The sequence below is a fragment of the Cyprinodon tularosa genome, unplaced genomic scaffold (assembly GCF_016077235.1).
Source record: "Cyprinodon tularosa strain WSP-4 unplaced genomic scaffold, ASM1607723v1 ctg101, whole genome shotgun sequence".
In the NCBI taxonomy this organism is placed as follows: Eukaryota; Metazoa; Chordata; class Actinopteri; order Cyprinodontiformes; family Cyprinodontidae; genus Cyprinodon; species Cyprinodon tularosa.
This window is the reverse complement of record NW_024037794.1, coordinates 1,045,477-1,305,845: the sequence shown is the minus strand read 5'-3', so window position 1 is coordinate 1,305,845 and position 260,369 is coordinate 1,045,477. Positions and strand designations below refer to the sequence as shown.

At 37.4% G+C, this 260,369-nt stretch overlaps 2 protein-coding genes across 6 annotated transcripts; both read right to left on the bottom strand.

Annotated features, from left to right (window-relative positions):
* Positions 1 to 22,639: 22,639 nt before the first annotated feature.
* LOC119778450 (ephrin type-B receptor 4a-like) lies at positions 22,640 to 88,861 on the bottom strand. Its single transcript, XM_038277665.1, has 17 exons — positions 87,966 to 88,861; positions 51,065 to 51,135; positions 48,085 to 48,372; positions 42,560 to 42,950; positions 38,305 to 38,457; positions 34,147 to 34,482; positions 33,932 to 34,056; positions 30,952 to 31,117; positions 30,565 to 30,664; positions 28,474 to 28,538; positions 28,201 to 28,314; positions 27,571 to 27,818; positions 27,258 to 27,473; positions 27,016 to 27,165; positions 26,589 to 26,782; positions 23,971 to 24,129; positions 22,640 to 23,468 (listed from the first exon to the last, which is right to left on the bottom strand). Exons 1-17 carry the CDS (start codon positions 88,048 to 88,050, stop codon positions 23,360 to 23,362), a joined length of 2,970 nt encoding a protein of 989 aa, XP_038133593.1. The 5' UTR covers positions 88,051 to 88,861; the 3' UTR covers positions 22,640 to 23,359.
* A 24,034-nt stretch (positions 88,862 to 112,895) lies between these two features.
* Positions 112,896 to 227,724, bottom strand: LOC119778422 (disks large homolog 4). Of its 5 annotated transcripts, none has more exons than XM_038277657.1 (22): positions 227,138 to 227,724; positions 169,661 to 169,822; positions 159,742 to 159,798; positions 138,672 to 138,725; positions 138,005 to 138,055; positions 137,384 to 137,508; positions 134,772 to 134,941; positions 134,482 to 134,618; positions 131,045 to 131,189; positions 129,047 to 129,182; positions 128,777 to 128,933; positions 128,562 to 128,664; positions 126,710 to 126,824; positions 126,005 to 126,181; positions 125,856 to 125,898; positions 125,739 to 125,769; positions 125,068 to 125,115; positions 124,841 to 124,942; positions 124,507 to 124,679; positions 121,731 to 121,843; positions 121,549 to 121,640; positions 112,896 to 117,756 (listed from the first exon to the last, which is right to left on the bottom strand). In XM_038277657.1, the coding sequence occupies exons 1-22, from the start codon at positions 227,165 to 227,167 to the stop codon at positions 117,650 to 117,652; spliced, it is 2,328 nt and encodes a 775-aa protein (XP_038133585.1). In that variant the 5' UTR covers positions 227,168 to 227,724; the 3' UTR covers positions 112,896 to 117,649. The 5 variants fall into 5 exon arrangements, with proteins under 5 accessions (XP_038133585.1, XP_038133583.1, XP_038133571.1 ...); XM_038277655.1 differs by lacking the exon at positions 227,138 to 227,724 and adding an exon at positions 202,898 to 202,957; XM_038277643.1 differs by lacking the exon at positions 227,138 to 227,724 and adding an exon at positions 181,939 to 182,307.
* Positions 227,725 to 260,369: the final 32,645 nt, after the last annotated feature.

Here is a 260,369-nt window from a genome sequence, read left to right as displayed (position 1 = left end):
TGGGATTAAGCTTCTATAATCACTCTTTCAATTGACCACAGTCCCAGAGGCAGCTGTCGTAGGTCAGCCCTGATCTTCCTCACTGTAAATTACTGTGCACCATGTTTTCAGGCTCAGGGGGGGAGAATCCATATAGGTCTCTGTCAGTGCTAAGTGGTGGATTACTTTGATGAGAAAAAGAAAAAGACGAAATATATAAACATTTGGTTTTCTGTGAGGATTCCTGTTGTCCGCGTTGTATAACTCTAAGATATCTGGGCTAAAGCTGTGAAGTTTTGCTTTTAGTCATTTGTTGTATAACAGCACAAAGATAGACTGAGGTAAGTCCAGCATTATAGTAACTCCTAGGTGGAGAACAAAATGCTGTACATACTGTACAGTGAAGAGTGGGAGGTTGTTCTTTACTGTTTGATAGAGGAGTGTTTCCAGTGCAAATGCAAACACTGCTCACTTGTTTATTTTTTTTTATCTATCACCAACCATCTCTTCTAGTTATTAAAGCAACAAACAGATTAACTATCAGATCTCCCTTCCCCCCTCAGAAACCCGGTTATATTATCTTTTTGTTTGCTTATGCAGTCGGCTTCATTTAGTGATTTCAGCAGCCCTGTCTGTGCAGTTGCTCTCACCAGTGACGGAGCTAAACGTTTTTTTGCTGGGGGGCACCAGAGGGGGGGGGGGGGGGGGGCAAGGCTATCTCAGGTTGTCCACAGACTATGAGAAAGAAACATCTGCGATCGTAAAGTTTCTAAACTTAAGATATATTTAGGTGCATGTCAGGTATAAATGGGATAAATATTTGTTTATGTAATTATCAATTTATAAACTAAATAACAAAAATAAATATCTAAAGCACAGCATGTGGATGTCTTTATGAATGGTTGAGTTAATATCTTAAAAATTAGAGTTGCTAAATAAAGTTCTGTAAAGGTAGAGGGTATTTACCATTTTACCATATGGATTTAAAATGTTTTATTGCTTCATTCTCCCCACAGTGCTCACTGTTATGACAATATTATGCTTTTATATTTCTTAAACTACACAATTAAGCCCTTTGTGTCTGAACTTAAGTCTTGTTTTTAATTTTTCCTCCTTTCTGCCCCTTCAAGTTATTTTTCTCTCCTGTTATATTTTTCTTCCCCCATCTCACCTATCCTGCCATGCTTTCATCTGTTTTTGATTTATGATTCTCCTTCGCTCTTATTGACTAATTTACACTGTTCTTCCTCTAGATGATTGATGCAGCCATTATAATCACATAACACCAGGGGTAGAAAATAAGATTTAGTTACATTTATGATTATAAATATGTAAATATGCTAGATAATATTTTAACAACAAATGTAATTACTGTTAGTTTTATTTCCTGCCTGAGATTATGATTCTTATTGGCAGAAGGTGAAAAACGACGAATAAGGCCTTTATGTTAGAGTCTGTTTATTAAAACTATCTGATATAAGGTTTGGTGGGTAACATCAAATCAGAGGAAGAGGAAAACCCCTGAGAAGCTTCATAGATGTGGGGCGGATGAAGAGGGTTTGATATGAGGGAGAAGGAGGCTGAGATGAAAGGATCAGCTGAGCAGAACCTAAAGAAACCAGCATGATTCCTAGAAAAAAGGAATTATGTCAAATGTAAAGCACGTTTAAAAAACAGGCGTTGCGAATTCACGCTACGTAAACTAATTGATTTAATTGATTAATTTCGTATTTATTTTATTTCATATTATATTCCTTATTATATGAATTCCCAGTTTAAAGCCCAAATGAACTCATTTACTGTATGAAATGGACCAGAAAGACTTTCATCTGCTTATAAAAAAATTATTAGGTAATAATTAGGCTTAAGTAATTTCATCTCTGGTTTGAGTAAGATTTTGAAGTGCTTACATTATTTCCATTTGAGTAAAATGTTTAAGATACTGTAAATTTACTGGTTGGATTATTTTTTCACTCTTTCCATTTGTCCTTCTCACCAAACACTCAGGAGTGATCTGGTGCTGTGACAGGTCAGTCGTTTAGAGGACCTGGGGGTCCAATCAGATATTACAACATAATATTAAAGTAATGTTATGACAACAATAATATTACAACAATTAATTGCATAATATACTCAAGAGCAACTGTGAGATTTCTGTTCTTATCTTACCCTCTGCTTTGAAACCAATCTTCCTTCCTTCCTTCCTTCCTTCCTTCCTTCCTTCCTTCCTTCCTTCCTTCCTTCCTTCCTTCCTTCCTTCCTTCCTTCCTTCCTTCCTTCCTTCCTTCCTTCCTTCCTTCCATTTGCAGGTTTTAGATATAGAATATGGACCTGGGTCCCAGTTCAATAAGTAATGTTAAGAAAATAAAGAGAATTAGATGAAGCTAAATTAAGTGCAGCTCGAGTTCAGCAGCCTAACATCTGCACAGCAGAAACTGTTTCTGAGCCTGGTAATCTTGCTCTGAATAATCCTTATCCATTTGCTTAATTGAAGATGCTGGAAATGTCTGTGTGCAGGATGGGTTAAGTCCTTGATAATGCAGAGCATTATCCCTGCACCTTGATGTCTAGAGGTTTGAGGTTGAGGGAAAGTTGATCCTTACAGTCTTCTGTGCAGCTTTAACCAGGGCCAGCATTGAAGATGCTGTGCTACACAATGATGCAGCTCCACCATACAGAGATAAGAGTTCCTCAGGACGGAGCTCCCAAGTCCAGCTTTATGAAGCTTCTTGAGGAAGTACAGACACTGATGGGCTTTTCTGACCAGACAGGAAGTGTCGGCACTGCAGGTTAGGTCGTTGGATGAATGCACACCCAGGTTCTTGTATCTGAAGAACATCTTCACAGACATCCAGAAAGGGCCGACAGATGCAGGAGTTTTTGCAGTATGGACCACTGATGAGATGGCCTCTGTGGTCGATCGATTTCTCCTGTAGACATACTGATCTGGGTCTAAAGTAATGCCAATGGAGTCCTTGATGTTGGTCATTGCTATCCTCTCAAAGAACTTCATGACTACTGCTGTTAGGGCTTTAGGTCAATAGTAATTCAGGCCTGTCACTTTGGAGCACCTGGGGATAGAAGTGCAACAGTGGCAGACTTTAAACACATTGAAATAGATGCCAGTGACAACGAGGCATTAAGGATGTCGGCCAACATCGCAGACAGCTGGTGGGCACTGTCCCTTAGAACCCACCCTTGAATGTTTTCAGGGTCTGCAGCCTTAAGGCAGGCATACAATTTACGATATATTCAATCGTTGCATGCAGCTACAGCTTAAAGCTTAAACTATATGAAGAAACCGCAGGATTTAAAAGTTCACAGCTCACGATGCATGTTCTCACAGTGTGCTGCCCAACGCTCTGATGCGATCGTACAACGGCCGACTGATCGGGAGGTGGTAGTAAGAGGATAACCCCTCGTTACCCTCTGTGTACTACATGACGAGCGATGAGGCTGAAACTCAGCCCGCTCGAAAAATTCTCGCACGACCGGAGAAACAGCCTGAAAAGAGCAAAAAATCGTACAGTGTATGACCGGTTTTCATAAGGGTTGATTCTCTGGAAGGTCTGTGTCACCAGGTCGTGAAATTAGTCTGATCAATTGGGGGTGTTGGGGTCCTTTAAAGCGGGGATAGAACCTGTTGATTGTATCTGGCAGTGAGGAAGTCCCTTGGGCATTTTGCATCTCTGATGTTGCAGCATTTGATCCCCTTCAACATGCCCAGCAGGATACTGGCGGTGAAATGACCCTGAATTTTCTGGCTGTGTGTGGTTTTGGCCCTCGGACTGCCTGCACTCAGTCTTTTCTCCGACTCTCAGGGTGCCGATGCCTGTCATGAACACAGTGTCCCTAGCTTTGAAGCTCTCACCTCAGCATTCAGTCGGGTTTCTGGTTTGGATAACAGGTAACTGTTCTGGTGGATGGTGGCGATAACATCAGCACACTTGGAGATAAATGCCAATATGTCTGCTTAAAACAGTCCCGGAGCACAGCGGCTCCATTCCTGGCTCACAAAGGGACTGTTTTCTTAGTTGGCCTAAGTCTTATCTGAAGAAACCTGCGAGAAATATGTACATAAAGCCTTTGTTGGGATATTGACTTTCTGACAGATATTGGATAATAGATCAGAAACTTAAGAACTTGATCATCATTCAGCCTGGAAACATAATGCAGATTGATTTAATTAGGTTGAATGTTTTATTTACTGAAAGAGTCCTTTCATCTTAGCTTGCTGCACACCTGCTGTGTATTACGGGACTCATCATTACAGCAGACTTTGGTGTTGCTGTTCGTTAAAAAAAAAGTCTGCTGTGAGCTGGTATATTTGTTCATTAGATCTTTAAAAGACTCAGAAATAAGCAGGTAGAAAACGAGCTCTGAGCAGCCGTGTCTTCAGGCACCGCTGTCATAAAGACACACACAGCTCTGCTAAAAAGGAGGGACCTGATCCAATCGAAGTTAAATGACTGCATCTCTGAGTCCAACTTAAGACTTCATCATCCAAAGATGAAAGGATACATGTCCACAAGAAAATCAGGGGCTGCTTCTTTGAGCCAGGGCTAATTTAAAGTTTATTTAGGAAAAAAGCAACAACTAAGCGATAGTTTGACAAATCAAACATGTAACTTCATATATCATGTGCAATGAAGGTCAGAAAGGCCATCTGGCTTATTGCAGCACCTGTGACAGAGGCTCTATTAGTGCAAATAACCAGAGCACCTCTGCACATCTGTGAAGGCTGCATTGACTCAAACACGGCATCTTTGTTTAGATTTAATTGGAAAGATGTCATCATCTATCATCCCCCTTTACAGAGCTTAAAAGAGCTATATATAGCTTAGAGCAATGCAGTTCATTTACTTGATATTTCCCCTGTTTTGTTTCATTATAATCACTGAAAATTACATAAATCAACACAATGTAGAGCATCATTTTGTAGCAAACTTAAAAGAATGTAACCATATACCGAGCCTGACAGGACAAGAAGGATATTAATCTGAGCAAACAGAAAAAATGGCCAATGATCATTCCGGGGGTGCTGCAGAAATCCCCAGCAGTCGAGCCCCCCATAAATCTGGTTATGAAATAAAAGAAGAAATACTTTGTTGAAAGAAAGCCATATGAAGTCATGTTAGCGATTTTACAACGAGCCATGCAGGGGACACAGCAAGCCTGCAAAATAAGCTAAATATTATGGGAGGTGAAAATATACCAGTGCAGTTTGCCCTGAAACCACTATCTTTGTGGGGACAATAAAGTTTGTCTAAGTCTAATGCTGTGGGGATGCTTCCTGTAGTGGTAAAGTTAAAAAGTTAACAAGCCAAGTTAGCAATTACATTTAGGCATATAAACTAAAAAATGTAAGTACCAGTATCAGCATTAATGCCTCTATGGTTATGTTGAACCAAAAAAGTGTCTGGTCCCGGATTCCAATAACACTATTGGCTGGAAATTTTTATTTTTAAAGTAATTCACTGAGTGACCTATAAAGGGCTGGGGTGGAGCTAGATGGGGGGCCAGGTGTGGCCATGGCCACCCTTAGCAAATCATTGGCCACCCCTACCATTTCTTTCTCTTAAGTAGAATATTCAAAACAATAAAATTTTATATATATTAACAATTACTTGACAACAAAAACACATTGTGGTTAATTATGCACATCAATATACCAACATTAGAGATCATTAGCACAGAATTAATGCTCTTTCAGAACTAGATTTTGTCTTATATGCCATAAAGTCACTTCCCTCAGTCACTTCCCTCTGGCAGGAGGCTGCGGTCCATCAGGACCAGAACCTCCCGTCACAAAAACCGTTTTTTCCCATCTGCTACCGGCCTTATCAACAAGGCCAAGAGCCGCCCGTGACACTGGACAATGTTTCTCTCACCCATTCAGGACTTCTGCGTTACATTAACGCAGTCTACTGTGTGTATATAGCTTATGTGTATATATATATATTCTATCTTATTTAGTTTTTTGTCTGCACCAACAAAACCAAGTCAAATTCCTTGTAAGTGCAAACCTACTTGGCAATAAACTTGATTCTGATTCTGAAAGAGAAAATTATGCGACTCTGCAAAACGTATTAAATAATCAATTTATGTAGATATTAGTACTTGTAAATATTAATTTAATGCAGAATGATATTTGAAAGAATGAAAGACTGAAAGAATTTTATCCAATATACCTTTTATCTAGAGGTATATAATCTACCCATTATCTTGTTAGCGAAGGTTGTAGGAAACTATAGTATACCAATGTATACTATAGTATAGGTTAATGCCTGGCGTCCCTTATAAAAATGTTCTGGCTACGCCTCTGATGAAGGGTTAATGCCAACATTTCTAAACTTTTTTTTAGCACATCTTTTTATTTTGCATTGGGCTATAACCTCATATCGCCACCGGGAGGCGCCAAAGAGTGAAAAAATAAAGTTACCATACGGCGTAAAATCATAGCAATAAACACGCATTTGTGTTATGAATTGGTATAAAAAAACACATATAAGAATATACACGCTGGTGAAAGTGCCGGATCAGAACCTGGGAACACCTTAGTGTAGTAAATGCTGTCTGATTGGACGGATCTGCAATGTGTTTGAGCTGTTTACAGATGAGTGTCCCCCTGTCTGTCCGCCCAGACTGTGGCGCAGACTGCATGTTGGAGAGCTCAGTCTGTGCAGGAGAAAACCACCACAACGGACTGATTTAGTAGGCGTGAGCCAGGCTTTCTGCTGCAGTGACATTTTCAGATCATTATTAGAGCTTATTTTGAAATTTGAGATTTTTTCTCGCAGCTATAGCCAGACACCAGTATGAAAAGATGCGTTTTATATGTTACGCTTCCATCAACTTTAATACCTGAAGGCTCCCACAACAAAAACAGTTTTTTGAAACGCGATGCACTTTTTGACCACTAGAGGGAGCTCTTATCCCAATGAAAGTGGACTTTTTTTTTTGCTTCTTTTGGTGTTTTTCTGTAAATTCTTCTTTTCTAGGCGTTAAATACATGAAGATTACTGTGCCTGCTGGCCAGAGCGTTTTTGTTCAGGTATACAGTCACATATTCTGCTGCATACCTAACATTACATGTATTTAAATCTATATTCTGATCACAGAGCTGCTGCATTCACTGACACACACTATATGGTGTTTTTTCCTTTTTAAAGCTTGTTGTATTGTGTCCAGATGCAGTTAAATCATAACCATATGCTCCTTCCTCAGATTTCCAAGTGGGCAACAATCGCTTAAACATGACACACTCACACACCCATGCATACACACACTCAGAAACATGCCTTCGTGGCCTGCAGAGTTCCAGAATGAGATGGCTTTAAAACACGCTTGTTGGAAGGGTCAGCTCTAAACGTGAGCGGTCATGTTTTTACAGTATAAACAACAGCTCTGATGGACTGTCGCTCCAAAACTGGCTGAAATGCTGGGTGTAGGGCCATATGAGTGGGGTGGAGGGGATGAAGAAGGTGGTGGGGGTGCTCTTTAATCTTTTGTCCTGCTGTGTGGGGAGATGCATTTATCCAACTTTTCATTTAAGTGCAAAATATGTCCTCAGCACAGCGGGGCCCACATGTGGAGAGTGTTTATTTGGATTTTAGGGCTGTAAACCTTTATGAAAACAACCCATTGGAGCTATCAGTTGCCAAACTGTAATTATGATGTAGGGAAAAGCAGAGGCATCCAGTTAAGGTAAACACAAACTACCACAATACAAATATGAAGCACTGTAATCAGGAAAAACACAGCTAAGAGGCAGAAAAAATGAAGGATTTTGTTACATTACAACAAAAAACAAGCCTTTGATGTTGTTTATCAGCTTCTCAAGATTTCTGAAAGTTCAACAAACTTGAGATCAGACCCCGGTGGTCAGCTTGTAAGAGGCTGCTTCCCTAATGATGAGGTGGATTTTGGTGGACAGACATTTTTTCTTCCCTCTCTCCAGAGTATGGTGAAGATTTATTCTTGCTGTGTGGAGGAGTTGAGTTAAAAGGTGAGGCCTCTTCTAGGAGGTTGAGCACAACGAGAGAGGAATAAACCCATCCATCTCGGCCCGCCTCGACAAGTTCACACAGGCGATCAATCATACTGATCAGAAACATCTTCGACATGAGACGCTTGTCACTTCTGATCATGGCCTTTGTGTGAACCCTCCTCCCCTTTGCACACAAATCCTTCTTTCCGCATGATGCCTCACCGCCTCCCTCTTTGAAAGCAATCTGATAGTTTCTCCCTACTTTTAATTCCCTGCCAGCGTAGCGGCCTTTGATGCATGTGGATAAAGTTTCAGAATATGGGGTAATTCACATGGAAAGGATATAAAGAGGGAAGATTACTCTTCTTTCATTTCTCCACACGAGTCTGGGAGCACAGCTTAGGAGGGGGGAAAACAAAAGAGTGCCACAGGCAAGACGGATGGCTGCTGAAAGCCAAGCCAGAACAAGAACCTGTCGGCACCTTTAGACGGCCTATTTGCACGTTCTGAAGGTGTTAATGTCCACATTCAGATTCTCAGATTCTTAGTGTGACACATCCATCTAACATCTGATCCATTCAAATAAGTCTGCTGATGGAAATTTATAACACCTTGTAAAAGTATTCACACCACAAAACTTTTTTAAAAACCTTCTAAAATGTTGAAACCAAAGAACAAGACGTTATTTTAGTTTTAAATTACAGACCGACACAAAATTGAACATAAATCTCTAAAGCCCTATAAGCCTGATCCCCCCCTCCCAAAAAATAGAAACAGTCCAGGGCAGCTCATGGCCTTCAGAAGAGTTCAGTTTTGTGACCTTTATTTGTATTTAATCTCAAATAAATCCTCCAGAGTCGCTTCCATAGGTGACTGTGAAGGAACTGCAGCAGTCCACACATGAACTTAAAACATCTGCAGAAATGAACACTATCAGTCATCTACTTCTCAAATGTGGTCTGTATGGAAGACCAAAAGAAGAAAGAGAAAAAGTTCTGTTTTTGGTTTTCCAAAAGCTATGTAAGAGACACAGTAAACATATGGAAAATGAAGAAATAAAGCTGAAAATCATGCACAGAGGAAAACTAACACCGAACATATATGCGGTTACAGCCTAGGGATTATTATCCTTTTGGCCTAAAAAGTTTTTTATAAATTATATAAAGGTTACAAAAGAAAAATGAAGGACAATAGATAAAGAAAAGAATGCAATGAGGCAGCCTCATCTTCCATCAAAACAACAACTCTTTATATCTAAGCAGATATTAATGTCCCTCCGTTAGGGACATTTCATCCCAGCGCTGCGTGTCCTGAACCCGTAACATCATCAGTGACCCTCACACCCCCACCACAGACTGTTCCCCCTGCTGCCCTCTGGGAAGCAGCTTCCCAGCATCCGCTGCAGGTCCAGCAGGTTCTGCAACAGCTTTTTCCCCGCTGTGACTCTGCATCACACTTGCAACATTTTTTTTTTTTTTTTTTTGCAATGTGGCTGACATTTTATAATCCTTTTAAATAGTACACAACTCAGTGTTCTACCAATTCATTTAGCACCGCACTGAACCTTTCCATATTAATGCCCTCTTGCACCATTATTTGGGGGTGTGATGGCCTAATGGTTAGAGCAGTGTGCTTGTGCTCTGAGACGGTTGCAAGTACCCAGTTCGATCCCAACAGCCACCACCCTGGGTCCCTAAGCAAGACCCCTAACCCGACACTGCTCCCCAGGCGCCACACAACATGGCTTCTTTTCTCCTACACTGTTCACATTTTGATCACTGCTGCACTTTATAAATGGTAATGTTCATTTCACTGTTGTAAGCTGTATGCAACGAAATTTCATTTTGTATACACTCTGTGTATACAACGCTCTGTGTATACAAGATGACAATAAAGTCTGTCTAATTCTAAGTCTCAGAGGCGTAATTATTTGTGATCAAAGCATATTAATGCCTCAAAATGGCCCAGTCAAAGTCCTCACCTAAATTGGGTCAAGAATCGGTGGAAAACCTGAAAATCTGACAGAGATGACCCCCAGCTTTATCTCCAATTCCAGCTCGATCTATAAAATTTCAGGCACATTTGAAATTAACTTCTGATAAATGTGTTTTTTCTTTCACTTGAAGGTTATGTTGTATTTTATAATTAATACCTTGAGAGCTTTAATTATTACGCAACAAAATGGGGAAATATAAATGTTGTACATTGTTTTTATATATATACCTTTTTTTTTTATTTAATTCTTGTGGATCTTATTTTATTCCTATTTTTATTAGGCTTCTGTCAGGACCAGATAATCTTATTTCTTAAACCTCATGTTTCTAATGTGATGCAATGACCATAAAGCTTCTTAAATCTTGATATACGTAGTTTGAAATAAAACTTCAAGGCAAGACAGAGATTAAATGCAGTATGTTACCATTGGCGTTTAGACTTGTTTAGAAATAAATGATTCTCCTTCAGTATTAATTAGTAGAAAAGCAGATAACAGATGGCACAGAAATCACAGTTGGGTTGATATGCATAATAAAATAACTGGAGATAAATACAGAAAACATTCATGTCCTCATATGGAGACTGTAATGAACGTTTTCCTGACTGCATTTACCCTGAGCTAGTTTGCCTCCCAGTTTTTAGGGACTCGGGAAAACATGAGGGAATCATTCCCTGTTTTGTGTTACATGGAAACCTACCTCCCTAAAAACACGAGGGTTCACTTCTAGAAGAACTTGCAGTTAAATAATGAGGCAAAGGTTACAGGTCTGGATTGCAAGCAGGGAGGTTCATCATGAATGTATCCTTCTTATTATTGGAGGCTCCATATAGATGTGCAAATTACCCACACCACTAATGCAACCATAAATCAGCCTCAAATCGAGGTCAGCTCCACAGAGGATGGAGGCCTTTCTGGATCATTTTGTAGTTTTTAGCTTTAACTTACATTTCTGGAGTCCATACAAAGGCCCCTTCTATACAAAATCATATCTGATTTCAATGCAAAGCAGCCCTGTAGCCTACGTCTAAGGCACATATTAAATTTCATGGTTTTCTTGTTCATAGAAAAACTAGGAAAGGTGTCTTATATTTGTGTAGATTTAAGCATTACAGCTAAAAAATCGCTATTTTCTGCAGGTTTTTTTCTGGTTCAGTCTTAGATGAACAATAATATTTGGCATTATAATATAATAAACTGTCATCAAATCCAAATTTCCTGCTTTAAAAGAATTTAGGTGATATCTTGCAGCTGCTGCTCATTAAATGCTCATGACGAGCAGATCATCAGCAATATGACCCCTCTATAGAGGGAAACATGTCATTTTGTTTGTCCCTCTGTGGGATGCAGGTGTGTGTTCAATTCAATGCAGAAGGAAAGGTGTTGGCATTGATCCTGCAGGAGCTGTTACTACTGAAAATATTGTTTGACTATTTCCAAGGTAGCTGAAGTTAAACAAACAACAAGAACTCCTGAAACCTTGCAGACTTCAGTTAGCATGATAACCGTCCAAGATAATGATGATATAATTAAAAAAAGACTCAATTTCTGCTTAGAAATCAGAGCAGAAACATCTGTGTAAACCGAAGAAAAAGGTTCTGGCACAAAGACCTTTGGATGGAGGAGGCCCAGTTGGAAATGTTAAAGGAAGGTTATAATTCATAGCAACAACGTTTGCAGCAGTAAGGAGTCGGTTCAGTACCGGAACTTTGCCAACAGATACCCCCATCGGGTACCCCTGGATCCCAAACCACGTCAATTCATACCAAAACCACTACTCATCTGTCTTTTGCTCTTCTGTATTTCCATTTAACTATGGGGTTAAAAAATGTTTGATAAAAATATTTTTTACATAAAGGTTTTTATTTTTGTGGTTCTGCTCCTTATAGTTTCAATATATGATAGATCTTAACCATTTATTATGGTTGAGATATTTATGTTGAGTGTTGGCCTAGTGGGTTAGAGCAGTGCGGTTGGGATCTGAGAAGGTTGCAAGTACCTGGTTCAATTCCCATGCCTCTACTCTGGGTTTCTGAGTAAAAACACTTAACCCCCGATTGCTTAAACGAATTAAATCTCTCCAATGAGAGATCAATGAAGTTCATTTATTATTATTTAACCTAATAGATTGTTACAGCACCCATATACGTAAGTGGGACATTTCCTCAAGACGGATGGTAGTGGCTGACAAGTTTCTTTCTTAAAGCTTATTTTTTGCAGGTGACTCATTCTTTTACATTGCTAAACAGTCAGAAAATGTAAAAAAAAGCAAAATAGCAAAAAAAAAAATAAAAACCACATAACCTTATTTAAGATGCAACCAAACTCTGAATAAAACCCTCTTTTTTCAGGCTGGAATAAAATTTTCCCTGTTTTAGGCCAGTTAGGATTAATAAAAATAATAAAAAACAAGGATAATTTGTAATGTTCTTAGAAGTTCAGAAGTTAACAGACATCTTCATAAGTTGGCTCAAACACTCTGGCTTTTCTTCTACAAGCTTTCATTGAATTCATTCTATGGTATTTTGGTTTATTCCTCCTGAAAGAACTGCCTTGGTCCCACACACTTTTTAGGTTATACCTACAGAGGTAATCCATATTTTGAACGGCTTATCAAAAACAGACTTTTGTTCTTAAACTGGTAGAATATGGACGGTTTTCTCATTGGCAGACCCATCTGTGACTAAGCTTTAGTTTTCTGTCTGATGTCGTCTTAAATATTGAGATATTTCAGACAATATAAGATAATGCTTTTCCTTATGGTGCAAATGGAAGAATCCACGGCCCCTATCATCATGCTGCCATCAATACCCTTCACAGAAATAGATGTAAAAAGCGTCAGAATCAAAATCTCTCTGCCTAATAAACTGTATGATTGCTTTAAGTTCCTGAGATGTTTATATTTGTATATATTCTTTGGGACAGATGTTTAAGGTGTTGCCTTTTTTATATTTAATTGTTTTTTATATATTTGGGACCTGAAAGATGTTTAAAAACATAGATTTATATAAGTTTTTCAGTGAAATTAATGCTTTAAATGTGCATTGCTTAAGATGTGCCTTGAATGTATGATTTTTGAAAACCATTTATTTTGATGAAAAAAAATGTAACTATCCCCTTTAATCAGATGCTTAGAAAGCCATGACATCATCAGATATGCTTCCCCTGTAATTTAAAGATGTAGATAAACTTCTGACACTTTTCTCATTCAACCCACAGTCGTCGTTCTAACTAGAAAGCACACTGGATGTTACGTTTTAAGCTTGTTATTCAGCCTATTTTGCAGCCAGATTGAGGGAAACCCCTCTGTGTATTGAAATATTTTAAAGTCCGGTTTGAGGCCAAATGTGTGGACACTGAAATCACTGAAACATAACAGGGTCGAAGTGTTGCCACGGCCCCAGTCTAAGCCCAGACCTCCAGCTAGTTTGTGGCAGGAAGGGAAAAACAAACAGAACACAAGTACAAATGAAAAAGAAGAGTGGTCTAAAATTCCCCCAATCATGTGGTCATGTCATTGCATCATGTGGGGAACTCGGTCTTTTCACACAGCCCCTCTGCATCCTTCTACAGCCCTTCCAAAATGAAAATAAGCCGTTGATCTTCTGCTGAATTTATGTTTACTGGATAGGGAGATTTCAAGTACATCGAGATCAGTGATAAAAAATGTTCTTCATAGTTTTGATTCTTTTTTACATAATTTCAACCTTTTTACTGCCGTTTATCTAGGAACTTTTTAATCAACCGAGCCTCAATGGACTGATGGAGAAGCTGACAGACTGGAATATGTGAATAAAGCAGGGTTAGCATTTGGACAGCAGGGCTTTGTTGACGCTGATTAAGAGAGCTGGGTCTGTGATGAAAAATACCAAACTATTTCCACATTAAAGTGAGCTGCAGCCTGAAAGCAAGATTAAATTCCCAACACTTTATTTGACCAGGTGGGTCAGCTGTGAAACAATTCATATTTACAACTTTGGCCTGGCACAACCTCCTGCAAAGTCAACAGACTTGCAGCAGGAGCAGCAAGGAGTGCGACTTTCTCAGTGATGGGATTTAATATGAAACAGAGCGGGTGCGCTCTGCCGAGCAGTGTGCCTTCCATCTTTTAGCACAATCACGCTGCGTACACAAGTGAAAAATAATCTTAGGGAGGCTGTTTGGTGGATTTGCTCGGAAATACCGAGCCTTTCTGATAAAACTGTCTGTGAGTCATCTATGGTGGAGAAAAAAAAAATCTGGAGGAGTCAGAGCGGTGCAGGAATCTAAAAACTAAATTTTCATCTTCAAGCTTACTGCTGCTGGGAGAATCAAAGCAATGCTGGAAATCATAGAAAAAGAAAGAGACTGGTGGAAGAGGAAATTAATCAGAGGTTGGAAGTGGCAGCGAGCATTTCATCAGCCATGCTTTTTTGGCCAGAGGGGGAACAAGGTTTGCTTGAAACTAATTTTGATGACGAGCAGTTTGACTACAGAGGAAAGAGAGAGATCCCTAATGTTTAAGGCGGCAGCATTTACAAACCATTTCTGTGAATAAATGGGGAGCAGTGATCTCTAAAGGATGAGGATATAGAATTAGTGGTATAGAAGTAAAATTTTCTCCAATAACTCATTCAGACAATTGCAAAAGTATTAACCCCTTAAGCCCAGCGGGCCCGATACAGGGCCCAAATAACTCCTACTCATGTTTATCTATTTATAGAAATGGCCAAAACACAGTCACATGGTGTTTCATCCACACACCTTTCAAATGGGGCTTTAAAATTTCTAAAACATGTTTAAACATGATTTTTTTTACAAATAGTTTTTATTTTATGGCTGTTTAAACGAATAAAATGAGATTTAAAATTCCCCCTGACATGTGTGACTCTGTGGGAGTAATGCAACAGCACGTATTCATTTTTACGTGCCCCACCCCACCCCCCAATGGCCAATGGCCGGCATCACTGGAAACTAGAGGCTCAGACCGTTCCAAGGAGGGGTCAGAGGCTATTGTGTGACCATTTCAGGTGATGTAATCGGCATGAATTACATAAGCTCTCTCTGTTATTCTTATTTTCTATTCAGTGTGGTGATATTATTGGTAAATTTCAATTAAACAACGTCTCAATCTTAGGAGCAAAGGCCTTGCCTTATGCAGAAGGTCTCCAATAATGTAAATCAGCATATTTGTTTGACCAGATTCCCTATTATGAGTGGAAAAATGCATTTTTGGCATTGTGTCAAAATCACATTTCCACCTAGCACACTGCCCACTAAAACATTTGTGGAACAAACATGCTTCAACTTATTCATTGCAAATTTGCTTGCGTTATAGTCAGGATGTGGATCTATAAAGTCTGAGGGTTCATCATGACTTTCAAATGGGGTTTTATGGTGTTTTGTAGTGTGTATTTTGGAAAAAAAAAATGTGGCTAGACTAAATATTTTTATTCATTTCATTGTTTGGTGACATTTAAAATAATGGTTCCACCTGAAAAATATTCCTCAATGCCTTTCTGTCAAACAAATACAAACATTTGTATTTCCAATTTATAGTTTGGGAGCTGTACTTGCTTTAATTCACATATGTAAATCCAGGCGGAATTTGCTCCTAATTCCCTCGGGGATCATGTTTCATATTTAATCCACAAATAAATAAATAAATGTATATTTTTCTTTTACATTCTTTTAAATTCAATTAAATTCAATTGATTTATGTAGCACCAATTCACAAAGTATGTCACTTTTCAGAGACAATTCAACCAGATCATACAGTCAGATTGGTCCAAAGTTTTTTATCTAAGGGAAATCAGTTGATAGCATCAACTCATTGACTCAACAGCAATCCCTAATACCAAGCATGTTTGTAGCGACAGTGGAGAGGAAAAACTTCCTTTTAACAGGAGGAAACCTCCAGCAGAACCAGGCTCAGTGTGAGCGGCCATCTGTTGAGGCCCACTGGGGTTCAAGGAGACAGAAGCAAAGATACAAAAAGAAGATTTTATGGATCAGATCAACACAAATTTCTACATAGCTGTAGTGGAAGGAGGATAATCTTTTTCTTTTTGTGATGAAATGTGCTTGGCAGTGGCTGTATCATGCTAGGGATGCTTTTCTCCAGCAGGAACAAAGTGATTGAAAAGAACATAGAGCTTCTTAAAAACATAGCATCCCTTTACCTTTCAAAGTCACTCAACCAATATAACCTGTTGGATGTTTGATCTCCGTATAAATCTAAATGTTCTAAAAATCACAGAGCTTTGTTAAATGATACAGCTTAATAACCATATAAAAGCCAAGGGATACGTCCAATAAGCCAGAGAAAATAGAGAAATTTAAAGGAGAGAGGGGTTATAAAACAACAACCAAACCTCTGATTGTCTCTTGTAAATCTGTCTTCCCCAACAGAGCAAGATGGAACTGCAAAACTTAGAAGACGGGCCCTTAAATGGTTTGCTGAGCAAAGTTGGAGAAGCAGCCAAGAAGCTTATGATTACTCTGGAGGAGCTGCAACAGCTGTCTGTTCAGGTGGTAGAATAATTTAACAGGACTAGGAAAAGCTTTATGAAGGTGAGTTTGCTAGATTATTCCAAGACAGTTAACAGAACATCCGTTCTCAGCCGCAGCCATATAGGAGATACAGCAAACATGAAATAGAGAGCAGGTCAGCTGAGAATAATGTTTAACTTTTAGGCTTGATCAAAGCTAACTGAGCAGGAAAATAACACAAACATAGGCTTAAAAAAGGAAAATGGCGGTGGGAGTATTATTCTGAAGGGCTGTTTTTCTTCAGCAGTTACAAAGAAGCTAGTTAGAGATGATGGAGTTATGGATGGAGATGATTACAGGGCTATAACTGCAAGCTTCCAATATGGACCCTCAAAATACAGCCAGACATGAAGCAATGTTTTTTTTTTTTTTTTCAAACATAAGTAGTCTTTAGTCAAAGCACTCAAATAAATTCAAATGGAAAAACATGGAAATAGATGCTTCCCGATGCTCCAGTCAAATCTGAATGAGTTTAAGTTTTGCTGCAAATAAAGACAGAAAAAGAAAAAAGTTATAAAGCTGGAAGAACCAGGAGCCTAAAGATCTTCAGCTATAACTAAAGTGAATGGAGCTTCAACAAAGAGTTGAATCACAAAGCTTAAAGCACACTCTAGCCAAAGCCATCAGGAAAACAGCAGAAAAACTCATGGAAGTTTGTTGCTGCTCTTACATGACAAAATGTGAAAAGTTGCAGAGGTATAAATGCTTTAGCAGTGCTCTGCATTGGATGCAGAATCCTTCAATTTTCTCTGTTTACTGCAGTGAATCCTTTTCAACTCATCACCCCCCCCACCCTCCTGTCCCATCCTCTTGCTTTCAAACCCACATGTACCTGTCCCTCTGGTTAACCCCCACCTATCAGAGCCATCTCTCTCTTTCACACAACCTCTGCACACTTGGATGCACACAGGAATGTGAGAATGTGAGGGGAATGACACAATCCAGGAAAAGGCTTAAAAAAAAAGGGGGGGGGGGGGGGTTAGTGGCTGGCTTGGTCTACTCTTTGCCTAAAAGCAGTCCTATTGAATGGCCATTCAGATCTGCACACAAAGCTGACGCTAGGTTTGTACCATTCGGAGGGGTCAGAGTTCATCCTAAGCACTGACAGAAGTAGAAACCACAGATGAATACTAGTCTGTCTTTACAAAAAAAAAAAAAAAAAAAATAGAGAATCATGCTCACCAAAGCACTTTACTGTTAAAAAAAAAAGTGCTTCCAGTAACAGTTACTCATCATTATTTCTCTCCTCTTAAGCAGGTCAAATGTTGACGGGGGCACATAAGTGCAAAGGAACAACAAGAATGAGTCAGAAAAAACAAAAAAATTATCAAGGCTTAATAATCAATGAATCCCAACATTTTTAGCAGGCCTTGCAGCTAAGCCAGGGTATGGTAGCTTTAAAGATAGAAGAGGGGGTAAGAAGGGAAACAAGTATGTGTGAGAAACAGTTTAAGCTTATTCTGCGCTATAAGCTGCTCTCAGCCCAAGGCACAAGAGAAGAAAAGAACATCTCTCCATGATTAAAAGGGCTGAGGACCAGGAAGGGAAACAGAGGAGAGGACAAGCTTCGGGGCCTCAGGGGTAAAGGTTCGTTGCACAAACAGACGAAACGCTGCAAGAAAGTTAAGCCGAGACACGCAGAGGGAGGGAGAGCCAACTAAAGACCACGCCGTCTCTAGTTTCTCATTATTAAAAAACGGGGACGACAGGTTAGACAAAAGACAGGACTGTTACAAGAGCCAGAAATAAAACAGAAAAAGAACAATTTTATTCCATTGATCTCAGCCTGATTTAACTGCAGAAAAATTCAGAAGAGGGAACCATTTATTTCTCTTACATCCAGCGGCTGCAGAGACAAAAAAAAAAAAAGAAGCTCGCCAGAGAGCAGAGCCGCCCAGACATACCCAGAAAGATGCAGCTCTTTGCTGTGTGCTGATTTTCCCCTGAATTCAGGCCAGAGGTATCATGGGTCACTGGAACAAGAAGCGGCCTGTTATCAGACCGGAGACAGGTAAAATCACGGGTTTTTAGTTCAGGTCCACAGGGATCCACCATCATGTTCACACAATGTCATCTGTGCACATCTATGCGGTTTTAACACTTGGCTAGCTGTGGGAGCGACTTCAAAGGCATATGATGTGGAAAGGACTAATGAAATGAATAATCGGTATTTATAAAGGGCAAAGAAGCCAGAAAACATCAAATAAATCCTACTAACACTGCATGCAGTGACAAAAAATGCAAAAAATGCAAAAGATATAATTGTCCAATGCACAGAAATATATTGTTTTGTGGCACTAATGGTTTTTATTTCAGTAGACAGACAGGAAATGTGTAGAGGAAAAAAGGGAGACAAAGGAGCAAAAGTCTCAGGACCTTTGCTTTTTTTCCCCCTACCTGCTGCTTTAAAGTAGGACTCTTTTGCAGATGACCTTAAAAGATTTTTATATTTTGTTTATAAAATGATTCTAAGAAAAACTAAACAATCAACCTGATCTCAGACAGAAATAATATCAGATAGTGTGGGGATGAGCAGAGAGTAGGAAGCACAATGTATTGCACCATCTCTCTACCAAGGTTATCAATTCTGCAGAGAACATATTCAACTGCAATAGGTGTTCACTAATTATGCAAGAGAAAGGCACACAGGTTCTGTATGCAAGGCAGAGAGTTGGTGAGAATTATTTACTGCAGGAGAACATGTTTCTGGAAGTCATTAAGCAACTACAACCAAGCAGGCAAAAGAAGCAGATGAAGTCAGATGCAACTTTTCCAATAACATGTCGTTTAGATGGAAATAATGAAGTTCATTTTCCCCCCATTAGCTGATTAGACAAATCTCTAGCTGGGCTCCATGTTTGCATTGAACACAAAGCAGGAAGACATTAACTCTGATGAGCTACATTTTTTCTAATCCCAAGTCATATTGTCATTGTGATTTGAACAAACACAGCGTTGCATGTTCTCCGATATTGTGCAGGTCTACAAGAGAGATCCAATTGTTAAAGCTTGTAACCTCTTGGTTTGTAATGCTGGGAATTTAAAGCAACTTAAAGCCAGCAATCAAAAACAAGTGCTGGTCTTTTCAGCTCTGGTGTGTTTCTCAGTTTAGGCTTTTTTCAACGCTGATATTTCCAGGTAAAAAAAGAAAACTGATTCATGCTCTGTTTTCATACCTTGTCTTGGACACTTTAGCTATTTCGTATTCCATTTCTGACCTTCAAAAAAAGCTTTTCATACTCCTCTGACCATGTAGAAGTTATTTTCTGCTGCAGTTATGCCTTTTTTTCAATACCCTGATAAATGGTGACAGAAATGTTAATTCATTCACATATAATTTGACTTGCACACAGGAGAATAAGTACAATAAAGAAAATAATTTGAATGGAGTCTTAAAAAAATGTGCAAAATGCCCCTTTTTTGGTACCAGGGTAATCTATTGAACCCAAGGCATAAATGCAGACATAAATGGGAATGGAGTGCATGTTCTATGCTAACATAAAATTGAGATGTACGAGTATAGGCATTTTAATTAGCAATTACCTGCATAATTTATGAAAATAATGAACTGCAATGAAAACCAAACACATATGCCATAGTTAAGGTATTTTGTGTACATGAGGTTGTTAAGAAGGCAATGCATAAGTCTAGAAAAAAAAGGGAGATGAAATGGCTGCAGGGCATTCCTTTGTTTTACCTGGGTGTTTGCTTTTACCCTCATAAGTGATCAAAACATTTAACTACCACTATGTCTTTAGATGTACCCTGGTCAAGATCAAGGGCAGAAGATATTTTGCTGAATGACAAAAAAATAAAAAATAAATCAATCAATAAAATGGGACCAAGAGGCAATATGGTGGTACAAAATGGAAGTACAGCCAATAGAAGGGCGAAGTTAACCTGTTAAAACAAACCAGTTCTGATGGGTCCTTTTAAAGTTAAAGACAATTTTATACTAAAGAGTTGGTAATTTTGAAAAATGCCACTAAACTGACTCAGTATATAAACCTTATTTATAATGTATTACTGGTACTAGCATTTTGTTCTATTCAAAATACTACCTCAAAACGGAGACTTGAGCATCTATAATTAACCAAAAACCAAAACAAGGTATTCTCAGGCCTGTCTTTGTTGCATATCCAACTCTTTTCCCAAAGAATAGGTAAAGTCTTCACAAAGGGTAAATTATTCACAACCTAAAAGTCAAAAGGGTCAACAAAACCCTTCAAGAGCTGCAGCTGAAGGATGCAGGGAGGGGTTGGGGGATTAAAACAGAGCTGTTAGCGTCCTTTCTGCTAACATTGCTCAAATTCCTCTTGAACAACAAAGCTATCAGGCTAGCTGGTCACAGCAGCTTACTTCAGTAGTTATTGAAAAAATAAAATAAACTGTTGATGTTTGTATTCCTATCATCTGATTAAGAAATTAAAATGTCACTGAAATTTCATAGTAATGAAGGTATAGCAGCCATTTATACAGAGTTCCAATAATAATCTTATTTTACAGATTTTTTTTTACGTGTCCTGTCTGGCAGTGTAGCACTATGTTTTTATTTTTATTTTATTTTTTATAAAGAAACAGAAATGAAAAGGGAGAAGAGGAAAAATGAAATGGAGAGGAAAAAAGAATACCAGATAGCATGGCTGTTTTTCATAATAGTCAAGGTTTTGATTACTATAAACCTTGAACAAAAACTGCAAGGAAGGGAAGAATGGACATCGAGGCACAACAAAGAAATTGAGGAATGATAAAGAAAGGGAAAATTTGAATTGGAAATTAAATGACAAAAGCTACAAAAAGGACAAGGAAGCCTAGGTAGAAAAAGGGGAAGGAAAACTAGTTATGAAGGAAGAGCAACAGGAAGTAAGGTAGGAAGGAAGCAAATCAGGGTAGAAGGAAGGAAGGAAGCAAGTCAGTCATGGTAGAAGGATGGAACGAAGCAAGTAAGTCGGGGTAGAAGGAAGAAAGGAAGCAAGTCAGTCATGGTAGAAGGATGGAACGAAGCAAATAAATCGGGGTAGAAGGAAGGAAGGAAGCAAGTCAAGGTAGAAGGAAGGAAGGAAGCAAGTAAGTCATGGTAGAAGGAAGAAAGAAAGCAAGTCAGGGTAGAATTAAGGAAGGAAGGAAGGAAGGAAGGAAGGAAGGAAGGAAGGAAGGAAGGAAGGAAGGAATGGTAGAAGGAATAAGGAAGCAAGTCATGGTAGAAGGAAGGAAGGAAAGAAGTCATGGTAGAAGGAAGGAAGGAAGCAAGTCAGTGTAGAAGGACAGAAGGAAGTAAGTCATGGTAGAAGGAAGGAAGGAAGGAAGGAAGCAAGTAAGTCATGGTAGAAGGAAGGAAGGAAGCAAGTCAGGGTAGAAGGAAGCAAGTCATTGTAGAAGGAAGAAGGAAGCAAGTCATGGTAGAAGGAAGGAAGAAAAGAAGTCTTGGTAGAAGGAAGGAAGGAAGTAAGTCAGTGTAGAAGGAAGAAAGAAAGGAAGTAAAAAAAGAAGCAAGTCAGGGTAGACGGACGGACGGACGGAAGGAGTCCGTCTCCACCTCAAAGTCCATTCGGAAGAATAAGAATGAAGTTTTCCATGTTTCTAATGAATACAGTTTGCTGTGTTGTGTGTTTGTGAGCAACAAAACAATTTCACTTGCATTGAATAAAAACACACAAAAAGAAAAAGAGTAAAAAAACAACAAAGCCTTTTAGCTGTTTATACAGAAACCTAATGATGTTACTGTTGGTTAGCTACTAGCTGTGCCTGTGATTTTTTTCCTACGATTAACTTTCAAGATAGAACAAAAACAAGACGGACTAAATCCCACAGAAAAGATATCTGCTTTATAAAACAGTCATTTAAGACCACATATAGACATATAAATGGCACTGGAAGATGATGGAGAATACAGAATAAGAGTATTTAAATGTACATTATCACTTATATCGATTGAAAACATGTTTCAAGGCCAGGTAACATGAAATACTGTTTCTACAGTCTTCTCTGAGTCAACTTGGTCCTTGTTCTGGTTGATTAGAACAAAAATGAGCTGCCAGCAGGAAACATCCAACAGAAACACAGCCCAGAAGAAACACATCAAATCACACAAGATTACAAATCACTCTGAAATGACAAAAGTGCTGAAATGTCTCTTTTGTGCCTCATTTTTCCGCTTGTGTTTTTTTTTTTTTAGCTGGCCAAGGGGAGCCAGACTGAGGAAGATGAGGAGTCTGATTACGGGCATCAACAGCGCTCCTCATAGTCTGTATTACACATCACACCTGAGTAAAGATGAGGTCACTTTGAAAGATAATGGAAGCCAACTAGTCCTGTTGTTAGAATGTGCAGAACTGACATGGAAGGTGATCCAGAAGGATTAGCAAAAGACAGCCAGCATCAAAACAGCTCTAATTATATAACAACCTGAAAACAAACAAAAGGTTTTACATTAGCATTTTTATTTTGTCTCCTTTGGTTAAAAGTCAAAGTGACATTGTTTTTTTGACGACACATAAGAACGCTTTGAGAATTTAACTTGAGAAACTGTGTAAACACTGGTTTATCGCTCATCATGGTTTGGCAGATGTACTGAGCTCTACACTCGCTAGATGTAAAAATAGTGATAGCAAACATTTGAAAATCTGACAGAGAAAGTCTAGATGACTGGTTTATCCAGGTAACTGGTTCAAGTCTCATCAGTCATCCTTATCCTCTGTTTTTTTTCTTCTTTTTTGTGTTCTTTTCCCTGGTTGTGAATACAATCTCCCTCCTTTCCTCAGAGTTTGTGTTCAAAGTGGGTCAAAGGAAAGGATCCAGAGCGCTCTAGGACACAGCGGCACACCTGTGTGCTGTGTTCACGTCCAGGATGAAGGGGGGTAAAGCAGCTAGAATGTCACAGTTGCTGTGCTCTTGTTTTGCAAGGTCATTGTCTGAATGCTAGAAAGGATTTTCCTCTGGTGTCCAGCTAGAGTCACGCCCATGTGCAGCAGATCCCTGAAAACAACAAAAACATAATTCTGTGAAAGGTGCTATATCTATGGCAGAAACAATAAACAAGATTAATCAATTATTGAAATAATCGTCAACTAAATCAGTAACAGATCAATCGTTAAATGTACTATAGAGACAGTAAAACATGCATTTATCTGACAGAGCAACCCACTTAGAGCAGTAATTAGACCAAGACTGTAAAAAAGAAAATCTGTCATTATGCTCTATCCAGAACTCCTCAAATGAAAAAGGTTTTGGTTTCACCTAGTTTCATTTTGTTAAAAGTCTTCTTTAAAGAATCTTTGGCTATCCGATTATTAATAATTTGATCTACCAAAATATTATTATCAAATTGCAAAATAATTGTTATTTGCAGTGTTATTATACCGTTATTATCTAAAGTTATTCAATACAACCATCATAAAGTATTGAAATTAAAAGCAACAAGACTAAGCATCTAAATTAAGAGACAAAATTAGATGAGATGGAAATAGAAGAAACTAACTGAGCAGTGATTTGAGCCAGCTGATCTACGGAGTTGAAGCCAGCCTGCAGGAAGCTGTCCTCATAGCGCTCCATCTTGATAGCCCTGAGCCAATCCCCGACTGAAGAGCACGGTGAGAGGGCCAAAGGTGCACGCTGGTCCAGCAGGGGGTAGGCCGGCCTGCAGGGGAGGGGGCGGAGAAAGCCGACAAACATAAGAATGACACACATTCACTGTCACCAAAACAGCAGTGACGGGCTTTCATGCGTCCTGCAGCAACGTTCTGCTGACGAGGAGAGGCATAATCTGAGGCGCAGTGACTGACGGCTACTAACAATGGGATTCATCAGGGGTGGGGTGTCTTCAGCGGTATGTAACCGGCTGACAGGCAGAATGCGAAGGAAGGGAAATGGGCACAGCAAGTGGCTGACAGTTCACAGCAGGACTCAGAGATGGCATCTCAGAGTGGGCAGTGGGAGGGTAATGTCTGTCCTGCTACTGTCAGGCCGTCCAAATGACCCCAGAAAGAGACATTGCAGCCTTTTCAATCAGTACACACACACACTGCTGACTTTATCAGTGCATTACCACGACAGTCTGAATCAGGAGATCAGTCTGTTGGCACTAAGACAAAGGTGATAGCTTGTATCTATTGCTATTTTTTGTCTACTTTGTATCTGAGGTGGTTCATTTCATAAAATTCTTTATAAATCTCTTCAGCTATAGTTTTTAGATTTCATTTTCAATTTAAAATTCTTTATTTTCAGACCAATCCTTGATTTAGGAACTATGTTATCAAGACCTAAAACAAGATCAGCATTTTTCGTTTTAATCATTTTAGCTGCAGGTTTCTCTAAATTTGTCTTGTTGGGCCGTCTTTGTGACATCACAGATTTTAGATCAATCAAACACAGCAGTAGATTCACAGTGACAGTCTGCAAGTAACAAATTGCCTGACAATTCAATTTAAAATAGATTCTTTGCCAAGCCATTTTTCTTCAGAAAGCAGCACCGTTCCATCCTTTGAATTCAGGAGCATTTTTATGCCTCATGATTCAAAGGTCAGAGTTAAGCGGCTTGGAAAACATAAACATGCTACTTGAGGGTTGAAAATGAGCAAACGGCAGCTAAATGTCAAAAGAAAAATGTGAAAAAGAATCCAAAAACTTGAAAAAAAAGACAAAGAATGTCCTAAAAATAAGAACACATAATGTTGAAAAAAATGTTCTAGAAGCTGAATATAAAGAAACCAGCACCTTTTAGAAATGTAACTTTAGCAGCATCTTTAATGATAAAACCCATGAAAGAGCAAGACAGTCATCTAAAAAAAAGTTCATCTGTGAACTTTATTTTCAAGATGTTAAATAATCTCTTTTTCATGACTTATTTGTTTAGTTCTTTCAAGGATTAAGTCCTTTTTAATGTAAAAGCCGGGCTTTTACTTTAAAGATGTGCTAGCTTTAATTTAAAGGGAATTTTCCATGATTGGTGTTGTTCTATTAGTCATAAGGAATGTACTTATGAAGTAGTCAGTAATAAAAGGCTTTTATTTTCAACCGTATCTGGAGAAGAACCCATGAGCTTTATTATGATGCTTTATCAGGCCTAATGCAATGTTATCAATTAAATATGAAAAAGTCTATTTTAAAGATCTTTAAAGAAAGAAATGTACTTGTTACATCACCTCAAATGGTCAAAGGATGCGAAAGGTGCATGGGATATATACAGTATATGCATATATATTTTTTAAAATATGATTTTTATACAGGATTATTACACAGGGCGTTTACATAGGTATATATATATATATATATATATATATATAGTTATTGCTCTGGGTGTAAAATGTAGAGAAACGGGTTATTGCCAAGGGTATCAAATAGTAATTGTACATTATACATGTTATTGCCGTTGTAGCATCGCATTTTAGAGTCTGGTTGCAGCAGGGATGAATGCTTTATGTTAAAAGGCCAACATAATCCCCCTGTCATCACCATTTTGATTTGATTAGTAATGGGGAATCTAATTTCAGAATAATCTGGAAAATTTTTAGAATTATATTTTGAAACTTTAATTTCACCACCTTTTTATGCACATTTTTCATTAGCAATGCCATTAAAGGACACTGCACACTTTTTATTTACATTCTGAAAGCTTTTATTTTGAAGGTTTTTTTTTTTTTTTAGTCTGGTATTTTATTTGAAAGACCAAACTATTCCTACTAAAGCAGGTACCAAAATAAGCAGGACTCAAACTGGATATTGTTTTTGTTTTTTCAACAGAACCCTAACCACTAAATTTCCACAACTTTATCCATTTTCAGCACTGGATGAAAAAAGGTAATGTGTGTAACTGTTGAATCATGAAGGATGCTTTCACTCTCTGTCTCACAAAGATCAATTTTGGTTTCATGCAAAGAGGAGAGGTTTCTGCTTGACCAAAACCGAGGCCAAAATAGTAAAGGAAGCATTCAGCATAGTTTTGTCCCGGCCATTTGGATAAGCCACAGAGAAAAACAATGAGTCGGCTTTAAATCTACAAAAGAAAGGCTGGGATCATCGGTCAGGGGAAGAAGCCATAATGATCTACACTTGTTTAGACTGAAATGTTTATCTGGAGCTTCATGTTTTCACTCTTACCCTCCTGCTTCTTGAGCAACTATTTTCAGCGAGGCGGGGTTGCGGATGAGTTTGTCCAGAGCGCTGACGAGGTCGGCAAAGCGAGGACGCGCCGAGCGATCCTTCTGCCAGCAGTCCAGCATCAGCTGGTGCAGGTGGGAGGGGCAGTCGGGTGGCGGGGGCAGCCGGTAGTCTTGCTCGATGGCATTGATTACCTGACAATGGTAGACAAACGGCTGCTGTTCAAACAAAGTGTTTCGACTAAAGGATGTTTGGATCGATTTGGAGTTGCAGAGTGTTTAGTAAGGAGGCAAACAGGCTGTAAATAATAAGCAACCTGATGATTAGAGTTCTGTTTTTAAAACTATGGTTAGAGTGTTAATAATTCAAACCAATGCAGAGACTGATTATTTAAAATGGCTTAAGGTGGATTTCTGCTTAAACTCACATCCTGGTTGCTCATGTCCCAGTAGGGTCTCTCTCCAAAAGACATCACCTCCCACATAACAATGCCGTAGCTCCAGACGTCTGAGGCAGAGGTAAACTTTCTGAAGGCTATTGCCTCTGGTGCTGTCCAGCGGATTGGGATCTTGCCTCCCTGCATATAAAAGGTCAAACTATTAGCATCGCATACATACTAAGACTTCCCTGCCAACACAACTGTGAGTAATGAGTAAATTAGAGCCTCACCAGAGAGCTTGTGTAAGTCGGGTCGGAGGAGTTCTCCTGCAGGAAGCGTGACAAGCCAAAGTCGGACACCTTGCACACCAGGTTGCTGTTGATCAGGATGTTGCGTGCAGCCAAGTCTCTGTGGACGTAGCTCATCTCTGCCAGATACTTCATGCCCGAGGCGATGCCGCGCAGCATCCCCACCAGCTGAATGGGAGTGAACTGGCTGTCGTTCAGCTGCGGGGGAAGAGGGAGACAGTTTAGATGCGACGGCGTGCGTCTCGGTTTGGGAGGTGGTGCGACAGCTTCCTTCAGTGCGAGCTGTCAAACTGACCCGTAGGAAGGAGTCTAATGCGCCGTTCTCCATGAACTCTGTGAGAATCATGACCGGACAGCTGGCTGTTATGATGCCCTCCAGGTGGATGATATTGGGGTGCTGGAACTGCCCCATGATGGAGGCTTCAGACAGGAAGTCCCTTCTCTGCTTCTCGGTATAGCCACCTTTCAGGGTCTTGATAGCCACGTAGTTTTCTTTTTTCCCTGGGATTTTCAGGCGTCCTCGGCACACCTCGCCAAACTCGCCTGCAGCACACAAGGACACATAAATACGCATTAGAGCTGCTGTGTTCAACATTATGGCAATGAGCCCTTTATCTAACCAGTGTAAAGTTTGCTTGCAGCAAGTGGTGCCCTTTTGTTTAAATGAGAGTCAATAATGTTGGCCACATATTTATCATTTAATTGCTTTATTGGTGCAACTATATTGAATTTGGTCTGATAAAAAAGGAGCCCAGACAAAGACTATGAATTAATATAAAAAAGCTAATTAAATACAGATTAATAACATTTTTTTAAGAGAACAATCAGGCAAAAAACCCCCACACACACAAATGAAGCAATTTCACATAAAGGTAACCAGGTAACCATTCAGCAATAGTGGGAAAAGCATGTGAATGGAGCGTACCGGCGCCGATAACCTCCTCTATCTTGACAAAGGAAACATCGATTTCCTTGGCAAACTCTCGCACCGCCTCATTAGGGTCCTCATAGGTGAAAGGGTCGATGTAAACCTTGACCCCTGCCACAGACGAACAAACAGAGTCGTGGGAAAGGAAAGCAAAGAGATGTTTAGAGAACTGTGAGCAGCAAAGTACCCGCTGTATCATTAGGAATGGTTTCTCTGACGGTGACAGGTTATAAATCAAGAGGTTTAGCGTGCATGCCCTTGATGGGTTACCTTGGCCAATGAGGTATTGGCTGTTTTTGTCGCTCAGCTCAGGATCTTTTACTCGGCTGTGTCGGCTGTAGCAGGAAACAGAAAGGCATAAATGCATCAAGATTATGGCCCAGGTAAAGTTTTCCTAAGGATTATTATTCATTAGCAATTATTTCAAATACACTACTAGCCTAATAATATAATTATTGGAATATTGGACAATTAGAAAGAAGGATGAATTGAAAAAATAAATTTTTAAAACCATCATAGGAAGAATTCAGGTCACGCAAAAAGATCAAAGATAGAACAAAGGGTAATTAGGAAAAATTACCTTAAAAAAGTATTCATATCCTGTGAACTTTTACTCATTTTATCAGGTTTTCTTACAGCCAAATCTCATTGTATTTTATTTGTATTTTGTGTATAAACACAAAAACAAAGTAGAGCATAAGCTGAGAACTTTTTTTTAATGAATATATATCTGAAAAGTGCGGTGCGCATGTGTCTTCTCAAGCCCTGATCTTATTCTGTGCTGCAGTAACCCCCTAGTCACTGCAGGTCTCAATATGTCAAATTCTACATATATGCAGACTGACATTTTTGCTGATTCCTCAAGATAATTTAGACTAGATGAGTTTTTCCGGAAAAAGCAATTTTTCATTTCTGGCCACATTTCCTCATATCTTCCCATCTCTGTAGATGAAATGCATCCCAATAGTATGATGTTTCAGCGTGAAGGGCAGTTTTCGTCTTCCTCCAAAGTGTTCTGGAAGGTCGGCCAAACAATTCATATGATCTCATCCTTCTTCTTCATCTTCACAGTCCAATACATGGTTGTTGGAAGACATTTTATGGTTTTCTTTAAGCAGAGGCTACATTCTCTCTTACATAAGGAAGAAAAGAGGCGACTTGTAGCTGTAATGTAGGAAGGTCCTCCTACCTGAGCAGAGGATCTCTGCTCACACTTTCCATTTTCTATTGAAGTTTTTCCAATGAAAATTTTTCCCTTCGTGACCTTAAAAGTAAGGGTTATTTTCTCATAACAAAACAATAAAATTAAGGTAAATACAGGTGGTGCAGTTGGGCGATTTTGAAAAGTAAAGGTTTAATTAGTGCAACATCTTTGAATCTGTAAAATACTTGTTTCTAGCAATAATAGAATATTAAAACAGATCATACTGTTCTACTAAATGTTCAGAATGTGCGAACACTTCAACAAAGAGTGATAAACACTTTTCCAGGTAAAGTGCGCTCTTTCTGAAATACATAATTTCTAATCCGTGTATTCCAGTTCGAAAACCCCTCTGTCTGCTCTCAACAATCCTCGGAAATGTTAAAGGCACAATAAAACATGACTTGTTGTGATGGCCGGCATCCGAGCAGACCCCTACGGTCCTGCTCTTTGACACAAGTGGCTCCATTAGGATTCCTTCGGCGCAGACTCATCCCTACAAGACTGTTACAGGCCTGTGGCTCCTGGATCACTGCCTTCCACTGATCCCCTCCCTCTCTCCCCCTCTTCATAAGCCTAAAATAGCAGTAAAGCACCACCCTCGGTTTGTGGCAGATCTGGGCCTCAGTAGTCGGTTCGTGTGTGTGTGAATGTGCCACAAGGTCACAGCTATTGTTCTCCTGTCCTGTGGAAACAGGGCTGGGACGCCTGCATCCTGTCTTTCCCTGCCCTCTACCTCTGTCGTCATCTCTCTTAACCAGATCTATGCACTTTCTCTCCTGCTCTTGCCCGTTAGGGCATCCAGCACTATTTACTCAAACAATGAAGCCTCAGGAAAATGTTCTAATGAGGAGGATAGCTTTTAGCTGCGTAAGCGAAAGAAATTACAAACGCTGCTTTGTGTCTGAACTGTTTCACAGACGTAGAAAGAAAAAAAAAGAAGAGAGGACAGCACAGAGCAAATCTAGCGTTGATAAGATACAATAGGTATAAACAAAAGAACAAAGTGGTGCAAAACTGTTAAATCAGGGTCATGGTTGTTTTAAGTTTTCGATTTCCCTTCTTTTCTTCCACATTTCCTGTTGTTTTGGCAGCTTCCCCCCCCCCCCATGCAAATCAGTCTTCTTCTCAGCTTCTTTTCCTTTTTCCCTTGTTCTCACCGTAGGCAGAAGACGGCTAAGACGACAAAAGTGACAAGCAGCAGCATCCCGACTGCGATAAGAATGCCAGGAACCAAGAACTGGGAGGCAGAGTCATATCCTGAAAGTAAAAAAAAAAAGGAAAAAAGACATTAACTGAGAAAGTTAAAGTTTTAAAAGTGCAAAAGCTGGCAGGTTTATACTGGTAAAGCTAAAAGGACATTACAAGAATCTGTATTAATAACAGGCTGCATACAAGGACACCTTCTTGCAGGCGATGAATGCATTACAAACACTGAGCAGGGATTGTGAATGCTGATAGGACTAATGAAAAAAAAAATCTAGTGGAAAAGAAAAAAAAACCATAAAAGCTGGGACGTTTTGCAAGAGAAAGCAAGAACATTTTACCATCAGGCAGGGTGCTGAAGACGACTGCAGGACTGAAGCTGCCATAACCGGCCTGGGTGCGCGCCCGAACCTGCACTTCATACTGAGTGGCCCTGCGGAGGTCTGTCAGCACAGCCTGGTTTGTGTCAGTCTGTTTGTTCGAGCACCGGTTTTCACTGCGCTTCTCCTGCCAAAGAAAACTGAAGTCAGCTGGATGAAGACGGAGTTTAAACATGGAGGAAAACGTTAAAAGAACTGCCAGCTTTAGCCAAGAAGACTGCTTAGAAACAAAGTAATCTGTTGAGGTTTTCATATGATCAATGAAACGGACTTGAAGTTAATCTGGATTATCCTTTTATCCAATGACAGCACATTAAAACAGGCTTAGCTTGGAGATGTTAATTGTGTTGAGGTTTTACATTTAGAACAATGATCCGGCTGATCACACCATCTCTTTATCTCAGCTGCTGTCCTGTCCAGGTATTAAAGGCTTTGCAAATGAATGGTTTTGGTCCTGTTGGTCAAACAGGACCTTCTTCTTTCATTTGGGGCAGTATTCATTATCACCTGATGGAGCTGAGGGTTTGGTTTCTCTAAGGGTTTGAGGATTGCAGGAGACCATTGAGGAAGGATTAGCAGAGGAGAGCCTCAGGGATTTATTTTAGGCCCAGTAATGTTAGTATTGTATTTGCTATCACAGCAATCTATAATAAGAGAACTACTGCTTTGCTGATGGTTTATTTGTCCCTTCAGTTCGGCTTCGTTTAAGGAAAAATCTGGTCATATTCAGAATTAAAACTTCTGAAAGTACGTTAAATATGAAATTATTACATACTGTTCAATAAATGATGTGCTTTAATTAGGAGTAATTTTCATTTGAATGCGCTTTACTGGAGACATCCATGTTTGTCAAAGAACACTACAGCCACAAACCGGTTTGTGAAGTCACGGTGCGGTATCGGCTGTTAAGCAAGTCCAAGTGCTGTATCTTGTGTTTGTCACTACGCGCTATTATCCAAGTCATCTTGAAAACATTCTTCTTTGAAATGTTTGCTACATATTACGTGTTTTCTCTCTCTGGCGATGGCAAATCCTCTCTCTTTAAGTTGGCAATCCAACGACAAACCCGTCCGTGGAGGATCATGGATCGGAAAGGTGAAATAAAACATTTTTTTTCTTTCACTTTTACCCGATGTATTACAACATCAAACTGTCATTGACGTGGGGATTTTCAGTTTAACTATAGCTCCCGTGAATTTCAATGGGAAAGTCCTCTGGAAATCTTAAATAATTGTTGTTGATTGCAGATGTGTCTCGTAGTTCTCATTGATTTGGCGGTAAAGCTGGGAGAATGGCGCTAAGCTTACTGCACCGTGACGTCCATGCCGGGAGATGTCAGGAGAGAGGTGTTACTATATTTGGGCAAAAATGGCCAGTTCCGGACTGTGATCGCGACGAAAATGATTGTTTTTATTTTTCATACTGATTAATGCTAAATTCATTGAATCAAAGTAAACGTATTAGTTTTAGGTATAGATAATGATCCATTGATTATTCCTTGCTGACCGGACTTTTCCTTTCATTTAAATAACATCAAAACATTAAATGAGACACTGATTTTAACTAAGTCAGGTTTTCCTTATTCTTCACTTTCTTTTCAACCATCAGGCCTAATTTACCGTACATCTTTGCATTATAACAAGAATTTAGTCGTAATAAATATCTTTTTGGCATTTATACTTTCACTCCAGGCCAAGTTATCATTCAGCTAATTTGATCTAAAACTTTCAGCAATAATTATCCCTTCTGTTTTCATATAGAAAATGCCTAAAGTGACAGCTTTCAGACTCCATCTTGGTGCTGTGCACAACCAGCTGGAGACCATGATCAAGATTAACCCCCTAAGTTACCAAAGATATTGTTGGAGAGCATATTATTAATGAACTACACTTTAAACATTAGGTTATACCAAATAATGCTATCATATAAGCTTTTGTTGTTGCACTGTGGCACACATGTATTAAGATGAACAGAAATTCAACATTCCTGCATATCTATGACTTTCCATTGGCCCTCTGGCATCTTTTGCTGTATAAAAGCCAGGAAGCTGCTTTCATTCTTGATTAAGATCCTCAAAGTAAGTTCTCAAAATGCAGCCATCTTTAAAAGCTAAACAAAATAACCACATCCTCCAACTAATGGAATCCCTTTTTATCCTATTTATTTTCAGTTTTTTTTTTCCTCTTATGTGCATTTATTGTAAAAAATAAATAAATAAATAAATAAAGGAAAAAGCTGCAGAATGTCAGGCATATATCTCCTTCTTCCTTTATCCTATTCGTTCCTTTGAAAAGGTAATAATTTAGTGCTACTAATGTGATAATCGACTGATCCGTCACATCTTGTGCTTGCTTCAATTAAAAATATAAACACACTTCCCTGCTTAAGCTGCATTCTAGTAGCATTGATTTTTTTAATTGATTGTGAAACTCTAGTATCTTCAAGGTATCTTAAGAATCTTTTAATCACTTCCTTTCACCACACCCCAATCAGACCTTTAAGAGCCTAAAACGGCTCCTTTAAAAAGGTACCCAGTCTGGTCTAAACACTGCCGTTGAGCAGCGTATTTTCAGTCACCGTCCAAAAGCTCTGGATCTGAAGTGAAATCATTGCAGAAAAAAAAAAAAAAAATTATAAGAAAAGGTCTTTAAACGCGTCCATTCACATCAGCCGTTTGCTCTGGCTGGGTATGATACACCATCTCTTAACTGACTTTATAATTCCATTTTTGGGCACTGTTTTCTAATATGCACTATAAAAGAATAAATAAATGAAATTCTTTTGTTTTTATTGTTTTAAAGGCTTTTGGCAAACATTATAATGAACTAACAAATTAAAAACCACATGAGGTTTAATTGAAAAGCAGAGGAACAATCTAAGTGTGAACAAATTAGATAAATAAATAAATCTGGATGATCATTCGCTGGTTGGGAGGGGTTACCTTCTCACAGTACCGCAGCTGATACATCAGCACGTTGTAGTGCGGCTGATCTGGCACCGACCACTGCAGAGTCAGGCTGCTCTCTGTGGAATCACTCTTCCGGATCGCAGACACCAGAGATGGAACTGTACAGACAGCATCAGGATAATAGATATGGTGTCAGATCCTGATTATATAAACCCTTTTATTAACTTTAATGCTTTTTTTCCTCCTACCTTCATGGCTGCTGGTGAAGTTGATGCTTTCGCCAGCCGGCTCCTTGGTGCTAAGCGTTGAAACGCCGTTGAGCGCCTGAACGGTGAAGGTGTACGTGGTGTGAGGCAACAAGCCCCACACTTCCACCCTGCGAACCTGCAGGCCTTCCCGCGCCGGACGGTAGCTGACGCTGTCTCCGCAGGGGAGACAAGTTTCCCTGGGTGACCTGCATACAGAGCACTTAATGGAGTAGCTGAGGTCTTCTCTGTGACCTCTGTCTAAAGGCTCGTTCCACTCCAGTGTGAGCGTGGTGTCGTTGATCCAGGGGATGACACTACGAGGAGCAGAGGGAGGTCCTGCAGGGACAAAAACATACACATAAATTAGCTAATTGGATTTATTTGCAGATTTAAAGTTGTACTTTAATCACTGTTTTGAAAGGGGGACTTATATTTATACCTCACAGGCAGAGAGAAAGATGTCCCATGTATACCTCATAGGCTGAAATATTTTCTATTTTAAATCGAAATATTCAGTTCACTTTAACACTTTTTTTGCACAGACTTCAATGTTATTCGGATTTTATATAATTGAGTAACACAAATTGTGCATAACTATAAATGAAAAAAAAAATATTTTAAACAGTTCTAATGTTAAAAATCTGAAAAGTGTGGCCTGCATTTATAATTAGCCTCCAGAGTCAATATTTTTTCAACCGTTTTTCGTTTTCATTACAGCTGCAAATCTTTGAGGATCTGTCTCTACAAGCTTTGTATATCTACATACTGACACTGTTCACCCTCGGTTTTTGCAGGGTCTGCTTGGATGGAGTGTGTCTGTCAACAACACATTACTAAATTTCCATCTTTAGCTTTAATTATATCTCTGTATGTTTAGGATCGGGCTTCTGCTGGAAGGGGAACATCCAGCCCAGTCTCAACTCTGTTGAAGCCTCTAATGGATTTACAATCAGAAAACCAGCACCATCCATCACCTCATGAACTTTAGTAAACTAACTTACCGCAGCTAAAATACAAAAAAAAAGGAAGTCACCCAACCTTCTCCACAGCATGATGCGTGTTGTTTAGCCACATACAGTTTCAGTATGTAGGCCAGAGAGTTAAGGTTTGATCTCACCTGACCAGAGCGCCTGCTTTCACATGGCCGCTGTGTCTCCTACGGGGCCTGCAGCAAACTGGAAACAGGACTTCTCACGGCTTTGCTTCAAAGTTTTTTTTTTTCTTGCTACTCTTTGTTTGCCGCTGGCTGAGCCTCTTGGCCACTTCTCTTATTAATGCTGACCTATGGCCAGGCGGGTTAGCTGGATGACCACATCTTGGTAGTTTTTTTTTTTCCCATTTCAACCACAGGAGTTTCTGGTATGTCTTTAGATAACATTTTGTAACCTTCCCCATAATTTGAACCCTTGACCCATCTGCATTCACTAATCTTGCAAAAAACCTCTTAGACATTTACAGAGGTCGGCTGACACAGATTTGTAGCACTGAATTTTATTTACAGTAAAGGAGACTGAATGCAAAGGAATGCAAAACCTTTTAGCTTTTTATATATGAAATAATCTTAAAATTAAAATAAATGCAGAACACTTCTGATGGTTATAAAAAATCAAAAGGAAATTATTACTTCTAAATTTTATATTAGATCTTTTATTTGGCTCAAAATAAATACTTTGAGAGCAAAAGTAGTTCCTTTTTTACTAAAGGGTCAAATTAATATGAAACTTTTTAGTGTCACTCAGTTTCAATAAAACAACAGGAACGCAATCATGCTCTCTGCTCACGTCTTTTTTTTCACAATGCATACTTGTTTACATTTTTCCATTAAAAACTGCAGTGGTCTTGCAGCAGCTTTGCATCACAGCAGGAGCGTGTTTTTGCAGAACTCAACTGGTGCAATTAGGTTCATCTAAAGCACGACGATAATGATGGCTGCCTGAACATTCTGAGTAGATAGCTATTGCCTGAAGCCAAGCATAACGAAACAGAGAGAGACCACTCAGGCTCTGTGAATCAGTATCACTTACTGCCGTGGAGACAGAGAGTTTTTGTCACTGAATCTGCGGGTGATTTCAGCGCTGATGGTGCTCTTAATAAACCATGGCGGACGACATCACACCCAATAAGGGATTGTAAGAACTTGGGAGTTTAACATTTGTGACACTTTTCTTATTATTTGGCAATCACTTTTTTCTCACCTAAATTTCACATTAGACAAAGTTAAACAGAATCAATAAAAAAGGCATTTTTTTTTTTTTTTTTAAATGTTGAATAAATTATCGAGGGAATGAAGCAATGCAAATTTAGACTGGCCCAAAGAGAGAAAAGTAGCTTATCATCGCCAACCATCTTTTATTCAGTTTTACCATCAACAGCCAGGTCTGATTATTGCCATAACTGTAGGATAAAGGAAGGGTTAAAAATAGAACCTGTCTGATGACATGAAGTAGGCTATAGGATCTCAAAAACCAACACGTTAGGTCCTCGTCTAATAAAAAACTGCGATGGACAAGAAACACAATCATTTGATATCTATCAGCTTGGTTAAAAGATTGTTCTCTAAAGGAACAACCTACATTTCCTTAACAGCCCATCGTTTATTTGTCCAGGAGCAACCTGGTATACTTTTCAAACCACTGAATAACCTATCAATGTGGAGGGTATGTAAACCAAAGATGGCGTCTAAGGCAGCATCCATAGCAAAAAAAACACCCGTCGACCAAGAACACATCACATTTGCTAAAAGAAAAAACGCAAAAAAGCGTCCTAATTAGTGCTGTCAAATTTTAAAATTTTTTAATTGCGATTAATCGCATAATATCAACGGTTAACTCGAGATTAATCGCAAATTATACGCATATTTTATCTTTTTATTTCGAAAGTGTAAAAGCCTATTTTGGCATTTTAAAAATGCATTTGTGAAATAAATGACATGTAAAAAACATGCTTATACAAAAAAATGTTTAAATTATTTTAAAGCACCTTTAAGAAATTAGAATGAAAATATCCTTGTTTAAATTCTGGCCAATAATTATTCAAAAACTTACGTTTTTTTTAAAAACATAGGACAAAAATAAACATGTACTGTTAAAATAAAGTGGACATTGCGTTATGAAACCAGTGAGATGCTCGTTTTTTCTGGACAACATAGACAGAGGACTCTGGTTTTGTCAAGAGAGCCTTCTGGTATAACTTTAAAAAGAAACTTATCATTCAGGATACCTTGTCAGCTGGCCATTTTTGCCCATTCAAAGCACAGATCTGATATGCTGCGGTCTCTCCCGCACACTTAGCATTCCTGGAACTACGAAAAGCGCCGAGGGTAAAACGAAAAGTACAGAGAGCGCCCGGGAACAAAAAGAGCATAAACGAACGGTGCATGTGTTTTGATGCGTGATTAATGTGCGTTAAAAAAAAATGTTGGCGTTTCTAGTCTAAAACAGTTAACGTGTTATTAACGCTTTATAACTGACAGCCATAGACCTAATACTTTGTTGCAGTGCTTTGTTTTCAGAGGGAAGTAATATATATTAATAAAAAAAGTAATATAAGGAAATGCAGTATTGAGATATGCGTCGGCAATCAAGTGTTAAATTTGAATATATTATAAACAGCTAAATTAAATGATAAATAGTTAAGATAAAGCCTTTGCAATTAAAGTTATCGCTGCTGTTATTAAAATTATTATGAACTTATTTGGTTGGATTTTACATCACAGCTGCAGAAAAAAGAACAAGTCAAAAACCTGATGCTCCTTATTTCCTTCTCATCCTCTTCATGGGCATCTCTACCTTCAGACATGACCCCTAATTACTGAGAGCCTCTCATTCAAAAATAAGAATGTAAAATTCCTGAATCCACATGGAGGTGTTACTTCAGACCATCAGCACTGAAAAAGCCCCCCCCCCAACCCCCCAGCAACCTGTCACAAAGGACATGCATCTGAAAGCCGGCAGAGCCACAAAGGACACAAAGGAAGTAAAGGCTAACTGGCTAAAGAACACCAGAGAGAAGCAGGGAAATAACACCAGAGGTGTCAAAAACACAAAACAATGTGAAGACAAGCCGGAGAAGTTAAACATTGAGACCAAGGGAGTAGATAATGCGGTTGCTTAGCACCAACACAGAGTGTGGATTAATGACTGATTAATGTAGACTTACTGGAGCAGGAGCTTTCTGCTGGGTCGGAAACTGCACGGAGGTACCCAGAACGACACGCACACACCTCCGTCCCCTTGCTGGGGGCCTGGCTGTATTCTGGACAGTCTCTGCAGCGTCCCTCTGTGCCCGACTTGAACTGACCAACAGGACAGGCTGAAGATGACAGAGTGGGAGATTAAATGAGAAGAGATTATCATTTTTTTCTTCCTTTTCCAACTTCAGACACGACTTTCATCATCAAAGTACATTATGCAAAATTGTCACACTCTCTCTGTCCTCCACAGACCTCGGTCAAACTCAATTTGCAAACACATCCGTTATTTTTTTTTTTGTCCACCACTGTACTCACGGTGGCAGATGGTTTCAGATTGATAGACAATCGTGTAATGAGAGTCATAAATTGAGACAATCACCATAATGAGGCTGATGCTAATAGTCAATTTAGTGCAAATAACCTGTCTGTCACTGACATCTGCCTATCATTGGGTTCACCTGGGCTGGATCTATATAATGAGACCACATACTTCACAGTCCTAGTGAGAAAACAAACTGCTTTGTTTACAGATTCAGGAAACTGTTGAGTCGGTTTTAAATTCAAACCCCAATTCTGTGGAAGTGAAAATATTCAAATAGACTGAGTCTGATCTGATTCTTTTCTGTCAACTCAAAGAAACCACACCTGAAATGAAAGGGGGTGAAGAATCTTCCTTTCACAGCCCTAACAAGCCTTCGCTCCAAGGTTCCTGCACATTTTTATTCAACAATTTCCCTGTCCTCCAGTGTGGATTTCTCCGTCCGTTTATGGCCCATTTGTAACATTCAAATACGACACTTCCAGATTCAACAATTTCAGCGGTGAGGCTGTTAATAGGGAAGTTGCCAAATTCATACAGCAAACATGGATGGATGGATGAAAGGATGGCTGGAGTCACAGATAAACTAATATTTGGAAACATTTATTGATTCAATTACAGGGAAAAAAGAATCAAGCAAAAGAGAGATGGCTGGATGTAAGTGGATGGTTGAATGGAGAGACGGATGGGCTGTTGTATGGATAGATTAATGAAAAGGTAAAGGAACAGACTCATAGGTGTATGAATAGTATCAAAGACGGACCATGAATAAGTAAACATGAATTTATTTCAGACAAATTCAGATAGACAATTTGACAAACAACAATAAATGAATCAACCAAATACACACAAAAAAGACTATTTAACACCAACCAAACCAAACCCCAATTTCCAAACTCACTAAATTCGCCTGAACATGAATAGAAACAAAACCCTCCAAACAAAACCTGTTGGTATACACAGCCAGAGAAATGACATTGATTAATGTAAATGGTGTGAAAAGGGGTGTGAAGAAATAAAACTTAAATGAACTTAAAGTAGAGTATTCTTCCTGTTAAACTTGTTTTTTTCCCCCAGTATTCTCACAGACACACATATATACATATATATATATATACACATATATAATATGTTTATACATTTGGTTGATTGATTGGTTAACAACGAGCGAAGTTGCTGAGCAATGACGCATCAGAGCAACAACCTGTCACTCACTGAAACATCAAAATTGTTGATATGGAAGGGTGACCAGATGTCCACTTTTTCCCGGACATGTCCTACTTTTCATGCTTAAAAAAAATGTCCAGGGGGAACCCAAAATCGTCTGCGATTTTGGTCGACTACAGAGCAGCAGAACTGAGCTGTGAGCTCCGGGGCCTGGACACCAGCGGCCCCGTGCTTCCCCCCGCCTAGGATCATGACAAAATCTACGTGCTTTGTTTTTGATTTGCCCGTTTTATGGTGGACGTTTAGAATTGTGAGATTTACAGAGAAAGGAGGTGTTGATGGGGTTTGAAGTTCTCTGTAGGTCCATTTCACCCACTGAACTATCGTTATTCATCTATGGCAATGTAAACTCGGGTTTGCGTTCTATGACATCTTTAAGGACTTCCCAGATGGATAGACAAAAAGATGGAAAAGCCAACAGACCAAAGGACCAGGTGGATAGGCACACAGAGGGATAGATGTGCATCTTTAGTATGCAACAACCAGAGTCCCAAACCTTGTGTCGCACTTTTAGGAATCTATAAACAATTAAACAATAGACATTAAATATCACTATTATTTCCCTTTTTTAACAGTCAAGGAAAATTATGCTAATCGTCACCAGTTGGTGCCAGAGTTTGAACCCCCGCCCCAGACAGCGAAACACTCTACAGACCAGCATTCGCCTTGGCCAACATGTGAACGTGCAGAGAGCTGTCACAGTGACGCCACTTACAGTCTGAGTGTTTACGCTCTGCGCTCAGAGCGGCAGCTCAAGCTCCAAAGATTTAAAACAATAAACTCTGACACCAATTATAACGTTGTTTCCTGTGAAAAGTGACGGGACTCTTGGGGTCAACGGCCTCTGAATGACATTTTGCCTCAGGAATTTTTCCCACATATGAGAACAATTTTTTAATTTGTGAGAACGTCGCTATGCAGAGATTTTCTAAATAACATATGGAATTAAAAATTTTCAAACAATAAGGTGAATAACAAGCTGTTGTGTAGAAGTAATGAATGCTTTAAGACAAAATAATGAAGTCATGACAGCAGTTTAAACCCATTACCCTAGCAGAAATCATAAAACAGCTAAATAATAACATTTATCCAAAATAAATGCCTTATAAGATTAGATATATGCATCAGATTAGTCAAAATTGAATACATTTTCAAACATCTGAGGAATTTTTTTTTTATAAAAAAATGTTGCTCCTGTTAACTATACTATTTGAAAGTAGATTCATTTTTCCTTAATGCATAAACATTGCATTACATACAATACTTGAGGAAACTGTGATTTAAAAAAAATCTGTTAAAGATATTAAACATCTAAAATGTTTTTAATGTCAAAATGTGACACGTCTGAGTAGTAGTTCTAACTGAATGTGATGTTAAAAAAAGTAAGCTTTTAAAGAGCGCTGCATGTTTGAGTGATCTGAAAGATTTACCAATCATTTTCTGGGGAGAAAATGTTAGTCAAGTTGGAAATATTTCATGCTTCTTTCATGTCATGAAAGGGGTATACATTTTTCATATTTTCAAGGATAAAATGGCAAAGATTGCAGAATTAATTCGAGGACATACAATTTTGTAGTGAAAGCAGTCACAGCAGGTGGGTTTAAATGGCTGTGATGATTTCTATTCTATTTTTTTTTTGCACTGTGAGAAGGTGGCATGGCCACACCAGCGTGTATAGTGTGATGAAGTGATATAAAATCCCTGTTAAGGTTTACTTCCCAGACAACGATGAAAACTTGCACTATAGCTCCCTGATGACACTAAATCATGTCGACAAGATTCATAAGTTCTAGATGTTAGATTTGAGCCTGAATCCATATGAACTGTCTCAGGAACAGCAAAAATGGTTCTAATTTTAAACCTAGGTGTCATTTTCATTTTGCAAAAATGACCAGCGAATGAAGTAAATTAAACATCCAATCTCTACATGCAGGCAATTTCCTTTTATGGCCGACTGAGTGTTTTTCCTCACAGCTTTCCTCTGTGACAGAATGCTGGAAACGGCACTTCACCAGAAACATAATGCTAGAAGTTATTCCTTTTTTTGTTGTCAAATGAAATCATTATACCTCCCAGAGAGATCAAACTGGATCCTGCTTTCCACAAGCATAGAGCTAAAACCACACTTTTGAGGAGAAAATGTGCTGCTCTTTCTTATGCTTCTTTGTTGGTAGCGCTGAGCATTTGTCCGTGGCGGCGGGATGTGCTAAGCATGCACGTTGGGAGTGTTTGTGCATGAGGCATGTTAATTGGACTCATTAGACGGAGGCTCCTGCACGGCTCCTCAGAGAATCGTTCTGCTCTTTCCTTCTTTTCTTGTGTGCTTAGCTTTGATGTTCTCAAACTGATACAATCTTCACCCAGAGCACCACCTTCCTGCCCCCCCCCCCAGTGCTCCTTCTGTCGGAGCTGAACTGCGAGCCGCTGCAGCAGTAGCCCTTTGACCCTGCTCTTCCTCTGTAGAGATGAGTAAAGCTCCAGTCATCCTCGCTGTTTCACAGCTGCCCCCCCCGCCTCATTAACTTTCTCAGTCTCTTATTTCCTCTCAAACACTTTAACCCCAAGTATGGCCCCCCCATCCTCAAACCTCATTGTTTCTTGTTTAGTCAGCCAGACTGTGCGGCTTTAGAGCATAAATGCATTGTTATAAAAATTATATTTATGTTGGATCTTACCTGCACAGCGGGTCTGCATCTCCACTGATTCAAATCCAGGTAGACAAGCGCAGGAAGTGGTCGGCTGCCCCACCCACTGGCCATCTTCGCCACAAAAGAGCTTAGGGGGTCGAGGGCGGGGACCCTGCAGGGCAGCGTGCTCCACACACGAACCCTGCGCCTCCTGCACTAAATAACGGGGGACTGTCTCGGGGAAAGAGGAGAGCATGCTGACGAGGGGAGGACACTTTTTAAAGAACACCCTGACGGACAGCAAAGCCATGCAGGCTCCCTGAGACTGAAAGGCCAAGTAGAAGCCTCTCTTGGTAAGCGGACCGAGCCTCAGGGTCTTCACGTTGAATTTCCTCTCCCCACCCTTCCTCAGGAGAAAGTCTGCAGCCACTGTGTCCACCTAGGACAGGAAAAAGAAGAAAGGCGTTACGTAAGAGAACAAAGTTAAAAACACAAACGGCTGGCAACTTTGCACGTGTCAATCTGTTTAGTTGATTAAACAGACATAATAAATCATATAAAGCACCCAAGATTTTCCCAAACACACCGCAGAAATTGATTGATGCACAGCCCCCCTGGCAACCGCTCAGTTACACAAGTGACGACACACTCTGGGGCTACAGCTGCAGACTTAGAAGCAATTAATCATAATTAATATGTCGTTACCTCTGTATTTCAGACAAGGTTACAATATTAGGTGCTGACACTAGATGTGCAAATATCATAGCTTGACAAGTCAATGCTGTGAAACGCTGCCCTTTTAAAGCTATGAGAAACCAGCCTTGTGGCTGTTATGTAGAAATAATGTAGAAAGGTTCAAGTAGAATCAATTTGTTCATATCTACAGCATTTGCAAAAAAGCTGTAGATATTAAGAAAATCTGGAAGATTAGCAACCGATTCAGCATAAAAACAAGGAGAGACTTAAAACAGCGCCTCTTCCCTTGGGGGGAAAAACCTAGCTTGGACAAGGACTAAAAGTGACAAAACCTCTCAAGTAATGAGTTACACAAATACAGCTATTCTATTTTCTACTTTTCTGTAAACTTGTTTGAGCCCTGCAAAAAAAAAATATATATATATATAAGTAAGCCAAATGGATACCAAAACAAAAGAAATTTGTCTAAGATTAATTAAAATAATTTGTCGACACATTCTTCTGAAAACAAATGGCAATTATTTGTAATAAGGAAGCTGCAGCTCAGCAGAATAAAGGCTATAAAAACACTAAGAAATGTATAAATCAGAAGCTGTCCACAGTTGCAAACAGTTTTGTTCACAATGATTTAAAACAGTAAAAACAAGACATTGTTTTTTTTTGTCTTTTTGACTCTGTTAAGATAATAGCTGATACTATGCAAGAGGACACTGAGTTTCTGCTGGCAACAAAAAAAAACATATTTTGTGCGCTGGCTTTGTGTTTCCTGTATTAAATTTTAAAGGTCCCATATTGTTCTACATTTGACAATAACAAAAATATATCAACACTGAGGCGCCCAGAAAATGTGTTAACTGTTTCTGTAGGAAAATTCCTCTAAGATTAGGTGGACAGCCTGAACGAAAGATCTCCTTATTCTGCCCTTTTCTGGACAAACTGCTTTGGCTTTGGACACCTCCGTCCTCCTAAAGGCCACGTCAACAACCATGACAACCGGTGAGAGTTCGTGAAGATAGAGGTAGGATCACAGAACACATTAGATGAGGGTCGTAGCTCTACCGATAAAGACAGCTTATTTCCCCTTATGACATCACAAAGGGATTTATTTCAAACAGAGCATTTTTAACACAAATTTGCTGAATTCGAATCCGGCAACCGTGTCCTTCGAAGACCAGATTTGTCGACCGATTATGCAGAGTGCGATGCCGAGGCCTGTTCGGATTGGAAGATTTGTTATGTGACCGGCAAATACAGACTTCTTTTTGCCCGTTTTGAAGGACCAGTCTGGTGTATCCTACATAGCCTTGGATATCTCGTGATTCGTTGTCCAATCAAGCCAGCAGCTCTATGCTCACAGTAAAAAAGGTCAATTACACCAGACAGTGGTGTTGTTTAATATTATACAAGTATGTGAACAGTTCAGTCGGAAATTAATGAAAGTAGTTTTTGAATGGTTATTGTGTCAGATACACTATATTGCCAAAAGTATTTGCTCACCTGCCTTGACTCACATATGAGCTTAAGTGACATCCCGTTCCTAATCCATAGGGTTCAATATGACGTCGGTCCACCCTTTGCAGCTAGAACAGCTTCAACTCTTCTGGGAAGGCTGTCCACAAGGTTTAGGAGTGTGTTTATGGGAATTTTTGACCATTCTTCCAGAAGCGCATTTGTGAGGTCGCACACTGATGTTGGACGAGAAGGCCTGGCTCTCAGTCTCCGCTCTAATTCATCCCAAAGGTGTTCTATCGGGTTGAGGTCAGGACTCTGTGCAGGCCAGTCAAGTTCATCCACACCAGACTCTGTCATCCATGTCTTTATGGACCTTGCTTTGTGCACTGGTGCACAGTCATGTTGGAAGAGGAAGGGGCCAGCTCCAAACTGTTCCCACAAAGTTGGGAGCATGGAATTGTCCAAAATGTCTTGGTATGCTGAAGCATTCAGAGTTCCTTTCACTGGAACTAAGGGGCCAAGCCCAGCTCCTGAAAAACAACCTCACACCATAATCCCCCCTCCACCAAACTTTACACTTGGCACAATGCAGTCAGACAAGTACCGTTCTCCTGGCAACCGCCAAACCCAGACCCGTCCATCAGATTGCCAGATGGAGAAGCGCGATTCGTCACTCCAGAGAACGCGTCTCCACTGCTCTAGAGTCCAGTGGCGGCGTGCTTTACACCACCGCATCCGACGCTTTGCATTGCACTTGGTGATGTATGGCTTGGATGCAGCTGCTCGACCATGGAAACCCATTCCATGAAGCTCTCTGCGCACTGTTCTTGAGCTAATCTGAAGGCCACATGAAGTTTGGAGGTCTGTAGTGATTGACTCTGCAGAAAGTTGGCGACCTCTTCGCACTATGCGCGTCAGCATCCGCTGACCCCGCTCCGTCAGTTTACGTGGCCTACCACTTCGTGGCTGAGTTGCTGTCGTTCCCAAACACTTCCATTTTCTTATAATACAGCTGACAGTTGACTGTGGAATATTTAGGAGCGAGGAAATTTCACGACTGGATTTGTTGCACAGGTGGCATCCTATCACAGTTCCACGCTGGAATTCACTGAGCTCCTGAGAGCGACCCATTCTTTCACAAATGTTTGTAAAAACAGTCTGCATGCCTAGGTGCTTGAATTTATACACCTGTGGCCATGGAAGTGATTGGAACACCTGATTCCAATAATTTGGATGGGTGAGCAAATACTTTTGGCAATATAGTGTATGTGGTGGGTAATGTCTGGTTTTTTGATCCCAGTGTAAATGGGTTTGGCTGACATTTAACTGCAGATGCAATATCTCTGCCATGTGTGGACTATAAATCTGATATTCGTGATGATGGCACTGCTGCTGAAACTCCTCAAAAATGTTATTAGCACCCAGAATAGTGAGAAGTTTGGTATGCATCCTTTGCCTGCTCTGCGTGTCAACTGTCATGGTTGCTAGGTGACAGAGTGTGTAGACGGGGAAGGTCGGAGAAGGTTGAACCCATTTGAATCCACATCCAAACTCTTCCGGGCCCCTTATTTACATGGACCTCGAAGGACCCAGCCCCGGTAGACTGGGTCCTTGGAGGACGCCTACGCCGAAATCGAACGCACCTATTAGTTAAGAGGTGGAGAAAGGCAATGATAGAGGAAAGCGATATTTTCAATTAGTGATTATCATTCATGTTCTTTAGGGCACATATGACTTAGAAAATGTTTATCAAGTCAATATTTCATAATATGGAAGAATGTTTTAGAGTCACACAGACTGCAGGTTTCTGGTTTATCTCTAAAAAAGGCAGACGGGTTGATTCTGATTTTGACCACTACTGATTTGTTTTCTAACTGACACTGTCAGAAAAAGGAGAAGTGAAACCTTTGGAAGTAAACTGGTCAATGGAATATCCTGTCAGCCAGTAAGAGTCACTGTGATCGTTCAGGAGAGAAAAGTATTTGTATCTCAAAGCTGTACTAAGCAGCGTGAGCAACATGTTAATTCTCTCTGTTCATGTCAAGGCCAAGAATATTCATCCAAAAGCACAGTTAATTAATGCGTGACCAATTCCTTCTTTGATTGAGGAAAAAAAATTCAAATGGTATTTAATGATAAAGATAAAGGAAATAAGGGATTCTGTCCTTATATAAGTAACCAATTTCTGGCAAAAAGGTACATCTTGAATAGAAGAGTATTTAAGGAGACAAGACAAGTAGGACTTGTCACAGGAGACACATTAACAAAGGAAACATAAACAAGCAAAGCCAGGGGAGAACCAGGAACCTCTGTGAACCAGGAGGCTATGTCTATTACTGAGTTCTGAGTTTCTACTTCAATCAGGGGCTTCTGCTTCTCAAAGGCCAGAGACCAAGACCAGAGATATCTACCCAACTTAAATATGAGCTAACACTGAAACATCCAGTCAAGAAGAAAAAACCTCAGGTCATGCAGTCAAATAGGAAGTACAACTGGTGAGCTGAGCTATCATCGCACCACACTTGACATGACAGCATTCCCATTCAGTAGAGGAAGTTTTAATCCATCACCCAGGAAACTCAAGAGGATCAGCCTGAACTGGTTCCTTCTGCGGTATGACTCCGTCTGCTCTACAAAAGCCTCTTCTAGAGATCCAAATGGGATTTTTAGTTAACTTTTATCTTCTGATTACCAAGTGTTCTTCATATTTACTCACATTTCTATTCATATTGATTTGGTTTTTCATAAAATAGATTCAGAGCATGGTTCATGAAATTATAAGGAGGTCTTTAAATTAGCCCTGCAGACAACATCCTAGGGGCTTTTTAGCCACCTAAACTTAAACTGGTCCAAATAACAAGAGCTATTGTATGAGAATAGGAGCTATCATTAACTGGGCGCGGTAGAGAGGAAACAGATGGCCGTAGGCTACTAGGTTGTCTGACTTGTTGAAAAAAGGTGTGAACCCCAGGAGGGAGGTAATCCACAGGCCAGGTAAGTCCTAATTGCCCAATCAAAAAGATTTCCTAAGAACTCTAATCAGGGTAACACTCGTTAGGTTCAGATATCTTAAAAACCTGCTTGGTTTGAGCTTTAACTCAGCGTGAGGAGAGAGTGGGGGAGGGGTTTTGTTAAAGTTTGACCATAGCATAATGAGATCCAAACAGTGAGAAGGCTAATAAATAGCTTATGTATGCAGCTTTCATAGCATCTTTAGGTTTGGCACGGCAGCCATATTGGTAAGGAAAGGTTTTGTTGCAAGTCTTGCTGAGAACTTTTGACTCCTAATAGTATCAACGCATCCATTTATTTAAAAATCTAAAATATATTAATAAATCAAGCAGGAAATGTATTATTTTGCAATGGAAGTTTTTTTTAAACATATCCTTATTTAAATCTAAAGATGGAAGGTCAGGAGGTCATACCTTGGTGTATGGGTTTTCCATCCAGGGCGGGTATGTGGCTGTGGCCTCGTTGGAGTCTGCCTCATAGTAGTAGAGGTTAAAAGTCTCTTTACAGCTGCGGTGATGCGTGCTCCGGGATGAACACTCCATCATGGTGAAACGCAGCTCCACGTAAACCTGAGAGGCGCTTCGCCTTTGGATGAAGCCGCTGCGCAGCCACTGGCTGGAAGAGCTTTCTAACTGGCAGATCTGAAAGGTCCTCACACTGTTGCTCTCCTCATCCAAACCGCTCACTTCCTCCCACTGTGACTGGAGAGAACAAAAGGTTGTCAAGCACCAAAAAAAATCCATCTGACCCAGAAAACCTGTGAGCAGGTTTAAAAATCGCCGACGTGTTTACATAACTCCTGTTAAAAAAGTACATTAATCCCAGTAAGGCACATCCACATCTTTTCTGGCTCCTCTGCGTTCCACCTGCCGGAGACCTGAGGGAAAAATCTGGCCTGCTGTGGATGTTGATGCAGCCTAAAATTGAAATTGGGTTGTTAAATCATTCTTCCCACTGAGCTGCATCGCAGCTTGTGGGAATCCAAGTCTCGCTTGTCAAGCAAGGCACACTGCCTCACGTTGCATCCAAGACAGAGATTTCCCCCTGCAAACACATTTATAGACTAAAACACAATAACGAGTGCATAACAGGCATAACCTCTCCTTAGAAGTCTTCATTTGTTCAGGAGCCAGCCTCAATGGAGAAAAGCTTTAATGTTTGACTTCTGAAACAACAGCAAACATGTTCGGCATCACTGCGTTCCCAGGAGCGTGAATCAAGAAAGAAATTAACATACTTGAGGCGAAATTTAGTAGATTTGCTTGAACGCGAGGCTCAGAAATTTGGTTATGTAAATATGTAAATCTTTAAAAATCCATTTGCACATGATTTGTGGAGGGTGGCAGAGTGTTGGTCTGAATGAAAGGGAAGCACTCAGAAACGGGTCTAAACCACTTAAAGGAAGAAATACCCTGAAAAGATCCAAAAATGGTAATAAATACTGAAGAGGGAGTTACACAGTCATGTGGAAAAAAAATCAGGGCAACTATGTAAGCCTGCAGGTTTAGGACAAATAGATGCAATTTGGAATTACTTTAAATAGGAACATTATCAAAGAATTGAAACAAAATGGTAATAAAAAAATGCAGTTAAAACCTGCTATTTCTGAAAAGCAAAAAAACCTGACATTCTTAAAATGGCCAAAAAGTTACATAAGAATATGACACGCTCATAAGGAGAACTCTGTTGTGTGAAACTCAAAGGGTGAGCTTGTTTATATACAATAAGATATATAGAGCTGTCTGAGGCATTCAGGAAGAAAACTGAAGCAACATCTTTGTCCTGTAAGAGATTAAAAAAGGTAACTTGTTTGGAAAATAGTCTACAGGTGGACGACATGCAAAGCAACCTCTGGTGTATCTACAACTGTAAAGCATGGTGGAGGAAGCGTCATGGTTTTTAGATTCTTTGCTGCTGGAGGACCTTGCCAGCCAAGCATCATAAAATCAGATGACCTGCACTCTGCAACTTCACAACCACCAAAACCATAAACTGTAGGGGCTGGATGGTGGAACAGTTTGCAGCACTGTTGCCTTTCAGCAAGAAGGTTCTAGATTTGATTCCCTGTCCAGGGTCTATCTGCATAGAGTTAACAAATTCTTCCCCATGCATGTGTGGGTTCTCTCTGGGTACTCCGGCTCTGTCCAAAAACATGACTGTTAGGTTAATTGGATTCTTTAAATTGTCCATAGGTGGGACTGTGTGTGCATGGTTGTATGTCTCATAGACTGCCGGAGATGGGTACCCCGGACGGAATAAGCGGGAGAAGATTTGTTTATATGTCTACTGTGAGCAGACATGAAACTGGCTCCATACATAAAGTACTCCTTGAAAAAATATCACAGCTGAAAATGATGAGTGGAGGCTGGTATAGAGCTACAGGAGCAGCCTCCCTGACATTATCTTAAACACTAGCTACATGAGGTAGGGTGTATACTTTTGTTTATATATTTACATTTGCAAATAGGAAAAAAAGTCCTTAAACCTATTAAATATAGGATTATATATCAGTAAAAACGTGACATTTATTAGTTTCCTGCAGAAACATAGTTGACTTGTATTTTAAATGACTGACAGCTGCAATCACACAAAACTAAACCAAAAATCTAAGGTTATGATGTGATTAAAACCCATTTTTATGTCAAGCTAATACTACGTTTTTAAATAAAATTAGTGCACAACATTTAATAAAGACAATTGTGTTTTTCTATCTGCCTTAAAGAAGAGTATCATCTTCCTTTAATACTAAAAATAAAGAGCCAGATGCAAACACCGTGTGACATGGCGCCGCTCCTGCTTGTCATCACCACCTAAATAACAGGTTTGTACTCTTTAATGGTGACATTATGTTAAAAACAAACACCTTAATGTTTGTGACAGCATGAGGCTTTTTGATAAGCTCCTTCAAATGATGCTAACACTGTGAAATGTTTGGAGGCTAGTGGAATGCGTTAGATTGCATTTTAATCAACAGAAACGCCGTGCCCTTCTCTCCATCTCCCCATCCTCCAGCAAAGATCTGACTGTTTTCCTTCAGAGGCAGCAGCAAGTCAAGCAGCTCTGGTCACAGATGCTGCCGGCAAAAGAACCGCTGTAACCACTCTCCAACTGATCAAATTACAAATATGTCTTTTTCTGGCGAGGGGGATCCGAAACTGTGGGCAGCCAGTCACTGCGACTCCAAGGTTGATGGGATATATCAAAGCATCTGCTTTTCATATACTTAAACGGCACAGTCAGGCTGACGTTTCCTCCGTTCTGTCAGCGGCTGTAAAAGGAATTTGTTTATGACCAGAGTAACAAAGAAACCGCTGGAGGCCAAAGACCCGAACCCACTGCTGGGATGGTGTTGAAATATACACATCACATCACGGCCATGATGGCGATACATACCTCAGATCTGTCTTGGGAGAAGATGGTCCATTTGAGATCAGACGTCTCGCTCTTAGTGTTCATCAGGACTTCTGTGAAAAGGAGAATAAAAAAGAAATCCCACAAAATCATAAGCAACGGGAAATATACAAACGACATGTATAAAACTGATTTACATGCAGGGAAACAAATCAAAATGACAGAGGGAACATATTTCAAGACCCAAGTTCTCTGCCAAGTATGAGCTGCGGCTTATACCAGGATTAGGGCGGAAGATGGAGTTTCACCAGTCAATTACATCAACACTGAACATTCCCACTAGCCTCTAAATTGTCTTTCCTCTCATGTTTGTTTTTATTCCCCTACGTCCCCCTCTGTTCCCAGCGGTCTGCCGTGCCTGTGGTCGCACTGAACCTGCAGTGAGGAGCCTGTGTTTGTCCACTGAGAGCAGTAGATGCAAACATACACACATAGACGAGCGCACATACAAAGATTTAAGCCCTTCCGGTCACAATCTGTGATTACAATGGGATTGATTTTTTTGGTTTGCTTTTGAGAGGCATGCAGCCAGCTCCCCAACAGTCTGTGCTGCTCTGCAAAGATTCAGTATCCCAATAAAACCCAAGACCTGAACCGCCTGTAACGCGAGCCACGCTCTTGCTTCTCTTCATCTGTTTTCCTCCCGGCCGTCTCGGCACACCCGGACTTGTATTTACACTGATGGGGGGGGTTTCCGTCACACACCGGCTTTTAGGACCTTACCTGTTCTCCGAGGGAGCCTATTTCATAGGCCGAGGCAGTTTGCTTTTAACCAATAAACAAGATTTAATGCGGTCCTGATCAAGGAGAGCACCTCCATGAAAATTGATTCTGGGGGAGCAGTGGGTTTATCATTGAGGTTATTTGGGTGCTTTGTTAAATTAGGTTACGTGTATACAGCCCAACAGTGAAGTCAGCATCTCTAACCCTAAAAAACAACAACGCTCTGCACAAACACACACATATAAAACACTAAATCTGCCTCTGTATTTAAAAACAAAATCAGTTTCTCTGACATATTAACAGTTCTGGCTTCTACCGCCACATAAAATGAGCCAAACGCCTCCCGGTTCTTTAATGCAAAACTTTCAGATTTACTCAACTATGTAAAGAAATAGCTCTGGGCTCTTGCTTACAGTGCTACGCATTTATTGTAAAATTGTCAAATTAAACAATATTAAAAAAGGGAATCATTAGTTGCTGCCTACAGTATAGAAAATGACTTGCGAGTGAAATATTTTTCATGCCACGTTCACAGACGGATGGCTGCGACTTTTAGTGTGATAAACTCGGCTGCCAAATCATTAATGCCTGCATACTATATATACTGAGGACGCATCAAGCTCAGGCAGAACTTTAGTTTATTTTGCACAACTATTCTTCCTTAAACCACTAGCAGGACAAAATAAAAATAAAAAAAACCCACGCGTGTATTTTGTGGTGTTAGTGAAGAGCGAAGAAGGCCCAGTCCTTTAAACCTAAATCCTGATTAAAACACATTAGAAAGCAGGGTAAATTTAGATACAGTGACTTTTCATTGAGATAAATTTGTCAGTTAAAGTGGCAGTTAGCCTATAGCAGATTCTGTAACAGCTGATAACGGAGCAGTATTGAAACATTTGCATGGATGACTGGAGAATCTTCCCCTCTGGGTTGGGCTCAACAAGGGCACATATGGATTCTGTATGTGGGAAAGCACATCCAGCTCTCTTTTCCCTCCCCCTTTGTTGCAGACAATGACAATGTGTTATTATAACTGAATCGATGTATCAAATAAAGCTGTCTTACACAGCAGCAACACAACAATTTACCTGGGAAAGGAATAAGTGTTTTAAGCAGGCAATAGGAAATATCAGCTATAAATATTTGACAATATAACTGTTTTTCCGTTGATGTTTTATTAGGCCCTTGACAATAATCGACAACTGTGATAAAGATGTGTGAAAAGCCCTGAAATGCATTCGGCTTTTTATCGCAGCTGCAAAATCTCACCCTGAAAAACGAAGATCAAAACTTTAATCTGACGATATATTTTTTCGAGAAGGTGAAATACAAAACATAAACCAGTTTTTAAGAAAACAACGGGTGTTATAATTGGTGGCACCCCTAAGAAGTGCTCTAAAATTAATGTAACTGAACAAATTTCTGAGCTCCTCCTTTGTAAGCATGTTAAGTACAATCTCAGATAATAATCTATGACTTGTTGTTAGAGCGACACAATATCAGTGTCTGCAATCTCAATGAACCACTTTCATAGATATTAAACATTTAAGTTCGACACAAAAATGCAAACCAGAGGAAATCTGCGAGGGGCAATATGTCTGCAAACAGTCAGACAAACAGGCTCAGAGAAACAAACACTACTTCATTATAAAACTTAACAGATAAAATAATTACTACAAAACTCTATCCAGAATCCCACCTGCTCTCGTACACCATAAAAGCTGAGTTTAATCTGAAAAATGAATTTAAACAAGGCGTTAACTCAAGCTAGCTCAGAATATACATAACTGTTTCTTTTCTTCACTGACCATCAAATCAGGGTTCTTGCTATCATATTTCAGCACAGATGCTGGTTAAGCTGAAACTTTTAGAATTACAATGGAAATATGACAATACCCTTACTTTTAATGAGCACCATGGCCATGGAAACTGTGTTTTTAAACATTTTTACCTCCTTCTTGCATATATGAATAAATAAAAATGCTGTAAAGCATGCGCCGTTAAGAACATCTTTGACTGACAGCGGCAGATGAACACATTGTTGCTAACTTCATATATTTTTTATGGTCTTTTTAGACCTGTCCAGCGACTTTTTTTTTAAGATAAAAGTGACTACAGACAAATCGTGCGACTATTTCCGGTGTTCTTGGAGACTTTGGTGACACTGTAAAAGCACTGATCGCTCTGACTTCACAGACTCTGGCAAACATTCAGTGAGTGAGACCCTCTCTCGTCCATAAAGCCTGGTTTATGCTCAGAAACCACCGTCTGCGTGTGTGTCACAGTTAACGCAGATAACTCTGCAGACACTCTTGTGCACCTCCCCCAAATTATAGGTGCAGATAGAAGATAGCAGCAGATATCTCTGCAGGGAGAAGAAAAAGTCCTCTGATTGGTAAATTCGACATCCGCTCTACCCTATGCATATATCCTGTTTGGTACCTAATGGCAGAAACTCTGGCTGTAGTGCCGTTGTAGGTACCAGATTGACTCGGGGGCCTGCGCCTTTTGATGACGTCACAATACATAATTGTTTTACCGTTTGCACAATTGCGCAAAACATTTTGATTGGTCTGGACAGCTTACTAAAGTAATTATAGTGGGGTGTAGGTTTTATTCGAAAGCGGGATTGCGGTTTGTAAGCCGACAATTTTACGAAGAAATTCTCCATGGTCCCTGCGCCTTCCGATGACGTCACCGAATTCGCCATGGGCCTTGCGCCTCCCGATGACGTCACATTATGGCAACGCCACTCAAACAAACTACATTGAGCCCGAGGTCTGCATTTGTAACGAGAATAAATTCAGGAGAATGAAGCTAAAGGGATACAAAAAATAAACTTGTAATATTACAAAAACAAAAATACTACGAATACAAAATATATTCAGAGATTAAAGTCCCTCTGATACTGTTTAAGTGACTGAGAAACTGCAGATTTGCCACATTTAAGATGGCGGACGCTCTGACGCATCTCAGCATAGGCGCAGGCCCCCGAGTCAATCTGGCAGCCCGAGTCAATCTGGTACCTACACCGTCCACAGTGCCTGGCACACCTTGGACACTATCCCAGACACCCTAGAGGACGCTGGTTTGTAGCTCTGCGCGACGGTCTGTTGGTTTGCACCCAAAGCCAAAACATGCAGTGCCATGGCCAGTCTTTCTGAAACACTCACGGTTGTCAAACCAACACACGGACACCCACAATCCTAGCTAGTTCATGATTGTCCCTCTTGCGTTGTGGTTTGCCATAACATAGCGCAGACCACGCTTCAAAATTGGGCTTTAAATCAAAAATATCTGTCATACCTGCGACAAGCTAACTAAAACACAAGCTGCTGGAATATATGCAGCCCTTAACACTGGCAGGGAGTCGGAGGAAGCAGCTGCAATCAGGAGAGCAGCTATACTTCTTCCCCCTTTGAAAAGAAATCAGACACGTGCAAAGCTTCCATTAATCCTCCCTGAATTAAAAAGTGCAACATAAATAACATTTAGCGTATTTTTTTCTTTAAACCTGTTACACGTAAATAGATCCACCTTGCATTTAATTCATACACAACTTCATCAACTGTGTGCCTTTGCTAACTGTCTTTAGGATAAATTTCATAACACAAGATTAATTTATGTAGTTTTAGTTCAGACTAAAATATTAATAAATATTAGGAATTCTGTTTATATAAAGTTCATCGCGAGGTTTAAACATATTTAAAGTTTTTTAATCACCTCCTGTCTTACCAATGTTGATTTACTTAGAATATGTAATTTACATCATGATACCAATTAATAATATCACCCTCCCCACGATGCAAATAAATTTGCCCAATACAAACAGCAATAAAAAAAAATAATAAAAACTCATGCTTTTAGATAAAAAAAGGTTTTGCACTTGGAAGAGGTGGTTTTTTAGCTTTATCAAAGTTGATGTATTTCCTAAAACTGCTATGGAAGTCCATTTTTCACATCCCATGCATTGTGATCAACTACAATCAGATGTTAGTACTGGCAAAAATGTATATATAAATAAATAGAAGGAGGATGATGAAGTGGCTAGTTTTTTAATAATTTATCACACATCACATATCTAATTCAATGGAAACACTGCAATTGGAAAATTTAGTTTTTTTTTTAGACATTAACAGAATATCAACATATTTTTGCACACATGTATAATGAAAATGCTGCTAGTTAAAATGAACATAAGTAACAATTCTTAACTGAGTTTTTTTTTTACAAACATCCATTAAATTCATTGTCTTTATCACTGACTAAGTGCAGTTTTTCATGGTAAAGATAAATAATCACCAATCCCTCAGTGTTGTCTTTTCCTAATATCTTGCAATTAAATAAATGGTTTTGCTGGGGCGTAAACATGACAAATTCCTTTTACTTGTGACACTTTAAAATAAGAACGTCTAGAAAGCAAGATAAATAGATGCTAGTTATTATGAGACAAGAAATGGAAAGAATAAAATAACTGCTTCTCTACATTTGCAAAACGAGGCTGGACTAAAACCCAGGTGCATCCTGCCACCGCACACAGTTACAAGGCAGCTCTTCTTGCTATAACAAACTGGCATTTTTGAGATACAAATACTCCATACCAACAATCTGATTTAGCTCTGTACACATCTTTCCCAGGCGTGTCAATAATAGTTTAGGGCGCTTTAGCAGTATTCAAATCTGACAGCATAGCACAATTGTATTTGTTCGGATGTCATGCATTTTTAGCAGTTATAGGATGCAAAAATAGAAGCAATCCATCTCTATCCCTTCCACACAGCTGCCTTACCCAAATCCACCTCTGCATTTCATCTGAGTGACATTTTTTACATCCTCAGCATCTAACTGGGGTTGTCTCATGCTCCCTGCAAATGAAAGCGATGACATAGAGCTCCTAATCATAGTAACAGGGCTGCATATGCAGCAGGTCTGGCGTAGCATCACACCACGGGGTAAAAAGGTACATGCGATTGGATTCTAATCACTGTCTGACTTCCACCTTCTGCATCACCTTTTCCTCTCATCTTTCTCTCTGTGTGGGTTTCTAAGGTAGTAACAGTGACGTTCGTGCCTCCGAGCCTCTTTTGCTTCAGAAAACACAGAAGCCCAACTGCTTTACAACAGCTTTACGAGAGAAAGAAAGGCAGGTCTGCAAAAAGCAGAGAAAATGAAGTAAAGAGGATAATTGGGTGACAGATTTCAGGTTGGTGCTTTCCTTGTGTACACTCTACTTTAAGATGGCTACAGGATAATTAAAACAAACAACATAAAAACACTTCACCTCGCCACCCCAAACCTTATTGAGAGGACACTCCTCATCACTGCCTTTGGGAGGCACACCTGCCTCTGCGTTCATTAACGGGTGGAAAAGAAACATCCCACCCCGCAGGTACAGTAATCACCGTTTATCACTGCTCTATCATTAAGCTTTATGAGGCAGGATGCGTGAGCGAGAGTGTTTCAATGAGACAGCCAGGGCTCCTATTATGTGCTTGCATGGCCATGCCTTTCACTGAAGCAAACACAGTGTTAAGCCCTGGTAAGAGGAAGCCGGCTTTTCCCCCCTACATTCTTTCGGCGGCGGTGGAAAACTGCCCCTGGTGCAAGAAATTGCTAGAACAATAGAAACTCGTCATCTGGCCGCATTTAACACCCAAAACATGTGATTGTACAGCAATTACAGGACAACTGTCAACATTAGGAGACACTGGGGGAGTCTAAACTGATACAGGCGCTAGTAGGGAGACTATGTATGAGATTTGGAATTACAATAGTGGAAAAAACTATTAGATGTGGACACAAACCAATTCTTTTTCCATTGAAAAAAACTGAGAAGTTGGTGGGTTGAACATCTAAGGTGGAGGAGTTTAATTCTATCAAAATATCAAACAAAATCAATGAGAAATGGTCCCAGTTTCTGTTATAAGAGAAAAATACAAACGTGTTAAAAATTATTTGAACTTGGGCTGAGAGATAAAGCTTAGAAATAAAATATCAGATTTGTTCAAAACAAATCCCATGATCTCCAGATGTCAAATTTCATTTGGAGTTTTGTTTATATCATTCAGTCAGACAGGTTCAGCTAAAGTGCTTAAAACAAAAGGCAGCAACAGTATCAATGTATACAGTGTTTTTTAAAGTTTAAGTTTGGAAACAAACTACATTTTCCATTTCAACAGATTTAATACCATTATCAATAATAAGAAGGGATCTGCAATACCATCAGCATGTTATTGGTATGAGTAACCCAATATTAGCTTTAAAACTGAATAATGGACATTGTCCATTTCACCAATGTTACTCTGCAGGTACTGTTTTTGTAACAAACAAGTGAGGATCATGCCTGCAGCGGCAGCGATCAAATGCATCCAACTGATGCATGAGTTTGCCCAAGGACAGATCCTGGAGTAAAAACGTCAGTGATGTGTTTTTTTCAGAAACCAATAGCCAAACTGATATTTTCAATGACTGTACTTAAAAGAAGGGAGAAAACCAAAGAGAGTTTGTTGGTTGGTCTAGGAAAAGTTTATATAGAAATCGCAATTATACAACATAAGCATTTTGGTCACCAGTCAAAATTCTAGTATCACGCATCTATGATGAAATATCAGAGAAAGTTCTGGAGTGGGCCTGTTTCGAGGTGATACCCCTCAGGCTAATGTCTCTTGTTTACATCAGAAAACTCAGCATGTTTGGAAAGGCAGGGCATAGAAACCAGCGCAAGGCCTACGGAACCGCCACCCATTATTGTTAAGGTAATGTTTCATGAAAAGAACAGTTAGGAAATCATCAGGCCTTAAGAGCCACAGACGACAAATCATCTAACCAAGCTAATAGCCTAGCTAATTGACAGCTAACAACACCTGGTTAGACTGTCAGAGTCCAGAAATTATAATATTATTTGCAATAGGAGCAATAAATCTGCTTCATATTAGGGCAGGGTGAAAAATAACACCTTGATATTTTTGGGGGTGAATGTCGACATCCGATATTTATCTCGATATGTATTTCTTTTCAAAAAGTAAATATAAAAAGGCACCTCTGAATCAGAGCTTTGTCCCAAATGTTAACAGGTACGTTTGTAAACAAACTGTTGTTGGCAAACATGACAAATGGCTGAAAAATAATCTACAACCTTACATTTAAGTATAGGGTTGGGAATTGAAAAGATTTTCACGATTCCGATTCCCTTTTCGATTCTATGAAACGATTCGATTCTTTATCGATTCTTTTTTCGATTCCAATTTGGGGGAAAAAGGAGAACAAACAGTTTGATTATCAGAATCAACTTTGTTTACTTAACTATTGCACAATCTTACAAAATCAACAAGATCAAGATTTCCACAGGAAATGTGAAACTGGAGTAACATCTGTGTTTAAATGAAAAATGAATACAAGAACAAACTTAATAACAAACAATGTCTAATAACAAATGATGGGATTATAACCTATTTTAAATAACAAAAAGTACTAATTATAAAACAGTAGTAGGGAAAATTAACAGTTCTTTTGCAGAAAGATGAGCATATCTGCTTTTTCTGGAAGGATATGGGATCTTTCAGGGCTTAAGGTGTCTCCAGCCGTGGAGAACACCCTCTCAGATGGGGTGGAGGAAGCCTGCACACAGAGGTAGTTTTCAGCCAGTCCAGATAGCAAGGGCAGCGTATCTTGCTTGTTCCACCACCACAGTGTGGCGCTATCCCTGCAGGGGATGGAGGGCAAGCTTTTACAGAGCTGGATTTCCTGATCTACCCTCTGGGCTAAGGAAAGACGGGGCTTTGATTCACAAAGTGACCGCAGCTCGTTGTCTTCCTCCTCGAATAGTTCTTCCAACTTGCGTAAGTTGCGTAAGTTGCGTAAGTTGCGTAACGTACGTAAAAAACGTGACGTAAGTCGTGCTCCCCAGAGCCGGCGCGCTAGGCTCTGTTGCTGCGGGAATCGAAAAAAGAATCGTTCAGCGAGCTGCCAAACGATGCCATGGAATCGAAAAATACGGAACCGGTTCTTAACAGGAACCGGTTTTCGATTCCCATCCCTATTTAAGTATAAGAATAAAGCAAGAGATCCTCTAGATATATACCAAACAGTCTTATCTTTTATGTTTTTTGAAATAGTCTTGATATTAGTAACATCGCAATACCTTGTCTCACCCCACTACAACTTACTCAAGGTACTAAACTGTGAGCGCAGATGTTATTTTAGGAACCTTAAAATATAAAGCCGCTTTAAGCTGAAACTGACTTTATTTGACTTTTGTTTAAAAAGAAACTAAGATTTGTAAATTGCTGCAATGAATGGCAGTAATTCAGCCTACTGGGGCTGGTGACAGTAGAACAAAAAATGCGGATAATCATTGTTACTTTGAAAAACAACTAGGTGGGTCCGGATAGCTTCAAATTTACACTAGCTTTACTTTAATTAATTGAATCAGTATGAAAGCCACTTGTCATATTTACTCATTTTTGTTGATTTAAAACAGAAATATGTTAACAGGCAAATACTTTTTCACAAAGCCTTAGACACAGTACACAAAATTCTCCAGAAATGCAAAACCTGATCCATTTGACATGAATCCCTTCTTTTAATAACATCCACTGTTCTTAACTTGCATGTTAATTTCTTCTTGACATTCCCTCTACCTCCCCATTTTCCACTCTCTCTGTGTCTCTGGAGTGTGATAGGGAAATTATAGACCTATGAACATTTGGCCTGCTACAGCTACAATTAGACCTCATTTTAATTAAAGAAACACAGTGCCAATTACCCTCGTGCACCTATAGAGAAATGGAGACGGGGGGATAATGACAAGGAGGAATTCAAGAAGAAAAAAAGATGTCAAAGGATTTGGAAATAACAGGAGAAATGTTTAAAAGCCAGATAAGCGGCAGTAGGTTTTTACAATATTACTCTCCACATTCGGTGTGGTCGGCTAACAAAGAGCCAGGCTGCTACCACATATGTCTGTACACTCTGTACTTTCCTTTCATTTTACATTTACCCACAAAATGTGTGAGTGACAGAGGCTTTTGTGCCATTTCTGCTCACAAATGACCATAATCAATACAAGGGTCACACAGTGAAAGGCTGATGAAATACGAATCTGAGTATCATATCTGTTTCCATCACGTTTTTTTGTGTTCTCAAGACTACCGCCTGGGCAACATATACCAGAGAAAACTTATTAGTAAAGATTACTGTTTTGTTTTGATATTAACACTATTTGTATTTTGATACTTCTGCAGTTCTTAATAGAAAGGATAGGAAATCCACACATAGGGAGGCAGAGAAGGAATATAAAACAGCAACTGTTATCGGCATGCAAACTGGGTCTGCATGAATTCTCTGGTGGATTACCTGCTGGGTTCACACATGGGATTGACTAGAAACTACCTGAACTTTACACTTCAAAGCTAAACCCCCGATTTGCTACGAGCATTTGCATTCTGCAACAAGGGCCTTTCTATGAAATGTCTAGAAAATATTTAGAAAACTGCTTTACTGACTACAACCCACAGCTTAGTTTAGCCTTTAAAAATGAGGAAAACTTCAAAATGTCCACTAAGCATGTCCTTGTAGCACACTCTCATTGTAGGACAAGTTTTAAGAAAAACACCATGGTTTCAAGGTGTCATGGTGTTGATGGAAAACCTTTATAAAATATAAAAATAACACAAAAGTAAAAGATTATTCTTAATTCTGCAAGAATTATTACATAATTAATTAGTCGAGATGCAAAGGCATGGAATGGAGATATGAAATGAATGATTTTAACCTTGACTGGCCCAAAGCACCAGCAATTCGGATAATTTAACCTGAAAAAGAGTAAGGTTATCATAAAATAACAAGAAGGCTTATTTGCATTCTTAATGTATAAATTTTAACTATAACTGAGTTGACTACCGTACTTGAACTCTAAGAAAAAAAATTCTTCATTTAATCCTTTTGAATGTGTTTAATCTTTGTCTCCAATCAAACACGTTGAACTAAATAAAAATGAGTGTCATATATTTTACAACTTTGGGCTTGACTTGTAAATGTCCAAGTGAATTCACAAGTGTGACCATTTTTGTTTTCATTAATCACTCAAGACTTAAATTGATCCTGTTTACCTGAAAATACCAGATCATTTATCCAGAATCTACATTTTAAAACACGTTTTTTAAAAAGTGTGCATCATTAATGCATTTTACTCATCCTGTTATCAACCACACCATCTCTCAATCTTTCTACACCCTGTATAAATGTCCTTTAGAGCTGCAAACCACAAAATAAAAAAAAAATATGCTCACAAGGGTGCTCTCTTTTGTGTACATAAACTTTAATGAACTGAACACAAAGCAAAATGTAATATGCACAGCATGTAAAGAGACAATCACAGATGGGAAACCTTCCAACTCATGTGAAGTTACATAAAGAACGACAGATACTTTTTTTTGCTATGATAAGACAGCAGATTTGAGCTATCTTGAAATGTTCAGTTGAGCCTCTAAAAGCAAATAAATAAACCCTTCTTTCCTTTATGTTTCGCTGTTTTTTCTTTCAGCTACCTGAAACCTGATGTCCTCACATACGGCATATTGCATTGGGTAAATGCTGGAATTATTCAAATCGATTTGGCCCTTTGATTTGTCTAACCCTGACTCCTATGTTCATCTAGGATTCTTGCTAAAAAAACAAACAAAAAAAAAACAACGAATTCTGCAATCCCCTGAAATCCAACAAGTATGTCAATCCATCTTTGAGGACCTCAGGCAGTTTTGACAGCTCTATTTTTTTTTATGGTGAAAAGACATTTCTTCAATTATTTAGGATTTGGGGAAATGTTTTGAGGCAAAATTACACAACCAGCAGAGATCTCAAGATGCCAATTTTGACCACACAAGACAGCAGATCTACTTAGAAGGTGGAGGGGATACACTGGCATTCACAGCGAGGAGCCCGTTTTCAATGAAAGACATTGAAATATTGATCAAGAACGATGAAGACTTTGCCCGATTTCAGAAAGAATCTCTCCAGGTGCACATTGACAGTTTGCACTCAGTAGGTTACGTCCAAAGTCAAACACTTTGTTGCGCGACAAATAAATAAAGAATGGAGAGTGCAGCTGCTCTCTCTTTGTTGAGGAAGTCTCAGAGTTTGTAGGGGGTTGGGGGATTGCTGGTTTTAAAAAGACAGAGATAATGATTGACACCAACACCCAGTTTTGAGGAGTTAAGTGAAGAAGCTCTCTAAAGCTAGACCTCCCAACAAGCAATTCATTCTTGAAAAGGAATATTTCTACTTTCATCAGACACGCACAGTAAAACTAGCTTAGGAGGTAGCAGGATCTTATGATATTACCAATCAAATGATGCAAAATACTCCAAAATAATCTTCATCTTTACACATTCATTTCAAATAAAAAGCAAAAAGGGATTTTCCATAATGTGTTAGCTCTTGAGTGCATGAAAAGAAACACCAAGGAGCTGTGGAGCTGAACGTGCGAGTGCATTTTGTGTTTGTGTGTCTTTGACAGAGTTTTGTCTAGGGAGATTAGACCTCGGCTTCCCGTAGTTCCTGTCCCCTTCCTGTCTCCTGGTCTGGTGGGGGCTGGCCGCCAGCACACACATCTTTCTCATGCACAGTAGCACAAGCGGGACACAACCTCCCTCCCAGTCTGCTGCATGACAAAAACCCTACTGTTGGTACATGTGGATGGGCTAAGCTACTGTAAATGTAGGTCTTGGAAAAGTGAGATCAAAGCAGTGAGGGTGTGATGAGGAAGAGGTGTTAATGTTTGACACGTAGTGCTTTTCTGGTCTGTAGGGATACATTTAAAACAGGGATGTGGTTTGCATCTTTCCCAGGACAGGATGTGGCCTAGTTAGGGAGGATGCTTCACACTGGACAGGGCTAACAGATGCTTCCAAAGACAATGAAGACCAGCTCTCTGATCCCTGACCTCTAAATAGCCCCTTTTCAGATCACCCGTTTTTTATTACACCTTGCTATCAACTGAATGGTCTGCAAACAAATTTACCCACCAACATTATCATCCTGATCTAAGGAGCAATAAAAATAACCATAGCCACTTTGAACTGCAGGAGATACGGAACTGTGGAATGTTTCACTTAGTACCAAGCAAGGACAGCAGCAATATCTTCTCAGTTGGTGCTGCTCAATTCAGTCAATGATTCTCCAGTGTTAATCTAATCTGAGAATTATGTGGATCAACAAAATACTATGCATAGTCTAAACAAATCCCTTCAGCCATGCTACAAGTTTCAAGTTACTGCATTTACTCCCCAATCATTTTAACAACAAAGCTTGTAGAAGCATCTGATTGTTTTTAATCTCACAGCCTCAAGAACAAAATGATGTAATTGTCTTCACCCAGTCCCGTCTAGGGGTATCTTGCTGCTTGTTCTTGACACAGCGCACCCGGTCAGAACCTTTTTTCGCTCAGTGTTTCCAAGAACAGTTGTGTGTTTAGTAGGATTTGGATAAGATTATATACCACTCTTGTTTTTGGGGTTGGAATTCCTCACTCTTATTTCTATACGAAAATCTGTACATTTATCTGTAGAGTGATGGACAGTTTGAAGATTGGCAACAGAGGCGCTTAGAAAATATGAACATTTATATGATAGGTCATATAAGTAATATGAAGCATTTATATGATGCTATCCCCCACCTCCTTATCAATCTGAAATATACCACATCTAACATTATGTTGTTGCTGTGTTTTCTTTTGTTAGAGAGGATTTTGATTGAGGTTGTTAGAGAGAGAGAGAAATTATTTCTATCCAAAGCTGTGATGTAAGCTACAGCGATGGGACTTTGAGGTTGTTGCAGGGTATGCAACAACCTCATAGTAGATGTTTTAATAGCTTGTGATCTTTGAGGATTTCCTTGTATGATATGTAAGCAGGGATCCATGAAATTTGGTTCATGGTTGCAAGTCCGTTGTGGGACAAGAACAAGGAAGAGAGCTAATTTTCCGGGTTAAATTTACACAAATATACAGATTAATGGCTCATATCCACAGCTGGATCTTTTTACAGAGCTAATGCAGTTTTAGCCACATCATTTCCACAGCAGGATCCAGGGTTAAGTCACACTGGCAGGGTAGAAAGTCGCCCCAGAAAACAGCATTAAAAGGAAGTTGATGCATTTTCTGTGCAACCTAAAGTTTTATGATTAAGTTTACTGACCACGTCTTAAAAGCTGAACATTCCCAGCATTCATTTCAGTTAAGCGTCACCAACAATAGAAAGCTTTACTTCAAATTACGAGACAGGAGTAAATTATATTTTTCTTTGCAAGCTTAACATTTCACCCTAATCCCTTGATTCTAATATCCCAGTGTTTAGCAGTAATTACATTAAATTACATATACAGCGTTAGCTAACCTTGGTGGAAATAGAGAAAAGAAAAAATATAATATAAATATAAATGAATGGTTCAGCTCTGCTTTCAGCCATTTGTTAAACCTGTAATGTTATTTTTCACCATGTTTATGTTTTTAGTGTCAAATTAAAGGGACTGAGTATGATTACCAGATTAAATTTGAAAGAAACGGACCACCATTGCTGCTGTGGGTGCATCGTTCATCTTTAGGACACACAATCTATCCATCTATTGTACCTGCCTGTCTTTTAACAGCTTTAATTATCTATAATCTGCTTATGGCACTTGATTGTCTCATGTCTTAAGATTCTTTTTTACCGTTGTACCTTTTGATAGACTCTAAATAGATTATGGAGTATAATTGCTGTGACAGCATTACTCGTAATTTATAGTTAAAGTTGCAGTTTCTCCAAAAGGTCTCAGACTTCAAACAACATTACTTATCCTACTTCACCCTTTAATTCTTGCAGAGCTACTGAGATTGTTCATTGCAAACAGCTTAAATTTCTAGTTAATCTTTTCCTGAAAGGGACAAGTGAAGATTTACCGATAAATAAACAAAGGTAGTGGAACACAAAACAAATGAAGACTAACAAAGGCTGCAACCATACAAGATAAATTCAACGGGTCTTTTAATTAACTGTGATAAACTGGAAAGGAAAACTGCTGCATTATTCAAGTCACATTGGACCAAAGTGAATATCAGTTTCCTATTAAAGCGAAATAAAAAGTTTTCACCTTGCCATAAAATGAGAGATTAAGGTTAAGAGGCTATGAGACATCATCTTGATTCCCTGTCGGTTTATATAGCTGCTCACCGATAATGAGTTTTGACCTATGGTGTCAGCGGCTGAACCGCAGTTGTGTATCACGGAGAATTAAAGCTAAATGTTTCTATAATGCATTTTTACCAGCAAGGAAATAATTGAGGAAAAAGCTTCTTCTTTCTGGATAAATAAGGAATTTAACTGTCAGGCTTTAAGCCCACAATATCTGTCTCCTATGTCATGATTAGCTAAATGGGTTTGTTTTACAGTGAATTTGTGCTTCTTTGGAATATTGATTGGCTACTGAGGGAATGTACTTTCTGCTACTTCCAATTATGAAACCTCTCTATCAACTTAAGAACCAACTGAACTGAAATCAGGGGTTTCTTCAAAACATGGCTGCAGGCTAAAACCATTCCCTGGCGGCTCATTGTTACCGAATCCTATAACATGTCAAATCACTTCTGACCAAAAACACATAACCAGATCAGCAAAGAGGTGACGTGGGACATAGACGAAATCAAGGTAAATACCTGTGTGAGAGGAATTAACATTTAAGGGCAAATCAACAAATCGGTTTCCAGTGAAACTCAAATACTAACCTCAATGCACAATAGCAAAATAAGCCAGGTTTATAAAATGCTAACCACATTTTAATATAAAGACAATAATCGGATTGTAACTTGGAGCAGGAAGACCAAATGTTAGCCAATACTGTTACGAGTAAAGAGACACGGATAATATTAAAAGAAGCACAATGATGGATAAAAGCCAATTAAAATGATACTTTGGTTTTTATGTCATGCAGAGACATGTCTGTGGTTCATTAAAGCTGTAAAGGAGAGACAGAAACAGAAAATCTGGTTGTTCAAAAACTAATCTGTTTATTGCATTTACTTTTTAGTACCATGTCTGTTAAGAAAGATTTTACAGCAAATTTACATAAATATCTATTTTAATAGCGAAACCCGGTTTAACAGGGGCCCTCACACACAATGTGCTGTTTGATTTCAAACTTGCTGAGACGACATTTGTGGCAAATTGCACCAATAATCCACTCCAGGGGGCTCTCCACTGTCGCAACACCATGCTTAACTGGGACTATTGTAGGAGCCAGCTCTTAACTGGCTCCATAAAAACATGATAAAGGACTGGTCTGGTTTTCAACGGACAGAAAGCCAGCTCTGTTGCCTATCACTGCATCACTAAAGTCACTAAAGTGACTGCTTGATCTTTCATCTGTTGGATTCCTGTAGAGAATCAGAGTGAAGGGAAACAGTTTGACTTTGTTGACCATTTTATTTGTCTTAACTTATGCTATATTATTGTCAACTTTGTTTAGAGTAGGTGTTTACTAGACTTGTTAATTAGGAAAGCTCCTCCTAAACCTGCATTTCTGATAGTATCACAAACTTGTGTTACACAGAATATCTCACTCATTCTTAATTAACACTGCTTGGTGGTATTAAAGACCTCACAATGTTTATAGTTAGCATCAGAGGCTACACTTTTAGATTTAAAGCCTCCATTCAGCATTAATACACATAACTGCCAAGGAAAATAAGAATCCACACAGGAGAAAGATCGGACACAAGGCTTTTATTATGTCAGTGTGTGTTTTATTTTAATTGCCATAAAGCTTAGAGTTGTAACTGCTTTGGTCCCAAATAATATGGTACAAATGTGAAAATAACTCCGGAGCTTTAAAGATGATGGTCCCAACATATAAAATACCTGTTAGGCTCCTGAGAAAAGCATTTTTTTTTAATGTTTGTAGTGTAGAAAACAGAAAGGATGGGTCCTAAGGTAGCTCTAACACCAGTTTAGCGCTGGATAAGAGTGATACTGCATTTGAGAACACAGTTAACAATTAATTGTTATCGTAAACTTATATTAAGTCAGAGCACCAATGAGATTTTCCAATAGTAACACCCAGAGATGCACCAATTAAATATTAATATTGGTATCAGTCCTGATATTAAAGAAATCATAGAGTGCTAGTGAAAATGGGCCTGATCCATAGGGCCTATATTTATGACAAATTAAAGTTAAGTCTTTGATTTGGGCAGCAACTAACGACCCAATCGATAATTTTGTTGATTGTTTTTTAATTATTGGATTAATAATCAGGCAGAACTTACTCTCTTGAAGGAGATTTTATTTAGCATATAAACCAGATTAGGCCAAACTATGCCACTTGAGGAGTTCTGGGTAGAGTATAATGATAAAAAAAAAAAAAATAATGCAAAATGTTGAGATTTTGCATTGAGATATCTTTTACAAGTTAAGGCTGATTTTAATAATTGAATAACCACAATTAATCTGACTGATAATTTCAGCGCTACATTGATCAAATACATGCAGTCAGTTTGAACCTTTCAGTTGCATATTTGTTTTCATGTTTTCAGGATGTTTATGTTGCCATGATTTACTGTTTTTATGACGTCCTTTTCTGATCTGATATAATCTTAAGATGCCTTTTGGGTTACACCTGTGTACATTCATATATATTGTGTTTGCAGAGAAGCATGGACGACAGCCTCTTACAAAGTCAACAGTGCTCTGGTATTAGAAAAGTATTGGGATTGCTGGTATCCAATTTATTTCTGATCCAAAACCAACTATTGGAATTGAATTGGAACAATGTGGATCGTTGTATCTGCAGTTATGCCTCAGTAATTACTAGCTAGCAATATAAACCAATTAATGCACAAAGACAGCAACAAATGCCAATAGAAGTAAAGTAGTAGCTGCAGTTGATGAAATATAAACAATCAAAACATATTTTTTTAATGTTTTTTAGCCATATTGAAATTTGGGATTGGATTTGGCAGCATCTCTTTCTTTGACTAAACTGTGATTTTTTGTCTTCCTGTTTTTGAGTTCAGAACAACACATCAACAGACATTTTGGGGCGGTGTCATTAAAGAAAACTATTTAAAATATGGACCAAATCCCAGAATAATAAAAGACATATTTTCAGTGCAAACCTCTAAAGCTGCTTCAAATGGTCTTTCTAATTCACATAGTCTCATAACAAGGCCTCTAAGGGGAAGTGCAATTTTCTTGGTTTATAGTGTGGCCACAGGATACCTAAATAATGTATCACTAATATCTGAACCAATGCTGCCTGCTTCATATCAACATTGTTTGAACACATCTACTGCTTACAAAAGATAATAGAAATCTTAATATTTTACTCACAGTGCTTTTGATATTGTAAATCTGTATATGGTAACATGCACTGTGTTAAAAAAGGTTCTTATCTTCCCTGATTGTCATGAAATCAGGTTAAAATTCCCTGTATTAGGGAAGATAAAATATCTATTTCAGTGCAGTTCAGCAAAAGCCTGTTAATCAGCTGTCAATGAAAATCAGCAGCACTGGAGCAGGGAACCTCTAAAACCTGCAGGACAGCGGCCCTAATAATAGAATAAAAACAAAGGTTTAATTTTTCTTTCTTCGCATCGAAATGTTTACAGTTACTTAATTTTGGTGAAATTTCCTTTCTTTGTTAAAAAAAATTTAGCATTTCTTTCGACAGCTGGTCTATTCTTCCAGACAGAACTGCTACATCTGGGTCAGCTTTGGAGGTTATCTTTCTGGTACACAACTTTACCCACAATTAGATCCAGACTTTCTGATTACCACTACCAGAAATTAGAGATGGTTACCCAGTTAAGTACCTTTATTTTTAATACAGAATCAATTCAGAACAACCAAGTACCTTTCATGCAAGATCAAAAAGTACCATGTTTTGGTATTTAAATGCATCATAGTGTCAGAGAGGAATTGGAAATATGCTTGATTTTCCAAGATGGACATAAACGCAGCGTTGTGCAATAGAACATGATGAAGGCAGAAGCCGCTGCTACTGTAAACACAGATAGCATGGCTGATAGCGCTTGACAGGAAGGCTCCCCTTTGCAAAATGTTTCAGATACGTACTTAATGCTTTAGATGACGTTTGCATGGTAACGGAAAATAAACATTGAGCACCAACAGAGGCTCCCCGATACCTGGCATCGGTATTGTATCGGTTCAAATTTGAATGGTACTCATTCCTACAAGACAATGGTAAATGGTCTGTACTTTGGCTTAAATAATACTTGAGCCACTATGTATTAAATTCCCCTGGCATGCTTGGCATCACAAGTTTATTACAAAGACCGTTTTCTAAAAAAAACTTAAAAGGTGTTGTCAAAATTACTGAGAAGTTACTTTGGTTTCTCTACATTTTGTTCTCTCCTCATGTCATTCCTGTTGTCAAGTTCACCAGTCCCTCTGATAGCAAAACAGCCAAACAACATAATGCTGATAAAAAGTCATATCTATATTGTTACGACAAAAGTGAGTGGTCACACACCTGAAAGGGTGCAAAGGGTGATCCAGCTTTGGTCTTGCTATACAGGTAATAGCATCTTCCTCATTGATTTGCTTGTCTCCCCGTGTGGTTCAGCACCCGTTAAAGTTTGGATAAAGACATTTCACCTGTTATTTAGTGTCGCTTCTGGGGCTGATAGACACATTTTGTCAAAAAGAGGCTCATCTTAATGACCCCTAAGATGCCTCCTTCCTGAACAGTGGTAAGGCTCTTTATTCCCATGGTATTTATACTTCTGCACATTGGTTCATCAGAAAAACAAATCACAGTAGGGCTACTTTAGATATTGTGATGACATACACTTGATTGTCTTGTCTCTCTCTACAAAACACTTACTGTGTGCTTTTTTTAAAAGCAGATTAAAGGTAAAAGGTCAATACAAATCACATAGCAAAACAACAAATAATATCTAACACTGCTGATGTTTAAAAGCTTTGACTTTTCATAGTGTTTGTAGCTGTTAGTAAAACAAATGGTTACAAACTGCTTTAAAACTTTAACGAGAGAGTTTGACCTTATTGAGTATTCATTTAGAGGTAGAGTTGAAATCCGTGACTTTATCAAGCAAATAATTAAATTGAAGTTAAAGAAAATTAAAAATCATTAAGCTGCATCAGGTCTATCTGCACCCAATACAATGATACTGGAGCTTTTGATTGTATTATTAGGTGACATTTATAAACAAACACATTTAAAACACAAATTAGGTTTCTTATCAGAGGGGGAAATTACCAGAGGACACATTTTAATTTTAAAGATTAAATAATTGTAATGTGTTTAATAAACAGACTATTCAAAAAAGTACTAATAATAGAGGAACCTTATGTGTATTTTGATGCAGCGTATTTGGAATCACCATTATATATATATATTTTCAATGCCAAAAAGAATTCTACCTTCTTGAAATTGTATTTAACAGAAATAAAATTAAGTAATATTGACTTTTTTTTTTTTTTACATCCAAAAATGTTTTGTCTCAATTGATATTTCTTCTTTTATTAAACTAAAGAACATGTTATTTTTTCAAAAACCTTAAAGTCATTTAAAACCAGCATTTTCAAGTGGATTTCTGTAGCCCTCCTTTACCTAAATACAATTAAATATCTGTAAAGACATAGACTGAAATATTATAGTTTGTTCAATAAAAATCTCTAGCACTTAGAAATACTCTTCAAGTGATTTATGCATTGATTTACCATCTAGACAACATTGTTCAATTAGAGAAAATGAAACCGTTTACTATGCTGAAAAAAAAAATTAAACACATGACAAGGATGGAAATCTGTCATTACATCAGCCTTGTTTTTCTTTAGCGCCAAATCGTCTCAAAAGAAATGTGATATCTTAATATGGACATTTCCTTAATGTACTATGGCTCGGAGCTATCAAAGATCATCGCGGCACTCGATAAACTGGAAAGGCCCAAGTTAAGCCCTCCTCTTTATAGAGAGCTTGAAGGCAAAGAGCTGATGGAGGCAATAAGAGAAAGTGCAGGTTATGCACCTGTTTTCAAACACTTTCTCAGTCTTTGAAGGAGGATATTTATCCACTTGTCTTCTTCCATCAGGAAGGTTGAGGTTTGGGTTAGTCATATAACCGGCCTCCCTGCAGAGCAAACACTTTGGAGTCACACAGTGCTAAAATCTGGGATGATCTTCTTACTCAGCAGGAAACACTTCCAACCCTGTCTTCCCTGTGTCTTTCAATAATTAGACCAGATACCTGGCTGGTTAAACTACGGCTCAGCTAAAATTTACTGTGAGATAAACAGTTCATGATATAATACACTATAAAGTGTGTATTCATATTTAGTTAAAAACGTTGACGTGTTAGAAAAAATAAAAAATAAAATACACAGAAATCCTTTTTTATTACAATTTGTCATAAAGTCAAACAATTTAAAGCATTTTATTAAAACAATGATAACGTTCGGAATAAATAAGTTGAAGAAACGCAAACCCCTCAGCATGATGCGGCCACCACCCCATGAACAGTGGCGCAGATGTCATTACAATCTCGTACCAGAAGAATGAACTGCAGGTGAACGGTACAATTTGGTGAATCAATAATGAGCTGATTGAAAAGATTCAGTACACTAATGGCTCTTTCTTTGTGACTTATCTAATAAGGTAAGGCAGTTCAATTTGGATTGATTCATTTTCCGTTACAGCAGCGTAGTATCTCATTGGGGGCGGGATCTTTAAAAGCAAAGCTGCCCTATAGTCACTTTGTGTCAGAATCGGAGTTAAAGAAGAGAGACAAGAAAGGCTGTAGGCAGCTAGACGAAGCAAACGTACAGGAGAGGGAAGCAATGCTGTATCTAAAGGAAGGATTACAGCACATGTGATAGTAAGCTAACGCTACATAGTACTACCTCGCTATTATGGTGCTTATATACACAAGAAACCCAGTGCGAAATGATTTAATAGTTGAAGAAATTAGTTATTAAAATAAACTATGAATAGAGAAACTGCTCCCCTAACCAGGAATCTGATGTTTGTTTGTTTTTTTGTTTTATGTGACTTGGACTGTTAGAACATAAATAAGCAAGAACAAAAAATCGGAGTAGATCCACAGTTGCCAATGAAAACTTCAGACATCCTAATTGATCCTAGGTGAATCGGTCTGAGTTGGCGCCAGTGGAAAAAGGGAATGGTAGCAACTGCAGTTCCCATTACTACAACAAAAAAGACTAACGGCTTTCATGACTCATATCAGTCAAACTTTGAAGGTAAATTAGTTAAAGGGGGCAAAAACAAATGTTTATTTCTGAATAAAGACATGTTGAAAGTCCTACAATGGTTTGCTCTTTCTCATAAATTGTGCTAAATGTGTTTATTTATCAGACAAAATACCAATAAAAAGCACTGGAGGACCAGCTTATGCTGTGATACATCCTACAAACTCACCTTGATTGCCAAACACATCCCCATTATGTACTTACAATCTTCAAATTATTTTGGGGTAAAACACAAGTAAAAAACACACACCCGAAGCTTCCAGTGACTAATCTGTTGTGGGAGGTGGACAGCTTCGAAGTTAGTGCAGGCTCCAGCTAAATAAACCATCTAAGGATTGACACATCTAAATAAAGACATGAGAGGACCGACTCTGTGCAAGAGTTTCCCCTCCTTTATTCTGTGGCACTACACTGTTTTATATTCAACTGACAACAGACACGCTGAGAGCTAATTCTCCTCATCGGTCCACGCGTTACTTCTACAAGCCTGCAATTCCGTGCCTGTGTGGCGGTGACCGATATATCTAGAATATAGATAAACTCATTGTCGGATGTGAAGCCGGCTGCAAGAGAACAAAGAGCATAATTTCGCCTTCAGAGCCAGACATATTTTCCTTTCAGCGGGTGGTGGATTCTGCGGTTCACAAACTGTTTGAATGTCTGCATCACACTTGGTCCAATCTTCGATTCAATTGGAAATGGTTGACTTTAGATAGCAATCTCTTGGTGATCTAAAAGACTTGATGAAAGGCAAAGTAGAGAGGAAAATACACCAAGCTGCCAAAAAAAGGTGTTTAATGCTGCTTTAATTGAAGTGGCCCTCTCCATTTTGGAGCTCTTAGCGGTGCAAGCTGCAGGAAGGCAGCCGGTGCTCAGGAACGTCTCTGTCATGCCGTTTATAGCTGAGCCCGCCTGGTTCGGCACGGTGTATGAAAGTGGGCCCTGGGAGACATCCTGAAGGTGAGAGTAGACAGGAATACGCACAGATTCTCCTGACTGATGTAGGAACCAAATGAACTATATTTTAAACATAAACATGGGTATATCAAATACGAGATGTAGGTCACCTAATGACGCAGGGGGGGGGGGGGGGGGGGGGGGGGGGGGGGGTGTAGAAATATTCCCAGACTCAAAATCAAGGCTGCTGATGCCAAACACTTCCAGCTGAGATCTTTACATAAAAGCTCACCCACCAGCCTCGTCATTTGTGCAGATTTCATTTTTGGATGTGGCAACAAATGGAAATCAGGAGGCATAGCACAACAAAAGCTAACAGAAAAAAAATTACCTCACAAAGGGTGTTTTTTTTTCCCCCCACAACACAATGCGCAGCGTGTCTCGGATAACAGCACAGATGCGGGTGGAAGATAAATGAGAAAGATGGACCTGAGATAAATGCATTCCTCTGTTGTTGTCTCCTAATTAAAGGCCTTTTTAGCCCCTTTATTACATTGCACCTCATATATCTGGCCCACAGTGCAGCTTATTAAAGAATGCAAATCGTCAACATGCACGCTTTCCTCGTTATTTGGCACGCTGATGTGAACATGCATGCAACCTTCGCACCCTCTGCCTATTCGCACTTTTATTCACTTATGCCAGTCTCCCCGTTTCTCCTTGACTCACTTCAAAGAGGCCCCACCCCCCACCCTCATCCTACCCACCCCAATCCCTCTAAAAGTGCCATTCTCCTTGGTGCTTATGGCTGATAGGCTGTGGCCTCATTCCCTCACCGCTGCAGCCTGTCCCCATTGTGTCCCGCTCTCAGAGAGAAGCGTGTGGGTGGAAGACAGACTGGCTCTCCAAAGTGAGTGCCTGACATGAATGTATGGGCTTGGGGTGTATCCTCTCACCAAGTCGAGCTATCATCCACCTGCAACTCCCAGCTGCCACATGCATTCCCTCTCCAAGAGGGAGGGGGAGAGAGAGATAGGGAGAAACAGACTGAGAGTACTTGTGGCACTCGGATGCCTGTTTAACTCTTGAGGAAGCTAATCATCGGATTGAGGTGCTGAGGATGATGGGGCTACAGGCTTTCAGAAGCGGGAGAGAGAGGAGGGGGGGTGTGCTTTAAATGCAAATCCCTTTCTTATAAAAATCGGTTCCATTTAAAAGGATTTCTGGGAAACGATCCACATTTCCATGGCAGGGGAGACAGTCAGCAAGAGAAAACAGCATAGCACCAGTCAAACATCAAGGAGACCAAGGACGTGGAAAGAGTAGCAAATGAAAAGGGTACATGTCTGTGAAAGAAAGGATTGGGGCTAAAGTAAGGCCCTTTAGATAAAAGCTCTCTTTTCCACATCTTTCGGACTAAGTGAGGTTTAGTTTATACTCTACAACAGTCTAGCATTTCTGTTTTTGTGTGCCGAGAGGCGGAAGGGTAAACGGATAGCTGATTCCAAAGGGGGGAAAAAATATCAGTGAATCCTGATTCAGAAGATAAACTCACCTAAAAATGTCACGTTGATGCTTGCCCTGCATGATTTCCATCTGGAACACTCTACAGGTGCATCAGGTCTTTGTTCCGTCATGGCATGTTATTAAAGCTGGCATTAAACTGCGCACTTCTCTGCTCACACTAGATACTTTTGGAACCGTTTCTGCAGCTCCAAGAGAAACAACTAATACTTTCAAGGAATATCCTTTTTTTTTCTGGATATATTTTACTGCAGAGGAATGCAGGATAAAAACCATGCTCTGGCATGTAGGTTCAGTGAAACCCAAAACAATACTTGCAAAGAAGTATTTTGAGCATAAAGACACGTTGCAACAGGAGATAATTCGATCATAATTTTTATGTAACGCCTTGATTTGATCCAAATAGATCTTAAGCAATAAATTATTTCTGCTTAAAAGTTATTAAATGCAAAGAACCCTCAAACTGAAAGGTGCATTGCCATGTTTTATGCCAATCAGGTTTGTTAAAAGTAGCAACACTCAAAAGCAGTATCTGGATACAAAACTAATTTGGCATGATATCAATACTAATTAGGGTTGTCACGATACTAAACTTTTCAACTCGATACCGATACTAAGGAAAATATTCGATACTCGATACCATTTTCGATACCACAAGGATAAAATTTCAACAGAAATATTTTGATTAATAATTAAAATACAATAAATACAATAAACAATAAGAACAACATTTTGAAGTTGTTTGCTGTGCACAGCAAGCTTGATAAAAAACTTACAAAATTAAAATTAAGTTTTCCTTACTTGGCTATGCTTTGCACACATAACAATGACACTAGCCAAACCGGTTAAGAAACAAAAATAATTCTCAGCAGCTGCACCTGTTACAAAAAAAGTCTGAAACTGCAAAGTGCACAAAATTATTCAATCACAGTGTTCAGAAAGTGCATTTTCCTCTATACTGCACTTTAGATGAATGACTGTTTAGGTGCCACTGGTACTCGATACTTTTGAAAATGAGTATTGTATCCGGATACAACATTTCAGTATTGATACTTTTTTGAGTATCGATACTTTTGACAACCCTAATACTAATTACAAGTGTTGTTTGCATATTTTTGCTTTCATTAAATATATATATATATATATATATATATATATATATATATATATATATATATATATATATATATATATACACTATATTGCCAAAAGTATTTGCTCACCCATCCAAATTATTGGAATCAGGTGTTCCAATCACTTCCATGGCCACAGGTGTATAAATTCAAGCACCTAGGCATGCAGACTGTTTTTACAAACATTTGTGAAAGAATGGGTCGCTCTCAGGAGCTCAGTGAATTCCAGCGTGGAACTGTGATAGGATGCCACCTGTGCAACAAATCCAGTCGTGAAATTTCCTCGCTCCTAAATATTCCACAGTCAACTGTCAGCTGTATTATAAGAAAATGGAAGTGTTTGGGAACGACAGCAACTCAGCCACGAAGAGGTAGGCCACGTAAACTGACGGAGCGGGGTCAGCGGATGCTGACGCGCATAGTGCGAAGAGGTCGCCAACTTTCTGCAGAGTCAATCACTACAGACCTCCAAACTTCATGTGGCCTTCAGATTAGCTCAAGAACAGTGCGCAGAGAGCTTCATGGAATGGGTTTCCATGGTCGAGCAGCTGCATCCAAGCCATACATCACCAAGTGCAATGCAAAGCGTCGGATGCGGTGGTGTAAAGCACGCCGCCACTGGACTCTAGAGCAGTGGAGACGCGTTCTCTGGAGTGACGAATCGCGCTTCTCCATCTGGCAATCTGATGGACGGGTCTGGGTTTGGCGGTTGCCAGGAGAACGGTACTTGTCTGACTGCATTGTGCCAAGTGTAAAGTTTGGTGGAGGGGGGATTATGGTGTGAGGTTGTTTTTCAGGAGCTGGGCTTGGCCCCTTAGTTCCAGTGAAAGGAACTCTGAATGCTTCAGCATACCAAGACATTTTGGACAATTCCATGCTCCCAACTTTGTGGGAACAGTTTGGAGCTGGCCCCTTCCTCTTCCAACATGACTGTGCACCAGTGCACAAAGCAAGGTCCATAAAGACATGGATGACAGAGTCTGGTGTGGATGAACTTGACTGGCCTGCACAGAGTCCTGACCTCAACCCGATAGAACACCTTTGGGATGAATTAGAGCGGAGACTGAGAGCCAGGCCTTCTCGTCCAACATCAGTGTGCGACCTCACAAATGCGCTTCTGGAAGAATGGTCAAAAATTCCCATAAACACACTCCTAAACCTTGTGGACAGCCTTCCCAGAAGAGTTGAAGCTGTTCTAGCTGCAAAGGGTGGACCGACGTCATATTGAACCCTATGGATTAGGAACGGGATGTCACTTAAGCTCATATGTGAGTCAAGGCAGGTGAGCAAATACTTTTGGCAATATAGTGTATATATACATATGTTTATACATCAAAACAATAACTAAAAACAACCTTGAAATATTATTAAGTTATTATAACAATATTATATTTGGCTTAGTTACTTTACATTTATTTTTACACCTATTAAACTAATGGAATCTGTGATTCCTTTGAATTTCTTTTATCCCCATGATATCAAAAACGGTATTGAGTTTTTTCCTGAGTTTGAATTTTTATCATCTTGACAACCCAAATGCCAAAACAAAAGAGCAACCGTTTTCACTGTATTAAAAAGGTTTTTCACACCAAGCGTCTGTTCTGATACTGTTTGATATCATCGACGAAAAACAAATTTCAAGTATCAAGGCAAAAGATATTTTGGTTGAATAATAAAAAAAACATTTTCCTCCCATTAAAATATTTTAATGGGAGGAAACGCGTATTAAAGACATTAAAATGCCATTTCCCCAGTAAGTGCTTTGTTGATTTACCCTGAATGGAATCTGATCATGAGACCCCTCTGGATTCGAGCAGATGTGAAAGTAAACTATCCCCTCTCTCTGATTATTTTCAATCAATCAATCAACACTGACATTTCTAATTTGACTATAGCGACCAAGAATAACACTGCTATCACTAGTATAAGTATTAATAAGGATGTTTACTCACGCATCCATCAGCTTCCCAGCGACATCTGAATTCCTTTGCTACTTTAGCTCCTTCAGTGAACACCAATGTTAATACTGTATCCACTATGCTATTCTAGCATTATCCTTCTTGGAATTTCATTTTTTTTTTTTTTGCTTTTACACTTTAGATCTTGGACTTTCCTCCATTGTTTTTTCACAACTTTGCTTGGAGTTGCTAACTTGCTAAGCCACATAACTTCCTTGTTTACCTACGGTGCACATGCACATCGTACTTCAGGTCATGTCGTTTTGTTATGGTAAATACACACTGGAGGGCTTTATCTAATAACAACATGAATGAACACAAAGCTAACAAATAATATGCCAGAAGGATGCAGTCATTAAAAAAAATAAATAAATAAAATAGAAACCGAGTTAGCTACTGGCTTATAAATTCTTGATTCATGTATCGAGACTATGCCCATTAAAAAAAATCCATGATATATGAGAAGCAGTGACATTATTATACCAGATCTGCAAGAGGCAAATGTCTATCGTCACCATGTAACCTGCAGAATTATTCATTTCTATGGGGTTTTAATGTAACTATTGAACTAAAGCTACATGAACACCTGCAGGCTTGTATGTGCAATAGTTATATCAAAGAAAACAGAAATCAGTCCAGTCCAGAAATCAGTATATAACACTCAGGGCCTGATTTTGTAGGCCCTGAGTGGACTGCTAGTCTGTAAGAAAGACATAAAGAGCAGTATAAAAAAGCACAAATTCTCTCTGGAAAATAAATGATCTGGGTCAATAAAAGCTTCTCATTAACAATGTGTTTACATGCCGAAATGCTTTTCAGAAAATCAATCTATGAGCCGTATGTCTTGGTTTACCATTAGTCCACCAGTTTAGGGCTCTGTGAGCCCATTGTTCTCAAAATACTCTGCACATGTGCTTTTTCAGGAGCCAAACAAAAAGTGTTAATGCCGCCTCTTTTGTCCGTGAGGCTGCTGAGTCTAAGTAAGAGAAATGTGGAGCAGAGCACTACAGCTGTGTAAAGAGTAAATGTAACAGGGGTGACATTTCACCTCTGCAACCATCCATCAGCAGCATCTTAAAAAGTGCTGTGGATGTCTCTCATCACTGCTTCGTGACGGGCCTGAGCTAAACAAATTTGGCTGGCAGCTGAATCTCTCCTCTTGCGTAGAAAATAAAAAAGATGACTTGTAGATTGAAGGGTGTAACAGCTGCAGGGCATAATCCAAACTGTCAATGTGTGAAGAAAGGATTTACAATCAGAAATACAAACATTAAACCAAAAGCCTTACAGGTGGGTCTGAAGTGAAAAAAAACACACAACAAAAACCCAGAAAGCTTCAACATATTTATGCAAAATAATTCTAAACTGAATTGCTTACATTTAAAAGCAAATAAAAAATACTTTTTCTCAACATACAAACTGATTATTAAGTTCTAATGTTTAGATTTGTTTTGCTAATTTCAATACTATTGCTTCATTATACAAGTCTGGCATTGGTTGGTTACTGAATTCAAGGTAAACCCCAGTAGTCGCCATTTTAAAACGGTAGAAGTGTTCGTTCATAAAGTTACTGCGGTATAAACCCGGGCATACACTGTTCGATTTTTCCCCCTTTTGGACCGATTCTCCAGTCGTGCGAGAATTTTTCTATCGGGCCTAGTTTCAGCCTCAACGTGGATCGTGTAGAGTACAGCGGCTAACAAGAGACCAGCCTCCCACAACCACCTCTCTATCAGATATTGTAAGGTCGGGAGAAAATTGAACACATGAACATATCCAGTCGGCCGTTGTCATGTCGCATCAGAGTGTCAGGTCGCACAGTGTGAGAACTGTTAAATCCTGCAGTTTCGTCGTACTGTTCAAGCTGTAGCTGCGTGCAACCATTGAAAATATCGCAAAATGTGTATGCTCAGCCCAAGCCTGTTTTAAGGAATCTTAGCTACTGCAGCATTACGACGGGGAAGCATTAGGAGGGGAGCACCCTGAACTTTTACCCCCTTCTGTGGAGCTTTCAGGCAGGCCGCGGCACTCTGAAACTTAATGAAGTCAACTATATGAGAACACTTTAGCTAACACATGATGAAGACAGTGGACGAGATACAGTGAGATGCACAGAGATCTGTGAATTGCTAAGTCCGACTAGCCGGAAAATCTGCGAAATGAGTCAGCTGACTGCAAATAGGAGATGACGCGGTCTGCTCATGCGCTCTTATTATCAGAGAACCGAGCCGCAACTGAACAATACACAGGCCTACTGTTGAATTTGTACTAGATTTAGCGCGGCTCAGCTGTGTCTGGAACGGTCCTGTTCAGTTGCGTTCCATTTACACTCAACAGTTATCTTAGTTACCATGCTTGGACCGTTTTAAAATTGTAGTATCAATGGGACTTTTTCGCTAAACCAAAAATTAAATGGGTATTTCCGTTTTTGTAAATATTTATGTTTGTTTAATAATATTACCCCCATACCATGAAAGCTCGATATTTTTGTTTACGGTTATCATACCATCAAAATTTTATGCTGATCCACTACAGAGAAAATTCCTGCTAAGATTACATTTAGTTGTAGCTTTTAAAATGCATGTTGAGCAGATTAGTTTTTGTCGGCCATTCTGTTGGAAGCTTGCTTAACATGTTATGAAGTAACTACAAAAAAGGGCCCCTTTAAGCACTTTGCATTGTCTTTGTACTGAATTGTGTTATACAAATAAATTTGCCTTGCCTTTGCCTTGCCTTTAATGTTTGTCGCAACAGGAAAAGCCGTCTGGGTTAGCCAACTGCTTATAAGTACACAGCTACGAGGGGAAAAGAAGAGATCGAGTGGTGATCTACTTTCTCTGGATGCGCAACAAAGGATCTTTAAACCATAATTCTGATATGATGGAAATATTTAGCGTAACAGCTAATTAGTAAAGCCTGGGTATATCTTGATATTGGTAAAAATAGCTATGTTTAAATGAATTAGAAATTTTCATTTCTACCATAAATGTTCATAAAGTTAGACAGAAATTATTGTTTTACTTATCAGTGAAACTTCTCTGTTAGAAACAATAAAAAAAGCTAAACAGAGCGCCATTATTCCACGACGCTGTCCAAATTGTTTTCGTTTGTTTGCAGATGAAAGAGCTCTTTAATTACTTAATTATAGTTTAATGGCACCCCACAGGAGAGCTGCAGCAGGGAGGTGGTGAATTAAAAAAAATAATCATTTGCATTTGTTTTGGGTTTATTTCCTTGATTTTCCGGTTGTTTAGATTAAATCTATTCCAAATAAAGAAAGAAAAAAAAAAGAAAAAGAAATGCCAAGATGCATGGCTTTCTGCAAACCCGTTACACCTCAGACAGCTAAGCAAATGGCCAATTTGAAACAGGCTCCTGAAAACGACTTGGAGCAGCGTGAATTTGATAGCTCAGATTACTTTTGATGACAGTGCCGGTATTGTAAAAGCTCTGGGCTCTGAATAGGTGGGAGAGACTGCAGTGCTTGTGTCACTAGCTGCAGTTTAGATAAAAAAAAATGTATGTGCGAGGAATAAAAACACACAAAATGAGAACTTTATATGTGATTTTTGATTGGGTGATGGTAAGAGCCAACATTGATAAAGTCCAACATGTTTTAAAACTGTACCAAGACTACATCAGTGGCACTAATTATTAATGCCGGTTAAAAAGAATATGCCGTTTCAGTTTAATGTGCTGGTTATACCATTTTGCCCATAATACATCTTTTATATGCACAGCCAAGCAGAGAAAAGGCTATTTTTTCAAGTGCGTGCATGATAGTCAGTGTGGGGACCAGATACAATTTTCCACCCAAAGCGCCTTATTAATTTCCAGCCAAAGTAATTATCTGATCAAGAGGTCTGTGTTTTAATCTTCACAGCGACAGAAGCATGAGAGATCCACGCACTGAACAAGCAAGGAGTGTGTGTAAGGGACTCATTTATCCTTTAGTTGGAAAAGGAGGAGAGATTTGGCAGCTGAGAGCTTCATCTGCCCTCCCATCAGTTCATTACAGAATTCCCTAATAGGTTGGGAACAAGTGTGTGTGTGTGTGTTTGTGTGTGTGAGTGGGGGGGGGACGTGATCCTGCTAACTGAGAAGAAAACGAAAACCAGACATCTTGTTCACACTTGGCAAGACACAGATGTTCTAGAGTCAGTCGACCAGGTGAACCGACTCATTGGCTTCCATCCGAATTTTCCACCGAGATCTGCGCTTGTTAGGACCAGTCGGCTTATAAACAACGCAAGAAGCGGAAACAGACCCGAATTGGTTCTGACAATTTGATTTTATAACGGATCGGTATTCCTTAGAGACGCGGCAAAAAATTGGGTCGGAATCTGTAAACGATTTTCTCAAACCATGAGACACTAGTGAGTAGACAAAAAAAGGGAAATATATTTTCTACTGAGGCTGCTACAACAGGTACCTAAACATCAGCAGATAACATGAAAAAAGTTATTGTTGTTTTGAAGTAAAATTTAGAGCTGCAGGATTAAAAAAAATAAAAATTCATGTTTTTCTGCTCTCACCTCAACAATGAGGTGCTGTTGAAAACTTTGCTTCTGGCTGATGTCTGCAGTTTTGACCTTTAGACAACTTTGCAGCTATTACATAATCATTTTTTCCACCTCAACACTTTTTAGCACCTAAAACTTTTAAACAAACATCACCAAAATGGCTAAAAAGCATATGGCCAGAAGGATCGGTACATAATAATAAAACTCTGACTTAATGAAGTGAAGATAAGGCTAAACCTGCCATATGTTGCCCAGCCCTTGAATAGTAAAATGTGATTTAACTGTCAAAGACTACTGCTCTCTCTTTCACACGCAGCTGAATAAAAGTCTGATATATACAAGATCGATGTTTGATAACAAGATGTTCCTTTACAGTCTGACTGACTCAAACATACAGCTGCAAAGCTAAGTGTTTTAGCTTCATTATTAGATTACTTAATACCTACTAGGGCTGAAACAATTAATTCAATTATTTGGGATTAAATGGTTGAATTAGTCGTCATTTAACTCAGTAATCAAATAATCATTATGTTCAGTATAAGGACAGGAAAAGAGGCCACTGGCTTTAAAACCAGAAAATCTCCTAATCAGCATCTTTATGCCCTGTCATCACTAATCAGTTCATTAAAAAAATAGTTGGCAGATTAAACTTCATTAGCAAAATAGTTATCAGCTGAAACATTAGTACTTACTGTAAACATTTTAAATAGTTTAACTTAAAGCTGAGAAGGTCTGAGACTAGATATCCGAGAGCTTTATTGGTACTTGTATATTAAGCTTTATTGAAAGTTATTTAGGGAATAAAATTGTATAAAACGAACACGGAGGCGGAAATGGAGACGATAAAGAAAGAAAGGATAAGAGAGAGAGGAAAGAGTGCATGAAAAGAGACAAAATAATACAAAACAGCAAAAATAGACTACGCATAAGATAAACAGTAAATCCTACAGTTTGATTCCACACCTGTATGAGACGCCAGAATATAACAGCAAAAAGAAGATAACGTACAACCAAAGTAAACATGAAAAAAGCTTCCAAAGCAGTGGGTATCCTTAGATAACCATGTGTGTGGAAAGTAAAACCTAAGATGATTACACAATATTATTCAGGGTGGTATATATCTGTAGCTGCAGCTTGGTATTAGCGTGTATCCGTGAACACCTGGAACCAAACTCCCATGGTGTGTATGCATGGGCATGCTTGTGTATAAAGGATTTACAAAGCTTCTTTAGAAGGACAATATGCTGACAGGGCGATAGCTCAGTTTAGTTTTTACTTTAAATTTGCTGTTTATAAAGATGTAAGCCGAGAGATTTCTGAATTTCCATTTCAACAATGAACTTCTTGGGCTTCCGTAGTTTAAATTGACCCGTCCTTCCCAGATGTTTACTAAAACTGATAAACCGTTTCCTCCAACAGAAAACGTTTTGACTTAGGAACCGATGGCTTGTTTTAAAGCCTGGTTCTCAGCTTGTATATAGTTACATTTTAAACTAAGCTCAACTCTAAGAATGGATAAATAAAATAATACGAGCAAGTTATTTCTCTCATTTGTAATGTGCTTTCATAAAACGAAAAGGAAAAACAATGGATCGATCATAGCTTAAATGTGAAAAATCTCATTTTATTTTTAAGCTCCATAGCGATGGAGATTACCTCCATTTTATGATGATGCAGATTAAATTACAAACTCATCTTTTCATCTATGCTTTTTATTGCTTACAGGTAGGAGATATATCATTAAATTTATAACAATAGTTCATTTTATACATTTTGTTTCTCCTCTCATCATTTTTAGTTTAATGACCTTTACATTGAATGTGTTCATGACTTCTTTAAGAGGGATTATCTTTTGTGAGGTTGGGTTTTATATGTGAATGATTTTTATTGAACTCTTGGCTGTTTAACTAAACTATTAACATTTTATACAGTTAGTTTAGAAGCAGGATTGTGCAATCAATCGATTCATAGTTTACTGAGAGAAATCTAAATTGATTGAATCTGTGTGGGCATGTCAGAGATTTAAACAAAGATTCATCAGGAAGGTTAAGGTTAAGCATCTCTTTTGTCTCACAGCAATCACTCGTAGTTAGAGCGGTGGTTTCAGTTGAAAAAATGTTCAAGGGCAGCTTGAAAAGAAGAACATCTAACAACCCGTATCCCAGGTTTAAGAAAGCTGACCAACATTTAGCGTCTGGGAAAATCTCAATCTTCTCTCTCAGACTACAAAGTCAACAAGTCTTCCCCGCAAAAATTCAGCCGGGGTAATTTAACTCGCTCCTCTCCTGGGTGTGTACGCACACATCCTAAAAGACACACTTAATGAAACTGCTGGTAAAAAGCCTCATGTGGCGACTGTTTATACAGCACACGGCAGCAGAAAAACAAAATGCAAGTCTGTGGAAGAGGAAAGGTCCGAATCCTCCAACCAGACGCAGCTGACAGATTTGTGTTCCTGCCACACAAGATGTGAAGTCATGCATGTTCACTGTGTTCCTGTTTACAGTAACTTTTTCAGTGGAGGGATCATACTTTCATTGTTGAAGAGAGCGTTGTTTTTTCATGGGGGAAAAAAATGTATTTTTTCAGCAACCTAAATGGCTTCCTTATGCAGGGAAATCACCAGAGAAACGTATGCACGTAGGGATAAAGAGAAACATACAGGAAAGAAAAATCCCTATAGTGGATAGATTGCAGCATTCACATGAGAAGAACCATGAGTGTCTCCTACAGCAGTAGGTTTTCTTTAAGGAAAAAAACTGGAGCTCAAAATCCCTTAAATGAAACCCAGCAGTTTGTTATCCGATCTGCAGTAAACACAGACCTATTATTTCCAAAGGATCATTTCATATCAAAGGTTTCTGCAGACAGGTGATCCTGCTGCATTCCTGAACTCCAGACAGGTTTTCTTTCACTCCGCCGCACTCATAGTTTAATACACTATAAAACTGAATAAATCCAAACTAAAGACTAAAAGAAGAAATAATACATAAACATATTTGAGAAGGAATTACATCTTACAAATAAATGATATCCTTCTATGACCATGGCATGCTTCCAAGATTATCCCAAGCTGCTAACTATTAGGGCCATCCAATAGTCTTAAAGTTTAATGCTACTGATTTGGAAAGAAACATGATCCCAGCTTTTCTGTTCATCAGTGCAGCTCACTGGCATTCATCTATCTACGCTAATGTTAGGCAAATTACTCAGACACCAACGTTACGCTGACGATACCCGCCTGTATAACCAAACCATTTGAAAATCTTATTTTCCCCAGCATGACAAATAATTATAGAACACATGCTTCACAAAGCTGATCGGAGGCAATTTCTCTGTTAATGTCACGGAGGCTTTCAAGAAATGAACATAAATTACAATCCAAACCGCATATTTGTTACAGAGGGTTGGATGTTTTACTGCTTGCTGCAGCTCTCTGCACTGGCCCAATAAAAACCTCACCGAGCTCAGTATTTGCCCCTGAATGTTTTAGTATTGATTTTAGGGTATGATGGTTAATATTCCCACAGGAAGTGGAAAGGGATCCAGTTTAAGTGGACTCAGAAAGGCCCTTTGTGTTACAACTAAAAGCGGTAGAAAAAAAACCCCAAAGATTCCTGGCAACTGTGGCAAATAATATAAAACTAATAATCCACCTTGTGAAGTTTATAGCCAGGTCTTTATGGTACATTTGTGCCTTTTCCACTGAGATTTTGGTAAATTACTTATGTACCGTTCCCACTACATGCTCATAAAACCTATGGTGGATTAAGTTTTCTTCATTGGATATCTTTCTATGAAAACTATTAAAAATAGGTTTGAGATGGTACTATGAATCAAAATATACTTAGATAAAAAAAAATACTGATGCAAAACCTATACTGCACGGCAGTTTAAAAGTCTTTCTTTTGAGATTTAAGAAATATGCCAGTTTCCTAAGGCTACACCAACGTAGCATCTCCAGACATCCTGCATTACATTAAAGAACCTACTGTGTATATAGTATATAGCTATATACTATGTTGTATTTAGTATATTGTATATTTTACATTGTTTATATATATATATATATATATATATATATATATATATATATATATATATATATATATATATATTTTTTTTTTTGTCTGCACCAAGTCAAATTCCTTGTAAGTGTAAACCTACTTGGGAATAAATCTGATTAGGATTCTGAGCAGAATAGAACACAGAGTACTACTGAGCTGCCCCAACTCAACCTGTTTCTGTTTATTGTTTACTTTCATAGTTTAAAATTTTAAAAATATTCTGTCATTTGAATTCTATTCACTTGAAAAAAAGGTTTGTTATTTATTTGTATCCCAAATACACTTTTTTTTGCTCCAGTATTATTTATATAAATAAAAAAGAACAATTCAAATAGATTTATAATTAATAAAAAGCATATAATTAAAAAGAAATTAAGAAAAACAGCCCAGCCTTAACTGATTAAATCTGACATTCTGAAAAAAAGAGTGCGAAGAAGAGCAAACTTAACTAAAAGTGTGTTCACACAGAAAAATGGCAAAAGAGGCAATTTTGTAAGTTTAACATAGTTGTCCTTATGTTTAAAGGGATATAATTAACCTAAAAAATATTTAGCTTTTACAAAGTTAATTAAAGCTTAATTACACTTTTTTAGGTTTATAACAGCTCTTAAAATATGCTCATATCTACATATCGCCCCCTGCTGGCCAGGAGGGCCTTCAGAAGACTTACTTCGCTTATACCACTGTCAGGCACTGGCTCTGTTTACACACCGCAAAAAATAAATAAACAAAAACGTATCATTGCTCATCTGCAGATAAAAAATAAACCCAGACTCACCTTCTTCTGCATCAGCCTGAAAAGCAAGGTCCAACAGTAAGATGTATCCCAGCAGCAGCAGCTTGCTCCTCAATATCACCTCCATAGTGTTGATGCCAGGTGGTAAAAAATGGATGGACGTGAATTACAACCCCACTGGCAGATCGGCTGTTCACTCACTGATCGCAGACCAGCCTGCATTTAAAGCGGGTTCCTGATATGAAACAAAATCCTCAGACGGTCTTTAAATCACAGCAACTAAAAAAGCGGAACGGGGCCGTTTAAAGACTTTTTTTATGGAGGCAGTCACTTTTAAGCAGCTACACGCTGGAAAAGTTGACTAACTTCGTGTTGCGTTGAAGGTCTTGAAGCAAATCTGCTCTCACCTCAGTCCCTCTGTCAACACATGGAGAAAAACTTGACTGCTCGGCATTAATGAGCTCTTTGTGCTCCACACCGCTTCCCGACACAAATCTCTTCCTAAACCCGATGACCGAGCAGCCGGATTCGGCAAGCAGGGCACATCGATGCGCCGTCTGATAGTTGCAGAGATTAGTTCCAGCCGCTTTGCAGGTGGTTATCTTCCCAAGAAGAAGAAAAAAGTCCAGAAAAGTGATATTCTCGCTCTTCAATGTTCCTTTAAACTCCGGGATTTTAAACTCGGGAGGGAGAAAAAGAACCCACCAAAAGGAGAGAGGTGGGGGGTATCCAGCGACAGGTTTAGCCTGGCCTAATTTTATAGGAAAAATGACATAAAAGGCGAAATAAAACGTCTGGTTTGCTAAAATGACAGGTCTCCAGAGAGCCAACAGAACAGCAAGGTTAAAATAAAAGTTTCATGCTATAGTAGCTCGTAGGACTGAGAGTTATGAGCTGGTCACCGAGGATCACATCTCCGCATCAAATCCCGAATCGAATGGCATCAGTTAGCCCCTCCCACCCTGGTTTCCATAACAGCAGCCACAAGCTCGCGATAAGAGCCTACATTTCCGGCTGGCTTTTTCAAAATAAAACAGTCTGACGGAGACATACGTGGACTGGCAAAACGACTTTTTCTAAATTTTATCACGTTAGAAACACAAACTACAGCGGTTTTTGGTTGGGTAAATCTTTCTTACAAATATTTCTACTCTTCCACTCTGCAGTTTTAATGTGCATTTATGACACAAAATGCACCTTTAATAACAATATCTGGCTTCACATGTTTAAATTAATTGTGCACTGACCTATGCATACATGTTATAATATATTAATGTAATGCCTATTAACATTTAGTTTTAGTCCTTGAGGCAGACACCCTGTCTACTTTTAAGGATAGGCTTAAAACTTTCCTTTTTGGTAAAGCTTATAGTTAGAGTGGCTCAAGTTATCTCTATAGTTATGCTGCTATAGGCTTAGACTTCTGGAGGAAATAGGGACCCATATTTCATCATTTTGCTTCATTCTGTCTCTATTTTTCCACTCTGCAGAATCTGTAAGTTTAATCTCTAACGTTATGCTCTCTCTGCTTTTTCTTATAGTAGCTTCATCAGGTCTGTTCTTGTTTGGCTGTGACACCACCGTGGAGAGAAATATCAACTGTGCTGCTCCCATCAACACCTTTGTTTTTAGATGTTGGAGATCGGCCTGTTTGTCCAGTGTAGTCCTGTTTCTCTGACTGTGACTGGCTGGCTGTGCTCTCTTCATCCTCTGACATGGCAGCTCGCTCAGAGCTCATCTGCCCGATTGTGTGTTTGCTGGATGGGGCCACCTTTTACAGTTGCTTTTTGTATCTCTGCTTCTCTCTCCTTGAACCCCAGTCGGCCTTGCTGGATGGCCGCTCAGCCAGAGCCTGGTTCTGCTGGAGGTTTCTCCCTGTTGAAAGGGAGCTTTTCCTCTCCACTGTCGCTACAAGCATGCTTAGTGTGAGGGATTGCTGTCGAGTCAATAAGTCGATAGAAAACTTTGAATCAATTTGACTGTATGATCTGGTGAACTGTAAAGTGCCGTGAGATGACATGTGTTGTGAATTGGCGATATAGAAATAAAGTGAATCAAACTGAAAAGTAGAATATGCGTAATCTTTCTACCTTTAGCATAGATAGAAAAAAAATTACATATATACAATTACAATTGCCTCTTGACAAGTTCAAAATTGACAACTTGACAAGTTCAAAATTGCATTCTAGGTCATTTAGTCAAGTAGTCAATCAAGTAGAATGCAAAATAAAGCAGATGCATCTTCATCATTACATAAGGAAAGTAGAAATGCATAAGCTTAAGGAGAAAAAGAGACCCCCTGAAAACGACAAACTGTATTTTAGCAGTGAATGAACTATGCCTAATATTATGTTTTTTGTATAGCACTTTGATCAGCCTCTATGTTGTAGTACTTCAGAAATAAGTTAGTATCATATATAAAAATAAAAAACTAAACTAAATACGGTATGTATATTTAAGGATGGGAGCTCAATTTAAACACCAAAAAACTTGTTTGATGAATACAATGCATTACTGGTTGTAGATATACCTTAGGAAACTTTGTGTCATCTTCTTATTATTTAAAGAGAGACAAAGTTGTCATTTTGCTTACCTCACATGCTTCTTATCAACATGTACTGAATACATATTGAACTTTATAATACTTTTAGAGATTCAAAAACTAATACACTTCTACTTTTACTACAGTATGCTCAGTTCTCGTACTCAAGGGCGAGCTTTTATTTTGAAATTGATAACTGCAGTTTTTGGTGCAGCTCAGAGTGCTTCTTGGCATCTTGACTTAAAAAAAAACCCATCTCTCCTGCAAGCAGAGGCATGCAGTTTTAGTAAACTGCATTGATAAAACATTATTCAAACATATCTTTTATATGAGTAATATTACTTGAAGTGGCTTAAGTAGGTCAGTCACAGAGTAAGCCCCGTTGACTGATTTTTTTTTTAAAAAGGGCACTTGCACAATGAGTTAATGCAGCATAATATTTAAGTACCAGATCAATGCTTTATTAGACATAACTTGCAGCCTTATAATATTTAATTTATGATGGATTAAAACAAATCTACAATAATACATTATTACTTTTACATAATCCGTAGTGATTCAATCATGCTTTGATTTTTAGACGTTTCTGTTCATTTAGAGGCTCCTACATGTTCATAGGATGTCTAAGTAAAAAGCTGAATGTTATGTGGCAGCAGCCTTCTTGCCACAGTACGTTTTAATGACAGCCATGACATTACTGATTTATAGCATCAGAGTTGCAGCAAAGCCTATTTTCTTATTTAATTAATAGCTTTTTTCCTGCGGGAGCTGAATGAAATCCCTTTTTTGAAGAAAATCGGAATGAGATGGCAGAGTAAATAGGAGAAATGCTAATTTTAAGTCTAAATGACAAAAATGTAAATAAGACATTTGCAATTCAAGTTGGCTAACAAGGCCGAGCTGATGCTTAATTTTAGCAAAACAAGACCAGTAAGTCTCAGTCTTTCACAAAGAGGAACGAGTCTCTGTGTTTATTCTGTTGTGTCAATATAGAGTTTATAGATTTAAACATTAACTTTTATTTTATATTTATTCGTATATATGTGATTGACAGCTTTTATCTCCTCATCTTGAACATAGACAGAAAGAAAATGATGAAAAATCAAACTTTGATGAATTCTGACTGAGGATGAGTCACAAGAATGGGACTTCCTACAGTGTTCACTTGCCAGGCGATTTTTCTCAGATTTTTCCTTTTGCTACATCAGAAATATTGTACAGCTATTTAACCAGTTTAATGGTCACTGGTGGTGAATATTTTATTTTTCTGGGCAAAAGCTGTTATTCAATATTCTTTCTGTTCCTGTCATCAAAAAATATCATGAAAGACTATTAGAGTGAAAAGATATTAATAGCAGTGTGAGTGGGATTATTCTAAGGTCATTTCTGTCACTGAATACTATAAACTTGACATTATGTAGGCTATAGGTATATAAAGGTTAGTTATTAGCTTCTAGGTCTTCGATTCTGTTGAGTGAGATTTAATAGAAAATATTTTCCTAGTAAATAAAAATGAGAAGTGACCAACGTTTGACTTCCTGGTATTAAATCTAAAGCCTTTGCAGCTTCCCCCCCCTTTTTTTTTCTTTTTTTACAGAAAACGTCTCAAAGCTGTCTCAAATGTTTACACATTTCACCATTTTAGTACAAACTAGTGCTTACCACCTTTTTTATTTTACAAGAAGAGTTTATCTTCCATCTATTCAATTTTTCTTGAAAGCAAGTGTAACCAGAAGACTTTCTTACCAGCAGTGAGTTGAAGAATCATAGCATTATGGGATTCAGCCGTCCCACAACGGTTCCCCGACATTCATCTCAAGCTCCTGTTATGCAACCATTTGAACACAGCTGAATAAATAACTGAAATAAATTATAGCTGGGTTATTTCTTTAATCTGAATTAATGAACAGAAATTACTTTATTTAAACCAAACCATGGTAGGAAAATGTTCAATGGTTTAAAGAAGTGGTGCATGTGAATACTTCACAAACTCAATCAAAGGAAGTTTTAGCAAAAATAACATCAGAAAGAGGAGCACTGTCGCATTCGAGGATTACATAAACTTTGACAGACGACATCTAAATTCAAGATTTCCCATTCAAGTTTTTTCTTGTCAATTTTATCTATATATACAGTACACATACAGAAACTGAAATATGGTTTTCTCACTTTTCCCCCTGCGACATAGAACATTAAGCCCAACATTAAGATAGTAAAGACTATGAACAGAAAATATCAAGATAGAAATAAATAACAGGAAGTTCAGCAACCCTGAACTGCAATTTTACCAATGTTTTATCAAACTTAGACAACTTTTATTGTCCTTTTGTATACACAGTGTATACAAAACTAAATTTTGTCAGACATTAATTGAGCAGCAGCTTAGTGAAATGAACATTTCCATTCCATAAAGTGCAGCACTGATCGAATGTAAACAGTGTAGGAGAAAAAAACATGGTGTAAAAATGCATGATATGGAAGTTCAGAGCCTTTCAAGACAAATATATTTGGAGCAAATATGCAGTATTTCTGTGTGGTCTTATCAGTGTGATGCAGAGTCTGTGACTTGATTTAGAGTTTTTTCAACAGTTCAGCAATCTGATGGCGGTGGGGAAAAAGCTGTTGCAGAATCTGCTGGTCCTGCAGCAGATGCTGCAAAGCCTCTTCCCAGAGGGCAGCATCCCTGCTTCTTTCTGTATCTATGCTTCTGTCTCCTTGAACCTAAGTCGGCCTCAGCTGATGGCCGCTCACACTGAGCCTGATTCTGCTGGAGGTTTCTTCCTGTCAAAAGGGAGTTTTTCTCTCCACTGTCGCTGCAAGCATGCTTGGTGTGAGGGATTGCCTTCGAAGAAATGAGTCAATCCAATCAGATGGTTTTCCTTAGATAGAAAACTTTGAATCAATCTGACTGTATGATCTGGTTGAATTGCCTCTGTAAAATGCCTTCAGATGACATACACTATATTGCCAAAAGTATTTGCTCACCCATCCAAATTATTGGAATCAGGTGTTCCAATCACTTCCATGGCCACAGGTGTATAAATTCAAGCACCTAGGCATGCAGACTGTTTTTACAAACATTTGTGAAAGAATGGGTCGCTCTCAGGAGCTCAGTGAATTCCAGCGTGGAACTGTGATAGGATGCCACCTGTGCAACAAATCCAGTCGTGAAATTTCCTCGCTCCTAAATATTCCACAGTCAACTGTCAGCTGTATTATAAGAAAATGGAAGTGTTTGGGAACGACAGCAACTCAGCCACGAAGAGGTAGGCCACGTAAACTGACGGAGCGGGGTCAGCGGATGCTGACGCGCATAGTGCGAAGAGGTCGCCAACTTTCTGCAGAGTCAATCACTACAGACCTCCAAACTTCATGTGGCCTTCAGATTAGCTCAAGAACAGTGCGCAGAGAGCTTCATGGAATGGGTTTCCATGGTCGAGCAGCTGCATCCAAGCCATACATCACCAAGTGCAATGCAAAGCGTCGGATGCGGTGGTGTAAAGCACGCCGCCACTGGACTCTAGAGCAGTGGAGACGCGTTCTCTGGAGTGACGAATCGCGCTTCTCCATCTGGCAATCTGATGGACGGGTCTGGGTTTGGCGGTTGCCAGGAGAACGGTACTTGTCTGACTGCATTGTGCCAAGTGTAAAGTTTGGTGGAGGGGGGATTATGGTGTGAGGTTGTTTTTCAGGAGCTGGGCTTGGCCCCTTAGTTCCAGTGAAAGGAACTCTGAATGCTTCAGCATACCAAGACATTTTGGACAATTCCATGCTCCCAACTTTGTGGGAACAGTTTGGAGCTGGCCCCTTCCTCTTCCAACATGACTGTGCACCAGTGCACAAAGCAAGGTCCATAAAGACATGGATGACAGAGTCTGGTGTGGATGAACTTGACTGGCCTGCACAGAGTCCTGACCTCAACCCGATAGAACACCTTTGGGATGAATTAGAGCGGAGACTGAGAGCCAGGCCTTCTCGTCCAACATCAGTGTGCGACCTCACAAATGCGCTTCTGGAAGAATGGTCAAAAATTCCCATAAACACACTCCTAAACCTTGTGGACAGCCTTCCCAGAAGAGTTGAAGCTGTTCTAGCTGCAAAGGGTGGACCGACGTCATATTGAACCCTATGGATTAGGAACGGGATGTCACTTAAGCTCATATGTGAGTCAAGGCAGGTGAGCAAATACTTTTGGCAATATAGTGTATGTTGTGAATTTGCGCTATATAAATTAACTGAATCAAATTAAATTTATTGTTGAAGCAAAGTGCTTCTGATGTCTCCTTCTTCTTTATTTTATTTTATTTGTTTCAAGTCATGGAGTTTTAAATATGGTACTCATAACATTTCTGTCAGTTGTGGGTACATTTGCTCCTAGCCCATATATTCTAACAGAAACAGTTATTCTGGCCTTGATCCAATGAAAGAACTGGTTTTACCAGGGCTAGAGCCAAAGCTTGTAGGGAAATGGAAACATCTCCCTGCTAAAAAAAAAAAAAAAGAGCACTACAATAATCTTAGTGAGGGAAACATGGGGTGCGACGGTGGACTGAAAGATTTCATGGTCTATGTTGCATCTGTTTTTCCTATTCCAAGCAAATTGATGCCATGTGTATCAAACTGCCCCTATATTTGAAAATATATAGGTTGCTGAATAAAGTTAATTTATAGAACAGGTCCGATTGCCTTAATGTTAGACACTTCAGACAATCTTTGTTGAAATGCTTGAAGTATAAAGGATGAAATCTATTTTTCAGCCTTGTTGTGCTAATAGCTTCAGGACTCAGTTGACAAATTAACCAAAACACTGCTACCTTCAACCCATCAGTTTTCAGAGCAGACATCAGCAAAAGAGTTAACTAGTAAGTAAGCCAATTTGAAAGCCATTAAAAAACTTTCCCTAAGGAAGATAGCAAATTTATACCTTTATTCAGGGAGAACCCAATTTAAAAATGAAACTTTTTGGCTTTCATAAATAAATAGTTTTGTTTTAGTTTATTTTCCCCTATAGATATCTTTGGCCCAGGAAGTGCTACAAATTATGCTGTAATCAATGTCCCATCCCCTTCTAGCTGAGCCATAGCAGGTGCATTAGGGGTTGATTATGTTGCCCAATAAGTTCTCTCTACATGTAGCAGAACAATGACATATGCTGGTGGGTATAGATCTTTAACAACCATAATTCATAGTCAAATGAACATAATAGTGCATGGCAGGTAATGAACGGAGTATGCTATTTGGAAGCCAGTAACAAGCAGCTAAAACACACATCTCCAGTGGTCTCCTCTCTCCAGCACATATTTTACTGGATGATTTTTGGGCTTTAGTGTGTATTTTTGATAAAAACAAAAAGTTAATTTAAGATTCCAGAGATTAAATATTCCTGACACTCATCACTCTAATGTTTGGATTATTATTGAATCCCCCTTACAAATGAATCCTTACATTTGTTCCAGATGAAACTGCAAGGTATGGCTGGTTACACACATAGTTGGTGCCACTCATTTAATTAAAGAAAAACCCACAATGGTCATAGAAATAACTTGAATCTGGAAAAAAACAAAGAAAAAACATTAATACAGAAAAAATTCTACCAAAAAAAAAAAAAAAAAAAGAAAGTCAGACATTGCTTTTTAGCATGCATCAATAGAATGATATGAATAGATAAACTCTGGACAAAAATGACAACCTTTAACTTAGTATTTTCTTGTACAACCTTTAGGGGTAATCGCTGCAATCAAATGTTACTTGTGTCAATGAGACTTCTGCTCCTCTTAGCAGGTATTTTGGCCCACTCCTCACGAGAAAACTACTCTAAGTGTGAAGGCTGCCTTTTCCAGACGGCTTGTTTTGGCTCCTTCCAAAGATGCTCAATAAGGTTTAGGTCAGGGCTCATTGAAGGCCACTTCAGAGTAGTCCAAAGTGTCCCCCTAGCCATTCTTAGCTGTATTTTGGCTCATTATCCTGTTGAAGACCCATGACGTACGACTGAGACCAAGCTTTCTGACACTGGGCAACACATTTCTCTCTGCAATCCCTTTTTCAGATTTCATTGTATCCCACAGAGATTCAAAACACCCTGAGCCAGATGAAGTAAAAAGCTCCAGAGCATACCAGAACCTCCTCCATGTTTCAAAGTAGGGATTGTTTCTTAATATGCTTCACTGTTCATTCTGATGAAATAGAGCTGATTTGCCTAGCCAAAAGGTTCCAGTTTTGTCTCATCTATCAATAGGATATTCTCCCAGATGCGTTTTGGCTTGTCAGCTTGTAGTTTGGCAAATTCCTCTCTGATGTTTTTAAAATCTGCATCCAAAATTGATGTTCTCCTTGGTCGTCTCCCTGTAAGTGCTCTTTAACTCAACAATGATGGATGGTGCGATCTAACACTAATGCTTCCCGAGCCTGAAGTTCACCTTTAATCTCTTTAGAAGTTTTTCTGGGCTCATCTGTTACAGTTTGTATCATCTATATCTTTGATCTGTTCTCAGTTTTCCTCCCCCAGACACGTCCAGGGAGGTTGGCTACAGCCTTATGGATCCTAGGTTTCTTAATATATATCCATTTTTAGTCACAGGAACATCAAGTTTATTGCAGATAGTTTTAAAGCCTTTACCTTTAACATGCTTGTCTATAATTTTGTTTCTAATCCTCTCAGACGACTCCTTCCTTTGCTTCCTCTAGACCATGTTGAGTGTGGTACACACCATGTCATCAAACAGCACAGTAACAACCTGTAGCCCTGTAAAAAGACTCTCTAGCTGATAACAAGATTGTAGACACCTGAGATGCTAGTAAGTGGACATACCTCGATCTAACATGTTCGTTTGATCACATTATTTTCAGTATTTTTTTAGGAGGACCATCATTTTTGTTCAGTCCTGTATCATGAGTTTAGTTTTTCAAATCATTCCATTGAAGCATGGTTTAAAAGCAATGATTGTTTGCCTTACATTTATCTTGATAGATTTTATTTTTATTTATTACTACTTTTGTCAGATTCAAGTTATTTCTGGGACCATTGTGTGGCTATTCTTTCATTCAACAAGGGGTACCAACTATTTGGTCCATGTGTGCAGGCTCTCTTATTGCAGACGCAGCTTAAGAAGTGATACCTCAAGGTTAGACATTGTAGAGTCTTAGAGTTGTGTGAATCCCACTGCGCTAACCAAATTACATTTACATTTACAATTGTGATTTTTGATTAAATTAAACACACCTGAAGCAAAGAATGAGGTAACCCTCCTTTGAAGCCAACCTTCTTTGTCTACAGCAGAGGGCACCGTTTTGTTTCATCAGACATGAAACACAATTGCTTTTATTTCCTCCAAAAAAAGTATTAAAGCTTTGGAAGTGTGACTCCCTCTGCAACGTGACATTTCAACAAAGCTTTAAGAGTTAGAGGAAAGTAGAGAAACCCATTAGATTTAACCACAGGAGTGTTTGTTATCTGGTTGTAAGATTTTTAAGATGACAGTAGGGACGGAAAGTGACATCTCCATGGCAGAATCCCACGCCACACCCCCGCCGGGCGCCAATCTGAGAAGGAATCTTCATGCAGACATTCCGGTCGAGCGGATAAAGAGCGTGAAAACAGCCAAGTGACGCTTTCAGTTTTCTACATAGTGCACGACCGAGGAGCAGTTATCTTGTGAAACAGTTTGATGAAACCCTGATAGGGTGTAGCAAGAGGATGAGGAACAAATGTGATAAAACCATGGCAGGGTGAGGCAAAGTAAAAAGATGATGGTGGTTGGGATCAGTGTTTGATCCTTCTCTTCGGGCTTACAGCTGTCATGTTGTAATTAAGGTAACAAATGATGCTGACAGTGCTCTGTTTATTGTTCATATACTTGGTAGATTGAGTGAAATGTCTTGGAGGAATTAGTGGCTAACAAAATATATTATGAAGGTTTTTTTTAGCTGCTGGGTAGATTTATGGCTGCTGAACCATCTGGTTCAGGAGGGGTTCTCTGACTAAAGAATGAAATCTGTATGGACTACACAAGTAGAACTGTTTGACAACTTATGCAATAAGAAAGGTAATAAATCAGAAAATACACACCAAGTTGTTGAAAGGTTTTGAGCTGTCCTATCAGTTCAGAAGGCCCTGAAAACATTTAGCACTGAATTCAGAGATAAACTAAAGGGGGGAAAAAACCCCAGATTTCAGTCCACTGATAATGTAGCTTTGAGGTTTCTGAGTGCTTTCTGAGATGCCTGTTTTCCCCAACACTGAGAAATATAGAAGTTCAGAAAAGTTGAGGTTACTTTGAAATAATTCTCAGCTGAGATTCCTCTCTGCAGCGTTCGAATGACATGCATGCCAGCTTTTCTTTCATCTAAATCCACCTCTGTCACCGCAGGCCCGGACCACAGCAGCAAACCATGATGCTTTGCTGGAGTATCAGACGTCTATAGCCTCCCCGCAAAAAAAGCATTTCTTGCTCCCTGAACAATGAATGCTTGTCATGCTGCAACCACAGACCTCACTGTGTTTCAACAGGATTTAATGGGATGCTCCTAACAAAGGAGCAGAAAAATGAATAGAGAACTGAAAAGATTAGATGTTATTTTTCATCTTTAAAAAAAATCTGTTTGAAAACTGTGGCATGTGATTTTCATTCTTTCTCCTTTGTCGTTTGCCGCTACATAAAATTTAGAGCAAATACGTGTCTTCAAAAGACACAGAAAGATGAAATAAAATCCATGTTTGTTATATTTAGTCTCTGTGTAACTCCAGCTTTTCTATGATGCCTCAGATGTTAATTAGAGAGCATTGGTGATCAGCATCAAGAAGACTGAGGAACATAAACAGGTGACAGTGATAAATCTGAAAAGATTAAGATTTAAGTCATAAAACTATTTTCAAAGCTTTGCAGCACTGACTGATCACTGTCCCGCCATCTTCGAAAAAATTAAGTAGAGTGTCACTCAGCTAATAACATGTAACCCTTAAAAGCATTGGGGGCAGAACCCTACACCATTAAAACTCTTTTGGCATATATATATTGGCATATATTCTAGGAATCTGGCCACATTTATTAGTCCTCCAAAACCCTGACCACCCAGGGTGCAGACCAGGAAGCAGAGTTGTAGTTTAACACACATCTCTGCAGCTTCTCTACTGTTACCCACTCTTTACTCCATCCAGACAGTGTCTTGCCCACGACCAAAATCTAATAAATTAGCAAAGATTCCCAAAGGAGTAAATCATGATAATCTAATTAAAATCAAAATAACTCAAATTGGGGAAAAAGTTAAAACAATTAAATGTGGTCTGTTTAACATAAGATCGCTTTCCTCTAAAAGTCTACTAGTTAATGACTTGATTTGTGATAATCACATTGACTTGTTTTGCCTTACAGAAACCTGGCTGCAGCAAGAGGATTATGTGAGCATAAATGAGGCAACTCCTTCAAGCTATTTAAATTTTCACATCCCCAGAAGTTCTGGGCGAGGAGGAGGAGTAGCAACAATCTTCCAGTCTGACTTACTGATTACTCCCAAAACAGTTAATACCTACAACTCTTTTGAACATTTAACCCTTAATTTCCCTGATCCAAATTTCAAGGCAAGAAAACCTCTTCTTTTTGTAACTTTGTATCGTCCACCAGGTCCTTACTCTGAATTTTTAGATGAGTTTTCAGAGTTCCTTTCTGATTTGGTATTAAATACTGACAGGGTCATCATAGTGGGAGATTTTAACATCCATGCTGACATTGAAGGCGATAGCTTAAGAGCAGCCTTTAATGCTATCTTAGACACTATTGGCTTTGTTCAAAATGTGAATAGTCCCACGCATTCTCATCTTCATACTTTGGATCTTGTGCTGACATATGGCATAGAATGTGAAGAAATAACAGTATTTCCTCACAACCCTGTCCTCTCTGACCACTTTCTAATAACCTTCAGGATTACTTTAACAGAGTTCTCCTCCCCCAAAAGAAGGTTCAATTTTAGTAGATCTTTATCAGATAGTGCAGTTATAAATTTTAAAGAATCTGCTTCACTTTCTCTCTCCTCTGTGTCACTGAGCAGTGCTGCAGAGTGCAAAAGTTTAGCTTATTCCCCTTCACAGGTTGATGATTTTGTTGATGGGGTTGCTAGTTCTCTGCGTATTGCCTTAGACAACGCAGCTCCTTTGAAAATGAAAACCGTTAAAAATAGAAAGCTTGCTCCTTGGTTTAATGCAGAGCTGCGTACTTTGAAGCAAAATGCTAGGAAACTGGAGAGAAAATATCGCTCCACAGGCCTGCGAGAGTCCTTCCTAGTCTGGAAAAATGGTTTACTGCTGTATAAGAGGACCCTTTGTAAAGCAAGAGCAGCATACTTCTCCTCATTAATAGAGGAGAATAAGAATAATCCTAGATTTCTTTTTAATACAGTTGCCAAACTCACCCAGAGCCATAGCTCTGTTGAACCGTCCATTCCACCTGCTCTTAGCAGCAATGACTTTATGGGATTCTTTATAAATAAGATTGATCTTATTAAAAATAAGATCATAAGCACTCCTCTATCCGCGATTGTACCTGAGGTAGTCATGGAATCTGAACTGGGTTTAGACTGCTTTGATCCAGTTGAACTCTCTGAATTAGCAAAATTATTGTCTTCATCTAAGCCTTCAACTTGTATGTTAGATCCAGTTCCAACCAGGTTATTTAAGGAGGTATTCCCTTTGATCTCCTCCTCCATTTTAGATGTGATTAATCTATCTCTGTTACAGGGATATGTACCTAAAGCTTTTAAGGTTGCTGTAATTAAACCTCTGCTTAAGAAACCGTCTCTTGACCCAGATGACTTGGTCAATTATAGACCTATATCCAATCTTCCTTTCTTATCCAAAATTCTTGAGAAAGTAGTTGCCAAACAAGTTTGCGATCACTTCCACCATAATGAACTTTTTGAAGAGTTTCAGTCTGGCTTTAGAGCTCATCATAGCACTGAAACAGCTCTGGTGAAAGTCACTAATGATATTCTCATGGCCTCAGATAATGGACTTGTATCTGTGCTCGTCCTGTTGGATCTTAGTGCTGCATTTGATACAGTTGACCATAATATTCTTTTAGAAAGACTTGAATATTTTGTTGGAATTAAAGGAACAGCACTAGACTGGTTTAAATCTTATCTATCTGATCGAATTCAGTTTGTTCATGTTAATGATAGATCTTCAACACGCTCAAAGGTTACCTGTGGAGTACCACAGGGATCAGTGCTAGGACCAATTCTCTTTACTTTATACATGCTCCCAATTGGTAGAATTATTAGACAGCATGGGATTAATTTCCACTGTTATGCTGATGATACCCAGCTATATCTGTCTATAAATCCAGATGAAGCTAACCCATTACATAGATTACAGGCATGTCTTGAAGACATAAAAACCTGGATGACTCTTAACTTTCTGCTTCTGAATGCAGACAAAACAGAAGTTATAGTCTTTGGACCAGAGTCTCTGAAAAAGAAACTGATTAGCCAGTCACTTCATTTGGATGGGATTAAACTGATTTCAGATAATAAAGTAAAAAATCTTGGTGTTGTTTTTGATCAGGACCTGTCATTTAGGTCCCATATCAAGGAGGTTTCTAGAATTTCCTTCTTTCATCTGAGGAACATTGCAAAAATTAGAAATATCCTGTCCAGGGGTGATGCTGAGAAACTAGTCCATGCATTTGTTACTTCAAGGCTGGACTATTGTAATTCTTTACTATCAGGAAGTCCACAAACTGTAGTTAAAAGCCTTCAGCTGATCCAAAATGCTGCAGCCAGAGTTCTAATGAAAATTAAAAAGAGAGATCATATCTCGCCTATCCTGGCTTCTCTTCATTGGCTTCCTGTTAAATCAAGAATAGAATTTAAAATCCTCCTTCTCACATATAAAGCCTTAAATGGCCAAGCTCCATCTTATATCAGAGATCTGATTGTTCCTTATGTTCCTAACAGAGCACTTCGCTCTCAATCTGCAGGTTTACTAGTGGTTCCTAGAATTTCTAAAAGTAGAATGGGAGGCAGATCTTTTAGTTATCAGGCTCCTCTCCTGTGGAACCAACTACCAGTTTTAGTCCGTGAGGCAGACACCCTGTCTACTTTTAAGGCTAGGCTTAAAACTTTCCTTTTTGATAAAGCTTATAGTTAGAGTGGCTCAGGTTATCCTGAGCTATCTCTATAGTTATGCTGCTATAGGCTTAGACTTTTGGAGGACATAGGGACCCCCATTTCATCATTCTGCTTCATTCTCTCTCTGTTCTCCTATTCTGCAGAATCTGTTAGTTCAATCTCTAACCTTCTGCTCTCTCTGCTTTTCCTCAGAGTAGCTTTGCCTCGTCTGTTCCTGTTTGGCTGTGACGTCATCCTGGAAAGAAACATCAGCTGTGCTGCTTCTATCAACACCCTTGTTTATAGATGTTGGAGATCGGCCTGTTTTCCAGTGTGGTCCTGTTTCTCTGACCGTGACTGAGTGGATGTGCTTTCTTCGTCCTCTGGCATGGGAGCTGCCTTGGAGCTCGTCTGCCTGGCTGTGTGTTTCCTGGACGGGGCCGCCTTTTACAGCTGCTTTTTGTATCTCTGCTTCTGTCTCCTTGAACCCCAGTCGGCCTCGGCAGATGGCCGCTCACACTGAGCCTGGTTCTGCTGGAGGTTTCTTCCTGTTAAAAGGGAGTTTTTCCTCTCCACTGTCGCTACAAGCATGCTTAGTGTGGGGGATTGTATTTGAGTCAATGAGTCAATGCAATCAACTGGTTTTCCTTAGATAGAAAACTTTGTATCAATTTGATCTGGTTGAACTGTAAAGTGCCTTGAGATGACATGTGTTGTGAATTTGGCGCTATATAAATAAACTGAATTGAATTGAATTGAATATACAATCACACCTTTATGGAAGATTGGTAACATTTATTGTTGAAAAGATGCTTAATAAAATCAAGTTAAATTTTACAAGTCTTATAGGCCTGTGGGACACTGTTAGCATACTGTTAGCATCTCTGTTAACTAACAGAAAAAGCCCTTTGAGATTTTGGCCCAAATGATCGTCCTGAAGTCACCATCCTGATGCATGGTAGTGGCAGCTTCAGGCTGTGGGGATGGTTTCCTTTAGCAGAAACAGAGTTGCTAGTTATGGTTGATAAAAAAATGTATGTAGAAGGCAATCCCAGAAAGCTCTTATGAGATGCTGTATAACACTTTGAACTGTGGTGGGTGTTCAGGACTAACCTGACAACAGCCAGATGCATGTCTAGCTCCGCCTAGCTCCACTCACATACATCTGGGACACCGCTCATTGAAAGTGATTTCCCCAACCAAATTTATGCTCTGGCCAATCAGGACGCAGGGCGGGTGTTTCCTGGATGTGACGTAGTGGAGAAGCGACCGTGAGATTCCAACAACAATGGCGGCTCGCATCGAGGAAGCAAGCGTTAGCATTGATGCTGCTATTTCTTCTGTGTTGTCCAATCTATCTGATGTTGGCTGTTCCGTTTTGTTTTTTTCCTGTGTCGCTCTCACAGCGTCACGGGTTAGCTTCGGTGTGAGTGGTTGAAATAGCACGTCGATAAAGATGACAGACAAGTGGCTTATCCAATCATATGGAAGGGGGTTTTGATAAGGCCCAGCCTTCAGTAAAGGCAATTTCTATGGCGGGTTCCCAGATGTATGTGAGTGGAGCTAGGCGGAGCGAGACATGCATCTGGCTGTTGTCAGGTTAGTTCAGGACAACATCACTGAACATCCAACCAGAGCTACAATCAAATAACCTTGCTTGCAAGCTGAATCCTCGTGCTATTTGTATGTTTACAAACATGTGAGAATCCATCTTGTACTCCTATTTGGAATGAATGTTCAGCCATTAATGTTGCAAGTAAAGTACATATTTTCTAAATGGAAATTTGAAAGAAAAAAAAAATCGCTCCTGATGTTAAAATCTAAGAAGCATCTGAGTAAAAAAAAAAAAAAAAAAGGTTTTGAGATTAACTTTTTTTTTTTTTTTTTTATCAGTTTTTAGGTTGAATTTTACAAATTGCATTCTTCTTAAATTCTGTTAAGATAACATTCTCTTCTTGTCAAGCCCAATACAAGTGCTGTTCCAGAGGAAAGCCCACTCTCAGAACTGAAGAGAACGTAATTGTATCTGTATGACGCAGCCTGAAAAGAACGGATTTTGTAAAACTCAATCTGAAAAAGTGAAATTCAAGAAATAAAATATAAAAACTCTAAAAATTATTAAAGAAAAAAAATTAAACGAATAAAAAAAACATTTTTTTGATAAAAATTAATCTGAGAAAACAGCAATGTTTTCTCAGAAAGATGTTTTTTAAAGTTTAATTTTCTGGATCGCTTTTTTTTTCCTTCAAATTTCTATTCACAAAATTTTTTCTTTTCAAACAACAATAATGGAAAAAAAAATTATTTCCATATGGATTCAATATAAACTGTTCGAGTCCAACCCAAAATAGATAGGCTAGTTAATGCAAACTGCAACATTATTGTATAAGGTGGGAGATACAACGGTGATGAAAGCAAAAGCTGCTGAGCCCTCAGCTGAAGCAATATAAACACGGCAGGACATAGCTGCTGCCATAATCTGTTTTTTCAGGATTCTATCTTTAAAAGTGGAAAAGCCAAAGCATAAAAGTTTTTGTGGTTTCTCATGGCGTCTGCTGCTGTTTCATTTGTTACCATGACTGGCTTAAACCAAACTTTAGGGAGCGAGCACTAGGAATCGCATCACCCAATCACTCCAAAAGTTAAGATTAACTACCCTTCTTTCCCAAAACAGATTCAGTTCAGTTCATTTTTGTTTGAATGGCCTAATCAAAGTCCAGCCGGAAATCAGTTTGGGAGTCCGTGGCAAAGTATAGAAACTCATATTCACAGACACTTTACAACCAATATGACTTATACTTTCAAGAAAAAATGGGTGAAAGTGTCTAACTGGTAGAGTGATAATTACCTGTTTCTACATTCAGCCACTCACACACTCAAAGTATGGAAGTGGTAAGCTGCATTGTGGCCACAGGTGGCCTTGGGCACAGTGGCAGAAGCAGGGTTGTCATAGAGAGGAGTCACTGGGCCCTCTGACCGCCATCGGTAGACAATGCAAAAGAAGTGTCTCTCCTAAGGACACACAGACTGACATGGATGGAGCTAGCCTTCAAACATGCCACCATCCAGTTGCAGGAAAAATGTCTCCATCCTACACCACTGACACCAAAAAAAGATAAGTTTAACTGCAGGAGAAGATTGTCTAAAATATTGACAGATGGGCTTCAGTACAACCATAGAGTGTTTTCTTGTTTAAGAAATAAAAAGTAAAATAATATGTCAATGTATTTTTCCACTGTAATATGTTGCCCTATTACTCCAAAAACAAACAAAAGAAAAACAAAGAAAATGGCACATTTGGAAAGGCTTTAAGTGGTATGAATCAGTTTACAATGCACCTAAAGGCTAGAGAGCTGACATTATGAACAAATACTGCCCGGGATCGCTGGTTGTATAGAACCGACTGCTCCTCATAATAAAAACCATTTAGATCCCATCTAGACTTGCAGGATTGAGCTGTTTGACAATTAATCTCCCTCTGCAAACTTCTTTCTTCTTGGTGAAGTGAAATTTGTAGCTAATCACATGCATAATTAAATTATTCTATGAGTGTTTACTTCTAATTCCTCCTCAGTATGAAATGATTGGCTTTCCTGGCAATGAGGCGAGATGGCTGAGTGCTGGAGCATGTGTGCAGTTAAGCTTTTCAAGATTTTATAAATCACTAATCAATTAATAATTAAAGAAGAATTTTCATGTTCTAATTTTGAAGAAAGGATATAGCTTTGGACATTTTTCCAATAATCCATCTGTGAAGCATCTGTCTTCTGCAAGGGTCCAACTGTGCATTCCTCTGCCAGACTGTGGGTAGACCTGGTACATGGACTGAGACATAATGACTGATTGGGGGATAACAGAATCATGTGGGTGGGAGGAACCCAATAGCGAGAGAGAGCTCTACTAGTTTGAAGCTTTAGATCGCGTTTATGGGCCATGATGGATGTTTCCCAGTCTTCCTGTCTCACTCTTTATGTCACTGTCAGAAGGTATAATGCAGCAGGGAAAAAGCTGAGGGATGGATGAGTGAAACGGCTAAAAAAAAAAAAGGTAACGTCTTACACATGTTTACATTTACAATTACATTTTTAGAAACAAGAACTTTGACATGAGCACAAATCAATTCTCTACCTACAGCTCTAGTCAGAAGTTTACATACACTCATTGTCAGTATGGGTGCTGTTTGGATCCTGCTGTTTGGATCCTGTGGCCTTGCTGGCCCTTCCAGATTTCACTTGGATCTTGGGGTTCTGCTGGCTTCTCCGGACCCTGGCAGCCCAGCTAACAACTCCAGGCTCTGTGTGGATCCTGAGGCCCTGTCAGCTCATTCGGGTTTTGCAAACATCCTCTGCTAACATGGCTTTTCTTTTAATGTTGCTTTGCTCATTGTTTGTGCAAAATCTAAGATCAAGTGATTTACACTCGGTGAGTACATCTTACAACATTTATGGCTCTTTGGATGTAGCCTATGGATTCAACTGTTCAGCCTTTGTGCATTCCCCTCAAATGCCGAAAGAGTTGGCAAAGGACTTAAATTTAGCCTGGTTTCTACCCAGAGATATTCATCAGCTTCAAAATCTCTTGATTTTAAATGACTATTTTGCATTTGATGACAGACATTTCTGGGACTTTCATTTTAAAAACTCTACAGATCTGTTGTATACTGATGGTAAACAGAGATGGTTAATATTCTTATTGCTGCTTTTGTCTGGCAACGTTCAGCCAAATCCAGGTCCTGAGTTGCAGTGTATTTCATTGCCATCTGATGTGAAATCCATGTCTGGTTTGAGTGTAATTCACCTAAATGTTCGCAGTTTGTTACCCAAAATGGATCTGCTTAGAATTTGGGTGAATTTAACAGATGCAGATATTGTTGTGCTGTCTGAAACCTGGCTGACAAAATCAATTACTGATTCGGACATCGGATTAAATGGTTATAATGTGTTTCGTACTGACAGATTAAGGAAGGGTGGTGGGGTTGCTATTTATGCTAAATCTAAATTTAATATGAAGTTAGTCCATTCAGAATCAGTTGGTAAGCAGCTGGAATTTTTGGCAGTGAGGGTGGAGTTGGCCAAGGGCCTTTATGTTACTGTTGTCGGGTGTTATAGGCCTCCTTCTGCCCTCAGTACTGCATTGCAGACACTTATTCAACTCTTATCCAGATTGGACTACTCTGAAATTATTTTAGCAGGTGACCTAAACTGGGACTGGCTAAAACCTTGCTCAGATGAATTTAAGTCATTTTGTGATTCTGTCAATTTTACACAATTAATCAACTCTCCCACTCGTTTAAATCTTAAGTGCCATGAGAAATCCACATTAATTGATTTAATTTTGACTAATGTCCCGCACAAATTTTCTGCTGTTGGTGTTTTTTGCAATGACCTAAGTGACCACTGCGTTATCACTGCTGTAAGGAATACTAAGTTGCCTAAAGGTAAACCTCGTGTAATATGTAAGAGAAATCTTAAAAATTTTAATGAACAGGGCTTTTGCCATGATTTGTTTAATTGTGATTAGAGTAGAATGGAGCTGATTCCCGATGTGGAGTCAGCCTGGATCTTTTTCCGGGATAGTTTTCTGCAAGTAATAAATAAACACGCCCCACTAAAGAGATTTAGAGTTAAGGGGCGGGATAATCCCTGGTTTTCCTCTGAGCTTGGAGATATTCTTCATGACCGCAATTTAGCTTGGGCCAAAGCAAGAAAAACGGGCTCTTCGTCTGATTGGCTTGCTTTTAGACGGCTAAGAAACAAATGTTCTTCTTCTATTAAGAAAGCAAAATCTGATTTTTATCTGTCAGTCACTACTAATAACTTAAATGACCCCAGAAAATTCTGGAAGGCTATAAAATTACTTTCTTCTAACAAAGATAGTATCAATGTTCCTATTATGAAAGAGTCTGTAGTAGTTTATGACAAGCTAGAGATACTGAATCATTTTAATGAGCATTTTATTCAGTCAGGTTCTTTGTTTGACACTGTTTGTCCTTATGCTGTGACACCCTGTGGAGATGTGCCAGTCACTACGGGTGTTTTTAATCTCGTTCCATTTTCAGTGGCTGACGTTCAAAAAGCCCTAAAAGGACTGGTTCCTGAAAAACCGCCAGGACCTGATCTTATAGAACCCTATTTCTTAAAAATAGCTGCTGATTGTGTAGCACAGCCTCTAACGTACCTTTTTAACCTTACTTTAAAGAGCAACACTATTCCTAAAATCTGGAAATCTGCATTTGTTTGTCCATTACTGAAAGGGGGTGACCCGTCAAATTTAAATAATTATAGACCAATTTCTAATTTGTCTGTTTTGGCCAAAATGCTTGAATCCCTGGTGAGTGATCAGATGAAAGACTTCTTGCACGCCCAGGACATTTTATCCCCAGTTCAGTCAGGTTTTAGAAAAAAACATAGTACCATCACAGCTGCAATGAAGGTGATAAATGATATCTCTGTTGCTCGTGACAAGAAGCAGCACTGTGCATCACTTTTTATTGATTTGTCAAAAGCGTTTGACACGGTTGATCATGATGTTCTAAAGATTAGGCTTCTTAAATCAGGGTTTTCAAAGAAAACTGTCTCTTGGTTTTCAAACTATCTTAGTGACAGAACTCAGTGCATTAAGCATGATGGTGTTCAATCTGGTATTTTACCAATCTTTAAAGGGGTTCCACAAGGCTCTGTATTAGGCCCTCTTTTATTTACTATTTATATAAATGATCTTAATCGGCATGTGTCTGATGCAAATTTTCATTTTTATGCAGATGATACAGTTATTTACTGCTGTGCACCTTCTCTTAAACAAGCCATTGCACACTTACAGAATGCTTTTAATGTGGTCCAAAATACTTTGCTACAGTTGAAACTTGTGCTCAATGCAGAAAAAACTAATTGTATGCTTTTCACAGACCTTCGGAACAGGTCACTGAATGTTCCTTCAGTGGTTACTCTTGATGGTCGTGAAATACAGATAGTTTCAACTTATAAGTATCTTGGTATTGTCATTGATGACAACCTATCATTTAAGCCTCATGTTCACTGTCTAGTGAGAAAGTTGAGACTAAAATTGGGTTTTTACTTTCGAAATAAGCTGTGCTTTTCTTTTAATGTAAAAAAACGGTTGGTGGCATCCACTTTTTTAACTGTGCTGGACTATGGTGATATATTATATATGCATTCATCTGCTCAATGCCTGCAGATGATAGACGCAGCCTATCACGCATCATTGAGATTTATTACTAATTGTAAAGCTCGCACCCATCACTGTGAGCTGTATTCTCGTGTAGGGTGGTCTGCCTTGGCTACACGGAGGCTTTGTCATTGGTATATATTTATATATAAGGCTATTCTTGGTGCGCTTCCATCTTATTTATGTTCACTTCTTATGAAAAAAAGTACTGGTCATTACTCTCTCCGTTCTCAGGCTGTTGTCTTGTTTTCTGTCCCACGTGTCAGTACTGAGCTGGGTAAAAAGGCCTTTGCTTACTCTGCTCCCTTTACATGGAATTTGCTGCAAAATAACATGAAACTTAGTAAATTGGTTCCTTTGAATACTTTTAAGTTGAGAATTAGATGTTTTGAGTTAGACTCCCTCACATGTCAATGTTTTAATTGAAATTTTATTGTAAGTGCATATTTGGCTTTTATGTGTGTGTCTTTTATACATATGTAATGATGTGATGTAATTTTGATGCCTATCTTGGCCAGGTCTCCCTTGCAAAAGAGATTTTTAATCTCAATGGGTATTACCTGGTTAAATAAAGGATAAATAAAATAAAATAAATAAGTATGACTATAACACTAATTTGGAGTTTTAAAAAATCTTTCCCAAGTAGGTTGTAAGGTCCTAGCATTGTTCTTGTCACATGTCTTTTTTTCCCTTGTACTAACCTTTTTTATTTAGCATTGTTCAGATATTTTTAATAGCATTCAGGACAGAGACATTCCTGAAACAAGATTCATTGCTTGGGGGGGTGGGGCCAACAGTTGTTTCAATCTGATCTGCGGTGAAGATGATAATTTCAGAGGTAGTACTGTATTACCAACTGAAAAACGCTTACTGCTAATTCAGTCTCTCAGGTTAATTCTGTTTATTTATATAGGGCCAATTGAAAATAAATAATATCATGGCCCTATACAACAAAAAAGCCAGTCCAGTTCATACAGAAAGATTTGAAGTCAGTTGCATGCATTGCAAAAAAAAAAAAAAAATCAAAGTTGTCAAAGAATGCATTCATGTTCAGCTTATTGTTGATATTATTAAAAATAAGCACAGCGAACCCCACCATTTGCATTGAGTCACTGACTTTCAGCGTTTAAATTTCCTAATGCAAAGATGGGCAGTAGCTAGTTACACTTACTTGAATAAATTTCAGTTTTAAGAAAGTACTTTTAGGAGTAGTTTTACTGCTATTTACTCCTTGCAAGATTGTGTTGCTCTTTATTTAAGGTCAGGTCCTCTACCAGGCAGCAATATCTTGGCTTTCCTTAGAACTGCCAATACCGGACCAAAATCTCTGATGTTTCTCCAGGTGTCTGTTGGAGTCACTTCTCAACTATGTGGGTTACTGATGGTTCCTCCAGTTCCTTTTCTTCCAGCCTCTATTGTCTGAGACATTTAATGAGTGCTTCATCCCTTGGTGCTATTCTCCTCTTACATTCACAAAGCTTGGATGTTTCATCTTCAGGTGTGACTCTGATGCTCACTAGGCCTCTGCCTTTTGCTTTGTGCTTAGTGTATAGCCTGTGGATACTGGATTTGTGGTAGAATCCTAAATGTGAGTAGCTTTGTGTTTATTACTACGGTATATATATATATATATATATATATATATATATATATATATATATATATATATATATATATATATATATAAAAATTAGGTGTTATGATCAGCTATTCAGAACTTCAGCAGCATTTTAACCAAATGCTTTCTTACTGTGGCGAACTTATACATTTCTTTGATGGCTACATTTTATATATACTTGAAAATATACTAAGCAAGTGGTGCTCTTAATTTAGTTCAGTTTTAAACATTACACACATATCTGGCTCAAAGAGCAGATAGCTACATCATTTCCTCATACTGAGCAAGCATGCAGCAACAGTGGAGGGAAAAACCCCCCTTTAACAGGAAGAAGACATCTCCAGCAGAGTGAGAACCAGAAGCAGTGTATATGGCCTTTTGCAATGACTGACTTAAGGTCTGAACAGACGGTGCATGCACAGAAAAAAAAAAAAGAAAAACAACAAATATCCCGATGCATGAAATTCCATTACATTTCGGTTTAGAAGGTTGCAACCTTCTAGTAGTGGAGTGTTTCAACAGAACAATGATTAACACGTTAAAACTGAGTCTGAGGTCTGAAAGGGATAAAGCTGGATAACATTAAGCTTCCAGAGAGAATCTGACTTAACCCTCCTTGAAATTTTAAGGATTTTGCTTAAGAACATCTGTGCCAGCAAACCAACTAATATAAATGAACTCTGCCAACGAGAGTGGACGAGAGTTCGAATATGGCCTGTGGTCCTTTGTCGCACGCCCCCCCCACTCTCTTGTACCCCCTCTCCTTTCAGCCCATTGTATAATAAACGAGCCACTATGCCGTAAAAACCTCAAATACAAAAAACAAAAACAAATGGAAGTTTATACACATATTTAAGGCAGCATGGCAATTGATTAAAAGAAAATCTAATCTTCAAAAAAATGTCCCTTAAAGTTTTATAGTGTTTTTTTATATTAGAAAAAAATAATGGTCCAAATGCATCATTAAGACCCCTGAATTAACGTGTCCTTTGTGCCAATGGTGGATGTTTGCTAACCTCAGACTGGAGCTAACTGATTGAGGAACCAACATGTAACATTGAAAACCAGGTAAATATTACCTTCTAAAAGTCTTATACAACAGAAACAAATCGCATTTATAGGTGCATTATGAGTCAGTTTTAAAGTGTTGCTGGATTATCTCCTATTTCCTTCCAACTAAATGGTTGATTTTTGTCTCAGGATCATGCATGCACATCCAGACACCGGTGCCCTTCAGCGTAATGTGATCCGATAAAGGCATGGCCATGAATATGTGCTTCCAAAGAAGAAAATTGTTTTCCCTGATGAGAGGCCTCGTGCTTGGGTGGTAAGGAAGCCAAAAAACACATCATCCAGAAAAAAAACCCAGATAGAGCAAGACTGTACAGCTTCAGCTTAGAAGCTCTTGTGTAAGAGGCTAAACAAGGAGGATGAGCGCCCTCTTCTGGTTATCATGTTAATCTCCACCTGTGGGACAAAGTCATTTAGAACAAAATAGATGTACAAAAACAAGAATACACCTGAGCCCTTCTTCAGAAAGCATTTTTAAATCAATTTTATTATTTTATAGCTAATTTACAACAAGCGCTTCACTGAACTGGAACATTTTATTTTGCTTCATAGTTTCGTTATTGAATATATTCTTCTGCTTCAGTTGTAACTTTGTAATCAGTCTTTTCTGTAAAAATTCATATACTTTATAAGGAATATCACACTATGATACGGATGGCTGAGAGAGATATTAAGAAATACATTGAAACCCTCAAAGAAAGAAAATGAAAACATATTATTCAATCAATGAGTGTGTTGTCGCTTCTGTGAGTGTAGAAAATGTAAATGCATGTGGAGACATGGTGAGTTTGTTTGTGTGTTTATATGTGTGTGTGTGCATGTGTTTTCTTTTTCCCACCCATAGTGTGTAAATGCAGTTAAACTGGGCCTGTGGCTCCCATGGAGGATTCTCGTATTTGGTTCCATTAAGGATCGCATTAGTGATCGCCGAGAGCCACACGGAAAAACCAAACATTATTTGTATTTACAGCGTTTTGCATCCAAGACCCAAGAGCTTTCTTAACACAGGGGACCAAAAAAAAAAAAAAAGCTACAAAAATATACAGACTCAATATGGAGTTTTAGTGACAGTTCTTAATAAATAAAACAGATGCATCTCAATAAAGCAGAAAATCAGCAGAGCTTTTCTATTTCAGTAATTACATTTAAAAAAGTGAATCTCATTGGGTAAGTAGCTTCATAAGACTCTGATCTATTTGTAGAGTTTTTTTCTGTTAATTCTGATGATTATGGCTCACAGCTAAACCCAGGAAGCAATTTCTCCACATTTATAGCATTTATAGTTAAAATATAGTTTTAGGAGAGTGGGTGCAAGAAAAAAAAAAAAAAAAAAAGGAAGCAAGGGAAAAATACCAACCTACTTTCTGATGAATTTACATTGCATTGATGATACGCTGCATGAGGAGATGGTTGCATTGTCTGCTTAAATTTTTTATCTTTGCCTTGTAAATAGATTGTTGACAGGATAAAAATCTATCAACTGGCCTTTTGCAGACAACAATATCATAGATATTAAAACAGGAGTTGGTATTTTTGACAGAGGGGGTAAAAAAAACTAAATTAGCATCAAAAATTTGATATCGACTGGTGCTAAAACATTTGCAGCCTGTCTCCTGGTTTGGTCTGTGGGGCAGCGCTGTAAACATTCACTGTCCACATTTTTTATTCTTAAATGGGCTTTGAATCTCAAAGCAATTTAAAGTGTTTTTTAAAGCCTTTTCTAATAAACTTTTTTTCTTCCACTATCTTTTCCTATAGTTTTCATGGACACAGCCTTCTGTAAACATCAAGCTACTTTTGCAAATATGTTTTGTAGCTTACCCACCTTGTAGAGGGTGTCAATGATTGTCTGAAGAAGAATGTGCCAACAGTCTTCCGAATGATTGTGTAGGTTGTGATCTTTCTTTTATTATCAAAAAGGCTTTCATCTGTTCCAAGTAATTGAATCCTATGCAAGCCATAAGCATAAAATTAAGAGAAATAAAAGTCTGAAATATTTTAGTTTGTTTGTCATTAATCTAAATACGAGTTCTCCGTTCTGAACTGAATTACAGAAATAAAGTAACTTTTGATCATAAAATTTATTTTTTCAGATTTATTCACATGCACCTGTAAACCAAAAGCAAAAACTGTCATTCATCAAATCTCAGCAGTTCCACTTCGGGCTGAGAGAAGCAGGTAAAGAAAACAATAAATATGGTTATTTCCATCAATACTTCCGTATTCACTCTTCTAATTCAGAACATATAATACAAACACATGCTCATAAAAATCAGATTCCTTGTTCTGTCCTGCTGTCATTTCCCGTGTTGAATATCCATCTGTGCAATCTTTATAGATATACTTTTAATCCTACAAATAAAACCATCTTCATTGCATAACATCATAGCAGTATTGCACCGTATCCTCACATGTGTGTCTCACTCTCTCATTCACACACCTGCAGGCTCATACTTTATGTATTATACATCATAACAACCATAAGCTGGATTCCTCTTATAGCATCATTTATATTTTATACATAATGGACGTTCTCCTGCAGCAAACACACGCATTCAGTCACACAAAGACAGACAGCTGCATTGCACATGTTTTTCAATTAGTTCATCTTTTCCAAACATCATCGCATCATATTTAAGTCAGATCAAAGCTCTAGTGGGAGGTCTGCTTTACATCAGCCTTAAACGGTTCCTTTTTTCTGTCTGTGTAGCTTTTTGCTCTGTTCAGCAACAATAAAATGAGAATATGGGTAAAACCAACAATCACAATGCAATATTACACAAATAAATCATTGTAATATTGTTTGGAAATGTTGATTTTTCTCTTTACAGACTTATTCCTGTTAGAAATTGTCATAAAAAAGATATATATTTATATATATATTTATATATAGAGGCCTTTTTTTCTAGTCTTCAAACATGACATATTTAATTTGTTTGGACTCAAGTGGGAGAAAAAAGCAGAGAAAAGTGGAAGAGAGAGAATAAAAGAAGACCTGTTCCTCCCCACACACACAGAGGAGTCTCCACATGTCACAGCTGTGCAAAGATGCGTACAGATGCGCCACACATGCCATGGCTAGCACCGCGGCCACTGGAAAGTGTGTGTGCGTCTGCGCATTGAAAAGCGGTCTCCTGGACGAATGACTGGCCAGGTGAAGCCGACAGCTTCTGCTGTTTGTGCAGAGAGAGAGATAACATTCATCCTGGGTCCTGACAAGCAGGTCAGAACAGCTGCAGAGGGGTGTGCCAGGTTTACTGTACAGCTGAGCTTCCAACTCCTTGTGTGTGTGAGGGTCACTGGATTGGCTGCAAGGCTGTAGGTGTGTTTGTGTGCAGGTGCGTGTGTGCATAAGGACAGGCTAAACCGTGTCAGAGCATCTAGTGTTTTCACTCAGGGTCGGCCTCCCTTGGCTGTTTCTCTTTGTTCCTCTTCCTTTATCAGACATGCTTAAACCCTCCTTCACAGAAAAGAGGCAGAGAAGAATAAACAGTACCTTGTAAAAGCATTCCCTTCCCTTAAAGAATTTCCACATTTTGTCAGGCAGCCACACACTTCAAACTTTGAAGTATCCTGTTAACACTAACAGAAAGTGATGCGTAATAGTAAAAAGGAAACAAAAGGATGTAATTTTATTTTTGATTAATAAAAATACGTAATCAAACCCATAACATGTCTAATTATTAGCTTACAACAAACCACATAAGTGTTATCCCAAAAGTGGAATAACTTTTTTGCCAAATGCTATGTGTTTTATAAAAACACAAACAGATTCCAAATATATCGTAAGAATATTTTTCTTAAACAGCGACATCAAAGCTGCTCAGACCTGAGTGGGAGATAGATGGGGAAAAGGGAAATCCTGGGGACGATCCACTGGAGGATGAGTATTTTCCAGCTGTGATTAAACCTAATATCAGTGTCATGAAAGCAAACATTTAGATTAAAGACTAATTATTTATCTGAGTGGGTAAATGTAATAATAAATACCCTTTAAATCTCTTGAAAAGCTGTAAAATAGATTTTCACACACATATTTAAACGGGAACATGAATATTTTTCCTTCCAGTTCACAATTATGCACCACTTTCTGTTCGTCCCTAAATCGTAAGATCAATCTGTTAACATTGGGTTTTTAATCATGAGAAAATGTCAGAGAGTTGGAATATTTTTGCAAGGGAACTGTGAGTTTTTCCTATTTCAAATACTGATTTCTCCTCTGTTTTTCTCCGATAACGCCATCAATAAGGATGCATGCTTCGGCATAATGAGCGTTTATTCAAAATGAATTACAATGCCTTTAAAAATCTGCCTCACAATATTTAAAATGGGCAACAGAAGAAACATTTGTCTTGGTTACAGAGATGTTATTTCAAGTGTGTACCAAGAACCAAAAATAGATTAGCAAAAGTGCTGAAAAAAGACTCCTGGTCAAGGGGGGATTTCACCAGGATTTGAAGCTCTCTCCAAAGATGTTAGCGGGGTGCTTTTCAAAAAGAGATCCTGAAAGGCTCTTTTTATAGCATCTCCATCCCAGGGATCGCCATCTCATGGAGGTGCTCAGCGGGGGCAGAGATTTGAGATACGCAGAGAGGGTGAGGTCCATTCTCTGCTTTACTCCAATCTCTGCTCAAACACAACTATATTCTTTAACAGATCCCCACAACATGGACTGTAGTTCACATCTGAGATCAAAATGCAGCTAAAATCTGCCAAAAGTGGCTTTCTGAGTTGGGATGATGGCAGAAACCTTTATCTGCTCGTAAACTCTGTTTTTGTTGCATGTAAGTTAATTTGGCTGATTTATTTTGGTGAAGCCATGGTTTAAAACCAGCGTGCATTTTAATGCTAAATACCAACTGATCTTAAATAGTACGCCTTCATTAAAGTGAAATTACACTAAAATATGTTCCCCCAATCTCTTTCAGTTTAACTAAACATTAGTTTGTTCATCGCTTTCGAAAAAAAAAAAAAATCTCCTTTTTTGGTCTCCTTACACGTCTTGCAGTGTCAGTTCCCGTGCTCTCTTGCTCTTTGTAGGCATTTGTCTCTCTGTGTCGTTAAGCAGTGATTGCCTAAGCACGGACTTCGCTGGAGGATGGGCGGACAGACGGGCAGGCAGGCTCGGCTGGCTCGGCTGTGAGGGGTGAAGGGCGGTGGTGGTCTGTGGTTGTGAGGGTCGAGAGGCAAGGACAGGGGTCAGCGGTTGCAGCATCACAGCCTCTCCCGAGTGGGAATCCAGATGTAAGGCCCTGATTGCTCCTCGATCACTGTCTTTACTTTGTGATAAACCTCTTCAAAGCTCTCCCCTTCCACGACAGCTGTGGCAGAAAATCAAATTTGAATGAGCTTGAAAAGGGATATGAAGGCTGAAGAAATAACAAAAAGTTACATAAACAGGTTTAAAAAGAAAAAAAAAACGATGTGGGAGGCTGTAGAATGAAAAGCGTTTTACCCAAAATAAACATTTTCACAATGATTTGTTCTCCCACTCTCTGTGTTCAGTTATAAATTGTTGTAGGCACCGACTGTGAGAAGAAACCTGGCATCTAAGATCTACCTACTGGTGAGATTTAACCTAAATGTGTCCCTGGAATGTTATAATGCTCTGAGTCCCCCCAGAAGGCACCAGGAGGGCTCAGAGCATTTAACTCACCCAGTTACACACAAGCAGCTTGTCATTTTGGAGGTAGGCTATGTGCTAACATTTAAAGAAGAGAGAAGAAGATAAAAAGGAATTTGAAACAGATACATGTATGTTTTATCAGAACATACAGTGATGGGACACCCCACAGGATGATGATGATGATTCAAACCAATCCATCCATCCATCCATCCATCCATCCATCCATCCATCCATCCATCCATCCATCCATCCATCCATCCATCCATCCATCCATCCATCCATCCATCCATCCATCCATCCATCCATGTGACAAAGAGAAAAAAAACAACCAAGGACTTTAGACCAAAGGGTAGTTTAGAGAGCATAAATAGTATTTAAATCATATCTTTGGATAGGGAGACAAAGCTGGAGTAAATAGTTTGTACTAAGGCTGATACGATTATTCAGATATTTTTGTCAATATTATATTATTAAATAATATTATATGTCATTTAATCAATTACTGAAATAATCACCAACCAATCTGGTAATTGAATTGAATCCAAGAGCGATGGTACACAGAATTCAAAAAATGCCATTCGCTGAAAATATTACCAACCTAAAACAAATATTTTGAGTTAAATTTTGTCCCAGCAATGTTCCGAGACAAGAACACATTTGGTTAAATGAAATTTGATTTAATTTTTTTCTCTTTTTTTTGCTAGTGTTTTACTAAAAATATCTATTTTTTAGATTAAATTACTAATTAAAAAAATATTAATAGAATAACTGATTACTAAAATAATCCATAGGTGCAGCTTTAGTATTTACCTGTAGTTATAATGTTTAAACAACTCATCGGTCACCAAAGAACTTTAGACCACATTCGGTCATTGACCGATTTACACTCACATTAAAGGAATAGTACACCCAAAACATGATTAGCCTTCATTTTCTACTCACCCCCATGCTGAACAACACTCTGGAGTACTTTTTTGATATCTCAAATGCATCTGGAGATCTGGGAGGCTTCTTGCTGTCTGCTGACATTCAAATAATGGAGGTCTATGGTGCCCGAGGCAGAAAGGTCCATAAAAGTCCACAAAAAACGTGTCAATATTCCTCCATACTGGTCGTCCAATGTATTCCAAGTGTCCTGAGTGGGTAGCATCCAGAATTTACTCAAAACGAAGTCATTTAGAATGTTTTTAGAGCATAAACAGTAGTGTGTAGGATTTCCTAAAAGCGCGTTCACGAGTCTACGGAAACCGCGGCAGACCAAACCAGATGAAAGTGCGCATTCAGCTCGGCAAAGAACTCATGCTCTTCCTCAACACTGAAGTCCTCAGACATTTTTCTATCGTTGTTTCTTTCTTTGCACAGGTAAACAGCACATTTCTTCTTCTACGCTTGCATTATCTGCAGAGCAGACGCTGAATGCGCACTTTCATCTGGTTTGGTCTGGTTTAGAAAATGAAGGCTAAACATGTTTTGGGTGTACTATTCCTTTAACACATTAGTAATGGCAAATTATGCTGCAGCCACAGCTGTCCTGAGACAGAGCAACATAAGGAAGGCTGCCATACAGCAACGCCCTCTGACCACGAACAGCAGCCAGTGATGGTAAACTATCTTCCCTAAAGACACAATGGCAAAGACAGGCGAAGTGGGGGCTCAAATGGCAACCACCAGTTACAGGACTTCCTGATCATCGGTACCTGATGATTATCCACTTGAGCACAGAAAGAGCAAACAAACTAAAAAAATGTATCCTGAAAGCTAACAGTGCTAAAAACTGCTTCATGTTGCAGCCCTATGACCTTACCAATACAGTTAAGGTTCAGAAAGCTTTAAAGTAACCCTTAAAGCAATAATCAATGATAATGGCACAAACTGCAGATGTTACCCCAAGTCCAATATTTTGTAACAACTTGGTCCTTGAAGGGCATAAATAAAGGTTTGTTAGGAACCACATTGTGTAAATTAAATAAAAAAAACACAGTTTGTAAATAAAGATTCAATAAAGAAGAGGTTTTGTGAAAAGAAATTTATGAAAAATGAAAAAGACAATTTAAACTTCAATTTCTTATTAACAGGTATTGATGGAAGCTGCTGTTTTTGTCACGTCTTGGTTGTAGTTAAGAGGACCCAAAATGCAGAGGCAGAGAGGCTGCGGTGAATTCTTGTAGTTTTAATGAAAAACACTAAGGAGACATCAAGGGAAACGCGCACAAGGAGCCAGGGAGAGACGAGGTGACAGGACAACGTCGAAGACAGGACCAGCAACAACAAGGAACCAACAAGGAGTGAGAGCAGAGGGAGAGTATAAATAGCTGACAGACAAAGGGAGGGCTAACGAGCTAACAAGGAGCAGGTGTGAGAGGAGACGAGGGAGCCAAGGGAAGGGAACATACACACACACGAGAGCAACAGAAAAACATGAGAACTAACAAATCTAGAAATTACAACAAAAAAGAAAAAAAACTAGGGAACATAGAGCAAAGTAAAGCACAATATAACCAAAACCATGACAGTTTTCTCAGATTTTATTAATGCAATAATTGTTTCATACTTTATAGAATCAAATGTTATTTTTTTACCAAATGTATTATTTCTATTTTTTCATATTTTTTTGTTTCTGGTTTAATATATTTTTTAAAAATGCATTTTTTCAAATATCTGTTTTTCAGATTGCGTTTTAGGAATTGCATTTTTTAAAATTGCGTTTTACAGGTAGTATTCTCTTCACTTCGGGGGGCGGGCTTTGGGAAAGAAGCATTTCAATTGGTCTGTAAAGGTTAGCAAGAACATTTTTATTGGGTTTGAAGTGAATAGAACAAAAAAAAAAAACATTTTTGAATGGGAAATTTGAAAAACATGTAATTTTAAAATATTAAATCTATAGAAATAAAGATAAATGAAAACAGAAATTGAAAAAAAGATAATGATAAAAAAATCTGAGAAAATAATTTGTTACACAAAACCTTTTTTTTTCTTAAAAAGATTTCAGAAGTTTCATTTTTCATTTGTAGATTTCTTTTTTTCCAACTTTCAAAACATGTACTTTGCATTTAATATGATAAATATTCACAATGGATCAAAATTCACTTCCTAACCACAGCAGTGCATCTCATCAATGACCTAATTGTATTAGAAGCTGTTTCTTTACGCTAAATTGATAATTTATCACCAGATAAGTAACACATTTTCTATTTGCTGCAGTAATAAGTAGCTCCCATTAATCTTTCCCTTTTAGCCAAAGTGTTGGTTAATGTTTTTATTGATTCTACAAAAAGTCTAGTCCTGAGAAAGATACAGAAAGCTTCAGATTCTTCCTTGAAACATTGTTTTTATGGATAAACATAGATAGGATTTAATGCAGCCTAATTCTACCTCCTTCCTCAATAAGTAACTGCTGTATATTATTTTCCCCCAAAAATATAAACTTAGCTGCACCAATGCGGTTCTATCAGCATGGTGGTTTTACCCAGCATACGTTTGCTCTCACCTGAGAAGCACTCGAGGAAGTCCTGCTCTAGTTTCAGGGCTCGGTCCATTGCTTTCCTAGCCTGCTCCTCTGTCAATCGAGTGTTGATTTCTCTGGAAATGTCAATGGTAGAATTTTTATTGCAAAGCACCCTTTCCCAACGCAGTGATACATTTTTAAGAAACATCTTTGACAATACGTACAGAACATTCTCCAGTGACTTGGGCCGGACGAAGATCGCAATGGGATGAAGTTGAGCAGCTTGTAGTCTACGCACAGCGTTAGCAGAAACATCCAATATGCAGTGTTTCCCCTGCTGCTCGGGAAAATAAAATGAATCAAAGTTGGCTTAGGAGGAGAAAACAGACAGCTTTAGTTTAAAAAAAAATAATTTTCTAAATAGACTGCTTTATGGTTGAACAAAAAGATAATGGAGATTGGCTCTTGTTAGTACATAGTTTAAAGACACATGTTCAACATACTGCACACTGCAAAAGTATTCCTCTGACCTAAACCTTTCATATTCTATAATGTTCTGTGGTGATATTATATGCTCTTATCACATAATCTTCACTGACACAGTTAAAGTTCAGGGTGTTTACAGTGGAAAAACGATCTGGAAATAAGTAAAAATGTCTTAAATTAAGTGTATTTCCCCTTAATTTGAGTAGGTAAATTAGATAGTTTGCCAATGGAATGAGTATTTTTACTCTTAAAATAAGATAATTAGATAAAATGCACTTGAAATAAGACAATGTAATCGTGCTTTCTTATTTTAAATGTAAATCGTCTTGTTCCATTGGTAAAACCTCCCTTTTACTTTCTCGACTTAAGAACAAATGCACTTATTTTAAGAAAAAATTACTTATCTAGATTTTAATTTTTTCCAGTGTATATTTTATCTACCAGCTTTGCAGAGTGACTGGTTTAAGATTTCAACAACAGCTTTAGCTCAAATGGACAGAAGGGAGAGGATCACTAACTGTCAGAAATATCCCAAAATTGACTTAGGTTTAGACTGATTAAGACATTACAATACATGATTATAATTTTATGGTAAATACTGTTGTATATCTAGTGCAATAATCCTCAAATAGAAGAGGAACTTCAGCAGTGTCAAGTCTTTTGCAAACCCTAACAGGTTTCCTTTCAGAACTTCCCTGTATTTAGCCTCATCTATCTATCTTAGCACTGACAGACTTCATTTTTCCAGTTAAAGGAAGTAATCCCCACACCATGATGCTGCTACCATCATATTTTCACACTGGGAATGGTCTTCTACATTTTTTTGTTGTGATCGCAGCATAGATTTGAGAAAATCATTCTAATTTTCATAAAAATGGCACCATAACTAATTAATAAATATCAGATTGATTATGAATGTGGTCATCTTTAGTAGAAGTGATTCCTGCAACAGTGTCTTCACAGCTCTGAATCAGAGATCTACAGCTAATCTAGAATGCTGCTGCAAGAGTCCTCAACAAAACTAAGCAGGTGGAGCAAATGAGCCTAGTTCTAAAATTGTTACAGTGAAATTGTTTAAAATACTTGCGTTAGTTTCTAAATCACTAAATGGCTTTGCTCCAAAATACAGACATACTGTATCACTGTACCACCCAGACCAATCGAGTCTCCTGGCTCTAATCTAATTTGCATAACTAGAACCTCAACTAAACAAGCAGATGCAGCGTTATCTGGAATAAAACTCTCAGAAAATTGTAGAATTGTGAAACCCAGATTCCTTTAAATGGAGATTAAAAACTGATTTTTTTAGAGTGGTCTTTTGCTGTGCTATTTAAAGATTATTACATTTATAGTCTGTCTTTCAGTCCATTTTTTAAATCATCTTAGCTTTCCTTTACTCTTAAAAAAAGAGAATACAAATTAAACTTAAATAAATGCTTCCTTTGGTGAAAATTATCTGAATTAAGTTATTCAGCTTAATTTATTTAGTTTACAAGTTGACAAGTTAAACCATCATAAATAAATGAAGTTGGACACACCTAAATCAGTTACTTAACACTGTTCATTTGGGTTGGTGCTGTGTTCTCTTTTTTAAAAGTCCATACAATCTTATTTAAATTATTCACCTCTTATTATTCTCCTTTATTATTTTGAGTTGCCTCCACTACAATGCACTTTACTTTATCTTTGCTTTCTGAGCATTTCCAATTGTCTTGCCTTTGTAAACTACTCTATAAATAAATTTACTTTGTCTTGTCTTAAGAAGATGATTTAGAGATAAGTTAGCCATTATTTCTCCTAGCTAAGCTTTGAATCTTTGTAGAAATATTTGTAACTGAGCAATGCTATTTTATTAATTTCAGAAGAGGAGCTGAACAGGAATTGATGAGAAATTAAAATGTAGGTACAGTGTTTGATAACTAAATCTGCTTCCAGCTTCTTAACATCTTATTTTTTTAGTTTTTACAGAACTAGTGGTTCCCTTTTCTGACAGTAGGCTGACAGGAAAGGGGGTATGAGAGAGGGCTTCGAAGAGACCTGCAGCAAAGGACCACAGGTTGGATTTGAACCCAGTTCAGCCGCATCGAGGACTAAGACCTCTGTACATGGGTCACGTGCACTAACCACTGCTGATACTGTTTCTTCTCAAACCTCTGAGTTCTTCACAGAACTTAAGTTAAATTTGCTCACGGGGACTCTATTGATTGGGGGCTGATGCCTTTAAGCAATCATGCCATCAAGATTTGATCAAAAGTGCAAAACGCATTTATTTTTTGTTTGCATTTTTTGATCATTCACATAAAATCCAAAGGAAATTTAAAATGGAAAAAGGGGTGTGAATACTTTTGCAAGGCACTGCAAGTGTTTTGTTTAATTCAATATTTGCCTCAAATAAACGGATCACTAAAAAACATCAATATGGTGATATAATACATGTATAAACCGCTATTGAAGTCATTTGAGGATTTTTGCTGTTATTTTAGGTTTGGAGACAGGTAAACGACTGCTGCTTACTTGCTCAGCCACCTCGCGGACGCTCTGCACGCTGGTGCCATACAAGTGACTGTTATATTGGCCTGCTTCGATGAACCGGTGGCTCTGGATGTCCTTTTCCATCTGTTCCCTAGACGACACAAAATGGTAGTCTCGCCCGTCCACCTCATAATCCCTCTTGGGCCGCGTGGTGTCTGTCAAAAGGAGGGCAAAAAGAAAATATTGTAGATGAACATCTTGTTATGAATCTCTAAATCTGGTTAATCTTTCATATAAATATGTTGCCCTAAATTTTTCAAAAGTGACATCCAACAAAAGTCCAGAACAGATCGGACTCTTGGAGCGAATGACTCACGGGGGACACAGGATCCAAACTTATCAGGGAACTCAGATAACAGGTCATCATTTATCCTGTCCTTCACCGGACCCAGAATGATGATGGGCCTGGCGTAATGTACTTAGGAGGAGAGAGAGCGAAGAAAGAGAGCAACTTCGGTCACAACAGAGAAATAAAAACCAAAATGAAATGTCACATTAAAGACTTGGAAAGTGGGCCTAAAACGCGCCTTGGTGTCGTCTTACCTTCCACTTGAGTAACTGTCTCATAACTGTGTGGGGTTTTATCCCTCCCTGGTGAAAGAACATAGCAGCAATCAGCCAAACCTCTTTTCATTCGTTCAAAATCAGATTCAGCACGGTGCCTCTCTGGCTTTCTGAATTCATACTCACAATGATATATTCTTGAAGTTTACAAAGAATATTAAGGATAAAATACTTTCAATGTAACATGATTTCAGTTAATGTGCTCTGTCAGACAACTATGGTGACTGCTGTTTGTATTTAGAAGAAACATCTAGATCTGATATCTGTGTCAGAGAGAAATCAGACAATTGTTTTGTATGTTTGAAACTTATACCCATGTTTTCCCATAACGCAAAATGAATGATAAAAATCAGTAAGCTAAAGAGCAATTATTCATATATATAAACAAATATGTTCGGCTTATGTGAAAAAAAAAAAGAAATGTGAAATTTTCCAATGATTATTGTCTGCTTTACTTAATCTGACTTTGAGTCAAAAGGAAAAGAGGACAAAAGAAACAATATTTGCAAACTATTGCACAGTGATTTTGTGTTGTTCATGAAAGATACAACGCTTGCAAAGATCTTATTTCCTCTGATAGTAGGGTTAAAAAAAATTATGCCATTGGGTAGCACTGGATATTTGGCTGAACAGAACTGTATGTTAATTACCTTGGGTGCCCAAGCTGTCTCGACCATGGTCCTAAAATACAGAGGATGGCAAAGATTACAACAGGTTTTAAAACAATCCTGCCTTAAACTATATAGTCGGCGAATGTACAGACATACCCTCTCTTTAGTGTTAACACGAGACCACTCTTTTCTTTCCACCCTAAATGAGATTAGAAACTCTATTGAAGGCCTTTTGATGAACACAATACTGATCATACAATTCTGTTATTAGTTATTTCAAAAACAATGCAGGGTTATACTCTAACCTGTGCTTGCTGGGGATGAAGCCAACCTCCTCAGCTTCATTCTGCGGGCTGACCTTACGGGCCTGCCACCATTCTTCATCTCCGCAGTCCAACACATGCAGTACATCCCCAAACCTGAAGCCCAGGGCTTGACTGAGGAAGCCACAGTCTGCTGTCTTGTCATAGTCAAAAAGAGCCCTGGGTGTTGTAAGAATTCAGAGTAAGCATGAAAAAAATTATCCTTTTAAAACCTATTTAATTAAATTTACACAAAAATGTCAAGTTTTATGGAGGCCTTTAAGAAAAGTCACTGTCAACTCTTATGAATGAAATCATTATCATATGATTAGCATATAAAACCTGCTAAGCAGAACGATTAATTTCACTGATGACTAATCATTTCATTATTTTTATTTTTTAATAACTATTATAGAGGATTTCATTCATTTCCTTTAATGCAGAGATAAATTAAAAGGTTTTAAGAACCTCATTGGAGCAAATCACTCCCTTTGGCTGCACGATATGAACACTAGAGGCTATAAATTGCTGTAGATAACAAAAAGTGCTTCTTTCAGTAAAAAAAAAAAAGAGAATACATTACTTAAAGCTGGAAAACTAAAAAATGCATTCCTGATAATAAAGATTCATAATATAATCCTGTTTAATGCATAAAACAGAAAATTAAAATGATTTCCTCCTAATAGTTTTTGTTGTCTCCTTCTGTACCTGATGTAGAAGCCTCTCTTTGGGTTACTCCTTAGTGTTGTTGTCCCGGAGCCCATACTGCTGTTCATCAGCTGTTCCCTCAAGTCATGGATTTTAGCTTCAAAACGGCTGTACTCTGAAAGGAAACGATTGAATGACACATAACATTGTTACATAGATTTTAGGGCCAGTAAACCATGAATGAAAAAAAAAAAAAAAATGTTTTGATGTGGAATATGTTGAATCAGTGCAATGTTATTGGCAGAAACAGAGAAAAACAGAGGGTACTTTCCTTCTTCCTGCTATGTAGGAAACATGGGTCATTTTCTAAAACTAAGATATGATAATAAATCTTCTTGGTCTCTCATTTTTAAAACTTTGTTACATGTAGCCTGCTATGACTCAGTATCTTTAAACTCTTGGTATCTTTAAAGGCCAAGCTCCATCATATATTAGAGATAGGATTGTTCCTTATGTCCCAAACAGAGCACTTTGCTCTTAATCTGCCGGTTTACTAGTGGTTCCTAGATTTTCTAAAAGTAGAATTGGAGGCAGATCTTTTAGTTATCAGGCTTCTCTCCAGTGGGACCATCTACCAGTTTAAGTCAGTGAGGAATACAGTCTGTCTATTTTTAAACTAGGCTTAAAACTTTACTTTTTGATAAAGCTTATAGTTAGAGTGGTTCAGGTTATCCTGAGCTATCTCCATAGTTATGCTGCTATAGACTTAGACTGCTGGAGGACATAGGGACCCCTTTTCATCATTCTGCTTCATTCTATCTCAATTCTCCCACTCTGCAGAATATGTTTGTTCAATCTCTAACATTATGCTCTCTCTTCTTTTTCTGATCATAGTAGCTTAATCTGGTCTGTTTCTGTTTGGCTGTGACACCATCCTGGAGAGAAATATGCTGCTGCCATCAAAACCTTTGTTTATAGATGTTGGAGCTTGGCCTGTTATTCTGGACTTCCATCTTCCAGGTCCCTGAGTGAAGCTCTAGTATCAGCTCACGCAATCCAATGGATCTCCCCATAAAGCTCAGCATACCGTCTTGCTAACCAGCAGTCTACAGACTGACCAACTTCATCTATCTCCACTGCACCACCAGTTTCAGGCCTGGGGGGGAAACAGCCCTATTCTTTGCTCCTGTTCATGCATATCTATCAAAATTAAGCGCCATGTTTCCTGCCGAGGTCTGAGCGCAAAAGACAAAGTAATGGTATCAATAAATTTCTCCTAATTGTCTTTTCTATTCGTGTGAGATTTTCAGATTGAAATGAAGTAAATACTTTCTCTTTATTCCAATACTTCCTCACAAGGAGTTTTTTACCAAAGGAAAACTGAAGAAAGACTTTACATTTTTATACATTATTTTTAACCTCAGACATATAAAACAGATGCAGCTTTAGTGGAATTGAAGCTGCGACACAACTAGAAAGTAAAAAATGAAAAGAAAAAAAAAACTATAGAATGAACGTTGTAGAAGCGATGTAGAAATAACTGTGTTAAGATTTTTTTTCATCACTGTGGCATAATTCTGATCCCACTTATGATTTGATCAGCAGGTTTTGTGCCCTACTAAAGGTTTCTGTGTTGCTGCTATCACTTTAGGATATATAGTGTTTGCCACAGCAAACAAATGAGCAGACTCTGCCAGAGGTAGCAAACCGAAATCAAACTCATCTTTCCACTGGATGACACTAATCTAATGAAACCTCATAAAAATTTAATCATCGCCCAAACAGATTCTCGGATGACTAGATGTAGCCAATTCTATGCTAAAAGCTGCGAGTGTTACTGCCTGAGTAATCAGTTAGTCAATCTATGTAAATTATATGGAAAGTAGAGTGAAAATGTATGCAGCGGTTTTACCTTCAGGCCTGTACTGAGCAATGATGGTTACAGTCTGGCCTGCGTTCTTCAGAGCCGCTGCGGCCTGTTCATGGGTAGCCATGCGCAGATCCACACCGTTAACCTAGGAAATGTACACACATTAAGATTGTTTAAAGGCTCATCTGGTAAATATTTACCTGCTGTAATGAAATAAATATGAGTTTGAAATTTTTGATGACAGAAGACGTCATTACACTCAGGATCTGATCGCCCTTGTGAAGCTCCCCGCTGAGGTCGGCCGGCCCTCCTGCCAGGATGAAGGAGATAAAAATGCCCTCTCCATCCTCTCCCCCAACAATGTTAAAGCCCAGACCCGTAGAACCTCGGTGGATCAAGACTCTCCGTGGTTCTCTGGAACCAGAAATGAGCTACTCAGTTTTTGCAAACCCTGCTGGTAAAGTTTTAAATGATGAATACGACATTACAATTGTGATATGTGAGAAATGTGGAGAAAAAACCCCCACCTAGGTATGTCATCATCTCCCATCAGGCCATGCAGAACAGGGGAGAAGCGACTGGGTGAGGTGGGGGTGAGGGCTTGGGGGTAATCTGATCCAAGATAGTTCGGGTGGCTAAGCTCGGTATCCATATGGGAATATGCTGCAAAAACACAAAGGAAACCAAAGGAGGTGTCAAATAGCAGTCCTCTACATGAAATATTATACTTTTATGCTTTTCTGTTGTTTAATCTTATATATTTATCTCAACCTAATGTAATTTGAAAGTCAGTCTGAATCGTAAAGCTTTTTGTTGCTACAGTATAAGTAAAAAAAGAGCCAATTTCTCTGATGCATCACATTGCATTGAATGCATCTTCAAAATACTCAGAATTTCAATGAATAGTTGCATTACTAAAGTTTGCTCCAGTAACATATATAAGGGAATATCATGTAGCTACACTAAAAAAAACTTTAGCATTATGCTAACTCTACTGCAATAGCAGAACAGCCCTCAAGAACGACTCATAGTGTATGTATCTACATAAAGTGAAACGTTTTTTCTGCAAAAATGAAATCCAATACTAAAACTTTTAAGTGGTGAAGCTATGTGCTGCTAAAGAGCAATTTACCCTTTCAGATGTCTTATTGTCTTATTATATGTCTTTAGGAGATACAACAAATTTGAAAAATCGATCAGTCAAAGATAACCCGAGAGTCACATTAAACTACATTTTCTTAGTTTCACCCCCAGCCTGACAAACATCCAGACCTGGAGGGTCAAGAGATCATGGACCCTGTCTGATAACATGAGGTAGAATAAAAGATTTTGAGAGCCCAAACATTATACCCCAATCTAAAACTCAGGAAGATATGAAAAACAAAGTCATAAAAATATCTATTAGTCAGGAAAGGGTTGAAAGCCTTTTCTAAAACTTTGAGAGTCTAAGAAAGTGAAAGCCTTCATCCACAAATTAGTAAAGTATCTAATATTAGTCTACCTTTCTGGGGTTGTTTTGTCTTAAAAAAAAAAGTTAAACTTAAATAAAATACGCATATTTGTCCTTTATTTGAGAATGTAAATGGATGATCTGCTAATGCAAAGATCATTGTTGCCCTTTAAACAAGATTATTAACTTTAAATGGCAAATTATCTCACTTAGCTGCCTAAAATCGAGAAAAGATACATCTTTTTGAAGAATAAATGACTAAATTGTATTATCATTTTAGCCCTGTACCTGAGGAGGAAATCAATTACACATCTAAGAGGGAACAAAATAAGCCAAAACAACATCTGAAGCATGGACAGCCTCATTCGCCTCAACAACTAAACGTGGTGGTGAATGTTTTATGTTCTACAGCAGCTTTGAAGCTTCAATGATCCAAACACAACAGAAAGTGGATCAAAACATTTAAATGCAGACTTTGGAGGCTAAAATCAGTGTTTCAATGGATTGAAACACTGATTTTGCCAAATTCAAACTATTCTGTATAAAGAAAGAGCCCAAAATTCCTCCACGGTGCTGGAAAGGAGCCATTGTCAGTTATTAAAAAGCTTTTTCAGCCACCAAAAGTGGTGCAATTGTTATTTTTAGGGGGAAATCACCTGTTCACATGGTGCCAGGTTGATTAAGATGTTTTTTTTTTCTTGATTAAACTAAATTTTGTATATATTTTATATGGTTTGTCTGATTTAAATAATTGATTTGTGACAAAAAAGCAAAAACAGATGAAACCTGACTCCTCCTGACATTCTGTCTGAAATCATAAAGATCTTTATCAAAAATAAACCAGCCAAACTGTTTTCAACCAGTCCTGCAGAGTGAGGAGATTAGAAAAAGCACGTGACTGTAACCTAAATGTCCTGATTTGTCTGCATTTTAAGAGGAAAAACCTTGAGCCTGATCACTGCTCTAAATTAAATTAATGCAACATTTAGATCCAGTTTTTATCTCATAAATCCAGTCTTCCAGTATAGAAACAGTGGATACAATTCCCCCTAACAGCGCGTAAAGCAGTACTCACTGTTGGTAAGGTCTGGTGGGTTGTAGGAGTTCGTCAGAAAGAGGTTGTTTGGCTTCGCCACCCTAAGGTACACCACCTCGGCTGTGTTCTTCAAAGCTCCCACCGCATCCTCGTGCATCACGTCCTCCAGACACACATTGTTCACCTGGTAGAAGCAGTGAATGATTTTTCTATTGGTGTCTTAGCTTGGTATAAATCCAGCTTTTTGATCTTGAATGCTGATTGTTAAACACAGTTGAAGAGGGACAAGCACCACAGTCCTAAAGTATAATAACAATTTGTATTTAAAGATAACTTATCAACTTATTCCAAAGTAGTTAATTAAAGAAAACTCCTTAAAACAAAATCTGTGACTGGATTCACCTTACATACTCTTAAACACATTCATTTATGCCTCTCCCCAGTTTTAATTTAAATAAATTTTCAACCAATCAGTTTATCTCTAAGTGGAAAAAGACAATAATATTTAACTTTTATGTCTTAATTAGTAGGAAAAAAATATTGATGCTTACTTTTATGGAAAATGGAAATTGGAGGCTGTAACCTACTAAGATCTGAGCATAAAACATTCCTGGCCAAAGTAAGTGCCAGAGAATATGAGGTTTTAAAATTGACCCTTTTATAGCTATTTTAGCTGATGCCACAGGCAACCGTAGAAGGATAAGTGGTTATAGACAATGGATGGATGGATTTATAATTAATGCCATTTCAAACTGTTTTATGCTGTTTTAATTTTCACGCAGGCAGTTACTCCAACTAGATATTCTGTTCACATAATGGATTTAAGACAGGAAGACGGTCTACAACCTCTATTTTCCTTTGTAGGCACCATTTCTGGGGAAACAGGGCTGCTTCCTCCCTCTGCTTTTTCCATGGCAGAAACTAGAACCAACAAGGGAACCGGGGAGGACATCTCCAGAAAACTGCATTTACGGGGGTGGGGTTGGGGTTGGACCCTGAGCTAAAGGTGTAGTGAGAGAGCTCTAATCATTTACCCCTTAAAGCAGGGGTGGGCAATTCCAGCTCCTGGGGGCCACTATCCTGCAAATTTTAGATGTGTCCTTGATCCAAAACACCTGAATCAAGTAAATAGATGATTAAGAGGACCGAGGTAACTGACAGCATACTGAGGTGGTAATTCAGCCATTTGATTCAGGTGTGTTTGACCAAAGACACATCTAAAAGCTGCAGGTTACCGGCCCTCGGGAACACAAAACCCTTTCACAAAAGCTTACATTTACCAGCATTAGTGTAAATATTTAATTGAAGGAAGGGGTACTTCTGCCTTTTATGTTTTTCCCCAAAACTCGCATCAGAATTTTTTTTGTGATATTTTAACCACTTGAATATATTTTTAGCCTTTCTGTCCTGAGATACAGATTAAAGCAATTTACCTAAAATATAGATTGTTCATGTAATATGTGTTTTAACAGGTACTTAATCTGTAGCACTCATCCTGAGGGCTTTAATTATAAAATATCACTGTTTTATTAGACATGTATAGCAAAACATCTTTTAAATCCTAATTATTTAAAGAACATAAAGATTTTTATCCATGTAAATTATCTGATTTGACACCTCGTCCAGTGAATACACACAGAAAATGGCAAAGGTAGATAAACATTTCTGAGAAACAAAATCCACCCATGGTTGGGATTACCTAAATAAATAACATCTTTTATGACTAACAACTTAATAACACAAGCTGACAGTTTAAAGGTTATTAAAATAATCTGATGTGTTTGAGCCAGTCTTGGTCTCGGCCAAAATCTGGAAAGGCATTAGCTTCAGTCTCAGACAATAAGCATGCTACCAAACACTTATCTGCTGCAGACAGAATATTGTAACTTTATTTCAAACAACCCTGAACTATTCCTTTGAGGTGAATATACCTAATATACCATAACTTTAAAAACTTAAGAGTCAGACAGTGCAGTAAAACATTTTTTTTTTTAGAGAACTGCAATACATATGTCAAACAAAGAATCTTAAAAGTTGTTGATATTAAAGTGTGTGCATTTTTTTCATTTGTAAATGTTTTCCTAATTTTCCTATCCCATCCACCTGTTATAACATCCTCTCTGTGCAGCAGTAACTCAGTCACTATGATTTAATCTGAGTGAGGCTGTAACCTATCAAATTTGGTATCTGTACACTTTTTTAAGTTTCTTACAATCCAGACTCTATCTAAATAGTACATTGGCACGATTTCTTCAAAAATCTTCCTGTTGATCTTTTTTTTTTTAACAATCAACTATCTTCCAGGGTCAGAACTTCCATTTTGTATAATATTATTTCAGACCTTCAGCGTCCTGCTGCAGCCAACAGGATCTGAACCTTCCAATTACAGATAAACGCTTGGAAGCTGTTCTTGGCCAGCTGCATACTTCATTAATGTGTGCTCAACATGAACTTATTCAGTTTAAGTTAACTTGTGGAAAGCATAGAGGTTGATCTGGAACATGGCTTGTATTGGTCCTGTCTGACATTGGCTAATTATTGGAATTCTGTTTTTCAAACTATATCTGATGTCTTGCAAAATCAAATTAAACCAGATCCTCTCTCTGCTTTTGTTGGAGTGGCATCGGACTTAAATTTGCCAAACTCAAGGCTTAAAGTAATTAAAGTTTTACTTTTATTGGCCAGAGTAGCTGTGGAAGGATTCTGCGTTCCTTCCACATGTGCAATAGGTTAGAAATATCATGGCCTGTATAGACTTGGAAAAAATCTGATTTACAATAGTGGTTTAGAAAACTCTTTTTTTTTAAAGTTTTGGTGTCCTTTCATAAATTTCCTTGAAAGTTTGACCTCCACCGCTTTATGTATTTATTTTTTTTCCTATCCTCACAGCTTCTTTTTCTGTTTGTTGATTGTTGTGCTTTTTACATTTTTATTTCCAGTTTTTTTCTTTTTGCTTTAGATATATTTTACATATAAGGATCAAATTGGCCTAGTTTATTTTATTTGGAACCCTCCTATTTTTTGTTACTCATAGGTAAATAATAAAAAATAAACACAACAACAGAAAAAATTTAAACTTGGTTCTTTAAAGTACATTTTAAAGAAAAACTAGCCCAAATCAAGGACCCTGTTGTAGTGGCTGTGTGTGAGTTCCAGTGTTGCCCAGCAGATGGCAGTAATGCTACTTAAGAAACATTGTCTTTGCACTCCACATAAATATTTACAGCATTCAACCCTATACACATATTAAGATGGTAATGGAAGTATTGTCTGGCAGTAGAAATCACAGCTGTAATTATCTTGGCTTGGGATACATCACTGCTTTACCAGCACACAATATGTGACTGTGCAAATGTGTGAATATGCATCCAATTTGTTGAGGAGATGTGGGTCTCAGACAGTCTTTGATTTGCACTGTGTATGTGTGTGATTAGGGGGGCTTTGCTTTGGCACTTCATAATGTTTGAATGACTGACCGCTAAGATCTTGTCACCGATCTGCAGGCGGCCATCTTTATGAGCCGCCCCTCCTTCGATGATCTTGGTGACGTAGATGCTGTTATCTCCTGGTATGTGCTGGTTTCCCACCCCTCCAGCAATGCTGAAACCTAATCCTGAGAAAAGGAGAGATACGAGGGGAGCAGAGAATGTGGGTTAACACAGAGCAGATTTGTAAAATCCTGAGGGCAGAGCTTAGCTGGGAACACAGCATCAGAGAGCCCACACAAAAGGGCTGAAGGTTTACACGCTGTAGTCACGGTACATACCTTTAGGCCCTTTGATTAGTTTGATTTCAGTGACTTTTTCTGCTGCTGGTTTTCTGCGGAGAACGTAGAGGCGGACAATAGCACCTGCCTCCTTCAGGGCCTCCACAGCCTGGCTGTGTGTCACCTCCCTCACATCCACATCATTCACAAAAAGGATGCAGTCGTTCACACTAAAAATTTGAAGCAAATATAAACTATGAGTGGGAAACGTGAAAAGACAGAATGAGCTGTTATGGAAAAAACGATCAGAACTAACACTCCACCAGCAAAGATCTCCATCTTTAGTACATTTTTTATTGGATAATTAATGGTGACACAAACTGACAGACTTAAAAATAATTGTAAAGTTTGTTTTAGAACACATTTGATTATTGGAAATGTATAAATTAATCAAACTTCTTGATGGAAAAATGCTTCTTCAAAGACCATATAGACCATATCTTAAATAAACCTCTTAATAATAAGAATGAGAATTGATCTACAGCATTAAGAGCCAAACATCTGAATGACGGTTTGTGGAAGAATCTCTAAAGGTTATACTCAAATTTAGTCATTATCCATAGTTAAAAGTTCCCCAGAAGTATTAACAACTCCAAACTAAAATAATAACTGGAAAAATATTTATCATTATTCTGTTTTTAACAAAAGTTAATACCTGTGTACCAACCTGCAGGACAAAATACTCCTAAATAGGCCTACTCTAAAGTAAAGGGGAGGTCTTTAAACAATGTGGTATTTTACAGAAAAATCAAGCATGTTTTACCCCTTAACTAAAATCTTTTATCATTGGAGGTGAAACTTGATAAGCCAAAAAAAATAAAAATAAATAAATTTGATGATGAGTGAATTTGAAGAGTATTGCTAATCTCCAAGAAGTGTAGATGGAGGTGGGAGTTTTAACCATGGAAAAGCATTGTTATCTAAGAAATGTAACCAATCTGCCGTCATAGTCTGATTATACTTTTACCAGGAGCTGGAGCCTAGTAGAGCCTAGCTACTGCTTGGAAGCAGTAACACTAAATTAATCCAACAGTTCTCCAACCTGCTGGATATAATGTCTTTAAATATTTCCAGTTAATCCGGGGCCCAGGAGACCATTTTCACAACTATTGTGATTTGACGCCAGAGGTAAATGAAGGTCCCTAATCTGTCCTAAAACACATATATGTGAATATACATTACATTTCTAACTGTAAACTTTATCAATATTGCTTCAAATATTACAGTAAATATACCAATATATAATAAAATTAACTTTAAACAAATTAAATGTTCATTTAAATAGTTAAACATACACTTTAAATGATTAATTAAGTATAATTATAAAAATAAATGCTTTTTTTAGATTGATATTGTTACTTCCCTCTTTATTTGTGCATTAATATAGAGTAAAACAATTATATGTATTTTAAGGACTTTGCGGTCCGTAGCACTGTTAACTTTTGAAGTCATGGACTGAAAAGTTGGGGAACCCCTGCAGTAGAGTATGGTGGAAGATCAGTGATGCTGTGGGCATTTCTTCACTTTCAAAGGCCGTGGAAACCATGTGCAATACATCATAGACTGCTTGTTAAAAAAAAAAAATCATATTTTAAATAACAATCTCATGGAATCTACTAGATAAACTAATGGTTTATTATCAAGACTACCTCATGATAACAATCCAAAACACCATTTAAAGAATTTTTAAATATCTGAATATTCAAAAAAAAAAAAAAAAACTTAAAATGTTTCTGAAAGCCCCTCAGGTTTTCTATCAACATTAACTCAGACATTATAGGAGTTTTGACAACAGAAAAACATCATGAAAATGAGCCAATCCCTGCTGATGCTGTCTGGTTGTTTTATTGTTCTTCCCTAGATAGTTTGTTAACAGGACAGCTTTTTGTTCTGATTTTCCTTATACTCACACAACGACATTTGATGTACTGTATTTTGTGCTTTAAATGCAATAATCTCAGAGGAAAAGTTTCTTTTACACAAACCAAAAGCAACTTCTCTAATATTACCATAAAGGCATAGTCGTGCAGACTCTTTCTGCTTCAAACAGTCATTTCAGACAGACAGTTTTAGGTCAGTTGAAAATAGGAAGATGCCTCAAAGCTGCACAATCAGTGAAACTGTGTATAAGTACATTTATTCAATCTGAGGGGTGAGCTGTTTATTTACCAGTCTTGGTGAGAAAAACAAAGCTTTTATTGTCTTTTGCAGGAAAATAAAGCTTTTATTTAATAGGATCATAACGAACTCCTTCAGCATTCAATGCCTTGAACTTTAATTTTTAATTAGATGGGAAAGCTCTAATTTGCCACAACTCATTTGGTTAAAGCACAATTTTTGCAGAAAAAATTTGCTTTTACTGAGCTTGTGGTTTGAGAAGAAACAATTTAGACTTATTTCCTTTTCTAACAGGAAACTCTGATCATTAAAAATGCAAACGATTACCACATTCTAACAGAAAGAAACAAAGCAGTTTAAGGTCCCTCTTGAATGTTATGAGCAGAGTGTACATTTGAAACCCAAGTTTTTTCTGCATTCTAGTTCCAGAACATTTACTGTAATGCATAATGATTTGCTTTGTGGGTCCTGTAAGGTTAGAGAGAAAATCCTACCTGAGTCGTCCGTCCTGAGCGGCGGCACCTCCTGGTATGATTTTGGTGATGAAGATACTGGGGTCGTCCCCTACGTGAGGATTGTCTGTACCCCCTGCTATGCTGAAGCCCAGGCCGGAGTTGCCCTGAGGGGGAAATATAAAGTTTCTAACATCTGATTTTGTAAACTTGTGAGAAATTATTAGTGTTGCGCCGATGCCATTTTTTTGGCCCCGATACAGATACCCAATACCTGGCTGTCCGATACCGATACCATACTGATCCCATCTGTTTGAAATCTATGTGTATGTGTATATATGAAGAACTGCATACTACTTGGATATAAAATAATTTCCATCCCACCATGGCTTTGTCAAGCTGCTCCCTACCTTTGTGAAGCAGACTAATACAAAGTGAATCCAGTAGAACTTTTTATTGCCTATCTGGAATCGCTGACAATAATTAATTAAACTTTTGGCTCTCAAAATGGTATTGGTTCCCTATTAGTTGGTACTTGCCGATACAATACCACCATTTTAGTGCAGTATCAGGGCCCTGCACAATACTGGTATCGGTGCAACACTAGAAATTATAAAGCAAAAATATGAGGAAGAAGATATAATATGACATCCACAGACTCACTCTTTCCAAAGTAATTTCCTCATACTCAATTTCTCCCTCTGTCCCATTTACCTGTCATAGAAAGAATTTTTTTTATCAAGAGGAAAATCTGATTTTATACATTATATTTCTATAACACAGAAATCACTCATACAGGTCATTTGACTTGCATCATCATTGTTCAAATATAAATCAGTGTTTGTGACTGACTAAAGCAGCACTTTTCAGTTAGCCTGATCTCACCTCAGAATTAAAAAAGAAAAAAAACACAGCTTTTTTGCTGTAATAAAAAAAAAAACCCAAAGAAGAGAGAAAATTTCATAATAATTTTTTTTAGGTTAAAAAAAAACATTTTTTTTTGTATCCTTGATAAACCTTACAGAATCATGCACAATCTCTGTCAGGTAATATTTTATACTCTCTACTTCTGTCTATCCATAAATGCTAAAAGGTGGGTAAATCGACATTGAAAACAGAAAATTTGTGCAGGGATCTTAGATGATTATCAGTAAAACCAACGTTGCTCAACATGAAACTGTCCACACAGCAACTTTGTTCAATTAAGGAAAGAAGCTGTGCTGTACATGTAATACAGCCATTACAGATAAAGCAAATTGGAATTAATTTTAAGAAAGGCATGGCTGAAAAAAACTGAATAAAATGAGAGAGCTTTAAACTTTATCCTTACATATGGAGAGCCATCAAGTGTGTCAGTGTTCACCACCACTGGAGGAGTGTTTCCCTGGAGGCAGAATGGAGAAAAAAAAGCATTAATGACACAGAGTAATGGCAAAAGCTCCAGTATGAGGCCAAAAGCTGCAGTAACACGCTTCTCACTCTGCAAAAAAGACAAAAAGCACCACTCCACAACTACTTGTTGTTATCCCAACCATGAAAGACACAAAAATCAGCGCCGGCCACGAATCTTTGTTCAGGTTCAGTTTCTTGGTGTTTGCTTTGTGCTGCAGCACCTACTGGCCTAATTAGATTACATATACTGCTGTTGTAAATGGCAGTTTTATGAATACCAAGGACAAAGATGTCCACCCCCTCTCCAGCAGATCTTTTTAAAAACCACTGAGTTAAACTGTAATATGCAGCAGCAGTGACAGAACAATGGCAGTGTTCCAGCATGCTCCAAGGATGAAGAGGACATACAGAGTTGGAAAAAGACGGTGTCAAGACAGTTAGCCCAATTATCCTCAGAGAGAACAATGGCCGCCCTGATGGCAATCATTTGTTTCGAATTCTGGCCAGAGCCACAATGTAACAGTCAATATCATTAGTGCAAAATTAATGGACAAATCAGATATCAGGTTCAAACGAGGTATTCGTCAAAAACTAAGTGTTGCGACAAAAAGCAGTGAGCTAGTGAGAAGAGAGGTTTGGGGTATTGTTCTGTTTCAGGGTTGCAGTGCAGGTTTTTCATCAATATAAGAACTTTGCTTCTTTAGCAAAGATGTGACAAAAATGTGAGTGAGGATATCTAGCAGGAAGTTGTAGGAAAATGATACAGGATTTTCATAATTTGTGGAGTATTGTTTTCATTGGCCCTTTTTGCCCAGTTACAGTTTTCTTCTGGGAGATCTGTCACAGCTTTGCACATCAATAAAATTTGCCCATCCTTCTTAGCAAAATGTCAACAACTAAGCCAAATTGGATAGAGGATGTGTGTAGAGAATATTTTAAGGCCTTTGTAAAATATTTTCAAATTGATTTTCCTCTGGACATCAGCTGGGTTATTATAACAAAAATGTGCTTTGATGAGAACCATTTTTAAGTAAATTCCCTGCCTGAAGGTTGAAAACCCTTAATAACCTGATCTCAAGTCTCAATGCTTTAGCCGCCACTGGTGGGTTGTCTGCCCTGAAATAAGGTTCACCCATTGTCCCCATCTGCTTTGACAGGCTTCAAGCTTTTACAATAGTAGTTTCTGTTCCCGCAATGTTTCATTTTTGTGGTGTTTCATCTATGGCTTGTTGAAAAAATACAAATGAATATTCTTTCGGCTTTTTCTTTGGTCAAAAACAGCTTTCCTCTTCTTGCTGTCATTTATGTGTTTGCTCTGTTTCTTGATATTCATCCTGATCTTTGTTCACTAATGTTCTCTAATTCTCTGATGCCTAAATAACCAAATGTTAAAGGTACACTATGCAACCAGTGTTGATTTTCCAGTGAGGCTCCCTCCAGAGGGCGAAAGTAAAAGTGCACTGTCGTAAATATGCTCAGCTGTTCTCCTGGTTTCTCCGTCAAGCCAGGCGCGGTTGTTTTGAGCTTAGCAGCGAATGACTAACGCTGCGTTCACACTGGATGTAGCTGGCGCGACAGAAGCAGCGAGTTTACATGCAAAGGTCCCGCGGCGCGTTTTGAGCTGCAGGCGCAGCATGTCTGAGCGGCTGCAGCAGCGCGTCGGGTGAGAGACAGGGAGAGAGACACAGCGCTGATGATCACTGCTCTTAAACAGTTTATTGACGCCTAAATTAACTTAAAATGCAGAAATCTGCCGGCAGAATATGCAGTTTGGATTATTTAGATGAAAAACACCTACCAGCTGCTGCGGTGAACCGCTGCTGATGAAGGGATCCATACTGTCGGCGCATCCCTGGTATGTGGGGGTCTGAGAGGCTCCGACAGAAAAAATATTGAAGGCAGGATAATAATCTGAATGAACTGACTGCACTGATTACGTTTTCAGGTGTATTTTCTCACTTAAACACATATTAAAACTACTTTATTCCCACTGATCACAGCAAATATAGCTGCAAGGCAGAGAAAGGATAGTGAAGCTCCGCCCAATGCGCCTCAGACACACTTTTGCAGCCAGAGCAGCAAAGCTGCTTCAGCCGCGCGTCAGAACTAACTGGTACAAGCAGCAAAAATGAAGCAGCAGATGCGATTTTGCTGCTTTTGCTGCGTGAACGTAGCATAACTGCACAAAGATTGCCACTGTGCTAGCAACGAGAATGCTTTTAACTGGGGGGTGTAGCAGTTCTCGCCGTAAAGCAAGACTGACTCTCACGAGACTTCTGAGCCTGTGGGTGCGGGTCGGTGCTCCTGCAGTTGCAAGTGCAGTATTTCCCCCACAGACCACCAGGGCGGCCGAGAATACCTTTGTTCAACCTGAAATGACTCATTTAGTCATCCATAACGTTATGGAACACATTAATTAACTGAAAAATGTTGCATAGTGTCCCTTTAACAGAAAAAAATTAAAAATTAATTAATTAATTAATATTTCTATATTTTATTCATTAGCTACAGTAGCAGCCATTCAAGATGTCCCCACTTTTCTTGATGGGCCCTTAGCTGGTCCCCTACAATTCCTTTTTAAGCATCAATCTTTTTGTTAAAATATTCTTTCTCTCAGGATTTGTGGACATTAAGATCTAAAGAGAAGTATAATATCCTGGTCAGACCCTGTGATTCAGTGAAAGGTCGGGGTCAGAATTAAAAAATTTGCACGCCCAGGATAAGGAGGGGGTTACTTCAGCCGCTGGAAGTTGGAGGGGATTTTTCCTGGGAGCTGCAGGGAAGTGAGTTGCCATTCCACTGGCATTTGACTGGGAAGGGCCATTTTGAACGGCTGCTACTGTAACTTATTAGGGCATTTAGTTGGACTGCATTCATTAAGGGGCATCAAAATGATGGGCATATACAAACACACTTTTTTCTATCTACAAAACAGCTTAAAAATCTGGGTTTCCCCACAACAGAGGGCAACAATCTTTAGACTCTGTCTATAGAGTCAACAAGCTGCAAAAACAACAAAACCTTTAGAAAAAAACCCTGCCCGCTATGTTTGTTAATATCCCTTGTAAAAGAATTGATTGAGTTATCGTTAAAAAAAAGGACAACACTTTACAGCAGGGCTCCCCTTATAAATGACTGATAGATCGTTTATAGATATGCTGTTACTTATTCTATAAAAAAATGTATAACTGCTCAATTATATAATTCCTCTAGCATTGGGTGTGAGCACATTTCAAAAAATAATTTTGAGTGCAAAATAAACTCTTATGAATGAGCTATAACATCTATACAGATTATTGATAACAAATCTACCAACTATTTATGAGCAATCTATAAGGTGAGCCTTATTTATGAAATTCCAGGAATTTACCACAACTTAATTCATATTTTTAGGTTTCAGAATAGAAAAAGAAAACCTAACCTTCAAAGAAATATAGTTATATAGATTACTTTTATTACTCAAGCTATAGTTTCTTTCTGACATAATGACTAAAGGAAATAAAGATTTACCAGTGTCATTCTCTAGTGGAAATTCTGTATAGATGTTACAGAAAAATAAGTATGCTGCTAAAATACGCCTCTTTAATCAGATTATATTTTAAAATGTTGTTCTGTTATGCCCAAAAGCTCCAGTCAATGCTGGTTCCTGTGCTGTCACCTACAATTATACTGGGTCATAAAATGACAGGTTCATCAAGATCATCAGTGGAAAATCACTGATCTTTGCTCATCCAGAAGTCTTTTCATTAAGGTGGAACATAATAGTAACACAAAATGCAAGGTCACATAAAAAAACGCACGCCTGCATTACAATAAGCACTTCTCATCACTACTCTCATCAGATACATTATGGTTCATTCATGTTTCTGTCCAGGATGCATCCTATCATCAAGGTATTCTTAAAAGATGGAAACATGCTGTGAGGCTTTTGTTCATTGGAAAGCACATTCTGTGCTTTACCACACTGATTAACATGGAGAAGACAGTGTATCTAAAGTGCTTACAGCAGCAGAGAGCAGTATGAAACCAGCCCGCTGACCTTCACAGACCTGACAGCTGCGACACACACAAACAACAAAACAGCCACACTTAATTCATTTCCCAGCTTTAAGATAAACTGCCTGCCAGCAAAAATCCTTCAGCTATGCACAGGCAGACTGTATATCTGTTATACGTTTTAATTAAAATATTTTTATTGCTGACTTTGTACAAAGAGTGTCAAATACCTATGCTGTTTAATTATTTAGGAGGAATGAGAAATGTTAGAATAAAGTCACAGCAACAGGAAATAAATAAATGGATAAGCTCAATATGTTTGACAATGGTAAATGAGCAAAAAGTGTGTTTTTGAACATAAGACTATATTTTCTCTACTGGCAGCATCTATTAAGCTGAGCCATACAGGTAACTAATGACAAAGGACAAACTAAGAGATTACAAAATTAGGATTGGGGATGCTACATTAAGGTTTCTGACATCAAAACATTTTCCAACATCAAGGTGAAAGATTATTTAAAGTTTCACTGAAAAGCAAACCAATAAAATTGTTTGCACTTTGTAAATAGAAACCCATGTCCTGTATTTATGGAACCATTATCTATCCTGCACTTGCTGCTATGGCACTTCTGGTTAGACCTAAACTGCATTCCATTGCCTTGTACCTGTACCTGTGTAATGACAAGAAAGTTAAATCTAATTTAATCTAATCTAATCTAATCTAATCTAATCTGATATAATCTAATCTACAGTAATCTAATCTAATCCCACTGTACCACTAATAAATCTTTTTTCTATTGTAGGTTTATGGAGACATTTTTTGTTTTGTTGCACCCTTCTCTAGTAGCTTTTAACAAGAAAATAAATTTGATCCTTTGAATTTCCTCTTTATCTAAATAATGCAAAGCTGGTAGGGGTAAAATCCTTCTCATACTGTAAAACCTTTTTTCAGTAAAGCAGGAATTAACTTGGGACTGAATTCTAAAACCCAATAAAAAGGTGAATTTGAAAAAGTTTGAATTAAAAGGAGAACACACCCATAAAAGACAGGTTATTACAATATTCCCAACTAACATATTTGTACATTTTTTTTAAACAGAATTGCATAAAACCATTAATCTGTAAGAGCAACATGCACTTTTCACATTTAATTTTCTTAAAACAAGAACATATTACCTGAGCGTACCACTTAGATCGTAGTGTATTAGATATGTAGTATATTAAACTATTACTTAGATATGTATGTTAATTTTTCTTGATATCTGACCCTCATACTGAAACAAAGAAAGCTGAGAGTGGCCTTATTATGACTTAATGCACCTAAAAAAATTTCTTAATCAACAAATATCTTGCCAAGAACTTTAAAAAGTAAATTGAACATCATTGATTAAAATATGCAGCAGGCTCCCTGGCTATTTTTAAAAACTCAGCATTAGACAGATGGTTCTAACAGAGAGTTTGATGCCACGAGGTTTTGAGGAAGAAATGTGCTTCAGATATTCAAATTGATGTGAAAAAAGAAAAACTAATTTGCATCAAAAATACACCACTTTCAACTCTAATGTAACTAGATCCTGCTAGGCTGATCTCTGTGATTCTCAACTATGCCTTTAAATTTGAGAGAGAAATGCAAATAGTTTGACTCCAGATCTCTGTTTTTGTTTTATGCTGCTCCAAAACTGTAGCAATGGCAAGAGAAAAGATGCAAAGATACTTCAGTTTTATAATGTGTAAACATAAACAACTTCTGAAATCTAAGGGCATCTTAATTTACCAATTCGAATTTCCTGGGGCGGGTAGGTCCCTACCTACCCGCCCCAGCCGGTGAACAATACCTCCTTAACGACCAACCCTTAACAATCATAGACAGGTTTCAGGTATTACAGGAGACAATCCCCCCCTTAATGGCAATCCCCCCTTTAACGACCGACCCCTAGAATCATAGACAGGTTCAGATATTACAGGCTAACGATGGAACTAACGACCCATTCATCGGTTACCATTGCATGTTTCCAAGCGATACAAGGCGTTGTCTATATAAGACTCAAACTCACTGCGGATCCAGACATTTGAATTGAGAAAGCTTCCTGGAGAGGTGGCGAAACGTCTTCAAATCTTGAAAACCAAGTCCAGTGGATATTTTTTGAATTTTTACGGAAGTAACATATCTAACTTTGAGCCTGTCAGTAACTGTGTCTACGCCAAACAACGTTGTGGTGAACACAGACTGCTTAGATTTTGTTTATTCACTAATTGCGAAAATATCTTTTTTTTAGTTTCAGGGCCAGTCAAGCTGCTTTTCTTTGGCTCTACCTTGGCCCCACTGCAGTTTACCTTCTCCAAAATAGTCAGTTTTTCTGAGCTATTTTGTTATATGCTGCTATAGGTATGGAGTGCTGGATGACATAGGCACCATTTTCCTTATTCTCCTTCATTCTAGTCCTGTAGTTAGTTCCACTCATCACTTTATGTGCTCTCTGCTTATTCCTGCCATCGTAGCTTCATCTGGTCAATTCCATTGAGAATAGGACTCCATCCTGAGTTGAAATATCAGCTGTGCTAAACATCTGTGTTTATAAATGTTGAAGCTCTGTCTGTTTTTCAATGTAGTCCTACTTATTTTACTGTGTCTTTCCTGGACAGGACCGCCTGTGGAGCTTGTTAGCAGTTACCTTTTGGTGCATCTGATTCTTTCTGTATGTCTTTTTCTGTCTCTGTGAACCCCATTTGGTCTCAGCAAATGGTTGCTCACCCTGAGCCTGGTTCAACTGGAGGTTTCTTCCTGGAGTTTTTCCTTTCCACTGTCACTACATGCATGCACGGTGTGAGGGATTGCTGTAGAGTCAAAGACTAAATGCAATCTAAAATCTTTGCCACCAGCTTATTCAGGATGAGCATTGTCAAAGACTTGATATAATCAACTGTTTTCTTCACAGAAACGTGCAGTGAGATTATATTTGTTGTGAATCAGTGCTATATAAATAAGCTGAATAAAATTGAATTAATATCTGAACAAATAAAGTTATGTATTTCATGCTGTATGCATTACATTAATGCAGCAGAGGAGGTCAGAGTGCGCTTACATTTACCCTAACAATTACCAAACACCATCAACTAATTACAAAAATAATTTTCCTCTGAGATTTTCTTCTACCAATACATAGCGAAGAAATCTCCAACACAATAAAAGGTAATTCAAACTTGGTGAACTTGTTGTATCTAATATATACAAAAAAAAACTCTCCCCATGCTTGCATCAAATAGCTTTATGTGTTTTATTGCTCTCTGCTCGATTGTAATGGCGTCTCTGTAAAGCTTCATTGTGTAGCCTGGATCCACTGCAGAACACTACGTCAAACACATCTTTATCTGGAGGAAAAGATAATAAGTATAGCCGGCAGAAACTAAGCCTACAGTGCCGACAATTTCCCTGCAGGGAATTTGACAGTGTCCTCTATCCCACTCTGTCAAGTCTTTTAGCATCAGGGCTGTGGGGATTTACAGGGCTTGGCTGCTCTTGCCCACCTATATTTTAGCGCAGCCTATTCAGCCAAGCTCTCCTCTGGCATGTCTCTACAAGCAGCATTACTATTCATCTTTCACACCAAGACTACAGAACTGTATGTGCGGCAAACTTATTTCTACAGTTCAAACCTTTAAACTAAACACACACTAAAAAGCTGGTGATAACACAGCCTGTAAAACAATAGATTCTATAAATGTCACATGTATAAACTGGTTATTTACTATATTATATATATATATATATATATATATATATATATATATATATATATATATATATATATATATATATATATATATATGTTATTTTCTATATATTAATAGGATAAAATAGAATTTTGTTTGGATGTTCAGATGAAGGTATTTTTAATTAATGGCTGTCTAAATCTTTGCCTTAACTTTACTCTCGGTTTCTGTTTTAGCAAATAAGGGAAACATGGAACCACAATCCGCTTGAGTAGTTTTAGAAATTATAAAAGGTTTTCATGGTTAAGATGACAGTTTTCAGTCCACTTGCAATAACGTTGAGATAAACTGTACTTGTTCAGGCACAGCACTGCTTGACTTGATCTCTGCACCTATCATCCTCAGACAGCTGTGCAAATCTAACAACTGAATTTTAATATTTGCTAAGCAATACGTGCTAAGTATTCAAACCTCTAAACCGATTGTTTCTATAAAGGAACTTGCAAGAAATCTAGCGATTTCTTCTGTAGTGTCAGAGACTTTTGAAGAAATTTGTGAAAACATGCAGCTTGTTGCACCTTCCCACTGCAAACCACTCAATGCTGTCACGGTCCAGTCCCTGTGCGCTGTCTCTCTAAGCTGCAATTAGGCCAGATCTTTTTCTCTTAGTTTTTACACAATAAAATAATTTTTTTGTTAAAAGGTTTTGGTCATCTGGCTGCCTATTTTACCACCTTGCAACATATCAAGCCACTGAATCATCATTTTATTTGCCTTAAGTAAATCACTACACTAAACCAAAAATAACTGTTTGACTCCAACAGTCTCAGTCACTTATTCTACTAATCCAAAATGCCATCAGCTAGTGTATAAATATAAACAAAGACATGTCTTGATAAAAACTAAGAAAGTTTTGGATGCTGCAAAACTTAGGGCATTACAGCAACAAATAGCCTAAACTAGGCCGCATGAAAACATTGCCAGCAGAAGCAAATTTGTATCTGTGTGCTGAGTCAGATTTATGTTTGAAAAAGTCTGATTGTCCTAGAGAGACCTAGTTGCTGAATCACTGTAGTGAAAACTTGATAATGTGGTGTCAGAACTGGTCAGGACAGCCCCATTTTGGAGTCTTGCCCTTGTCTCAGACTCAAAATACCTTTTTTTTTTTTTCTAAAAACCTGTTAAGGCCACAGCACATTCTTTTATTCTGGAACTTGGTATGAAAGCCTTGACAGCATTTAAATACAATTGTTTAACAATTTGAAATTTACCAATTTTGTTACCATAGTTCCTATGAGGTGAATCAAAGATTTGAATGTTTTATTTTGATTATACAATTCACATTGAGCTGGATTTTTTCCCCTGTATTACTCTTGTTGTTGTTGTTGTTTTTTTTTGGAATTTGCTCATTTAACTTTTTCTTAAATACTTTTTAGATGTATTATACAACCGGCCTGGGGTCGAGGAAAAAGTTAGCGTCACAAAGTTAGCTTGGTGCTCTGTTTTAGCTGCCTGGTAATCTGCCACAGACAGATCTTTTTTTAACATTTGCAGATACCGCTATTTTTATTTATATAGTAGTTGTGGAGCATAGCATTCCTCATTAAATTCTCTATCATTGGTTTGGTCATCACTCAGTGTGGGGTTTGATGATCTTAACTTCATGATTGTTATTAAATATAATGTGTTTTAATGTAAATATAAAGTATATAAAAATAAAATAATTAGATAATGGAATATTGACTGTGATCCCTACATTCAAGGAATAACGGCATTAACGAAAGTGTCATATTAGCCAAAAAAAATAAACAAACAAAAATGTCTTAAAAGTTGCCTACCATCTTATGACGTCGATACTTCCTGGCTTTCCGTACATTATTGAGGAATCTGCTGCCCATCTTCTTGGCGTGCCACACAGACATGAACATCACGCCGTAGTTTCAGGAAAAAACAAACTGCAGGTAATCCACATTAAACTCTGCTGGGCTCCACATATGACCAACAGAGGAGAACTAAAGAAAAACCTTTAAGCTTTGGAACCTCCTTCAAAGTACAGCAAAAAAAAAAAAAAAAAAGAATACAAACCATTAGGTTCTGGTTGGGCCATAATGAAGACGCCATAGAACACCCTGCCCACTTCACATAGAAAATATCTGTCTCAATAAACACATCCCCTTTGAGCCTAAACCTAATCTAAATAAAAGATTACACCAAACTTAAACTGCCTCAAGACACAGGAAGCTGCTTTAAACCATTTCAGATCCACTATCACAGAGCACAGCCCAATTAGTGCTTTCTTCTTCCTGAGTGTGCACTTGAGACTTTAGATGAGAATGCTGAACTCTATCTACCAGCTTCTGAGATGTAAAAACTGCTTCTAGCTCATATAGCTCTTAGTTATCTCAGAACGGCTAATCCGCCACCAGAAAACAAAAACATGTCCAAAGAAATGGATCTCTTGCTCCTCCGGTCCCCTTGATGACAGTAGCTCTCTGCTGCTGGTCTGTGCTCACAAAGAATGCAGTTCATTTTTATGGCTGCTACTGTTCTGTACCCCTCCCATCCTCACTGCCGAGGGAGAGAGCGGGGAAGTTTGATGCCGATTAATTAGCTGTCTCTCTGTGTAATGTCTGCACTGGTGATGTGAGAGGGGGGGGATTTATTCTTTGTCTGAACCTCAAAGGACAGGCAGCTCAAACTGGCCGGACTCCTCCACAGAATTGTGAACTGAAAGAAGACTGGACTTTAAGCTTCACTTCTGCTGTCAGAAATATTGTATAGGTTGTAACATTGGTGTGGAGAGATAAAATAGAGAAGTTATATAAAAATTTACCTTTTTCTGTTCCATTTATGGTCTGAATTCAAGACCTCTCCATTATTTAGCCATGTTCTATTACATCTAAAGTTTAGGTAGTTGTTACTATACGTCTTATGTAACGCCAGAGAGAAGGAAAGCTCAGGTGTCTGCACATAACTCCAATTACTGACCATGCAGTGTGTTCTACCACAAACCCAGTACTCACAACTACTTCTTGTACAATTAACTAAAGAATTTTCCTGATACAATAATGTGAAATTAGGACTGCGGAAAACATCTTGAGATCAATCCTAATTTTCTTTACTGTGCTTCTAGTTTTCATAGCTGTTTTTATAGGGTTTGGTAGCTCCGTCCCCCACTGGCTTCCTGCCCCCGTCCGCAGGGGTTCCCGGACCAGCCCCAGAGCTGACGGCTCGGTTCTGCTGCACTGTAGTTGACCAAAACCCCGGACGATTTTGAAATTCTCCCGGACATTTTTTTTAGGCATGAAAAGCAGGACATGTACGGGAAAAAGAGGACGTCTGGTCACCCTACCTTATAAACAATGTCGATGTTTCAGTGAGTGAGTGCTTGTTGCTATGATGCTTCTTTGCTCAACAGCTTTGCTCTTTGTAAACCAACCAATCAGCGCACAGATCATCTAAATATTCATGAGCATACCATAAAAGGAAGAAAACATGTCGTTTCATAGGGCTTATAACCAGGGTAGCATTAAGGCTCATAGAACAGCAAATATGCCATTTTCAGCCAAACCAATGTTACACACCGGAGACCTTAGCCACAAGCACTAAATAGCCTATATAATCATTCTATGACCCCTTTAAATGAAAATGCAAAAATGATAAAAACTTTTTAAGAAATAATCTCAGCCTAAGTAATCCTTAATAATCTAATTTCAGTAAGATAAAATCCAGAGAGAAGGTAAATTTCTTCCCCTAATACAAAAAGTAGGAAATGGTATGACACCATTTAAATACTAAGTGAGGTTTGATCTAGAAGTGTGTATTCAGTTGTTTCTAGTCACTTGTTTAATAAAAAACAGAAGAAATATATAAACCTGATACAATTTCCTGTGAGAATATTGCTAAAAACTTCTGCTATACAAATCTTAATTAGAATAACTGCTCAAACGTCTCATGATAACCACAGGTTTTAGATGATTGCTCACTTTATACCAACAGCTTACACTCTGCTAGCACTGTGTAAATTAACCAAAACATAACTGTGCACTGCTGGTCAGAAAACAAGACGGGGAGTCTTAACATCATGGCTTCTATTATTGCAAACCAGATTTGCGTTGCTTTGGTTTGTAAGCATAATGTACTAATTTCTGTCAAGTCCGTTAGCAAAAAAAAAAAAAAAAAAACATATATGCATATTGTACTGACATTGTACTGTGAAAGATTTGTACAAAAATCTGTATTGGTATAACCTTAACAATAACCCTCCTAAACTTAAACAATGACGCAGTGTCTTCATAACAGACAGTATTTATTAAATATGGGTCATACCATGTTGGATTTATATTTCTGATTCAGAAACTGTTCATCACCTTTAGATATCAGTAACAAGAGCAAATAAATTGTGCAAATGAAAAAAAAAATATACAAGAAACTTTAAGAATTACTAAAGAGCCTGTCTCTTAGGACTTCAGAGCATTCCTGTAAATGTACAGCTTCCCTTTAAAACGTAGGGAAATTTGGTACATTAACTGTCAGCTTTTTGGGGTTTTTATGTTTTGTTTTTTTAAAGGTCCACTACAGTTATGTAATGCACATACAGAGGGCTTGCAGAGCAAAGACATTTATGTAAGGACATGCTGAAGGACAAGTCTGTCAGCTGTTGGGCTCACAGTAAGATAAACTGTTTACTTTTACTCCATAACATCTCACTTCTCTGCTGCTCTGAATGAGAAAATATCACCCGCCTGTTCTAATTTAGCACGAACACTGTTCTCTTTATTTCTCTATGTGTGCATATTTTTTCCTCCTCCTCTTTCCCCTCTGCTTCCCAAGAGACCTTAGCTGCCGTTGCTCAGTAATTAAACTGAAGCTGCAGGGACGTATTTAAACATTTATTAAAGAAAGTCAGCAGGTTGGAGAAGATGAAGGTAAAATCCATATACTGACCAGAGAGAACCACGCAAGAAATTAGGAAGGATATCTATAGAGAGCAAACAATAGGAAAACATGATTAAAATGCAGCGGTATTGTTAGACTCAAGCTGATGGAATTGTGTTAGACAAATCCTAGATCTTTATTGTAAACCAGGTTTCCAAACCTAAATTCTAAAGGAAAAAATAAAGATGGTACATTTATTACAATGTCAAAGGAAAATAATTGCATAACTGAGTCCTTGTGCATTAAAGTCCTTGTGAAAATTATTTTTACGTTTCTATCAACAGAAATACATGACAAAATTTAAATTGCAATTTCTATATTCAGCACATTTGTAGAAATGTTTTACGATCTCAAGGTGTAATTTCCTTCCACAACACTAGCTGGCAGTATGTCCTTTGAAATTCAGCCACATACATATGACTATAAAACAAAATGAAATATTCTTCCAAATTTTATAGGTTTGTAGTTTGATCTAGTTTTGAATTCTGGTTTTAATTTTATTTCAATTTTTATTGATTTTTGATATTTTTAGCTAGTTTAGTTTATGTTCAAGCTTTATTTATCATATTATATAATCCTTACTAATACATTCTCACTCCCAACTTGTCAACAATCTGGGTGCATGACAGGTTCTAGCAGGAACTTCTCAAAAATGTCCATGAACTGTAAAATAAAAACATGTCACTAACCCATCCTTTACCCTAAACCCCTAAACCTAAACAAACAGTTGTATACACATACACTCCTAAAGCTACCTAACTAACTGTTCACAACCTGTCTTTTACACTGCACAGGGGAAGTTCACCAAGCGTCTGTGTTTGACAAATAGGGAGTGAGAATAGTTTGTTACATACCGGAGGCAAGAAGAAGAAAGAAAGAATTACCACTGTACAGCAAAAAAAATCAGTTAGTTGTAGTTTTTTTGTCATGATCTTGAAGCTGATGACTGGCTTGATTGTTCTTTCCATTCACCTGTCTAGCTCCACCCAGTTTCTTATCACCGTCAATCTGTGTTACCTGCTCCAGTCTCTATTTAACATGCCTGCTTCCAGTGATCAGAGCCAGATTAATCCAGACTTTGGTGAGAGTTCTCTAGCGTACCTGATTGTGTTTTGATTGCCTGATCATGACCCCTTCGGACCTCTGAGCCTGCCTGTTCCTGTTCTGATCTGTTTGCCTGAACTGTCTTCGGATTCCTGGATTTCCCTTTGGTACCTCTTCCAATCTCTGTTCTTCTGTCCCAGACTCCTGAACTTCTTCAAAGCCGGCTTTGGCTTCGGCTTCTTGATTGTTCTGCCTTCCTTCATCTGCTTGGATCTGATCCCCTGCCTGTTCTGCAGTCTTCAAGGCTTTATCATCTGGGACTCTCTGGGCAGAATTCACCGCGTGGTGTCCTCTAGGCACGGACTTAACTTTAACATCAGAGGTTCATGCCTAAGACCTCCTTGCAGTCACTGCATATGAACTAAATGCCTTTTTTGAGAAATCTGTCCGTCTGCCTTGAATACTGGGTCCTCTTATTAAGCTTCAATTAGTTTTTAGGTTTTTTTGCAAGGTTTAATTTTAAGTGATGCTTGTAAAGCCCCTAAAATTCGATGCATTCAGCAAGTGAGAAATAATTGGTTGTGTTGACGAGGCAATGACCTCAAGTCTTTTTAATCAGATGTGAAAATGATTGTCAGACATGCTGAATGATACAAATAACTTTGCATAATTTCTGAAGTTCACATGAATTTTTCCTTATATAGACTATAAACATAGAGGCCTCCAGTGGCATGGTAGGAAACTAAAAATGCAGTTGGAACAGCAATAACAGAAAACAGTAGGAGGTCTCACAGCAGAAATATTCCACCAAGAAACAGCCCATCCCATGTTCTATTACTGTTTCTTCTCTTCCAACCAAGACATTGATGAGAAAATATAATCATGCATTGCGCTAAACCATCTTGGCAAAATGTTGGTTAGTTACATTTGCACATCACAGGGAGTTTCTGCACTAGCTGAATAAGGAATGTGTGCAGTCGATAGTTCAATTACAGAATTTAATACTTATAAGGCTGAAGCCATTATTTATTGGGGGACTTTCTGCATCACTTTCCAGTTGTTAAAACACCACTAAGTAACCTTTCAATGTTAATAAAATATTCTCATCATTTTTGTGATTATACGTCGACTTACAATCAACTGAATGACACCTCTGTCATGGCCCGAAGGGGTCTGTACTGCTTTTACCAGCACTAAGCAACTTTGAGGGGTTTGCATTAACTCTGCCACACAAAACAACTACCAATCTGCTGATTGCTTTAAGGCATACGTCACTTCCCCCTTTTCCAATTTGTTAAAGATGGAGGTCCATGCAACTAAGGATGTGTTTGAATGTTGATGCTTTGCAAAGAGAGCTCTTGAAAGCATTCTGGGATATATCTGTTTGTCCAGTGACCATGGATGCACACTACTTTTTAATGTGCATCGTGGGATATTTTTATTCAAATACTTATTCATCCACTAGGCATTTGGAAACTCATATAAAATGGTGTAACCCCTATAAAGATAGGTTAGGGTCGAAGTTCGGACACAGCCATTGTTTTCAAATTGTCATGTATCATGCCTGGCCAGACAGCTCTCTGGGTGCTCATCCCCCTAAACCTCTGATCCTAGAATCACCCCTGACTTTGGACCACAATTTGGTAGCTTAACATTGGTACAATTCAAGAGATTTAATTCTTAACTTAAAACATGAAAGTTTGCTCTAGTTGGGTATGAAACCAATATATGACATGGCAACATATACTTTAGGCGGGTTTGGTTTGAATAAAAAAATTCTTGGTTTGAATAAAAAAATTCTGAATAGAGATGTGAAAGTATGGTGGCGAATGTGCTGTGCTGTGGGTCTGTTTATTTTTCATAGGACCTGAGAACCTTTTTAGAGCATATGGAATATTGAATTCGTTTAAATATCAAGATCTTGTAAACGAAAAATATAAAATCTATGAACATAGGTCATCGATGTGTCTTTTAGAAGAGAAAAGTCCCAACACATAAAACCAAATATGCTCGGAAAAGGTTCACCAGATACAAAATTAACCTACTCTAAACAAAACAAAAAAACTGTGAGGTGGGCTGAAGAGGAGCTTAAGAGAGGATTCAGGGCTCTGGATGATTTGAAGAGATTGCACTGTCTCTTGTTTTACACATCTTTCCAGGGTTGCCAATAAATATGTCAGAGTCTAGATATTTATAGCTTCTACTTTCTTTCTACATTGCCAGAACACTGCTGTCTTTGAAAGCTCCTTGTCCTGTTGCTTAGTATCCGTATCCAGATCAGCTTATGCACCATGATTAGATTAAAGAGTTCTTGCTTTATCTTCTTCCTGGCTGCTTGTCGGCTTCTGTAATTTGCCTGGATATGGTCTTTCGTCTTCATCTCCAGATTTCTGACATATGAAAATTAAATGAAACTTCTATTTTTGGTTTTCTGATAGTGGTGGTAGCATCCTAAAACTAATCAGGTCCTGTTAAACCACTATGCTTTGTCTTGGCTATGTCTTTATTATGTATTTATACTTTTTTCCAGCTAATCTTCAGGTTTATTGCTCATCTTTATTTACCCCTAGTGAGTTTGACACTATTTAGCTATTGATTGTTAATGCTCTGTTCTTGCTGTTTTCATTTTCTATGTATCAGCTGTGTGATAGGATTTTTCAATATTGAAACCCAGGCAGTTTGTTCAAAACTGACTTTGTAGATTAAGCTGAATTACTCAGCAACAAGAGAAAGATTTATCTCTAGCTCTACACCTGCAAACCTTACAGTTTTGATATAATCCAAAGGCCCTAACAGAATTATCATACCATTATCAAGAAGCAATTACTGTTTTTGGAAAATGCAAAAGAAGAATTATCTTTAAAACATAAAAATCTGAAATAAAAGATCTGTTTTAACCAGATGTTTTTTGTATTTACTGCAAGAATCTCTCTACAGCACAGCCTGGTTCTTAAAATGCTTCTTATATTCAGCTATTGCTGCCTTACAAAAAAAAAAAAAAATTCTGTTTTTTTACAAGAAATGATAAGACTCACTGTGTGAGCAACTAATTGCATCACATTCATTTTTCAAATAACTGATGTCATATAAAGCTAAAGCACCTCTTTGCTAAACCATGCACATAACCCAAAGACATCTCCTTCTCTTGCCAAACCAATGCGGTGTTTCCATAGACATTCTTACCCATAAATCAATGGGGTCCTGGACTCCAACTGGCAAACCTAACACCATTAAAGCAATAAAGAGACAGACTGACGACACCGCCAACACATCAATGATATCCAGACGGGCACTATGCCTCCAGCAAAGGCACACTCAGACAGACTCAATGGCATTACTGCAATGTATCTCGCACGTTTTACCTGATCAGTGAAGAAAATGATGAAAGTTCTGCATGATGAAAGTTTTCTGTGATGGAGGGGATGTGTAGGTTTTTTTTCAGATTGAGGAAGTTTTGCTGAAGAAAGGAGACCATCCTGTCTCTATTTTATCACCATACAGTATTAGATTGGTATTTTCATGTTCAGAATAAACTAAAGAATTATGAAGGGTATGAAATATAAAACTTAGCAATATAATCACACAAACTAGCTGTATGGCATGTTCAATAAGCTTGCACTTTAACAGAGAATCCTACCTGCATGTTTTGAGCAAAATATAAGTGGAGGCAGAACCATTTCTGATTTGTAAAGTTTACTATTAAGCAAAGAACTGTAAAGCTGATATGTCTAAGAGGGTTTAATGAATTAATCAACTCTTCTGCTTAAGTAAAATCCTAAATTTAGAGGTAATAATGTAACATTTTAGTACCATAATTTTGTGTGCAAAAAGTATGACAGAATAAGGTCGCTTTTAGCTACTGAAATATTATTGTCAATATTATAATTTTATTTTCTAAATATATATATATATATATATATATATATATATATATATATATATATATACATATATTTATATGTATATACACTATATTGCCAAAAGTATTTGCTCACCCATCCAAATTATTGGAATCAGGTGTTCCAATCACTTCCATGGCCACAGGTGTATAAATTCAAGCACCTAGGCATGCAGACTGTTTTTACAAACATTTGTGAAAGAATGGGTCGCTCTCAGGAGCTCAGTGAATTCCAGCGTGGAACTGTGATAGGATGCCACCTGTGCAACAAATCCAGTCGTGAAATTTCCTCGCTCCTAAATATTCCACAGTCAACTGTCAGCTGTATTATAAGAAAATGGAAGTGTTTGGGAACGACAGCAACTCAGCCACGAAGTGGTAGGCCACGTAAACTGACGGAGCGGGGTCAGCGGATGCTGAAGCGCATAGTGCGAAGAGGTCGCCAACTTTCTGCAGAGTCAATCACTACAGACCTCCAAACTTCATGTGGCCTTCAGATTAGCTCAAGAACAGTGCGCAGAGAGCTTCATGGAATGGGTTTCCATGGTCGAGCAGCTGCATCCAAGCCATACATCACCAAGTGCAATGCAAAGCGTCGGATGCGGTGGTGTAAAGCACGCCGCCACTGGACTCTAGAGCAGTGGAGACGCGTTCTCTGGAGTGACGAATCGCGCTTCTCCATCTGGCAATCTGATGGACGGGTCTGGGTTTGGCGGTTGCCAGGAGAACGGTACTTGTCTGACTGCATTGTGCCAAGTGTAAAGTTTGGTGGAGGGGGGATTATGGTGTGGGGTTGTTTTTCAGGAGCTGGGCTTGGCCCCTTAGTTCCAGTGAAAGGAACTCTGAATGCTTCAGCATACCAAGACATTTTGGACAATTCCATGCTCCCAACTTTGTGGGAACAGTTTGGAGCTGGCCCCTTCCTCTTCCAACATGACTGTGCACCAGTGCACAAAGCAAGGTCCATAAAGACATGGATGACAGAGTCTGGTGTGGATGAACTTGACTGGCCTGCACAGAGTCCTGACCTCAACCCGATAGAACACCTTTGGGATGAATTAGAGCGGAGACTGAGAGCCAGGCCTTCTCGTCCAACATCAGTGTGCGACCTCACAAATGCGCTTCTGGAAGAATGGTCAAAAATTCCCATAAACACACTCCTAAACCTTGTGGACAGCCTTCCCAGAAGAGTTGAAGCTGTTCTAGCTGCAAAGGGTGGACCGACGTCATATTGAACCCTATGGATTAGGAACGGGATGTCACTTAAGCTCATATGTGAGTCAAGGCAGGTGAGCAAATACTTTTGGCAATATAGTGTATATATTTACATACACAATGCTGCCAAAAGTATTTTGACACCCATTCAAATGATTGGAATGACGTGTTTCAATCACTTCCATGGCCATAGGTGTATAAAATCAATCACATAGACAAGCAGACTCTTGTTTTGTTTCACATTTGTGAAAGAATGGGTCGCTCTCAGGAGCTCAGTGAACACCAGCATAGAACTGTGATAGGATAACAGCTGTGCAACATATCCAGGCATGAAATGTCCTCACTCCTAAATATTCCAGTCAACTGCCAACTGTTTCCTCAGAAAATGGAAGCGTTTGGAAATGACAGAAACTCAGCCACAAAGTGGTAGGCCAGGTTAACTGAGGGAGTTGGGTCAGTGATGCTGAAGCTTATTATCCCAAAGGTGATAAAACATCTTTGGGATGAATTAGAATAGAGACTGAAAGCCAGACCTTCTCATCCATTAGTGTGTGACCTGTGATCTGGACTGGAAGAAGCTAAAACATGTTGGCTCTATTTAAATAAATGGTGGACATTGGTTTCTAACCAACCCTTTACATTGGCAGCAATCCACAATGTTGTGGTAATTCAAAACAAACAGGTAACGTCACTTCAACACAGCTCAACCACTTCCCTCCAAAACTTTTCAATCAATTAAAACTCAGGGGTGAGGATTTACATTATACCGTAGGTATCCTCACAGGACTCCATCCTGTTAGCTGTGAATTTCTAAAGGTGTCTTCTTAATCTGTGAGCTATTTGTCTGTTGCGCTGGAAATGGACCTCTGATGTATAATCTAATACCTCTGAACCCAAAAATACAGGCTCCTGTATGAAATGTATTTTATTTTCCTCCTGACCTTTCTGATGTTTGCATATTGTGATTTTAAGTTTAGTAGACAGAAGATTAAAGAGGAGAATACATTCAAAATGTCTTATTGCCATTGTTTTGATTAGTTATTGAACATCCTCTTCACACAGAAGATAACAATGGTGCATTTGTGACCTCATGCCTCATTTTCAGTTCTGCTGTGACAAGTACACTCAGCATGATTGATTCAGTTTTAATCACATTAAATTAAACCTGCTAATATGCACATTTTTCATATTATAGGGTAGCTACACAAAATTATGTTTTCTAGGTATAATAAAAAAACGAATGTGATAACAACAAGATTTGACCACATAGAGCCAAAGGTTACACAGAAGTCAGCATTAAACGAAAGATGTAATCTAATAAAAACCATACTAATATTTTTTTCAGAGTGCAACAATTTTTTGTTTAAAATGAATTTGCATTAAACATATTTAAGTCCCTTTTAATTGTTCTGCCTTTCTTGTTATGATTCACACTCATAAAAATAGATTGAACCCCAAATGTTCCAACCCCTTTGTTGCAAAAAAGAGAGGGTTCCCATGGTAATACATGCATATTCCTACAGTATATAGGCAGCATTTCAGAGAAACACTATTCCACAAACATCTGCTTACTCCTGCAGCAGAAAGTTATGGTTTGTGAGTCAAGTGCAAACTGATCATAAAAACTGTTCTACCTGTATAATAGATCCATCTTCTCATGGTTATGAAATTTGCTAGGTACAGTCTAACACTGCCACCTACAGGTTTCAGTGAGTCCTGATAAAGATTGTATGTTTTTCCACCCCTATTTTGCATCCACAGCATGGAACTCAAGGTTTTGTATCAAACAAATCGTTTTGTTCCTCAGACTGTTATTTCAAACCTCAAAGCTTGAGGCGTCATTTAATGTGTGTCTTTCCCTGAGCCACAGACCACAGTTCATATGTCTTCATGCACCAAAACGCTGCAATGTGAATGGAGCAGCACATTTCATGTCCAAAAGTAGACAGTGACATCCAGCAGGACTAATCTGCATGACACAGAGGATTCAAATGAAGATGATAAAGAACGAAGATGCTGAAATGATTTGGGAAATTTATGACAGTGAGCATTAAACACACGCGAGCGAGCAGCCAACAGCCTGCCACAAAAATTTAACACAAACACAAGGAGTGAGGGTTGAAAATAGGAATGAAAAAAATAAATAAATTTTGGATGACTATTGATGATGATACTAGTGATGTTGACGGGATCACAGCGGTCTTACCAGTGTGGAAACTGCAGAGGTGTACATTGGAGTGTGTCCCGTGGACATCAACACAGGCTGTAAAACAGTAGAAGGGACAGGGTAATTGTGCAGGACATGCGGATGGGCAGAGGGAACAACAGTGGGTACTGATCTAGGTTAGCTTTACCTCTTCAGTAACAGAAAACGCCTATAATACAGAGGATTAATCAGAAATCCAGACACATGTCTAAAAAGGAGCAGAGGGAATTTATACACCCTAAATTCAATTCAAATTCAATTATACTTTATAAATCCCTGACAGGGACCTAAACAGGTCAATTTCTCTAACAGCTTTGTGGAGCTGATTGTTTTTCTCCTTCTTTTTGAAGAAGCTCGGCCTAAGTCAGATTGAACAGAAAGAACCTGTAAACATCAATTTTTAGGCATTATGATGGATTAAGTTCTGTCCTGGTCTGGGTGTGGCTGATCATCCGGCTTAACATCTCGAACTTTCCAGCATTTAACAGGTTTACATCCAGCATTGTTTTGTAGTTAGCTTCCCTGTTTATGCTGTAGAAATACCTTCCACAGAATATCTCTGCTACCCACATGTTTCATATTGCGGATGGTGTTTTCAGAGTGATTTACAAAAGGCCTTTGTATAATTGCATGCACACGTTTAGGTTTTTACTTTCAATTCGATACTACACACACCTGTTTCCATTTCACTTGTGAAGGAAAGGTGATTGCAATTTGGCAAAAGGTGAAAATCCGAAAACCTATAGAAAGTGTGGCAAGATTTAAATATACAGTAACTGTGCAAAGATAGTTAACGGTAATACTCTCTATGAAAAACAAGCCATATCTAATCATAATTTTTTCTGCAGATATCCCTCTCTGCCCATTATTTGCACTATATTTAAAGCAGCTCAAACAAATTGCTTTGCAATGAATTTTTTAAACTCCCTTATCCTTTTAGTATTTCATTTCCTTTCTCAATGCATTGACTCTTTATATAAATAAATAATATGGAGTCAGAATTATAAAACACAGCATGGAATCAGAGTTAACTCATATTTGAGGTTGTTAAAACCTGAATCCAACATACAGAACCAATCAAAAACAGCGCAGCTGTTTATGCTGGTTTACACAGCCACTCCGAACATATCATAATTGAACTTTATTGATCTCACATTGGAGAAATTTACCTCTGCATTTAACCCATCCCCTTGGGGAGCAGTGGGCTGCCATGGTGGGGCGCCCGGGCAGCAGTGCGGGGTTAAGGGTCTTACTCAGAGACCCAGAGTGGCAGACTGTGGGAGTGGGGCTCGGATTCAGAACCTCAGGATTCCAAGCTCTATGCCCTAACCACTGGGACACCACTTCCTTCCTCTTTTTAATGAATCCTTACAAACAATAGCTGTGGTGCAGCTGATTTTCTCCCACTGGAGAGATCTCAGTTATTAAATTTGGATATTTAACTGGGCTGACTTTTTCCCTCACATTACCAATCATAATCCTAATTTATTTTATTTTTGCTGACTATTCAAGCAGTCTATTAAAATGTGTTCATTTTATATATATTCTTACTCTGTTACAAATCAAGAGACATAATTTCTAATGCTTTATATTGCTTTTTATTTATTCCTACACTCTAAATTTCCTTTGAGCTGCAAGAATTTAGACATTAGACTTTGATATATCCAAGCTTAAGTACATTTCTGCTGCCAGCACCGGTTGACGAGCAAGGGAAGGAGTGCAGGAAGAAGGTGGGCAGGATGAAAAAGAGGGGCAAAAAGCAAAAAAAAAAAAAAACATATTAATTCAATTCAATTTATTTATATAGCGCCAATTCACAACACATGTCATCTCAATGCACTTTACAGAGACAATTTAACCAGATCATATAGTCAGATTGATTAAAAGTTTTCCATCTAAGGAAAACAGGATAATTGCAACTCAGTGACTCTTCAGCAATCCCTCACACCAAACATGCTCATAGCGTGTTAAAGATAGGCTCTTTGTCTGCCCCTTGAAGCTTTCTCTGTCCGAGTCTTTTTCCTGAAAATATATCACTTGAGACAAACTCTTTAAATAACACTTCACAACTTATAGGTAATAATAACTGTGAGACATGACAACAGATTTTGATAGAAATTATCATCTTACTCAGATCAGAGAAGTTGCTTAGAGTTAATGGAAGCAGCTGCATACCCCCGGGCTCACTTCTCGGGAAATGGCCCCGATAAACAGTTAAAGAGGCATTTTATACATCTCCAGTCTGCCACATCATCACATCATACAAGTTAGCAGATGATTAGACATCCATGGCTCCAGCCTTAGCAAAATATTACACTTTGTTCTTAGCTGAGGGACATTGCTCTCATTCCATTCCCACATATTTGCCACGTACAGAATAAAGATTATAACTGTATATTTGGACAGAGAAACTGTCTTAATTAGATAAACTATTGGGGAAAACATAAGTTCGGACATGCAACCGGCAGCTAATATTAAGGTGTAATAAACTCACACATCATCAATAATAATTAACCTAACAAGCGACAGAGGAGAGGAAAAACTCCCTTTTAACAGGAAGAATCCTCCAGCAGAACCAGGCATGAGCGGCCATCTGCCGAGCCCGACTGGAGTTCAAGGAGACAGAAGCAGGCATACAGAAAGAAGCAGAGATACAAAGGAACTTGTCAACAAGCTCCACAAGTGGCTCCGTCCAGGAAACACACAGCCAGGCAGACGAGCTCCAAACCAGCTCCCATTTCAGAGGATGAAGAGAGCACATCCAACCAGTCACAGTCAGAGAAACTATAGCGGAAAATAGGCCGCGCTCAAACAAAACAATTTAAAACTAGGCAGGCATTCTGTTAAAATAATGCAGAGATAAAGAGTGGAGGAAATCCTTATATAGGGGTAACCACATCTGTCAGGAAAACCAGGTGTCATCATCATAATCATTAAACAAAACGCTTCAATAACATGAAAACAAACTTAAGAATAAAACCCGACCTGAGCAAAGGGGTCCCACCAAAAATGTACGAGTACGAGTACGATTTAGTGGTGAATACATTCCAAAATAATAAGTAGCACAATTGCTGACAAAAATAGGTTTAAATACAAGTTAAACCTTTGTTCATTATTATTTTTCTTCTGGGAATGCTTAATTTGTAATGAATTACTTCCTGTTTTTTTGTTTAGTTTTTTTTGTTGTTTTTTTTTATGTAGAAAGTGTTTTTCTAAATGTATCGACATTTTAGTTTGTCGATACATTTGTTGACCTATTTTCACTTAAAGGTCCCGAGTTCCATACTAAGGGTGGCAGCATTGTTAACTCTTTAAAATCCAGAATATCTTAAATGATCTATAACATACATTCTTAAAAATATAAGCAAATCAATCAAACATGGTTCACCTGCAAAAATATCGTTCTACCTTCATGGTCCACAGGACTGAAATATGTGGGTGGAGCTAAAGAGAGGAGAAATAACACGGTAGCCAAGAGTGTGAAGGATTTACAGATTGCAGAGAGAGGATAGTCAAAGATCCCTCTCTCGTTGCCCTCCATTTTCCATTTTCAGAAAGAGGTTGCAGAATAGAGTTCATAGCAGGAGAGTCTGCAGTTGTGAAACTGATGATTTTGCATTCTGTTTAGGTTTTTAAATGGTTCTAAGGTTTGCTTTAGAACCACACCTGTTTCACATATGTTATCAACTACTGACACATTGTTACAACACAAAATTTACCCTGAAGTCATTTTAAAACTAAATAGAAGATCTGATCAAAAACGATACAGGTACCAAATGTTGATTTTGCAGTGCGTCAGACTGAAGGAGTGCAGCCATTCTAAGGCATGATTGTGTTTCACATTACAGAAATGAACAGCAATAGATTCTGAAGAAGTAAAAGCAGAGATCGTTACAGTTATGAGAGAGAGACTAAGGAAGACAGTTTCTGTTTTAAGGTTATTCACCCTAAGAACAGCATCAGCACTGAGGTATGTGGCTGATTTCAGAAGTAAACTACATCTGAACATAAACACACAGAAAAAAATCCCCAATAAACATGTATTTGAATGCCGTCCAAAGAGATTGCTTTTCTTTGGTTAAATAACTTTAACCTGGTTATTATGTATTTCCATTGTATGTTTTTGTGTGTCTGTCTCCCAGAAGATGCAGAACTATTTTTATCTTAATAAGTTCAAAACACCCTTTCAGTTGCACAGAATTCACTTCTCCCAGAAGAGAGTTGGAAAACCTAATGAATAAAAACAACAGTAACCTACAAATAGAAACAGGACCAGTCAGGTTTCCACAATGGGAACAGCATCAAATGTCTTCCTTTAATACGGCATACTCCCTGTTATTATTTTAAGGTTCGATATATTTTAATTTCATTACTTCCAGAACTGAAGAACTTAACATAAAAATGTGGTTAAACATACAAACACACATATATAGAGTAACGTGTTTGCTACCTTTCATATTTTTCCTGTCATTCATTTTGTTTGCCATATAAATGCTTCAGGTAAGATTGAAATATTGAAAATATTACAACGATAGCCAGAGTAAAAAGAAAAGAACGGTTTAAATTACGCATTTTGTCTTTAAAAGGAGAGAATATGTCGAAACCTGCTTCGTCTTACATCAATAAAGCCAACTAAAACTAAATAACTGCAAGAAATGTTGCTAATTAAGTATGGCCCATTCTTTTGTAAAGTTGTTTAATGTCAACCTAAATGGAGGCTTTTGCATGAATGATCTGCTTAAGCAACAGAATCAGGACTAGATTTAGGCAAATGTTTTTGCAAGGCACTTCAAATTGCTGTACATGTGGAAAACATGAAAAGGAAAAGTACTTTTCTGTGGTTCAGAGGCTACACAAATAATTAGACAGAATAAAAGAAAATATTTAAAGTAAGATACATATATATATAAAAAGCTACAATTATTAATCTAAAAAAGGTCATTTGGACGTAAAATATATGTTATGCTGCTACATATATACTATTTACATAATGTTTACCTCTCGATTTAAAGCAACTGATATTTTCATGGTTCTTAATGTGTTCTGGGACCTTATTCCAGATTACTGAAGGATAAGAACTGCAAACTGCTCCACCATTAAGAAATGGTCATGCTCAGGCTTTGAATGACTGTCCTGCTGTCCAACCTAAGTTTAAAGCCTCTAAAGTGGTTGGACATCCTTCTTTTCGAATTTTCATAAAAGAGCACCATTCATAGTTCTACCAATTATCGAGAGTTATCTAGTTCCTGAAACGGCAAAGCAACCAGAGATTCTTACATGACATTTTGCAAATACTTTTAACTCTTTTGCTTACACAAATATGCAGCCATCAGTTTAGCTAATTTATTTTTATTGTCAGCATTACATAATAAGGAAATAGTGTTGGACACTAGAAAACCTTGTCTTTTCTCTACTTAAAGGAAAATGGTTTTAAAAAAAGCCTGAAACCAATGCCTTCTTGATCTGCAGATATTTAAAGGTATGTAGAGACACTGCTAGTGGACTGATGCAGAACATCCATCCAGCCAAATGATCTCTGTGTTGTAGGGTCACTGGTTGTGTAATGATGTGGAATTAACATAATTTAAGATGTTGTGCATCCTCTGCATATTTTAAAAGCTTTTAGTCTTTATGCCAAGCGAAGGTCCTTGACTAACATCTTTGCAGCCTGCAGACACAGTTTGGTGTAAAAAGTACAGATTACTTAAAAAGTAGGCAGCATCTCTTAAACAGTAAATCTGTGGTACACCTGACAGTGTAATCTACAGTAGATTAAAAGCTTGCTTGTTATATAAATAGCCATTTTATTATGTGGAAACCTGTCATTATACGGACTATATGATATACTAAAAAGTCAGAAGAAGTAGGACTATTAAAAAATGTCATATACACAGCTGCTAGTTTTGGTCAAACAGCTGAACATTTGCGTAGTCAAATTAGTGCAGTTTGGCTTAGGTTATTATAATACCCATTTCAGTCTATATTTAAAATTCAAGAAGATTATTTATTCTCTCTATTCGTTTGACTACTGTATTACAGAGACCTTATGCAAAGTTGTAGAAAAAAACATTTTAAACAATGGAACCCTTTGCTACATATTCTAATAGTCTCCAAGTATTATCATTAAACTTTAACCAAATATTAAGGCTAAAAATCACATGCATTTACATGCCTCTGCTGACGTCAATTTAAATGAGGTAAATTGAGAGGGTAAACTGAAATTTATGGTATAAAATAAAATAACAAAAACTTTGCTTTAAAAGGAAATATAAACATCTTTTGCAAATGAGATATTCCTAATATGCATTATTAATTTAAATATAATTTTAAACCGAAATGTTACAATAAGAGCTGACAGTCAGGAGAAAATGTATGTGATACAAAAACAGCAGTAGTTCAAAGACACATCCTTGTTGAACACATGTGGAACAGCTTTTTAACAGAGCATTCATTATTTCTACAAGTAATTCAGGAGTGTTCATGTAAAAGATGTATTAATCCCTTCACGAAACTGTAGAAATAGATAAAACACAAACACTTTAATCAATCAATAAAGAAAAAGAAAAAAAAGTTGATACCTTGAGCTGAAAGTAAAAATTTTAGACCCATCAGATTTTCGGTTAAAGTTTTGAATTAAACTTAATTAAACGCAAATTATTAATGCAATGCATTTAAACCTTATTGACTGATTTTATTTTAAAGTAAAATGACACCAAGAAAAATTGACTAATCATATTCATGTAATACAGACATACTTAAAGACAAGTGGGAAGCGTGTTTTATAATCACAATCAAATTGAATATTTTATTTTAATTGAATTCATTAAAGCTGAACTTTTAATCAAAGAGATATCAGTTATAAAAAAAAATAAACAAAAAACAAACTGCAAGCCTCTGGAAGCTGATTGAACAAATCATGATCTGAAGACACTGGAAGGCACTAATCATTATACTGAGCTGATTAACTCATAATATCAGATTTTAGTAGAGTAACCAAACCTCTCCTTCATCACTTTAATTAATATGGTATCATCAGCTTTTGATAAAGGAACCCATCCTGGCTTCTGTTTTTCTGAACTGCATTAACTTTTGGACCATATATTAAAAATGGAGAGTTCATGAGAACAAGAAGATCGATCGATCTTCTAGTTCTCGATCGATCGATCGAACAAGGATCTATCTATCTATCTATCTATCTATCTATCTATCTATCTATCTATCTATCTATCTATCTATCTATCTATCTATCTATCTATCTATCTATCTATCTATCTATCTATCTATCTATCTATCTATCTTACCATTTCTCAATTTCTATGTAATTCTATTCCAGATGTCCGTTTTGCGACGTTCTTACATCAGTCACCTTCTCCGCATCCATAAGGAGAAATCTCCATGGCTGTCATCCCAAACACTGAGAAGATCTGTGCATAATCTCAAAAGCAGCAATAAAGCCCAAAAACAGCCTTTCTTTGCTGTTTGTTAAAAGGCAGCGTTTAATTTTTCTCATTTAGAAAGAACACTTTCTTTCCCATGTGGGAAAAATGTAAGAGACCCTTTATCATCAAAGAAAGTACAACCAGGATCTCCTTGTTTTTCATAGCTGTAGTGTTTGTTGAATAACCTGTGTGGGCATACAGTATGAGACTGATCGTCATTAAGTGGCCACCTCAGCTTACACTTTTACATTTGTAGATACTGAAGGCATTTGTTAATGCCCTTCAAGCAAGCTATTTGTGATGTTACTGATGTCAGCTTTATCCTTCAGCTTTATTGCAGCTCTTATGACGTCTGTCTCAATTCACAACACACATCTCAATGCATCATTAAGTCCATGTGCAACATAATGTGTCAGCATTGGTTAAAAACACAATCACTGATGACAGCTTTGGTTACAACATGCTAATTGGAATCAATTGTGCTCATTTCTCTTTAGCCCTGCCTGGTTTACTGGATCATATTGTCCATCTGGTGCCTGTCCTTAAAATATCTTGTATCATGCTGCACTTTCAGTTCCAAGCTTTTAAGTGTAGATATCAGATTCCCTGATGTTGATGTGCAAAGGCTCAAAGCTGATGCATGAGTGTGCAGAAGATTATATTTAATTATCAGATTTGGTTATAGTAATTTCCCATCAGCGCACTTAAGTCGATGATGTAGGACTTTATATCACCTAACTGTTTGTGTTAAGTGCAGATTTATATCAATAAAGCTTTGTGTCTGTGAGGTAAGTGAGATCAGTATAATGCTCAACCACATGGTTTTTGTAGCCATCAACGATATTCTTGCATATTTCTGACTGGACATTTCCCCCCTGTTCGTTTCAGAAATGGTAAAGCTCCCTCAGATTGACTTGCCTGGTCTAGTCCCAACTTTAAATGAGTCTTAAATCAGACCTTTTCATAATAAAAAATGGTGTGTTGGTTTTGAGCTTCAATGAAAACCTACCAGAAAATCCAGAGTGTGAGAGTAGCTTGCTTTTCTTGTGTGGGCTCTTTGTTTAAACTGGATAGAGATCAATTCTGATCCTAATTCTTAATTTATGTCATTTGTGGAAGGATGCTACCATTAGCCTTCTTTGCTATCACCACTGTCATCTCTATTCCGCAAAAAGGGTGATGCAATGAGTAATTGTTTCTGGTTGTGTAACTTTTGTATAACAGACTTAGATACGATGTTTAAGAAACCATGGCTAACTGCTTATTCTGCTAACCCTACATCCACATGAACATACACACAATTTAAACTCTACTTTTATTCTACAAAATTTTTTTAAACATAACTTGAAGATAATTTCAGAGGGATAAGCCAAAACCTTGCTTTAAGAGCCTTAACTGGTTTACTTGATTCAGAGTGAGCCTTGGTGTTTTCTGGACTGTTCCAAACCATTTAGTTTATTCCAGCCAAAGACAGCAGGGGTCAGATTGTCAAAACTTGAACAGAATTTGTTCTTGAAATAGATCACTGGGCCTAAACATTCATTAAAACTATAAGTAGCTGAGAGTTTTCCAAGATATTAGTGGTAGATTTTAGTTTAAATTTGAATTATAATTTGACCCTTAGATTTATGATTCCTGTTTTATTAAAAACTATAAATTGGTGTGATATTTATGCCATTTAGACTTCTAACCCAAACTGCTCCTTTATCTATTTTCATAGTATTAACATTTTTTGGATTTAAAGGTTCCATATTATGTTCCATTTGAATTCAAAAGATATCAACAATGAGGCCCCCAGAGCATGTTTTCTTTTGTTTGTTTTTGCAGTAAAATTCCATTAAGATAAGGCAGATGGCTTTTACCCAAACAAAATCTCCTCAATTAGCCCTCTTTTGAAAGTACTGTTTTGGCTTTCACCACTCCTGTCCTCCCGAAGGCCACACCCCCACAACCCACAACCATGACAAAAAAATTAGTGTTCATAAAGAAAGAGGCTAGAAGCACAGAATAATACATTAGATGAAGGCCTTAGCTCTACCGATTGGCTGCCACAGACCACTCTGAACAGCATATTTCCCCATATGACATCATAAAGGGCATACTTTTCAAACAGAGCATTTTGAGCACAGAAAGGCAATGATAGAGGTGAAAGGGTTTTCTTCATGTGTGAATCTCATACACAAGCTTGAGGACATACAGACTTAGAAAATGTTTATAATGCAATTTTTTCATAATATGGGACCTTTAAAGAAATGAGTAATGAATCCCAAAATTTGCTACCAAGTGTATTACAGCTTACTGAAATATCAGCTGGATGACCTCATTGATGTTCCATTGAACATTTAGCTTTGTTAATAAACATCTGAAACCCAAACGCTAAGGAATAATGAATCTCTCCTGTGAAATGTACTGCATTTTCAGATTGGAGTCCACCGCACATCAGAAATAATGCAATGTGTTGATCCATGGGCAGGTAGTACCTTGACAGGAGAGATGTGTGTGTGCGGCGTGTAGCCATGTATGGCCTCCATGGCAGCAAGGTTCTTGTCGCTCATATGAAGCATCTCTGCACTTTTCCCTGGAGCCAGATGTGCTGGACTGTGCTCCAAGGGGGGCGTCTCCTCATCCTGGTACCTGTATTTCTGCAATAAACACACACAGACAGGGGCACAGACAAGGTTATTCAACTAGAAAAAATCCTCAGGTACTCTGGGCAACAATTTTGCAAGAAAATGTTATCAACAGACTTCGAGATTATTTATGATGAATACAGTTCTGTAGTGGCTAAGTAAATTACACACGTCCTTCAACCGATGCACAAAGTAGGACCTCCGTCAGATTGCCTCCTTTAGCCAAATGTTGGCAGACCATAAGCACAGCTTGTACATCGCATAACATGTGTGACGCCTACAAGTGAAAAGTGGAGACATAATGGGAACAAAGGCCTTGAAATCGTTCTGGCATTTTACTTTGCATAGTTATCGTCCCCCACAGCCACATGGAGCTACTAGAGCATTGATTCATGAATGCTTTATAAGGCAGCAGTTCATGCAGCTTCTTCATGGTAACCTCACTCCCCTACCAATATCCCACACCTGGGCAACCTGCCAGCAGCCCACTGTTTCAGCCACACATGGTAGGCTTCATTCTGGGCGCGATGACACAAAGTCTGCACACTGCGATTTCCATCACAAACACTGAGAAGGTGGGCAGAGCAGTCACAGTGGAGATCTGTCACACTGTTCAGAGCCTTGAAGCCTGTGTTTTCAACAAATCTACAGGCGCAGCCTCCAAAGCCCCCAGGATCACAATACACTTCTGTGCTGCACTGCAGATGGAAAAGCAGCATTCTCTAAAAAAATAAATTCTCTGAGTTTCATATTTTTTTCTTGTTGGTTATTCACAGCTCTTCTCCATCTCACTTTTTTTCTTTCTTCCTTTTTGGGGAAAAACAAACAGGGAGAAGGAGGTGCATCAAAGAGCCCCGTCTCAGACTAGGCTGCCTAGCAACCAGAGCAGAGATTGCAGTGCCACAGTTGGGGCTGGCAGAGTCGGTCCTCTATCACATTACGCCCGGTAGCAGGAAATTGATGGAGAGAAACAGATAAAGATAGAGGAGAATCAAACGAGGGATGGGTAAGATGAAAAAGTGAGACCATCAGCGCCATCAGTAGGTGGTTGAAAAATAAAATATCAGCATGGAATAAAAAAAGGAAAATTATTAATTGTTGAATGTTGCTTTTGAATTGCAGAGTAAAAAACAGGAAGTTATTGTTTTTTTTTATGTATTCTGTGCAGCCAAACCCATTCCTGCTATAAATATTCCAAACTCTTTGTAAAATAATAATTACTTAATAGTAGTTCTACTAAGAATTAATCATGATTTGCACTATTAGATGTGGTTTGTAAATAATTTGCAACAAATACCATGAAACCAGAACACTAACAGAATTGAGTGATATCAAATTTCATGAATCAGTGGTCATAGTAGCCCACAGCTTGTTGGTGTCCACTGCTTCTCCTTTCCTGCATGACCAACATTCATGCTGCCATGCTGCCTTCTGTCCTGCTGGTGGGGGATGTGACTTTCAATTCATGGAACAGGCTAGAAGTGCCCTTCTGGAGAGGCATGTAGTAAACTGGAGGTTAGAGCTCAGATCTGCATCTATGGAAAGCAGACAGGAGTAAATAATAGCATGAGATATAAAACATTGTTAAGGTGGTATAAGATTTCTGGTAAAACATTGACTGAGAGGCCATTTATTAGTTTAGTGTGTAAAGAGGAGGAACCATAGCGCCAGTCTACTTTTTACTTTGTAGGTGGGTAGGTCAGTGTGTGTGGTTCGTGGGAGTTTATCAGAATAGATGCTAAAACATGAGCTGTAGATCTGTTTTTAGCAGAGCTGCAGCTCTTCTTACCTCTGTTGAAGTTGACAAAATAAAAGCAGATATATATATATATATATTTTTTTTATTTTGTTCAGGCGTTCGGTTCAGTTTTGCAGAAGTTAGAAAATTAGCTATTTCAATCTTCAGGGATTTTAAATCAGCACTGGTTATAAGGGGTTATTTCACTCAAAATTTATATAATATAATTACATAAATATACAATGTTCTTAATTAATTTTCAATAAATATTCCATCAAATAATGGCTAAACAAAAAGACAAAACCTATACTAGAATATATTTCTTACTTTTGGTCAATATGATAAGTAAACACAATAGAAGGCTCAAAAAGACTGCCAAGAACGCCCACAACAGATACCTGAACTAACTAATCACAGTTATTTAGTATGTTTATAACACTCCTTTGGTATAATGTTTTAGAAATATTTGTTTTAATCAACAAAGCACTTAAAACCCCAAAAGCAAGCCAGTAAAAATAATTTTTTACTGACTTTAATGTGTATGGAATTATATTGGAAAAGCAATTACCGCTTTAAACACAAAAACATTTAGATATACATTGATGCTAATATTATTGTCCAGCCCTACATCCAATGCATAAATGTCTCAAAATATATTTTTAAATCTACCAATTTATTTACTTTAGGATTTATTCAATTCATTATTATATTATCATTTATTCAATGTTTATTTATTTCAAGAAATATTTATGCATTTTATTGAAGGTGACATATTTTTATAAATTAATTTATTCCATGATGCTGTTTTAGTTTATAAGGTACTTTATGTATTAAAAGGATCATTAATTTAAAAAATATATATTATTATTATACTGTCTTTTTATTTCATTGATGAAGATGCAATGACTTGCTTCTTTGCAGGTTTAGTCCATCATATACATCCCAATACAATAGATTCTATTAAATGAATGAGGGTGGCACTGCCCAAGAATCCAAGCATTAAATAGTAATATTTTTATATTTCTTTGATTATAAAGTTACCAGAAAATTAAAATTCTTTGAAGAAGATATTTTATAGTTATGTTGTTGAAAAAGGACAAAACATATTTGATATATAAGATCATTTATTGCACATTTCCTGCACTCCCCTGTTTCACCAGCAGCTCAGGATTTAGAAATAGGTCGTCTATCACCTGAGCAGTAGAAATTAATCTCCCTTCACATAAAATATGTAGGCCAGAACACCACCTGAATGTCAGTTAACAAAGTTCCACACCATCCCATTCTTACATGTATAAATTTAGATCATGGTTTTGCATCTTTAAAGGTAAAACATGAGGAGAACGATTAAACCATTCCCAGATCGTCCAATGACACTTTCAAAGAACGCTTTTTGTTGCATGATCATGTGAACTTAATTTTCTCACCAAAATCCATCAAAAATACAGTCTTCTCAGTTTATTTTCACTCAGAAGTGTCTATGCAAGTGCTAAACCTCAGCAAACACAGCTTTCATCTCATGTACAGTATCACAATTGCTGCTGCCAGCCAACACCCACCAGTAAAACTGTTTAGTTCATGTATATGTAACCATCAGAAGATGCAGACCAAATGTTACCTTTAGGCTTTTCTCCGAGGCGTCTCAGCAGAGCCCTTTAAAAAGTCTTCATATTCTTTAGCTGTGCACACTTCAAAAATAACAACAGACTAAACATTTACCATGGGGAAGAGAGCCTAAAACAGCACCAGGCATCAGGTTGTTAGTGTGTGAATCCAGACAACCTATATAGAAAAGGGAACTACAGTAATCAAGCTCCTTTATTCCCCCCATGGAGGCGCTCTAGATTATATATATATAACAAAAATAACTGATTTATTGGGTAGAGTCATTCATCTCTTTGCAGAGCAAAACAAAAGCTTCTATAAGCAGTTCTTCTAAGTATCTTTTACATTATAAGGAAAAAGTGGAATTGCATTTATCTGGATTTTGAAGGTCCAGTAACTCTCCCATCAAAGGAGGCATAAGCAGTTATTGTGTTTAGGGGCAGGAGCTTTTCCAGATAAAGGTTGAAATTTGTATAAGATATCTTTGCATGAAAAAATATTTATAATATGATGATTTGGATGGATTTATGTCTCCCTGCACTCTTACTATAAAACGTAAACTTATTCAAATGGTTTCTGTTCCTAAAGCTACATAGTTTTAGATAAACCATAAAACAAGTCTGTTTTAGGTCTTTCTAGGATGGTTTTCTTCTTAGATTTTTTTCAGCATCTCTTGTTCTACTTTCAGGACAAACTTGCTTAGAAGGGCAACCCTGGGGATCTTCACAGCTGTTTAGGACTTGTTGAGTATTTTCCCTTCAGCCAGACAGATGATTCCTAGTTTTATTAGGTACATCTTTAGATCCTGTACTAGATACGTTTGCCACTACCATCTTCTCTCCGAGGACCTGGGACAGCTCCTGCAGTCTCTAAAAAGGCTGGATGGATGGACAAAGGTTGCATATTTTTCACATCTCTGTATGAGAGGATGCTGTTTAACAATATTAACAGAAATTATCTAAATGTAAGAAAAACAAAACCAAATATTCTAAAACTCACATAAAAATGTCAGATAATTAAATGAAGCATATAAATGCTGCTACGAATTATATACTATATTGGGTCTTTTTTCTCCCTTTTACATCAGTGATTTCATACTCTCATCACTGATAAGAAACTGTAATAGATAAATCATCCTCAAATTAAAGAATCAAATTAGAGTCATAGATATAATTTACTGGAACTTGCTATTAGGGAAAAAAAAATCAACTGAATGATGTGATGTGTGTAAAAGAAAGCTGTAACATCAGGGCTTTTATCTGAGTCCTTTAAAGTGATTGTTGGTTTGCAGGAAAGCAATAAGAGGAGCATTTACAACACAACCTTTGACAGGGTAAACTGAATATTTGTCAAGGTAAGTGGGCTCTGTTATGTGACTGTAGCTTTCAACTAGAATGACCTGATCTTAACTACGAGTTTTGCTTCATTAAGCCATAGAATGGTTCTCAGCATCAACCTGAATAAATGAAAGGACTTGCAGTTCAGGTGTGACCTCAGGCAAAGCTCCATAACTGTGAATTCATCCCCTCCCCCTCTGTCTGCTGAAGCATGTGCACATAATGTTTTATGCTGAGTGCATGCATTTGGACGTTTGTTGCACTCACAGTGAGGGATGGTTAGTGTTGATCCCCACCAGTTGTTCACAAACACAATCAAGCCGGTCGACGTCATTTCACCACATCTGACGAGATTTAAGGAAATTAGCATGCAGTAAAAGGAGGAAATTATCATGAGGTTTGTTTTTAAAATGAGCCTTTTATGCTCAGGGGGGATGAGGTTATACTAAGTGGGTAAATGTTATCTTGTTATTTTATTGCCAGGCAATAAACAGGGGGATAATAATTCTCCCTTCAGATGACGTAGTCTAAGTGAAATACGAAAACCAGAGCAATACACAGATGGCTCATTTTGATTCCGGTCTTACTGCTCGACTATCGCTGCTGTTTTCTTATTTTTAGTCTTAATTTATGGATTATGCTGTTTAAAGACATCTTATACCTGATTATCAAGGAAGAGTGACTTTGTTCGGACTTTATTAAAGCTCTGAATTGATTACATTTTACAGTTTGCTGATGTATGTCTGTGTACCAAATGCTTACAGAGGTGTATCAGGAAACAGTATCCTGTTTCTGACAAGACAACACATTGAATTCAGTTAGTTTAGCACTCATGTCCATTCATCACGGAATGCTGTCATTGCTTAACTGATTACTAAAGCAGTGAACCACCAGTATTTTTGCTTAAAGGCACGTCACATAACGGCAGCATAGAGGCATTTATAAATTATAGTGTCATAAAGATATATAAATGTGAGGTTTAAATAATGAGAACTAAATGTAATTCTCATAACTTCTGAATAAATTGGTTTTACAAGGACAAAGTCATTGTAAAAATTCAAATTATTTTATTAAATAAATTTAAAACAATAGTCACATGTTTTGTTAACTGAATTTTAAATAAAATGTTATAAAATCTAAAAGACATTTATGGTGAGCTTTTGGAACTTTGGAATCAAACCATTTCAATTTGGCATTCTTTAACTGCAGATTTAAAATAGGTGTTTTATATTAATTCTAATAAAGTTCTTCTTTTTTCCCCCATCAATTATGGAGATAAATTGGTGCAAACCCCTCATGTTGTGTACAATTTAAAGGACCCATGTTTCAATTTTCAGAAAACTGTGTCACAGTTTTAATTGAATCAAAACAACTTTGAGTGGCCTCCTGCTGGTGGTAATTATTTACTAGGAACACATAGCCGCATTTTCCTGGCAAGCAATGAGTAAAGTATGGAAAATTACTTTTAATCAATGGTTGTAAAAGTAGGTAAGAAACGTTCTCCTAAACCGTATTGATTAAGGAGCGGTTTGAAGGCTGCGTACTGCATTCGCTGATGACATCATTTCAAGGGTTCTATAAAACAAATTGAAAAATATAGCTATGATGCTTAATCTTAAGAAAATTTAGATTTTTTTTGGCTAAATTCATTGTTTAGTAAAAATATTCAAGCAGAAAAGATGTATAAAATGATACAATCGCTTTAATTTAAAACATACAATCAACAGTTGCTTATATATTGTGTCATATTGACTATCCAAGTTATGATGGTGCTCTACAAAACATGATAAAAAATTCAACCCCCCTGTGAGGGAATCAATTCCTGGTCACATGCATGACAGGTTGGGATACTCTCCACTATACTAAAGAGTACCTGAAACTGAAGCAAAGCAAGAAGACAATCTCACAGAGGACATTCAGAACTGATCAACTCCTTTCGTAAAAAACTGTTTAGTAAGAGGGATGCTGGACTTTCCTTCACTTTCACTGAACTGGTGATACAACCCAATAGCGATTTCTTAGAAAAACAAAGTAGAACACTGCAGCTTCAGAAAAAGGTGGGGAAATTAAATCCCAGTGCTACACAATGTGCCACTCAGCTTGAGAAAACTTTGGTCTCTCCTTTTTTTAATGACATCTGAATACAAAATAGCTGGAAAAAAAGAAAATGTTAAAGTGCTTTTAAACTGCAGTCGATGAATATTTACAAATCATCTTACTGTGCAATGTTGAACCTTCTACTGCAGAATTATGCAGTTTCTCTTTATCATTTGTGGAAAACTGTCTACTGCCAATTGTGATGCATAAGGAATTGGAAAGTTGTATCTATCTCTCCGCCCATCCATCTATAACTAGCTGCTAAATCTTTCCTGGTTGCAAGTTGGAAAAACTTGTGAAAATTAAATATTTCTATGTTCAGTGATCAGGCTAAATCTGTTTTTTTTTTTGTTCTCTCTCTCTCTCTCTCTCTCTCTCTCTCTCTCTTTTCTTTCCATTATTCAAGCACAAATGGAAGATGCTGTGAAGCTTTTTATGCGCCTCTGGGTTTAGCGATCCAAACATTCAGTCTAGTTGCAACCTTCATGCTAAAATGTGTAGCAGCCATATTAAACTGGATCTTTATTGAAGATAACTCCTTTCTAACTTCCAGGCACAAAACAGATGCACTAAGATATGTTCAATGTAAAGGCAAACAAAAAATTAGGTGAGGAAGCAGATGTAAGCTTAAATGTTTCTGTGTCAGTGGATCACCAGTTAATATTGCCTGCTTTACATAGTTTCTTTAAAGTAACAGTCAGATGTGAGGCAAATAAAATAGAGTTGATTAAAAATCTATACTGCATGTTTATGCAAATGAATCTAACAGTTCTGGGTAAAATATGTTTCGTGTTATGGAGACCAGAAAAAAACTGTGTAGCAAAGCAATCCTTGCTTTCATAATATGTGTTTGCATCATTAATCTCTATTGTCTGATTTGCTGCCCGGAAATGAGTGACAGCGGATGGCTTTCATGTGGGCTATGATATCACTAAATCAATTTACCCAATGAGGTAATCATCGATCTAGATAGTGAGATAAAGGCGCCTTGATCCTTGACTTGTAAATCATTCATCACATGAACAATCCCAACCAAACTTGATCCTCTGCCTATTGCTCCATCTCCCAAGGCCCTTCGCTGTGAGTGCTCCACTGAATCATGTCCTGAGGACAACCTCCAGCATGGCCAGCTGTTTCTGATTAAATGTTGTGTGGCAACTGATGAGCAGTAAGCGTAAAAAGGAACATTAAAGCACTGAGGAATGCTTACAAAAAAGCCAAACTTTAATTAAATTGTAGAACCTGAATTTGTGCCAGATTTGGTTTAAGAACAAAGGTTATGCAAATCCTTTTCCTTGGACAGTCACCTTGGGAAATAAAAGTTCTCCTAAAGCAAAACTTTGGCAAATACAGTCCCCCGGAGGATAATAAAGCCAGAGCATAAAACATATAATATACAGTAGATGGCTGCAGCACATAGAGGAGCGGTCCAACACATTGAAGAAGAATACTGTACACCTCCAAGATCCAAATGAAATACCACCTATAACAACTTCCCAGGAGACTGCGACAGAGTAAACAAGAGCTGAGAGGGTTACTGAACCTGCACACAAACAATGGCCTTGAAAGAATCACTCGTTTATCTCTTAATTAAGTAAAGAAATCTTTTTAAAATGTTGTGAAAGGGAGACACATTAGTATAACCCCCCCCCCCCCACACACACACACACACACACACACACGCACACACACACAACTACCATTGTGAAAAAGAAGTTTCAGTAAGCTAACAATTACATAGATAATTTTCTAGATAATTTCCAAAGAAAAATAGAATTTTAATTATTTTTAAGTATTTTTGTCTGTGTAATGACATTGATTTTTTTAAATTTCATTAAGGAAGTGAATAGTTATTCACTCTTTATTATTCTGTCACAGGAGATACATTGGACAGAGTCTGTAAGTAAGAATACACATTTTCATTATTTCCTTTCTTATAGAATTCAGATTGAATTACTTTCTTTGATTTGGTTATTTTTTTATTGAATTTGATTGTTTATTTATTCAGATAAATCGGCAAATGATTATAGTCTTACAACATCTGCTTAATTGGTGTCCGCTGATTATGATCTTCTTGAATTAAAAAAAAGTTTTTTTAATGATCCTCCATTATGCAGCATATTTGAAACAGAGTCCATTAATATCACATTCTTATAGATTTATTTGCTACTGATAGAAAAACATATTTTAGCTGCTCTGTTTTTTGTATAACTGAATAACTCAACAAAGATTTGTTATTTTTGTAATTTTTAATCTTTTTTTGTAAGAGATTAATCAGGAAGATAAAATATTGGCAGTGTTTTAAAACCTCAGAGGTTAAGTAACTTCTCTATGGAATAAACAGACTAAAATACATTTGGACCCCTAACTCAATTAAAGGTATTGTGGAGGATTTTTGTGATTTTTTTAAAAAGACCCGCCCTCTCCACTTTAAAGAAAATGCACATGCACAACCCTGTACCTGCTCCCGAGAGGGAACGCCTAATGAACATGTGCGAGAGCTTGCACAAACCCATTTCTCCTCCACAGTCAGCTTAAAAGTTGCTATTCTTATATAGAGCGGGAACTACATGTATATAGTGGACTTTATAGTAAACTCAGTTAACTGACTGTTCGGACAGATGATCACTACTCTTTGCTCCCCGTTTGTTATGTAACTCCACCACGCTGTGCCATCTTTGTTTTTAGTCTATGGTGTTGGGTAGCGACAGCCTATGGCTGTGACAGCAAATCCCATAATGCTTTGCTAGAAGAGCTCTCCGCGCAAAGCACTCCAGGATATATGTGCCTCTTCTGAGGCCTTTCTTTTCTTCTCGTACACTTCGTAGACACTTTTTCTCTTATGATCCTCTGCCATTTTCAAAGAACCCCGGTGAGAAAGGTGAGCTACAATGACTGTCTGAAACTTTAGCTCATCACAGATATATGCCTGAAAGTGCGCATGCTCAGAAATAGATAGCTAACGGGACGAGCAGGTAGGACCGCCTTTTGTAAACATATCACCTGGATGATTGACATTTAGGAGGACCACTTACTTAATTGATCCATCGGAAATAAAATATCTCCCTCTAAAGTCTCTTAAGATTATTTGTGCGGTATGATTCCTCTGGCTGAATTGTTGCAGCCTAAATCCAAGTAAAAAAAAAAAGAAGGAAACATAGACATGGGAGCTGGAATAGGATTTTTACAAGGAAGGAGGGGAATATCTACGCTTTTAATACTCCATGCTGAGCACAGCAAAATCCTCTTCTTTCAAGGATGGAGATGTTTTCTTTTTTAGTGGCCGTAAATTCTCTGCTATAGTCCAACGGAAATTTTTTCAAAATTCGGACTACTTTCTAAGATTTTTTACTTTCGTCTCCAATTTCTGATTTTAATTCAGTTGAGAACCTGAAAACAATCAGCTTCACATTCAGAGATGTCTTTGTAGAGGAGCATATCAATTGAAGTGACTTTTTACATTGCTAAGTGCTCCCCAGATCTGCAATATCAGTAAAGAAAAACAAGAGAGATAGTAAAGTGTCTGCAGCTGAAAAGCTGCATTGGTTAACTGCCATCACCGTTCTTTTTCATTATCAAATTTCAGATTTTTTTCATCCTCCTCTATTGAACTGAATATATTTAACAAACAGGTGAATAGATTAACTGGCAACTAGATATATTAAAATGCAGACTTAAAACAAAATCATATTTCATAAAGCACAATAATTACAATCTCAGAATTGATTTAATGTAGTATGTTTAAAAGTCTAATAAAAAGCTAATAATGTAATGTCATGCTATCCAATATAGTTAAGAGCCTTCAGAGGAGAAAACTGGCCCATTACAAATCCGCTACACAACATTCAACACTAGCCTAAGTTTCTGTTCCATGTGTTCAGCCCTTGTTTCACATCCAGTCCACTTGGATGGTGTGTAGCTGAAAAGCTCAGTGTTTAAAAAAACAAACAAATTACAGTAATATCTTTATATCATTGTTTATATATATATATATATATATATATATATATATATATATATATATATATATATATATATATATATATATATATATATATATATATATATATATATATATATATATATATATATATATATATTACTATTTTGTAAGGCTGCACTTAAAAAAAAAAAAAAGGAAATTGTCCAGAGAGCTGTTCTAAATGAAATTTATTTTTGTTTTACACTTGTGTAAAAAGAATGACAAATAAATCTGTCTAAGTCTAAGTTAATGAAACAGTTTCAGTTGAATTTGAAGCATCTTCATGTAGCTTTTTTGATGGATGGAAAGATTTTTATTTCTTGTTTCCTCTTGAAAAAAACGTTAGAATGTTGATAGATTCCAATGTTGTTTTTTTTATAAATACCTGGTGACCTTAACTTCAAATTCTGTAGTCCTCTAACATTTTTTTCTTAGTACTAAAATAAAAGCTTGGATTTTGTTTCCCAGTTTTTTTTTTTTCAGAAAAAAAACAAAAAAATTCTGCAGATCCCACTAAATATGTTGACAACTGTATTTAACACAGACACAATCTTAGAAATTGAATAACAGGATTAAGGTTAGATTTTAAAAGAGTGGAGCCAACAGACAAACGGACATATGGTGGGAAACTCTGGTTCCAATAACTTTAACCTGGAGGGAGCCAAAACTGAACGGTGATGGACAAACACCAAATAAATGAAAGTAAAATCTTTATGACAAACCCAAAACTGCAGCATCACAAACACACAGCTTAACAAGAAAGGCTGTTTTCTCTGATAAGCAGCAGGCAAGCACTGCTCAGTTCTGATTAGGAGCACAACAGGGATGGAGGAGAGCAGCAGGGGCACAGTTCATGTTCCCTGGTTTGCAGATGGGATTATGCCTCTGTGTCAGTGTATAGTTTCCCTGATGATGAATGATATCTAAGTGGCCCTAAGCATAAAAGTGCATCTCCCAAGGTCAAAATCTTATCATGCAATTTGCTCTGCTGGGCTACAAAGAAGAAATGTGAACCTAAAGGTTTTATTTTTAGCCCTGCTGTGAGCGGATATCTGAAAATAAACGATGTCTCTTCTACATTTCATAAGTAGAGGTTATTATTTTACAAATATTAGGATAAATCTTTCAGGATAAATAGCTCTGCCTTCAGAGTATGCAGCTTGCCATATGTAAACGGAAACGATCATTTACGAGGAAAATCGCTCGATCGTTTGATAATATAAGACCAGAAACGTGTGAGAAAAATGCAAATACTGTAATAAAGCAATAAGGAATTGGTTATTTAGCACCACGGACAACGACCAAGCGGTGTTTCCCCTCCTCTGGAGGCCTCCCTTTCTAGAAAATAAAGATGTACACATTGGCTCACCTTACACCCGAACATCAGAGAGAGGGTCCGGTTGCTGCAGATGACCTTACACTGGCACATGACCGGTGAGAGACACTTTAAATTCCTGACAGGCAGAGACATCAGTCCGGAGCCTCGCAGACTCTCTCACGCACAACCACCGCAAGATCACAGCAGCCGGATTCCAGGGGAGGTAGAGCAACGTGGGGATGGACGCCGCCTGCCCCACCGCGACCGCAAAGCCTTTAGTGTCCAATATCTGCGTCCGCATCTAACTTTAAAAACGCACTAATTTCTGACGTGATGATGAAAGCCTAAGTCCATACATGATGCCGAAAGGTTTGGAGCAGCGGGAGGATCTTTCACAGTTAGTCTCCTTCTCTCTTTTACCCCGCTCTCTGCTTGATTACCCGTAAAGTTTGTACACAAAGCGCAGCGGGATTCGGAGTAGCGAGTCGCACGGAATCCCAACACTGAAGAATCACTTCCACTTCAATCAGGGGGAACCTTAAAGATTACACATCTAACACGCGATATCGGATAAAATACACATTACGTTATTTTGGTAAAACCAGTAAGAGTTGGGAAACATTTATGTGTTATTTGCTCACAGCATGTAACAACGTGATCGCTGCGCCCCCTGTTGGTTAATCATAGAATGAAGCACCGGGAGCTGTCCAAGGTGCTGAAATTTCTGAGGCAGTGGATGCAAACTATTATTCCTTCACGTCAGTTACTGACATTATTGTTGTGTCTATCATAATTTGTACGTGAGATAATTTTCCATTATGCTGCTTCTTTAAAAAGGCGGGATTTTTACATATTTACAATTAAAGTCAACATGGATTTTCTTAATTTTCAAAGGCCTGATTACTTTAATAAATGAGTGGTTACACATGCTGTGGACAAAAAATGTTTTATACAATAAACTAATTTTAATATCCCCCTAACAGACCTAAGCTATTTGAAAAAGTACATTTTAAATAATAGATACATTTATTAAGTTAAATCAAAGTCAAAGTCACACAATCAAAGTTGTATTATATGAATGCATTTGGCAGGTTATTTTATCCAAAGTAACTTACAAATGAGGATTTAGTTAATATCAGAGCTAAGAACGAGCTAGTTTACCTGTCAAAAGTGACAGAGTAGAAAAGTTTAGTAGAAAGGAGAGGAAAAAGAGATCCTGTTGCAGGAATATGAAAGAATATGTGTATAAGATGCTCTCTGGAAAGCTGGGTCTTCAAGAGAGTGCTTGGTAAGTCATTCCACCATCGTGAAACAACACACAAAAGAACCTTAAATGCCTTGAGAGTTTGTTTAATGATCTGAAACATGTAAGTTTGATTGAAACTTAAAACAAAAGGAAACCTGTCAGGGGGGAAATACTTTTTATCTCTGCACAGGGTGTACTTTTTTTTATTCATTGTTATAATAGTGGTGCAGAGAAGGTAGACCACTTATCAAAGTGCATCTACTAAACAAGGTTAGAGTTAGAGTAAAGTGTTCAAAATCCCACTAGGTAAAACATTTATTGCAAAAAAAAAAAAAAATCAATATAACTAGTGCTAGCAGTGTTAACAGTTTTTGCTGAATCTGCAGTTGTGTTGTAGAAGGCCATTGTTTCACCCACAGGGCTTATACAGCTAGTGCATACTAAAAAGATATCACACTCTCTCAGCCAACATGTTCCAAACATCCAAAATTGATATGTAAAATCTGCTAAGAATATTTAATACTATGCAAAGTGTCTGTTTTAAAGAAGCTAAATTCCCCTGACAAATATATTTTGATTCTCAATTGGTGGGATTTTGTTGATTTGCATTCATGTTCTGTCTTGTACATATGGTTAAGGTTAACTTAAAAAAAAATGAAGGAGATCTTTATAGGTTTTCTCGAAAAGACATCAAACATCAACTCAATTCATCAATGTTTCAGTTGATTAAACAATTATCATTGGTACTTTTAATAGATGAAACATTTCAGTAACTTTTGTCTTTTTCACAGAAAACAAGTAGCAAAATTTAGAACAGATTCTCTGCAACCCCAAGAAAATGATAATTAGGGGTACCGCTACTCTACGCCCACCACAGTACTGCTAAACTCCGCTTTTCGGAGTTTAGCAGTAATGTACAAACAAACCTACATTTAAAAGGCCAATAGATTCTAAAAGAAGTAGCCAAGTCTAATGTTGCCGTCGAAAACAAACCATGGCAGGCCGTTGCTTGCTGGTCTCCTTAAAGCTGGTCACAATTTGTATTAAAAACTGTAGCCTTTTTCAGATAAAAGCTGCAAAAATATTATTTGTCTATTTCTTATTTGTTTTTCTTGAAATTGTATACAACCAGCACATTAGGAAATATTCTATTCTATATATATATATATATATATATATATATATATATATATATATATATATATATATATATATATATATATATATATTTAGAGAGAGAGAGAGAGAGAGAAGGAGAGAGAAAGAGAGAGAGAGAGAGATGCATTAACAATAAATGGTTTCTTATTCTTTAATTGATTTTGTAATTACAAAATATTTTCAGGGAAGATGTGTAAATGTTGAAAAACAGGTCACTAAAAAGTGTCTTATACACTTAAGAGTAATTTATTTGAGGCATGTTCCACAACATCTTGACATTTGGACAGGCTTAACAACAGATTTTTAAATTTCTTGGGTTAATTTTCCCTTTCCTTTCTCTAGCAGACTCATCACCAATAAATCAGCATAATAACTTAAAAGGATAATAACACTGAACACCTTCCAAAAGCATAATCAACATGTTATCCTTTAAAGTTCTATGTATTACGTCCAGCTTTCAATGTCCCCTGCGTGTCTTTGTGATGCCCTGCTGAGTCCACAGGGTGGAGTGAGAGAACCAGGTAGGCTGGATTTAAATATTGTGCATTCATCTCAGAACCGACTGCGGTGCAAGGCTCAAGGCTCCCGGGGTGATGTCACCTTTTAATCGAATACAAAACCCAATCTCTATACATCGGTGTCCAGCTGATGGTTATTTTAATGTTATTGGGGGGTACCCTAGGAGAGCTGCAATGTGCTTCAGTCATTAGCAACATTACCACGTCCACACACAGGCCAAGTAAAAGCCTCCAAACACAGTTAAAGGATTGATTTTTAACTGAATCATTTGATCTCTTTGATTTAAATACTGTGAATACATCAACTTTACAATTGGACCGCTACATATCCTTTCAATTTTTTCCTCATTTTTATACCTTGTAAGATAAATCACCCTAAGCACACAAGCAGCATGGGTGTGAACAAACATCTTTACTATAAACTTATTGATATAATTTCCGGTAAGTGGATTTTCCTCTTCAGTAGAGCATTATGTAAGATTGGGAGTCACATGGAAACCTGAAGTGTGGTGTGCTGAGCATAGCATTACCATCCTAATGCTGCATTGTAAGAAAAGAGAGAAAAAAAGAGAGAGAGAAAAAGACATCCCCAAAAGAGTGTCTCCATGACAACATCTGCAGGGGGTGGTAGATACCTAAAATACAGTACTCTCTCCATTTGATGCAAGTTTGCTTGTGTTAATACGTCCTACACTGGACCACTTTTTTGCAACATATAGTGTTAAATTAAAACGACATATATATTTATAAAAATTTGACCCTTAAGATGTTTTCTTTTAAAAGAAAGAACATCTGTGACAATTTGCCATCTGAGATTGTCTCTCTGTACTCAGCTCTGTGTGTAGAACCAGGTGTGCCACATCTCATTGGCAAACATTTCTAGAAATTATTTACTTCAATCTAAATTGGATTATCACTGATTAGGAAAATGACTTTCTGCGTTCACAGTGCTGTTACAAAGTATTTTTGCACTTAAACTTTTGAAAGGTTTTAGACAAGCCCCAAAAAGGTTACAGTTAGATAAAGATAGCCTGAATAAAAAACAAAAAAAGACAAGTGACGTTTTGATTCATTTGGGTTATCTAAATTTGACATCTCAAAAGTGAAAACATAGCCAGTAAAAACTGGTTTTGCCTTGGCAGTAATAGCTGCCATTAAACTATTTGTTACAGCAGGTAAAGACCTCTTCAAGGAGGAATTATAACCCTCATGACTTGCTATAACTCATCAACATCATGGGGTTTTCGAGCATAAAGGGCCTCTTTAAGGTCATACCACAGCAGCGAATCAGATCTAAAATTGGAATTTTTATAAAATCAAAATCTATATGTAGCTTTTTTCTTTTCATTTTTTGAGTTGATAGTGTGCTTTGCATCACTTTGTTGCGGTAAATTGATTTTCTTGTAAAATGCAGAACTAATGTTTCCATTATTCACAGTAAAATTATATACATCCTAAAAAAGAAAAGCAACCTGAGAGCATTACAATGATATAATGTTTTCCTCTACACTCTACTGTGGATTTTATCTTAATAGTTTGCAAGATGTTTTCCCAAAAGTATTTGGGATTATCAGGAAGATTTTACAGCTAATATAATTTATATAACTGGCACATTTAGGTTAAACTAATTTAACTTATTGAATTGTTTCAGTAAACAATTATTTAAGAATATAAAAATACAATTTCGAAAGTTATGTATATTTTTTTTACAATATATTAAATGAAAAATATCTTCATCAAGGGACATATCTTTTTTTATAATTGCCTGATTTTTTCTCAGTGTTTTGACATTTCATCCATTGAGATAAGCTCTAACTCTGTAACTAAATTTGGCAGGCCTCCTTGTCATCACCCTAATTTTTAGCTCCCTCCTCATAGTCTCTATCAGAGTCAAGGGATTACTCTGGCTAGTCTGATTCAAAACATTAATATTACCTTCAGTCAAAAGGAAACAGTTGGTCAAATGTGAATATTAGTTTTAAAATAATGATCTCTCATCACTGAGGTATAGTTAAAATGAAAACAAATAAATGTTCAGACAGCAGCTCATTTTGTGGGTTCACGGTGGTTTTGTAAAAAGCTACCAGAACATGAAGAAAAATCCAAATTCCCAGAGATCAAATGTTTTCAGAGATCAACATTTTTTTTTTATTGTTTTGTTTACAGATAATCAGCTCCATCCTTGCACATCTTGTGACGTCATCAACCCAAATAAAGAAGCAGAATGAGCTATTTTCTGCTGTGCACATTGGAACACTTTATACTTTGTAAAATAATTTAGCTGAAATCCACACTCTATACCATAGATGTATGATTCTTAAATGTGTATGTTGTTCTGTGAAAAAAACAACAAAAACAAATAGATATTTCGTTAATCCAATTCCGCTTTTTCCAAAACCAGAGGTCCACTGGCAAACGCAAAGTTACTGTTTGTACTAGCAATCCCAATTTTGCGGTATTTTTTTTTACTGCTATTCACATGAAGCAAGCCTTGAACAAATGTACAAGTAACAGATGGACTTCTGTTAAATGAACTAAGTGCAGCTTGTAATGTGTCAGCTGAACAATGCCTGCTTTAAAAACCTCTCTAAAAAAAATTTAAACTGTACAGGTAAGCCATTCCTTTTCATCTGCCACATCAGCAAAGTAGCTAGTCCATTCTTTCATGATGTCGACCTCTCAGTCGATTTAACAGTGAAATGGGGTATCTGGAGACACTGGGGATCTCCTGAGGATATCTCAGCTCTACTGCTTTGAAAAACACCCAAAGTGAGAATAACTGTATTCACACCCAAACTAAGCCTGCGGTATCCTATTTTCTGAGTGCTTTATTTTTATCCTAAGGCTCTTCCCTTTAGAGTACAGCCCTCCAGATTGATAAAAAATATTGTGTCTTAGTGTCAGCATTTGCTTTTCATCAAAATAGATCATGCAAATGTGTTCATTGTCTCAGGTTAGCAGCAGAAGCCACACAAACACCCATCATTTTATCCTAAGGACCATATCTTGTTTTCAAGCAGAATCAGGCAGCTGTGTAAATTTCACCTGTTCACATAGATTCCTCTCCAGCAGTCATGATTGGGAGCCATCCATTATGTATAAAGTATGTGGTGCATGAATAAAGTCAACATGCTAAAGAATTAATAATGTATGGTTTAAAATGTACACTTATTTTCCTTGTTATTATGGAGGCACTCAAAGATCCAAGGCTGAGATTAAATGGACAAATGAAGCTGTTGGGGAGTTATTACTGCATCTACATCGGCCTCCAATCAGGTGAGAGCATAACTCACACTGTAATTATGAAAACAAAGAGCTGATTTTCTTCCTCCGACAAGCAGAAAATGTCCCACAGCAGCTATTGGTCTCATTCTTTGCATCTGTTATCTCTCTTTTCAGAACAGCCCTGTTTATGTATGTCACCCAACACTTGTTTTGCCATCTAGAGGGCCAAAAGAAGCCTCAGCTGGGCTCCCACACATTCCACAACATTTATATGTGATGCAAAAGGCAGAAACTAGATCACCAAAGGCATCTAAACCAGCATAAATCAAATATAAACAGAAATATAGTCCTTTGCAAAAGTGTTTACGAAGTATCGAATACTATTTATGATAATAATACCCCTTGACTTTGATCAAATCAAGTGCAACCATTCAGTATGTGTGAAACTTTTAATCTCAATTACATTACTTCAGCAACATGAATACCAAGAAAAGAAAAAAATACAGAAGAGAGGTCACGGCTGAAGCTGAAGGGAAGTCTAACAAGGTCAGGTTCTCAAACACAACTTCAAGTTTTGAACTTGCTTTAACCAATCATTCAAAAATAAGCAGTGATTCACTTTTCAAGTCATGGGAAGTATTCAGTGATGCACTTAAGGTAGTTATTTTTACTGCACTGATATACACAGCTCAATGAGAATATTTGGTAAAGACAAAATTAGTTTTGCATTTTATGAATGTGACCTTTATGGAGAGAGGGAAAAGGAAAAGCAATATCTAAAGATAATCCTATTTGCAACTCTGGACACCCTTAGAAGAGGTCAACAAACATTTGGAGGAAGGAAAAATGAAGGTTTTGGTTCACCTTCCAAAATGACAGTAATCTGAGACATACATTCAAAACTTAAAGTGAACGGATTAGAATAAAGTTAATTCTAATGTTACAATGATCTAATCAAAGTTCAGATTTAAATTAAATTGAAAGTCTTTGACAAATGATAGAATTTGATATTCTCAGAGACTTTTTCCCCCAGACATTTGCAAAGAATAATGGGGCAAACATATTTGCATGTAGATATTCCAGGATGAAAACCTCAAAGAGAGAGCATTGCATTGAGCGGTTGTTCTTAATTCTTTTTGTTGTTGTTGTGGTAGAAAATATTGTAGGGAAAACAGGCTCCTATTAATATTTTCTTACCTCCTAAAGCCTGTGACTGGAACATAACACATTGAAAAAAAGCATGTAAATACTTTTGCAGTTTCTTCACAAAACTAATAAAAAGAGAAGAAAAATAACCCTTTTGTTTGTTTCTGCTCCATTAGGCAGCTGCAGTGTTTCAGTATTAAACTGATCTTTGAATTAAAAAGCCTTAGTTTAGTCAGCTTTTCCTATATCAATTGCTTTGCTTCTTCATAAACCTATTCTGATACAAGCACTAAATTATGCATATAACGTAATTATATGAATCAGTAATTATATACAATGTTTGTATGTGCTAAATTTGTAATTTTACTGGATTGTCTGCCTTCTCCTTAAAAGTTATAATCAATATTTAAACTCTGGGCTTTTTATTACAGATCAACAGTCAAATATCAAAGGTTAGGCATGAAGTTTTTGATGAGTCCATCACTAAATCTCTCTTAAAAGCAATATGATTATTCTAAATGCAGTTTATTTTCACATTAGTGGTAGAAAATGCAGCTATGGAAAGCTGAATTTATTATACAAAAGAATCTTGTCTTTAATTCTAAATTGAGAGTTAGATCTTAATTTCACATGATGCATCTTGAAGCTATACTATGAAGAAATGTAGGAGTGCTGCCTCTGCTGTTTCTCATGTAGGGTTTCCACAGAGCTGAGTTGCTAAGCCTTGACTTAGTTTCTGTGGCAACAGCCTAGTTCCCAAATCACTCTCTGTACTATTCTAGTAACAGAAGATAGTCAGTGAATTTTGTAAAAAAAAAAAAAAAAAAAAAAAAAAAAAAAAATCAGTTATGCTCCTCTAACCCTGCTCATTTCAGTTGGTAAAACAATTGTAAAGCAATTACATCCAACTCTGAAGTTATTCCAGAGGTGTCACATACTCACATCCATCGCACCTCTTATCAAATCTCTTAAATAAATTGAAATAATAAATTTAACCTTCCAGCCCAAATTGGAGAATCCTTTATGTTAGCTAAGCTACCGTCTTGACTATGGTGCGGAGGGGCTTGACAGTAGTGTGAATATATGAATTTAAAAGGTCCTGCAAAATCAAATAACAGACTAGCAAGCACAAACATGAGACATAAACACAGAAGCAAAGGAAAAAGCTGCAAGTGTGAACAATAACTGCAAATTAGGAAAAGCAGCAAACTACTGCTACATTTGTGGAAGGGCTCCAGACCACTAGGGGCAGAGGAGCATCAAGCCATATGGGACTACAGACTTAGTAAAGGCATAAAAGATATTGTCAAATAAATGTTTTTTAAATATTAAAAGGAAGACCTACCTTTTCCCTTTTCCCTCCAGATGTTATCTGAATGGCATCCAATTTACATTTTCGCTAATGTTTTGGTCCATAAATAATGTTTATTAACATCTATGATCTGGTGCTATACAAGATAGAAATTCTCTCCTCTAGCGGTCTGAATTATTCTGTTTTATATAACTACTTTTTCAGCTTTTCTTACCTTGCTGTTGTCTTCAGCACCCACAGTATTTCTCCTTTGCAGGTGTTTTTGTCTAAGTCTATTTTATTTAGTTTGCAGGACCTTTTCATCCCTCAACCACCGTAGTTAAGTGACTGGCTATTACAGACATCTCTAACGTATCTTGATTACATAAAACTTGGCAGAAGATAATTCATTGTGTTTAGACAGGTCATTTTTTTATTTTTTATTATTCATTTGAATGCTTCCCTTGTCTGCGTGGACAGATAATACAGCATACCAGTTTCCCTTTGCATAAAGAACATTTTGTCATACGTATGCACTTAAATTTCTAGTAGATGGGCAAAATTAAATACATACATTATAGAATATGAATGAGTCTATCCTATTATTTTTGATAACGGTCCTTCAGAAAACAGAAGAGAGAACTAATGCTTACATTAGACTTATACTTAGACTTAGACTCAATTGTATTTATCCCTTGGGATTACTGCTTTAGGGAAATTCTTGTTCCAGTAGCTTATATAGAGTACAAAGAGTTAAGGCAAAATGCCATTGAAGATGAAAGTATGACAGACAATATAAAAATAGTGTATATAGTACCAAAAAAGCATTGAAAAAAGACAGAAAAAAGTTGTAATGTTTTGGAATATGTTTCCCTTAGATATAAAAATATATGCACAGTAGAGAGCCAAGGGAATACTACATAGTAGTTGACTTGGATTATTGCACTTGTACTGCGAGGTGTACTAACCCTATACATAGCTATCTACAAGCTCCTGCATAATTTTGTCTTAATAGTTAAAAAATAGTCTTATCAAAAAAATAACAAAAACATTTTTCCATGTGCAAGATGCTAGTTTCAAATTTAAGTCATCTGGGTGTTGGAGATACTCCTCTGACCTTTTAATTTCAGTCACTTGGGGTAATGTACCAGTTACACTGGTACAAACAGACCCCCAAACATCTGCAATTCTTTACATATTCTTTTTGTTTTGAAAGCCTTACCTGATTCCTTCTAACATGCTGCTTATCTTGCCAGTAAATTTACTTAACTTTTTGTCTTTTCTGACCACAAAACTCTTTTCCAGAAGAAATCTGGTTTTCCATGTTGGCAGCTACATTTAAAATCTTATTTAAGGTTAAAACCTGTGATTTTGGACCCTGCTGGTTTACCTATTACTTCATCCTCGGTTGTCCTGAGTTGTTCGAATATTGAAAGTCTCATTCATCTGAGTGTAAGATAAACATTTGGGCATTCTGCTGCGAGGCTTAATATCTATCAAGAATTGCTACAGTAAGTGTGCGATTTCTCTCAAATGAGTTTGTCACAAATTTTCAAGGGTTGTAAATACTGCATGTTGGAGCCTGTAGATAACAATAAGAAATGGATCTGTACTGATTAGAGAAAATCGATAATATTTTTCAAACTTGGTGTTGTTCCAATCGGAAAAAGAAATAAGGTTCAAATCAGTATGATGAGCTGATGAGCTACACAATGTATCTAACCTGAACACAATTAGAATCCCACTGCTTCACAAACTATCTTAGGCTTTACTGGACTGCCAAAACCAAGATAGTTATTTTTTCAGTCAACAACTGATAAAATTCAGTAAAGAGGCTCCTACCCAACTCATGGATCAGGTTTAGTGAGAAAGGAGTCCAAGGGTGTCAGTCCAACATTCCTGCAAAGTTACTGAGAGTGAGGTAGATGTGGCGGGACGTATGTTTATACTGTCATCTTAAAAGTGCTGACCAACTCTGAGTGATTTGCTCATAATTTGGAAGCAACAGAAGTGCCTAAAATGGCCATGATTATGGTTGACTTAACATAAAATTCCCAACATATCCATCCTGTCAAAAATACCAAACTATGAGTAAGTCTTGTTCATTTTGTAATACAAAGAGCCAATATGTTACTAGTAACCATTATGGAAATTTAGTAAAAGGAGGATATTCAATAAATACATTTGTAAGACACCAGCTTTCCGCCTTAATTGCATTTATGTTTCACTAAAAATATCGTAAACCTAAACACAGAGCTTTTAACATACGTTAAATATCTTATCAAGAAATCAGTTATGAGATTGTAATTATTTTTGATGATATTCTTAAGGGTTGTAAAAACAAATAAGCTGTTCTGATAAATACTGAAATAAAACCTTTCGGAGAGAACCAAAACTTAGACTTAGACTTCCTTTATTGTCATTGCACAAAAAACACAAGTGAATCTTAACAACGAAATGTCGATTACTTGGCTACCAGTGTAACAGAGCTGAGACCTTATTCCTGCACAATAAATTGTTTTCTATAACTAAGAGCTAGCTATACACAGGGTGAAGAAGTATATATATATATATATATATATATATATATATATATATATATATATATATATATATATATATATATATATATATATATTGCACTGAGTCAACCTCAAGGTTTCTCCATAAAACCTTAGAGTCTTAAGGATTTGGAAGTGAAAATTCACAGGATGTTATGCCAAAAAAAGGGAAACATTTTTTTAAATAAGGAAAATGCAATTATAGTATTTTATGAAGCTTGGATTTAGATGTTGCCTAAAAACATCCCAGCACAAACACCAGCTCAAAGTTCTTTTGGAGCAAACCAGACTGTCCACTCTCAATTGAGTTGATCAAGCACAAATTATCTAATGCCTTTTGGTCAGTTATTTAACTACAGCTGTAACATTCAATGATTGTTAGGATTTCTTTTTCTGCAAATAAATATTGCTCCTTCATAAAATATTTAACTTATCAATGCAAAATTAAAAGTCTGCTTATCCTTCATAAGTTTACCTAGATTGCAAAGTTTTGAATTTTTGGGCTCCCTCTGCTGGCCTGTGGGGCTCAGAGTTTGAATACACTTTCGTCACCACCATGATAGAAAAATGTCTAACTTCAGGTAAACATTAAAAGTTTTAAACAACCTATATATGTTGTCTTTCTGAGTTAAAGTTGTAATTACAGTTAACTTTATAAGTACTCAGACCTGGAAGTTTTACAAGTACATTTTTCTCTATAAGAGAGAAAGAAGTTTGTTTCTGACAGTCAGAAATAAGAAAAAAATTAAAATAACATAAATCTTATAAGTTACTTTATAATTGGGATTCATTTACCAATAAAAAAATGGAGAAATCTTAAATGCTAATAACTGCCAAACATTTCCATTGATATATTGTAGATATTACTTTGGTTATGGTCTTTAAATTACTTGAGATTAAAATGCCTTTTTGCTATAACAATCATTTTTAGTTTCCTGCACAGATTCTAAATCTGCGGACTGTAGGCATCCAGTTTGGGGAAAAATGTTGGTCAATGAATGATTTCTTGAAGCCTAAATGTGCCCGGATGCGAATGATTCTGCTACTAGCTGTATGTTTTTACAAAATGATCCCCTGAGTTTCACATCTTCAACATTGGATTCACATCTGAAAGCACATGTTAATGTGTGGATTTGGAACATTTCACATTAAAAGTACATTTTAAACATTTCTGTTTCACATGTAGAAGGACAAGGACACAACGACATTGAAAGCCAGAGCTGCAGTTAGAACCGATGACCCTCTGGTTGCAAGGCAAACTCCTGCATTCGACACACTATCACCAACGTTTGGAGATTTAACCATGTTGGACATTAGTCAACTGTTAGAAAAATATGTGTACATAAAGAGCAATAATATATATATATATATATATATATATATATATATATATATATATATATATATATATATATATATATATATATATATTTGGTTTACTACCAAACAACTTAGGGTGTGATAAATGTCAGTGAAATTGCCATTTACTTTGTTTGTGTATCATTTTTGTTAAAATTATCAATTCATAAAATTGAATAACTGCTTACAATTGGCAATCAGTGTCAGTGCTTAGTTCTCAACATTTTTTTTATCTAAATTCAAAGTACATTATTAGCAGTTTACAAAAACATAATTTTATTACAATGTAGACTAAAACATACATTCTTACAAATTATTTTACATTTTGACAAAATGTATTACGCGTGTTTTACAGAGCACATTCTAATGGTATTTACATGTGAGAAATGTGATCATTAATTCCACATGTGATCAAAAGTTGAATGGAAAAAGTTATGAAAATAGTTCATCATGTGTGAGAAATGTGACATACATCTGGGAAAGGGGAATCACATGTGATTTTCTTTTTTTTCTTTCTTTTTTTTTTTTGTAAGAGTGTTAAAAAGATAATACCAGAAATAAATATCAAACCTATACAGCAGTACATAACACATCTATGTCATCATGAGGCCATTATAAAAGACCGGAGTGCAGGGATTGAATGGCAAAACAAAATTATTCAATAAAGAACAGATAACTTGCAGGCGGAGCAGTTCATGTTCATACAGGGAAAGCAAATAGACAAAGGATCCAGCAATGAAGAATGAAAAACCAGGTTCTTTTTAAACGAGGCAGAGATACAGAAGAAAATGACAAAGAAAGCTGAAGGTTGTGTGAGGAAACTTGGAGCAGCTTTATGAAAAGGACAGCAGCGAAGCTTAGGATGAAAATCTAATCAACACAGACAGAGCTAAAATGGCAAGGAAGCAAGGAAACAACATTGTGAGGCTGTGATGGGGCACTAACAAAGATGTAAAATGAATAAACCAAGTGGCCAAAGAATAGAAAACAAGAGTAAATACATTTATTAAATACTAATGAATGCACAAATATAGACAAACCTTGTAAACAAAAATAAAACTGGCTATTAATTACTCTGGACTGTATTGAAGAATATAGGAACCCAGTCAATCCTTAATTAAATTGTTCTTCATTCTTCTGGTGTTGCTTAAATAATTTTAAATCCAATAAATTTTACAGACAAAAAATTATCCCTTCCAATTTAAGTAATGAACAAAGAGAGCAAATGTTCAAAAGTACTAACTGGTACTCATTCAGCATCAAGCCTCTTTTAATATTTATTACTTGTTTGGCCTTGTTTTGTTTCAAAACTCTACTTCTATGCAGTTCTATGATGTTCTAAAATCTCACTAACACTATAAATATTTGAAGCTTAAGATTTATCCTTACAGTTGTTTCCATCATTTTTTCATTTTTTGTTTTTTTACCTGAGTGGGGATTTGGCACAAACAAAAGAGAGTTATGTAAATTAAAAACAATATATGATACGCATGGAAGGAAAAAGGTAAAAGCAGTTGTCCAGTGAGAGGTCATGAAAAAAGCAATAACCTGCAGTAAAGTCTAAAGATGAGCTTAGCCCTGCTTCTAACAGGGGATATAATGAACAGGACAATGACTCATGCTTTATAGTCAACATAATATTGTAAAAGCAGGATACGAATGATCAGTTTTTTGCTTTTACCAGGAGCTATGTCGTAACTTTAGCTGCAGTCATATATTTCCTAGTGTGTTTATAAAATGAACAGCATAGCTAGAAAATGAGGCTTTAGTATAAGGTTATAGGCCAGCCGTGCAAAAAAAAAAAAAATACCCGGCATCATTTAAATGTTAAGTAATGCAGCTTAACAGCCTATGGTTGATGTGCATTTCCTTTTGAACCCCTCGACAATAATCACAAAATATATCCTTTCCATAGGAAATTCGAACACATGGACACTTAAACTGACATTTGCCTATTTTCTTTTCTTGGATCCAACAGGGATCCAAACATCAAATCCAAAACCTAATCAAGGTTATATTTTTTTATACAAACTCTCATAATTTTCTGTCTATAAAGGCACTTTTGAAGGAACCTTGTATTGGGGGAAATTAGTACAGATAACAAGTTAAAAAAATTAGCGTTTCTTTATCTCACCAATAAAGTATTGTTGGGTCAGATGTTGTTTCTCAAGATAGGTAATCAAAGTATCTCCATTCCTTCATCATCATGCTTCATCTTTCACTTTGTGAGATATAGATTGCTTAATTTAATGAGTTACACAAAATTCAAACAATATCTAAAAAACTGTCTTTATTTATCTCATTTAAATATCTACATTAAAACAACAGCTATCTCAGCTAACAAAAAGACATTTAAAACTCAAATAGGTTGATGCTTTAGCTCTTACAGTAGGTTAGCTAAGAATTTTTATGCTGCCCTCTATATAATATACCTATCTACTGTTTATGCGTTAAAAAGTTTTTAAAAATTGATTTTTCTTTTATGCAGCAGTATAATCCACTGAAAAAATGTGTTTCTCTTTATTTCTATTTTGAAGAGATATAATTGAGGTTACTCTTTATGTGACATAATATGTATAATCCAGGTAAAAAAGAAGTAATTAAAAGTTTAGATAAATAAAAAGGATTTTAAGGACTGCCAGTAACTGCTCCAAAATTGTTCTTTTCGTCACTGAATCACCCACCCATCCAATGTGCGACTGGTCCTTCCAAGATATGACTGAATGAAATAGAATTAAAATTTGTCTCCAGCCTCTCACCCAATGGCAACAGAAGATAGCCCACCCCCTGTTTACTGGATATGGAAAGACACTGTACAGGTTTATTAAGGCCAATGTCAATACCGATTATTTTCACATCTGTATAACCGATACCCAATATGTACTGCCGATATTCTTGGGCTCATTTTTAGTAACACTATTGCTTTTTCTTCCTCCATTTGCATAATAAAAATGACAGAGTAATACCAAATATTACACAATCTTAATTTAAACAAAAACATTTAGTTATAAATCAAATTAAACATTAACAACAGTGGAGGGAGTGGCAAAGAATATACTTCCCCTGATTCCAATGTCTGGCTGCTGAATCCAACGAAACCTTGCCTTTGTTTACCAGAAGGTTGTTGTTCCTCCTTGACCTCTAACCCTGCTCCAACCTTTTCAACAGTTGGACAAACAACCAGTAAATTAAATATTGCTATAAACATTACAATAAACCATAGTTTGCTAAAACTACCACCTTAAATTGCATTTAAGTTTGTTCTGTTTATTCTACCATGCCACAGTTTGATAATCACTGCACTATTGAATCAGCCAACCAATGCATATATCAGCCAATACCACATCAGATATAACAAAATAAAGATATTTGTCGGCAGATGTATCAGTCTATCTGTACTGTGTATCCTTTAAAACAGGGTCTTCAACAGGGGGTCCTCTGAGGTACTGCATGGGGGTCGTGAAAGTTTTCATTGAGTAGACTTTTTTATATTACCCCCTGCAATTTTTTCCACTAATTGAAATTTCTTTTAATACAACATAACATGAATTCAACACACTGTAGTGAACAGATAAATGGATGCAGAAGATGTCTTTAAGTCCTCAATGCACATTCAAAGACACACAGGAGCTCTTACAAGCTGGGCACCGTTTCATTCACAACACCTGTCCCATCAACCAGGAATCAGAATCAGAAATAATCCCAGGGTGAAATTACTTTTGATACATGACTGTAATAGAGTGACTATAGGACCAGTTTGATATAACACAATTTCATACAATATATATTTATAAAATTAGGGGGTCCCCGCTCCATCTTGCCATCAGTTTGGGGGTCCTTGTCCTGGAAAACATTAAAGACCCCTTTTTTTTTTTTAAAAAAACAGGGGTAAAAAAAGTTTCTTTTTTTTTTAAAAAAAAAGAAACTTTTAGTGGTTTGTGCACTTGGTACCAATGATTCTTTCCTTAAACTGAAAACTAATGTTCTGGAGGGCATCAATGCAGTGAAGTTAAACACAAAGTACAAAAAACAGTCTCACTATGTGGGATGGGGTGGGGGTGGTGGTGGGCTACCCAACATGAGTTGGGTGAGAGGCTGGAGGCAGGTTTTAATTCTATTGAATTGGGTTAAGGGACTTTACAGAAACATTTCAATCAGATCAAACTGTCAGATTGGTTAAAACATTTCTAACTAAACCCAGATGGCTGAGTAGAGTGATTGACTTTGTAGGACGTGCACCTCCTGAATGAACATGTAGTGAGAGTAGATCTCCTCTCGCATAGTTTAACTGACTCGGCAGACAGTGGAGAGGAAAAACTCCTTTTTAACAGGCTGACTGGGGTTCAAGGTGGTAGTAGAAAACAAACAAAAGGAACATAAAAGCACAGATCTATAAATACTTTCTATGTTATAGATGGTTAATGGAAAACTAGCACCAAAGGTGGTTATTTCTAGGAAAGAAATAGTTAAGCAGATGAGATATGAGCCAGTTTTTCTCAAGAGGGATGAAAGAGACTGTATAGACAGGTTGCCAGTCTGTCACAGGGCAATGGAAAGGCACACTAGTTAAACAAGCATACTACCAACACTCAATTTAATAAGACTGGTTAGCTTAAAAGTAATTTTTTTAACTGAGTGAGAAAAAAGGTGGGAAAGATGCATACAAAAAGAAGAAAGACCTCAGGTTTGGATTTGCACCAAGAGCCTTCCTTTTGCAAAACAAATGCTAGCAAAGTGTTCCAGTGCTAATTAGTGATTTCAGATGATTTTTTGTTGTTGTTGTTTGCTTTTTGAAATAAGGATTTAGGGTGAGAACATGCTGCTGAGCTATTAGAACAATATTTGTGTTCAGTGCTGTGAGCTGAGAACTAAAAGGATATCCTAGCCTATAAAAATGGATTTCACAGTGTGAAATATTAATCTTAAAAATGATTGGAATTTGAATACAAAACATCTTTTTTGTAGAGATAAATACAGGAGGCGCATGGAAAAGAATACTATTTAAATCAGACATGTCAACAAGATTTCAGAATTATGGAACAAAAAGAGAAAACAAAACCTGACAACCAGGAAACAAACAACAGCAGAAGATTGATTAAAGAATGAAAGAAATAATTAGACTTATTACTTTTAGGAAAGTGATTGGTGGCGCCTTCAGCAGGTGAGACCCAATAAAGAAATGCAGTGCTACTGTCAGGTTGTGTGTTGATTTCTTGCAGATTTAATGAAAACATGTAAAAATACAATTTCCAAAGTCCAGATCTGATCAACAAGGAAAACTCAAGAACCAAAAAAAGCTAGGAGACACAAGGGAGGAATATACCAAAAGAATGACAAGGATCCAGCAAAGACTAACTGAAGGAGGGGTTATATATGGGAGACTGAAACAATGGGAGGACTAATTAGATGATAGGGAGCCGGTATTGACAGAAGTAACTAGAAGGAGCTAACGTGATAGGAAAGGACACCAGTGGGGCAACAGAGAGTTACTTAAAAAATAAAACACTGCTTAAGTATAACACAAAATGGAAAAGAAACAAATGATCAAGAAAACACAGAATTACATAAATCAAAGTGTAACCAGGAACTTAAAAAGAAATTTAAACAGAAGCCAAAAAACTACACAATCATAACAGCTACTGCTCGGTGAGGGACTAAACGGTAGAGCTAGATTACTGATGAAAATAGAAGGGTTATAACAGGAGATGAAATCAATCTATTTAAATCAAAAACTAAGGTTTAGCACTGAATTGAAAATTTTGACCTACATTTACTAAATAAAAACCAAGAAAGAATTAGAAATCTCAGAACAATGGAATTAAGCTTTTATATTTCATTACTGAAAAACCCAAAAACTGATATATTTCAAATATAAAACCCAAATGATTAAAAAAAATCCTCAAACTTGAGATCTAGATATGATGGAAAAAACAAAACAAAAAAACAATGTGGTTAAGGTCAAAGCAAGGTTTAAAATGAGAAACAAAAATAATATGATTTTGAACATGGTAGGGCTGTTGGTGGCAGATGGGCAGATCTGAGCTATTTATAAAATGTGGATCTTCAAGCATTTTCACATACAACCTCTTCTTATGGCTACAGAGGATGCACAGAAACAGTAAAAAAAAACAAAAAACAAAAAAAAAAACACAGTCATGAGATTTAAAGAAATGTTAGAAAAGCAACAGGAGCTACCTTAGCTTACATTTACACAGGCTCACCAAAACTAGAGAATAACGACTAGAAAAACATCGAATGGCCCAAATATTTTCAGTTAACAATTGAACTTTTAGATGCTGAGTCCAAAATTTGATATAAAGAAAAAATAAACTTAGATCCACTTAGATGCTCGTGGTGGTGCCTTACTGACGAGGGAAACAGCTACAGATTTTGATATGGATCATATCGGCAGTTGCCCTGGGCATCATCAGAGAATCTGTTCTATGCCTCAGCGTTATGCATGTGTAGTTAATGCGGAGCTAGAAGCCACATTTTGTGGCCTCCAGACTGTGTTGCTAAAAAATACTGAGCCTGGTTTTTGTACTTTTTGTTGAACTTCACTGCATCAATGCCTTCCAGAACTTTAGTTTTCAGGTAAAAAAAAACAGTGGTGCTAAAGGGCAGGAACCACCAAAAGTTGCTTTTTTTTTAAAAGGTTACAGAGTAGAACTAGACCGATAAATCAGCCGACCCATTATTTAACTATTTTAATATTTTTTCTGATGCGGTATCGATTGATATATGCATTGGCTGGCTGATTCAATAGTGCAGTGATTCTCAAACCGTTGCATAGTATAGCAATATTTATTTACTGCTTGTTTGTCCAACTGTTGAAAAGGTTGGAGCAGGGTTAGAGATTGAGGGGGTACAACAACTTTCTGGTAAGCAAAAGGAGGTCAAGGCAAGGAAAGTTTGGGTGCATTCAGCAGCCAGGTCTTGGAATCACAGGAAGTGTATGCTATGCCACTCCCTCCACCGTTTTTAATGTTTACTTTGATCTATAACTAAATGCTTTTTTTTGGTTTAAATTAAGATTTTGTAACATTTCTTATTACCATGTCATTTTTATTATGTAAATGGAGGAAGAAAAAGCAATACTGGCACTAAGAACAAGTCTAAGAATATAGTGGGTACTATTGGTAATTGGTTAGACTGAGATCAATATAATCAGTATTGACATTGGCCTTAAAAAACACGTATCTGTCCATATCCAATACACAGAAGGCTCTTATACATATGTCAAACTAACTCTAAACACCACTGCCTATCCAATTATTGCTGCTTACCAGGTCCAGCATCTTATGACTACCATTTACCCATCCGCTCATGGCTACTTCCACGAGGATAAATCCGTAGGTCTCGGAGATCATAGCACCTAAAACTTGGTTTCTTACACATGAAAATCAGTTCACTGTACTCAAATGGACTCAACTCACCAGATTATAATTCGATAGAGCATATTTAAAATGGGGTGAAACATCATAGAAAATTAGAGATGTGTAGCAGACACATATGTATCAACTAGAAGGTGTTATAATGGTATACAATTTGGACTAAACTCTTAGAGAAAGTTTTGGGCTCTGATGGCGGAAAGGGGGGGGGCACAAACCATACCTAGTAAGCAATTACCTAAAGTAGGTTGTATAACCTACTGTACTGAGTTTTACCATTAAGGGAATAGAAAGTTAATTTCTCTCAAACTTTAGAAACACTAATTCCAAAATTTTACAAAAAACTACCATATAACTAAGCCGCCTGGAAAACTTTTCAACCAACTACAAACCCACACACTTAAAAATGCACTATATTATAACAGATGTCTAGTCAGATTTGATTCAAGATGGCCAGAAATTAGGCTTCTCATTTTGTCTTAGCTCATACCAACTGGGCAATAATTGGAATTCCTTCTCTTTCTTAATTTTGGCAATTCATAAAATATGTTTTAAAAAGCTGAAAATGAATAAAAGCCTAGCATGATTTAAATAATAATAATAATATTGATTAAATTTTTATGGATTTCTATTATCTTATTAGGACACTAGTTCAGTGTCCTTGTGTCCTCAAAAAGATGGAGATGCATATAAGTATAGATTATAATTAAATATGCAGCTCTATAGCAGAATAAAAACTGCAAATCTTTAGTGTTACATTCAACAAGTCAAGCAGAGTTTCTCTCTATATGCTGTTTTGAACATGTGCCCTTAAACAACAGCACATGTGCCAGGCCATGATTATATGCAATAATCCAAGTGGATGATTTAACATTAAAAACAGCATATGTAAAATGATAGCAAAACCAGAGTCCTTACGCACTTATTTCACACGTATCTATGACACAGGAGCAGATTACAGGCATGTTCGATGCAACGCTGTCTGATGTAGATACTAAGCTTCCCTAAACCTGCCAGAGCGACTAGCAGACTTGGAGCTAACATGCGAAACAGAGGCAGCAAATGAGAGATGGAAGGAGGAAAAATGACACAAACGCAGAGGTGTTTTTACCTACCACACACGGGCAGAGAGAAGGGAGCTTAGTGCGGCCCTTCATGAGCAAGAGACAGAGGAAAAACAGCCTCCCAGACACCCGCAGTAAAGGAGGAGAGGGATGGGGAGAAAGAGAGGGGGGGGGCTGAGAGGCTGGGGAAGGGGAAGAGGAAATAAAAAAGAGGGAGGGGGGGAGAGAGGGTAGACAGGAAGACAGAGGGTGTGTGTGTGTGTGTGTGTGAGTGTGTGTGTGCACGCGGGGTGGGGGTCGTACCAGACAAATAGAGAGTTTCCCTGGAAGCCAGAGTAGTTGGTGCTGGATGTGTTAAAGGCAATAGTCTAAAAAGACAGGATGACCAGTCTGCTCTAATCGTGACTCATAAAATATCTTTGCCACCATTGGTAAGTGAGGGAGGGACAAGGAAAGGAGTCATACAGACAGTGATTCAACCTTTACTAGTATTTTCTTTGCCAACACTTGTTCTTATGCCTCTTTACTGAAACATTGCCACCCCTAAACTTAAAGGGTGCCTTCATCAGACCCTTTAGAAAATCCCCATGTATTTTCATAACCCTTTCCAGATTTATTGGGGATAAATTCATGACCTTCCAGAAATTGCCTTTGATAAATACAAGTGCAAAGGGATTTATAATCCATTGTAAATGTTTTAACAACCTTAGAACTCTTACAAAATGTTTAATTTGACAATTTTTTGTGCATTTCTCTTAGATTTGATGAGATACACCAGTTAAAAGTATATATTACAAATAAAAAATCAGAAGAATCTGGTTTGTCTTTTAGCCCTCTCAACTCCGACACCTCAAAGTACAAGTATAAATCCAGCTGTTCTTTGAAAGCCTTAAAGGTTTGTTAGAGGAGAGTAGTGAACAAACAACACAATGAAGAACAAGAAACAGCCTACAGATCAGAGTTTTCTTAGAAATGAAAAGAAAATAGCATAAAAAAACTGCATACTGTAGCTACTGAGAAATGGCATTTTTTCCATAAATTAAAATATGGCAAAACTGATGGAATAAGTACAGATTGTTCAGTATAAGTGTTTTTGTCTAATGTTTTATCTTAAAGTAAGATAGATACTATGAAATTGAAAAATGATGAGGTTGGTTTTCTTTTTTATTTTAAAGTTAAATAATTTTTTTCTATTGTCAAATCATCTTGCTTATCTGCAGAAATCAGGGGGCAAATACACTTAGTTCAAGAAAAATGGACTTACTTAGATTTCAGTTTTTGCAGAGCACTTCAGGAAAGGTGATTATCAACCAGACAAACTATAAGATGGAACTATGAATAAGCTGCTCAAATCTAGAGTGCAACAGGGAAACTGTTAAAGATATTGTGGAGGATTTTGGCAAATTTTCTCCAATAAAAAAAAAAAAGTGCAAATGCACAACCCTATACCTGCTCCTGAGAGTGAACACCTATTAAACACGCGCAAGAGCATGCATGAGTCCATTTCTCCTCGTGCACGCTCTGTTTAAAAGTTGCTGTTGTCATAGCACATTCAAGCTTACTGTGTCCGAACGTCCGCCCAAACCCCTAAATCCCTCAATCACTATATACAGTAGAGCAGGGACTATAGTGGCCTTTATAGCTAACTAAGTTAACTGTTTGAACTGTCGATCACTACTTTTTACCCCACTCTGGTCACATAACTCCTCCTCCACCGCGCTGTGCCTGTGCCATCTTTGTTATTAGTCCCTGCTGTTGGGTAGCGACAGCCTATGGCGACAGCGGATCGCTGTGACAGCAAATCCCATAATGCTTTGCGAGGAGAGCTCTCTGCACAAAACATTCTGGAATATATCTGCCTCTTTTGAGGCCTTTCTTTTCTTCTCATACACTTCGTAAACACTTTTTCTCTTACGGCCCTCTGCCATTTTCAAAGCGCCGCGGTGAGAAAGGTGACCATCAATGACTGTCCGAAACCGTAGCTCACCACACATATATGCCTGAAAGTGCGCATGTGCAGAAAAAGATAGCTAAAGGGATGAGCACATAGGACAGCCTGGCGTAAACATATCACCAGAATGATTGACAATTAGGAGGACCACTTATTTAGATGATCCACCTGCAAATAAAAGATTGTCCTCTATACCAAATGAGACATCTGTTAATCATGCACTCTTGATATTTGGTAGAGCAGCAAGCCATTGCTGAAAAAGTTTTCTGCAAAACATGTAAGAAACACAGCAAACATGGGAGAAGGTACGTTCTTTGAACAAGATTCCTGATGCAGAAAACAAACCCAGCACTGTCTCAATTGTGAAGCATGGTGGTGGATTAAAAAAAGACCAATAAATCGAAAGGCTGATATTTTGGGCCAATTATGCATTTTTTTCTTGAGGCGGCATCAGCAGATACATGCATGCATTTGAAGACTAATTTGAGCATCCAGCAGCCATTTCTTGAGATTACATTAATTATACATGCATTGCCGCTCCCATCATTAGTAATCCATTGTAAATGTTATGATAGATTTTTTGTTTAAATTTAGACTTGTACAACATTTATTTCTATTTTCTCATTTCTGTTATGTAAAGAATTTGTATCGGCTTTAAAAATTCTTAATCTGTCAATTTCTGGAGGATGCATCATTGTGCTTTGTTCAGGCTTTTTATAAGAAGGAACAAAGGAGCTGCTCAGAGTTAATGACAACATGAATGATTTAGGTTAATGCATATTTATACATAGATATAGTCCAATCCTGCCACCACATTATGGGAAATATTATTTACTTTACATGTTTTTCAGATTAATCTTTTTATTTAACCTCCTCTACCCTGTTTATGTGACTTAGGCACTTCAGTCTCATTCGATGACTGTAATCAGAAGCAGGTAAAGATAATGAAGAGATTCATGTTCATTGGTTATATGCACAGTTGGGGACTACATCCGTAGTGAAAGAGTTAATTTAAAAAGAGACATGACTGATTGTGTCTTAGTTCAGGATGTTTTTGTTTCAGAGCCCTGGAACAGTAAGAAGCAAACTGCAGCTGTCAGGTTTAGAATTACGGTACAAGATAAATTAATAAGAATATAATTCAGTTTGGAAAAAAGTGGCTCTATGCCCCCTCTCATTTTTTTTTCTTTTTTTTTTCCTATCTGGGATTAATTAATTATATATACATGACAGAGATAATCCAAGTAAATACAAAAAAAGTTACCAAGCCATTTATTTCAATAGAGCAAAAAAGCAATCCAAAGCAGCTGTGATCTGCTTTCCTCTTTTAGCCATAAATGTAGCTCAATTGACCAAAGATGTTGCTACAACTTACTGACCAAACCCAGGATTGAATGCTGCCAGACAAGGAGAATCTGGATATCATTTCATGAGACCTTATTTAATAACAAGTATGTCAAGAAATCTCATTTAAGTCACTGTCACACCTTGAAGATTTAGACAGTGTATGCCTGACGTATGAAAAATCTGTAAAAAAAAAAAAACGCTGGCATATGTTGGATAAGTTACGGGTATGTTTTGTATAGGTTATGAGCATGCGGAAGCCTGGTGTCACACTTCGATATACGGCAGGTATGTTTCAACATACTTGCTGTATGCCTTGATGTATGCCAGCATATGCTCATACGCATAGGTGTCAAGTAACAAAGTACAAATACTTTTTTACTGTACTTAAGCACACTTTTTTAGGTATCTATATTTTACTCCATTACTTATTTTCCCTTCTACTTCTGACTTCTACGTATCTGTACTTCTATTCATTGCAGTTTTAAAACAAATGTTACAGTACTTGTTACTCTTGGCTTCAGTTTAATGTTTATAAATATTTATTTCACATCATGTGCGCCATCCAATGCAGATCATTGGCACCATCCACATCTAGTGGAAACTAGTGTAATTGGATGAGTCATATAACGCAAACACTGATTGGTTAGCTATTTGTGTTGATGCCAAAGGAAATCATCAGAAGCAAGCAGGAGTTCTTCAAACTGCGAATAGTCTATGCCATGCTACAATGTCAGATTCAGAAAGAGATGACGAAATGTCTGAAAGGTCGGACACAGGTGAGAGCGTATATTCTTTTTTTTTCCGGCAGGCAGTAAGCAGCAGCTAGGTATGTACCGAAATCAAAGAAATCTTTTTATGCAGGCCAGGCGCCTCCGGGCGCATTGCTGCCCCCCTCAGGACACTGGCTTGTGACATTTCATGGGCAGTACACTGCCGTGCATTATGGATAAGTTAGGCTGTCACTGGACATACGTTTTACACTCATTATGAATACGCTATGTATACACTCAAAATTGCAAAAATACATAGCGTTTGCCAGCGTTTTAGGAGATTCTGGGATGTCAGGCATACGCTGGCTAAATCGTCAAGGTGTGACAGGGGCTTAAGCAACACGCCCCAACCTAAAGATCAAGCACATAAGTGAAAAAAGGGAATGACACAGGTAGGTCTTTCACCCTTTACAGACTGTGAGAGATATTATCTAAAAAGAAAAACATGGACCTAGTGTACCATTTTTGGGTCAAAAAATATGGGATATGTTCTAATTGTAGATTTTTGTCAACGCATGGACTACCTCTAGTTTAGTATGAACAGTCTTTAGTTGCATTCTAAGGCAGACATGTTGCGTTTTTTTCGTTCTTTCTTTTTTTTAATTATTGGTTCAATTAACCATCACTGATGCAATAATGATTTCTGCTCTGCTCCAAAAGTTGTTGAAGATTGTCTGGCCATCATTTTTTGACCTTAAGCTGAAGCACGGTTTGGCTCTGCAGCAGGACAATTATCCAATCACTCTGGCAAGTTCAGCATGGTAAGCAAGTTCAGTGACTTGAAAATACAGTGTATTGTTGAGTGACTCAGTGTTCACACTTTATCTGATAGTGACACTGTGGCATGACCTCAACCACACTGTTCACACTTGGTGATTTGCTTAATGGATGAGGGTAAGGCACTTTTTGTTCTTGCTACTTTTTGAGTCACACTGGGACAACTTTCTTTTATTAAAATAGTAAAACCTGAGTTGTACTTTTCCATCTGGGTGTTGGCTTTAGTCATAATAATTCTTGTCAAAACAACACTAATTCAGAGTTAATAGGTCAGATGATACTCAGACAGTCATAAGGACTAAGCTTGTTTAAACTTAATTGTGAATTTTTAGCATCGGTGGGCGAAAACACTTACCTTGATGTTATTTTAAACAGAAATGTTTTAAAGCATTTATTCTAACTACAAAGAAAAACAGCAAACATCTTCAGATAGAAGAAAAGAATACAGCTGACAATGAAATGCTAATGTGATGTGATGGTACAAATACATAAGTTCTATGTCAGTTTATCTACTTTAAATCAATACTTTTGATTTTTTGTTACTTTTATTTCTTAAGACTTAACTTTGGTTAAGACAAAAATACTATGGCACCACATTCTGCATCTTTTAACTTTTTGTCATTTATAACACAAAAGCTGTGTACTACCAGAATACTAATGTGGTTTAAGCTCGTCATACAGTGTTTGGTGAAGAATTATGAATAAAAGATTGAAACTTCACGGTTTATTATGCAGATTTTAAAAGCAACAGCTGCTGACCTCTCTTTCATTTACTTTCTGGATGTCAAAAAGTCTAGTGCTTTTTTCACCCTGCAGATTTGTGCCTCAGAAATGATGTGTCTCAGCCATAGTTATATTGTATTTTTTTCAGATGTGAATATTTCACTGGAATAAGGATTGGCGCAGTTTGATTTTATTCTTCAGTTGGGAACAACTACCTCTATGGTCAAGGTTAAGCACTAAAACTAACCTCCTCATACTCTATACAACACTAGCTTGACCTAAAATATTGCAAACCAACTTCCATGTAACAAGTGTGCAACGTAAGGAATAAAAGGAAGATGGAGGGAGTTAGGGACACTATGCTGTCCACCCCTCCTGTAATGTTCCTTTACAGGCTCTGTCAGTTGTTCTCTGTCCTCTCTTAATGTTCAGTTTAATCTCATAAACTTGTCAAGTATTTAAGTTCAGTTATAATCTCTTAGTTCCAGTTTGACCACATACAGACTGTTTGCTTCCCTTTACATTAATATGTGCCACACAGATTATATTTCACCACCAGTACATTCCATGCCCATAGAGTCTCTTCTCCATCATTCATGACTCCAGACATTTATGGATTTGAGTTTGCACCTGATTTTAAAATGTGATAAATATTGATGCAAAATAAGTTTTGGTTTTGATAAATAGCTTTGTTGGAGGCAAAGAAAACATTTACATCTCGTCCTATAAATCTGTATGTTTAGGTCATCAGCATGTGTTGTACAAATTCATGAAAGCAAACACCCAATAAGGTTTGTTGATGCTTTTCAGCTAATTTCAGACACAGTTTTATTTATTTACATTTATTTTATACATGCAAAAATCAAACCCTTTAAGACTGACTACTAAATAGTTCAGTTCTTAATTTTGTGTTATATTTTTCTTGTTAACTTTCTTTCCTTTTTTGTTTTTATTGATCTTAGACCGCACATTTTAAAATTATGGTTAATGTTTTTACTGATTCATAACCTTTTCCTACATACAGAATTGTTTTGTCAATGTTTGCAAACCAAAAAAAATGAAAATTTGAGTCATGTGTTTTTAAAAAAATCCTCAATAAGACCCATTCACACTTTTTTTTTTATAGTTTGCATTAATATTCACGGATGTCATTTTTATATACTCACATTACAACCGAAAGTTTAATGTATTTCATTATTATGGAACATTTCACTGAACCATGTTCAGCATATCCTCTAAAATTTGAGTAAAAAGAAAGAAAACCATAAGAAAATCTGTAATTTGTCTCAAACCATGTAGGGGACACATCAAATGAGAAAAAAGGTGTTCCCATCAAAATGCTATCTAAAGGTAAAGATAACTTTAAACACAGCAACCAACTCTAAATAATAGTGGTAGCAGGTTATACTTAAAGCAATGCTATGTAGCTTTAGACACCTGGAGTGCTAGTCTCCCTCAATGGGTCCAACTTATTCGAAAAAATCAGTACAATTCAGCCAATGCTTAAGTTCTTCAAGGGGCTCCATCATAAGTGCTGTATGAATAGTGCTGGCAGTAAGAAAGGAGGTAGCAAATGGAGTCTGTATGTTTCCTGCCATAGCTCTTTTAGTACAGTGACCTCACAACGTTCCCATCTGGCACTAAGGAGCTAAAAGGAAGTACACAATTCTTTGTGTGATGTCACGTACAGACTGGCAAACACAGAGTTGAACAAAGACACATATTTCTTCACATCTACTATGCATTACATATAGCAATGTTTGTATCTTTATATACTTGGGGTTTTATAATAAAAGGCAATCAGCTGTGAGCTGATTTTAAGTAACTTGAGTTTTTTGTAGTTCTCCTTTTAAAAGTGACAGGATTTGACAAGCATCATCCATTTAGCTTACCGTCTCACAACGGCATCTACGTAGAGCGGCTAAGCGGCTATTTGGGTTCAGCACAGCAGTCTGGAGTGCCTTTCCTACCCCAGATAGTTTCCTACTGTCAACCATGTGTAAAGTTAAGGAATAGGAGCTAAGAACAGGCGGTAGGAGCCACAATTTTCCAAATTGAGAAGTAATGGAGTTAGTCGAAAAGACAAGAAAACATTCACCACTCTAGACTAAATTCTACATCTGAGAACCAAAAACATGTCTAATCAGGTACTAACAAAAACTTCTATGTTTAAGGGCGGACCGTGTGGGTCACATGGCTCATTCAGTAACATATCCAACCATCAAGTTACATAGGCAAGTTTTGGAGAAGTCTTTTGAAGAAGAGTGCAGAAAATTTGTGAATATATCTCAAATTAGCCTAATACTTTGATGAAAAAGTTATGTCGGGTTTTTTTTAGGGCTGTTTCCATCATTTTCTATTCCAATAAATTATTCTGAGCTGGTGGTTGTAGCACAATGAATTATTGAACAAACCCCCCCCCCCCCCCCAAAAAAAAAAAAAAAAAAAAAAAAAACTGAAAGAAAAATAAAGACTAGAAAGACACTTTGATAAAGGTACGGTGTAATATATATGTTCTGGTAGATTTTATAACAAGTTTTTATAATTTATTGGCTTTAAAAAAATCTTTAAAATATCTTAATTAGGAGTAAATTTGTTTTATAATGGATTTAATTTCTTCAATATTCTTGTTGTATTTACCCCAATATCTAAGTGTCAGTTCGTTCACCAAGAAGAGCTTTAATGAAACATTTTCATTAAGCCTGTGCTGCTGAAAAAGAAAAGCCCAAAAGAAATTTTGAAATGCCAGTTATCATTGCTGCCTGTTGATTAATGTCATAATGTTTAAATTTGTCTGCAGCTGTTTGGCATTTTCAAATGTCTTACTGGGGAGTTCAGTTTGGTGAGGGAATAAACAGACTAAATGCAGCATGACCCCATCAGACTGTTTTACAGTGGGCCGCTGTCGCATGATGGATGGATGATGACACCTGCAGATGTTAGCCCCAAAGCCCTCTGGACCTCCGCGACACAGCAAGCTGTGGCTTCGGCATCATCTCCTCTGACAGTACCTGGAGACTACTAGAGCACATCGTGACATTTCCATCTGGGACGGAGCCCATCAGAACGGTGTCAAACGCTGTGTAACCCACCTATTCAAGCCCCAACGCTTATTTTCCGTTCTCTGTATTCATGAGCATCCTTCTCTGCCGGCTCCACAGAGGTCACCCTTCTGCCAGCATGCTGTGGGCCTCACATTATCAAAACCTCTCAATGGCAGGACTCTCTCTGTATCTCCCCATCTCTCCCTTTATTTCTCTCATCTTTGAATCCTCCCTTCCTCTTTTCATCTCCATTCTCTCCATGATGATACCCCTGCCATGTTGTCATGGCAACAATCGGGCCCTGATTGCTTGGTTGCTTGGCAACTGACATCACCTATAAGAGGAACATGAAGATACAAAGCCAGAGACAAACAAGTCACACTAAACACCAGTGCTAGTGTTTTACTGTGTTAAGTGTGAGCAAGTTTGGATTTTTCTTTATGCTGACGTCAGCTGACGTTGCGTCGCTCATCACAATTTTTAGTATTTTTAGATTTCAAGCCACAGATGGCTACTGAATGAAAAGCAAAGGATTTTAAAGCGAATCATAGTGTTGTCTGGCAGTCTTTTGGCTCCTGTGAATAAAGAATTGGTGCAATATTTCAGTCACATGTATCCTGTTAACTATGAGAATGCAGACTATGTCTCTGGTGAACGTAAACCAGGTAAGTCCTAAAGCAGCGTAAACCTGCACTCAGGTAGTGAATCATTTGCGTCAATGACACTAGCAACTGAAACGTGACAACATCTCTGAGCAAGGTTGTCATGAGCTCCTGAGCTGTAGTTTAACAGAGGGCCACAAGGTGTCATTGTGTGCTGCATTGATAAAAAAAATGAGCCCTGCTTTATTTTATGAAAATCTGATCCTGTTTGCAAAGGTAATACTAGTGCTTTTCACATCAAGCATAAAGCAAAATTGTCTCTCTACTTTTTTGGCCCTTTTTTACTTTAGTCATCCTTGAAGGTCCTTACAACTGATACAACATGCCAAATAGCACATAATCCGGAGACCTGCACTGTTTTTAGGGGAGAGGAAGAGCACTAGGTCAAAGAGCCAATATAAAAATGTTACAAAAATCTTCCAAAAACTCCAGTTTGTGATCATTTTTTGTTGATACAACAAAAGCAACAGTTTGTTGTGTTTCTTGTCATGCAGGCACATATGTACGCCATTACCCGCATCACTCTATGTGGGGCGACAAAGTCACCAGAGTAAACTGTAGGTGATGGATCTAATGTGTCACCTGTCATATGGATAGTTTCAGACAGCGCAGCTCTGCTGACAGCCAAAACATTTGAGAAGACCCTCTGTTGACTCTTTTTTTAACATACGGTCTAGAAGGAGGAACATTGTGCTCCACTGCTGTTTCACAGTTGACAGTAATGATACACAATTTCTGTTCACTGTTCATTTCAAAACACATTCGGTGGATTGTAAAAGCAGTCACCTTCATTGAACTTTTTTGTGCTTTTCACAGGGAGGGAAAGGAAAACTTTTCAGGCCTACCACAAATATTCATTTGGATTTAGGTCTGGACTTTGACTAACCTGCCATATACTTTATAATACTCTGTAGCCTTAAACTGTCAAGTTAAGTTGATAATGTCTAGAACTCAGGTTTAGTAAATCATAAATGCTACTCCATCCATCCATCCATCCATCCATCCATCCATCCATCCATCCATCCATCCATCCATCCATAATCATGTTTTTATGCACTGGCACAGACTCATCTGTTGGCAGATGCTGTATAATTTTATGATTTGTTCAAATCAGAATCAATCCCAATTAGAATTTGGAAGTATAAACAACAGTTTAGGGATATTAAAGAACATCACCAATAAATTCAGAATAAAAAGCCTCCTGCCATGTTGCTTTGTTTGATTTTACTAAACGGTCTTAAGTCTTTTACAGCCTGTAACTGGTCTTCTTCCATTATTCCTTCTAATCTAGATCTATATATCTTATAAGACAAAAAGTAGAATTTTGATCTATTCTGACCAAACCAGTGTGGCAAATTAAAAATGTTATTTGGCTTGTATTTATTGTAATGCTTAGATTTATATGCAAAGGATTGAAAAGTCTCTGTGACTCACTTGTGTCCTGACCAGTGTGTACCTGGCCTCCATATAGTTCATCCCATTGATTTTCAACCAGTGTGCCACGGCACAGTAGTGTGCCAAGAGAGATCGTCAGGTGTGCCATGGGAAATTATCTAATATCACCTTATTAAATATTGTCGGGTGTCTGTGTTGTAATTATACATGCCTGTAAAGACAACAGAGAGGCAGTGACAGTTTGGTTCTCAGCAAGATGAACAAGTGACGGTGATGAAGAAGTTTTTGAGAAGGGAAAATGCGAATGCCGAACAGGGCCCCGGACAAAATTCTGCCCCAGATCAAAGTCCTAGTTTGAGTGGTTGACAAAAGAAAAAAGACAAGAAGATGAGCGCAAGGCAATATAGCAAAAGTTATCTTTCATTTGGGTTTACACTCACCGAGGATGCAACAGCACTGACGCCGCTGTGCTTGGTGTGTGGTGTGAAGCTAACCAATAGCGCCATGGTTCCAAGCAAGCTTAAACACCATCTCCAAACGAAACACTGTTCATACCAAGCAGATGGACTATTTTGTATACATACAAACAATGAGAAACTTTTTTGGGAAAAACTACAAAGGTAAACAAGAGAGCATTCAAAGCTAGCCACCTTGTTGCTGAATTTGCAGGTAAATAAAAAAGTCCCACACTGTGGCAGAAAGATTAATACTGCCAACTTGATGATGTGCGCATTGTGAACTTTGTGAAGTCGTGACCTTTGATATGTCGCTTATTTACGTCTTTGTGTGAAGAAATGGGAGAGGAACATAAAATCTTATTGCTCTACATGAAAGTCCCGCTCACCAAGAAACTGCAAGATGGCAACACTGCTGCAATGTTCGAGGTGATTGGCACACATTTGAAAACTCTTGAGGAGAAGTTGTTATTTTATTTCTTTTCAGCTTTTAACTTTGACATGGTTAGGAACTCTTAAAGCTCAAAGATTTTCCGAGTATTCAACATAAATTTAGCATTTAGAAGCAAAATATACCATTAAAGGAAAATGAAACACTGATTGGGTTGTGCACATTTCGTCAAATAAAATCCCCAAACAAGCCCCCTCATTGGTTCATATTCCTGCTATGATGACTGGTAATATAAGCTGTAATATAAGCTGAAACATAAAACTTATAAATCAAGCATACAGGAAGCCCTTTGCATTCTTTCTTCTGCAAATCTTAGTAAGTGAAACTTGAATAGGAACATTTGTGTGGGAAAAGACGCCTTTCTGACTCAGTCACCACCAACGTGATAAACTTATCTGGTGTTTATTGCTTCTACAGCATTCTTAACAATGATGTTCCTTGAATTTTACACCTTTGGTGTCGCAGCAGCGACACAATAATGTTCAAACAAGGTTGCAGTTATAATGCACAACAGCACAAAAGCCACTTGTGTAGGAGCAGGGTGGCGTTTGTGTGGATTCTGTCTGATCATGTAGGTGTGCCTTTCTTTTTGAGAAAGATGTGGAACGTGTGGGCGAGTGCTGCAAAAAGCAGTTAAAGAAGTCATTTGCAACATCAGTAATTTCCAATGTTTCTTCAAAAAATAGTGGTAATTTTAAAGGTAATCTGGTGACAGAAAAAGCAAGAGAGAAATTCAGAATGCCATAGAAAAGTAATTATACCCTTTGAGCTTTTTCCTAGTTCATCACATTACATGAATCTTCAGGCTCTTGATTGGGATTTTATGCAATAAACCATCATTGAACCACACACCCTTTGATATATATTTTTATATTAAGATTTAAAAAAAATAATCATCAGTGATCTTGGTGTTTTGGTTTTCTTCCATGTGATCAGTTCTGCTATTAGAATTTTGGAAATCTTGCATATTAGTAGTTGTGTCCCTTTTTTGGTATGTAGATCATTTTGTGTCTTATCAGCTCTTTGTGTATTATCTGTGTTGGTTAGTCTACTCTTTCAGTTTCACTGTTGTTCCACATTCCCTGTTATTAGGCTCGCTGGATTCATCATTATTCTCTTCCATTGCTTCAGCATTAAGGCTCCTTGTTTGTAACTCCTCTCCTGCTTGATTCTTCAGCTTCATGTCCCTGTCCCTTGTTGCCCACATTGTAAGTCTTAATATTCATAATTAAAAACTCATCATTACACCTCATTGCCTTTTGGTTTACTTGCAGGTCCAACAACAAAAAATAAATGAATCCGGCACAGAGTTGCTCTGGTCAAACGACACAAAAACTGAACTTCAATGTCCTGCATGCAAAAAATGCACATTACCCCCACTATAAAGCATTTTGGTTTAAAGCTAGAGACTGTACTTTACATTGCGTTAGCTAATCCTGCCACCAAAGCCTTTTTTCGAATCTTTGAATGGATTTGTGCTGCCTCTTTTCTATGATTATGCATGAAAACTAGTAAAATAGATCTATCATAGCTGCTTCAAATCTAAAATATTTTCTGTTTCATATTAGCAGCTTGGTTAGGATCTGTTGTCAAGTTTTTATCTTCATAGTGAATCCATTAAGACTTGAATGATGTGGGATCAAGTGTTTTCTGATTCCTTGTTCTTTGTCTTCTGTTATGTCATTGATCCCGTTGTTTTTTTTTTGTAAGGTGGCTGTTTTTATCGATGTTTTGCTACTGTACTCTGCTTAAAAATGCAAAATTCTTTGTGGCTTTTGTCATGATCTGGCCTGTTTGCTCTCCCTTAATTAGTAATACCCAGAGATGGCAAAAGTACTTACTTTCCGTACTTGAGTAAAAGTACAGATACTTGTGTTAAAAAATACTCTGGTAAAAGTGGAAGTACTGATTAAATTTCTTTACTTAAGTAAAAGTAACAAAGTACAGGCTTGTAAATTTACTAAAGTATAAAAGTAAAAGTAGAAACCACTTTTTTCATGCCGTTGCCTACATTTTAAATGGATATCTGCCAATAGGACTAGATCTCCGTTGAGTTCATTTTCAATCATCTCGTCGTCCATACTACTATGCTAACGCCACCGCCACCAAGCTGCAATGATTTGCCGCGAATGAATACCGCCGAATCTGTAGATTCATCTTGTAGTGGTTCGTCAAATGCAACGTAGATTCCCATCCAATTAGATTGAATTTGGTATTGATGACGTGAAAAATAATAACGGTAACTCCATTGAAATGATTCAAAACTAAAATAACGAGCCAATTTTTAAAAATGTAAGGAGTAGAAAGTACAGATATTTGTGTAAAAATGTAAGTTGTAGAAGTAAAAAGTCGCCATAAAAATAAGTAGTAAAGTAAAGTAAAAATATCAGAAAAATCTACTTGAGTACAGTAACGAAGTATTATTACTTTGTTACTTCCCATCTCTGGTAATACCTTTCACCTGTTGTTTTCCCTCCCTGCCTCAATTATAATTTATGCCTCTAGACTGTTTCCTCTTAGTTATATTCAGTTCAGCCTCGGCATTCAGTGCCAGATCATTACTTGTCTTTCTGTTAGTCCGGCTGTTCAGTTTTTGCCTTGGTTCATGTTCTGGATCCTGGCAGCCAGTGGAAAGAGGGTTTTTGTGTTTGTCTTGTCTCCTGATCGTCCACTGTTCCTCCTCTGCGGAGTCCTCTGGGTTTTTGGCTCTATATGTGGGGAGGTTCAGTTTTTATCTCAGTAAGCCTGGCTCCAGGGAGGAGACCAGTTTAAAGTCCTGCATCAAGTTCTGGTTCCACGTCCTGTCTCGACTACCCTCTTCCACTGAGCCTGCTCATCTGCACCTGATCCTGTCTGCTCCTGTGCGTGACCGTCTGGTCATGCTTCAGAGCTCTGTCAGATTCTGAACCCTCCAGTCCCGGAGCTCTGTTATTGCCTGGAAGCCTGGATCCTCCTACCTGTTCTGTTCCTGCCTGTTCTGCAACCTGTTCCGTCCTTTCCTGCCTGATCTGTATCCCTGATCAGGATCAGCTTCCTGCAACTTCTCTGGAGCTGCAGCACTGGGACACTCTGGGTGACGCGAGCCACGTCAGCTGTCAGCCCATCAGCTGGATTGCACCCCTCTCAAGGGGTATGGACTGAACTGCTAAACCAGGTAAGTGACTGACTGAGAACATCATCTTCAGTCAGATGATCGTGGTCACTTACCTGTTAATTTGTTACCTGGCTAAATTTGTTGAGTAAAAAAAAAAAAGTCACAATTCAGAATGATCCTGGCACAAATTCCATGGATTTATGTGTGTGCATGTAAATTAGATTTTGTATTGTTTTTCAAAATTGTAAAAATAAATATTTAAGAATTTTCTCTTTGTGCAGATAAATATTTGTGTGTTTAAAAAATAATTACTCCAGTGAGGATTTTTTTACAATTCAAATTACATTTTTTTCACACTAAACTTTCTAATTAACAAACGCAACTTATGAATACGTGAGATCAGCCCCCATAATGCCCCGTATCCACTCTAAGCGAGTTTCATTTAATACCCAACCAGAAAGCGACAAGAAAATGGGGGGAATTCAGTGTTGATACATAGAAAACTCACACTTTTCAGATTTTACATTGAACAGCATATTTTTTTCCCTTTCTTTACTGATTTTTAGATTTTTTTTTTTAGGGTTATTGGGGTTTGAGGTCGCATGTGGGCTAAATGTAAAGGGTCAGTAGGCGTTCATTCGTCTGTATGCATAGAGTATATGCCCTCATAACAGTTTTCTGCTGTCCAAAAAAAGCTCTAATGCCAATAAGCTTACTTTGGGTGTATTCCTTCCACCTCTCACTCTGCCCCGAGTACCTCGGCAGGATCATTGTCTCTGTGTGTTCATGAAAGGGCCTGATGGATGCTTGTGCCCTTGAATGGGGATCATTTGAGTTCACCACTGGATTACTAATCCTAAACCACCACACATTGTACATGTACAGTTGCACACTCCGTTGAAGGCTGATTGTAGGGTTTTAGCTTCTTTCCATGTTGGAATCTCTAAAATGCAGCAGCTATAAGCTTCCACATCTTCACATGCACACAATTGTTCATTCAGAAGAAATAAATATTCATATTAGTTGACTGGTAGTAGAAGATAAAGACACAGGCAATGGACCAAAATCTACCCAATGCAGAAGAATGTAGCCATACATGAAGCCAGTAAGATGCACACAAGGCTGCTGACTTTGCCTACATCTTGACAAATGTATAATTCATAAGAAGAAGCACTAACTGCAGTAGCCTGAAAAGTGCTGAAGAGGAGGGCAGAAGGTAAGCTATTGAGTGGAAAGAAGGGAAGAAGAGAGTGAGGAGGGAAAAAGAGGTAAAATTAGATAAAAAAGGAAGAGTCTGGAAGAGACGACAGAGGGAGGGATTAAGGAGGTGAAGGAGGCAGAGAGGACAAAATCTTTTTCTACAGGAATTGGAAATGTGAGAGCCGAACACTGGAATGAAGGTGACAACGAGGAAGGCAGTGATAATATAAGGGAAATAAGCAAAGCAGGGCTGAACATTTAAAGATGTTAAAACAAACTCCATAACCCTGTTCTCTTACAAACTCGGTTTCTTTCCTGGCAGTTTTGCTTTTTTCCAGAAACAGGGATAAGATCCGATTTTGTGTGCTGTATTTGTTATGTCCTCAGTACCATAAAACCGTCCATCTCTGACTCACTGCCAAACAAAGAAAGAAAGTTAAAGATACCGTTAACCTCACAACCAAATATAAATCCGTGACGTCTCCTCAAAGCTGATATGGCCTAATATTCCTGTTCTGTTATGTAATATGACTCCTCTGTGATTCACTGGTGTAATATGATGCAGTTTATTCAGAGGGGAGTTTCAACGATTTGCAAGTGTAGGAAGGAGCAAAAAAATTACATAAACAGGTAAAAAAGTTCTATCTATTGTATATCTACTATACCTCACGTCTCTACTTGCCTTTCAGTGGTGAAAGAGGATTAAATACATATATCTAATTAATTGTAGCTTTTATAATAACTGAGTGAAATAAAAAGATATTTTTACATAATCAAAGTATTTTAATCCTGACTAATGATCCTTTGAGACCCAGTCAATACACAGACAAAACGTAAATATATATATATATATATATATATATATATATATATATATATATATATATATATATATATATATATATATATATATATATATATATATATATATATATAATACGTTTTACATCAGTTTTTATCTCAGTTTAGTGTAAGCTAGAATGCTGTTACCTTTAGGCAGTACTTTATACAATCATACAGAACTAATTTAATTAAAAATATCTTCAGGCAAGTAAATCAAGAGCTTTTAATTTTTAACTATTCTGGGGAGTAAAGTAGTTAAGTAAATACCTTAATATTTTAGGTTTCTTTCATATTTTTATATCTGCAGTCTACAATACATCTCTTTAAACCTGCAGTTTAGTGGAAATGATTGTTTAAACATTTTCCGTGTAATTAGCTGATAGGAGATTAAGTTCAACCAAAAGAAACTCTCTCTAACACAACACTTATTGTGTATAGTAGAAAAAAGCGGCATGGGTTAGCTCTAAAATATGAGGATTTCTCATCCAGGAAAGAGCCTTTGAAAAACGTTGGCATTTTTTTCTTTTTTTCTTTCTTCATCTTGCGAGGATGTGTCATTTAAACACCAATATTTTGTAGATTTTGAATATTGGCCGGTCTGAGCTAATACTCTTCTGTAAAGTTTTTCATCAAAAGCAGTGTTTGCTTTTAGTGTTTCTCCTGTTTTCCCCGCTGTGTCATCATTTTATGCTCCCAATGAATCTGACTGCCCTCTGCAGCCAAAAGCATGACAGAGGGGAGTTCTAGGTATATTAGAGATACAATGGATAACATTCAAATCCATCAAAAACGCTGACTCATGTGTTGAAAATAACATAAAATAAATTTGCTATGAATAAATTGTTCTCATGTGATGTCACATAACTGCCATGTTGGTAGGCAAATTCGCCTCAGAAACAACTGATTAACTATGACAAAAGGGGAGTGTTTATTTTATTTGAATGAAGCTTGCAATGTTTGGAGCATTTTGGGTGAAAGGGTGTTTCAACCATGTGGACAATATGGCAGATTAAATTTTTCCAACATCCCAAAACTCCAAAAATATTAAGGACCACAAAGGCTTAGCAACAATGAATGCAAAGATCAGCCATCACAAATATGGCATGAATATGCTGCCATCAGTTTTAAAAAAAAATGTTTAGTTTCTCTTTTTTTTTTAAGTTTAGTTGTTTTAATCATATAATTTGTTGGAACCTATTCTAGTCATGATTTAGTAAGTCTTTGCAGGGCTTACGTTAACTATGCTATGCTAATTTCTAGTGTTAGTCTTAGTCAGATAACAAACTACAAAAACGATCTAGAATTAACCAAAAATGTCATAAATAGGTGTATTTACCCCTAATTAATAGGTAAATAATATGATTTGCCAATAGAATTATTGTTTTTACTCAAAATACGGCAATGCAATAGGTTTTTTTCTTATTTTAGATGTAAATTGTCTTGTTCCATTGGAAAAGTGACTCACTTACCTTCTCAATTCAGGAACAAATGCACTTATCTTAAGAAGAAAATGACTTAAGACTTCAATTTCTTTAAAGTTAGAGGCCTTTGTCTGACATTTTCATCTCTAACTCATATTTTGTGGATGTGTCATTATCTTATGAGGTGCCCCCAGGGACATAAATCAGAATTAACTTGCATATACACATATTAAATTACACTCTTCCATATAATATACTGAAAACCTCACACAAACACTAGTAAAAAGCTCTCACATAAACTAGTGAAAACATTGACCTCTTATATAATCTACTCAAAAGCTCTCATACAAAGTAGTGAGAACTGTTCATATAAACTGGTGAAAAGCTTTACCTTTCATACACACTACTAGAAAGCTTTCATATACACTATTAAAAAGCTCTCATATACACTACTACAACGCTCTCATATACACTATTAGAAAGCTCTCATAAACACTATTAGAACGCTCTCATAAACACTATTAGAACGCTCTCATATACACTATTAGAACGCTCTCATAAACACTATTAGAACGCTCTCATAAACACTATTAGAACGCTCTCATATACACTATTAGAACGCTCTCATATACACTATTAGAACGCTCTCATATACACTATTAGAACGCTCTCATATACACTATTAGAATGCTCTCATATACACTATTAGAACGCTCTCATAAACACTATTAGAACGCTCTCATATACACTATTAGAACGCTCTCATAAACACTATTAGAACGCTCTCATATACACTATTAGAACGCTCTCATATACACTATTAGAACGCTCTCATATACACTATTAGAACGCTCTCATATACACTACTAGAAAGCTCTCAAACACACTACTGGAAAGCTTTCATACACACTATTAGAAAGCTAACATATATGGTCCCCCTCCTTTAATTTAGGCAAACATTGCTCAAATATCACCGAATCCAGATGGTTTGTTGTTGATGAAGAGAGGAATAAACACAGTTTAAGATTTGCAGCTAAATTAATTTGTTTCCATATTATGGAACTGCTATCAGGCACTTCCCATCATCTTATATCAGTAATAAAAAATTATAAATACAAATTTGGTATTTGGTGACTTGACTTTTATTTCTGTCAGGCTGAAGTGAAAAAACTTGGAAAGAGATGGATTCTCTTGGCGTTTAAAATAACAACACAAAACAGCATAAGAAAACCGCATTTATTTTTTTTATTTTACAATTTTGTAAACAACAGCGGCTGATTAAACTAAATGTCTCAACCTTGTATAATTTTACGACTTTTTATTTAACCAAGAAATGATCCGAAAGGCCTGGGAAATGATCAGATCCGCTTATGTGGCTGCAACGCGCGGCGCGCTCCCGACACAGGTGGAACAGATTTTCACATGGGAACAGAATTTCGCACAACACCGGAAAAGGATCTCTGTTGAAGCAAAAACATAAAAAATAAAGTCGAGTAATGCCCATGCTTCTGTGAGTTGTTTAGCGGATAGCTGAGCATGAATCAATAATTTTATTTGATACAATTTCGGCCGGAGATAGCACAAAATGTACGGAGCTAGCCAGAATGACCTCCGTTTAAAACAACTTCCGGTGTAATGACGGTCCTTCCTGTTTCACTGAAACGCCTTCCGTTTCAACTGAAATCCGCTAATAGCTTTTCAGTAGTGTGTATGAGAGCTTTCTAGTAGCGTGTATGAGAGCGTTCTAATAGTGTTTATGAGAGCGTTCTAATAGTGTTTATGAGAGCGTTCTAATAGTGTTTATGAGAGCGTTCTAATAGTGTTTATGAGAGCGTTCTAGTAGCGTGTATGAGAGCGTTCTAATGGTGTTTATGAGAGCGTTCTAATAGTGTTTATGAGAGCGTTCTAATAGTGTTTATGAGAGCGTTCTAATAGTGTTTATGAGAGCGTTCTAGTAGTGTTTATGAGAGCGTTCTAGTAGTGTATATGAGAGCTTTCTAGTAGCGTGTATGAGAGCGTTCTAATAGTGTTTATGAGAGCGTTCTAATAGTGTTTATGAGAGCGTTCTAATAGTGTTTATGAGAGCGTTCTAGTAGTGTTTATGAGAGCGTTCTAGTAGTGTATATGAGAGCTTTCTAGTAGCGTGTATGAGAGCGTTCTAGTAGTGTATATGAGAGCTTTCTAGTAGCGTGTATGAGAGCGTTCTAATAGTGTATATGAGAGCGTTCTAATAGTGTATATGAGAGCGTTCTAATAGTGTATATGAGAGCGTTGTAGTAGTGTATATGAGAGCTTTTTAATAGTGTATATGAAAGCTTTCTAGTAGTGTGTATGAAAGGTAAAGCTTTTCACCAGTTTATATGAACAGTTCTCACTACTTTGTATGAGAGCTTTTGAGTAGATTATATAAGAGGTCAATGTTTTCACTAGTTTATGTGAGAGCTTTTTACTAGTGTTTGTGTGAGGTTTTCAGTATATTATATGGAAGAGTGTAATTTAATATGTGTATATGCAAGTTAATTCTGATTTATGTCCCTGGGGGCACCTCATATTATCTTGTTGGTGAAGTCTACTGACATATTTTATTTTTCTTTGTCTGGTAGCCATGATGATATTGGTTGCCTGGCCTTGCCTAGCACTGTGCTTGCCCACCAAAATTTCAGTTAAATGATGTGGATCTCCTCTGTTAATTTCTTGGAAACTATCTATTCCTAAACCAATAAAAGGAAACATACTAAACTTTAGGTACTTTCCATATTTTTTTGTCTTGTGTATAACTCTGTTTTCATTTTGATTTGCATTCACTTAAGTGATTAAAAAAAGGTCACATTTGAAGGAAGTTTTATTTATTTTGTAGCACCATGACTAGGGGCTGAGCAATATCAGTCATATCAAATACCACCATTGCTAGATAAACGTCAAATGTCCTATTTTTAAAGCCTTTTAGGACTTGCAGGCTTTTTAGCTTGCATTTTAAAGTTAAACATATACAAGGAAGGGACCCACTGCTGCAGTCCAACCATTAGATGTGAAAAGCTACCACTTTTCAGCTTACCCAAGGTCACTTTATGATGCTTAACTGAAAATTAAAAGAGAAACTATCCTTTAAAGACTGGAAGACGGCCATAGAAGGCCATTCTTTCTATATACCTTTTTTTTTTTACTTTTATTACAAAAATCACTGCTTGGCACAATAGTACTTTAATTCATTTGTCACTCACTGGCTCATTGTGCCTTCACCCACACACATGGAGAAACTTTGTGTACAGACCTCCACAGGGGGAAGCAACATTGTTCACATAACCTGTTATACAGTATGTGGGTGTCAGGGAACAGCTCACTCGGGGAGCTGCTCACCCATCAGCTGCTACACGATGGCAAACTACATTCCCTACCTGCAATGCAGCCGCAATCTATAACATTTGAATGGCTCACATGTAAAGTAATATACTAAATAATTACAACAGTGGAATTTGTTTGACTTGAGCATTTGTGAACCTATATATACTAGACCTTCTATGGCGGCTGATATGAACTCCATTTCATGAAGTTAATCCCACACAGGTATTGAAAGTTTTTATGCACTACTGGATGAAAATTAAAACAAAGGACTGCTATAAAGATAGGTTAAAGCATTCCTTTATGTATTTTCTATGTGCTAACTTGCTCTATTATAAACTGACCATCTGTCTCCCAAGTTCTTGGCAAAAGCCTGCTGTTCTTTGCCAGCTTTACAGTAAGTCTTTTCTCACTTTTAACGCGATGCAGGATTCTGGAGCGGCTTTGGTGAAAAATCCACTGCCACCAACTGTGGTCTTTAACTTACTGTCTTTTCTTTCCCCAGTCTGCCTTAGAGAAGTTAAATAAATGATTAACACACACGGGAAAATGTGCATTAAGCCCCGAGGCTTAAAACCTACTATAATTTTTTTAAAGACTTACTGGAGTGTTGTATAACAATGTAGGGTTAACATAGCAGGATCAACAGCATGGATAGTTCTCGGGATGGAAGCTAGCTCAGCAGGTAACAGTTCTATGTAGTATAGTGACTTTTTCTATAATCCATTATGTTAACAGTAATGTTTATTTCAATATATGTGTAAAGAAGTTGTACATAGTTTTAAAGTGAAAAGAAACTATTAAAGTAATGATCTGAAAAGTCTGTGTTGTGTTTTTTTTTTAAGCACCATTTACTCTGATATCAATGAATAATATCAAATTCTTTAACCTCCGATTTACACCTGGGGTCTCACATACCACTTCTGTCAGCATGTTGTGGAATCACCTTTACCTGTAAGCTAAGGTGAATTTTACCAGCTTTGGTGTAGAACACAGTCAATTGGAAATGTTCTACCTGTTTAGTAAATTACTGAAATTATTATTTAGTTTTTTTCTTTTTTGTCATGCTTAGTTTGATTTCACAGACAGTGCTTGTAATCAGTTTTAAAGTTTTGTTACATATTTTAATTTCAGGTCTAGACCAGTCTCTGACCGGGCAAATCTAATATCCATTAACATCAACCATTTTTACTATAACAATGATTGCCTGTTTGGGGTTTTTGTCCATTTAGAACATAAACCTCCTCACTTTTAAGTCTTTTGCCTCTAAGAGGTTTTCTTCCAGGAATGGTCTCCATTTAGCCCCATCTCTCCAGTGAAGATGAGCAACTTTCTTATACATTATGATGAAAATTATCCCCACAGCCCGTTTCACTTTGGGCTGTTCTTTTTAGAGACATAATGCAATATATATACATATATATATATATATATATATATATATATATATATATATATATATATATATATATATATATATATATATATATATATATATATATATATATATATATATATATATATATATATATATTTTTTTTTTTTTTTTTTTTTTTTTTTTTTTTTAATGTAGGCCAAAATGGCTAAAAACATCCATATAATGCTGTACTTACTAATTAGGTGAAGCTTTTTCAGATCTTAGTTTTAAAAATCATAAATTGATGATTTTCCCTCCACTCTATATTTCTGCTCTACCTTGTGTTGTTCTATCACATAAAATTGCAATAAAATCAGCTGATCTTTATATTGTGGGAAAATCTACTAAAACATCAAGGATTGTGGATCAATTTGCAAAGGGTCTTTGTGCACTTATGTAAAACTGTACAGTACGTCTGCCACCTCATCTGAGTGCACCTCTTTATCTATGTTTAACTGACCAATATTCTCTGTTGCCACGGAAACAGAGAGGTTGATAAGCAAATGAGTGTGCCACACTTAAGCACAAATTTATGTAATACATCCGAAAGCACCAGCTGCACTCACGTCTGTGCCACCAGTACCAAATAAGAACAAATGCACGAAAAAACACCCTGTGATGACCACTGCCTTCACACAGCTGTAGGAGCCTCTGTGCTTTTCTTTTTGTGTTTCCGACTTTTTGTCATCACTTCCTGCTGGAAACGGCGCTCAGGTGCAGTTGCTACAGTGCATTGTTCACTTGCTGTTGAATCTGTGGGGATATAACTGTGGACCTAGTTGAGTCTGTCACTCTTTTAACAGCGTCTGACCTCTCAAAGTGTCCGATGTCATACTACATTAAGGCTGCATTAATATCAATCAATGTGTAGGACTGCTTCTCAGGAGCACTGCTGATGCTGAGCACATGTGTATGACATAACACTCCTTTGGTTTGGTAGGGAAGTGCAGCATGGGTTAGCTGTAGGACTGAAGATAAATAGAAAGCAGCAGAAAGCAGATAAGGATGGCATGCAGATTTCAAAATCCAGGAAAGAACTGCTGCAAAATGCTGGCACTTTCTGCTTTTAAAAAAATCCACGCAGGTCAGCCAGCCCCGGTGTATTAACTCCTAAAGCATGACATCGAGTAGGAGATGCAGAGAGAGTGGGAGAGAGGGTCAGGCAGAGATGGGAGATATCAAAGATATTCTGTCCACACACCTCTCAGTTATCTCAGCTTCCATTATTTCCTTGAAATTTCCGAATTCCATTAAAGTAACAAATTCCAAGATGAAATATCCATCTATGCAGATGATGTACCAACATGATTAATTAATTTCTTTCCAGTTGTGGCACCCAACAGTTTCTTCCCCTCACACACACAGAGCACGAGCTTGTGTACGAGACAACAGATAGGCTTACCTTTGTAGTCACAATGCAGAGGCAGTCCATGGTACTTAGAACAAAATATTGGGGTGTATCTCAACCCCCCCAACCCCCCACAACAGAGGGCTGAGACCCCACGCCCCTCTCCCCAGCCTGCCCCACTCCTACGCTCTCACTCTCGTCCTGCCTTTCCCCCCTTTTCTCTCCTTCCGTGAATCTCTTCTTTGACTAACTGATCCAGCGAGGGAAAGAGAGGATGGAGGGCGGGGGGGGACATGAAAAAGGAGGGGGAGGGCCAGAGGGAAACGGAAAGAGAGAGAGAGCAATGAAACGAGTGAAGAGAAGGAGAGAAAAGAGGGGGTCTTTGGAATTTATCAAGAGGGGAGAAAGAACAGAGAGTAATGGGAAGGTGAGGCGTGTATCCGATATCCAAAAGAGCAGGTAGTGGAAAAAGGAAGACAAAAATAGAGGATAAGATGGAGATGGAAAGCAGAGGTGGTGGGGTTGACAGCAACAACAACCAAAAGGAAAGAGGGGTTCGGGGAGTCAAAATGTGGAAAGGAAGGGAAACAGAGAAACAGACAACAGAACAGCAAAGCAGCAGAGGATGAGAGGAAAGAACGAGGGAGGGGGACGGTGAAGGAGAAGGAGAGTGGGTGAGCGCATGTGAGTGTGTGCATTTGAAGACAGAAGGAATTAGACCGAAAGCAAATGTGTTGAGGAGGAGAGTGTGAATTACATATGCATCACAGAAAAAGACACGAAACACTGCAAAAGGGGAACAAATCCCCCTGAAACTTGTGTTTGTATTACCAAGATGAAAACAATGATGAGAGGGAGAGCACACCGAGGTTTATCTGCTTGTTGGGGCACTCTGCAGCTGTTGCCTTAGCAATGCTGCAATATGCCTTCCTCAGACAGTCACATGTGACTCCTCCTCTGTGTAGGTGTTTGCATGCATTTGTCCATTCAATTTGAAAATACTGAATAGAAAAATCACAGAGCATCATAATCTGTTAATCACTGGACCATTAGCATCATCTATAATGAAATGTACAAAACAACGTGACTTTCAGAAACTAGGCCCAGTCTTTTCAATTTTTGTGTATTTTTACCATCTTTCAAACTATTTTGTAAAGTTTCAAGAAATTTGTGCAAAAGTCAAAGCATTTTGAGTCACTCTGCTCTGCCTTTAAGACTGCGGACTGTACCACTCCGAATAGTGCAAAAATGAGGGGGGGACATGTGCTCTCATGTCTTTACATCATCAGATCTATAATTGGATATCACCCGTCTTCATCCCCACTTTCCAGTTACCCACAGTTCCAGAGCAATGGTGCAGCAAAAAAGCTATTTTAAATGATGACCACACATTCGTTCCCTCAGGGCGAATTGTTGATGCTTTGATCGAAAATGAGCAGTGTAACACAAACACACTGGCATCCATAGATGGACAGATCCTGCAGATGGTCACAGTTGCAGCAACACTGTGTGTGACAGTGATGGACAATCAAAGTTACTTCTTTCAATCTGAGATGCGCTTTAAAGAAATACCCAGCAGGGATTTTTTTCCACAATCAATCTTCACAACTCATATTGGTTATAATATAGGTGTTTCCGATGCAATATTTTGACAATTGTACTAAAGTGAAAAAACAGTGACAATTCTGGTAGTGAGTTTTATCAATAGTTTTATGTCATGGATTTTAGATAATATCAACAATGGGAACTATTTTCCAGGAGTAGAAGCCAAAGGTGCTGCAGAGCAGACGACAAGCAGACGTATCCGGAAGGAGAATCCAAAGCCGGTATAGATGAGTTAGCAGAAGTCCAGGCCAGAAGATTAGAGATCAGAAGAGGTTCCGAAGGGAAATTCAAGCTGTGGTCAGGAGACACATCCAAGGTTGTTAGCAGGAAGAATCCAATGGAAGTCCATAGACAGGTCAGGCAAACAGATAAAAACAGGGGCAGGCAAACTCAGAAGTCCGAGAGCAGAAACTATTGAGGAAAAGGGTATCAGAATAAAACACTGTGTACGCTATAGAACGCTCATCTACGGCTCGAATGATCTGGCACTGATGGCTGGGACCAAGCAGTTTAGATAGGAACTGGAACAGGTGTATCTGATGAGTGATGTTGTTCAGTAATGAAAACTGGGCAGAGCAAGGCAGGTAAATGGTAAGGGTAAATGGCATGTAGTTATATAGCGCCTCTATTCAAGTCAGGAGACTTGACCAAAGCACTTTACACTACATTCATTCACCCATTCACACACACACTCACACACTGATGGTGGCAAGCTACATTGTAGCCACAGCTGCCCTGGGGCTCACTGACAGAAGCGGAGCTGCCGTACACTGGCACCACCGGGCCCTCTGACCACTATCAGTAGACAATGCAGGTGAGGTGTCTTGCCCAAGGACACAACGACACTGAAAGTCGGAGCCGGGGCTTGAACCATCAATCCTTCAATTTCAGGGCAAACTCCTACATCCAACGCCACTGTCGCCCACATAATGTGAATAAAACAAACCAGTAATCCAGTCATCAGTGCCAAGATCATGACAATTTCAGAGCTTAGTCCTAAACCTCACTGATAACAAAACAGAAAGTCTGAAACATTACACTGTTGCACTTTGTTACGAATGGTCCTTACCATGAAACCAAAATTCGAGAACATGTATATGTGTATGTGAAGAATAAAGAATGCAGCAGCACTTTCTTTTAAATCATGAGGTGTGCTTGGATTTTTGAATTTGGGTATTCACAGTGAAATTTTGATCACTATCTGCATTTCCATCAACCATCAAATTGCATCACTTTTAATTCTGAAAATAAATTAGCTAAATGGAAACACTGGAATTCGAAAATAAATTTATGTTAAAAAAAGTACCCTTCAATGAATTCTTATATTTCAGAAAACTGAAATGGAAAAACTTTTTTTGCATCACACTAGTAACATGATCTGAAACTGGACATTACTGCCTTGGAAAAAGACAAAAAGAAGACAGAAAGTAGTTTGAGGATGTTAGAGCAGCATATTTGCATCCACAAGAAGGCTGAGTATTTTTTACATTTAGTTTGTGACGATGAGCACAATGAGCACTTGAGGCATGGCTGAAATATAGATATACCTTATATGTTTACATCAACCTCTGCCATGTTGGTTTTGAAATAAGTTCAATAACAACATAGTTTTGCACACATTTATAATGGAAATGCCGCTATTGTCTTGGACATTTTTTAACTTCGACATGATGCTATGTCTTAACGTCAAATCAAAGCTAATTGTAGCTTGGTTTAACTCTGACAAAATATAATTTAGCAGTGACACTTTATTAATCAATGGCTACCACTTACAGATGATGTCAGGTTTGAGAACATTTCTATAATCAAAATAAATAACCTCACAAAGACCTACAATGATCAATGAGTGCAAAAGCACCTTACATTGAAAAAAAGTTTCCTTTCCTGCCAAAATATGACAGTTAATTTGACAAAGTATTCCTGTTTTTTTTTTTGTTGTTGTTTTTTTTTTATTCTATGAAAGACACCCTAAATTCTACCAATCCATCCAAAACAATCTTTCCAACCCAGCCTGGTAAAAAGAAGTTCAGTTGGTTGGAAACCAGCACGATCTTGCAACACTGGTTAGGCTATGAGTCAAGCAGAGCTCAGCAGGTGATCACACTAAACAGATGCATTATTCACTGAAATACATTCATCTATAATTCAGTCTATCAGCTGACATGTTAGATTCCTCTAAATGTGTGTGCAGGGAACTTAAAATTGGTATTAAAATTTTTTTATTAAAAATGAACTAAAATAAACCAAAGCCATTGCAGTGTCTTCACAGATCCACTAGGGGTCATGACCCCAGTGTTCAAAACCTTTGATATAAACAATTGATCAAAAATGTAATGAAAGAAATGTAGATAAAGTGTCAAATACCACCTCAAACCTCAAACCATGCTTGGTATTTTAACATGTATCGTAACAGATAGCTGTTGTTTCAAAGCGGTTTATCATGAAGCATCGCAGACACTTGAAAACATTATACTCCCCTAGTTGTCATTTTATTCTTTCATACCAACAGCATTGCAGTTCTTGCATGAATGCTGCCTTCTCGCTTGATTATTAGATATGATAACAGTTTATGACTATATTTTTTGTAAAACTAAGGGTACTAATTTACAACAGATTTATGTGCATCTTAATAGTCTAGGTCAAAATATCAAGCTTAGATTTGTTGTATTTTAGAATACCCCAGCGACAAGTGAATGCCATCCAAGATTCCTAAAATGTCACCATTAGAATAGCCTTCAAATCTTCTAACAAAGAGCTGACGGATGAAAAGATCAAAATATAGCAGCTATTCCTAACACTGTTATTATTAATCATACTTGTTGATTAACAAAAGTGTAAATATTTAATTTCATTATCAAACTTTGAAATTCAGGGAGCAGACACTCCATTTGCTCTAATTTTAAGGTACATAAGTGAAACTGCTTTTTATTATTATTTTCTTTCTTTTTTTTTTTTTTTCTTTTGCAATTTGACTCAGTCTGGTCATTGAAGATCTTTGAACATGAAATCTAACAATTCTGATCTTTACAAAAATACTACCATGTGTTTTACTCTCATGAAATTTCGCTGTAATCCATGCATCAATCTTGCCTGCATCTCAAACTTTTTGCTGTAGCTCTAAGGAATACAAACAAACATGTCTAAAATGGGTGATTATTCAATGTAAGAAAAAAAAAGGAAGACAATGGAAGAATATTTAAAATGGAGATCCTTCAAAGAACTGTACTATTAGTTTTCTCTGGTCTACAACATCTTGATATGAGTTGTTAGAGAGAGAGGAGCTTAATATGACTCAGTTTTAATGAGACAGTCAGGAGAGATTCCAGCAGAGGTAGTTAAAGTAATATTTCACATTGTTATCATATAACATTTAATAACCCCCACAAGGCTTTAATACCTTTTGACAGCTCTATCAATTATGTATTTAGGGTGCAACATTTTTTTTCTTCTCAATGATCTTTGACAAAGATCTTTTGGCCATTTAATAACAGAGGAGCAGCATAACAACCTGATGTGAAGCTGTAGTTGTAACAACTCTATTGAGATGTTACACTGCTATGTAAATTTCCCGGCGGGAAGCTCTCATTGTTGTATGTAATTATACATATATGTTCCTAGTCTGATCAGCAGCAACAGTAAAACTCCTGACAGGTGAATTTCATTACATATTCTAATCAAACTGTGACGTTCTGCTAGAAAAACACAGTGTCCTGGCCTCCATGTGGAGAACACTGTGACACATGCCGCCCACCTAAACACTGAGGCAGACCACGCACTCCCCCCAATGGTGACTACGTTTCCTGACACCATCCGCCACAAGGACAAAATCCCCCTCCACAATTCAGATGGCTCTTCTTGCCTTGACCTGTAAACTCCTACGCATGTGTTTTTATTTCGGCATTGCCGTTTTTTTTAAGATCCTGAAACATTCACACATACAAACAGTTCATGAGGAGAGAGGTTTAATTTTATGTAATGAGACATTGAACCCTTTTTTGCATCCATACCTTATGAGTTGTTTTTATTCAAATACAAGTTGAATGTACAGACACTGCTGATCAGACTGAGTATTCAGATCTCAAGGTGTCAAAGGATCGACACCATCAGCCTGTTGCAGACAGCCCTCAGACTCAATGTCTATGATATAATGAGTCATAGCTGTCATCATTGGGCAAAGGGTTTTAATGTGACTGATATATTGCAAAAACATCTGAACCCCTAGAGCCTTTTCACATTTTATCCTATCACAACCATAAACGGCAATTTGCTCTAGTTTAAGTGATACACCAGTAAAAAGGACTGCATCATTGTCACTGGTAAAAAGGGAAAATTTATTTGTATTCATTCCCCTTTGCTTTGTTTACGGTTTGATGCCTCTGGAAGGACTTGGTTTATTATTATTAATAAATTTTTTTAAACCAAATTTTCTGTTTATATATATATATATATATATATATATATATATATATATATATGTATATACTGTATCTTTGCTATCTATCTATCTATCTATCTATCTATCTATCTATCTATCTATCTATCTATCTATCTATCTATCTATTGTAAATAAAGTCAATGTATGGATGTAAATAGAGCAGTTTATAAAGGCCTTGGCGATTTCTTAGAGGGCATAAGGGTACAAACTGCATCATCAAAACCAAAGAGCTCAGCAAGGTTATCTTAAATTGACAGGCCAATGTTCAAAGAGAAATGAAGCAATGATTTATTATTTTATCAATGGTAGCAGGGTCTGTTGTAACTCTGGAGCATCATTACAGATTTACAGCTCAGGTTTGAGAATCATAGTGACGGTTTACTGTGATCTACAAGTCTGACCCGTTTGAAAAGTTGAAAGGTGGTTGACATTTTGCTATTTGTCACTAACTATAGTGCTCTGATAAAATATGAATAAAAACTGAATTTTCCAGCAATTTTCTGACCAGACAGATCTGTAATGATAAACCAAGACTTGAAAATACAAGCTTTGGAAGCTGTGTTTTTTGTGGGGTTGAACATAAATATAGCACATTTTATACATATCACTTCAATCTAGCATATCTTGACCACAATCATGTCTTTTCTTTATCTCTCACATAAAATCCAAACAAACAAGAGGGGGTGGGCTTTTTCTACCTACAGGTACATATGGGGACATCTAACTGGTTCCCATATGATAACATTTTTTTCCTTAAGCTGGGGTTAGGTATATGTTGGTAATATCTAGGGTTAAGGTAAGGGTGTGTGTTGGCCCAAATAAAACTAGTGCAACTGAATGAAATGTCCCCATATGTCATGAAAACAAAGCTCTTTAGGGGTAAGTGTGTGGGTGTGGGTGTGTGTGTACCTTTTTTTACAACGGTGTGGGGGCTTAAAAATTTTCACATGGCCACATCATGGGGACCTATGTTCTTATGGGAACCAAAATCCTTGTGCATTAAATTTAATGTACGACCATGTGTTGTTGGTTTTTCTTTTTATCATTTTGTTATTTTTGATGTTTTAATATAGCAAGTGAGTAACTAAGTATTCAGCAACAATGATTGTACTTTACAATAGTCACAAATATTCATAGGTTCTTAATTTTGGCTGCAATTAAATAGGAATAAATCAAATCAGCATTCTTTTGTACTTTTGTTTTGGAAAGGGGAACAAAAAAGTATGTATTTACACAGAATGGAAATTTCATTTTATTTCCCCATTTTTTTTTTAAACTGACAACAGTTACTACTGTTAAGAAACAAGGAAGACAAATCTGATTGTATTGCTATAAGTTTGACCGTTTTATTCATAACTTTTTCAGTCACCAATCAGAGGCTTTTTCACTTTGCTTACAAATAAATTGCAAATTCAAGTTCTTTTCACTTGTGTATCTCAGAAAGTAAACTATCTAAAAAATAGGCTTCCTAATTTTATTTATAAACCTACCAAGGTTTTTTTGTTTGTTTTGTGTGTTTTTTTTGTTAATAAAATAAAATAAAAAATGTACGTTTTGAGCAGGTGCTTTGAAACAGAAAAGGTCTATTTAGATTATCTAACCTGGCTGACCTCTGTATAAGTGGGGTTGTGCAGAAACAGTTTTGCCTTCTCATTTTCTTTCAAAGAAATTATGAGAGTCTTATTTTCTTGAGCTGCATTGTGCATCTTTAGGCTTTAACTACCAAAAGATTTGTCTGTGAAAAATTACATAACACTGATGAGGATTATGTAAACGAGGAGAAAGCATATATCTCCTACCAAGCTTTTCTTCTCCATATAAAACACCCACTCATACGCAGCGGCACACATACTTACACATGCACATGCTGTTAAAAATATATCATGCTACAAGAAGCAAAGAGAAAAACCACTCCCTGCGGACGAGCTTGGATGCTGAAAGCAATTCACCGGTGTAGACAAACCTCCATTATGATAGTTCTTTAATAAAACTTCAATAGCACTCACCCAGAAATATGCAGAGTCCATCCTGCTGTGCAGCTTTGCTCAAAGACTAAAGTGTTTTGGATCTAATGGTGTGCTTCTGACCCAAAAGTAGGCCAAGGACAAGCTTTGGTCATCTAAACAGGCTGGACCCAAGCAATGCATCCAGATCATGGGGCTGCTGTTTGAACAGTGGCCTACTTTTTCATTAGGTGGGGCCACAAGCTCAGGATTCATTAGAACTACTCTTTTAGTGTATGTTATCTAATACAGTTTACAACAGAAGAGGAAAAGGACCATTTGATGACAGTCAACTGAATAAAAAGTCTGAATTATTATTTTTATTTTAGAATTATGACTGCTTTTTTTTTTTTTTATCTGATCCTTTTCCTGAGAATTCCAACTTAAATTTCAGAATTTTTGGTTAATTTCTAACTTTTTTCCAAAGATCTGACTTTAATCTATGACATTCTTTTTCTCAAAAATTTGACTTTTTCTATAATTCTGAATTTTGGCATTTTTCCCACAATTCTGAAAAGAAAAGAAAAACAGACTTCTGCAAGAATAAATCTGAATTCTCACACTGAATTCTGACTTCTGTCTTCCATATATTATAAAAATATTTTCCTCTCAGTAGATTTCTTCAGTGTTTGCTATTTTTTGATTATGAAACAAACAAACTGTGACAGTCTTAGTTAGTACAAGGAGTAGTTTAGACTATTTCATTTATTAAGGGAAATAATTCAAATTAAGGTGTCCTTGTTGAAAAAAGACGTTTTCGCTGAGAAGTGGTTGGACACTCATATGCTACCAATAAGGTGTGGGGGTTTTTTGGCAGTGAATTTTTACTTTGAAAAAGAATTTTTTTTTATTTAAATCAACAAAAGCCACAAATATTTTTTTATATTTTGAATCACAGACCTTCACTGAACCAAAGTGTTTGGGGTTTTTTTCAAGAAATTTAGTGGCCACGGCTTTTAGCGAGGTGCGCTCTATAGTCCAGAAAATACAGTATATCTTGGTCTTTCCCTTCATGTTTGATGTTTTTATTCATCTGAAACATCTAAATATGAAGATTGCAAGAGATGACACCTTTTAAAAAATTTTAAATTTCTAGTTTAACGTAGAGTTTTTTTTCCCCTCTTTTTTTTTATAAAATCCAAAAACAATAAAATTCAGTTTTCTAAAGGATTGAAAAAAAAATCTTTTTTTTTGCTCTCAAAATATTAATTTTGCATTAATGTAGAACATTTCTGGTTTATCTGGAACAACAGACACCCACATGTGGCAGCTCAATTACTGAGGTGCCAATTTCTCGGTGCTGCTTAGAGGGTCATCACTGTGAGGTGGCTGTTAGTCGGGCACAGCTGCTCTCTGTATTCCCAGCAGCATACCATCCTCATCCTAGGTTATGTGTACAATTCACCATATGTCCGGAAACATGCTACAGTTTAGATTCCGGGTCTCGTTTTGTGTTTCACATCACAGATGGCCACTGATAGCTACTGATGTACAGAGAATTAGGTTTTTCTTAGAGATGTAATAAACACAGCTTCAGCAGATTGCTTTGTCATGCTCTGTGCATGTAGGCTGGCTTGGGGTTAGTCAGTGGTGCATCTACACACCTGCTGAGCTTTGACAAACCAAAAAATGTCGGTAAGTGTGGTTGTTTACACTGATAAAAGAAATGGCGTTACTCTTTGCTTCGCTTCATAAAGTGCACTTTAAAACTGGTTTGTGCTGCCTAGACTCTCTGCAGCGTTTGACATTTTGACATTATTCAGCCTGAATTTTAAAGCCATTTTAGTCTCAGTGTGAGTCAGATATTTCTTGATCCTTTTGGTGAACAGATATTGATAACTTTTTTCAAAGTGATTTATATCCCCATATATATGTTTAAATCATATTAACTTATTTTGTTATTACACAACTACAACCTTCAGTCTATGACTGGCCACCATAAAGTTGCACTAAACCATAAAGTAAGGGTTGATAATGCTTTTGTATTCACCTCTCAAATAACTACCTTATAAGAAATAATCTTCCATGGTTATTTGGTATAAGCACAACATCCATGTTTTTTTTTAGATTTTTACAGCCTAATAATTTAGAAATTTGCAATGCATATATTTTGAGTCCTCTTATTTCTAATTATCCTTAAAAAACAGTGCAACATATTTCCTTTTTAAAAGGATACAAGAACTACTGAAGGTCTCTGAGTTTTGTTAGAGAACATCAATTAACAAAAAACCTATTGAAAGCAAAGAAAGGCAGCAGACTGGTCAGGGAAAAGGTTTATAACATTTGTTTGTGAAAGTCAGGTTATAACAAATTTCTATCATACAAAAACAGAATGAAATACACGTTTCAGAAAAACCCATTTGCAGTTTAGATCAAGCTATGATTGAGATATGTGGAAGAAAATGCATCGATCTTATGACCAATCATGAAAACAACCAGCAGGCCCGAGGTTTAAGTAAGACACGTGTTAATAAGGGAAGCACCCAAAAGGCCGATGGGAGGCCTTAGAAGAGATACAGACTCAAACACTGCCACACTTAAAAGCTGGACTTGATGGAAATGTAGAAACTATTTTTGAAAGAAGCAACAATAGTTCCCATTTGTAGTATGTCACAATCCACAAGGGGGCGCAGTGAACTTAGGTAGAAGGTGCTTTGGTCATATAAAATAAAATCTGATTGAATTGTTTAAATCAAATCATCATCATGGCTACAAATGGCCCAGTGCAACATTTGATTTAGAATTTGTGGCAAGTCTTTAAAAAACAGTGTTGAATGTACAGAAGCTCTAAATTCAGTCTGTCTGAATTTGAACTGTGGTGCAAAATCTATTTGATAAACTGAAGAAGAAATGTTTGTTCTTAAGATTTGAAAGCTGGCAGAGACCTACCTGAAAACAAGAGCGCCTGTCACTGTCAAAGGTTCTGCTCTTAAGGCTAAGTGTTGACTCAGAAACCCCTGAAGAGAAATACATGCTACACTAAAATGTACTACTTCCCAGCAGTCTATCACATCAAATCCCCCCCAAAAAATATAGTAAGATTTGTGTCAGTAATATGAAAAATACTTGAAAGGTATGTAAACTCCAGCACAGCAGTGTGCTATTCATACATTTATTCAAATGATTGTTGTTTGCAGAGATACAGATCTGTGGTAACCACTTTGTTATTTCTTTTACTGGGTCGGTCAGTGACAGAGTCAATCAGGAAACAAAGTCTTCAGTTCAAAGTGAGAGTAAAAAGCAGCCAGAGTCTAATCCCCTCATTGTTTTCCTTCACAGCCTTAACAGTATGCAATATAGTGAGAGGCATCTCACAGCTTCCTCCTGTGCAGACAGACAGAATGTGTCTGACCGTCAGACTGAACCACAGTATCACCAGGCAGAGCACAAATGCGAGCCATCCCTGTGGTCCTTGATATGCAAGTGGCTTGTAGAGGTAAACCAGCCTGCAGCAGAGAACATTGACAAAGCATCATGGGCATCAGGCACACGTCGGCAGCATGAGTAATAAATGGAAATTGGCCTAAAAGGATCATTTGTGCTCCAGGTTCTTTGCTGATCACGTCAATGAGGAAAATCTGTTAGAATAGCAACCAGGCAATAAAAAAATTACATTATTTCACTCTGAAATATACTCACATACAACACTGTAAAGATGTTTGTGTTTAAACACTTACTCAGGGAAGAGACTGGTTAACTAGCATTAGGATAGGATACAGCAAAAACTAGCAGTCACACCTACCAAGGGACTATCCCGACAAATAGTCGTTCTGCTTGTTAGCTTGCGGTAACCTTTTCATGCTGATAATGCCCACCAACCCACAAGCTCGCTAATTAATAGGCAGCTGGGGACTTCTTAGGGTGCTAATGCATTCACTTGTCCACTGCAGCATGTAATGATATAGCTCACATTCGCCCTCATGGCATATCAGCATGAGTAAGTAGCTGGTGGTGGGAGTAAAGCCCTAATGTTAATCTGAAAAATACACCACAGTGAGGGAATGTTATGGATTATGCAACCTCGTGGGTACAATGTATGTACCGGTACTCTGTTTGCTGGTATATGCGTTGGACGCAAACAAATAAACAATTATGCAAACAAAGATGAGATAGACGTGAGTAGTGGAAATGGTTAGTAGAATTTTTTAAATGTTTTTAAGCAAAGATAGCTGCTATTTGCCATGGATTTCATTGTTGGTTTAACAAAGATAAATAAATCAATTTAATAAATAAATGGAAAAGGTGATTTAGTTCATTATACTATAGCAAAAAAAAAAGAGTTTGAATCCTTTAAATATTTTCAGTCATAATCACTGGAGGTGTAAAATTACCTTTAAAGAAGATGTTCAATGAGATGTAATGGAGCTGAAAAGACAATCTGGCCTGATAATGCATGGAGTTTACCACCATCTGCTGGGCAGTTTCTGTGCTGCTACTAGACAGTTGATCTGAGGTGCCAACACTGCATGTCATGCAATTATTACAAGTATTTATTTATAATGGCTTCCAAAGGGCCTTTAAATATAGTTTTGCTATGATAAAAAAAAAAAAACTGGGTGTAATGAAAGCCAAAAAGGGTGTTATATGACTCGTGGTTCAGCTCTGCAATCATTTTAAATAATATACAGTTGAAATTGTGTTAAAAGTTTACATACCTTTCCATTTAAAAAAAGGAAAGTAATCATAAATAAAAATCTACTAAATTATAATTAAGTAAAATAAAAGATTGATTTTACATTTTTATTTCAAAATAACTCTAAAAAAACAACCTGTCCTAGACAAATGTAGTACTTGCTATTGAACATTGAACCAACATACCTGTCAACGGGTGCAGAAGGCTGACTGAACATTTCCTGAAAATGACAGAAAACACCTGATTTCAGTGAATGTTGTTCAACAAAAATTTAATTCAAGAGCACCATCAGGCTTGTTCAATTCCCTTATTCTTTAATATATAAATATGCATTTATATATTCAAAATAAATGTCATTGTTTCTATTTCTTATCATTTTCTATTACTTTTGTCAATTTATCATAATAGGGAATTTTTAATTGAAGTACAACTGTATATTGGATACACAATGGCATGTTTTACATAATTTTTTGCTTCTGCAGCTTGCTTGAAAGTCAGGGTGTTAATTTGATTTTAAAAGCTTCCATTGTGCTGCATGGCATTCAGACAGGAAACAGGCAGATAAAGAAGGGAAGAAAAGTTGCTGCAAAGTCAGGACATAAACCCATCATACATGTCCTGCTCCACCAGTACGCCACACATCAACTCAATTCTTATGTCATTTTATGTTGTTTATTTTATTTATTTGTATTCTATTTTTGTTTGTTTCCTGGATCCTCTGTTTTCTAACACAGGCTCATAAATTTGATAAAAGGCCTCTCCGTTTATCTTCGCTATCCAACCACCTGACCATACGTCGCTGAGCTTCTTCAAATGGAAAAAATAAGAAATCAAAAGATAGTAAACAAAAATCTTAAGGCCAGTAGGTTTATTTATGTAATTTATGGTCTTTGTTAACCCAAGAAAGACAGACTGCAATATAAAGACAGGAGTCCCTTTCAATCCAAAAAGAATGTTTGCCCTTGTTTGATACAATTTCTCTTGAATCACAAATATAAGACCTTTAAAAAAAGATAACTTATGAAGCTTTGTAAATACCTAACACATCCAATTTATTTTCTCCAAAACAATATTAAAAAGATTATTTTATTTCATTGGATGGATGGATGGATGGATGGATGGATGGATGGATGGATGGATGGATGGATGGATGGATGGATGGATGGATGGATGGATGGATGGATGGATGGATGGATGGATGGATGGATGGATGGATGGATGGATGGATGGATGGATGGAATCAGTACAGAAACATTTTTGCTGCAATTCATAAATAACTTTAAAAGTCTTTAAAAGTCAAATGCAGGTAGAATTGGTATTGTGTCAATGAACAAGTTAAGTGTAAGTCTAAAACATTTACAGCCAACATATTTTTAATTGCTGCTCATTTTGAAGCTTTGCTTTAATTAACAAATCACCTCATTTAAGGATCCCTTAAGGAAAAGTCTCACTTGATCCACCAAAGGACTACTGTATGCCCGTGCTTATAATTCAGCAATAATTCCGTTGATATCAGCAGAGTGTTAAACCAGTTTCCTCTATGCCTTTTTTATGTTTCCTTTATTATGCTAATTTCTTGGGGAGTTTCAGGTAATGCAAATTTGAAATATATATTTTTGGGTATTGAGACTTCACTGTATTTCTATTTAAGCTGAAATGTTGGCCATTAGTGTTACGTTTATGTCTAAACAATAATGGGTCCCAACAAAGTATATGCGTGAAACTTGTGTGGCACAAATTCAGCAGACAACTCTGAATTCAATAAAAAAAAAAATGATTGAGTAATTCTGAAGGGAGAGTAAATGTTCTTGAAAGGCTTATAAGAATATATTAATATAGCTGTCAACAGGAAGGACCTCCTGTAGTGGTCTAATCTGGAGAAGCGTGTGACTGAGGACGTGAGGATTGTGTTGCATATTCTTCTACCCAGGATGCTCTTGGATTTACGTAATGTTCTCCATTATATAAAGAATTATTCAATGTAAAAAAATATATATATATTCCAGAGGTTAGATAAGGTCTAGAGAAGTTACCAGAACAAAGCCACTCCTTATAAGTTTTTCTGTTCATTTTTCCACGAAAAAACATTTTCACGAAATACTTAGAAAAGATGTGCAGCATCTCGTTGCAAACATTGAAGGACCCAAGGTTCCTTAAGAAATATAATTTGCTTTCTCCCTTCTTGAAGATGGCTTCACGGTTGCATCTACAGTCCAGTCTGATTGTCAGGATTTGTTTGTGGATTGTTGACCCAAAGCAGAGGCAGGAAGGCAGAGGTGAATTGTAAGTAGATTTAAGGATGAGTAAGTCCAAAAATCAAACGAGAAACCAGAAATCCAAAAATACCAAAATTCAAAACATGAAAAATAAGTAAAAACGAACCAGAAACCATGGAGACATTAGAGGATTCACAACACAAGAGGAAGGCTCAGAGAGACGAAGTCGGAGCATGTTAGACGAGGTTGGACAAGGACCCAGCAAAGAGAGAGGGCTTTTAAAGGAGACAGAGACAAAGAGAGGGCTAATGAGAAGATTGGGAACAGGTGAGGACAGAGCAAAAACAGGAGCTAAGGAGAAAGGGGAACACAAGAGGGCAGCAGAGGATAACAAATGAAAAACCTGAAAGACTGGAAATAACTAGAAACCACAACTAAATAATAATTAAACCACTAACACTGGAAAACAAGGAGCAAAGCAAAACTGAACACTAAAAAGAAAATATAACAGAACCAAGACTAGGACAGTAACTGAGAAAAAAAAAATAAAGAACACAATAAACTAAGAATTAAAGCATAAAAACTAGGAAACAAGGAGAAAAGCAAAACTGGATACTCAAAAGAAAAACATGACAGAAAACAGAAACCTAACACTGATATCCAGGCGAACTAAAAAAAAATGAACTCCTTGAGGCTGCAGCTTGTCAGGTTAAGATATCATCTAAAATTAATCGGCACTCTTTGTGCTTAACACAATTAATCACATTTCTATTTAGTCTGTTTGAATTGCCAAAGAGGTGACAATATATTAAGAACAAACCATTTCACTGTATTTCATGCACCTTTTTTTTGTATAGATATACTGCAAAGTATACTGATGGAATGTTGTTTATTGGTAAATAGGAAATATGTACCAATCAGCATGAAACTTTTATTCCTCCATCTTCAAAAATGAACTTGCAAATAATATAATGCAAAAGACTCCTTTAAAATAGAGGATTTAATCTCAATGGGACTTTACTGGTTATATAATAGTTCATTAAAGTAAATTATCTGGTCATAACTGGTCTTAAATATGCTTTGCTTTAATAGCATTTGCTTGTCAAGGAAAGATGATATACATTTTACAAAAAAGTAGAAAAGGCTGCTTTACTTTTTTTTTTTTAATCTTTTTATATAAATATATTTCATTAAAATAGTTCAAGGATGAAGAAACTTAACAAGGCAAATTCATTGGTATCGTGCAATTCAGTACATGGACAATTTGCTTTACATTAATTAAAAAATAAAATAGATGAAAAACAAAGCAGAATAAAATAAAAAATAAAAACAATAATAATACCTCAGTTAGTAGTTTAACTTGGACAGTCAAAGGCTGCTCTAAATAAATTGGTTTTTAACTTTGCCCTAACAGAATTCTTCAGAGTTAACGAGCAAATTACACAACAATTATCTTTCAGTTAAGTTTCTCAGCATTTTACTTTCTGTTTTAGCCACTAAAGTGCACATTATGAATACTCTGGTCATGAATTAGTTATCATGGTGACAGGTGGTGGAAATTGTTTTATTACTATTATTATTTTTTTTTTTTACTGAGAGTAATCTCTTCTAGGGCAGAAGGAGGCTGAATTATAAAATGTGTAAAAGAGACCAACAAGAAAGCAAAAATTGTCACTGCAGGCTCAACCAGGAGGAGTAAGTCTTTTAAGTCAGTGACTCAATGGATCAAACTGGTTTCCCTTGCTAGAAATTTGTAACCAATCTGACTGAATTGTCTCTGAGATGACATGTGTTGTGAATCGGTGCTATATAAATAGACAGAATAAAATGCATTTCTCATTGGCTGCATAATGTGACATTGCTCTGTGTTTCCTTGGGCCATTTTCTAAATGGTTGATCAGTGTTTTGATCAAACTATGTTCCTCGATATAGTCTTGTGTTGTTCCTTCAGGATTTATTTCGTAAACTTTATGCATAGGAAAAATGTTTCAATTATCATAGACAGTGAGTTCCCCGCTTTTTTTTTTTTTTATTAATAACAATGTTCCAGTGTGATGCAGTGTGTTGAAGATCGGAATTGAGCAGCCATCCAAAGATTTCAGAACCTTTAGCTGACTCACATGGCAGTTAATCTGATATTTTCCTATATCTCTGGCATCATGGCTGCAAACCTGCCAAGATCCAGTGTTTTTTATGTGCGCTGAAGCAGAAATTTTACACTAACTAAGCTCCACATTCTTCTGCTGAAGCTGTTGTCTGAAAGTTGACTGATGTGGTCCTATGAGTCGGTGCTTTGCTTTTACCTAACGTTCACTATCAGACCAAAGTAAGCATTAAATACTCCTTTTCTTTAGGCCTATAAAAGATGAAGAAAATAGATATTTGGAATATTCATTTGTGAATAAAAATTTCCCATAAAGGTATAGTTGAGGATTTTCGTGAATTTTTAAAAAAAGACTCGCCCTCTCCAAAACAAAATGCACATGCACAACCCTGTACCTGCCTGGATCTTATCTCACCCATATTTATATATAAAACGTTTCCCTGCAAATAAGACTACTGAACATATGTGTGTGTATGCTGCAGTGGAAATTTGGACATGTTTTCGGAGTAAATAATGATCTGTTGCCACCATATAACTACTAACGATGCAAATTACAAAATAAATAGAATTATCTTCCCAGAAAAGTTATAATATGGAGGTAGATAACTTTTACTAGCAGTGATGTGAAATGGATTTCTCCAAACACCATGCAAAACTTTACCTGTCAAGTAGAATCTTTCCAACCGAGGCATGAATGAGAAGCCAGACCTCTGCTTTTAGGCGTACGCCATTGCATGAAAGAATCTCCCAAAAACAACCTGGTCTTATTTCTCTCTTCTGAGGCCTCTCTCTTCTTCTATCATTATACTTCATAGACACTTTTTCTCTTACAAACCTCAGCCATTTTCAAAGCACCGCATTCAGAAATGCGAGCTTCAATGACTGTCTGAAACCATAGCTCACCATTCATATATGCTTGAAAGTGCACATGTGCAGAAAAAGATAGCTAATGGGACGAGCACATAGGACGGCCTTATGTTAACATATTATCAGAATGATTGACAATTAGGAGGACCACTTATTACTTACGGAAAAAAACATCCTTTATATAATCCTCCTCTATACCTTTAAACTCCCTTAGTGGAGTGTCTGATTTTATGCTTCTTTTTGTTCCTTTTCATGGTCCTGTTTTAATTAATAGTTAACACTAATCAAATTATCAATAGTTTATTTTAGTTCTTGATCAAACTGATTACCATCTCCTGTTGATTTTCAGTATTGACTGCACAACGAACCGGTGCTGAAGCTGTCATCACACTACAGCTCATTCTATTAAATACGTAACACCAAAAAATAAAGCTGTTCATTCTGGATTTAACACACAAAACTTAGACATATACCTTAAGAGTAGAATCTAGTTTCATGGGCCACTAGGTTTCAATCCTGTAGCTCAAAAAGCCTTTTTCCTCAAAACAATATGGAGCAATGTGAGTTTGTTTACTGTGAAACCTAACGATTAATGCTAATGGTGGTGGAGAAGCTAAAAATATGTAAACACATGCAGGCACTACAGCCTAGATATGTAGAGAGAGGGATTAAGTTTTGCATCTGCAATAGACTGCACAATTTGAAAAGCGCACGTTTGATGCTTGTTTGTAGAGTGTTAGGCAAATTATTTGGTAAGAAACAACACGGCTTAAGTCAAATGCCTCTACTAGTTTCCAGGCGTTGCCCTTTGTTGCAGAAACCAAGCTGCTGATAGACTCAGAGTTCTACTGATATTAAGATGATGTTGTTTTAGTTCATTAGATATTTATGTTTGCGCTTCTTTAAAGATAGTACAACATTCCTTAATGATAATATTATTGGAACAGATGGAAAACTTTTACATTTCCATGCTTGCTCTAATGTTTATCAATTTTTTCATTATGGTTCTTATGGTAAACAGCACAGGTAACCTATTAAAAATTAGTGAGGTCCGAACAAAGATAATCAAAAACCAGTAAAGGTCCGGAGACATTTTGAATTATAATTTGTTAATTTAAACAGAATTTAACACTGAAATAAAATGAGGTTTTTATGCATCCATGTTATACATTGAATTTTTAAATAAAGAAACATTAAAAATAGAAAAATTTTCCATTTTAAAATTTAAAGTGATTTGTAAGTAGAGAACAACAATCATTTAGTTTTGTATATAGACAATTTCCTGATTCACATATTTTATGAAACACCTAAACTCACCGCTGTGTGTGTTTGTTTTTTTTGTGTTTTTTTTTTATGGCTTAATGAGAGAAGAGGGCTTTACGCTGCCCTACAAGTCTAATCCGTGATCTCTGGTATATAGACTGTTCTTAAATTTACAACAGTTGCATTGAAAATTATTATTAAAAAAAACAGCAACCTGGCACTTGTTGGTCAAACCGAGCTAGACTTTTAAAACCTCATTTATAAACACATGTAAACAGATGCACAACAGTCTTCTATCTAAGTATGTGTCCACAAAGCTTTCTACAAACTACTGTGTTAGAGCAATGTGCTGCCATATTGGAAATGCAATGCCTAACCATCTGTGTAGAAACACCAAATATTTGTTATGAGATTTGTCAAAGCTGTTGGTGGTGTTAAGTAATCAGGTTTATGTTCTGTTGTTATTGTCTTCAAAGTAATATTGCTTTACATGGTCTCCAGTAGATCTACTCCTAAGTTCACATGACTCAATATCAAAACTAATTTCTACTGAAACACCAACATTTCATACGTTAAGACAAAAAGTTTAGTTGTAGTTTACTTTTTTTATATTAAAAGAAGCTGGCATAGGTTCAAGAACATCTGCACAGTCTGAACAAATGTTAATCCAGGTAGTGAGGAGATGTTGGAATAATGTATAATAGCTTGAGCATCTGGTAGAGATTTGACAGTCATTGGTTTCAGCTTTAGCATATCTACCTAACATCGCACAAGTTCAGTATTGCTGCTAAGTACTTGTCTTTTATGTCGCCCCATCAACAAAGGGTCTGTGGGTCTCTTTGGAGGGGAGAATGGTTTTGCCTATAAATATATCATAGAAAGGGATGTATTCAAAGCATGTGGGTGCTGTGTACTTTGCTATATACTTGTAAAATGAACCAAAAAGAAAAACCTTTCCTGTGTGCTAGTTGTATGTACGTAGCACACATTAACAAAGCAATCTTATTTTATTATACTAGCATTTGAATCGGCTATCGCAATGCTGCATATAAATACATTATTTACTTGAATAAACATTCTTAACAGCCCATAGTCATGTGAAACTCAGTGCATCAAGTACAACATGATTCAAATCACAGCTTCCTGTTTTAAACACAGGCTTTCAAGTGGTTTATCTCCTCATGAAGCCTCAAGCCTTTTCCAAACTATTCCTGAAAGCTTCAATTCTTTATGAAGTTTTAACACTAATCAAGATCAAGAAACTGTAAAACATCTAAAGCACTAAGTAAAGGTAACAGAAGAGAAAAATGTCTCAGATCGCAAAATTACAACTTATGTGTGTGACTTAGAATATTAATTCACGAGTCTGATTAGCATCCCACTGATAATTGGTAGTAGGATTTCTCTTTGTAAATAGTCATTACTGATCTTTTCTTCCTTCCGTGGCACCTGAATCCTTTAGATTAGCAGGCTGCTTAAGCATCTGCCTTTACAGAGGTCCTCCCATCACTGACGACGAGTTAATCAGGTGAGGATGTGGTAAAGACAACATATGTTGGCACCAGATGGCTGCTTATAATCTTAAGAGGCCTTATGGCTGAACTTGGTTTCCTTCGCTGCTTAGTTTTTGTTGAAGGTGAATAAAAAAGCAAAGATGCAGCAAATGCAAAACACTGGTGATCTAAATCTATACTTCATAACTTGGTATTTTGATATGCAGAACGCACCTTTAGGATGCAACATTTTGGATTATTGGATCATTGTGTTGATGATTGATTGATTCTTCTGAAATGGCTGATTGCTTAATTAGTTCAGGTAAAGGATAGCTACTTTTGTAGGCTTTGTTCAACCTTTTAACCAGTCTATGGAATCTGTGAGAAAAAAATGTATTATAACTTGTGTTGGTACACAATAAAATATTTTAATAGAGTTAATTACAGGGGTCTGTAATTATTTTATCAACCACAATTTAATTGAAACCCATATATCAACAAAATAAACCAACCTTTCAATTCAAAAAGCCTTTTTGCTCCTTAATTGTTGAATAAATGTTTAAGTGAGCAAAAGTTCCTTCTACAGTGGTGAGGATGCTTTATATGGGCCCTTGACAGTAGAAGAGATAGAGATGACAGCTGTTGTTAACAAATATAAAAATAAATTATTCTCTGACTTTGATGAAATTTATATTACAACATTCAAAAACTTCTGTTTTTGATCCATTAGTTTTAATCAGCTGATTAGAAGATAATTCATTTTAGGGGTCAGATTTTTTATCAATATACTCCCTTAAAAATCCAAACCCTAGTATCTGTAATTATTAGTATGGCTTCTGAATTACATCTGTAGATTTAAACTGTTTGGAATCAAGTCCTGACCAAAGTTATTATGACTTAGGCACGAGATTGTTAAAGTTACTTTAAATAATAAGAAACCTTGAGCTAATATTAAAAAATAACTATAAGGGACCAAGTCAGAGGAAGGAGCAAGGGTATTATTAAAAAAAAGAAAGAAAAGATTTTTGTTTAAACCCAAACAGTAAAATTTACAAAAACAAAACTCTGGTGGTGCAGTCCAGTTTTGCCAGCCATCTTTGTGCAACTTATTCTCATAATGAGTGCGTATGAAATCGTACGAAAAGTTATGCACCGTAATTTCATACGTTTTGGACGTTTTTTTGTTATATGCGCATGCGCATCTGAAGCACCCTTCACGAATGTAGAATCTAAATTACAATTAGCCCTAACCCTGACCCTAACCCTAACCTTAAGATATAAAACAGCAAGCAACATAGTTAGAGACATGAATAAGTGCTGATTGCACTGTTTTTCCCAGTTTTACGTCCGTCCGCGGATGTGCTTTTTTTTTTTTCTGTCTGCCAGCGCATGCGTACTGATGTGGTTTTTTTGAGGAAAAACGTCCAAAACGTATGAAATAGTGTGCATAACTTTTCGTACGATTTCATACGCACTGATAATGAGAATATGAATAATTTTGCTTTGTGAGGGCGGAACTACCATGGATCATAGAAATAAGACTGGATAAGAGAAGCTTTGATTATGATCAAACCAAAATGGAGAATTGATTGGATAAATTACAGTATGAACTAAATGTGGACACTTACAAATGTATTCAAACTATTCAAACTTATTGCAACTCAGGATGCTTGAGGCGATGAATAAATAAATTTAAGTACATAAAAACATCCACTTTCAGTTGTTTCCATGGTTTGCCAGTGATAAGCCTATAAATGCTCATATTGCAAATATGTCCCGGGTGCTAACAAGAGTTGCAGGTTTGGTTTCGTCTTTATACGTACCACTTGCAGTCAGACTGAATGGATGGATGGCCCACATGAATAAACAAAGAGCACCCTGCCTTTCATAGCTCCAGCAGTTGACAGCAGAACAAATGAAACGGTGTCACAGTCTGGTCTTTGAATTACTCTGACATACCTTCTTGTGCCTTGGCTCTGACAGCTTGCCAGTTACCTGGATGGTTATCCAAAATCCTAGCCCAGCTTCTGACAGAGCAGTCAGTGAAGGGAATGTTTATGCCGCCTACAAAAAAATAAATAAATAAAAATTTTCCCAGACTTTTTTTTTTTTTTTCCACTGATCTCACCAAAGGAATATCCACATTTATCTGAGAAATCTTCATGTGGCATTTCTGCTTTTACAGAACAATCTTAGAACAGTGGAAGTTTTGTATTCCAGGCACAGCAGAGTGTTAACTAGGTTTCCATTTATTTTTGCCGATTTCATTTTACAGAGGACAGTGAGGCTAATCAAAATAGAAGTCTCATCAAGTAAAGACCTCTGCAAAGACACTCCCCAGTATAATTCTTGCTCTTCACACCTCAACAACGGCAAAACAAAAATAGCCTCTTTTACTGCCCAAACATGAGAGAACGTCTCAGCTGAACCAAAATAAAAAGCGATATACTTTTGCCTTCAGGCAAATTTACAGTAAGATATGCAGCATGAATTCTAATCAGGGCAGAGGAGAGCCTGCAAACATCACAGAGAGGCTGAAAGTCAGAAGCATCTCCTGCCACTCCTGATGCACTCCTTTCATGCGCTCGTGGCAAACAGAGGTGAGATGACATGTGAAGCACAAAGCAGACAGATGAGGAAGGATCTGTAGAGACTCGTGGCGCAGTGTTCTTATATCTCAGCTACAAGGCAGACTCTGACAACGGGCCCCAGGGAGCTGAAATACTAGAGGAAGAGCTTATTAATCATTTATAGCACTTGGGCTGTGTTCTCAGAAAGACAGTTTTCTGATAACTCATTTATGTTACCTCTACTGTCTGTATAAAAGATAACGACTGGCTGCTTTTAACTGAACTCTCTTTGCAACCGTTGTCCATGTGTAACATCTGGAAAGGTTTGGTCCCAAAAATATTCCAGCTCTAGGGCTAAAATTTTGTTTTCTTTTCATGAACAGAAAGGTTTCACATAATTTTAGGAGCTGACATGTGGTGACTTCCAAAAGCTGCACAAGTCTTTTAATGCAGATTTTAAAACAAAGAAAGTCTGAATCAGATTTTACACTCTTTTACTGCTTTCTCACTTTCAGAAAAAAAAACATTTCAACCCAGGAACAATCAGATTTTTAGTGACAGTGGGATAAGCTGACTGAACCGTGTTGACCCGAGTTAAAGAGCTGGGCTCTGATCGGCATACAGTGAGAACACATTCGGACGTCAACACACTGTGCCAGTTGTGTCTGATGTAACAAGCCAAAATAACTCAAGTTACATCTGAAAAACATGGCACAGAGCTGTTAAGAGGGATTCTGAGAAAAAAAAAAACAGTTAACACGCGCTAGCTCCTTTCTATATTGCTTTCCATTATTTACTTTCCGGATTTCTATCACACTGCTGACATCATCAACGCTAACCTGACTTCACCAGACATGCAGCTCAACTGCGGGTGGTCAGGCCCTGCATCTTTTACCAATAGGAAGAAAACCAAATGCTGATTTTTAGCCCGTCGACCAGAGTTTGAAAAAAACTGCGTTAACCTGCTAATTTCATTGGGAAAGAGGCTTTAGTCTATTTTGTTTGCCTCAGTGTTTCTTCTCCACTTTAAAGGTTACGTGAGCCGTTGAACTCCTTGCACGTCTGTAAATAGCAAGAGCTACAGTATTTGTCGCAGTTCATGCAGCACACCCAGACTTAGAGCAGGTGCAGACTTCCTGCTAAACCCCCCCAAGCACTAGACAGACATGATTGCCACTAGAAAACAAAAATAAAACAGTCATCATTGTGATTTTTTTGTCACATCTGGCACATTTGTGATAATTTTTGTGAGTATCAAAAAAACATGTTACACTGATGTTTCAGTGATATTATTCACTGCCTCACATAATGCTATTTTAGGCTCAGCTATTGGCAAATCAAAAACAAGAACCAAATAACGAGAAAAAAAAAAGGATTCAGTTTGTCAGCAATCATCAACAGACGACCTACCATAAAATTTGACTGATGGGAAATGAACCTCCAGTTCAACATTAAGAATTTTGCAGGTTTATTTTCAACTGCGACCAGCTCTTATTGTTCAATAACTCTAGGCCCACAGGCGTGGTGCCACCATTAGCGTGTTACACAGTGGCGATGATACGATCTGACCAGTTTGCATGCTTAGTGATCCACTTTACAAATTAATTTTGCATGAAGGTTAAATAAAATCAGTCAAGGTTTCAACTGACTCAAACACCCTCTTTCACATGATTACTGTTTGCCCTACACTGTTTGTAGCAAAGCACACTGTGTGTTTTCTTCTTCTCATCATAAAGGCACAACAAGTTTGGATCTATACAGAACCTACACAGTTAACATGGGGCTCTCGGCTGTACCTGAAATACCCTGCTTGCCACTTAAAGCAAGTGTTTAGGTCTGGCGAAACTAAGTCAAGCCAAAACCTATCCATGTCTGAATGACTAATTAGTGTTTTATTAAATTAGATTTTTTTTTTTTGTCACCTTACCATATTTTACACAGGAGCCAGCTATATACTCATGAAATTTTCAGGCCATCTTTATTGATTTATCTTTTTTTATATAATCATCTCATTCTTATCTATGATTTTATTTCTTTGCATTACCTTTATCCCATTGCAAAGCACATACAATGATTATGCAAAGAAATATATCTACATCTAAAAAATGGTCCATGTGTTTTGTTATATATAGTCTAGTTGCGTACCGCATATTTTAGGCTTCTCTTATTTTGGAAAACTACCTCCTATTGTTCCTTTACTTTATTATTATGCAATAAAAACTCAATAAAACACACTGGTTGGTTGTCCCTAGATGTAACAAAATGTAAAAAAAAAAGTTCAAGAGCTGGTAATGCTTTTGCAAATCTCTATACTAAGGGAAGACATCATCAAAAAAGCCAGTCTTTCATAACCCAAAACTTGTACTCAGACCACGTCATGAACCACAGTCATTACCCAACCAGGCATTTATTATTACTGGGAGTTTGTCCTTGTGAGTCATCTTGAATCATCAGGTGAAGCTGCAAATACTGAGGTGTGTCTGGCATATTCATTTGTGGATTTATCTGTCTGGACTTTCACAATGAAATAAAGGCCGATTGAGTCCGATGTGTTCTTATGATGATGCAAAACATTTATGGCATGTGCTTTGGTTGAGAAGAAGTTAGAAAAACTATTCAAACTTAACATGAAATTGTTGAGTCATCCAAAGAGCAGTCTGGACATGAGATTACACTAGAACTAATCTAACAGCACATAAATACAATATGAAAAAGCCCTTCCCTGTTAACAAACCAAATTAAACATGGCTCAGATCTCTTTGAAAAGATGGAAAAATGGAGGACATGATAATAATAAAGTAGAAATTAAAGGACGCTGCCTTCACCCTTCTTTAATTCAGATGGATTTAAAGCAAAACAGGTCAAATAACATAAATAACATTCATAAATAACATTTTAATTGCATATGCTCAAATCAATGTGCACACCATCACTTACCTTTTTGCTCATTATTTCTTGTGTAGAGATTTTCTGCTAAATAAATAACGAGTAGACCATTCACTAAAGCAAAATAAAGCAAGAGGACAAGGCCTTCTAATGCACTTGCATTTACATATATTTCATCTAATATACAAAATCATCTGAAATATTGTTGGCACCCATTTTGAATAGTGAGAGTTCGTAGGTCCAAATTGTGCATAAACCCTGATGGTCAGGCAGAAACATCCAATTGTTGACAATGGATTTCCCTTTCAACTACTTTGAAAAACTAACAGTTTAAAGATGAAATCTGTGTGCAGCTTTTTGTTTCTGCGTATAAAGACATCCAAGGACTCCCTTATATGAGAGAAAATAAATTCAGCTTCTGTTTGAATAGGTAATAAACAAAAGGGAAGAAGAAACCAAATAGAAACATGACCTAATCTGGTCTTAATGCTGCCCTCTATTGGTTATATCGAGTATTGTGAAACAAAACGTGTAGGCTACATGTTCCCTTTCAAGAAGTTAATCAATTTTTGCTTTATGTTGTTTCATTTTAATAAATAAAGTGATGCAATACTATTAACTACTAAATATGATACCCAAGTAAAAAGTATGTATTTATTTTTTTTATGTAATACATCTTTGTTTACTCTTTAGGAGTACAGCTGCTCCTCAGTAATAACAACATAATGAAAAAGTAGGAGCTGATGGATTCAATTATTACCTTTTTAAAGAGAAGGTCTCAGTTTACTGCTAACTAAGCTTTGTTGTTTTGAATTGCTGCATTCCAAAAGGACCTAAAATCCTATGTTTCAGATTAATTTAAATTGTCAAATGTTTACCACAATATAAATCAATTACTCCATTTTTCCACTCCATCTAAGGTTTAACATCATGAATAAACCTTTTAGCAGCCCTAAACATGGACAATTTAAATATGAAAAAACTTTGGTAATGTTTTTGCAGTGGAATGGCTGGTGTTTATAAAGACCATGTTCCTCCTTTTTCTTGGCTGTTTCAAGCTAGAACCAGTTCTAATCTACACATCATGCATACACTTAGCATGTTATTGTTCACATTTGTTCTGCAACTTTGACACGATTGAAATTTTGTATTATTTCATCAGTATGAATTGAATTTCATCAATATTAACACACACACATATATATATATATATATATATATATATATATATATATATATATATATATATATATATATATATATATATATATATATATATATATATATATATATATATATATATATATATTTATGTGTGTGTGTGTGTGTTGCATGTGTATGTTTGTGAAATCTTTTGCTTTCCAGAAATAAAATGCTTTAGTTTTTTGCACTTTTCTTTTTGCACTCTTCTTTTCTTTTTGCTTGACATGGACCATCTAATTTACTGTTGTTTTAAAGACAATGCAAGCTTTAAACATTGCTCAAATTCTTAATTTTTACTTAAATCAAGCAGCTCAGTAACTTAGCCAGTTTGTTAACTGAGTTACAATTGTGCAGCACTTTGGTCAAACTACTGCTTTTTTATTGAGTGTGTGGATGTTTTTTTTATGTGATTTGCAACTGTAATTCTATTGTATTTGTATACTCATGTCTGGGAGCGGGTAAACACAAAACGCATATAAAATACAATAAGATAAGATGTCAGCCATAGAAATACCAGACTTTAGTAACACAGAAATAAAAGCTAATCACCCACTCTGAAATACCAGGAATCTACTTTAAGCTTTTACAGTTTCTCTGGCTGCAATAAAATGTTTTATTTGTTTAATTACTAATTAAACAAATAAAACATTGATTAATAATCTTATCAGCAACTCATTAAGTAAGGTATGCTTATCTTGTAATTAAACAGAAACTGAAATAAAATGACTGCATTTGCATTACATGTAGAACTGGAAATATCAGATTATTTTGTTGCAGTAGTTTCCTCCCTTTATAGCTCTAATCTTCTATAATTTTCATAAAAAGATTTCTTTAAGTCTTAATTCTATGCTTTATGATTTTTTTTATAAAGAATTAAAATTATTTTGGTTTATGATAACTACATGTCTACAAAATATATTTGTCTTTATAATGATATGTAATTTAAAAAAACACAAAAAACTTCCCTATGGGATTTTTTTTTTTTTTTTTTTTGACATTTTGGGGTTAACCCTTAATACCAAATGTAGCATTTTGATACAAGACCTCAACATATTTAAAAAAATTAAAATTTTCTTTCTCTTTAACAGCCTGATGTATTGAAAAATCATGTTTCTCAATACATTCTCAATGCAAAGCAAAATAACAAAATATATGGACCAAAGTAAGCATAAGACTTGCATAGTGTATTTCTGCAGCCTGTACTTCCTATATTACTTAACTCACAAAATACTTTATGGATTATGTTGATACATTTCTCACAGTAAAAACTGAAAACACATAGGAAAAAAAATATTTTCGTAAGGGATTTCAAGTGTTTAACATTAAAACCAAACAATGCTTCTAAAAAGTTCAAGTGAACTTTTAGTTTCAGAAAAGCTGAAATGTATGAAAATGTATTATTGTATAAGGATTTTAACACATATTTTTTTCTAACAGATATATTCATCCATTCAAAAGATATATAGTTGTAAAATTTACCTAATCATTGGGGTAAAAATACTTGAATAGCTGAGACAGATTGGCACAGCCTACTTTACTTTCCTTTTTTTTTTTTTATTTATTCCAGTAATGGCTCTCTTTTCTTTCTTTTATTGAAAACACTTCCAGGCTTTAAAGGTACACTATGCAACCGGTGTTGATTTACCAGCGAGGCTCCCTCCAGAGGGCGAAAGTAAAAGTGCACTGTCGTAAATATGCACAGCTGTTCTCCTGGTTTCTCCGTCAAGCCAGGCGCGGTTGTTTTGAGCTTAGCAGCGAATGACTAACGCTGCGTTCACACTGGACGTAGCTGGCGCGACAGAAGCAGCGAGTTTACATGCAAAGTCAATGGTTGACGCGCGTCAAGGCGCAGCAAAAGGTCCCGCGGCGCGTTTTGAGCACCAGGCGCAGCACGTCTGAGCAGCTGAAGCAGCGCGTCGGGTGCGTTTAACGCAGGGAGAGAGACACAGCGCTGATGATCTCTCCTCTTAAACAGTTTATTGACGCCTAAATTAACTTAAAATGCAGAAATCTGCCGGCAGAATATGCAGTTTGGATTATTTAGATGAAAAACACCTACCAGCTGCCGCGGTGAACCGCTGCTGATGAAGGGATCCATACTGTTGGCGCCCCGCTGGTATGTGGGGGTCTGAGCGGCTCCGACAGAAAAAATATTGAAGGCAGGATAATAATCTGAATGAACTGACTGCACTGATTACGTTTTCAGGTGTATTTTCTCACTTAAACACATTAAAACTACTTTATTCCCACTGATCACAGCAAATATAGCTGCAAGGCAGAGAAAGGATAGTGAAGCTCCGCCCAACGCGCCTCAGACACAGCCGGAGCAGCAAAGCTGCTTCAGCCACGCGTCAGAACTAACTGGTACAAGCAGCAAAAAGGAAGCAGCAGACCCGATTTTGCTGCTTTTGCTGCGTGAACGTGGCATAACTGCACAAAGATCGCCACTGTGCTAGCAACGAGAATGCTTTTAACTGGGGGCGTGTAGCAGTTCTCGCCGTAAAGCAAGACTGACTCTCACGAGACTTCTGAGCCTGTGGGTGCGGGTCGGTGCTCCTGCAGTTGCAAGTGCAGTATTTCCCCCACAGACCACCAGGGCGGCCGAGAATACCTTTGTTCAACCTGAAATGACTCATTTAATCATCCAAAACGTTATGGAACACATTAATTAACTGAAAAATGTTGCATAGTGTCCCTTTAAGCTTTTTAAAGTATACAAAGAAAGTTTGGCAGACAAACTGTCCATAGCATGGTGAAACCTCCCTTGCACAGGCAGCCGGTTGAGCGACTTTAGAAACGCTGACGTGCTCTTCTTTACATGTCCTGATCCCAGAAATGAATCCTGACGCTTAATTGATATTAAAATCCATCTTGTGGGCTCGTGCGGGCCCAGGTGATTTACAGAGGGATTTCAAAGCATCGCATTAGGGCCGGGCAGCGGTGTTCCTGGTTAATGTAGGTCAAAGCAGTGACGGAGGGGGGTGTCCTCCGTTGAACCCGCGGTGCATCAATCCCCCAAGCAGGCCTGCAGATGGCGCGCACAGTCAACACAGGGACGTGCTCACTACGGCGCGTGCTCTCTCATAGCCGTGTCCCGTAGGGCAATGGGAGATGGCACTGGTCGGAAGCGACACCTCTGTCTCTTGTACAGCTGGAGGACTGCGAAGTTCAAGAGGACAGCTCTGCTTGGAGCCAAGTGAGGCCCCGGATGGATGATTTGACCCGGTGGAGCAATAACCTCAGTTGACCTCTCTGCTGAAAAAAAATAATAAAAATAGAAATTCAAACCCGTCACTTTTTTTTTTTTTTTTTTTTTACTATAGGTGTGTTTTTATTGCATGTAATAAGTTTATTCAAAGTAGCTTATCCCCCCCCCCCTTTTTTGTGGTTCATTATTCAAATCTGGGCAACACACACACACACACACACACCTGTCATTGTCTAGACAAGGAGGGGGCCATTAGGGCGGAGGGGATCCCACATGACCAGACACTGTTTTTTTTTGTTTTTTGTTTTTTTCCCACACACCAACCAGAATGTATCTCAAAGCTACCAAAAATGACAGCACAAAACAAAAAGAGAGGCGGTTCAACCAAATCTGATTGGCCACTGGTGAACCGACACCATTTTGTTCTCCCCCCCACCTCCCCTGAGCTCGCAAACCCGAGGTCAGCTCGGGACGTTAAAAAATAAATAAATGAGAAAATAGAAATGCGTAGAAAGTAGAAGCACAGCAGACAATCTAGCATGTTGTTCGTCGATGTTTGATTGACGGGCGCCGCTGTCCAATCAGCGCCCTTGGAGAAGCTTACTTACTGTACAGCCAGCGCCTTCGACCAATAAGAAGTTCAGACGAATGATGGACGTAGACAACCCCCCTCACACCCTCCTGCTCCCTTTTGATCCTGATTTTAAGAGTTCATTCACATTTGCGAAGGAAGTGATGAATCCATTCTATGTTCAGTATATGACTTCTGCAAAAATGTAATGCTTATTCGGTTAAAGAATCCTTGGATAAATAAATATATATATATAGAGAGAGAGTCGCTGTTTGTGTGGTAAAAGAACTTAAATTAGTGGAGTACTATCACTACACCTCCCACAGAGAAGTGTAATGGTCCCACCGTGATTCCCCTCCGCCCTGCGATTGGGCCGCTTCAATGTTGACGGATTCCTGCTCCAACCCAAGACACAGCGCTGCGCTTCCAATGGCAGCTTCGACTGAAAATTCGGGCCTGCCCATAGACATAGGATGACATAGACGTCGCATCAGCCTTCGTTTCGTACGGCGGTATCTCCGCCATATTGTAAGTGGCATATCTTGTAAGGGCACCAGAAAAAAAGGTAACAGCTCTTTGTTTAAAGGTATTGGTAAATAAATCATCGTGACTTTTTTGTTCTGTGTGGCAAAGTGAAAGAAAATAAAAACCAACAACAACAAAAAAGAGAATACTCTACAAAGATGTACCTACAATGGAGTATTAAGGCCACAGTGTGGAATAAAATTTGCCATAGGGGTATTTTCCCCTCTTCCTCACCAAATCAGTAAAGTTGAAATGTCAAGAATAAAGTCAGAAGCTATCAACAAAAAGTTAATATTTTTGTTGACAGTTTGACTTTATTCTAAGTACTGCATTTCAATTTTATTCTTGACATTTTCATTTTGTTTTCGGCATTTCTATTTTAGTGAATTGGTGAATAAGAGGTGAGTAGGCTACATTTTCCCTCACTTTTGCCCTAAAACTCTATCGTATTGTTTACCTGGTGAGTTTCTTTTTTCTTACAAATAACTCAATATTATGAGTGTTTTATCTAAAAGGGTGCTGTTTGCTGTGGGATGTTATATACCAACATAAATCCCATAAATTGACACCCCTCATTTCTAGCACACATTCAGTATGATGTGCTGCTCTTCTGTCTTCCCAAATTCTCAGATCTACTTACAATGTTTTGTTGACAGTTTTTTTAGAATATAATTTAAATCATTTTCATTAACTGACAATTAAAAAGATAAGCGTAAACTTTAATGTGTCTGACTGAGTATTAGGGCTAGGCTAGATATTTTTATTTTATTTTGAGAATAAAGTTGTAATATAACAAGAATAAAGTCGTAATATTATTACAATAAAGTTGAAAAATAGGCAAAATGAAGTAATCATAACACAACTCGTTTCAGAAAGAAAGCTTCGAGCTCCAACCAGCATATGACGTTCGACCAGCACCACCAAACAGCAACCTGATTCCACTTTGACATACTGCCCAATTTGATGCTGGTGTATGCCAAAGTATAACTTCACATGAAAGTGCTTCTTGTAAGAGTTGTCACAAAATACAACATTATTCTCGTAATATATTTTATCCTCAAAATGTTATGACTTTATTCTCAATATATTATGACTTTATTCTCGTAATGTTACAACTTTATTCTTGTAATGTTACGTCTTTATTCTAGTAATTTTACGATTTCATTCTCACAATGTTACGACTTTATTCTCAATATCTTATGACTTTGTTCTCGTAATGTTACGACTTTATTCTTGTGATGTTACCTCTTTATTCTAGTAATTTTACGATTTCATTCTCACAATGTTACGACTTTATTCTCAATATACTATGACTTTATTCTTGTAATGTTTCAACTTTATTCTTGTAATGTTTCGTCTTTATTCTAGTAATTTTACGATTTCATTCTCACAATGTTACGACTTTATTCTCATAATGTTACAACTTTATTCTCGTGATGTTACGACTTTATTCTGAATATATTATGACTTTATTCTCGTAATGTTACAACTTTATTCTTGTAATGTTACGTATTTATTCTAGTAATTTTATGATTTCAATCTCACAATATTATGACTTTATTCTCATAATTTTGCGACTTTATTGTCAATATATTATGACGTTATTCTCACAATGTTACAACATTATTCTTATAATGTTACGACTTTCTTCTCAAAATGGTACAACTTTATTCGCAATATATTATGACTTTATTCTCGTAATGT

Coding starts and splice junctions, on each gene's coding strand:
- LOC119778450 (XM_038277665.1), bottom strand. CDS start 88,050: ATGGAGGTGATATTGAGGAGCAAGCTGCTGCTGCTGGGATACATCTTA. Junction 38,458..42,559: donor GATGCAGACCCGCTGTGCAG/GTAAGATCCAAC, acceptor TGTCATCTTCAG/CCTGTCCTGTTGGTCAGTTC. Junction 30,665..30,951: donor CTTCAGCACCCTGCCTGATG/GTAAAATGTTCT, acceptor TTTTACTTTCAG/GATATGACTCTGCCTCCCAG.
- LOC119778422 (XM_038277643.1), bottom strand. CDS start 182,040: ATGTCTCTGCCTGTCAGGAATTTAAAGTGTCTCTCACCGGTCATGTGC. Junction 138,726..159,741: donor CCTCTGCAGTTTCCACACTG/GTAAGACCGCTG, acceptor TTCTGCCTCCAG/GGAAACACTCCTCCAGTGGT. Junction 117,757..121,548: donor CTTCCTCGAGTGCTTCTCAG/GTGAGAGCAAAC, acceptor TTTCTGCCACAG/CTGTCGTGGAAGGGGAGAGC.